The 288,358-nt window shown below is 46.4% G+C and overlaps 4 protein-coding genes across 7 annotated transcripts; 3 read left to right on the top strand and 1 right to left on the bottom strand.

Moving 5' to 3' along the window:
• The first annotated feature begins 23,785 nt into the window (after positions 1–23,785).
• Positions 23,786–30,507, top strand: LOC144767735 (uncharacterized). Of its 2 annotated transcripts, XM_078651121.1 has the most exons (3): positions 23,786–24,194; positions 25,030–25,212; positions 28,976–30,507. In XM_078651121.1, the coding sequence occupies exon 3, from the start codon at positions 29,030–29,032 to the stop codon at positions 30,026–30,028; it is 999 nt and encodes a 332-aa protein (XP_078507247.1). In that variant the 5' UTR covers positions 23,786–24,194; positions 25,030–25,212; positions 28,976–29,029; the 3' UTR covers positions 30,029–30,507. The 2 variants fall into 2 exon arrangements, with proteins under 2 accessions (XP_078507247.1, XP_078507246.1); XM_078651120.1 differs by lacking the exon at positions 25,030–25,212 and having other exon boundaries at positions 23,789–24,194.
• Positions 30,508–55,096: 24,589 nt separating this feature from the next.
• On the bottom strand, positions 55,097–116,314 carry LOC144770816 (interferon-inducible GTPase 5-like). The gene is made up of 4 exons (XM_078655584.1): positions 116,120–116,314; positions 71,389–72,081; positions 55,931–58,723; positions 55,097–55,886 (listed from the first exon to the last, which is right to left on the bottom strand). The coding sequence occupies exons 2-3, from the start codon at positions 72,075–72,077 to the stop codon at positions 57,538–57,540; spliced, it is 1,875 nt and encodes a 624-aa protein (XP_078511710.1). The 5' UTR covers positions 72,078–72,081; positions 116,120–116,314; the 3' UTR covers positions 55,097–55,886; positions 55,931–57,537.
• A 277-nt stretch (positions 116,315–116,591) lies between these two features.
• On the top strand, positions 116,592–141,694 carry LOC144770815 (immunity-related GTPase family Q protein-like). 2 transcript variants are annotated; one of them, XR_013599034.1, is made up of 5 exons: positions 116,592–116,693; positions 124,866–125,504; positions 133,772–134,365; positions 137,828–140,374; positions 140,491–141,694. XR_013599034.1 is itself a non-coding variant. In XM_078655583.1 (4 exons), the coding sequence occupies exons 2-4, from the start codon at positions 124,897–124,899 to the stop codon at positions 139,032–139,034; spliced, it is 2,409 nt and encodes an 802-aa protein (XP_078511709.1). In that variant the 5' UTR covers positions 116,592–116,693; positions 124,866–124,896; the 3' UTR covers positions 139,035–141,694. The 2 variants fall into 2 exon arrangements, 1 of the variants encoding a protein (XP_078511709.1); XM_078655583.1 differs by having other exon boundaries at positions 137,828–141,694.
• A 21,619-nt stretch (positions 141,695–163,313) lies between these two features.
• LOC144770813 (urokinase plasminogen activator surface receptor-like) lies at positions 163,314–285,187 on the top strand. Of its 2 annotated transcripts, XM_078655582.1 has the most exons (6): positions 163,314–163,466; positions 181,395–181,544; positions 258,085–258,234; positions 277,119–277,250; positions 284,713–284,769; positions 284,918–285,187. In XM_078655582.1, the coding sequence occupies exons 1-6, from the start codon at positions 163,418–163,420 to the stop codon at positions 284,941–284,943; spliced, it is 564 nt and encodes a 187-aa protein (XP_078511708.1). In that variant the 5' UTR covers positions 163,314–163,417; the 3' UTR covers positions 284,944–285,187. The 2 variants fall into 2 exon arrangements, with proteins under 2 accessions (XP_078511708.1, XP_078511707.1); XM_078655581.1 differs by having other exon boundaries at positions 284,713–285,187.
• The last annotated feature ends 3,171 nt before the right edge of the window (positions 285,188–288,358 follow it).

Raw genomic sequence — 288,358 nt, 5'->3', positions numbered from 1 at the left:
AAATAAATCAACTAGGCATGAGGAAGTCTCCCTTTACTACTTCCAAGCAAAAAATGTAATAAACCTAGTTGTAGCAATTCACCAATTCTATGAGGAAAATTGGAACACATTTTATTCTTTATCACAAGGCATGCAAGTGCAACAAGGTATAATTTCCACTTTCACTGAAATGTTAGGCTCCTATGCTAATCCTTTGGGCATTCTGTAGCGTGGATGCTTACTAAAAATATGGAGAAAGGGCTATCAAAGCGTCTTTGTGTGTCTTTTATTCTATTCTTAAGAAACAAACAATAGTGCTAGCTTAGGCACTATACTCTCAAAACACAATTTAACATGTTGTGTACTTGAATTGCGGTTATACTTAGCCTAGTATCCCATGTTATACATTCCAAAGAATCTAATTATTTCCCAGTGTTTAAAACAATCAAATATAACACCTAAACTAATAAAAAACCCACTAAAACGGTTGTAGAGGTCTAATCTGAAAACGGCTGGAAATGAAAAAAAACAAAAATAGCTGATAGCCACGTGTATTTTTTTTCCTTTAAGAAAATGACTGACGTAACACAAGCCTTAAGATTAAGCTTTGAGTAACGTCCTTTATCATGTTTTAAGACGAGGCAAAACCTTATATATCCCTCAAATACAGAAATAAATGTTTAAAGAGACGCCTTATTGTGATCATATCTATGAGAGAAATATGGAACACAATCGGAGTACAAGCCTAAAATTAGCAGTCTGTCCTTCGCTGCAATCGACCCCTTTTTGCTGCGACGGGGAAATGCGCTTGTTTATTATGGGCACAAGAGAGACGGCACACGGGTTTTTGCTCAGTGAGTATAAAGCCACAGAATTTAGATTTTACAACCGGGCAGTGGGTGAGCTGAGACATTTTTTTTTTTCATTCAAATGGGAGTGTGTTTATCATCAGTCTGAAGAGCAATACCCCAACCCCCACCGTCAGGCATGGTGGGTGGGTCCCGTGGGTCCCCTCCCCCTCTTTAATTGCCATGTGAGTTCTTAGGAAAATTTGGCGATGTTCGGCAACATCAAAACGTTGCAAGAAAACAAACACACATTTCTGAAGGAGCAGTAGTAGGGCTGAGAGAAGAGGAGGGTAGGGAAGACTCCTGTTTAGTCATATCCTGAATTACTCATCGAGCGCATTACTAACAAGCATTGGCATAGCCAATAGTTCTCGCCTTTGGGACCTTCGAAGTGTTTTATAGGGGCTTTTAAAAGTGCTCCCAAAGTCTGCAGGCGGATCGGGTACAGTGCATGTGCGCCGGGCACGCGCACCATTTGTCAGCCTGCGTGATCACTTTTGCGGCCGCTTTGATGTTCTCAGTGAGCCGCGCGGCCACTGAGAACATCAAAGCGGCCACGAAAGTGATCACAAACAGGTACAGCTGTGCTCCTTGAATTCCCCCCTCCCATTTAGCCCATCCCTTTCAACAACAGCAGCAGCTGGCAGGCACCGTAAGGGGCAGAGCGGCGCAAACAATTAAACTCTGTTTACCCGTGGCCTTTATTTCACTCTCTCTTACCTAATTTATTATGTGTGTCTTGCTCTGTATGTAAAAATACAGTCTTCCGATATTTCTCCCTTTCTCCAGCTTTCTAACAGTTTTTTTTGGTCCAAGCACTTCACAATAGACTGCTCCTGCGAATGTTTTGCTTCGTTTGTTTAAAAAAGTCCTTTTAACTTATACTTATGTTCTTTATTTTGTATTTGGTTGTTGCTTCCCACTCTAAGCCCTATTTTGGACAGTATTGCCATATTAGCTTAATCAAAAGATTAATACTCTTTCACGGCCGCTTAAAAAAAACCTCCAAGTTGCTCTATTTACACCAAGCTGTGAGCCACCCCCTCCCCGCACACACCCACTGGCGGCCTTGCATCCACCCACCACCCCTCCCCCACTGCGCCAAACAGCCATGTACGCTTTCCAGGAAAAATGAACACCAGGGCTTTAAGTGGAAGCTTTTTCTTCATTATATACAAGCCATAGTTGCTGTTTATTTATCTTGTGCAACTAACAACCATTGACTATGTCAATAGTTCTGACTTGTTGAAGGTTTGATGTTTGCGGTATCATATATCTGGATGCAATGACAGAAACAACAAAATACAAGTCGGGCGGCACTCTATGCTAAGCACAGAGTTTTAGCTTACTGTTTTTTAACCACGCCCCTTTGAGAGACCCCCCTCTGTTGTTTCATCCCACTTAAAGCCCTCAGTATATGCCTTTTAGTGTTTATTTCTGTTTCATCCTTACAAATTCAAGTGTTGCTATGATTTTCTCCTCCATTTTCCTTTCTTGTCCACCTAGTTTCTCCTTCTACGCACTTGTTAACTCTGTGTCTGTGCCTCACATCCATCCCGCCCTCTTCATCAGTGATTTAAGTGGGATGAAAAAGGTGGTGGGGCCTTAATACCAGTGTGACTTGAAGCCTTTACACGCAGCGTTAGCTGTGTAAACAATACAGGTGAAATAGCATCCTATGTTTGACAAATTCTTAAATGGGCTCTCACTGGTGAAACATAATGCATATTTGAATATTTTATTTAATAGCTAATGGAGCACCTTTACGCAGACCAGAAGCAATTACAACATGATGCATTTAAAAGTTTCAGACTATTAACCAGTGCACTGCCGGGCCCATGTTCAGGAAGCCCCATCACTGAAACCTTCGCTTCCAGGAGGGTGTGCACCGACTAGCCATGCACCCCACGTCTGCATCGGCCACCACTCGCCTTCAGTGGCGGCTGGTGACATTTGAAAGTGGTGAGGCGTAAACTGATAATCATACTGCACCGTAACGAGCGAGCGCGCCCGAACCCCCTAAGGAGGGTTCGGGGGGATTTCCCCCCGAGAAAATTTTGAAAAAATCGTGGAAAAATTGTGCATTTTCAAGCAAACTGGAGTAAGCAGGAAGGTTAATAAAGCAATTGTGAAAGTGCAGGTATTACATTATTAAAGAGCTGTCATATAACATAGGTAGCTGCTTATTCAGTATAACCACAGAGCTTCATAACAGACTCCTGCAGCGTTTAGGAGAAAAACGAATCAGGGAGGGTGCGGGCCCGGGGCTTGAGACACACTCGTGAGAAGGGGGGTGCGCACTCGCAGTCCTTCAGGAAGAAGGACCGTCAGGCAAGAAGAGGGTGCGAATGCATGGGTGAAATATGTGAGAGCATGTCTCCTGTCCCGGGACTATATATGAGACAGCATGAACCCACACAGTATATGAGACAGCATGAACCCGCCCTACACCCCAAGACCAGGGCTGTTCTGAAGGGATCAGGGCAATGCAACTAAGGGCCAATAGATGTTGGGAACTATGCCTAGGACGTGGCAGAATGTTAACTTGCCCCAACTGCCTGAACAGTTAGTGGGAAACTGAGAATTCAATGCAGGTCTCTTAATGAGGACGATTGCTTTTCTACAGGTTTAACGGTAACCTTCCTTCCAGTCGATGCCCTGCAGTTAAAAGGCTGTGCAGTAAAAAGTAACAAAATATTAATTATTCATCCAAGGTTCAGGACAATCCCCAGTTGGCAGCATTGGCATAGGCACAAATAAATATCTACCCAACACTCAATACACTGCAGACTTGTAGCCTAGCGAAAAGCAACAGACATGCAGGTTGTTACGTAGGTAGTGTTTTTCAAGTAGGCACACTACTCAGAAAATTCCCCAACCTAAAGCGCAGCAACGAAACTGTTTGCAAGATTTCCTGTCCCATCTAGCATAGATGGACAAGATACAGAGATTAAAGGCGAGCTCCTGTAAACCGTTCAAAAACATTTCTAAAGACTCGGATAAGCAAAGAAACAAATCTTAATAGCAACTCTGCATATTAACACGTTAACAGTCCCTTCCAGACTTAAATCTAGCCAGGATGGGCATGGGGAAAAGGAGGAGCTGGGCAGATAAATCTGCAACCTTCTAAGTGTAAACATCAGTCTTCCTGAAGTGAAACCAGTTTTAGTGCAGACCTCAACATTGCCCAGTGCTACCTACAAGTGCTACAAGTTGCCTTTTTAAGATTGGAAAAATCCTTTGAACTCAATGATAACCAGCACCCTCACCCCCACAAACAACCATAGAAATCTAGTCTCCCTAACCCTATTTCAAAACCAAGACAAACACATCCACTTCCACGTTCGCATGTTGAGTTGAAGATGAAAGAGCTGTAGATACTGGAAGCCGCACGTATCACCAGTGAGTGAAATGTCCTTTGAGAAAGCGAAGAAACAGGCATGTGAGAGTCTTCGTGAACCAAGAGACCCTCAAAAAGACCAATAAGGAGAGCACCACCATCTCACCACAGAATTCATCATGGCAAACTTTAATAGAGCCCTTGTATGGTAGGTAGACAATGATGTATGTTTGTTGATGCTGCGGGTCACCGAACTCCGCCCTTTACGTGTGTTTAAAAATAACTTTAATGCACATAAATGGAGGCCATTATCAAACAGAGCTTCATAGGAAGCTGCCGTACATTATAACCTGTTCTCATCCATGTACGAAGGGACTGGTGGAATACGAAAGGAGAACATTCTGGCCACTATCTGCAGGCGAAGTCTTCCAAAACACCGTGTGGGAGAGATGCTCCCAGAATCTGCAATGCATGTCTGTGATGTTCTCAAATTTCGCCCCCTATGGGCTTTCTCAAGGCAAATCTCCAATTTGTACGATACTTTATCTTCCAATACTTGCGTATTAAACGCTCCCTTTAAAGGGCGTCCGCCCAATATATATCATCCAAATCTAGTAGCACTCTATGAGAGGTTTCAGTTGTCCTCACTTGTTTTCAATGTGGAGCCATGAAAAGTTCCAACATAAATTCCAAAGACTGTCTTCCACCGAAATCGCGTTCAAAACCAGGTTCTCAAATATACCCTGCCCCTGCCCTCACTGAGACGATCTGAACTCTGACATCCAGTCCATCCATGGTAACCACAGCCTCCAATCCATTCTCGGACCGCCGACCTGCCAGACACATCCAGGACCTAATCTATCCATTCTAGTGCTCCCAGACCCCGTGCCACCCTCGGACTCACTTCCGTCCCCAGACCTCAGTATCAGACCGCATAGGAAACCAAAGTAGGGATTCATGCCTGACATATAAGCTTGACTCTGACTCGGCCCAGCCCCAAAACGCCTATAGCCCAGTCGATGTACGTGACACACGATGCATTTGCAAACAGATCAGCCCACCTCTGTCCCTAAGTGCGTAGACTGTAGACACCGCGGCCCCCTCGGCCACGCCATTCCTTACTGCCTTTAAGAGCTCATTACGATTTTTAGAACCATTTAATGCAGAACAGTTAACCAACCGGTCCCAGGCCCAACTCTAAACCTAAATATCCTCCTCTGTACGCACTCACAGTCAGGAAGTTCACTTACAAATTCCAAAGCCGCTTTTAGGTGAAGCTGCTTGGAACCAGAAGCAAGCAACTTAAGTGCGGGAGCATGTCTGAAGACCCTACTTCCTCAAGACAGCGGAGAGGACAGCAACAAATATGCATGTGGTGTCTAAAAAATAGAGACAAGCTGCATGACGCCATCAGCAATGGTGCCAATGGTCCTGGTGCAAGCAAGGAAAACTACCCATTTGGCTGCAATTGGGCAGTAAAAGTGAACAACTATCAGGGCATAGGCCGCTCAAGCCCATGGGCACCCCTGTCACTACACCAAAGGCAGCTCTGCCCCTGGTCCCCCTAAAAAGCCTGTGACACAATGTATAATCAGGGCCACGAGAATTATGCAGCAGGGAAGGACCAAATTTTGCAGCAAGAAAACGCAAATGATGTGGTTTAATGTGGCACATTTTACGATCGTAATACTGCATGTTTTTGTCATCTTTGCACTTGTTAACACTTCCTGGGCATTGCTTGACCCTCATTAGCACTGGTTTAACACAAAAATATAGCAATAAGCAACAGAATGGTGACCAATCAAGCTTTACAGAGGGCCTTCCACTGAGGGGCAGCACGTGTTGCTGCGTCTTTAGTAACTTTTGAACCCTTTGAGATAGAAATGAACCTTTTTTTATTACAATCTGAAGATTATGCAGAAGACGATGGATTATGTGGCAGACGCGGCAAATGCATACTTAAGCGAAAAAACAGTCCTGTCAAGTATCACGCATAAGGCGTGACTCTTGCGCATTTCAGCGTGGTGTTCCGCAACACCGCACTGAAATGTATTGTCACGCATTTTTAGTGCTATTCTGAAACTCGCCTAGGGCAGGGTTTTGGGCGCGCGCCGGCGACACCTGTGTGCCGTCAGTGGCTTGCAGCTCGTTACCATAGCTGCCAAGGTTTCAGATTGCTATGTGTGACATTTTCATAATTTCAGTGTAATTATGAGTGACATTTCAACAACGATGAGTGACACTTTCTCATGAGCAAAATCAAGCAATGTAATCGTGCTAATTTCTTGCACAAACCACACAGGATTCAGGGTAACTTCTTCAATAGGCATAAATAACTTGTTTACCCATAAAAAGCAGGCTAAGAACCAATAGCAAAAACAATAAATGTATGCCCAAGTGGAGCCAATCACCATTTTTGCTTCTTTCCACATGAGAGCCCTGCTTTTCGCACAGCACGCCCCACACAGCGCAACCCGTGGACTCCAACATGGAAGTGCAGCCACAATCACAACGGACCGCCATACTCCATCACAGCATCCTGGCTGCTTTGATGTGGACAGCACCACAGCCGACCAACTAATAGCAACCTGGCGTCAGATTTCATGAGTGAAGCTCCACTCACCACAGAAACTCAGTTATCTGCAATGTAAGCAACGGTAGCCCATGAGGCTCTGCCACCATGTACCAAATCAGGTATCCGTCGAGAAAAGGAAAAAAAGGAGGAGGTGGTAACAACTAACAGCACTGGTGACCCCGCTGTTTAAAATTAAACAACCATTTGCAAACTGGGAAGAGGGGTTGGCCTAACGGCTAAGGCGCTCGACCTCGGACCTGGGGAACTTGGTAACGACGTCAAAAACCCCCTGTGATTCTGGGCAAATCACTTAATCTCCCCGTGCCTAAAAAAAATGAAAGTGTGGACTCATGTAACGTAACTGGTGCTATGTAAAGCGCTCTGATAACTGATTTGGTTCGGTTCTAGTTCGCGCTATATAAAACTCTGCAAAAAAAAACAAAAAACTGTGTAATTACTTTTTGTTTCAGGTGCACAGTTGATGTCGGTCTGTCAAAGTACTAGTAATCTAACAGTATCAATAAAAACAGTACATAAAATAACTTTCACAATTTTAACGTGATAACTTGCCTCGGATAAGGGGTTAATAATGTGGCTGTCAGGCATGTTAAAATGAGCACAGCCTTATGATGTAACCTTGCTCTATTTGGATAGGAAAAAACAACAAAAGGCTGCTCCAAACAAGAAGAAATAACTGATTAAAGCAACCCTTTCAGCCTGGGAAAACAAAAAGTGCATCTTTTATTCACTAACATGTAATATCCAGTAAAATAAAAATCCACAGTGGTCGCCTACAGCTGAGCACTTCGTGTTCCATGGCTAGTGGGGTTAAGAGCCCTTTATTTCAGCTCCAGACTGACTCTCGTCTCTTGCATGAAATGCCCTTGCCCTTAGTAATCACTGCATAAGTGTCAGGGCTAGGGTGGCTTGTGGTCTAGGGCCCGCCCCACTCTGCATTCGGGGTTACCCCTGTGGCAAATTGCATCAGTCCTCTTTGGGAGGGCGTTGGTGGCTGAGGTGCTTTAAACCTGCTTGTGCTTTTAATTTGCATCCATGTTAATAGATCTGCGCAGGTTCCCTGCCCTTTAGCTGCTGTCTGCTGCTGTTTCCGCCTAATGCGTGAGGTTTGGCATGCTCACGGCTAATGCGTGAGATTTGGCATGCTCACGCCTAATGCGTGAGCTTTGGTTGTCGGGTCGCATGCGTAAGCACCGAAGGCACGCTAACTTACGTGACCGCGCCCTGTCTCCTGCGCTCACTATTCTGGACTATTCCTAGGGAGTGGCTGTGGTTTCTTCCTGCTCCCTTTCCTGTTTCCCACAGATCCAGCGTTTTGGATTAGGATTTCACCGGAGGCTTTCGGTGTTCGTTGCAGGGGGCGTGGCAGTTTCCAGCTTGCTCCGTTTTACAGAAGAACCTTGTTGGAGCATTTCAAGAAGATGTTTTGTCCATCTGAGTAGTAGAGTAGGTCGTACTCTACAGGTAGGGAATAGGAATTCCTTGTTCATAGCTAAAATGTTTGAAATCACTTTCTTGTTTTAAAAGGTGATATTTAAAGCTGCCAAATGCATAATAGATGATTTCTTAAACACAGAATGTTTGAAGCCTTAAATGTTTTATTCCTCAAGTAGGGAACTGCAATCCATTGCTGGCAAGGGTTGTTGAAAGTATTTCTGGGGAACGCAAAGCTTATCTGAATGCGCGTACATTCTGTTTTATTGCAAAATTGTCTAGGCGCAATCCTTTCTTGAGAATTCTGGCTAAGAGGCCAAAAGGGTTATTTTTTGCTGATGATGTTTATGTGGTATTCATTTAGTTTGACCTCCAAAACTTTGGTAAAGGAGCTTATTTGCTGAAGTGTGGTGCTATTTCTTTTATTAAGAATCTGTCGCAATTCACAAGAGTCTGAAAGTCGCTATTCACAAGTGATTGAAAACAGCATAATTAATAAAGAGTTTTATTCTTGAATACAACAGTGTAGGAAGCTTATCGGAGTTTTAGAGAGTATGTCTGAAGGCTTGTGTTTTAGAATATTCTCAGTCTTGGTACAAAGGTTATTGCCAATTTAGAATTACAGAATATTTTGTTACTAACTTTTCCTTTTCAGATCTCCTTCCCCGCAGTCCCCTTCCCAATTCCCTTTTTCCCCCCGCTTGATCACTCCAAGATTCTGTGTAGTAATTACATTCGGAATTGGAGGTATCGAGAGGTGGGCCCTTATAACTTCACGACAGACCCTGAGGAAGACGTCGCCTGACAGAATAGTGAGCCCACGAATTATTTTCCTCCTGGTGTGTACGTGAAGTCATAATGACCACCATCAATGATTTAATGTCTGCAATCATGCGAATACAAGCAGACTTAAAAGAAACCATGGATGTAACTGCTTTGTTAGCAGCTAAGGTGGAAAATATTCAATTACAGAGTACTCCTCTTCCGGAAGAGGTTCAAGAAACTGGTGCTAGCAGGGGAAATACAAACATAGCTGTTACAGTGCCCCCCCAGATTCCTTTGGCAGCTCCTGAACGTTTTTCTGGGGACCCCTCTAAGGTGCAAATCTTTTTGACCCAGATAGAGTTGCATTTTGCTTGTAGACCAACTGCATTTCCAACCCCACAGTCTAGAATTGCGTTTTTAATTTCCTATTTGACCGGAGATGCCGCAAACTGGGCAGTTCCTTTGGTCAGACAAGATGACACTTTGCTTTACAACTGGAAACGATTTGTGGAAGAATTTGAAAAAGTTTTTGATCGCAGAACAGTTACTTTATCCGCAGATCGAGAACTACTTCAGTTGAAACAAGGTAATAGGGACCTTGTTTCTTATTTGTCTCACTTCAACAGATTAATCGCTGAAACTTCTTGGCCAGAGGAAAAAAGAGCCGCCCTCTTTTATCAAGGTTTAAAAGACGAGCTAAAAGATGTTCTGGCACAAATTGATCCTCAATCAGTAATTTGCTCTGAATTGATTAATCTAACGCTGCGTTTAGACCACAGACTCTCTGAACGGAGATCAGATAAAAAAAGAACTGACAAACCAAACTGGAGATCAGAAGCTAAATCTAGGCCTCAATTTTCAAATTCTGAAACTGGTTCGGAGCCTATGGAAATAGGAACTTTAAGACAACCATTGTCAAAAGATGAGAAAGACAATCGTCGAAAGAATGGACAATGCCTTTATTGTGGTCGAAAAGGTCACTTCGTGAAGGACTGTTTAACTAAGCCAAAGGGAAAATTTCCTAACTCTAGTAAGTCAGCAGTTCTGGAAAAAACAGATCTAAAATCGGAAAACTAACTGGCCCAAGATGTTTGAAGGGAGATCTCTTGGGTACCATTGCCTTCCCTTCTGTGAATTCATGTGTCTCTAACTACAAAGCTCATTTTAGATTAGCCGTACAAATCAGGTTAATTCATGAAACATGCCAAATGGAAGTTTTAGTTGATTCTGGAGCTACAGGAAATTTTGTAGATTTAGAAACCGCTCAACGCTTAGGAATCATCTGTGAACAAAAAGAGACTCCAGAAATAGTGCAAGCGGTGGATGGAAAAATTCTAGCTGGAGGGCCAGTGACCATGCAAACATCTAAGGTTATTATGTTCTGTGAAGATGCTAAGCAACAAATACATAAGGAGGAGCTTCAATTTGATGTTATCCAAGCACCTCAGTATGGTTTTATTCTAGGAATGCCTTGGCTTTGCTTGCACAATCCAACCATAGATTGGCGAAAGAGAGAACTGTTTTTTCTGTCTGATTTTTGTCATTCGACTTGTCTTAATGCCTCAAAACCAACTCTAAGTCAATTGGCCACAGCTGAGGAAAAAGAAACATTGTTACCTAAAGTTTACAAGGACTTCGCAGAAGTTTTTAGTGAAACTAAGGCAGCCCTCCTTCCTCCTCATCGAAGTTATGACTGTCAAATCGATCTTGTACCTGGATCTAGTGTCCCAAATTGTCGCATTTATGCTTTGTCTGAAAAAGAGAACCAACATTTAAGACAATATCTCGACCAATATCTAGAGAATGGATTCATCCGCCCCTCCAAGTCTCCGGCAGCGTCTCCTTTATTTTTCATTCCGAAAGCAAATGGGGAATTGAGGACTTGCATCGATTATAGGGCGTTGAACAAAATCACTGTCAAAAATAAATACCCATTGCCTCTCATCCCTGTTCTATTGGACCAAGTTAAAAGGGCAGAAATCTACACTAAATTGGACCTCAGAGGAGCCTACCATTTGGTTCGTATCAGGCAAGGTGATGAATGGAAGACTGCTTTCAAAACCCAATATGGATTGTTTGAGTACTTGGTGATGCCATTTGGGCTGTGCAATGCACCAGCAGCTTTTCAGTTTTTTTTGAATGATGCCTTGAAGGAATTTTTGGATCTTTTTGTTATTGTCTATATAGACGATATTTTGATCTATTCTGATTCTGAAGCCGAACATGAAGGTCACGTCAGAAAGGTTCTGAAAACTCTGCAATCTCATAATTTGTACTGCAAATTATCCAAATGTGATTTCCATGTTCGGGAAGTTGAATTTTTGGGAGTTCTCCTCACTCCAACTGGGATGAAAATGACTGACAGAAAGATCAAAGCTGTTGCCGATTGGCCCACTCCGACATCTGTTCGAGACATACAGTGCTTTTTGGGATTTGCAGATTTTTACCGCCGCTTCATTGATCATTTTTCTGCTGTGGTAGCTCCCATCACACGGTTGTTAAGAAAGAAGGTGAACTTTGAATGGTCCATAGAAGCTGAACTTGCATTTCAGAAGTTAAAAAGAGCCTTTACTGAAGCTCCCGTTCTCATGCATCCCAATGTAGAGGAACCCTTTATCATTGAAGCTGACGCCTCTGATGTAGCTATAGCAGCCATTCTCTCTCAAAGACATCATACTACTGGTCAAATGCATCCGGTTGCCTACATGTCTCGAAAACTAAATCCCGCAGAGCAAAATTATGTAATAGCTGAAAAGGAACTACTAGCGATTCTAGAAGCCTTCAAAGAATGGAGACATTACATAATGGGAGCAAAATTTACTGTAACCGTGTACACTGATCATAGAAATTTACAGTTTATGAGCTCAGCCAGAATGTTGACCCCGAGACAACTCAGGTGGATGATGTTCTTTGCCGAATATGACTTCATAATTACCTTCCGTCCAGGCCAAGACAATAAGAAAGCTGATGCCCTGTCCAGAAAAGACTCTTCTTTGCATCGCTTTGAAGGAACTCCTCAACCAATAATTGATCCAGGCAAAGTAATTAATGTACTCTCGGCAGATCAATTTTTGGAGAATATTCATGAAAATTTTCCTTCTTCTCAGTGGAAATCATGGTTGAACTCCAATGTTAACCAAACCATCAAAGAAGGGATACCTTTCCATGGAAAGCAAGTTTATCTGCCCTCTTTGCAATTACAAGAAACTGTATTCAATTGGTTACATTCACATCCTATGGCCGGGCACCCAGGCCCTCGAAAGACTGTGGAAAAAATACAAAAGATGTTTTGGTGGCCAACGCTGCAAAAGGATGTGCTAAAAATGGCTAATGATTGTGAGGTCTGTGCAAGATTTAAATCCGATCACACTAAACCTAAAGGTTTTCTACAGGTTCTACCTACACCAACTGAACCATGGAAACATATTTCGTTGGATTTCATTACTGATCTACCACCTATCCAACACCATACTGTGATTCTAGTAGTTGTAGACAGTTTAACCAAATATGCACATTTCATCCCTTGTAAACAGCTACCCACTGCGGGACAGTTAGCACAAATATTTCTACAACATGTGGTGCGCTTACATGGACTGCCTTCAGTATTGCTTTCAGATCGAGGGTCTCAGTTCTCTTCCAAGTTCTGGCAACAATGGTGTAAAGATCTGCACATCACTTCCAATATGTCCACTAGTTACCACCCTCAAACTGATGGGCAAACTGAAAGACTGAACCAAACTTTGAAACAATACTTGAGGTGTTATGTTACGGACTCTAAGAAATCTTGGTTAGATTTACTTTGGATTGCTGAATTTGCGTATAACACTTCGCCTCATTCCTCAACCGGTTTCTCACCGTTCAAGGCACTCTATGGCTATGAACCTAACACCATACCGTTAGCTATGACCAATGATGGTAGTGTTGTGCCAGCAGTTAGAGACTCTGTACAACTTATGCAAACTATCCACCGTCAAGTTCAGGATCGCTTGTTGCAAAGCAAGAAGAAATACAAAGAGCAGTATGACAAAAAACATTGTTCTGGTCCTACGGATGCCCCTGGAGACAAAGTTTGGTTGTCCACAAAGAACTTAAACTTCAAACACAAAAGTATGTTTCAACCTAAGTACATTGGTCCTTACCCAGTTCTTCGACAAGTGAACCCTGTGACATTCAAGTTGTTGTTGCCTAAGTCTCTACGAATTCATCCAGTGTTTCATACTTCCCTTCTTAAACCTGCTAAACAGAATCTGGCTCCCCGTCCCGCTCCAATTTTAGTTCATGGTAATTGGGAATATGAAGTGCAAGACATTTTGGATTCTAGGCGTCGGGGTTCCAGGTTGTGGTATCTTGTCTCCTGGAAGGGATACGGTGCTGAAAATGATTCCTGGGAGCCGGCTGACAATGTTCATGCCCCACGCTTGGTACGCCGTTTCCACCTCCTCCACCCTCTAAAGCCGGGCCCTAGACCACTCTTGGGAGGGGGGAGTACTGTCAGGGCTAGGGTGGCTTGTGGTCTAGGGCCCGCCCCACTCTGCATTCGGGGTTACCCCTGTGGCAAATTGCATCAGTCCTCTTTGGGAGGGCGTTGGTGGCTGAGGTGCTTTAAACCTGCTTGTGCTTTTAATTTGCATCCATGTTAATAGATCTGCGCAGGTTCCCTGCCCTTTAGCTGCTGTCTGCTGCTGTTTCCGCCTAATGCGTGAGGTTTGGCATGCTCACGCCTAATGCGTGAGATTTGGCATGCTCACGCCTAATGCGTGAGCTTTGGTTGTCGGGTCGCATGCGTAAGCACCGAAGGCACGCTAACTTACGTGACCGCGCCCTGTCTCCTGCGCTCACTATTCTGGACTATTCCTAGGGAGTGGCTGTGGTTTCTTCCTGCTCCCTTTCCTGTTTCCCACAGATCCAGCGTTTTGGATTAGGATTTCACCGGAGGCTTTCGGTGTTCGTTGCAGGGGGCGTGGCAGTTTCCAGCTTGCTCCGTTTTACAGAAGAACCTTGTTGGAGCATTTCAAGAAGATGTTTTGTCCATCTGAGTAGTAGAGTAGGTCGTACTCTACAGGTAGGGAATAGGAATTCCTTGTTCATAGCTAAAATGTTTGAAATCACTTTCTTGTTTTAAAAGGTGATATTTAAAGCTGCCAAATGCATAATAGATGATTTCTTAAACACAGAAAGTTTGAAGCCTTAAATGTTTTATTCCTCAAGTAGGGAACTGCAATCCATTGCTGGCAAGGGTTGTTGAAAGTATTTCTGGGGAACGCAAAGCTTATCTGAATGCGCGTACATTCTGTTTTATTGCAAAATTGTCTAGGCGCAATCCTTTCTTGAGAATTCTGGCTAAGAGGCCAAAAGGGTTATTTTTTGCTGATGATGTTTATGTGGTATTCATTTAGTTTGACCTCCAAAACTTTGGTAAAGGAGCTTATTTGCTGAAGTGTGGTGCTATTTCTTTTATTAAGAATCTGTCGCAATTCACAAGAGTCTGAAAGTCGCTATTCACAAGTGATTGAAAACAGCATAATTAATAAAGAGTTTTATTCTTGAATACAACAGTGTAGGAAGCTTATCGGAGTTTTAGAGAGTATGTCTGAAGGCTTGTGTTTTAGAATATTCTCAGTCTTGGTACAAAGGTTATTGCCAATTTAGAATTACAGAATATTTTGTTACTAACTTTTCCTTTTCAGATCTCCTTCCCCGCAGTCCCCTTCCCAATTCCCTTTTTCCCCCCGCTTGATCACTCCAAGATTCTGTGTAGTAATTACATTCGGAATTGGAGGTATCGAGAGGTGGGCCCTTATAACTTCACGACAGACCCTGAGGAAGACGTCGCCTGACAATAAGGATGGCTCACAGGGCAGAAGAAAAATGACTGTCTCCAGGCTATTAGGACTCAGGACTGTATAATTAGGTTTGGTCGTGGTTATTTGAAACCTTTCCTGCATAACAGAACACTACGTGTAAAGTTTAACTACTTGCCATGGTCAACGTCACGTCGTGGCACATGCAGTCTCGCTGTGCGTGTTGTGCGGTGTAAGTCCGCGCGCGGTGTGTGGGCACGTTTTGAATAATGCCGGTGGCAGCCGCCCTTTGCACGTGGGTTCAATCCTGTTTCTCACACATGGGTGGCAGAGGGTTATTAAGCGCTTGGGCCGGGGTATTTGAATTTCGGAGCGAGGTTTGGCCACGGGGTGTGTGTGAACTGTCTGAGACAGAAAGAGCCGAGGCCGGGCTACACGCTGGGCCATTGAGCGGCGGCTGGTGTGCCAGCCGGGCAGGAGCGGTGCTATACTGGCCGGCCCCGGACAGAGCACCGCAAATTATGGCTTTCAGACTGCTTTCAGTTATCCATGCCGCGCGTGCCCATGCCCGGAGCGGTGGAGCCCCACAGAAAGGCTTCTTGTAATCAGAGCCCACATATACCCATGTCTAGGCCAGACTAGTAGTGTGAGTGACACACGACACACCACGCAGACGGACACACTTCTGGACTGTCTGTACTGGATTATTGTTGTACTCTAAATAAAACTTACTTTTTATGAGGTGACGTGACTCACTTGACAGTCTCGACTGACTGTGTGGAGACAGTACTGCAGCAGGCACACACGACTCGTGAGGAGGGTACGTACATACATGATGACAGAGTACTTCTACACACTCTCCTCTCCTCGTGACTCTCTCACTCCTCGTCGTGTGTTGTTTTGGCACGCCAGGCGCGGTGACGTGCATACGGCGCAGCATTACCAGCGCCACTGCGAAAGGATTGGCTAAAGAGCAGGGTAAATACTGCCCATTATGAGACCCGGGAGAGCCGGGTCCCTGCCTGTTTGTGTGCTGTAGGGGAGGAGGAGGGGAGAAGGTACTACTGGGTGTGCGCATGCGTGGGCCAGTCAAAAAAATGACTAGCCGAAAATGCGCACACATACACACAGTGCCTGCTGCGCTACCTATGGCTGCGCTGTCACTCATTGCCGCAGCCCCGCCCCCACTGCGTTCCGCGATTCCGAATCTGTCGGGCTTGTCCCGCTGGCTCTCTCTGCCGCAAACAGTACTGCGAGTGCGCTTAGTGAAGCGCGGATAAATTATTTTTGAAGCCTATAGTATTTACTACTTCCTGCAGAGTGCGGTCGTCCATGATTAGTGGGGCAACGCCCCAACGCCCCTAATGGACGCACCGCCACTGCTCGCCTTCCGAGCCCAATCTCACTTGTAATGTCCCGCCTTTGGGTACAGCCCCCCCCCCCCTAGAGGGAGGCGGGAGAGCCACTTAAGGCTCGATTCAGAGGCCTGACTCTGGCTAAGCTTGGGGTCCTCTTGTTAGTATTGCCTGCACCGGCAGGACCCGGCCCACCCAAAGCCATGGGTAGTGGCCCAGGATGCTTTATAGCCACTCCCCTTCTCTCTAACTGCCTACGCCCCCACCCCCCCACCCCCAGCTCCACTTGTTCTGGTCCCAGCAGCCTATCATTCAGTCTGTATTTTGTAAATAACAAGGCCGCGCTGAGACTTCACTGGACCCACGCATGCGTGCACGGGGTTACAAGAGGGCACTTTCAGGGTGTGTTTCTTGCATAAGAGGGCTCTGGTGGAGTCGACAACCGCCTGGGGCTTGAGGTCAGGCAGCACTCACTCGAGACTGAGCTGGTAGCGTGGTTGTGCAATGCTGCATTCCACTAGGAGCAAAACAGTGCAAGCCACGCCCTGGGCACTGCTCACAACTGACAGGAAACTACCCGAACCACATCGGACTGCTGCGCAATATCTGCAGACAAGCTGCACACAGCCCTACAGGGCACTGCTGTCATAGAGCTCACACCTGTCTCACTGCCCCACTCCGTCTCACTGTCCACACACCTGTCTCACTGCCCACACACCCGTCTCACTGCACACACACCCGTCTCACTGCCCACACACCCGTCCCACTGCCCACACACCCGTCCCACTGCCCACACACCCGTCCCACTGCCCACACACCCATCCCACTGCCCCACACCCGTCCCACTGCCCCACACCCGTCTCACTGCCCACACACCCGTCCCACTGCCCACACCCATCTCACTGCCCACACACCCGTCCCACTGTCCCCACACCCATCCCACTGCTCACACACCCGTCTCACTGCTCACACACCCGTCCCACTGCTCACACACCCATCTCACTGTTCAAACAATCCCGTCTCACTGCTCACACAATCCCGTCTCACTGCTCACACACCCGTCCCACTGCCCACACACCCGAACAGTGCCCACACACCCGAACAGTGCCCCACACTCGTCCCACTGCCCCACACCCGTGCCACTGCCCCACACCCGTCCCACTGCCCCACGTGATAAGCAGGTGTGTGACGTGAAAAGTAACAACCCAGGCACTTAAAATACAGACTATTTCTGTTTCAGTAAAGTAAACAAAAAGAAGTAGGTCTAGATTCAATTTTTATTGCTTGCTAAATAAAAGAGTTCACATACAAATATCTAATACAGATCATGTAATATTAAGAGAAGAGATTTCACATTAAATAATCAGCAAAATTACAACAAAAAAGCATTCAATACACAATTAAAACAATATTATATATAAAAGCATATTTAAAAGTGGCATCAAAGAATTAATTCTCTGCGCGCGTTTCGGCGACCAGCGCCTTTTTCTGGAGTAGCCACGTGTAACCTATACAATGAAGGAAGAAAGGAAAAAACCAAAATTGACAAAATATATGTACAATGTTTTTATAAAGTCTTAAAAAAAGCAATAGAAAGAAAAAATATATAATATTGACATAATTAACCTACACATTACTTCTTTTTCATTATTTCAGTCAAGTTTAAATTTTTCATCTTTGCCCTAAATGGGGGCTTTCATTTCTTTGTGTATTTCAAACAGAGCTTAACCCAGGGACATGGAGATAAAAGTGGTAACTCAGTAACCCAATGTTGCAGTAGGGAATAGAGAGGTACAACATGGTGTATAAAAGGGATGAATCAAAAAAGTTATACTATTCACAGTAATTCATTTAAGTACCATCAATTCGAAAAAGATATCATGACTTAATTGAGGAGTCTAACAAGAAGAGTAACTTTCAGGAATTAGCCTTTAAATACTACTTATCCCTAATGGCTATTGCCGTGTTCATACTAAGCTTGTTATCTCTGAATTACGTATTTTTCGAGAGCGCCAGGGGGGTAGAGCAAACTTAGGGTTGTACTTACACAATTAGCAAAAGCACCAAGGGATAAGGTGTTCAACAATGGAGTCCTGTCTTATGTATAACGATGATCTGGATAAGAAACTGAAACAAAGCACCACAATTCTATTATTATAGACTAGATATTCTGTATAGCGGCATAGGTTAATAGTAAAATTGATAATTATTTTTATTTACCTAAAGTTTCAGAAGAAAGATGTAGCCGTAGTTCATTACTCCAAGCTAACTGAAAAGGTACTTTTATTTCTATGTGGAGAAAGGGATATTATAATCAGAGTATTTATTTTCTGCCATATTTGAGTCATGTCTGATACAAAAAGTTTAAAGGGAGTTCATATCAAGAGCCATCCAGAGCATATCATGCATTCTTATTAGATAGTTGATTTAGAGGCTCCATTTTTAATGGAGGATCAGTCTATAAATGAGGAACACGATGTAATTTCCAATTAATAGAATAATGCGTGGTTGTGACTTATTTAATCAAAGACCAATAACTATATTGATACCTGGGTAGTAGAAAAGGCCGTCTTACTTTATATCCTTTAATAATGATCACTGTTTGGTTTTGGGCCAGTCAGAATCCTGAGGACAAAAAAGTACATAATGGAAGGGTAGATATTAAAATCATGTTTAAAGAACACAGAGATTTACAAACAAGGGTTTCTTTTCGGTAAATACCTGATCTGGTTTACTGGGTATTAGCACTCGCTCCTCAACTTGTTTTATAGAAATCTATCAGAAGAAAATTAAAAAAATACAGATAGTGAACACATCTCTCCTAATTTTACTGGGTAAGTCCTGACTTATAACGTATTGTTTTTGAAATTTAATAAAAAAGGCATACCTCGTGAGGTTTGAATATGTTCACGTAAATTAATCGGCAAAGGAGTCTTCCTGATGTGAAGATCTCCCTTTTGGCAGTACAATGCTGCAACTAGGAGACAGAAAAGGAAAGCGAAGGGCAAAACCATTGTTTGACATGTAACTGTGCCTTTGCAAGTTACGTTTTTAGATAAAGGGTCATAATGCGCTTACCTGGAACTGCTGTATGAAAACTCGAATGATGGAGGAGCGAGGCGCGGGGTTCTGTGGCTTCTCGGAATGTTTGCAGCAAAGGACATTTCAAAACTTATTTTATACTGAAGGAAAATGAACTTAAGGGTTCAATTAAGATGTAAAGAGAGGCACCTGGGGTGAAAACTAACGTCCATGGGGAGTTGCGGACAGCGGTGACGGACTGCCGTCTCGAGGAAAGTAATAGACGACGGACTAACATATGAATAGTCGAGTCTCAGTAATGGACGACGGACCATCATGAAAATAGTCAACACGGACAAAAGACTGTGTACCTGGTTTATGTAAACAATATACAGGACAAACTGCGAATAGGCCTAGAAGATTCTGATTAATTCATTTAGTGAAATAACATGAGGCATAAATGTCTAACTGTTAAGTGGAAGCCATTAACTATTACATTGGATCAGATAGATAACTGAACAAACCGACATAAGTTCAGCATATCGAAGTGACAAATTTATTTAAAAATAGGCAAAGAGTTACTAACCATTAATTTATGTTGCTACATTGCATTATGAGTTTAGAAAAATAAAATAAAAAAAGACAGAATAGGGAAAAAACCATATCTGAAATCATAGAGATCAGAAGGAATTGGACTTATTGCTGATTTGTATGTACTAACATATGGCGTTCTCCCATGGAATTTCGCTGTTGAGGCCACGACGGAAGGTATCAAAGACAAAAATCCAGTACACTTCTCTTTTCTTTCTTATTACAGATCCGCCTTTAGAGTCTGGGGTTTGAATTTTTTCGAGTATACGCCATTTTATGTCTTCTGGGCCATGATTCAAGTCAGAGAAATGTTTCACCATAGGTGCGATAATTTTCCTCGTTCTGATAGCAGACCGGTGTTCAGTCAGGCGTGTTTGGATCATTCTGGAGGTTTTCCCTATATAGCCTAATTGGCATGGGCACTGTATAAAGTAAATGACATTAGTGGTTTTGCAGTTCCACATTTCTTGTGCTCTAGTGGTATGTCCATTACAACTAAATTCTTCACCTGCAATAATACCTTTGCAGGATATACAAGACGAGCAGGGAACTGTTCCCTTGATGGGATTATTCGTTGAAATCGATTTTTGTACAAACTTCAACTGATCATGATGGTCAGGAAACCGAGAATGGACAATGAAGTCTTTGATATTTTTATTTAGTCTGTAAGCAAAAAGTGGCTTCTCTAATTTTGTTTGTACTGTACAATTACTATTAAGTATGTGCCAGTCGGAACTAATGATCTGTTTCACCTTGGCATTAATCGTGGAGTGCTTGGTGATACAGACCACTTGTTTGTTTTCCTTGGGGGATTTTTCTCTCAAAAGATAATCTCGATCGTAGTATCTAGCCCTTTTGTAGGAGTTTCTCACCAGCCGGTGAGGATAACCTCTCTCGATAAATTTGGATCTCATGATCAAGGCCTGTTTGTCAAAGTCAGCAAGGTCAGTACAATTACGCCTAAATCACAAAAACTGTGAGAAAGGAATACTGTCCTTCTGTATTCTGGGATGGAAACTCCTATAATGTAGGAGTGTGTTTCTGGCCGTGGGTTTTACATGTAAATCAACTTTAAGTTTATCTTGATCTGTCTTTATCACTATGTCCAAAAATTCCACTTGTTCTGAACTTACATGAGTTGTGAAGCGCAAATTTGAATCTGCCTCGTTGATCCAGGCTGTGAATTCCGAGAGAGAGTCTCTCCCATCAGTCCAGACAAAGAAAATGTAATCTATATATCTGGACCAATGGGAGATGGACTCGAAAAAAGGGGCAATTTCATTGTGTATATATTTTCTTTCAAAAGCCGCCATATAGATGTTCGCGACTGAGGGGGCCACCGATGCTCCCATACTTACTCCTTTGATTTGGCGATAAATGTGAGATCCAAATCTAAAGATGTTTTCGGTAAGCACAATTTTCAAGCATGCAAGTAAAAAGCTTGGCGAACATTCAATGCAATGTTCCTCAATAAACCATGCTGTGGTTTCTAAGGCTCCTGCAATTGGTATATTACTATAAAGGGATTCCACATCCATGGTGACTAATAAGTCACGTGTGGAATTGAAAGTCAGGCCCTCTATTTTAGAAATCATGTGACCGGTGTCCCGGACATATGACGCAATTTTAGGAATATGTGGACGAAGATAATTATCTACATATTTCGACAGGGGTTCTGTTATCGTACCTATAGTGGAGACTATAGGACGATAAGGGGGATTGTTTAGATTCTTGTGTACTTTGGGTAATCCGTATACACAGGCTAATTTGCCTAGGTTAAAATTTAAGTAATCATATTCTTTGTTTGATATATCCCCATTGTCGAGGGCTTGATCTGTTAAGACCCGTATTTCTTTTGAAGTTTTCAAGGTGGAGTATGATTTCACTGAACTATAGAAAACTGGGTCTTGTAGCATTTCTAACATATTGGTTTCATATTGTGTAGAATCAATGATGACAATACCACCGCCTTTGTCACATCCCTTTATTGTAAGATTCTTATTTGAAGAAAGGGAATGTAAAGCTTGGTGTTCATCCTTGCTTAAGTTATATAAAGGTTTTGGTATATAACGTAAGGCTTGATCCAATTTCTTTAAAACCACTAATTCGAAAGTGGCCACTTCTGGACCTAGTTGTTCAAGGGTCGGACTAAAGGTGGAAGGGAGACTAAGGCTGATCGTGGTGTCATTAATATTTTCCGGAGGTGGACATAAGCAAAGTATTTTTTCAAGCGAATCTTTCGAAAGAAAGAGATTATGTCTCGATGTAACTCGAACAAGTTGACTGATGAGTGGGGTACGAAAGAAAGGCCTTTTGAGAGCAATTTAATACTAGACTCATCTAATTCTTTTGTTGTTAAATTAAAGATGGGGATTACATTCCCTGCTTCCAGTATTGTCTGTTCCTTGTTTCGCGGACAAACTGGGGTTCCTCTTGTTGATGATGGTGTTGGGGCTGATAATTCCCTCTGGTTTGTCCCTGAAAACGAACTCTCGGGCGGCCTCGACCCATCCCGCGGTTCCCTAAAAAAGGTTGCCGTTGGTTACGCCTGCCTTGGTTGGAGTTATAGGCAACATCTGGTTCATAGTATGCCTCGTTATTTTCATTTTCAGAGTCAGTGGTTTCTGAAAAAGTTTTAACTCTCTGTTGATGACCTTTATTTTCTTCTGGGTAGTGATTATGTTGGTAAAAGTCAACATTCAGGTATGGATAAGTATTTTCTATCGGACCAAATCTCTTATCTTTTAAGAGTTTATCATTCTTCTGTTTTTCTAAATAATTAGAGAAAGACTCGAGTTCCTTATTGCATTCCTATATTCTTTTCATTGCCTCATCTATATTTCCCATCTTTTTAATAGCTCACACCTGTCTCACTGCCCCACCCCGTCTCACTGTCCACACACCTGTCTCACTGCCCACACACCCGTCTCACTGCACACACACCCGTCTCACTGCCCACACACCCCTCACACCCGTCCCACTGCCCCTCACCCGTCTCACTGCCCAAACACCCATCTAACTGCCTAGACACCCGTCCCACTGCCCACACCCATCTCACTGCCCACACACCCGTTCCACTGTCCCCACACCCATCCCACTGCTCACACCCCCGTCTCAATGCTCACACACCCGTCCCACTGCTCACACACCCGTCTCACTGCTCACAATCCCGTCTCACTGCTCACACAATCCTGTCTCACTGCTCACACACCCGTCCCACTGCCCACACACCCGAACAGTGCCCGACACTCGTCCCACTGCCCAACACCCGTCCCACTGCCCCACACCCGTCCCACTGCCCCACACCAGTCTCACTGCGCCCACACCCTTCTCACTGCCCCACACCCGTCTCACTGCCCACGCGATAAGCAGGTGTGTGCACACAGCCCTACAGGGCACCCCTGGCTGCTGTCATGTGTATCGAAAACAAAAATAAAAGGCATTGTTATTTCCAATGGTGGCCTTTTTTCGACAATACAGACGTTTATTCATTACATTATTAAAACCCAGTTACTAAAGCAACGTGCTGTTTTCTGTAACAGCTGTTACTTTTAGCGCTGTGATGTCTAAAACGTTGGAACAGAGTGCTACATAAAACTAGAATAAATAATGCAGCACGGACGCTTTTAATAACAAATAGATAAAAAACAATGCCATTTACAATACCAACAACTTCAAACTTTGCTAATGCGTGACGTATTGCATTGCAAATGCTTGTTTTTAATAAGTGAAAGTATACGGCAGAGTAATGAAAGATCTTTCCCACCCCAAAATAATCAACTGACAACCCCTAAGCATTGAGCTCTGGCCCCCATTAACATGGAAAGAGGACTGTGGAGAGAGGAGTCCATTGTGCGGTCTTTCCTTGTCCTCTAACGCGGCGGCCATCTTGAAAGAGAGGACTATCAAGGTGGAGAGACGATGGGCGACGGACATTACGTAGTGGGTGACCAAACATCATTTGGATCACCAAACCTCATTCTTAAGTCGATAAGCGGAGGAGCAAGAACGAACAGGCCGAAAATGTCGCGCGACACTGGCCTCACAAATCTCCCTTCATCGTAGGGTTGCCTCTGTGATGTCCTAAACATTAAATTAACCAGCGGTCTAATACTGCTTGACTAGAAGGTAGACGCCTCATACGCCGTCTATCCTGTATGTCTACAGATGAAAATGGCCACCGTTTCAATCTGGATAAGTTGCGGAATATTCCCCGATCCAACCTGGCCGCGCTCTCCTATTGCTTCCATTCCCAGTTTTTATGACGTCATCGACCCCGCCCCTCTGTTTGGGGGAAGTGTCGTGTCGTCACTGATGATGTCACGACGCCCCCCAGCCCCTACTGTGGCGAGGGAAACGTAAACAACGCTCAGAAATAAAGCCGAATTTGTATCCCCTCCTCTTTGAAGATGACAGATTCTTTCCTTTAAGGAGACCACCGGGATGCGAGGGGTTGAGGCCTAGCAGGTGAGTGACGAGCGGGCACTGATGGGGACGGGACGGGAGGTGTTATAACTCACGATGGGGCCTCGGAGCCTGGGTGTGTTCCTAGGAGGGACTGATGGGTCCTGGGCCCCCGGGTATGGCCCTAGGAGGGACTGATGGGGTCTGGGACCCCGGGTGTGCTCCTAGGAGGGACTGATGGGGCATGGCCCCCTGGGTGTGGTCCTAGGACGGTCTGATGGAGTCTGGCCCCCTGGGTGTGGTCCTAGGACGGTCTGATGGGGTCAGGCCCCCTGGGTGTGGTCCTAGGAGGGACTGATGGGGCATGGCCCCCTGGGTGTGGTCCTAGGACGGTCTGATGGAGTCTGGCCCCCTGGGTGTGGTCCTAGGAGGGACTGGTGGGGTCTGCCCCCCTGGGTATGGTCCTAGGACGGTCTGATGGGGTCAGGCCCCCTGGGTGTGGTCCTAGGAGGGACTGATGGGGTCTGGCCCCCTGGGTGTGGTCCTAGGAGGGACTGATGGGGTCTGCCCCCCTGGGTGTGGTCCTAGGACGGTCTGATGGAGTCTGGCCCCCTGGGTGTGGTCCTAGGAGGGACTGATGGGGTCTGGCCCCCTGGGTGTGGTCCTAGGACGGTCTGATGGAGTCTGGCCCCCTGGGTGTGGTCCTAGGAGGGACTGGTGGGGTCTGCCCCCCTGGGTATGGTCCTAGGACGGTCTGATGGGGTCAGGGGTGTGGTCCTAGGAGGGACTGATGGGGTCTGGGCCCCCGGGTAGTTTGAGTACCTGTTCTCCACACATCCATTAAACTCAATAGTCCTCGTTAAATAAAAAAAAAAAACACATTCTTATCGTTATCAAGACAGTGAAGAAACATGAAATGCCATCCCTCGCTGTCTGCTCACTGAAAGAGGCGCTGTACAGCTTCAATGGGAGCTGGTGCCAAGGATATCCGGGCTGTGGTGCCGGTCGGGGCTAATGGACCCGCGGAGGCAGCGGAGCATCAGACACACAGCGCTGAATACAAGGAGATCTCACCTCACTAGTATGTAAGGGCTCACTTAAGCTAAGCTGATCTGTACTGATCGTGCTGGTAGCAGTTTCATTAAGGCTTGAAGAACTGTGAGCAAGTGGTGATGTCTGAAAAGTTTCTGTTTTGCTTCTTATTGAAGGCACACCACCAAGACTGGGCTACATTGCAGTTTACACACTGTAAACATTAACCACTGGTCACGCTGCACTAAGACTCCTCTTCCCCCTGCTCCCTTCATGCCTTCACAAACATTTGCTCACACTGGACCTATCCTCTTTCTATCAGTCATATTTACTTGTTTTATATGAGTATTGTATGAATGTTTTGTTTATTGTGTCAGTGCACTCACTCGAAATGCAATTTTTGCAGCCCATGAATCATTTGCCTTTCACGGCATTTCACGGCGCGCACATTACAGGCACACTGAAGTGTATATCCAATTCCAAACATTTGAATTTAGGGGGAGATATAAAACCTGACAGGACATCACAGCTCCAGCGAGAAGGAGAGCAGCTGTAAAAGGAGCCAGAGCGCGCTGAAGTAACAAACAAGACAAGCAAATTACTGCCGACTTAATGCGGCGTTAAGTGTGAACAGAGCCCGCGCAAACATGCCTAAAATCAACAACAGAGTGAGGGCTGCGAGCGCCGGGATATCGCCGCTCCCGGAGAAAAATATTGGGCACTGGAGGCAGAGGTGTGATGCTTAAATTGGAATTTCTGTAAAATCATCAGTAAGGTTCTGTGGCTGGCACATGCATCACTCTCGGAATCACATTGGGGCTGAGATGCTCTTCCAAAACGAAGGGAAAATCCAAAGTATAAGTGTAGCGCACGCAGAGCCGTCAGCAGAATGTGGATCCATAATCAAGAACCATCTCTAGAATAAATAAGAAAAACTGACCCAACCTCTGGGCTGGACTCCTGTGTTGATCCTCCCGCTCTCTGAAAATACGAAGCAGTAACAGGCAGCCGCCCTCCTACCCCCAAACCAATCACAACGCTGCAATGGCAGCGTTGTGATTGGATAGGCCGCCGTCCTTAAATGCGTCTTAGGGGAGGCGTTTTTTTCATGCAGGCTGCGCTGCAGCCTACATGAAGAAAACAGAGTGCTATGACTGGTTTGGTCGGCCCTGGGGCCGGCCAAAGAGTCAGCGCCCATAACATTGGGCTAGCCACTCCTCCCTTAACCGTTCACCTGCCTGCCCACAACCCGGCAATCAGGCTTCTGCTTTCTCGCAGTGCGAGAAGCAAAAACGTAAAATGGTACCATTTTACGTTTCTGCTTCTCGCACTGCGAGAAAGCAGTGAGGCAACGCCCCGAAGCCCACGTGGTGGAGCCGCCACTGTCCGCATTAGATTGCAACTGTTCATGAGTTTGCCTACTTGGACCCTTGTTTAGATGTCTGGGCTCTTGGGAGATCCTGGTTCAGAAGAGACACACTATTTTAACAAATACTGCCAGAGTTTGATCTTTGTTGGGACAAATGTGTGTAGTGCCCTTTAAATAGCCCCACTGGAAACATGCTGAGCAAAAATCGAAGCTTTTGCTTTAACTGAAGCTCACCTTTCGAACTTTGCTAAAATAAATTTTATTTCATCCACAAATTAATTAATGAGAAGAATTTGCCATCTAGCAAAGTCTACCCCAGTGATTTTATAGCAGTTAGAACTTGGTGAGAGGAATGGGATATATATACACTGTCTCTGTGAAACCTATTCCTTTTTGGGCTAAATATGATGGTGTTCTCAAATATCATGGATTACATAAATGGATTACATTGTGATCTGGGCAGTTGTAGCCTTTGTTACTAAAGCTAATACCCAACTGATTAAAATAACATGTTGGAAGTACTGTTGCCGTAAGGCTTCACATATAGTATATGAGATATCTTAGGACTTATATCAGAAACAGATGACACGCAAAGTGACATATCTGTATATTAGAGGGCTGGTCATTAGCCGCAATAGAGTGTGTATTTACTATTCTAACTCCATGTGCACCTTGACAATGGGTAGGCTATACAGTGGTCCAAATCCAATATAACTGCACTTTTAATTTTTTTGATGCACTCACTCAAAACCCATACAGGGTAAACCAGGGTGTGCAAAAGGGATTCACGCACTTCTTCTTGTGACCCAATTTGTTGTTGGTACGTGCCTCACAAATGGCTACCCCCTAAAGCCATTGGAAGAGAGATGGTGTAGGTCGTTGTTGGAGGTTCTTACCCTTCTTAATCATGCAAGGATTTATTTGGAAATAAAGTTCATACGATTTGTTTGTTGGACAATAAATAGTCTCTTTATTGTCCGGTGCCAGCACTTTGCTGGAGCAAAAGATAAAGGAAAAAGAAAAACCAAACAGCAGACATGTGTTTCACCCAGTGGCCAGACGGCCGGGGGCTTTTTCAAGGCAAGCTCTGTCCGTTCACGTCAGAGAAAAATGATATCAAATCCAAAGATGTGCTCTATGCGGTCTGTGTGGTCTCTGCGGTCCAGGACGGAATAGACTGTTTTTTTTTTTTCTTTTTCCTTTTTCTTTTGCACCAGCAAATGGCCTGCACCTGACAATAAAGAGGCTATTTATTGTCCAATGAACACATCGTATGAACTTATTTCCACATAAATCCTTGCATGATTAAGAAGGGTAAGAACCTCCAACGACGACCTACACTCACTCAAAACTACCTAAACTCCCCACCGGATATGGCTTCCTAGAGTGCCATGGCCTTCACAGAGACGGTGCTTGTCTGACTTTGTCAGGGTTTACTAACACTGTGGACCGGTCTAGTCCCCACAGTGTGTGTTAAGCATGCCCCCCCCACACACACACCTCTCTCTATCCCACTCCCTCTATTAGAAAAAGTACCTCTTCACAGACGGGTAAGCAAAAGCATTTAACTTAATCGCTAAGCCAGCTTGTCGTTAAACCAAAACTGGTGTACCTTGTGCTTCCACCTGGCCTTTAGCATTACATTGGACCCAGTGGTGTGTAAATGAATTGCAAGGTTAATGTTCCAACAACATTTACAGTCCTAATCACTGCTTTGGGACTTTGGCAATTGAATGGACTAAGTCAGGACTGAAGGTATAAATATTGATTATAACTTCATAGTATATTACGAGCTACATAGACCTTGCAAGCCCCTCATGAATGTACAGGGTAAAAAAAAAATTTGAAGGCTAAATAGTTTCATTTTAACCCAGTTACACTCTAGTAAGTGTGGGAGACATATGAAAAAAAGGCTGTGTGTTCCTTAGTTCCTGGACACAAAGTCATGCATGTTTGAGGAGCAGTGTGTTTCCTACAGCATAAGGATGTCTACTTTGTTGTTCGCATTAGAAGGTACTGATATGTCTTTCTCCTCATATTCCAAGATGTGAGATCAATGTTGTGGTTAATGCTGGGGTACGTATAGCAAACACTTGTAGCAAACCCACACCAACCTGTCAGAACAGTAATTTTAGTATTGGTGGTACTAATAATTAGCTGTAGTGACCTTCAATTGAGCATTGTTAAAACCTCAGAGGGGCATGTGCCCTTGAGGGGTGAGCACAGTCAATGTTTCCTTCCTTTCCATCTCTACCATACTTCTGAGAAAAAGCTAGATTTAATTGTATGTCAGGGTAGCTCACCTGACATCTTACTCATGCTAAAAGTACAGTAAATGTTTATCAATGAATGTTAAGCATGTGTTGCATTCGTTTGATTGGTTGCTCATAGGCTATAAATAATGAATATGAAGTCCAACTTTTTTGTTTCTTTCTTTGGGCAGGTACAGACATACTTTGTGTGGATGATCAAAGCCTGGACTTTGTGAAAAAAACCAATGTCGCCATTAAAGCAGTCCTCAATAATGGACTCCCTCAAAGGCACCGGACTTATTTGCAACCTTTGTGGAAAAAAGGTTAAAACTTCTAAGGCCCTAAATATGCACCATCGTAGACATGCAGCTGATCAGTCCTTCAAGTGTACAAAGTGCAAGCGGGCATTTGCTGAAGCGGCGTCCACTAGTGGACATAAACTAGTCGACAGTGGTGGGAGGTCTTACCGTTGTGCCGAATGTGGTCACTGTTTCCGCTGGTTGCTGGCCCTCCACCGACACCACGAGATTCACCCGGGGGAGAAACAGTACGAGTGTGCAGAGTGTGGGAAACAGCAGTCGAACTATGCATCTTTCCGACGGCATGCGCGCGCACACCTCAAGGACCGTTTGTGTGGCTGGTGTGGCAAAACATTTAGCTGCTCCACAAAACTGAGCAGGCACCAGCGTATCCATACTGGAGAGAGGCCTTACACCTGCCTAATCTGCCAAAAGGGATTCACTCAGTTGGAAACTCTTAAGGTGCATCAGTGGATGCATACTGATGAAAAGCCATACCGATGCAGTGACTGTGGACGAGCCTTCCGTAGTGCAAAGACCTTCAAGAAACATCAGCTCCTGCACAAACGCAAGTCATATCCTTGCCAGGAGTGTGGCAAGACCTTCTTCTTTTCATCTCGCTTCAAGCGACACTTGCGTGTGCACACTGGTGAGCAGCCATACCGGTGCGCAGAATGTGGCAAGTCCTTCAACCAGCGAACCAACTACCAGCGACATCTGCGGATCCACGTGGGGAAACTTCCCTTCCATTGTCACGAGTGTGGCAAGAGCTTTAGCCAGTCCTCCAACTTTCGCCGGCACCAGGAGGTGCACAGAGGTGGAGTGGGTCTGCTGCAGGCTGATATAGGAAAATATGAATGCACTGAGTGTGGGGCCGGATTCCACCAAGAGACTGGACTGCATGAACACTACATTCTGCATGCCAGAGGAGAGCTCTATGGTTGATCAGGACATTTCCCTAGCAGTGCTCCACTATCGAGGCATTCCTCACACTGTTCATCGATGATACACAATCAGAGAGCACTATTATAATATATAATGCAACCCACTATACCAACATACGGTATATGGACCAGGACCACCTGTTGTGTACAGTTTCATATCCAGTGATGTTTATTCATTTTGGAATCACTTTTAGTTCTTGTTTGTCTCTCTTCATCCTTTAAAATGTGGATGTTTCTCGCGTGCTCACTGTTGATCTCAATATATTTATATCGTATCAGATGCCCAGAATATGGTGCATATTTTCAATACTTTGCAACATGAAAAAGAACTTAGCAGCACAGTTTGCACATTTTGCAGCAGTTATTCTCAAGTAAATTAAGCATGCATTAATACTGAATTTACTGAATAACATTGCAAGGTTTGCTTTGCTGGTCATAATCAGGAATGTGGTTATCCAGTATTTATTTTCTATTTATTTATATATTTATTTATTGAGTTCAGGTGAGCTCCTTTTTTTGTTGCAGTGTGCCCACTTAAAAATACGACCAGCCTGGGGCCTTTAAAAGCAAAGGAAAAGGGTTACCATGCAGGGTCATGGACAGTAACTAATAGTCGGAGTGACCATTCATTCATTTATATTTCAGGTCTACTAAGTGACAAAAATGTAGCACTGTTTCAAGAGCAGTACCTTAACAGATGTGGATGTTGTCTCTTTTGTAAGATAATTTGCCATCAGCCAAAATAAATACCTCTATTTCTTTTCCCTTCCATATTTTTCAGTGTTTTTTTTTTTAATCGATGAGCATCAGTGTTAGACCTGTCTGGCCCTTTGCGTAGTCCCTCCAATTTATTATTTATTTTGTTCCCTTTTTGCCCCTCATAACCTTATTAATTTTTGTGTCCACTAGATTTTTCAAGGTGTTGGTCTAGGGGTTGGCTGCTCTTTCGCCCTCATAGTGTTTCACCTCAGGCCCAGAGGCCTTTCCTGACAGGAATTTCCTTGGAGTCATAAAATGGTGGCTACCAACTGTCACAACTGACATATCTGGAACCTGTCCCATAGGCTAGAGTAGGACATTCCAGAACCTTCTGGTCTCTTCTGGATCTCTGAGGGTCAGCCTATATAAGGCGGAATGCTGGTCAGCCATTTTGTCTTGCAGAGTGGGCTGGCTGGAGGATAGGCTGTAGCAGAAGGTGGGGGTAGGATAGTCAAAAGGTTGACCTCCTAGACTAGGGACGCTCCTTATTGATTCACCACCCTCTCTCCCTTTGGTTACTTGACCTGACCCCGCTGGGTGGGAAATCCTGAAGACCCTGGGCACCTGTTCTCCCCTGGTCCCAGTGTAAGGCATGGGTGAGGGAGACTGTACCTGAGTGAAGCCCCCCCGGCCCAGTAAGAAAAGAGGCTTTAGGGCGGAATTTGAGGGAAGTGACTCCTGGATACTCCCATCAATAGCTAAAGGGACTGTGAGCAGCAGAGGAGTCATCAGACATTAAAAACACACCTATTTTTCCCCCTTCCCCGTTACCTGGGGTAGGCCTTTGCCAAAGAGGAGTAGATCGACTGGAGTGGGGCTGGAATCAAGTATCTAGCGAGGCGCCACAGAGTGTACTGGCCGCCTGATTCAGCCTGCCTACAGCGCCCTGAGTCCGGAGGCTGCGGCGGTGACATCGTGAGGAGAATCGCCCTCTCCCTGTTTCTTGTCAAGTGCCGGCCCTGCTAAAGGAACGCGTCAGTCGGCGCGTGTGGGCGGGTCCGGAGGAGGCAGTCCCACAGAGCCGAGCAGACTTTAACCTGAGCCGCTGTTCTCCCGCGCATGCCCGGTCGTGCCGCTTCCCTCAAGGAAGGTGGAGGCGGGACCGGACAGGGAAGCGCCTGGAGTACAGCAGCGGCTCGGGAATATTGCGGTGTCCTCTTTCCCCTGCTCGAGCGCCACACGGAGGAGCTGGCTTGACCGGGAGGGGAAAGTCGAGGAGCCCCCAAAGGCTGGTGAGCCTTAGCGTCATTCGGCTCCTTTTCCTTGCCGTTTCTTCCCCCCTTCTGGCGAACCAAGACACCAGCCAACAGTTCGACAACAAGTAAGGAGAAGGTTCAGAGGGGGAAGTGGTCCTCACAAGTAAATCAAAACTAGGGCAGGGAAGCAAGGCATAATAATTGACTAAACAAAGGATCTGGCCCAAACCGTGCAGCGCCCTTGAAGACTCCCATAAGGGTCTACATAGATTGTTTGATTCTTTCTGAATATACCCAGATTGGCTCATTGCCTTCAGCGTGTCATTTCTCCAGAAGAGCAAGCCCAGAACTAGGGGAAATGTGAAGGGTTAGCCAGTACGTCTTGATGTCAGTAGTGGAAAGGGAGTAAGTGTGTAAACCCTTTACTAACGGAGTGCAGACATTGCTCCTTAGGTTCTACTGTAATGTGATGCAAATTTTAACAAGCCAAGTAGTGTAAATGTTTTGACAATTTATGAGGAATTTACTAAATCTCATGACTAAAATGTAATGTGCTGTTAAGTGGAAAAACTGCTTAATTTTCATGATTTGGCAACTTTGAAAACCCTAATAATCTCATGGGTAAATGTAATACACTGAGCTGTGATTTCTGAAGACAAAAGAGCAAAGATTATTTTTATAAACAAGCCCGTATTTTTCCAAACATTGGTGTAGCGTAATTTCTGAGTGATATTGCGTTGGGTTACTGCTGGGTGGTTTGCAACTTTTACACATGTGCCTCTATTGATATTGTCTTACCCTAGGCCAGGCTACCCTAGGTGACCTGACATCTTTAGGTTCCAACAAGTTGGTGTCTAGCGGTGGGATCTTGACTGTGGTTGCAACTACTCTGTAGTAATTTAGTGTAATCCACTAGCCTACACCTGGAGTTTTCTCCTGGCGGATTTCCCAATTACTACTTTTGTTTTTTCTAAATTCATTCCTGGTGGTGGGTGGAGGTAGCTTCAGGTTGCCCTTGCAACTCTATTCTTTTTGTGTGCTTAACCTTGTGTTGCCTGTTGCAAAATGGAATTTGCACTGGAAAAACTGGACACGTATTCATTGGCCCAGCTAAAAGATTTCTGTCAACAAATGGGAGTGTTCTTTAAGCGTGGTGCCAAGAAGGGGGAACTCCAGACCAGTTTGAGGGCTTGGGTGGAAGCGCGCAATGAGGAGGAGGAATCGGACAGAGGTACTGTCATTGATAGGACTGCGGAATGTCCCCCGGGGGTGGGTGAGATGTCAATCAGCCCCAAGGCAACCTCACGGGAGGGCAGCAGTGTGTCATCGAGAGGGTTGTCAGAAACCGAGTTAGCTGACAGGAGAGAGGAAAGACTGTTAAGGTGGGAAATAGCAAAAATGGAGTTGGAAGAAAAGAGGGAGGGGAGGAGGTTAGAACAGGAGAAGGAAGAGCGGAGAATGGCTCATGAATTCAAACTAAAAGAGTTAGAACTCCAGGCCCTGCAACGGGAACCCTTCCCAACTCCAAATGGTGGCAGCGAAAACAGAGAACCAACCAGGGAGTCCAGACCCTACCTGCCTAAGGATATCATCGCCAGCTATAGTCAGGGGGATGACATAGCCAAGTGGCTGGCAGCCTATGAGGTCTCCTTAAGAGCCCATGGGATCCAGGAGAAGCACTGGGGGGGTGGGTTGTACAAGTACATGCCTCCTACCGGTCGGGACACTTTGCTAGCCTTAGAACCGGAGGAGCAGACCAACTACCCCACCATGAAGCTAGCATTGATCAGGAAGTTTGGGTTAACCCCAGAAAGGTATCGCCAGAAGTTCAGGGGGAGCCACAAGTTAAGCACCCAGAACTGGGTGGACTTCCTTGATTATGCAAGAAAGGCATTGGAGGGCTGGGTAAAGGGCAGTGAGGTGAAGGATTATGAGGGGTTGTATGATCTATTTTTGAAAGAGCACCTCCTCGAGAAATGCTTCCCCGAGCTGCGCCAACACCTGGTGGACAGCAAGCTGACCAATCCCCGGAAGCTTGCAGAGGAGGCGGACATCTGGGCACGTACCCGGGTGTCCTCAAAGGGGACTGGAGGGGATTCCCAAAAGGCCGGACAGGGCGCCCCTCAGAAGAAGGAGGGGGGAGATGAAAGGAGGGAGTTCTCTAAAGGTCCCCAAAACAATTTCCAAGGAAAGGGAACAGGGTTCACCCCTAAGGCAAACCCGCCCAGGAACCCTAATCCTGGCCAAAGCCAGCAGCCAAGGGTTCTCCACTGCTTAGAGTGTGGTGGTGTTGGACATTATAAGGGAGATGTCAGATGCCCAAAGAGACCACCCCCTCCCACCGGAGGAAAACCACCGGGAGTAGCTAGTGTAGCGCTCGGGGAGGAGTTGCCCTTAGTTAAGGGGGGTGAGTGGGCGGGTGTCACCTTAGTGTCCCTGGGAGAACGGTAGATGGTTCCTAAGATCCAGGTGCCCCCAAATACTGTTCAGTATGGGCAATGGATAACCATCAATGGCCAGAGAGGGGAGGCTCTGAGAGATACAGGAGCCAGTATGACTATGGTGAGAAGTCAACTGGTGTCTCCAGAGCAGGTGATTCCCAATGTACTCCACCCCGCCGCGATGGCTGACGGCAGAATGGGCCACTATCCCGTGGCTGAGGTTCCCTTTGAGTGGGAAGGGGTTGCAGGTTCACTTCGAGTTGCCGTAAGCCCTGCCGTGCCAGTTGATTGTCTGCTGGGGAATGATATGGAGCACAACGCTTGGAGAGAGGTGGAATACCGGACGCACTCTGCGATGCTGGGTACACCTGACTGGGCCTGTGTGAGCACAAGGTCTGCAACTGCCTGGAGAGGGAGTTCGCTTGGGTTGGAGCCTGGAACAAAGGCCCAACCCGCTGCCAAAAAGGGACAGACCCGAAGACAGGAAGAGCCTGCTTCGGCTTCCACACCCCATGTGACAGATCGGCCACCTGCGGTGGTGGACCAGGAGTCCGTGGAGGGGGAAGTAGTCTCTCTGGAGGACCTACCCATCCCTGCTGAGTGGCATGTGGAGGGGGGGCCTACTAGAGAGAAATTCTGTAAGGGGCAGAGGGAGTGCCCTACCCTGGAGGGACTGAGGCGACAGGCTGAAGCCCAGGCAGCAGGTGATGTTACGGGACACTACCATATTTACTGGGAGGATGGACTCCTCTACAGTGAACCCAAGGTACCCTTACCTGGTTCATCAAGGGCCTTGGTAGTCCCGCAACAATGCCGAGCCTTTCTGCTGGAATTGGCTCATGCAATACCCTTGGCAGGACAGTTAGGTCAGGACAAGACCTTTGCTCGGCTTGTCCCCCACTTTTACTGGCCTCAGATGAAAGTGGCGTCCAACACTTACTGTCGGACATGTGTATCCTGCCAGGCCAGTGGGAAAACAGGGGTGAAGCTGAAAGCTCCCCTGGAACCACTTCCAGTCGTTAGCACCCCCTTTGAAAGGGTGGGCATCGACATTGTAGGGCCATTGGATCCACCAACAACAGCTGGTCACAGGTTTATCCTGGTTCTGGTGGATCATGCCACACGGTACCCAGAGGCAATTCCTCTGAGGACTGTCACTGCACCTGTGGTGGCTAGGGCCCTGATGGGGATCTTTACCCGAGTGGGATTCGCCAAGGAAGTTGTGTCCGACAGGGGGACCAACTTTATGTCAGCATACATGCGGGCAATGTGGAAGGAGTGTGGAGTGACCTACCGGTTCACCACTCCCTATCACCCCCAGTCCAATGGACTGGTCGAGAGGTTCAACAAGACCTTGAAGGGCATGATCAGAAGTCTGCCTGAAAGTCTGCGGAGGAAATGGGACGTCCTCCTACCCTGTTTGCTATTCTCCTACAGGGAAGTGCCACAGAAGGGAGTGGGCTTCAGCCCCTTTGAGCTTCTGTATGGGCACCCTGTACGCGGTCCTCTCAGCCTGGTGAAGGATGGATGGGAAAAGTCTCCCAGGAAACCCCCCCAGGATGTGGTGAGCTACATGCTGGCCTTCAGGAGCCAAATGGCGAAGTTGTGGAAGCAAGCTTCTGACAACTTGGAGGCCAGCCAGGCAGTCATGAAAGAGTGGTATGACCACAATGCTCACCAGGTGGAATTGGAGCCTGGCCAACAAGTGTGGGTGATGGAGCCTGGAGAGCTTAGTGCCCTCCTGGATCGCTGGACAGGCCCCTTTGAGGTGTTGGAGAAGAAGGGTAAGGCCACATACCTGGTGGACCTTAAGACCCCACGACAGCCCCTACGGGTGCTTCATGCCAACCGACTCAAACCCCATCATGAGAGGCCCGAGGTCATCTTAATGATGGTGACTGATGGGGGAGAGGAAGCGGAAAGTGAACCTCTCCCAGACTTGTTCTCGTTTTAAGAAAAGGATGGGTCAGTGGAGGGAGTGATTCTCTCTCCCACCCTAACTCCTGAACAGCGGGAAGACTGTCGCCAGATACTGGAGCAGTACTCTACGTTGTTCTCCCTTGTCCCGCGAAGGACTCACCTGTGTACCCATGATGTGGACACAGGGGACAGCCCACCAGTGAAGTCAAAGACCTACCGGCTGTCCGACAAGGTGAAGGCTAGCATCCATGGAGAGGTTGCCAAGATGCTAGAGCTAGGAGTTATAGAACCTTCCAACAGCCCCTGGTCCAGCCCGGTGGTGCTAGTGCCAAAAGCCGCTCCACCAGGCACCACGCTAGAACTGAGGTTCTGTGTGGATTACCGGGGACTGAACTCAAGTTACAAAAACTGATGCCCATCCGATCCCTAGGGCGGATGAGTTAATTGACCGGCTAGGAGCTGCCCAATACTTAAGTACCTTTGACCTCACTTCAGGGTACTGGCAGATCTCCTTGACAGATGGAGCAAAGGAAAGGTCAGCCTTCTCCACGCCTGAGGGACACTTCCAATTTTGTGTGATGCCCTTTGGGCTCAAAAACGCCCCTGCCACTTTTCAGCGGCTGGTGAATCAGGTCCTCTCCGGAATGGAGGGTTTCTACGCTGCCTATCTGGATGACATTGCTGTCTTCAGTAGCAGTTGGGAGGACCATTTGCAAGCAGTTCTCCAGGCCCTGAAACAAGCTGGATTGACAATCAAGGCCAGCAAATGTCAGATTGGGCAGGGGTCGGTTGTGTACCTTGGACACTTGGTGGGCAGGGGGACAGTGCAGCCCCTGCAGGCAAAGATTGAGGCAATCATGGCCGGGGAACCCCCCAAGACACAGACTGAGGTCCGAGCTTTCCTGGGTCTCACAGGCTACTACCGTCGCTTTGTGAAGGGGTATGGCACTATTGTAGCGCCCCTCACAGAGCTCACCTCAAAGAAACAACCTCGACGGGTAGTTTGGACGGAGGCTTGTCAGCAAGCCTTTGAAAAGTTGAAGCAGGCAATGTGTGCAGCACCGGTCCTGAGGGCCCCTTGCTTCTCCAAGGAGTTCATTGTCCAGACAGATGCATCAGAACATGGCATTGGGGCAGTGTTATCGCAACTGAATGAAGAGGGCCTGGATCAGCCTGTGGTTTTCCTATCTAGGAGACTGCTTCCCCGGGAACAGAAGTGGAGTGCAATTGAGAGGGAAGCTTTTGCGGTGGTGTGGGCTCTGAAGAAGCTGCGGCCATACCTGTTTGGCTCACACTTCCTGGTTCAGACTGACCACCGACCCCTTCGTTGGCTAATGCAGATGAAGGGGGAGAATACCAAGTTGCTGAGATGGTCCATCTCCCTACAGGGAATGGACTTCCGGGTGGAACATCGGCCTGGAGTGGACCACGCCAATGCAGACGGTCTCTCCAGGTATTTCCGCCTTAGTGATGAGGACTCCCAAGGGGTTGGGTAGCTCTCCCCACTTTCAGCTGGGGGGGACGCGTGTTAGACCTGTCTGGCCCTTTGCGTAGTCCCTCCAATTTATTATTTATTTTGTTCCCTTTTTGCCCCTCATAACCTTATTCATTTTTGTGTCCACTAGATCTTTCAAGGTGTTGGTCTTTCGCCCTCATAGTTTTTCACCTCAGGCCTAGAGGCCTTTCCTGACAGGAATTTCCTTGGAGTCATAAAATGGTGGCTACCAACTGTCACAACTGACATATCTGGAACCTGTCCCATAGGATAGAGTAGGACATTCCAGAACCTTCTGGTCTCTTCTGGACCTCTGAGGGTCAGCCTATATAAGGCGGAATGCTGGTCAGCCATTTTGTCTTGCAGAGTGGGCTGGCTGGAGGATAGGCTGTAGCAGAAGGTGGGGGTAGGATAGTCAAAAGGTTGACCTCCCAGACTAGGGACGCTCCTTATTGATTCACCACCCTCTCTCCCTTTGGTTACTTGACCTGACCCCGCTGGGTGGGAAATCCTGAAGACCCTGGGCACCTGTTCTCCCCTGGTCCCAGTGTAAGGCGTGGGTGAGGGAGACTGTACCTGAGTGAAGCCCCCCCGGCCCAGTAAGAAAAGAGGCTTTAGGGCGGAATTTGAGGGAAGTGACTCCTGGATACTCCCATCAATAGCTAAAGGGACTGTGAGCAGCAGAGGAGTCATCAGACATTAAAAACACACCTATTTTTCCCCCTTCCCCGTTACCTGGGGTAGGCCTTTGCCAAAGAGGAGTAGATCGACTGGAGTGGGGCTGGAATCAAGTATCTAGCGAGGCGTCACAGAGTGTACTGGCCGCCTGATTCAGCCTGCCTACAGCGCCCTGAGTCCGGAGGCTGCGGCGGTGACATCGTGAGGAGAATCGCCCTCTCTTTCCCTGTTTCTTGTCAAGTGCCGGCCCTGCTAAAGGAACGCGTCAGTCGGCGCGTGTGGGCGGGTCCGGAGGAGGTAGTCCCACAGAGCCGAGCAGACTTTAACCTGAGCTGCTGTTCTCCCGCGCATGCCCGGTCGTGCCGCTTCCCTCAAGGAAGGTGGAGGCGGGACCGGACAGGGAAGCGCCTGGAGTACAGCAGCGGCTCGGGAATATTGCGGTGTCCTCTTTCCCCTGCTCGAGCGCCACACGGAGGAGCTGGCTTGAGCGAGAGGGGAAAGTCGAGGAGCCCCCCACCAGCCAACAGTTCGACAACAAGTAAGGAGAAGGTTCAGAGGGGGAAGTGGTCCTCACAAGTAAATCAAAACGAGGGCAGGGAAGCAAGGCATAATAATTGACTAAACAAAGGATCTGGCCCAAACCGTGCAGCGCCCTTGAAGACTCCCATAAGGGTCTACATAGATTGTTTGATTCTTTCTGAATATACCCAGATTGGCTCATTGCCTTCAGCGTGTCATTTCTCCAGAAGAGCAAGCCCAGAACTAGGGGAAATGTGAAGGGTTAGCCAGTACTTCTTGATGTCCGTAGTGGAAAGGGAGTAAGTGTGTAAACCCTTTACTAACGGAGTGCAGACATTGCTCCTTAGGTTCTACTGTAATGTGATGCAAATTTTAACAAGCCAAGTAGTGTGAATGTTTTGACAATTTATGAGGAATTTACTAAATCTCATGACTAAAATGTAATGTGCTGTTAAGTGGAAAAACTGCTTAATTTTCATGATTTGGCAACTTTGAAAACCCTAATAATCTCATGGGTAAATGTAATACACTGAGCTGTGATTTCTGAAGACAAAAGAGCAAAGATTATTTTTATAAACAAGCCCGTATTTTTCCAAACATTGGTGTAGCGTAATTTCTGAGTGATATTGCGTTGGGTTACTGCTGTGTGGTTTGCAACTTTTACACATGTGCCTCTATTGATATTGTCTTACCCTAGGCCAGGCTACCCTAGGTGACCTGACATCTTTAGGTTCCAACAATCAGAAATACAATTGCTATAGAGAATTGATATCACCCTGCATCTTGTTTTGTCTTGCATTATATCATGCACATTATTCCTAAAAGCTTTCCTGGCCATGAGTAGCGTGGATTGCCACAACCTGTCAAAAAGGATGAATGAGTGATAGTAACCAAGTTTTCTTTTTTGCCCCTAAATTTAAGTAGATCTTCAGAACATAAAAGAAGAAGAATTTTGTTCCATTCAATAGGGCCTGACTGGAAAAGGCTTGCCCATTCTTAAGGTTCAGTGGTATTGCGGAACCACAAGACGACGTTACGATTCAGGATGCAAAACTGACTTTGCGGGTTTGTTTAATACAGAGTTTGATACAATGCAGAACATATGAGACCTAACCAGCATTCTCGCTTCTACTAGTCAGTATTAGAACCTCCGGATCAGAGATGCATGATTATATTTTCTGGCACCTAAAATCAGGAGCACCATCGCATGCTGCACCATTGACAGTTTGGCCAGGAGACCTGTAGGAAGATCGAGGAACAACACATTCTCAGTCCTGTCTAGCTCCCACAGCCACCACAGTTTTATGCCCTTTAGAGTTTAAGCAGGGCATGATGCGCTGAAGAAACTAGTTGATGGTAAGAAGCTTTTAAATAGTAAAAACAAGTTGAAGAGGCTGCATGAACTGTGGTTCAAGGTCGAGGGTACTTTTTGTCTGATAAACAGACAATTATGGAAGGGGACTAAAAGTAGAATATCCAAATTAAACTAGATACGTTTGAAGACAGATACAGCAGTTATATCATAACGTAATAATAGTTGGAGCCCATCACATGTACTGTTGACATGTAATGCCAGCAGAAGTGAGAGAAATGACTATAAGACTGCTCTTTAAGTTGGAGTGGGGGGTATAGATTACAAATTAGAATGGACAACTGAAACATACAAATAAATTGGAAAGCTAAGTGGGTGGGAAAAAGAAAATTATACATTTACTGTGAAGCCATTCTCTACAATTCAGGGAGCGTTACTAAATATCAATAGAGCACTTGAGGGATTCAATTATGATTGTTGAATTAATCATCAATCACTCTGTCAAGATGGAAAGCTTTCCAGTCAATCAATAGATACACAAGAGCCATAATCTTGAATCTTCAAAAGACTTTTATTCTTCACATACAAAAATCCAGCCCAGCCAGTGCGTTTCGTCTCTCCAAGAGAACTTCATCAGGGATAAACATGTTTCTGTCAATACTCTCAAACTCCCTCCTTCGCATGTGTGAAAAGCTTGTAACAGCCACCACGCCGAACCTGGCTACAGATGAACGTAATCGTGTACGAAGTGTGAACGCTTTTGGCGGACAGTTTATTGGTGACTGTTCACTGCATGGTGGTTGTTGCAAGCTTTTTCACACATCCGGAAGAAGTCACCCTCCAATGGGCGGAGGGAAAAAGACCTCAACTCCAGCAACCACCAGGGGACAAATCCTGATTGTCTGAAAAACTGCCACAGTGAAGGGCCCACGTTGCAGCCTCCAGCAGAGGGCTTGCCCTTTTCAGAAATGTATTCTCTTTGAGTGTGGCTAATTTGTTGTATAAGAGGTTGCTATAGCCTTTGAAATTCTGTATTAGAGTGTGATGTATCTGACATGTTATTCTATGCATTTTTATGTCTCCCATACTCCCAGGCCAGGTGCTCCTGGTACTCTAGCACATTGCACCGTCAAGATCTACACATTCAAAACAGGGCCTTGGGTTATGACACAATTTTGTGAACTATACACGAGGACTGCTACAGTGGTAGACACACCTCCCTTCAATATCTCTCACTTGGCAAATGGAGCCCGAGAAAATCAGGATTGGAGGCCACACCACACTACCTTGGTCCCATATTAAGCTTGTAGGATACTTACACATCCAGAGACTCCCTGATGACCTCTGTGAACTGGCTATTTCCTGGAGGGTATAGTCTCCATTCAATCAAAGTTTAGTTAGTACTCGGGTGCCTGCCTAGGCGCTGGAACGATTTGCTGCCATTTCCCTAACACTCCCTCCTCAGGTCCTGACACCTCAGACCGTTGATGTATACCATCACCTTCAACACCCCTAATGTAGTCTCTCTCAACTTTAGTGGCCTGTCAAATTTTATCAAAAGTAAGAAAATACTATCTTCCCTTAATAACCTGTGATCCAACATAGCATTACTGCAGGAAACACATTTGTCAGAAATGGATTGCTCGAAGTTGAACCACGACTAGGTCAGGAGGGAATACCACCCTCACAAAAGCAATACTCCAGACTCGCCACAGGCCGACACTAACATCCACCGGAAGGGGGAGTAGCAATTCATTTTTTGTTTCTTAATCGGTACAGAAACCTAGGAAATCTAATCATTTTCTGTGATGCTATTCTGTCCGCCATTTAAAGAGGCATTTTTATCCATTTATCTACCTGTTTCTCTAATCTCGCCAGTGCCTTTCCATAGTCCTCCCTAATGACCAGTTCTGGGTCACGGTGTATCCAGACCCCTAAGTATTTAACTGGATCCGTCCACCATTGTAAAGGGTATTCTAGTTGAGGCTCCACTGTCTTCTCAGTTAAAGGTACTACAACTGATTTGTCCCACTTTATTCTGAGGCCGGCATATTGTTCATATCTAACATACTCCCTAATAAGTGGGTTTAGATTCCTATCTGGGTATGTGGTATAGAGGACCATGTCGTCTGCGTACAATGCTTTTCCGATGGGGCGGAGGCCGAATTGCAAGGCCGAGTCAGTGTTTCTGGCGAATCTTACTGGCCAGTGGTTCTAGGATTAGTGTGAAAAGCATTGATGATAGTGGGCAGCCCTGCCTGGTACCGCATGTTACCTCTATGGGGTTGGATGTGTAACCATTTATTCTAACCCGTGCCTTAGGTGCAGCATTTAGTAGCGCTATCCATTTTCAGGAATGGCTCTAGGAACCCCATTTTGCGAAGCGTGACAAACATAAAATCCCACTCCACCAAGTCGAATGCCTTGGCGGCATCCAAAAGGGCCACAGCCACCGGTATATCCGGGTCTAATTGGTGGTAAAGTGCAAAAATTGTACGAATATTGTGGGTGGTGGACCATGTTGGCATGAAGCCTGCCTGTCTGGCAGCACCAGGTTGTATAGGATCGGTTGTATTCTGTTCGCTATTATTTTAGCTAAAGTTTTAGCATCTATGTTTATCAGGGATAGAGGTCTGTATGACTCACACTCAGTGGGATCCTTTCCCGGGTTTGGGAATGCTATCAGGAGTGCCTCACTCAGTGAAGTCGGGAATTTGCCTTCTTCATAAGCTTCTTCAAGCATTTTGGCGAAATGTGGGATCAGCAGATCTCGGTATACTTTATAGAACTCGGCCGGAAGGCCATCTAGCCCGGGCGCTTTATTGTTAGGGAGGGAGTTAATGGCTTCCATTATTTCATCTCTGGTAATATGGTGACAGAAGTATTCACTATGGGTGTCTGATAACTATGCCAGTGCCACGTCCTCTAGGTAATCTCGTATTTCTGATGTGGAAGACTGTGCCTGGGTAGTGTACAGTTTGGTGTAGTATTAAGTGAAGCATTCCAATATAGCTGGAGTGTTCAGCAGGTACTGGGCACACGTGAGGTACAAATAACTTTTAAGTGATTTAGTCGATTTGAGACAAAATATTGGACACCGGTTGTTTGGTGAAGACAATATATTAAGCTTTATATACGTCTTCTTTCTTTTGAATATGTACAGAACGCCAGCCGACACGTGTTTCGTCAACAGGGCAGTGCGTGTTACTCATCAGGGCTGGGAGCGGCGCTTGTTTTCTGTGCGGTGGATCCGGTAATATGGACAAATCACGAGGAGGAAATGAAGGGCAAGGGTCATGTGGATGACGGGTAGCTTGCGCGCACAGTTGGGTATGACTGAAGCGTGATCTCCTGGAGAAGCGATGTGGCTTCACGTCTCGTCGGGCGGAATGATCTGGAGAGCTGGAGTGTTGTGTATTGTTTTGTGCTGCTCATCCTGGATCTCTGTGATGTATGTCGAAGTGAGAGTGGGCCTAATTTTATGTGACAACCCTCTGCCAGGTCTCTCTCCCTCTCCATAGTTTCTCGCAGTGTATTTTTGCGAGATGTACTTAATCTCGTCTTCTGCATACTCATTATAATTATCAATCTGTGTTCTGATGTTGGCCAATAGTGTGTCGTCATGTGTGTCTTTGAATCTGCGTTCCACTCTGGTGATTTCACCTTCTATTCTCCCCAATTGTCCCTGTATACCTGCGTGTTTACTAATAAAATTTCCTCTTATTGTGGCTTTGAAAGCCTCCCATAGTGTTCTTGTGCTCTGCACTGATCAGTAGTTACGTTCAAAAAAGTCTATTATAGCTTGGCGAAGCTCTTCTCGAAACACATGATCTTATAGTGCTGTTTGCCTCAATCTCCACATGAATTGCCTTGAGGTGTGTACCGGGACTTGTAGTGTGATACGGACCGGGGCATGGCCCGAGTGTTTTAGGTAAGTGTTCAATGTCAGTAGCCCACGTGCATGCATCCTGAGTTACCAGCCAATAGTCGAGGAGTAGCAATTTTAGTGTGACGGGGCCTCTTTCTTAAAACACATAAGGTTTGGCAAGACCCTCTAGGCCATTGTTTATTCCTAAAAGCCACAGTACAACACCAAACCCTACCCATGAGTTCTAGCTGTGGCCCTGTCTTGGAAAGGGAGTCACCTTTCAGGGCATCTCCAGGATTTTGCTCCAATGCACCCGATATACTGCTCAACATAGCACCTGATCTGTGCATGGACTGATTCCAACACAACGGGCAGGGACTGACTCATCAGAGACCTCCTGTCTGACTTCTCACTACATGACCAATGGCACCTCTTTAATCCTGCCGAACTAGACTGTACTTTTATCTCCTGCTTACATGAAACGTGCACATGCACAGACAGTCAGAATTTGTAAAGGGTGGCTAATCACCCAATAAGGTATCCAGGCGCTTTCAGGTTCCGGGGACTCTTTCAAACATCCAGATCTTGAGGGCCCCTCAGAAATCCAGGAGGTGAGGTGATGGTCCAAAGTTCAATGAAGAGTATGTTCCATGTCTTTGCTGTAATATGGAAGAAGGACCGTCCTCCACTTTCGTAGATGTGGGGTGGGCCATTGAGATTTAGGCAGAGCGTAGTCTTCTCACCAGATGGTGGAAGTTCAGACATTGGTTAAGGTAGGCGGGCCCTTGGTTGTGTAGAGTTTGCGTGAGTCAGCAGTTTTAACTGGCATCTCTTCTGTATGGGTAGCCAGTGGGTAGGGTGTGATCTGGGTACATCAGGGGAAGTCGAGGGTGAGTCTGGCTGTGGCGTTCTGTGTGGTTTGAAGTCTTTGTAGAAGGTGCATGGCGATTCCTATATAGGGAGCCTTGCTGTAGTCCAGTCGGCTGGTGATGAGGACCTGTGCCACGGTGCGTCTCTTGTGCAGTAGTAGCCTCTGTGAGATTTACATAGCATGCGCAATGTGAAGAAGCAGGAAGAAGATCTGTGATTTTCTGGTGAGCTTATTGTCTGTGATGATTCTGTGTAGTCGAAGGGAGTGGGTGCAGTTCATATGTCTGAGGGCCACCAGGAGTTGTTCCATGGGTTGCTGTTGTTGCCAAAGACACACAGATTACATGAGGCACAGGGCCAAGACTGATTTGCATATAGCTGGGTCTGAACTGAGGTGGCGAAGTGAGCAAAAGAATGATGATGGATTAAATCCAGATCGGTGAGTGTCTGAAACGTTTCAGTGCACCGTCCATCATCTAGTGTTTGCTTTGTTAGCCCTAAGTTGGCAGGGTTTGCCCAGACGTGGGTCCCTCGCTCACTTTGCCACTGGATTCAAGCTAGCCTGGCTGATGAAGGGTGTTACTGTAGTGAAGGCAGGGCCCTGCTGGCGCACATTGCTATGTTAGCATAGGCTTGTTAGAAGTTTAAACTCCATTTTACCTTTTTGCTGCTTTTGCACATGACACTGTAGGTCTGTTGTTGTAAATTAGGCTGCGTGAATTTCTTCACATGAGAATGGCTTGTTTTCAACATCTAGACTTACATCGCAACCCTAGTCTGTACAGTGAGTGCTGAAGCCTCCAAGTTTATAATAACAATGTTAGCTGTTATTCGGGCTGATGGGCCCACACTTAGACACAAAATGCACGCAGCTAACTGAAATTCTGGCGCCTTTAATATTGCACTGCATGCATGATTTTCCCACTTGGAGAAAATCAGTTTCCAGAGAGAGAGCTTTTGCAGATCCTGATGTGATTCACCTCTACTGATCTTGGAGGTATTCAAGCCTAAGAGACCTTCGAGCTAGGGAGGGTGGTATAAAAGGCACTATAGGACCTGTTTCAACTATCATTATAATATGATTTCTCCCTTTGTGTTTTATGGAATAGTAACAATGCTGATCATATTATCTTTAATCATATGCCTGCTTATGTTAGCCAAAATACTGCATCTTAGAGCAAGTCGTTAAAATAAACATTTTAAACTTTTCAGTGTCTATTTACTCACGTTGTGGACTGGTATGAGAATAACCAACAAAAGAGTGTTCTTGATTCCCACCATTCCTGAGAGTAACCTAAGTTGAATGTTCTGGGTTGTCTAATCATTGGTACCTTTGCTGTGCTCGAAGGCATGCTGGCAGGGTCAGGCCACCCAAATATGGCTCGCATAGCATCATAAAACTCTTTTAACTGGGTTGGGGTTGCTGCCGGCCACAGAAAGGGAGGTTTAAGAGGCTGGCTTAGTATATGGTGTTCACTTATTTAAGTGGAGCACCCTGCACTAATCCAGACAACCCTTATGGTGATTTTAGTGGTCTTAGACAACCTTAGAAAGCTCTCTAAGTGGTAGCTGTGGAGAGCAGCCTTCAGACTTAGTCCAGGAGTGTAAAGCAGCTTGTTTTACCAGCACTTAATCTTATGGTATGAGTTAAGTGAAAAAGAAACTCACAGTGTAGTTATAAAAAATATGTATTTATTATTAACACTTACTAACATCATGTATTATCTGCTACCCGGAGACATAAATACATCACACACAATACTTTGTCAATAGAATACATAAATAGCACAAATACACAGTGGTCTCCAGAGGAAGACCAAACCATATACTAAAATAGTAGAATGCGAACACGACTTACGACAAGAAAGGACCCAGAAGACAGAGAAGAGTCGGGGACCCAAGGAACCCCCCAAGGTATCTAGGAACCCCATGGAGGCCATGTGCAGAGTAGGAACACAACTGCATACTCAATGGAAGTTAATGTGCAAGTCGCATTTAAATTTTAAAGACGGACCTATCCCAGCGGACCCTGAAGAAACCCTGTGAAAGATGGAAGGTTGGAGAGTCACCTCACCCGTGGATACCACAGGAACCAGGATATATACACCAGGGAAGCAGGGTGCATAGGTGTGAAGTAACATCAGAAACCAGTGTAGACCATAATGGAGGACTTCAGGAAGATGCCGCTGATGAAGAAGGTAAAAGTGTCCGTTGAAACCCAAAGGTGGATTCAAGATGAGAGGTACTTGCAAGCAGAGGAGACAGAGGCACGGAAGAGGAATGCCCACCAATGTCGGGATGCAGGAGAGTTGACGGTGCCTTTGAAGTTGCAGCTGTACGGACCAGGTGATGCAGAGGAAGTCCAAGGAGCCGTGCACAAGTTTTCCCACGTTGGATGTCGAGGGCCAAGAGGTCAGTACCTGGCAGGGGCACCAACAAGCCTTGGCAGAGGCAAACAACATGGTTTAATAAAAAGGTGCAGTGTCAGGACCAGCAAGATCCAAGTGCCTCGCCACGAGCAGGTAAGTCAGAGCAGGCCCGAGCAAGCAGGGGAGCCGGCTGGAGTTGAAGAAGACCCTCAAGAGGTCTCAAGGCACGGGGGAGCAGCTCCAGTCAGTTGAAGAGCCAGGTCTTGAGGGCCTTCCTGAAGATGTGTAGGGTGGGGGTGTGTCTGATGTCGATAGGGAGCTCGTTCAGTTTCTTGGCCGCAATGTAGGAGAAGGTTCTGCCACTCGGTCTTTCTCTGCAGATGCGCGGGAGTTCAGTAGGGCAAGGTCGGCTGATCAGAGGTTCCTCTTGGGTACATGGAAGGAGATTATATCCTTGAGATATTGGGGTTGGTGTTGTAGAGGCATTTGTAGGCGTGAGTTTCTTGAAAGTTACTCTCTTCTCAGCGGGGAGCCAGTGGAGGTTGCACAGGTGTTGGGCGATGTGTTCATGTCGAGGGATGCCGAGGACAAGTTTGGCTGTGTTGTTGTGTATGGTCTGGAGTTTGCAGAGCAGAGACTTGTTAATCCCGGCGTAGAGGGAGTTTCCGTAGTCCAGTCTGCTGGTTATGAGTGTGTGGGTCATTGTCTTCCTTGATTCGGGGGGGGGGGGATCCATTTGAAGGTCTTTCGGAGGATGCCGTGGGTGTTGAAGCAGGTGGAGGCGACAGCATTGACCTGTCAGGTCATAGAGGGAGAGTAAGATGCTGAGGTTTCAGGTGTGGTCCGTGAGGGTAGGCTGGTTGCCGAGGGCGGTGGGCCACCAGGTGTTGACCCTGAAGAGAGGGAGGGTCCAAGGACGAGGACCTCTGCTGTTCAACCAGGATGCAACGTCCTTCACTCCTTCTCGGAAGTGGAGTCTGGTGGTGAAGGGAACTTTGGTGAGGGAGAGGATGAGCTGGCTGTCGTCGGCTTAGGATACAATGCTGAGTCTGTGCTGTCTGACGATGGTGGCAAGGGGGGCCATGTAGATGTGAAAGAGCGTGGGGCTGAGAGATGATCCTTGGGGTACTCCGCAGTTGATTTCTGTGGGTTCGGCGAGGAAGGGTGGCAGTCTGATTCTTTGGGTTCTGCCGGTAAGAAAGGAGCAAAGCCAGTCGAGGGTTGTTCCCTGTATGCCGGCGTCATGGAGTCAGGCAGTGAGTGTGCGGTGGGAGACAGTGTCGAAGGCTGCTGAAAGGTTGAGTAGGATCAGGGCCGCGGTGTGTCCTTGGTCGAGGAGGGTGCGGATGTCGTCTGGCGGCGAGTAGAGTGGTCTTGTGCTGTGGTTTTTGCAGAATCCGGTTTGGTAGGGGGTTGAGGATGGAGTTTTCTTTGGTGAATTGTGTTACTTGGACATTGATGGTCTTCTCAGTGACCTTGGCCGTGAAGAGGAGGGAGATGGGACGGTAGTTTTTGAGGTCTGTGGGATCTGCTGGGGGCTTCTTTAGTAGGGGTCCGACTTCTGCGTGTTTTCCAGTTGTCAAGGAAGGTGCCAGTTTAGAAGGTGGCATTGATGGTGTGTCATAGTTCCGGAGCGATGGTGGCGGCGGCTCTGTTGAAGATGTGTGTGGGGCAGGGGTCTGTGGGGGCTCCTGAGTGGATGCCTTTCATGGTCGATGCAGTGTCTTCGGTGGAGACCGGGGTCCAGGAGGAGATGGTGAGCTGGCTGGCTGGCGTTACTTGAGGAGGCAGCGGTTTAGGAGTCAGGAGTCTGGTCATAGAAGTTGTTGTAAAGACTCTTGATTTTCAGGTGGAAGTAGGAGCTGAGCTTGTTACAGAGGTCCTGGGAGGGGGTGATGTCAGTGGTTTCGCTGGGGGGTTTGGTAAATCCCTGGATAATGCTGAAGAGTTCCTTGGAGTAGCTGGTGTTGGCAAAGATCTTGTTCTGGAAGAAGGTCCTTTTGGGGGACCTGATGCGTTGGTGTTCTTGTAGGTGGCATGGTCTTCTGATGATTTGCTGTTCCTCCAGTTCTTTTTGCGATGTCTACAGGCGCATCTGGCTTCTTGGAGGTCGGTGGTGAACCAGGTGGCCTTTCTGGGGCGTTTTCTGTCGGGGTTACCTAGGGGTGCGGGCTCGTCTGTGCAGCTGGTGATCCATCCGTGGTTGGCGTCGTTCGAGGCGATGGGGGCATCGCGGTTGAGGGTGGAGTTCAGCTGGTGCTCTGTGACTTTGCTCCAGTTTCTCCGTGGAAGGTGGCGTGCAGGTTTGGGCAGCATGGGCTTGTTGACTAGGAAGTGTACGCAGTGGTGGTCCGTTCATTGGGGTTGCGTGGTGTGGCTGAAGTGGATGTTGTTCCCAACTGCAAAGATGGGATACTGGCCTCCAACTTGCTAGCAAGATCGTGCACGCCTCAAGGGAGTTGAAGAACCACCAACTGTGTTGCTGAACCTTTCGGAGTACGTAGAAGCTCAAGAACAGCAGACCAGTCAGCTTTGTTGTGGTGACTGCAGACGCAGGGAAGTGACTCCTTCACTTCCAATGAGATTTCTTCAGTGTCTTGGATGTCCACAGGCCTTGTGAAGAACCTGTATGAAGCACATGCACAGACGATGCAGCAAACTTGCAGGATAATGAGACCAGGAGCAGCAGGAGTCTCCCCAGTTGCAGTCTTGGTGCTTCAACGCGAAGTCCAGCGATGTCCAGAGTGCCCCGACGGTCGTAGTTGAAGTGGCATTGGATCTGAATCTTATCCCACAACGAATCTAAGGAACCACCCACAGGTAAGCCCTTAAGTACCTTAGGGAAAGGGTTGGTACTTTTAAGGGGTCCCTCCCAGAGGAGGGGCTGGACAGTGGGGAGGATACTCCCAAGTTCTTTGTCTGCAAGAAGGGCATTAAATGGGACCTTCAAACAGTCTTAGTGGCGCTGGCAAGCGCCCACACCCTGTGCCAATACACTAAGTCCTGTCTGGGTGGTGGTAACACCTTACTGTGCCAGTATACCTATTGTCCGGTCTTGCCCTGCTCGAGCTTGGCTCAGCAGCATGAGGGCAGAATCTGGTCTCTGGTCGGCAGCAGCCATAGTTTGCTGTCTGGGTCTAGAAGACGGCCACAGGAAGAACTGATGACCTCCCAGAGGAGCTTTACAGTGCATGGAATCATACCCCCGCAACGTTTTCGGTGTGGGAGTATGATTATACCAAACACTACAGGGTTTATTAAAGCCAGTTTAGAGATGGTCATTGCCTAATGATGCATGGCCACTCTATTTATTGTAATAGCTGATGCATATACAACCCAGGAGCATGGACTCCGAAGGTTGTGAAGGTGTCCTGCTCATACTGCACACCCTCACACTTAGAACTGGGCACCCTGCCTTCAGGATTGATAGGCCTGCCTTAAGTGTGACTTATAGCGTTTAAGTGCAGTTACCTCAGATACAAGGAAACTTCAGGGATGTAGAATTCCTATAGCCGGATGACCAGGACATAATGTTTGGGATCAAGTGCAACATGTTTTCATGTGTATTTTGTCCTTGGGACAAGTAGACCCAACCCCCCCTACAGCACAAACCCTTTGGCTGTTAGTTTACAGTATATGGATATGGGAAGGGTATTGTCTGCAGTGAAGGTAATATTTGTGTCCATGTGTTAATGCTGTTCAAACTTGAATTTATGGTTCAATAAAACAAAGCCTTTATTATTAGGGTGAGCGCTCTAAGTAAATGTTGAAAGGTTGGACTGCACTACTAACAGTGGATCCAGTATAAAAATGTGTACACACGTTTTCAAAGTTTAGCAATATGAGGCTATGTATAATGCTACCAGAATGCTCTCCTATTACATACAAATATTTGCAGAAGCTTAAAAGCAAGATTAGGAGTCTTTGCTTTAAAAAAAAAATGTTCACAAACAAATGCAAGTAGAACAAAAATCATTTAGCTTAAGTACTGTAAAGTTTTAGGTACCATTGCTTTGCATCATCATTTAGTAAAATGGGTTGATGTATGCTAGTATTTCCCAAAGATATTCATAATGGAAAGTCAGTGTAACCAGTTTCCAAAAGATTATGGGAAACATAAAAATAAACAAGCATTGGCAAAGCCAGCAGGTCTAAAATTGGTGGGCATTTTTGGGGTTTTGTTAATGTGTGAGTTGTTTTGGCATGGTTTTAGTAAAACCTTATTGGTGCGGGAGTTGCCCGGCTCTCACTATTATAATAAACATTGCCAAAAGCAAAAATAGTTTTTGGTCTCAAAAAGCACACACTGCCACAGCACTGAATAAAACTACTTTGTGTGCCGATGTGCTCATTGTGAAAGAGCAGAATGCGGTCACTCACAGTGAAGCCATTCGATAGAAATAGAGAGCGAGAGACAGAGAGACAGAATTTTAATAAACCTACAAGGTCATGGTTAACACCAGCCTTATTTAGGGGCCCAATAATTAAAGACAGTCTCAAAAATGCACCCATGGTATATGTCCTTGCGTTCAGTGCAGATATGCAACTTTTATGAATTCATAATAATTTATAGAAGTAGGTTAAGAAATAGTACCACTAGAAAATATTTGTGAACTGCATTTTAGCATGAGGAAATGTGCACATGTAGATTTGCTCATGCGAAAATCTGAGTGTTTGCAAGTTCACTTTCCCTCCAACCACTTTTTTCCGAACCCTGGAAGAATTTGCACCTCTGCCATTGTCAGGAGTAAAGTTCCAACCTTTCTCAATATGGAAAAAGAGAAGAGAAGAGTTGGTGAAAACCTTTAAAACATGCAAGTAAGTAGGTTTGCACAGACCCTGTAACTATTGCTTACCACTACCTTTAGCCCCAGTATGTAGATCTGCAGAAACTTGGCAACATAAGGGAATGGTTAGTATGGTGTGAGCCCTGGCATAACCAGAGGCTATATCGGAGCTCCTATATAATGAGATTGCTGCCATAATTTGTCGCCACATTACATGGAACAAAAGGGACACGTGCATTTTGTTACAGGACAAGTAGATTTATGATGCATCCTGTTCCAAAGACAAGTAGATAATGTATTAAATTCCACACCCCTGAAACTCATATCTGTTGTAAGTGGTGCTAGTACCAGCTTACACAGTCTGCAATGGCAGGCCTGTAGTTACAATTTGAGTGGTCTCTCATGGGTGGCGAAGTTGATGGATGCTTGGGCTTCTTGTATTTCTTATGGTGCTTCTTACCTGACCCCTTCAAAGATTTTGAATGGAAGGACAAAGACTTAGATGCCCCGGAGCGGTGTTCGACCATCCTCTGGACCGAGACAGGGAACGAGATCTCCAAAGAGACCTCAGAGGCGCTAGACACTAGGCCGCAAGCAGCTTTAGGGCCTACTCCCTCAAAGCTTTGGGTCATGGCCACGCTCCAGGCACTAAAGGGCACATGGGGTTGGGGTCCGTAACCGACATGGGGTAGTGACAGGAGCTACACGGTTTGAACTCCAAGTTCTTTTTGGACAACCTACACCCCAAGAAAACGTTGAGAAAGAGTTGTCCAAAAAATAAATAACATGGGGTAGCACTCTTTGATGGCTCTGCACTAAAAGAAAAGAACAGACGTCAGCTAGGTGGCGCCTATATAGACCACGCAGATGTCACAACTGTGAACTCAACGCCATACGATGTCTATGCGGAGTTGATCGAAACTACCTACTGACGCGCAGGTGGACTGCTAAGAAAAATATTCCAGATCCAGCCTGACGCATGGTAATTTCATAGGTAGGGAATCTGCGGCTAGATGCCTCCATCAGAGCGATCTGTTAGTAACCCTGGGAAGCATATACAAGCTGGAGCAGCCCGTTCTAAGTAATAGTAACCATGGGAAGCATATACAAGCTGAGGCAGCCCTTTCTAGGCATTGGTAATCCAGGGAACTATATATGAGCTGAAGCAGCAGGCACTAGGTATTCGTAACACTGGAATGTATAGCTGAGAGATTCCGTCCTAGGTATTAGTAATCCTGGGAAGCATATACGAGTTGAGGAAGCCTGTTCTAGGTATAAGTAAATGTAAATGTCATGGTATTTATAGAGCGCACTGTCACCAGACGGTCATCTTGCGGTGTCGCCTATTCGGCTTCCTGGCGCTGATACTCATACCGTTGTGGAACCCCTCCTGGCTTTCCCTGTGAAGTGTCCACTCCTGGGCACCCCCAGGGTGAAGCCAGGCATCCTTAGCGCTGTTGGGGCCGGTGTAAGACCAGAATGAATAACAGAGCTGAGGCAATTCATTTAGGATTACTAATACTGGGGCATATACTCGAGCTGAGTAACCCTGAAATGCATACCCGAATTATAAGAAGTCTATTTTATGTATTAGTACTTAGCAAGCATATACGAGCCAAGGGTGGCCGTTCAAGGTATATTAGTTACACTGGGATGTATACGTAAGCTTAACCAGCTCGTTCGTTGATTAGTAACCCTGGCAGGTAAACCTGAGCTGATTAACCTTGGGATCCATACCCGATCATAGGAAGCACCTTCTATGTATTACAAACCCAGGGATGCACTTAGTAGCCCAGGCAGCCCATTCTAGGCATTAGTAACTTATCAAGGTAATCCGTTCTATGTATTAGTAACATTGGGATGTATAACCTAGCTGAGGCAGCCCGTTCTAGGTATTAAGAACCCTGGGTAACATATAGAAGCAGAGGCAGCCTGTTCATTCTCCAGAAACCTACTGCCTCTCAAAGACTGGGAGGACTGGATAAGTAGTATCTCACAGTGGCCAGAGGGAGTAATTATTACCATCAACGGTACCACTCCATACAATCTATCTCTACCCAGATGGTGTATTGTGAAGAACACAACCAAAAGAGCGGGGAAGGGGAATGACTCACTTATGTGTTAAGACAAGAACCCTCACTCACCCTAGGGTGACATGCTTCATCATCGGGTCCCCTCTTCACACTGAGACCACAAGGCACCCAGTGTAGGCTACAACTCCCCCGTGGGAGTGGAGCGCGGGGTGTTTATGTCTTCCAATCTAGGGTTTGAGTAAGAGGCAGATAGCAAAACGAAATCTAAATGGGTGCGAGTTAAAACTATCTCCTGGTGGGTGGGAATAATCTTTATTAATACCCCCAATGGATTGATTCAAACAAGCTAAGTGGAAATAGGGTTATGGATGTTCCCCTATTGGAATCCGGTCAACATGTTTCTGCCTCTACAGACCAAAAGGTTCTTGGCATTCATCAGGACCATGCTCTATGCCACTCTGCTCATCATGTGTGAAAAATAATAAAGACCATACTTTTACTGGGATGGAGATTGTCGGTGGTACCAGCTTCTAATCAGGTTCACATGATGCATTTCGAGACTGTTAGTCATACACCACCTTCGTAAGTCCGTTCATGGCAGATATCATGACTCTGTGTCATCTCTATCGCCGCTTTAGTGAAGGGTTAGATAAATGACTGACTGCTTTGGCCTCACCAACCATTCAGAGACCCCCTACCTTGGGTACTTTTCCCTTTAGCTTACCTGGTCCCACTGCCCTTCCTCCGAGCCTCACCTGACAACAAATGGTTGTCCATCGTTCATGCTCCTGGGGCAACAAGTTCAACACAAAAACTCCAACGTGAATGTACAAACACTTTATTATTGATACAATGATTATAATTTATGAACAGCATTAAAACCATTAATTATTGATCAACATTCCCAACAGTGCCCTTCAATTAATAAATACTTCTATATTGTAAAATACGTAACTTCTTTGTAATTTTTTCCTGAAGAAAGCCCTGCTTCCTCAGTAGTGTGGGTCTACCTGAAAGGGTTATGGCTAAATTACCAAACACCGTCCAGGGATGTATGACCCAAAGTGCATTATAGAGCTTTTGCTCTTTTTCCTTCCGTATAAGGTAAGAAACCCTTGCACTCACTGGATAAATAAACATAGACCACAGTGTACTCATACAATACTATACCCATGTAGTTATTGACAGCTCTGAAACTATGCAATAACTTTTCTTGGGTAACTGCTGTTAAGAGTTTGACTGGCTGATTGGAATTGCTCCCAGAGATACCCTCTGGCTGGACGACAAGGAACACTACTGCCAGAGATATATTCTGACAGGGCCCTAGTCTGTCACTACTACTGATGGAACACTTGACTGGCACCAGGATATCACTTCTGCCTGTACATATTCTAACTGCGCACCAGGATGTTCTTGCTGCAAACGGTATGCTTTGATAGGACACTATATGTATACGTCACTGCTAAGAGTGTACACTCTGAGTGTATACACTCTGACTGGGCACCAGGATGTCACTGCTGGAAGCGGTTTGCTTTGATAGGACACAACGTCACTGCTCTCATTATGTACTCTGATTGGGTATTAGGCTGTTACAACTTTAACACCTTGCATGCTCATGACGAGCTCCGCTCGCCATGAGCCACGGTGCTCCGGTGCTCATGATGAGCTGAGCTCGCCATGACCGTTAGAACGCTCGCACGCTGGGCAAATTCCCCTGCTGTGCGAGTTCTAAAGAAACAGGTGTGGTCATGACGAGCTGAGCACACGAGCACTGTGCTGCATGACGAGCTGAGCTCGTCATGAGCACGGGGCGCGGTGACCGCCCCCCCCCCCCCCCTTCCCCCAGCACAGCGAGGGAATGTGCCCAGCAGGCAAGGGGTTAAGTGATATTCTCTAAAGGCAAACTAGGCATCACTGCGGACATTTCTATACTTTGATTGGTCACAAACTGTCACAGCTACCAATACTCTGCTCCAGTTGTACATTAAGCTTTCACAGCTCTCATGTATAAACTCTGATTCAGCACAAAGATGTTGCAGCTGCAAGTGACGAAATCTGATGAAACAATCTTTGCAATCTTACTAGTCGCCCTGAGAGTCCCTTCTGCCAGAGATATACTCTGATTGCGTACTAGGTGTCACAAATGTCATAATCATCCCCAGATTGGACAGTAGTGGTCATATTACGGAAAGTACCCTGGAGGCACAACGGTGTGTGCCCTTGCCCCCACCCCGGGCGCTCTGGTATTACAGAAGGGGCTGCAGACGTTTGTGCAGTGACTTCTGTAATGCTGTTACAGCTGGCACACATGTAGCGCCAGCACTAACATGAGGGTATTCACTCATTTGCATGGGGCTGGACCCATGTAAATGAGGGAATCTCTTCCCCGCTGTATTACAAACACGAGCGCGAAGGCAAGCTTGCCCTTCTGAAGTACTGCCACCAGCCTGTGGTTATACCCCACCCTACAGCTGTACTTGCAGCTCTGTAGTCAGCCAGGGAGGGCGGAGCAGGGTCCATGTTCACTGTCCATCCAGATCACGGCAAAAAGGCAGGAAACGCACACTTTTGGTGAAAGAACCAAATACTCGTACCATTTGATACAAACACATCAAATAGAAAATTTGTTTTACAATCTAGAAGACCCCAAAATGCATCTGTGCACGCTCAAACTTTAAACTCAGAAAAATCTAATCCAGAACACTAAATCTGTCAACTTTGAAAGGATGGAAAAAAGAGCCAGTCCTGCTGAGATTCAAACTTGTGACCAAAAGTCAGCCACAGACTACAGCAGAAATGTCCAAACTCATCCAGCCATCTGGCAGATCAAGGAAGAAGTAGCATCCATATATCTGCCACAGGAATTAATGTCGTGATTTTGCCACAGGAATTAATGTCGAGATTTTGCCTAATATAGCAATTTCCCAGTAGGCTGGAGATGAGGTGCACAATGAGAGAGGGAGAGATGGGAAGATGGCTCGCCTTTGAAGATCGCTTGGGCTGACTTAGAAGTTCAAGGCTGGTCCTTTAAACTTAGACATTCATTACACTCAACTTAACAATCCTGTTTACTGTGACTCCTACTGAGTCTGGGGCAGGACAAGGCAGATAAGACGAACATCTTTATGGGGCGGTTTGCCAAATGTGGAAGCAATATGATGGAGCTATGGTTGTCGGCTAGCCAAGTGCTTCCAGAGAGTGGAAGTGGCAGTCAGTGGGCTAGAGTGGGGCTCTCTGTCTAGCATATGTGGGCTGTGCTTCGCTTAGGTCAGGTCATACGCTTTCCGCAAGACTCTTTCTGCATCTTCCGCCATTTCCCAGATGGTATCCTTCAGCAGTTTGTAAGTGAGCTCAAGGGATATTCCGGCAGGGCTACTGGCTTTTCCCCAGTAAGGCATGTAGTTCCAAACCAGGGATGCGATCGGCACTGGTGCAGAAACCAGCTTCGTGATTTGGCTGGGGTCGATGGCCTTCACCAGTGGGCATCGTATCTCAGCTTGCAGGTCCTCTGGGCTTTTGCCGGTGGCTTGAGCCACAACCTCTCGGCTATTCTCATCCAGGCCAAAGCCAACCGCATAATCAGAGAGCGTAGAAACCACAGTGTCTATGGCTTCTTGGCCGGGCTTCTCAATGGCATACAAGCAGCTCTGCAAGGCCTTTCCACAGGCATCCTTCACAAGCTTCTTCCTCTTCCATCGCACCACCTGGAAAATAATGGCTGGGATAGAGCGCAGCAGCACCTGCTTCTTCAGGTCTGGGATCTGCTCTTCCAGGGCCTCGCGAAGCTGGGGCATATCAAACTTGTGGGGGTCCAGGCTGGAAACTAGAAACACCTGTGACTCTCCCACTACGTCCTTCTTCAGGGCCTCAAGGTAGCTTTGCCTGACTTTCTCCTGCAGCTTCCCTGCGTCAGTGGCGGCTGATCCTCGTTGCTTCAGGCTAGCTTCTACGTCGGAATCAATTTTGTTCCGGACCAAGAAAAACTTCTTTCCCAGCTCGGTGATGGCCTTCACCAGACAGCTATGGGCGTGCTTGTAGCGCTCCGAGGCCACAATGATAAAAAAGCCATAGCGCTCCAAGTGTAGGTGCTTCAGGTACACCTCTATGGGCAGCTCCGTAGTCCCAAATCCCGGCAGGTCCCAAATGTAGACATTGGGCACTTCTGGATGTGGGAAGGCGGTGGGCTTCCATGTGGTCTCAATCACCCCGGTTTCAGCCGCGTCTCCCTCGGTGAGCGTGAGGTCTCGCACAGCATTGATGAAGGCCGATTTTCCAGATCCCACCTCCCCGATCACGCCGATGTCTAGTCGGATATTGACTGGCATGTCCAGGGCGGATTCAAGAAGCACAGGGAGGTCGGCCAACCCACCGGCATCACAAGCTGTGTAGAACTGCTGCAGCTTCTCTTCGCTCCACCACATGAAGTCATCCACGCTGCCTTCAAGGTTTCTGAAACGAGATATCACAGACCCTTGAAACACTGCAGTACTCTATCATCAGAGCAGATACCTCTACAGTCATACCTTCTCTTCACCATGGAATTCTACAGAGCTATTTTGCCACAAAATACATCTCAACATCATGCATCGCACCCACCCACGTTAATCCACTCTATCCCCATGAAACTGCAAGCGCATCCAGCCCAACTTCCCTCTCCTCATGTACCACTCATAAATCTCGACTGTAGAACACAATGTGGCCCCACAAGGCTGTGACCTACCTTTTGTAGTTCTATTTCAGAAATGTACACCAATTTTACTACCATTTGTATTAAGAGGTGGACTGGAAGACAGAGAAAAGAGGTTTGTCAACAGACCCCTGCAGATGAAGGGCCTGGAGGGCTGGATCAGAGTCAGCCCTATCACCAGGTCCATCAGCCCTCTGCACGGACCAGCCGACTTGAAGTTGTCCTAGGAGCCCTCTGGCCAGTTAAACACTGCACGACGACTGACCTACGCAGAACAGAGCAAGTTTAGTCTTAGACCGCACGCTACTGCTACTGGACACTTCCCCTGGTCTGCTAGAACTATACTGTAATCTCCTTTAATTGAACACATCCATAACCAGTTAAGAATCTATTCTCCAAGGTTAAACAGGCTTGGAAACAAACACTTTGGTGATCTTGAGTGGGACAAAAGAGGTTGATGACTGTGTTTGGGTGACCGTGAAATAGTAGCAAATGTATGTGTGGGTGTGTATAATTGGGAGGTAAGCAGAGTCATGTTCTGCATGATGTATTGGTGTTCGCAGCCTTAGAATCTTAGGAGGAGACAAGTGGAGAGCTGCTGGTGAAAGATGTGAATGTTTCCCCAAGTTGCTGTCCAAGTGACTTTGTTTCATGTTAGCAGCTCCTCAAAGCTGCAGCTGTAGGTTAGCTTGAGGACTGGGCTTCATGCTTTTACGAACCTTCTTCAAGTGTTAGAGCTACGCTTCTTACTTCTGTGTGCATAGGCACTACCCTAAATTTAGTGACTAACAGTGAGCCATGTGGAGGCTAAATATTTCATCCGGTCAGTTGTGCGGCTCTAGTCTATTTGATTTTTCTCAATAGCTGTAAGGCTTGAAGCCCATGTGGCAATTGGCCTGTGATACCATCTCATTCCCACACCTAGTGGTACTTTATGATCCAGTCTGTGTTTTTCACTGTTCTTATTTCAGTCTTTTGCTTTTTACACTTACTCTACTTTTCAGCTAATAGTTTGCTGCTATATTTTGGAAGCTGCACTTTAAATATCCCATTTTGCTTGTGGCTTTTAGTTGCATTCTATGATGGCCACATTGTGGGTAAATCTTTTTTCTGAATCGCAGATATCTTGTCTTTCTTCTTTAATAATGTGCCATGCAGCGGTACAGTGCAAAACCCTAGTATTTATGCTTATTCAAAACACTTCCAACTATCAACTCCCTTATGGCTGTTTGCCTGTGAAGCCCTCCCTTTCCTCAACTTAGTGGTACTCTAGTTTGCTGCCTCTGCTATTGAGCTGGTAACTGGGCGCTATTTTTTTTAATTGGACTTTGCTGCAAATATCCATACTTCAGCCTATTTTTGGCTTGCAGTTGCACACTGCAGCAGTCATCTTGTTTAAAGAAGTGAGGTGGTATTTCTTCACTTACTCATTTACCGTGCTGATGAGGCGCCGTATTCCAGCTGTGTGCTGTGCAGTGGCACCGCTGTCGTGCCAAAGGTAAGTTTGTCTCTACATGCTATGCTCAGCTGGGACTAATGGCGAGCCATGCTGCTGTATACTTTCCTGGTGAATCTTTAGTAATGTTTAATCTTACACGCTTGCTCCCTTTTTTAAATTGACCTTACAGTGAAGAAAATCTTCGTTACTGTCAGCCCTTGAACAATATATTTTCCCGTTTCCCTATGACAGACCCGTCTATTACTAATACTATTAACAAAGCCCAAATTCACGACTGCTCTGTGGGTAAGAGCAAAGGGGCGATTAACTTCTTGTTTGAAAACAGCACCCAGCGCTTGCTTGCGCACACGGAATTCTGGCGTCTGATGACTGTTCCTCTCTAATGAGTGACCTAGTCCCGGGGAATGAGAAGCTTCTCAAACAGGAGTATCATATTAGAAACAGAGGTATGGCAATTTATCAAAACAATCTTCCGATAAAACTGCAAATCTGAGGTCAACTAAAATTCTGCTTTTGGGCTTTATTTTGTTGTACCCTCCTCTTGAGATCTACCATGTTTTTGTAAGTGGCTGGTTGAACTGGTGATGCATTCCTCCACCATATTAAAAAACTTTGTTGCATTGGGAGTTTGAGAGCTGAAGACTCTACCTGCCCAAGTTCAACCTAATCTTTAAAAATCATATCAAACAGTTGACGGTCGTTCACACTCCGGATACAACAATGAATGGATATTCAGCTCTATTCTTAGGCTGAACATTGCGTGTCCTATCCCTGTGATTTAATGTGACCTCTGTTTGATTTACTTCTCAATCAACGGTTATGAAGAGCACCCTAGACTTGCATCTCAAGCTTTAAAAGTCATATCAAGACCATGGGAAAATTTGTCTGCTCAGGAATTCGCCTCTCATTCAACTGAGACCTTATCTATAAACAAGCATAGATCATGCGACAACTCTGCTTCTGAGTTTTTAAGCGCCTTTTAATAGATATTGAAAAGCACCTTTGATGCCAGTTGAGGATAACGTGGTTAAACCTACATGCAAGGAATGGCACTGGTTTGGAAACATGTGCAAGGTCTATGACCAAGAGGGAAGATGCCCATTATAATACCAATATACCAATTCTAAAAATACTATCACCTAGCAAGAGATGAAAAGAGGAATTACTTTGTCTCCAAGATCGACGCTGCCGCTAATACACCTAAGCAGCTGTGTAAGGCAGTCCACTCATCATAAACAATTTTTAAAATGTGGAAAGTGATGTAGCCTCTCTTAAGAAGATTTCCCCGCTCATTTTTTATCATTGATAAAGTTGGCCTCCTAAAAAAAGAGATAGTTAAAAAAATCATATCCCCCCTCATGTTGAGTAAACTTAGCTTCAACATTTTGCTGTACCGAGAATTGTCGAGTCCGCTGACCCTGGTCCACGACCCTGCCGTGTTGGGAATTGAACCCTGGTCCCGGGCCGTTCTCTGCTTCCGGGTCTGCCGCCTCTAACCAGTGAGCCACACCACTTAGCGCCTCAGATGTTTAGCATTGAATTTCCTTCACCACAAGCCTGTTCATAACCTTTGTTCCACTTGCCGTGGACTCTTTGTGGTCTCAATGTTGAATTGCTCCTCCTATGGTGGGAAATCATTCACCGTCCTTATGGGATAAGCTTCTTCTACCTACTGGAGAAGAAGAAAACCACCCAGGCTTAAGAACCTGCAAAAAAACCTAGCTTTTAAAAATCTTTTTCAGTTTTATCCTACCTCTGCCTCAGTTTTCAAACTTCTAAACAGAGCCTTCTTTTTCTCAGCACTGAGATCCCTCTCCCAGGTGTGTATTTCTCTCTCTATACGTACATAGTCAAGAATACAACAGAATGCCACCACAATTCATGTATGTTTAGATCGAGGGGGTGCAGAAATTTATTGCAACCATTTCTTCTACTGGAACATGCAGCCTACAAGCACTGCTAGAAAACACATCATTATGCATCTACCTGGGCTAAATGGCACATGGTGCTCCTGCAGCTCAGATGGGCCCAGTGAGTGTTCATAACACCAATATCCTGCACAGTAGGTTGGTGCTGAATCACTCCTGGCATTCCTATCGACAGAACATCATCAGCTTATCAGCAGATTGCACTGATGTTCCTCCTGTGTCAGGATGTGTATCAGGAAATAAAAAACCTATCTGTTTGGGATAACAATAATCCAAAAGGGTAAATAAAAGAAATTGAAAAACATCTCTGTTTGGATTAGCTCTAACCTAAAAGGGTAAATAAAAAAAATTGAAAAACCTCTTTATTTTACTGGAAATTAAAAGGCTCTCCGTTTGGATTAGCACCAATCCAAAAGTAAAAAATTAAGGAATTGAAAAATCTCTCTGTTTGGGTTAGCCCTAATCCGAAAGGGTAAAGTAAAGGAATTGAAAAACCTCTCTGTATGGATAAAACCTAATCCAAAAGAATGAATTAAAGGAATTGAAAAACCTCTGTGCTTGGATTAGCCCTAATCCAAAAGGGTAAATTAAAGGAATTGAAACTACTCTGTGTATGGATTAGTACTAATCCAAAAGGGTAAATTGAAGGCGAGGTCAGTGTTCTTGCTTTTTCTCTACTCCCTGTTTGGACAATGGTTTAGGCACAGGATTTTAGAGGACTTCCTAATAAAAGACTGGAACAGGCAAATTGATTCCTTCACCTCTTATATGAGGATCTGGAATGCATTTAGAATGGTCACCTACATGGATACGTTGATTCTTATCCAGGCTGTCTATGCTTCTTACTTTCAAGGATTGTTAAGGCAAATATTGTTTCAGGGACATTCATGGCTGTTATATCAGCCTAATTGTGCAAAAGGGGTTCCAAACACTCCTGTGGGAATATATTGAATGTATGTGAGTTTAGTATTGCAACATGCTGTACAGTGTGTGTTACTGGGTGTATATGTTAAGTGTATTCTCCCGTGGTAGTGATTCTGTCTCGCTAGGAGGCTGTGTTGCAGTGGAGCTCCTGCTTTCCCTACAATGCACATCTGCTTTCATCCATTCCAAAGAATAATCCATGTCTCTTTAGAGTCCTGGCGAGGCTGATTCAGGCCCCACAGAGACCTTAGTAAAGAAGCTAATTCAGGATTTGCTTCTGGTGGCGCTTTATAACCTATTTTTGATTGAGAAGTCTCAGGGGTCGCAAACCTAAGCCCAGAAAGAACCCCAGACCTAGCATTGCTAGGGTTTTAAATAACAGGGCCCGGAATTCCCTTTTGTGAGCTGGCAGGGACAGTGGGGAGTTATTCCTTGAGATTCGGTGAGCGTTTACCATGACTTTACAACAGCTGTTCAGCATGTTCACAGACACTTAGGCCCTGTTAAGGCAGCTGTCAGGGTCACTAATACTGGATGTGTGATGCTGCTAAACTGAATTTATGCTCCAGGGCAAAGCCCATTTCTTCACAGTGGCAGAAGCTGCAATGTCATTTGTGGCGAAGCACCCGCAGTTACAACTATCTCATTTTTGGCATTCTCTTTCTATTTACCTATAATTCTTTTTTTCTTTTTCTATTTTCCTTTTGTCTTGTGTCATTCCACCACATTTTTATAAGGCAGTTATAAGGGTAAAATGTATTTTGCAGGTGAGGCTGTAGCTAGGCTCGAATGACCTGGGCGCAGAAGGATAAAGGGTCATATTTACATTGCTTGTGGTTACCAACATTAGGGTAAAACATTACATCTTTCAAGGCTCCTCTCCCAACCTTTCTGGCGGTGATCCCCTTCACTCTTCTCGCCCCCCACTTCTAGCCCATAGTATTCTATCCATATCTTTTGAAATTTCCAAGGACAACCCCTAGCCTTATAGGTCACTTGTTCCGCCACCAATAAACAGATCAAGACTTGCCCTCCATTCATAAAGTGTAGTTAGTTGTAGCCCCCCCAGTATTTAGCTATATCCTGTATGGCTACCACCAACCCCAAGTTGGCTAATATGAGTTTGTGTCGCGGGATGTCCACATCCGTTAGGATTCCCAGAAGGAGAACCTTTGGCTCCAGTTGGACTTCCAATATGTTGTTGTGCTCTCCCAGAATCCTTCCCCAATATGTTTGGATTGCATTACATTCCCAAACGGTGTGTATGAATGTTCCACATTCCGTGTGGCATCTAAGAGCATCTGCAAAAAGAACAATTGATGGACAGAATGCAGAACAATGTCATACATTCACCCCAGTACAAGGATCTGGGCCTAAATCCATCATTTTTTGCTCAACATGCCATTCCACTTTGGACCCAGCCATATGCAAATCAGTCTTGACCCTGCGCCCAATGGGAACAGTCCAACTCGAACTGCCAGGCCAGGTCCTCCCTGGACTGGAACCAAGCATCCTAGGACCGGGTTCGGGCTTTCAGCTAAGCCAATCTGGGCTCACAGCTCTGCCTATTTTATGCAATCTTGCTCTGTCAAAATAGGTTCAGTGCAAAATTGTGTATTGGATGAGGCGCAACCTTAGTTTAATTGCCACCTCAAGTGGATGCATGAGTGCCGCCTCCCAATTATTATCGTCCATGACCCCAGTGGTTCTTTCCCATTTCGCTCGAAGTGGACCCAATTTGTTGGGCATATTATTGAGTAATGTTTTATAGGTTAATGAAATGGCTTTAGCTGGGATATCCTCCTGTAGGAGTCGACCCTCTCACGGGGCATATTCCTGTATTGTCTCCCCCATCCAGCCCCTCTGTAACTCATGCATGCTCGAAACTGAGGTATGCATAGACATGAGTGACATGGAGCTGGTATCTGGCTTGGAGTGTGCTGAAAGAGACCAACACACCTTTCTCCAGGACATCCCCTACTTTAGAAATATCAATTAAGTCCCATTGCCTTAAACCTCTTAGCTTTCCACTCTCGGTTAATCTAGTTCACTCCCACAGCGAGGTCTCTCTGTTTGATTTTTGGTCCCACTTCATTTGCTGCTCGGCGCTTCTCCATGCCTCTAGTGCCCTTTGGGTCGCTTGTAACAATCGGCTACGTCCCTTACCTCCATAGATATAGTGTAGGTGTGTACGTTCTCTAAATTGCAGTCTTTCCAGCCTATACGTCAGGTGGTCCCCCAGTGCGTGAACCCATTCATTGATTACAATGAGGTGGGATGCTCTATAGTACACCCCAATGTCTGGGAGGGCCAGATCCCCATTATATGGGTTTCTCTGTAGTGTTTGAAGTGCAATGCGTGGATGGGCCCCATCCCAGAGGAGCAAGCGCATTTCGTTATCTATACTTTTGAACATTGTTTCTGGTAACTTACTGTAGGTGTTTTTCAACACGTAAAGCAACTGGGGAAGTGTAATCATTTTGTACATGGCGGCCCTACCCATAACCGTGAGTCGAAGCCTCCTCCATCTCTTAACATCTTCTTGGAAGTTTAAAAGAACCAGCCTTATGTTGCGAGCTAGACTAGTTGCCACATCTGTGGTAATGTAAAGGCCCAGATAGGTAAATCCCTCTTTCGACCATCGCAAACAGCTCGGGTAGGTCTGGGGTTCCACAGCCCCTCCACCCCCCCATCCCCCGGGTATAGGGTGGATTTATTCCAGTTGATCCTATACCCCGCATGAAGCACATAGTCCTAGGAAATTTGTAGGATTTGAGTGAGTGTCTCAGTCGGGTTTGTCACATATAATAGAATGTCATCCGCATATAAAGATATGCGTTCTTCGTCCAGCAGTCAGGCTTCGTCCACAATACCACCCAGCCCCGGGAAGGCTCTAATGACACAGGCCAAGGGTTCCTGTATAAGGCCAAATAATAAGGAGGAAAGGGGGCATCCCTGCCTAGTCCCCCTTTGAATCAGCCAGATAATCTAGAGATCTCCATTCACCCGAACTCTCAATCAATTAATCAATCAATCATTCATTTGTAAAGTGCACTACATACCCGCGAGGGTCTCAAGGCGCTGGGGAGGGGGGGCCGCTACTGATCGAACAGCCAGGTCTTGAGTATCCTCCTGAAGGTCAGCAGGTCTTGGGTCTGTCGTAGGCTCAGTGGGAGGGTGTTCCATGTCTTGGCGGCGAGGTGAGAGAAGGATCTCCCACCGGTGGTTGTTCTTTGGATGCGCGGGACGGTGGCGAGTGAGAGGTCGGCGGAGCGTAGCTGGCATTTGGGGATGTAGAAGGAGAGCCGTCTTTTGAGGTATGCTGGGCCAGTCTTGTGGGGTGCCTTGTGTGCGTGGGTGAGGAGCTTGAAGGATATCCTCTTGTTGATGGGGAGCCAGTGCAGGTTTCTCAGGTGGGGGTTGATGTGGCCGTAGCGTGGTACGTCGAGGATCATCGCGCCGAGCCGTTTTGGATGCGTTGTAGTCGTTTGATGAGCTTGGTCGGGGCTCCCGCGTAGAGGGTGATTCCGTAGTCGAGTCTGCTGTTGACGAGGGCCTGGGTGACTGTCTTTCTTGTAGCTGTCGGGATCCATCTGTAGATCTTGCGGAGCATGCGGAGGGTGTTGAAGCAGGAGGAGGAGACGGCGTTGACTTGCTTGGTCATTGAGAGCGTTAAGTCGAGGATGATTCCCAGGTTGCGTGTGTGGTCGGTGGGTGTCGGGGCTGCCCCCAGTGCCGTCGGCCACCAGGAGTCTTCCCAGGCTGAAGGGTTGGAGCCGAGGATGAGGACCTCCGTCTTGTCCGAGTTCAGCTTCAGACGGCTGGTCTTCATCCAGTCGGCGACGTCATTCATTCCTTCATGGAGGTTAGCTTTGGCGGTGATGGGGTCCTTGGTGAGGGAGAGGATCAGCTGAGTGTCGTCGGCGTAGGAGATTATGTTGTGGTTGTGCTGTCGGGCTACGTGTGCGAGCGGGGCCATGTAAATGTTGAACAGCGTCGGGCTAGAACTCTAGCTTCTGGATCAGTGTATAACAGTGCCACCCAGTCCCTGAACCCGGGCCAAATCCGAATTTCTCCAGCGTGTCTCATAAAAGGCCAATGGATGGTGTCAAACGCTTTCTCAGCGTCTAGGGAAAGGAGCAGGTGGGCCTCTTCTTGGTCTCGAACAGCATCCATCCAGTTAGTCACGAGTCGCAGGTTATATCGTGTGGCTCGTTTTGGCAAAAAGCTGGACTGATCTCCGTGTATCAGCGAGGTAATAACAGTTAGGAGACGTGTCGTGAGGATTGTTGCCAATATCTTGGTTTCTATATTTAATAATGAGATGGGGCGGTAGGACCCACACTCATCCGGGTGTTTCCGTGCTTTGGGTATCACCACCACTGTTGCCATTATAAGGTGTGGCAAGAGCGACCCATTTTCTTACGAAGCCTGAAACATTTTAAGTAAATGTAGGGCTAGTAGGTTACTGTGTGCCTTAAAAAATTCCCCCGGGAGCACATTAGGGCCTGGGGTTTTCTCCGACTTCAGTCAATCAGCGGGCTCTGTGGCCTTTGCCAGGGTAAAATCTTCTTCCAGTCTATCCCTCTCGTCCTGTGCGAGGCAAGGGAGTTCAATCTCGTAAAGTACTGGGTTATTTGTGCCTCACCCATTTGTATCCGTGCTGCATAGAGTTCCTGAGTAATATCGGGCAAAGGCCCCCGCAATATCTTGGGGTGTGATGCAAGTATGGCCTTGTTACCTAATAGACATAAGTAACCCACCTCGACTCCTGTTCCTTCCTGCCCAAACCATGCCAGCAGTTTACCCGCTCTATCCCGTCTCATATAATCTATGCTGAACTGCGAGCTGGTGCGCCCGCGCCGCTTTAGTGACCAGTGCCTGGTATTCCCTTTTGGTAATATCAATTTGACGGAGGGTATGTTCACTCAATGTGGAGCAACCACTATTTTCGAGGTGCAATAGCCTGCGTTCCATCTCCAAAATGTCTTGTGTTTCCTGCCTTTTTTTGTGGGCAGTAATATTTTGGGCTCGATCACATAACACCACCTTGAAAGTTTCCCATAGAGTAACAGCCAACTGTACTGAGCCATCGTTTTCCCTAAAATAGAGCTCAGTTTCCACTCTAAGTTCTTTGGCCACCATTTCATCTTTCAAGGCCCAGGCATGCAGTCTCCAAGAAGTACCTTGACCTTCCCTTCATTTACCTATAATGCTGGCTTTTATTCTGTACTGGTTGTTGTGTTGGCGTGGACTCTACTTACTTGAGTTGTGGCTTGTATGTGCAGTGGAGACCCTTCATCTGAACCGCAGTGTGCTGCTAAGAAGTGTATGTGCATGGTGACACATGATGCCTTTAGAGGCGCATAACTCCGTGGTTTGAGCCTACACAGACTTGGGGTGCTGAGCCCCTAGCACACAAGGGCTACTTTGCACCCAATGCTTTTTTCAGGCTGGATAGGGTGGGGAGATGGAGTGGACAAGCTGTCTTCACCAGCTACTATGAAGCCGTGGACTGGCTCCATGGTCAGTGCTGGGGCTGCAGTGTGTGGATCGGTTCAGGTGCATCTCTAAGGCTCACAAATGTATCTGTGTCAGGATTGTGGAGCCTCTGGCAGTACTATGCCTTGTTGGATTTGGGGTATTCTACTACCAATTGGGGTTGGGGGGAGGGGGTTAAGTTTTGGTGAGGGTCAGATTTTGGGGTTGGTGGTACTTCTTGTATGTTTCACCAGACACTCTGTGACGTTCAGTCTACCCTCATCTTCAGACATTGCTTGGCCCCTGCAATTGACTTCACCCTTTTCTTATGACAGTTCCTTTGTAGTTAATATCCTCGTATTCTAGAGGTGTAATAAACACTGACAAGCCTTGCATGCCATTTTCGTTGCTAGGAGGCACTATGCTACAGAAGACACATCTACCTTTTGACAGATTTCCAGAAATTGGAAGCTGTAATATTCTTCCTATGACACTCTCGCATCACTCCCTTGTCATTGCCATTTCGCACTACTGTCCGCCTGTACCGCCCACTAGATTCTCAAGATTTAAAGATGAAGTCCATTCTGAATCGGTCTCTTTCAATATTTACAAGGCGAGATCATGTCTTTCTTTAATCTGAATGATGGCGCTATAGAAAGTGATTGGACACGTGGAAGACTTTTAAGTTTATCTACGTCACATATGTGCACATTGGAGGAATGTGGTGTCCTTAAACCTATTTGAGGTACCATGAATCAACTCAAGGTGTTTTGGAAGGATTGAGAGGTTATTATGCTGCTATAGGGGAGAGCCTTGGAACATCGAATTAGAAACAACCTATTTCATGAGATTGAACAGGCAGGGACCAGATTAATGCTCCACAAGATCACAGCTAGTTTGAGGGGGTGGAGCCCCAGCATGTGAAGGGACAGGGAGCAAAGTGAAATCTGTAAGATAGTTGACAATGGCAGTGTTGTATGTCGGAGAAAAGGTCATATTGCAGTGTTTATCTGTCATTATTAAAATCTGCTCTGCTCTTCTTGACTGACACAAACTCATGTATTAAGCGAAACCTGGATCGAAGACGACCCACATGAGCTATTAGATGCCACTTGAGAAGAATTTTAAGGTCAGCATTAGGATAAGGGTACCAAATAGCTGGTTATGAAAGGGAACTAATCATGGGGCAAGGAGTTTTTTGAAACATATAAGGACTATGAGGATGAATTTTATTATCCAGTGAAAGAGATTGTATTCTACTTCATCAGATGACGCTGAAAGTGTAATTACACCCAAATGCTGAGCTACATGTCCAAGTAAGGATGCATGCATATAAATTAACTAGTTGAAGGAACCATGGTAGTAAGAGAGGCAGTTGACAAATAATTCATGAGATTGTTTGAAACAAAAGTTACACAGAATGTATAGGAACGAAATGGTTGGTACCAATGACCTTAGGAAGTAAAGTTATGTTGAGATCAGACTATGCATTAATATGAGAGTTGAATGAATGTGTTGTAGTCAAAAGCTCTTCCTGCCAAACATGTCCGAGATATTGGTGTTAATGAATAATGCATGTGTGTTTACCACTCTGGACCTAGCATCAACTAATTACCAGGTCAAACTGCATGAAAAGTCAAAAGCATTATTATTTCCGAATGGGACATTTCGGTTCTTAGGAATGCTGTTTAGCTAAACGTAACATTGGAGGAAATTTTCGATGGAAATCTTTCTCAAAGATGATGTGTGAATTTATGAAAAAGACAGGGATGAACATATCCAAAGTGAGAGAGGTGCCCTAAACATGTTTTTCAGAGTTAAGGATTGACATTAAAGACAGAAAGATTTTAGTTGGATAAGAAGGCAATTGATTATGACATAATCACAAACCATTCATCCAAAGCATGAAACTGAAATTCACGCTGCAAAGAAAATCAACTGGTAATGGTCAAAGCCTAACGCTAGATGCAGATGAGAGCAGAACATGTGATCTATAACAACTCATGCAACAAAAACTAGAACTTTGTTGGGATTCAGACTGTAAGAAAAAATTGAGGAGTTAAAAGATTAGGATTAGGGTACGAGTTGAGGGTGTTTCATTGTAGGTTGGGATGTTTTATAATTGCAGAAGCAGTGAAATACCAGGGGCTGCATTTTAGCACTTGCTTTGAGAGCACTGGAGAAAGCCAAAAAAGTAATAATGTTGTTATTAAAAGAGAGGCTGATGACCATTCAGGAAAATACATTTAGGTCTGGATAACAGGGTAGCTGGTGAAGGGAGACAGACAATGAAGATGAGAAGGGGGAGGAAGGAGTGTGTAATCACAGAATTTGGAGGCCTGTTTTAGATGACAGTGGCTTCAGAAAAGTGTGGTTACCCTATTAAGGCCAATCTGTATTTGGGGTGCAGATGCAGTTACCAGAACCCTCCACAGGTGTTGATTAAACTAGGAAAAGGTAGGAGGAGAATTGCTGGAATTTGCCCATAAAGGGGTACATGCACCAGGCGACGACTAAGGAAAGGAAAGGATAAGAAGTGAACTCACCCAGACAGCGATCTGTGGGGTTCTGAAATTTGTACAATACCTCCCCTCCCCCAACCAGGTAGCGTTGAAGCACACCACTTTATTCTCACCTTTTTACACTGAGAATGTCCCTCTCGAGAGCGTCTTCCAGCTTGCCAAACTCATACTTGTCGTGCTCCAGTCCAGACACTAGAAAGACCCTGTCGGATCCCAGGCCTGCCTTCTCCAGCGCCTGGGTGCAGCCCTTGCGCAGCTCTTGCAGAGTGTCTTCTACTGTATACCGAGCTCGCAGGCGCCGCTTGCATGTGTGCAGGGTCAGGTCCACCTGAGAGCGCACCACGTACCAGGCCTTGCCCTTCTGCTTGAAGGCTTTGAGGAGCTGCAGGTGGTTTTCGGTCACAGGCCCTGCCACACACAGCAGCAAGATGTTGTAGTTTTGAAAGTTGATGTCCTTGAGGTATGCAGCAGGTTGAACCGAGGGGCTGTAACCTGGGAGGTCCCAGAGGATGACATTAGGGAGGGTTGGGTACACATGCCCGGTAGGCTCTGAGGTTCCAGAACCACCACTGAAGAAAGTGGGCAGATCGCTTTCGCTATATTTCTTCTCATAGTTTCGCAGGGCGTCGACCAGGGCTGTCTTCCCCACTCCCGGCTCACCAATCACAGCGATGCTGTACTGGAGCGCCTTGGAGGCGGCTTGCAAGGCCTCGACCTGGGACACACCACTGGCGAAACCCCGCTCCTGGTAGTGGGCCTTCATCACGGTGAGGACATCATCGTACATCTCCAGCCCCGACATGGCTCTGGAAAACAAGAGAAGCTATAATGAGCTTTATCAACAGGTTACAGCTGAAACATCACTGCAGAAGTGCCCTTCCATACAGCAAGCCCTGGTTACAAATATACCACAGAGGCCGGCCGCCTACAGAAGTGCTATAACTTTAATTACAGAGGTCTTAGAGGCCCTGGTATGAAACAGTGCTTTCTATCACAACACAAAGCCACTGTCCCCCGCATCCAACGAACAACCTCCGGCGGCAGATCCTTCTCCTACCTCGCCGCCAAGACCTAGAACCCCCTACCCACCCATATACGGCAGACCCAAGACCCAAGACCTACTCCACTTCAGAAGACTCCTCAAGAGCTGTAGCAGCACCCCCACCCCCTCTCCCTTCAGCACCTTGGGACCCGCACGGTAGCGTGCTTTACAAGTAGATTGATTGATTGATTGACAAAGCTCCAAGGGTGGAGGAAACAGACAGCAGAGATGTCCTACAGTACACAGATTAGGTGGAGCTCAGGTTTCATACAACAGAGTCACTCTGGTCACACAAATCTTACAGGGTCAGGCTTCAGACTATCGCTCGTCACAACAATCATATGGACTCAGGTTACTTCGAGCTAAGGTACCACCCAGGTTGAACATCATATCTGCTCATGCATAAGACAGGCGAGGCATGCTGCTGGTTATACATACCTCCTGGGTACAGGTGAAAGACAGTGAAGATAACTTTCAGGGCACAGAGATCCTACTGGTATCAAACAGTATAAATCTTCCTTGAGCTCACATAGACCTTACAGGCTGTCACAGGCCCTACAGGAGCAGAAAGGCTCGTTTAGGCGAGAAGCACATCCGGGAAGCCTGTATGGACGTCTTCAGGTGTGGAGCAGCAGTCAACGTTTCATTCTCTCCTGAAGGGGTGACTGTTGTTCTCAATAAGTAGATGCAGCATTGTTCGTCTCTACTCTCTCAATCGATGCGCTGTGACCATTTTGGGGCAAGTTCAATACTGTTAAAAAGGAAAGCCAGCAGTTTGTATCTTGTGAGTATTCCAAATCACCTGTAAGAACCATCTCCTTGAAAAGGGTGGCATCACTTCTACTTGTCCACATTTCTTCTAAATTCCCAGTCCAACTGAGCCAGTGCCCAATGGTTATTCTTTGCTGAGAATACCAGGCAGCCAAAGGCATGCACCTTGGATACTTTGGTGTGGACTATCTTTAGTTAACTGAGGACTTGCAGGCCACGAACCAAGGTAAAGTCCTTGCCACCCTGGTCCCAGAAGGGTTTACAATTCAAATGATCGATTGTCCTGGAAAAATGGACACTGGGGCCTAGCTTTTGTATGATGCGCTTCTTTTTGAATTCTCCCCTAACGAGGTAGGCTTCGTTACTGGCCCCCAGACACTGCCTTGGAAGCTGGACACTGTGTCTAACCACTTGTGGGGTGGGCCATAGAGGCTTCACATCTACTTCGATCGAAGGCTGCTAATGTGTTGAAGCATCCCCACAAGAGGAGGAGGCAGAGCCTATTTCTGCAGCTTTTAATGGTCATGATTTTGCTCTACTGGATCATTTTCACTGTCTGCATCTTTGTAAATACAGAATGTTGTGACCTGGACTCACCACTGTTTACAGCAGTGTCCCCTTGAAGTTTGGCAGTGCATATATATCACATTTTAGTGGGCTGCTTTCATCATCCTGGAGTGGCCCTTTCACAGGAAGCATATAAATCTCTTAAAGACAATTTTTTTATCCATGGTTCCAAATATTCGAAACCCTGCAGGCAACAAAGAGCGCAGACACCGATTTACTTCTGCATGGGCTGAAGCTGAACACTAGGTTACTGTTAGAATTCAGAGGTCCTGAATTCAACGCGTTAAAACTGAAATTATTTTTTTTTTTACTGGAAGTTGCACTCTTCCTTCTTTGACCACAAAGGATTTTGCTGACCTTGATTATGCTCCTTCTGCGATAAACATCCTAGTTTATTTTGACCTGCAGATCTGTTCCTCTAGAAATCTATTTGAGTCCCGCAATTCTAGAGTAGCTCTTTACAGGCGACACTTGCTTGGCCATACTGCTGGAGAAAGCCGTAGTGGCTTAACAGGTTATTGGGAATATGATGGACAACCTATCAGCTGACCTTCGACCCGTGTGTGACACAGAAACAGTGCTTGGGATGATGAGCTCAACAAGGAAGGACTCTGGTTATCTCTCTGCTTTGTCTTCTCAAAGTTCCTGCAATTGTGATGGTGATTAAAAGGTCTCTTTAATGAAATTTAGAGCACATGATAAGCAAGAACAACAACCTCCACCGTCAGGCAGCAACTCCAGATCAGAATCAAATCATCCAAACAATACATTTCACATTTGCATTCCAAGTCCAACTTCAAGGCTAAAACATCTAGCTTTCCACTGCCTTCCATTCTGTGGGACGCGGCCTGTTCTTGGCCAAACTGCGATTGCGGTCCCATGTCTCAGGAAGTGCTCCAGTGGTGTCGCTCCTTTTCAAAAGGGCAGAAAGAAGCGGGTAAAGACGAAAGAATGTGTCCGTCCCCAATGGTGGACCACGAGTCACGATCTTCCTCACAGGTTTTCATTCTATATCTTAGTCTGCTCATGGGGACCATCTTTCACTGCAGAGCACATCAATGGTCAGAAGGTTCCGCCCAGTTTCACCAGCAGGTTAGAGGCTGTGAACTGGTCACAGGCCCAGTGCTCTTAACCTCAGCGCCTCAAAAAGTGAAGTTTTACTTCTAGGTCCTTAACTCAACATTTTTGGAAATATTCGGCAGCTTTCCCCGTTCAGACTGTTTGCCATTGATTCAGTCCAGGCCATCAAAGTGTGAAAGTTACGAGTTTGGAGTGAATTGGGCAAGGGTCAAAGTGTCAAGGTAGGCTGCTTGTGTCCTATTATAACTTAATCATTACACTTCCACTCCCTACATGTCCTGCATTTGGTGCAAGACTCTGGTTACTTTGAGGACTACAAATAAAATATTACTTATGTTTACATCTCCAGAGGACGCTTCCCCGCATGCGGCGTGGTAGGACAGCAGGCACCACTCTGGCAGCACAGCTCTTGCCCTTTTTCACTCTCCAATAGCATCTAAGGTTAACATGCAGAAAAGTCAACATGGCATAGCTCAAGCTATTATGGCCTGTGTCTTCTTAGGGAAACTTTACAAATAGATGGCATTGCTTTGTTGCTTGCATTGTTAGTGTCACCTATCCGAAGAAATGACAGGGCAGGCCCGGTAGTATCGCAGGCTACGTATCTCCCTTAACCCTAAATCACAACCCTAACCTTTAAAGCGGATTAGAAAGTTTTCCTTTTTACCATAGGATTACAATGTAAATTGCAATATTTTTAGGTCGAGCCTAGTGCAGCGTGCATGCGCTGCTTTAGGAGAGGGCCTCTTGGAATCACTCCAGCTTTTCTGAAAACTCGTGCGTGTGTGTTTCGATTTTCCACTCATTGTATCGGCCTTTGCATGTGGCTTTAAAAAATGAAAGCACCCAATTGGCCAAAGGCGGGTGCATGTCCCACCTTTTCCAGTAAATGTTTTCTCCCACGGCATCCAGCTTGCGGGAGCGAGCAGGGGCTTGCAGGGTGCCATCTGTTTTGAATTATGTTACGGTCGCTTTCACTTTCGCGTCCGGGGCTTGTCTCAAATACTTTGATGCAGTGCGTTTAGTGTTTGTACAGTGTGCGCTACCCGTTGAAATGACTTTGGCAGTTCTAACTTTGTAATTATCGGTCACTTTCCCCCTCATCAGTGTTTTTCGCAGTCTGCAGTCTGGTGCTCAGTCTGTTTTTTGTGCACTCTGGAGTAGTGATTATTCACTCCGGCTGCTTGTGCCGCGTGCATGAATGATGTGACACTCTCTTACTCCTCCTACATGCAATTTGTAGTGCTCACCAGTCACTTGTGCTCAGTTTCCTTTGTTCGGTCAGCAGTAATAAGCGGTAAGTCTCACTCCCATTTGCGGTCAATATTACTCTGTCATTAATCCCTCCGCGTAATACCCCATCCACTTTTCCCTGTTCTTCATCTGGTCTGCGGCCATGATAGGTCAGTCGCGCTCTCCTCTGTCCATTCTCAGTAATGATGCTGTAGCTTCTCGTATCCTTGCCTACATTACCACTCAGCTTATGTTACTCCTTTCCCTTCCGCATAAAATCTCGAGTCTTCATCCTCTGAAATCACATTTCCTCCCCTTTCGCTCTCCCTGTCACTCATATTTTCTATTTCTTAATAAGCCCAAATGTTTCCTGTTGGATCTTGAAACCACAGTGAAAGTTGTCAGTGGATACAGGGGGTCTAGGCAAATCAGGAAAGAACATTGCTTCTGATAGGCCGACGGGGCTGAGGCAGAGCAAGTCAGAGTTCGGGGTTTTGAGATACTTATTATTTTTAGATCTTGAGATTCTTATTTTTTATGCCGTTTAATATTTTGCTTTGATTTTGTAACTGCCAGTGCTTTTTTTGAGTTGGTGTATTCCAGGACTCACCACAGCATTTAAATAACAACACTGGCACTTATACAGCAAACTGGACCTTCAAATATTGGAATTCTTTTTATGAGCATAACTTAAGGGCATATTATTTTCTGGTACAAAAGTGGAGACTTGGGGGCAGATGTATCAAACCATTTTTTGTCGCAAACGCTGCAAATCGCTAAAAAGCAGCATTTGCGACAAAAAAATAGGAAAATGGAATGTATCAAGTAAGAAGCCTCGCAATATTAAGGGATCGCAAATTTTGCGATTCCTTAATATTGCGTAAGCATTTAAGGAATCACAAATTGCGATTCCTTAAATGCTATGTATGAAGCATTTGAGTTTTGCGAATTTAGTCTAAGAAATTTCAAATTACTACCAACTTGTAGTTGGTGGTAATTTCTGAATTCTTTTACAAATGCACTTTTTGGCATTTGTAAAGGTGCCATGTGGCGCTCATACATGCCCTTAGGGCATGTATGTGCGCCATCTGCGCACACATGGAAATTTCAGGGGTGCAGCAGGGTGTCCTTAAGACACCCCTGCACCCTTGAAATTATTCTCAATTTGCGATTAGCAAATTGCGAATCGCAAATTGAGAATACCTTCCCATTCCTTCCTATAGGCCTCCTGGCCCTTAGAAATGAATGGGAAAGTATTCCTTAATTGCAATTAGAAATTTGCTAATCGCAATTAAGGAATTTTAAGAAATCGCTAAAAAATTGCGATTTTCTACATACATCCCAAATTGCAATTCTTAAATAGCGATTTCTAAAAAATCGCTATTTAAGAATCGCAAATGATGGTGATGATACATCTGCCCCTATGTGATTTGCCCAGGATCACAGAATGTTGGGCCAATGCCAAAACGTTGTTCCCTAGCTCTGAAGTCGACACCTTTCAGTGCTATGTTATAGCTTTTCCCTATTGGCATTTGCCTCTCCTAATCTGTAACTTTTTCTATAGTAGTGCCTAATTTGAGCTGGTGCTTACCGGAACTCACCAAAGCGCTTAATTATAAACACTGGCACTTATAACATAAACTGGACCCAGCGTTTTGGAGTGCTTTTTATAAGCATTACTTAAGGACATATTACTGTATGGAACAAACACTGTTATTTTTATAAATACCACTTCAGGGCATAAGAATTTATGGTACAAACATGGAAATTAAGCGATTGGCTCAAGATCACAGGATGTTGATCCGAACCCAAGACTCGAACTTTGTTCCCCAGCTCTAACATCGGCACCTTTGCCTGTTACACAATAGCTTTCCCCAAAGACATTTGCTTCTCCTAATCTGTTCCTTTTTTTTAGGTTTCGCCTGGAGAACGGAGCGTAAGCTCCACCTCCAGAGAAATCTCTTGATTTCAGTAAGGACTCTGGAATACGCCCCCCTGTCCCATTGGCTAGCTCCATAAATGGAGGCTAGCCATTGGAACAGAGATCTGTCCGTCAAGGCCGGACCAGATTCGGGGGCGTTCCCGACATTTTTTCCCTCTCCACCCACTTCTGTTCGTCATCACGGTGGTGGGTGTGTGTAATTTTTTTTTTTGGAGTCCGCCTGTTTTCTTCTTTTGCTAAGTGTCTGTTGTTGGAGTTGGCTGCAAGATTCGAGTTCCCACGAGGCGATCAGGTAAGGAGCATTTTGTTTCGAAATGTGCGTGAGCCGTGATCCTTCCCCCCCCCCCCGTGCGCCGTTCCCGCCCCCCCTCGCTGTCCTGTGCACGTTCCCGACCCCCTCCCGCCGTCCGTGTCCTCTCCCGCCCCCTCCCGCCGTCCGTGTCCTCTCCCGCCCACCTCCCGCCGTCCGTGTCCGAGTGAAGATATAACAGGCAAAACTTGACGCAGAGGCATCTGACCGCTATGCACGGCCAACAAATTACATACATTCTACAAAGTCATATTCTCTCTGTTTTAAGGCACGGGGAAATGAAGAGATCCGCATCATATCACTGGATGCGGGATTCGAACCTCGGCTCGTTCCCTAGTTCAAAGGCGGCAGCTCTGGCCGCTAAGCCACATATTATCCCTGCTAGTTCCTCTAGATTGGCAAAAATGCTTGTAGTGTCTCTGACTAGAACAAATGTCGAAGGTTTGTTGTTAACGTGAGTGCTAGCGAGTCGACAAATAATACAATTTCTTCATAATGCAATTTCCCTTTTGGTCGAAGTCGATAATAGCTCAACATCTTATTGTTCACCCGACTGAAAAACTCGGCAGTATTCATTTTCAGTAAATGTTTTCGGCAAAAGTCACGTCATCTAGCCTGCTCGCAAGGACACAGAGCGCCTTTGAGCGGAAAAAATTGTTTCCATCCCTCTGTGGGACCACAGGCGCCGCGTCATTGAGGTCAAAGGCCGTGGCCTCATTTGTTTCCCATGCACGGCGCCCATTCACGTTATGATGCGTTACTCACGAGCAGACGTCAAGTCGGATATGTCACACGTTCTGTACTGTCGAGACACAGGCCTGGGGGCGGAGGGAACAGACAGACGCTCTTTGTTTACAAATGTCAACATGCCTCTGTCTTTGCTTGCGAAAACTGTGAAGTATGTGTTTGTGTTTTTGGCTGTTTTCGTTTGAAGATAGGGGCGAAACGTGTTGTTTTCTTGACAAGCTCTTCCTTTTTGGCAAAATTTCTGAAAAGCATCATAAGGTGTTGCTACCTCCTCTGTAAAGTCGCAATTTCCACACAAACACTCGTTGGCAATGCCAAAAGGTCTGGGTAATAAATGCAAGTATTTTGTGTGTGTAAAGGATGGTTTAGGCACTCAACTCACCATAGATGCAATCTGTCACTCACCTTTCAACTCATGTATCCATTCATCCATACACTTCCTTATTCTTTCCATTCACCCTCTGACACTACCACAATAAAGCATACAAAACCTCAGCAACATATTCAAGATACATTTTAAGACTACAAGTAGAATAAATAAAAGATGCTGCACAACAGTTATATGCGTTGTCATAAAGAGACTAAACACAGCAGCAGGCGTCCGTCCTGTGAAGGTATTGCAGAGTGTGTATCAATGTGTTTCATAATAGTTGTCTGCTTTTAGAGGAACTGGTCATGTGGAATGCAGCACACTGCAAATTGCAATTGTTAATCATTGGTGCCTTGTTGGTTTGTGGTTGATGGAGACTTAAGTTAAATATCCAGTGTTGTTTCCATGGAATGACTTGTGAACAATACAAACCGTCTTAGATTGTGAGTTTTCTTTAATTGGTGTGTTGTGAAGGCATGTGTAGTGTTGTGATTGCTGCATTGTGGGCTGTGAGAGCTGTGTGGGCTGTGAGAGCTGTGTGGACTGTGAGAGCTGTGTGGGCTGTGAGAGCTGTGTGGGCTGTGAGAGCTGTGTGGGCTGTGAGAGCTGTGTGGGCTGTGAGAGCTGTGTGGGCTGTGAGAGCTGTGTGGGCTGTGAGAGCTGTGTGGGCTGTGAGAGCTGTGTGGCTGTGAGAGCTGTGTGGCTGTGAGAGCTGTGTGGACTGTGAGAGCTGTGTGGACTGTGAGAGCTGTGTGGACTGTGAGAGCTGTGTGGACTGTGAGAGCTGTGTGGACTGTGAGAGCTGTGTGGGCTGTGAGGACTGTGAGAGCTGTGTGGGCTGTGAGAGCTGTGTGGGCTGTGAGAGCTGTGTGGGCTGTGAGAGGTGTGTGGGCTGTGAGAGCTGTGTGGGCTGTGAGAGCTGTGAGAGCTGTGTGGGCTGTGAGAGCTGTGTGGGCTGTGAGAGCTGTGTGGGCTGTGAGAGCTGTGTGGGATGTGTGGGCTGTGAGAGCTGAGCGAGCTGTGTGGGCTGAGAGAGCTGTTGGCAATGTAAATAACAATGCCATTTATTTATAAGTAAACAAAAAAAAAAGAAATGTCATGAGCAATGCCAATAGCTCTAACTTTTCCAAAGGCGAAACCATTGCATTGTAAATGCTTGTTTTTTATAGTAGTGCTAATTTGAGCCGGTGTTTTCCTGCACTCCCCACCGGATTTAATTGTCAACACCGGCGCTTACAGTGCAAACTGGACCCAAAAGTTTTAGCGTGTTTTTTATATGCACCATTTAAAGATATATGAAAACGCATTATAATATGCACAAGTAAAACTCATTTCTGATATATTTTTTTATTTATAAACTGCGATGTTGTTATTGTGCGCAATGTTTTACATGCTCTTTGGCTTTTAAAACGGGCACAAGTAAAACGCATTTCTGATATAGCTTTTATTTATAGACTGCGATGCTGTTATTATGTGTGTCGTTTAATATGCTTTTTGATTTTTTGTAACATACAGAGCTTAATTTGAGCTAGTGGTTTCAGGGACTCACCAAGGCACTCTATTAATACAGACGCTTATAGAGCAAACCTAACCTACGATACTTCAGTTGTATATAATGTTTTTAGGTTATAACTAAGGTGACAGAAATAGTTATAACACTTTTTTAATTATACTTTATAACTTTTAAACATGCTGCACAACATTCACAATACTATACAACACATATTACACTTATAATGCCCCAAAGGCGAGACCTACTGGCTATGCCAATTTTGTTTTACTTTTGTGGGGTATCTCTTGTTTTTATCCTTAAAGTTGAGGTGAATACAGCAATGGCTCTGGAGCTGCATCTTCCCACAGTTCTACACTAGCGAGCATTATTAGGGTACGGCTATGCTAATACTGCCATTTTGTAGTCCTACCTCTATGTCTGTAGTATGTCCGTGTTTTCAGGTCAAGCTTACCAGGCAGCAAAAGTTGCCTGGTTGCAAAAGGCCTATTTTCAGCTTAACAAGAACTTACCGTGGGCTTGAGGCCCACCCATTCCTTACCATTGGTTGTCTTTATTGTCACTCTCATTTGCTGACTTTTTATTCAATGGCTTGCTTTGTCCATCTTATGTTTGTCCCTAAGCTGGAACTCAGAGCGTTTTAACCTGTGCCTTTCCACTCCACACTTTTAGGGAACTACCTTTTTTTCGTTTTGCTTCAGCACGCCAAGACAGTGCATGTATTTTTCACCTGGCTTGTAGGTTTCTTTCCCGCGCTCCGTGTTGCTCTCTCTCGTCCATGCGATTTTCTAACCCAGCTCTCTCTTATTTCTTTTTGCGTAAGCACTCCAAGAGGGCATGTGTTTTCCTGCTGCCGCCCTTGTGTGCGTCTCTCCCCCTCCCACTCCCTGTTGCGCTCTCTCAATCTCCAAGCTGTCCTCGCTTGTCCGTCCCTCCTCCTACCCAGTGTTCCGTGTTGCTCTCTCTTGCCCATGTGCTTCTGTGGTCTTCTCTCCATCTGGCGTTTCCCTACCCCACTCTCCATGTGCTGTTTTTCCTCTTCCTTTCTTCACTACCTGCACCCACTCTTTTGTTGCCCGCCGCACTCCCTCCCCAACACCAGCATTTCTTTTAATTGACATTTACGTACAAAAAAGTTTTTTTATTTTTTATTTATCAGTCCAAGTGTCATCTGCCATCTTGGATCAATCAATAAGAAATTAAAGTAGATGTGCCTGTGTCACTACATGGGTGATAGTGAATGCATTCTGACGCTAGCACTTATCATTCGAATTACACAACCACACCTATTTGTTTTTTTGATGATGCTGCACAACATCCCAACACTGTACAGCAATGCCAAAAGCAATTGAAAAGCCAATAGGTCACAGAGGGAAGACCTGCTAGCTTTGCCAATGCTTGTTGATTTTGAAAAAATCTTTGTCCTGTCATCTAGCACTAACTATAGGATGCACTACATGCTGTTCTCCCAAAAGATCAGTTGAATAGGCTTCTCTGCTATCCATCATGTGGCCATGCGGTCCATGGCAGGGTTTCCCACAACAGAGAACTGTTTTTGAAGTTTTCTGACACAAGGGTGACTCGAGGTCGTGCTCTGATAATTCTTGTGAAAAGGATTGCCTGGCAGGCTTCTTCCAGAACAACCCACCCATGTGATTGAGCCTGCTCCTGCTTTTATTCGGGAGGAGACAACATATGTTGTTCAGGTCCCATAAGGTGGCACAAGCCCCTCCAGGACATTCTTTCTCTCTCCGCTTATTCAGTCTTTAGAAAGTGTAAGAATTTGTGTTGTTGGTTGACTGGGGTGTGAACCCTTAGCAAGCAGCAATCACAATCCTAGTTGGAGTTAACCTGCGCTCAACCCTCGGGTACCTTGGCACAGAGCATTCAGGCTGAACTCAGAGGCAATATGTAAAGCATTTGTGCAAATCTTTAAACAATAACCGAGAGAAAACACACCACAAAGGGATCCCCACACAACTTTAGGAAATTGAACAAAACTTAAAAAATAAAACAAGACCAAGACAACACAAGCATTGGAAATGCAATAGGTCTCGCATTAGAAAAGTTGGAGTTATTGGTCTTGTAAATGACATTTTATTTATTTGTTGGTTTTTAAAATTGCTAAATTGATGGCTTTGTCATTTACAATGCCAATAGTTATAACTTTCGCGAATGTGACACCTATAGCATTTGGAATGCAACATGTTTTGTATTTACGTGACTTAGATGGCAGCTCTGGTCGTTAGGCCACATCTCTAGAGAGCAGGAGAGTGCAGCAGGGGAGAGAAGCACAGCAATGCAATAGGTCTCGCATTAGGAAAGTTTGAGCTATTGGTATTGTAAAGGACACATTTTTTATTTATGTGCTTGTTTTGAAAATAGCGAAATTAATAGCTTTGTTATTTACAATGCCAATAGTTTTATCTTTCGCAAATGTGACACCTATTGTAACACAATATGTGTTGTGAGGGTGAGTGAGGGTGAGGGGTTGAGGGTGAGGGGTTGAGGGTGAGTGAGGGTGAGGGGTTGAGGGTGAGTGGTTGAGGGTGAGTGAGGGTGAGTGGTTGAGGGTGAGTGAGGGTGAGGGTGAGGGGTTGAGGGTGAGTGAGGGTGAGGGGTTGAAGGTGGGTGAGTGAGGGTGAGTGAGGGTGAATGAGGGTGAGTGAGGGTGCGGGGTTGAGGGTGAGGGGGTGAGGGGTTGAGGGTGAGGGGGTGAGGGGTTGAGGGTGAGGGGTTGAGGGGGTGAGGGTGAGGGGTTGAGGGTGAGGGGGTGAGGGGGTGAGGGGTTGAGGGTGAGGGGTTGAGGGTGAGTGAGGGTGAGGGGTTGAGGGTGAGGGTGAGGGGTTGAGGGTGAATGAGTGTGAGGGTGAGTGAGTGTGAGGGTGAGGGGGGCACACGTCCTAACAAGTAAGCAAAGCAAACAGCCGGAGAAGAGAGAAAACGGCAGGAATCGAAGTAAAGAGGAGGATGCAAGGAGAGGTACAGAGGGAGTTAGCATAAAAGGAGACACGGCCAGCGGCCGTGAAACTGAAAGTACGGCCGGCCGGCCGGCCGGCCGTGAATAATTAGGGGATGAGCGCACGCTGAGAAGCTGCCTTTGATGTGGTAATGCGAGGCAGGCAGGCAGGCGGCTGGTGGCATTGTGCACGCGCTTTTTAGGGCTTGCGCTTGCGCAATGACCTAAAAAGCACATGCACTTCAAGAAATCGCCAGTGGAATCGTGCTTGTGTAAACGCTGTTTAAGCCCCTATAGAGCTTCGCCAGCTATGCGCATGCGCACAGCAGGCGAGCCCTAAAAAATAGCATTACATAGAGTCTGGGAATTACTAAAATCTATGGGCCTCATTTACAATGAAAGGGTGTAGGCCAGGCCACAAACATTTTTCCAGTCCTGCCGTACGCCAATTTTAAACAAACAAACAAGGCCCAGTCGATACATCCAACTCAGACTTGAGCTCGGCAATGGAAAGTGATGTAGTAAGTAAAACCGCACATGCCATTACAAGTGGAGCACGTCCTAAATTATCCCGGCAGAGGTGTTGATTTTTTTTTTATTCGAGACAGACTCTTCCGCCCAAGAACTCAAAAGAAACCAGCAGGAAGAGGCGAAACCATCGGCGCCGGCAGAGGCGAAAAGCCAGAAGACAGGCTAACCTCCAACAAAAGACGAGGGTGGGGTTGGTGGAATCGCAAATGAACAAGGAAGAGGAAATCGAAAAAACAGTAGTTAATTTAACGAACATCGATTTAAAGAAAGCCGAAAAACAGATCCTAGCACTTGGCTTGTTCTACTGTCCGGAATCAAACTTTGACTATGCCAATATATATGTATGCCAATATATATATGACCAAAACTCCCTCCAAAAAGACGAAGCAGGAGCCCAGAGGAGAACTTGTCTGACAGGCTTTATTGAGCGAAGAAACAGCTCCGGTGGCGGCGAATGCATTTCGGTATTACGCCTTCTTCTGCGCCCAACACCAGTTGCAGTCATCTTGGCGTGTTATTTCCTGCTGCCTAAATATGCTGACATAGGTCCGCTCCTCCCCTAAGCAATGATGCACACCTGTTGTAGGTCGTTTCTATATCCAGCACTACAACTCCCAAGATATTCATGCCAACAGCATATCGGGTTGGTGAGAATGGGGGGGGGGGGTGAAAGTTAAAAAATCCCAAGTGAGGAACCCTAAAAAAGGCAGGATACGATGAAAGCCTTTCACTGTCCCAAAACTCAAGTTGCCTGGCATCGAGTCCCCTCAGACCAATATATATATATATATATATATATGTATATAGATTTGTTCGCAAATTAAAATTACTAAAATATCACGCCTTACAACAACAAAAGCCGAGGGCAGAAACTGATAATCAGAATTCAAATGAAATCGACAGCTCTCAGGAAAGAACTTCCATGGCTGACTTGTCTCTCCTGGAAACTCAGAACTGCAGGAAGAAACCGACAACACAGGAGACCCAGGGAGTTCACAGATATTGAACCCAGAGGAAACCCTAATGGCAAGGGCTTTTAGGAAGAAGACTCCATTCAAGAAAAAGTCCACTTTTATCCCTATAGCAGCCAGGGATGGAATAGACATTTTTAGTGAAAACGTTGTAAATGAAATATAAAAACGGAACCACAAGTATCTAAACACCAAAAGAAAGTCAAATAATAGGAATAGGCAATATAAATCAACGTATTGCAAAACTACGAAAAGACAAAAACATCGTGATTAGGAACTCAGACAAAGGAGGCAGCGTGGTCTTTTGTGCCAGAAAAGACTACATGGAGGAAGCATTAACTTAGCTCAATGATAGTGCATGCTATTGGATAAGTAATGCACTAGCTTTAAGAGGAATCTCCAATGAATTTTACGGAAAATTAGTGGCATGGAAAAGTGGGGACTTTTAACAATGGATGAATATGACTTCATCAGAAAATATCACCTGACTGCACCTAATATCTACTTCATCCTTAAGATTCATAAAAATGCACTAAAACGTACCGGAAGACAGATCATCTCGGCACAGCAAAGCCCACTTGGAAATGCCTCCAAATACATTGACTTTTTTTTAACAGGACTTTGTTCAACAGTTGCCATCATATATAAGAGACACTAGCAATTTTATCTCAAAATTGAAAACTTTTAGATGGAACAGATATTACTTGTTATTGACGGTTGATGTAGTGTCCTTATATACTTGTACGAACCATAAAGATGGAACACATGCAATTTAATACTATTTGGGAATTAACAAAACGGTTTTGCCCCAACACAACATGATGTTAGTGAATATGATAAGTTTTTGTCTAAATAACATATTTATGTTCGACAAGACCCATTATCAGCAGATGCGAGGAGTGGCGATGGAGGCCAGCTTCTCCCCCACTTACGCCTGTTTGTTTATGAGCTGGTGGGAGGAGCTGGTCCTCAAAAACACTCACAAGCAATATATGGATAAAAATGTCAAATTACTATATTGATATATCGATTATTTGTTCATTGTTTGGGAGGACTCTCAAATGGAAGCTATGAACTTTGTTTCAGCTATAAACAATAATAACATCAATCTGAATTTTACGCAACTATCAGTAACAAAAGTATTCACTTCCTGGATGTTGAGATATACCTTAATGAAAATAAACTGGAAACTAGAGTATATAGGACGGAAACAGCTGGAAATTCAGCATTTAAATCTTAAAGTTTCCACCCCAGACATTTAGTTGAAAGTATCCCCTACGGGATAATGTTGCGTCTTAAAAGAATCTGCACCAACCCAGCTGATTTGCCAAAAGCCCAATTGGAAAGCAAGAAAAGATTTCTATCCAGAGGGTACTCAAGAGAAACAATAGAGGCAGCTATCAGTAAAACACAGAATTTAGGCAGAGGCCAGTTACTAACCACTAAAAACAATAAGAACGAAGTAATTTATCCTAAACAAAACCATAGGGAAAGAAGACTAATAGTAGCGTACAGTGCCAAGGAGAAATCGATTAAAAGTATCCTGCAACGCAACTGGCCCGTTGTGAAACGTGACCCAGTCATAGGAACAGAGCTGTCATCCAAATTACCTATAGAAGGGCCCCCTCGATGCACAATAGTCTGGCCACCAGCAGCCCAGAAACGACCGACATACCTAAGTGGTGGGTGCAACCAAACAGGTTCACTAAGTGCAGGAATTGTAAGGCATGTCAATAAGCATAAATAACAACAAAGCAAACAAATCCCGCCGCCCCCCCCCGGCCCTCACTTACCTACCTCCGGCCACAGGAACACGCTGTGACGCACACCGCAAGTCGGCCTGGAGCGCGCCTCGGCAGAGACGCGGGAGGACAGGAGCGTGACGCACGTGAACGTGCACGTTGACGTTCCCGCGCGTTCACGGACCTCAGTCGGCTCGTTCCCAGCTCTGTGTCGGGCTCGTTCACAGCTGCTACTCCCTTGACAGGGAGCAAGGCGGCTATAGAACTCGCTGGCGGGAGCGCTTCGCGCTCCAACGCCAGGCGAGCCCTAAAAAATACAATTAGTAGAACAGGAGATATTCAAAAGTAAAGGTTGTAGTGAAAATAGCACCAAAAAGCACAAAGTGGCAACTGTGGATACTTGTCGCACTGGACCAGGACAAAGTCACAAGTTCAATCTGACCCTGATGGAGTGCGGGCTGGCTACATGGATGTAGTTAAACCCGCTAAACAAAGTACCTTAATTCTAGTTTGCTGAGCTTTGTGAGGATCTGAGTTGGAAATGTGTCGTCCAGCTAAAGCTGTACGTCGGTTCTGAGATGCAGTGGGAATCCTACGCGTGGTCCTGCTTTTTGGCTGAGTATCCCATTGACGAGGACTTGCAGTGTGAAGTCCAGCCTCGAGAATGCAGCTCACAGTTGGGGGTGTCAGTTCAGAGCAGCTTCAATACTGTAATGCGGAGTCAAGTCTTTGTCATAAAGGCTGCTGCCAATGGGGGATGCGAAGACTTGCACCACGCAGCGGAAGTTCCGAAAAAATGCTGCAAGTTGCGATGATAGTCCCCGCAGCGATTCTGAGCCACGCAGTATCGGCTTTTTAAAAGCCGATATGTCGGATCGGCTCCGGGGTGCGCTGCACAGAAGAGGAGATGCAAGGGTTCGGCTGGATCCACAGAGGCTGGCAAGCACCTTAGGCCCACTTCCAAGGGTCCAGGACTCGGGTGGCACCACTAGGCTGGGTAGGCACACAAATGGCAGAGTCCAGGTGTACGTACAAGGTTGTCGGAATCCTGTTATGTCCTTGAGGCTTCGAATCAGGAAGCCAGGCAACTACCCCTTGGAGTCACTCTGGGTTCAAGAGATTCAGATCCAGTCCTCCTCACCAACACAAGAGGGCAGAAGGGAGGGCAGCAGAAAGCACAGCAGGGCAGCAGTTCCTTCAGAGCAGTAGTCCAGCAGAGTGGCAGTCTTTTCAGCAGCACAGTAGTCCTTATTCCTGGCAGAGTATACACAGGTCCAGAAGTGTACTGAAGAGTTGGTGTCTGAGGTGCAATATTTATAACCAGTTGAGCCTTTGAAGTGGAGGAGAAGCTTCTAGAGGTTTCCCTTTGTGGCCCAAGGCATTGTGCCTCTCCTGTTCTGGCTCCAGACTAACTACAAGGGGTATGCAGCCCTTTTGTGTGGAGGCAGGACACAGCTTATTCATGTTTAAGTGGGGCTGAGCGCAGCTCCACCCTCCGATCCTGCCAGTGATGGCCCATCCAAGCCCATCTAAGCTTCTAATTGTGCGTGGCTGTCTAGGAGTAATACACACAACTCAACTGTCAGCTACACCCAGTCATGTGACCCAGGTACAGGCACAAAAAAGGTTAAGGCAGGAAAATGCCAACTTTCTAAAAGTGGCATTTTCAAAATTGTGATGAAAAATTCGGCTTCACCATGAGTTAAGATTTCTTCACCCCAATTACAAAGACACCAAACATGAAGGGATTACCTGCTCTCATTTGGAAATTATACTTATAAACTGTAATAAGGCAAATCCAATGTTATCTTATCAGAGAGGTAGGCCTTGAAACAGTGAAAAACAAATGTAGGAGTTTTTCACTACCAGGATATGTAAAACTTAAAGTATATGTCTAACTTTTGAAATACACTGCACCCAGCCATGTTGGCGGTCCAGGGCCTACACTACTGGTGACATGTGTTTTCAAAAGGAAGGTTTGGACCTGGCAAAAGGTTTATTTTGCCAGGTCCAAAAGACAGTTTACAACGGCACGCATAGGCTCTGTAAAGGCAGTCCTGAGATATGTTTAAATCAGTGCTGCAGGCTTTCTGGTAGCATTTAATTTACAGGCCCTGGGTGCATTTAGTACCACTTTACTAGGGTAAATTAAATATGCCAATTACGTACCAGCTAAAGTTACCACATTTTAGGTAAGGAGCACATGCCGTTTAGAACTGGTTACTAGTGATAAAGTGAACACAGTCCTAAGGCCAGCAAAAACGAGATCAGCAGAAAATGAGGGCGGAAGGCAAAAGGTTTGGGGAAGACCATCCTGAGGCTGACGGGTCTAACACAAAGGCTTCTTGGACCTTGCATCCTTCCGGTTCATGAAAACGATCTCTTCCCTATAGGGTCGAGTATCTTTCAAGTTTAGAAAGCAGAGCCCTTTTCAGAGGTTAGATGGATTCTAGAGGCTCAGACAGCAAAGAACTACCCTGAGTTCACAGATCCGACAGGCTCGGGCATCGAAGGTCTTCCCTGAGCTCAGACTCATCCTGCAGCATCAGCCAGCAGACTTATTTTCTGAGACTGCAATTATTTTCTGAGACTGCACAAATCCTACAGGCACGGACAGCAGAGGTGTCTCTTGATGTCACACAAATCCTTAATACTCAGCAAAGATCTATCTGAGGTCATAAAATTCTACAGACTAGGACAGCAAAGATCTTCCCTGAGCTTAAATTGATTCAACATGTGCATACAGCAAAGGCCATACAGATCCTACATGCTCAAACAATGGCCTTCTTTTCTGAGGTTACACGCAATCCTACAGCCCCAGACAGCACAGTTCTCCCATGAGTTCACACAGATCCTACAGGCTCAGACAGCAAAGATCAGACTTGAGTTTATAGAGATCCTACAGGCCTTGAGGGCAAACAGATAAATGTAAAAAAAATCCAGTATTTGTAAAGCGCAAACAGTTACCCGAAGGTATCCCGGCACTGGGGGCTGTCGGAAAGATTAAGCAAGCTATTGCCCAGAGTCACATGGTGCTGGGCTGACCTGCCGCAGGGGATCGAACCGGGAGCCCCAGATTCCAGCGTCAGTCGCCCTGGCCGCGGCGCCACACCTCTTCCCTCGGATCATAGAGGGTTGGGCAGCAAAGATCGTCCTTGAGGTTAAATAGATTTTCTGTGCACAGACAGCAAAGGTCTTCATAAGGTCATAAAGTGCATGCAGCAGGCTTCTTTTCTGTGGTTACACAGACCCTACAGACTCAGGCAACAAAGACCTCTCTCTGAGTTCAAACAGATCCTACAGGCTCAGACAGCAAAGGTCTTCATTAGGTCATAAGGAGCACGCAGCAGGCTTCTTTTCTGTGGTTACACAGACCCTTCAGACTCAGATAGCACAGACCCACCACCCCCCTGAGTTCAAACAGATCCTACAGGCTCAGACAGCAAAGATCTTCCCTGAGGTCATACAGTTTCAGAGAGCAGACTTCTTTACTGTGCTTACACAGATCCTACAGACTCAGACAACAAAGACCTCCCTCTGAGTTCAAACAGATCCTACAGGCTCAGACAGAGGTCTTCCCTGAAGTCACAAATTCATAGAACAGACTTCATTTCTGTGGTAACATGGACCCTACAGGCTCAGACAGCACAGACCTCAACCTGAGTTCCAACAGCTCCTACAGGCTCAGACAAAGGTCTCCCCTGAGGTCATATTCAGATAGCAGACTTAATTTCTGAGGTAACACAGATCCTACAGGCTCAGACAAAGGTCATCCCTGAAGTCACAGATTCATAGAATAGACTTCATTTCTGTGGTAACATGGACCCTACAGGCTCAGACAGCACAGACCTCCCCCTGAGTTCAAACAGATCCTACAGGCTCAGACAGAGGTCTTCCCTGAGGTCATATTCAGATAGCAGACTTCGTTTCTGTGGTAACATGGACCCTACAGGCTCAGATAGAGGTCTTACCTGAGGTCATATTCAGATACCAGACCTAATTTCAGAGGTAACACAGATCCTACAGGCTGAGACAGTTTTCCTCCCTGAGGTCCTAGATTCATAGAACAGACTGCATTCCTGTGGTAACATGGACCCTACAGACTCAGAAGCAAAGGTCTTACCTGAGGTCATACAAGTACTACAGGCCCAGCAGAGGTCTTCCCTGAGGTCATATTCAGAGAGCAGACTTCATTTCTGTGGTAACATGGATCCTACAGGCTCAGACAATGGTCTTCCCTGATGTCATATTCAGATCGCAGACTTAATTTCTGAGGTAACACAGATCCTACAGGTTCAGACAGAGGTCTTCCCTGAGGTCATATTCAGATAGCAGACTTCGTTTCTGTGGTAACATGGACCCTACAGGCTCAGATAGAGGTCTTACCTGAGGTCATGTTCAGATAGCAGACCTAATTTCTGAGGTAACACATATCCTACAGGCTGAGACAGAGTTCTTCCCTGAGGTCCTAGATTCTAGAACAGACTTCCTTCTGTTGTAACATGGACCCTACAGACTCAGACAGCAAAGGTCGTACCTGAGGTCATACAAGTACTACAGGCCCAGACAGAGGTCTTCCCTGATGTCATAGATTCAGAGAGCAGACTTCATTTATGTGGTAATATGGACCCTACAGGCTCAGACAGCAAAGGTCTTGCCTGAGGTCATAGATTCATAGAACAAACTTCATTTCTGTAGTAACACAGATCCTACAGGCTGAGACAGAGTTCTTCCCTGAGGTCCTAGATTCATAGAACAAACTTCCTTCTGTTGTAACATGGACCCTACAGACTCAGACAGCAAAGGTCTTACCTGAGGTCATACAAGTACTACAGGCCCAGACAGAGGTCTTCCCTGGGGTCATAGATTCAGAGAGCAGACTTCATTTCTGTGGTAACATGGATCCTACAGGCTCAGACAATGGTCTTCCCTGAAGTCATATTCAGATCGCAGACTTCATTTCTGTGGTAACACAGGTCCTACAGGCTCAGACAGAGGTCTTCCCTGAATTCACATTCATAGAACAGACTTCATTTCTGTGGTAACATGGACCCTACAGTCTCAGACAGCACAGACCTCACCCTGAGTTCAAACAGATCCTACAGGCTCAGACAAAGTCCGTCGACAGCAATTAAGGGACCAGCTCAAGCAGATAGGGACCAGCACGCGAAGGCAGGCTGTGCTTGCATGCTTGAACCCTGTAAACACAAAACTAAACTGTAGATATGTCAAATTTCTGACTATGATAGAGCAAAGCCTGCAAAACCTACAACTGGCAGCAACTCTTGGCTCTGGGACCTAATGGACGAACCTTGGGCCACAAAAGTCTAGCCTGCCCTGGCTCAGGGAATACTGCTCGACAACTACCCTGGGTCTCTCACCGCATGCCTTTTGACAAAGACGATTACACAGACTATATCTTTTTATCATATTTTAAGAAATTGTTTTAAAATGTAGAGAATGTACCGGTTTTAATTAACTATATGTCACGGGTCTGGCGCGTCTGAGACCCCTACCTCCACTGACTGGTGGTGCGCCACCCCACTTTCACCCTGCGCCTTGTCTCCACAGCAGCTGCCTACTACCTGGCCCGAGGATGAGGAAAACACAGAGACCGAGTGGCCCACTGGGGTAAACGTGTACGGCTCCTTTAAGGCCGAGGGTGAGGACAGTGGAGCCACGCCCCCGATGACGACAAAAGCAGGAAGCTCCGGATCGAGGACGGACGGCGTTTCCCTGGCTGAGGACATCGCGGCGGAGAGCAGTACGGAGCAAGAACCCGGACGAGAAGGAGAAGGGAACGGCAAGCCGGGAGGCCAACGGTCGGACGCTTCGCCCTGCCACGCGCCCACGGGAGGAGCGTGGCTAAGAGAGGTACGGGGCCGGGTCGCGGGTTGGGTTGGGAGGCGGAGACAGCCCCCGGCGTAAACCTCACCGCAACGTTACCCTGTCCTGAGCACAAGCACCCCCTGCACGCCCGTTTGTAAAGCTGAGCACAGCACAAGGGTGCATTTCCCTCACTCCCGGTCCTTGATGGTAATGCCTGAGTATAGGCAGTAATTCGCCTTCTCTTTTCCTTCTTTTGGGGTACCTCGTGGAACTCGAGCTGAGACGGATCAGGCAGAGGATCTCCACGACGAGAAGGCTCCACGGCAGTTCCCGCTATCCCATGACTAGAGACTTTTATCTGAGTTCATGAAGAAAACATATATCGCAATTAAACCTTCCTTGAAACCTTTACTTAAAGCTCCCGTGTTTCTGTTTGAGCCAGCGACCCCCACCCCGGTGGTCGACCCTCCTAGTACCACAGAGCCCCTGGGACACTATACATAATAAAATGTACTTACTTACTTACTTACAGGCTCAGACAAAGGTCTCCCCTGAGGTCATATTCAGATAGCACATAGATTCAGAGAGCAGACCTCATTTCTGTGGTAACATGGACCCTACAGGCTCAGACAGAGGTCTTCCCTGAGGTCATAGATTCATAGAACAAACTTCATTTCTGTGGTAACATGGACCCTACAGGCTCAGACAGAGGTCTTCCCTGAGGTCATGGATTCATAGAACAAACTTCATTTCTGTAGTAACACAGATCCTACAGGCTCAGACATGTCTTCCCTGAGGTCATAGATTCATAGAACAAACTTCATTTCTGTAGTAACACAGATCCTACAGGCTCAGACAGAGGTCTTCCCTGAGGTCATAGATTCATAGAACAGACTTCATTTCTGTGGTAACATGGACCCTACAGGCTCAGACAGAGGTCTTCCCTGAGGTCATGGATTCATAGAACAAACTTCATTTCTGTAGTAACACAGATCCTACAGGCTCAGACAGAGGTCTTCACTGAGGTCATAGATTCATAGAACAGACTTCATTTCTGTGGTAACATGGATCCTACAGGCTCAGACAGAGGTCTTCCCTGAGGTCATAGATTCATAGAACAGACTTCATTTCTGTGGTAACATGGACCCTACAGGCTCAGACAGAGGTCTTCCCTGAGGTCATGGATTCATAGAACAAACTTCATTTCTGTAGTAACACAGATCCTACAGGCTCAGACAGGTCTTCCCTGAGGTCATAGATTCATAGAACAAACTTCATTTCTGTAGTAACACAGATCCTACAGGCTCAGACAGAGGTCTTCCCTGAGGTCATAGATTCATAGAACAAACTTCATTTCTGTAGTAACACAGATCCTACAGGCTCAGACAGAGGTCTTCCCTGAGGTCATGGATTCATAGAACAAACTTCATTTCTGTAGTAACACAGATCCTACAGGCTCAGACAGAGGTCTTCCCTGAGGTCATAGATTCATAGAACAGACTTCATTTCTGTGGTAACATGGACCCTACAGGCTCAGGCAGAGGTCTTCCCTGAGGTCATGGATTCATAGAACAAACTTCATTTCTGTAGTAACACAGATCATACAGGCTCAGACAGAGGTCTTCCCTGAGGTCATAGATTCATAGAACAGACTTCATTTCTGTGGTAACATGGACCCTACAGACTCAGACAGAGGTCTTTCCTGAGGTCATGGATTCATAGAACAAACTTCATTTCTGTAGTAACACAGATCCTACAGGCTCAGACAGAGGTCTTCCCTGAGGTCATGGATTCATAGAACAAACTTCATTTCTGTAGTAACACAGATCCTACAGGCTCAGACAGGTCTTCCCTGAGGTCATAGATTCATAGAACAAACTTCATTTCTGTAGTAACACAGATCCTACAGGCTCAGACAGAGGTCTTCCCTGAGGTCATAGATTCATAGAACAAACTTCATTTCTGTAGTAACACAGATCCTACAGGCTCAGACAGAGGTCTTCCCTGAGGTCATAGATTCATAGAACAGACTTCATTTCTGTGGTAACATGGACCCTACAGGCTCAGACAGAGGTCTTCCCTGAGGTCATGGATTCATAGAACAAACTTCATTTCTGTAGTAACACAGATCCTACAGGCTCAGACAGAGGTCTTCCCTGAGGTCATAGATTCATAGAACAGACTTCATTTCTGTGGTAACATGGACCCTACAGGCTCAGACAGAGGTCTTCCCTGAGGTCATAGATTCATAGAACAGACTTAATTTCTGTGGTAACATGGACCCTACAGGCTCAGACAGAGGTCTTCCCTGAGGTCATAGATTCATAGAACAGACTTCATTTCTGTGGTAACATGGACCCTACAGGCTCAGACAGAGGTCTTCCCTGAGGTCATGGATTCATAGAACAAACTTCATTTCTGTGGTAACATGGACCCTACAGGCTCAGACAGAGGTCTTCCCTGAGGTCATATTCAGATAGCAGACTTCGTTTCTGTGGTAACATGGACCCTACAGGCTCAGACAGAGGTCTTCCCTGAGGTCATGGATTCATAGAACAAACTTCATTTCTGTGGTAACATGGACCCTACAGGCTCAGACAGAGGTCTTCCCTGAGGTCATATTCAGATAGCAGACTCCGTTTCTGTGGTAACATGGACCCTACAGGCTCAGACAGAGGTCTTCCCTGAGGTCATATTCAGATAGCAGACTTCGTTTCTGTGGTAATATGGACCCTACAGGCTCAGACAGCAAAGGTCTTACCTGAGGTCATGGATTCATAGAACAAACTTCATTTCTGTAGTAACACAGATCCTACAGGCTCAGACAGAGGTCTTCCCTGAGGTCATGGATTCATAGAACAAACTTCATTTCTGTAGTAACACAGATCCTACAGGCTCAGACAGAGGTCTTCCCTGAGGTCATGGATTCATAGAACAAACTTCATTTCTGTAGTAACACAGATCCGACAGGCTCAGACAGGTCTTCCCTGAGGTCATAGATTCATAGAACAAACTTCATTTCTGTAGTAACACAGATCCTACAGGCTCAGACAGAGGTCTTCCCTGAGGTCATGGATTCATAGAACAAACTTCATTTCTGTAGTAACACAGATCCTACAGGCTCAGACAGAGGTCTTCCCTGAGGTCATAGATTCATAGAACAGACTTCATTTCTGTGGTAACATGGACCCTACAGGCTCAGGCAGAGGTCTTCCCTAAGGTCATGGATTCATAGAACAAACTTCATTTCTGTAGTAACACAGATCCTACAGGCTCAGACAGAGGTCTTCCCTGAGGTCATAGATTCATAGAACAGACTTCATTTCTGTGGTAACATGGACCCTACAGACTCAGACAGAGGTCTTTCCTGAGGTCATGGATTCATAGAACAAACTTCATTTCTGTAGTAACACAGATCCTACAGGCTCAGACAGAGGTCTTCCCTGAAGTCATGGATTCATAGAACAAACTTCATTTCTGTAGTAACACAGATCCTACAGGCTCAGACAGGTCTTCCCTGAGGTCATAGATTCATAGAACAAACTTCATTTCTGTAGTAACACAGATCCTACAGGCTCAGACAGAGGTCTTCCCTGAGGTCATAGATTCATAGAACAAACTTCATTTCTGTAGTAACACAGATCCTACAGGCTCAGACAGAGGTCTTCCCTGAGGTCATGGATTCATAGAACAAACTTCATTTCTGTAGTAACACAGATCCTACAGGCTCAGACAGAGGTCTTCCCTGAGGTCATAGATTCATAGAACAGACTTCATTTCTGTGGTAACATGGACCCTACAGGCTCAGGCAGAGGTCTTCCCTGAGGTCATGGATTCATAGAACAAACTTCATTTCTGTAGTAACACAGATCCTACAGGCTCAGACAGAGGTCTTCCCTGAGGTCATAGATTCATAGAACAGACTTCATTTCTGTGGTAACATGGACCTTACAGACTCAGACAGAGGTCTTTCCTGAGGTCATGGATTCATAGAACAAACTTCATTTCTGTAGTAACACAGATCCTACAGGCTCAGACAGAGGTCTTCCCTGAGGTCATGGATTCATAGAACAAACTTCATTTCTGTAGTAACACAGATCCTACAGGCTCAGACAGGTCTTCCCTGAGGTCATAGATTCATAGAACAAACTTCATTTCTGTAGTAACACAGATCCTACAGGCTCAGACAGAGGTCTTCCCTGAGGTCATAGATTCATAGAACAAACTTCATTTCTGTAGTAACACAGATCCTACAGGCTCAGACAGAGGTCTTCCCTGAGGTCATAGATTCATAGAACAGACTTCATTTCTGTGGTAACATGGACCCTACAGGCTCAGACAGAGGTCTTCCCTGAGGTCATGGATTCATAGAACAAACTTCATTTCTGTAGTAACACAGATCCTACAGGCTCAGACAGAGGTCTTCCCTGAGGTCATAGATTCATAGAACAGACTTCATTTCTGTGGTAACATGGACCCTACAGGCTCAGACAGAGGTCTTCCCTGAGGTCATAGATTCATAGAACAGACTTAATTTCTGTGGTAACATGGACCCTACAGGCTCAGACAGAGGTCTTCCCTGAGGTCATAGATTCATAGAACAGACTTCATTTCTGTGGTAACATGGACCCTACAGGCTCAGACAGAGGTCTTCCCTGAGGTCATGGATTCATAAAACAAACTTCATTTCTGTGGTAACATGGACCCTACAGGCTCAGACAGAGGTCTTCCCTGAGGTCATATTCAGATAGCAGACTTCGTTTCTGTGGTAACATGGACCCTACAGGCTCAGACAGAGGTCTTCCCTGAGGTCATGGATTCATAGAACAAACTTCATTTCTGTGGTAACATGGACCCTACAGGCTCAGACAGAGGTCTTCCCTGAGGTCATATTCAGATAGCAGACTTCGTTTCTGTGGTAACATGGACCCTACAGGCTCAGACAGAGGTCTTCCCTGAGGTCATATTCAGATAGCAGACTTCGTTTCTGTGGTAATATGGACCCTACAGGCTCAGACAGCAAAGGTCTTACCTGAGGTCATGGATTCATAGAACAAACTTCATTTCTGTAGTAACACAGATCCTACAGGCTCAGACAGAGGTCTTCCCTGAGGTCATGGATTCATAGAACAAACTTCATTTCTGTAGTAACACAGATCCTACAGGCTCAGACAGAGGTCTTCCCTGAGGTCATGGATTCATAGAACAAACTTCATTTCTGTAGTAACATGGACCCTACAGGCTCAGACAGAGGTCTTCCCTGAGGTCATGGATTCATAGAACAAACTTCATTTCTGTAGTAACACAGATCCTACAGGCTCAGACAGAGGTCTTCCCTGAGGTCATAGATTCATAGAACAGACTGCCTTCCTGTGGTAACATGGACCCTACAGGCTCAGACAGAGGTCTTCCCTGAGGTCATAGATTCATAGAACAGACTTCATTTCTGTGGTAACATGGACCCTACAGGCTCAGACAGAGGTCTTCCCTGAGGTCATGGATTCATAGAACAAACTTCATTTCTGTAGTAACACAGATCCTACAGGCTCAGACAGGTCTTCCCTGAGGTCATAGATTCATAGAACAAACTTCATTTCTGTAGTAACACAGATCCTACAGGCTCAGACAGATGTCTTCCCTGAGGTCATAGATTCATAGAACAAACTTCATTTCTGTAGTAACACAGATCCTACAGGCTCAGACAGAGGTCTTCCCTGAGGTCATAGATTCATAGAACAGACTTCATTTCTGTGGTAACATGGACCCTACAGGCTCAGACAGAGGTCTTCCCTGAGGTCATGGATTCATAGAACAAACTTCATTTCTGTAGTAACACAGATCCTACAGGCTCAGACAGAGGTCTTCCCTGAGGTCATAGATTCATAGAACAGACTTCATTTCTGTGGTAACATGGACCCTACAGGCTCAGACAGAGGTCTTCCCTGAGGTCATAGATTCATAGAACAGACTTAATTTCTGTGGTAACATGGACCCTACAGGCTCAGACAGAGGTCTTCCCTGAGGTCATAGATTCATAGAACAGACTTCATTTCTGTGGTAACATGGACCCTACAGGCTCAGACAGAGGTCTTCCCTGAGGTCATGGATTCATAGAACAAACTTCATTTCTGTGGTAACATGGACCCTACAGGCTCAGACAGAGGTCTTCCCTGAGGTCATATTCAGATAGCAGACTTCGTTTCTGTGGTAACATGGACCCTACAGGCTCAGACAGAGGTCTTCCCTGAGGTCATGGATTCATAGAACAAACTTCATTTCTGTGGTAACATGGACCCTACAGGCTCAGACAGAGGTCTTCCCTGAGGTCATATTCAGATAGCAGACTTCGTTTCTGTGATAACATGGACCCTACAGGCTCAGACAGAGGTCTTCCCTGAGGTCATATTCAGATAGCAGACTTCGTTTCTGTGGTAATATGGACCCTACAGGCTCAGACAGCAAAGGTCTTACCTGAGGTCATGGATTCATAGAACAAACTTCATTTCTGTAGTAACACAGATCCTACAGGCTCAGACAGAGGTCTTCCCTGAGGTCATGGATTCATAGAACAAACTTCATTTCTGTAGTAACACAGATCCTACAGGCTCAGACAGAGGTCTTCCCTGAGGTCATGGATTCATAGAACAAACTTCATTTCTGTAGTAACATGGACCCTACAGGCTCAGACAGAGGTCTTCCCTGAGGTCATGGATTCATAGAACAAACTTCATTTCTGTAGTAACACAGATCCTACAGGCTCAGACAGAGGTCTTCCCCGAGGTCATAGATTCATAGAACAGACTTCATTTCTGTGGTAACATGGACCCTACAGGCTCAGACAGAGGTCTTCCCTGAGGTCATGGATTCATAGAACAAACTTCATTTCTGTAGTAACACAGATCCTACAGGCTCAGACAGAGGTCTTCCCTGAGGTCATAGATTCATAGAACAAACTTCATTTCTGTAGTAACACAGATCCTACAGGCTCAGACAGAGGTCTTCCCTGAGGTCATGGATTCATAGAACAAACTTCATTTCTGTAGTAACATGGACCCTACAGGCTCAGACAGAGGTCTTCCCTGAGGTCATGGATTCATAGAACAAACTTCATTTCTGTAGTAACACAGATCCTACAGGCTCAGACAGAGGTCTTCCCTGAGGTCATAGATTCATAGAACAGACTTCATTTCTGTGGTAACATGGACCCTACAGGCTCAGACAGAGGTCTTCCCTGAGGTCATGGATTCATAGAACAAACTTCATTTCTGTAGTAACACAGATCCTACAGGCTCAGACAGAGGTCTTCCCTGAGGTCATAGATTCATAGAACAGACTGCATTCCTGTGGTAACATGGACCCTACAGGCTCAGACAGAGGTCTTCCCTGAGGTCATGGATTCATAGAACAAACTTCATTTCTGTAGTAACACAGATCCTACAGGCTCAGACAGAGGTCTTCCCTGAGGTCATAGATTCATAGAACAGACTTCATTTCTGTGGTAACATGGACCCTACAGGCTCAGACAGAGGTCTTCCCTGAGGTCATGGATTCATAGAACAAACTTCATTTCTGTGGTAACATGGACCCTACAGGCTCAGACAGAGGTCTTCCCTGAGGTCATATTCAGATAGCAGACTTCGTTTCTGTGGTAACATGGACCCTACAGGCTCAGACAGAGGTCTTCCCTGAGGTCATGGATTCATAGAACAAACTTCATTTCTGTGGTAACATGGACCCTACAGGCTCAGACAGAGGTCTTCCCTGAGGTCATATTCAGATAGCAGACTTCGTTTCTGTGGTAACATGGACCCTACAGGCTCAGACAGAGGTCTTCCCTGAGGTCATATTCAGATAGCAGACTTCGTTTCTGTGGTAATATGGACCCTACAGGCTCAGACAGCAAAGGTCTTACCTGAGGTCATGGATTCATAGAACAAACTTCATTTCTGTAGTAACACAGATCCTACAGGCTCAGACAGAGGTCTTCCCTGAGGTCATGGATTCATAGAACAAACTTCATTTCTGTAGTAACACAGATCCTACAGGCTCAGACAGAGGTCTTCCCTGAGGTCATGGATTCATAGAACAAACTTCATTTCTGTAGTAACATGGACCCTACAGGCTCAGACAGAGGTCTTCCCTGAGGTCATGGATTCATAGAACAAACTTCATTTCTGTAGTAACACAGATCCTACAGGCTCAGACAGAGGTCTTCCCTGAGGTCATAGATTCATAGAACAGACTTCATTTCTGTGGTAACATGGACCCTACAGGCTCAGACAGAGGTCTTCCCTGAGGTCATGGATTCATAGAACAAACTTCATTTCTGTAGTAACACAGATCCTACAGGCTCAGACAGAGGTCTTCCCTGAGGTCATAGATTCATAGAACAAACTTCATTTCTGTAGTAACACAGATCCTACAGGCTCAGACAGAGGTCTTCCCTGAGGTCATGGATTCATAGAACAAACTTCATTTCTGTAGTAACATGGACCCTACAGGCTCAGACAGAGGTCTTCCCTGAGGTCATAGATTCATAGAACAGACTTCATTTCTGTGGTAACATGGACCCTACAGGCTCAGACAGAGGTCTTCCCTGAGGTCATGGATTCATAGAACAAACTTCATTTCTGTAGTAACACAGATCCTACAGGCTCAGACAGAGGTCTTCTCTGAGGTCATAGATTCATAGAACAAACTTCATTTCTGTGGTAACATGGACCCTACAGACTCAGACAGCAAAGGTCTTTCTTGAGGTCATACAAGTACTACAGGCTCAGACAGCAAATGTCTTTCCTTAAATTGCACACATCACCAGGAGAGAGGTGTGAGGGGAGGGATTGCAAGCCCCCAAGTGAATGACTCTGGCGCGGACTATCCGGTTGTTTAAGGCAAGGTTCATGCCATTACTTTTTGATATTTCACTCCCAGCAGCCGGCGAGGCGGCTCTGGTTTCAGACGTGAGTCCTACGTGAAGCCCTGAGCAGGGCACACTGCCATGCGCACGCCTGTCTTTATGCACGCCTAACAGTGGTTACTAGGGCAGGTAATCCTAGTGGAAGGACTGCATTCTTATATTTGTGGTGCTTGAGGGTGTGACTACCACTGTCCGCACTGCGCACATCTCCTGATCGTCTTAGACCAGGCAAGGAGCACCCTCACACACATACAGGCTGCCACCACCCACTGATATTAGAAATTACCACTTGTGCGGCAGAAACATAATTATATTTGTAAAGGCTGGGGGGGGGGGATAAACTGGGTAGGAGAGGGTGCTCATCCCCGTGGAAGTGTCAAATCCCAAAACGAATATTAACAGGCATTACTTTGTATTTGCCAATACTTTCTGAGCAAAAAAAAAGACATGATGATGCAATGTGTACCTGCACATCATGACATCATAGAGCCGAATGACGACATATGCATGTTGCACCACACATGCGTGCGCTTTCTAAATGAAGTGAGCATCATTTTATTTACCAAGCTAAGATGGTGGAGGCCACTTGAAGTGGTAAATTACAAAACGTTTTCACTTGCACAAAAGCGCAGTTCCAAAAGCAGAGGGGCCTGGCCGGAACTGAGAGCTATTGGGCACTCTAAACAATGTAAAACGATGGATTTTAAGGACGGCAAGAGGCGTGGAAGTAACAAAGGAGCAGTTGGGGGAAGCATCGGGGAGTGAGAGGAGGCAGGAAAGAACGTGGGGGGATTAAAACAAAAATGAGGGTGGGGGAAGAAGGAAGAAACACAGCGTGCCTGTTGTGGAAAGTGGGTATTGGGGACTGTGTGGCAAGCAGCACACGAGGGAGAAAGCAGCTGGAAAAGACATGCACTCACAGAGTGCTTAAAAAAGAAAAGGTAGTTCCCAAAAGTGAGCAGTGGAAGGTTACTGGTCAGCCAATCAAAGGATGGTTAAGAGGATATATTCTAGGGGAAAGACAAACACAAGAAGAGGAAGGCAAGACAGCGAATGAGAAGCAAGAGAATGAGAGTGACAAGAGAGCCAGCTAATGTGCAAGTTATAAGGCCACTGTACGTTTTTGGTATAGTCAATAAGCCTTTTGTCTACCAACAGCTGTCTGGTAGGTGAGAACTAATAACAAGCATTGGCAAAGGCGATCGGTATTGACAATCCGAGAGCTATTGGCGTAGTAAATGTTATTTATTTTTAGCAATGTATTACAGTGTGGCATAACCTATTGGCTTTGCTTGCAAAGATGGCTATAAAAACTTTAACTGGAACGTCTAAAGCAGTCAGCTCGCAAGACGAGGGGCCTTGGGCAGACTATTAACAAACTTTACATGTGCTCTTATCGGAGCCCACACAGAGCTGTCGGCTTCAAGAGATTGTTGCCGTGAATGTTTATACACTTGGGCATTACTTTCTGACGGAGCCCGGGACAGCTTCTGGGCACAGGAGATGGCTAAATGAATGAATGAGCCAAACGTTGGTCTGGTGCGGATAGGAGATACTCGTGCCCTAGGCTAAGAAGGCCACTAGTGCATCAGCCTTCCGCAGCTAGGACAATTCCTGATTGGGGGAGGGGAGAAAAGCACATGCTGTACAAGTCGAACTTGCATGTCGGGGTGAAGTTATTTGTAGTACGGAGAATTTACTCATTTATGCATGAGCCCACGAGACTAACCAATCAAGGTGTGGATTGATAAAAACCAAAGAGTGGTCGAAGGTGCCTCCCTGACAATACACATGGATGGCTTTTGTGATATTTATTGTGTTACGTCATACGTTCGTATGAAATGACTTGCATATGTTGTCGTTATTATTCATTTTTCAGCAGGAAATAACACATCCTAACAGTTGTGAATGCTACACCTAATGATTTACTGCGGCTAGTACGTCCAGTCCCATCCTATACTCGTGAAGCCTGGGAAAGCAACCACTTGCGCCAGAGTCTACAAGTGAACCCAGCACACCACACTCCTGATCCTTGCAGCACCTGACAAAGGCACTGATCGAACTGGGTTGTGCAGGCGAGCCAATAAAGTGAAAAAAGTGATAGGCGCTCTAGCAGCTGTATACTACTGCTCATAAGGGTGGATATAGCAGACACAAATAGTGACAAAGTACAGGCGCGTGCATGCCAACATAAGGCATCCTGAAGGCCAGAAACGTTAGAGAATTGTGCTCAGATTACGAAACCGCTACGATGCAACACTTTTTATAGAAGGAGCTATACAAAGGCTGCTAAAATAATGCACAAGTGCAGTCTGACACAAATCCTTTGCACAATTTACAGGCATTAATGAATAAAGCAGAATTACATTTTCTCCTTTACTGCATAGGATGTTAACGATATCTTATGCATATACACCACTCTGGCAAACTGTGTAAACAAGCTTCACCATATAAACTTTTCTAAGTAATCCTGTTGCACTAACACAAAGATAGCCTCAAATTGACGGCTTTAGAATGTGTGTTACGAGATGATTGCCCAAGGACACACAGTAAGCTAGCATTAGAGCTGGGACTTGCAGCTTTAAAGTCACTAGTTGGCAGTTGGAGCAAGCGCCTGCCTTGAACAAGTACTGCTGCACGTAATGCTCAGTCAGCCTATCCTTATTTGAGGCCAAAGGATAATAAAGCAAGCTATTTCCTGCACTTCGCTCCGCTGATTACGAGCGGCGGCGGTTTTATGCTACGCACTGTTTTTAAACGTGTCTAACCACTGTTGTTCAAAGTTATGCAGGTTACTAACCTGAGCATTTATTTTCAGAGGTGAGCTGCCGGCTGGGGGCTGATCTGAATCGCGGGTTCCCAGCGGTAACGGGCGCCATCTTTGCTTGGGCTTGCCTTCACTATAGGCTATCCCTGACACTCCACCCTTGCTCCGCCCCTATTTAAACGGCCACCATGTGTCAGCGCAGCGGACGAGCGCAGCGGGCGCGACGTAGGCGCGCCGGAGTTAAGCCCGTCTGCGCCCGTCTGCGCGCGGTCGGGGCAAGGGGCATGTCACTCTGCCCCTTCCCTCACCTATCCCCGCTCCTTTCTCATTTCATGTCATGACCCTGCACTCCCCCCTCCTAAGTCATCCACTAGGCTCGCACTGTTTGGCCTGCTTAAAGCTAGGAAATCTCTTCCAGAGATTATATCCTCCTCACTAACTGCTAGGCCGCCTGTTCTGGGCCCCAAGCCTTCCACTCCCTCATCGGTTAGAGCCTTAAACCCCCCTTTGTCTGTGATGTACCTCAACACTCGGTCTCTGGTCAGTCACCAGTCCGACATTTTTAGGGCTCGGACTCCTTCCCAGTGAAACTGGGAGGAGTTTGAGAACTAATGTTAAAGGAGAAAAAAAAGAAGAAGAGGGCCTTGGAGAGAGAAATTCCAGACATTCCTTAGCGTTTTCTGTCATCTGGTCAGTGATTCGTCTTCCTTGTGTTTTCTTTTTAATAGGCTTGAAGTGATAGGGTAACTGTAGTTTTGTTCCGCCATTTTGAGGCATATTTCGTGCGTGCTCGCGCAAAGAAGTACATTAATTATAATTAGGAGCTGTCAGGGTGCCTCCGTTAGTGAATACAGATGGCCGGGCGCGTTCACAAATCTGCAGCGCTCAGCGCGCAGCTTCCTTGTTTTGCAAGATGCGATCACCGCTTTAATACAGATTCGCTGAGGTACGTTCATGAGGCATTTATAAGGTATTGGCAAAATTAATGGTCCAGGCTTACGAATTATTCACGGCAATTCATGAATATATGTTGTTGTTTTTTTAAAGGCACGATTTCTCACGAGCGTGTGAAGGACTGTTTATTTTCCAGACCATTGGATTATTTTTTTTTCGCTATCACAAGGTATGTCAAGTAAGACACGTTTTTTTTTAAGACACACACTAATGTGGATGTAAGTTTGGAAATGACAGGAGCACCATATTTCTTACAGATGATTATGAAATCGGATGGTCAGCACCTGGTCCTGCTTTAATCAGGTCAGCTACATTCTATACTTATTTGAGGGTGTTATCGGAGAGAGTAAGCAGCACAGCACTTTTCAACTCAGGTGGCAATAGTACATTTGTTGATGTATGTACAACCATGCAACATTTGTATCAGTGCTCCCTTCACACCTCGCCATAGCCTTGTGCCCCAAAACGCTTGTATTGATCATCACGGGTTCAAACTGTGTGATCCTGGACACATCGCCCACCCCTCCTTTGTCCCCGATCTCTGGCAAAGGTGGGAGCGCTTAGAAGCAAGCGTATACCCGTGTTAAGCAGCATATATGGAACTGGGTCGGTACGTTGGCAGCTGCCGCTAGCGCCCCCCTCCAACACCCCCACAGCTCCCCCATCCCAGATGTAAGTCTCCCGCGCCCAGTATTGGCTACTTTACATGTCTCGGCCTGGGAGTTCATTCCGTAGGAACCCGGGCTCACTTAGCTGACGTCTCAGGGCAGGGAAGGATGTGCGCTGCCACGGTGCCACCCACATGTAAGTACGTGCCTGCGGTGGCCCTGTCTTTGCATTCCTATTTGCATTCAGTGCTCTTGTAAGGACATTTCATAATCCCACAATTTAAATCATCCCTCAAGGTGGAGCTTTGTGAGTTTATCAGGAGCCTGGGAAAGGGTACCAGCATGCTACAATAGAAGTCGGACAACTCGGTGGGTCAAGTGCCTGCTACAGAGATCTGAGTAACCTGCAGGGGTAATATTCGAATATAGACAGGGCCAACTTAGATTTCGCAGCACATTTCACTGTTGTAACACATGTGTGCAGCACCAGTACTATGAGCCTCTGGTGCTCAGTGCCACAAAGGCTGAAGCACAGTAACTTTCTAAAGTACAGAAATCCAAGCTTGTGAGCACGATGCTGCGGTCCAGTCCTAGATATTCTTACCAGCCTGCCAGTCCTCTTCAGACTGCAGCTCCTTTCCTCCCCCACTGGAGATCTAATGTAAGTATCGCGCCTGCCGCTGTCCATCGCAGAGTGCAGTAGAGTGCAGCGTGCAGTAGAGTGCAGCGTGCATTAGAGTGCAGCGTGCAGTAGAGTGCGGCGTGCAGTAGATTGCGGCGTGCAGTAGATTGCGGCATGCAGTAGAGTGCAGAGTGCAGTAGAGTGCAGCATGCAGCGTGCAGTAGAGTGCAGCGTGCAGTAGAGTGCAGAGTGCAGTAGAGTGCAGTAGAGTGCAGCGTGCAGCATGCAGTAGAGTGCAGCGTGCAGTAGAGTGCAGTAGAGTGCAGAGTGCAGTAGAGTGCAGTTGAGTGTAGTTGAGTGCAGTTGAGTGCAGAGTGCAGTGTGCATTAGAGTGCAGAGTGCAGTAGAGTTCAGAGTGCAGTAGAATGCAGTAGAGTGCAGTAGGGTGCAGTAGAGTGCAGTAAAGTGCAGTAGAGTGCAGAGTGCAGCAGAGTGCAGCAGAGTGCAGCAGAGTGCAGTGTGCAATAGAGTGCAGAGTGCAGCAGCGTGCAGTAGAGTGCAGTGTGCAGTAGAGTGCAGCAGAGTGCAGAGTGCAGCAGGGTGCAGTGTGCAGTGTGCAGTAGAGTGCAGTAGAGTGCAGTAGAGTGCAGAGTGAGTGCAGAATGACTGCAGAGTGAGAGTGAGTGAGTGCAGAGTATGAGTGAGTGCGGAGTGCGTGCAAAATGAGTGCAGAGTGACAGTGAGTGCAGAGTGAGTGCTGAGTGCATAGTGAGTGCAGAGTGAGTGCAGGGGCAGAGTGAGTGCAGTTGCAGAGTGAGTGCAGGGTGAGTGCAGGTGCACAGTCATACAGTTGCAATATTTCAATAGATACATTTAATAATGTCTGATCTTACCTACAACTGTGTCAATGAAAACGTTTTCCTTTTCGAATATCAATAAACAACTTTTACTTGCAAAAAGTGTTTTTTTTCACAGACTGTAAATCAAAGTTACAAACACATATTTTACGTATAGTGTGTGAGTGTGCAGAGTAAGCAGTATGTGGGATTAGTGTACAGTGAGAGTGAGTGCAGAGTGAGAGTGAGTGCAGAGTGAGTAAGTGTAGAGTGAGTACAGAAAGAGTGAGTGCAGAGTACAGAGTGAGTGCAGATGCAGAGTCAGTGCACAGTGGGTGCAGGTGCAGAGTGAGTGCAGTGTGAGTGCAGAAAGAGTGAGTGCAGAGTACAGAGTGAATGCAGAGTGAGTGCAGAGTGATTGCAGATGCAGAGTCAGTGCACAGTGAGTGCAGGTGCAGAGTGAGTGCAGACTGAATGTGAGTGCAGAGTGAGTGCAGAATAAGTGTGAGTGCAGAGTGTGTGTAGAGTGAGTGCAGGTGCAGAGTGAGTGCAGAGTGAGTGCAGGTGTAGAGTGAGTGCAGAGTGAGTGCAAGTGCAGAATGACTGCAGAGTGAGTGTGACTGCAGAGTGACTGCAGTGAGTGTGACTGCATAGTGACTGCAGAGTGAGTGTGATTGGAGAGTGAGTGTAGAGTGAGTGGAGGTGCAAAGTGAGTGCAGAGTGAGTGCAGGTACAGAGTGAGTGCAGAGTGAGTGCGAGTGCAGAATGACTGCAGAGTGAGTGTGACTGCAGAGTGACTGCAGCGTGAGTGTGACTGCAGAGTGACTGCCGAGTGACTGCAGTGTGAGTGTGACTGCAGAGTAACAGTGACTGCAGAGTGACAGTGACTGCAGTCTGTGAGTCTGCAAGGTAAACAGTATGTGAGTATGTGAGTATGCAGGGTGAACAGTGTGTAAGTGTGCAGGGTGCAAAGTGTGTGAGTGTCCAGGATGAACAGTGTGTGACTATGCAGGATGAACAGTGTGGATGTGCAGAGTGAGCAGTGTATGTGTGTAGGGACACTGTGTGAGTGTGCAGGAGACAAACATTAAAACTAAGTTCACCACACACATACATAGGACCACACACATAAAAACCACACACCACACACACATACACCACACACACATACCACACTCACACACACCACACACACCAGCCTCTCACCACCACACACTCATCACCGCACACTCACCACCACACACTCACCACCACACACTCACCACCACAGACTCACCCCCACAGACTCACCACTACACACACAACCACACGCCATCAGTGCACGCTTTCACCAAGCACAAACACCACCAGCCATCAATGTACGCTTTCACCAAGCACAAACCACACCATGCGTCAGTGCATACTTCCACCACGCACACAACACCAAATGTCAGTGCATGCTTTCACCAAACACACACACACACCACCAGCTGTCAGTGCACACTTTCACCAGTCACACACAACACCAGCTGTCAGTGCACACTTTCATTAGGCGCACTTGCCACCAGCCGTCAGTGCACCCTTTCACCAAGCACACACATTACCAACTATCTCTGTACACTTAACAGGCACACACACTACCAGCCGTCAGTGCACGCTTCCACCAGGCACACACACCTCCACCCGGCACTGCATGCTTCCACCAAGCACACATACCACCAGCCATCAGTGCACAATTTCTACAGGCACACACACCACCACCCATCAGTGCACACATCAATTGTTAACGCATCTACAATTAACTATTGTAGCAATCGCACTATGCTGCACTTACTTTTAAAAATATTCATCTAAAGCGCAGCATGCACCATTGCTACTAGTCCAATCCAACACACATATTTCCACTACACACCACATGCATACACTCCATAACACATGGCTACAAGACATTGCCATTTACAATGCCATTACCTCCAACTCAAAAAAATCCGAGACCTATTGCATTTCTAATGCTTGTTTATCTTCTGGGATCGGAACAGCCCGACGTTCTGTTTCTGACCGAGACCTGGCTCACAGACGACTCTTCCCCTGACATCCTGGCAGCCATCCCTCCGGGATATTACATATTGCAAGCTAACCGCTCCTCTGGCAAAGCGGGGGGAGGGGTTGCAGCCATTATTAGGCATCACATTCGTTTCTCTCCAGTGCCCTCCACTAGCATCCCTTTGACTGACTGCCTCGTACTCAGATTGGAGCAGCCAGGGTCGTCCCTCATCTGTGTCCTGGTCTACCGCCCTCACCAACCCATGCCCAGTTTTTCGGTCCAGTTCGGCGACCTCATCTCCCAGCTTACCATCAATAACGCCAACGTCTTGGTCCTGGGAGATTTTAACTATTGGCCGTCGGACGCCCACGAACCCCCTGTTTCATTGGCTTTCTCAGATCTTATGTTAGGCTTAAACTGTATTCAACACATACATTCTCCTACTCACGTCAAGGGCCATATTTTAGACCAGGTCTGGACTTCCGGCCTAGACATCTCTGTACCCCTTATTCTCCCCTGTCTCTGGTCAGACCACCTTCTAATCACCTTCACCTTAGCTTTGCCTTTCTCTGTCACAACAGTCCGAGAGACTAATTTCCTGGCACGTAATTGGAACAAGGCTGATTTAAACAAATTCACCTCTCTCCTCAGCTCCTCGGCTCCACCCATCATTGGCCCTGCTATCTCCATTGACTCCCAGACACGGAACCTTACCCACTGGCTCACTTCTGCTGCTGACTCGGTGGCACCTTTAAAATTAGTTAGAGCAAGGCGTAGCCATGACGCCCAAAGGTGGTTCACCGAGGACCTTAGAGCTTTAAAACTCGGTCTTCGCCAAGCAGAACGGCGCTGGCGCCGTGGGTACTCCCCTGAGACCAAAGAGATATTCTCTTCCCTGCTGAGAGAGTATAAGTCAGCCATAACTCTTGCCAAATCCCGTTATTTCTCCAATAGAATTCTGGACTCCTCAAACAAGTCCAAGGATATATTCTCTATTGTTGAGGAACTTTCTAATCCTGCGAGAGTCACTATTGCGCCTCTCCCTTCCCAGTCCCTATGCTACTCCCTGAACCAATTTTTCATGGACAAGATCGTCAAGATCAAAACTAGTATCTCTGTCCAAGCTCTGCCAGTTCTCCCTCAGCTTAGCATTCCTTGTCATTACTCCAACCCTCACACTTTAACCCAGATTCCCCCCATTTCGGAAACCAATTTCCTTTCACTCTTGCACAAAGTTTCCTCTGTTTCCCCGGGCGACTGCTGCCCCCCCTCGGCCCTCCGGGAAGCTTTCACTTCCTGCCCCGAACCCCCCCTGGCCTTGTTAAACAACTCTCTGACCACTGGGGAGGTTCCGAGCTCCTTCAAACAGGCCGAGGTGGTTGCCATTCTGAAAAAACCCTCGGCAGACCCTTCCATCATGAGCAACTACCGCCCTATCTCTCTCCTCCCCTTCCTCAGCAAGGTTCTGGAGTCGCATGTCACTCAAACCCTTAGTACTTTTGTTGAGGACTCGTGCGTTTTGGACTCCCTGCAGGCCGGGTTTCGACCTGCGCACTCCACAGAAGCAGTCATCCTCTCTGTGATGGAGGAATTGCGCAGAGGGGCCGACACTAACATCTGCCAGGCCCTGGTCCTCCTGGATCTGTCGGCCGCCTTCGACACTGTCGACCATGATATTCTAGTCGACCGTGTCGAGGAGGCCGGCATCCAGGGCACCGCCTTGGACTGGGTCCGGTCTTTCTTGACCCAACGCCAACAGGCCGTCAGGCTGTCCCAGTTCTCTGCCACTCAGGTCAATCTGACCTGCGGAGTCCCGCAGGGCTCCTCTCTATCCCCTCTCCTTTTTAATTTATACCTGGCCCCGTTAATACGTTCCCTCCGTAGGTTTAATGTCACCGCATTTAACTACGCGGACGACATTCAACTAGTTTTTTCCATTGATTCCTCTGATGAATCAATTACTACCTTCCAAAACACGCTTTGCTTTATTAGTAGTTGGATGAGCTCAAACCATCTGAAGCTCAACCCCGACAAGACCGAGCTGGTTCTTGTCGGGGGACCCTCCAATCCCTGGCAACCTTCCTTCTGGCCTGCCAGTCTGGGCTGTCCCCCCTGTCCTGCCAACTCAGCCAAAAGCCTGGGAGTCGTCATTAGTAATGACCTCTCTATGACGCCCCAGATAAGCGCAGTAGTGTCCTCTAGCCATTTCCAACTCAGGAAAATTCGTAAAATCTCCCGCCTACTCACTACTGAAGCCCTTACTCTGGCTCTGCTTGCGTTAGTCTTGTCTAGGCTTGACTACGCAAACATACTGTACGTAGGCATTCCTGAGTACCAACTCAAGAGACTTCAGTTGATCCAAAATCAGGCCGCCCCCCTGATTTTTCACCAACCTAGAGATCAACATGTTCGCCCTCTCTTAAAAAGCCTCCATTGGCTACCGGTATCTGCCCGATGTAAATTCAAGCTTGGCTGTACTATTTTTAAATCTCTTGCTGGCCACAGTCCCCTTTTCATTTCCTCCCTTCTTCACCCGTATGTTCCCTCTCGCAATCTTAGGTCATCTCAGTTGGCCTTGTTATCTGTCCCCAGGTTTAAGAGGAAGAAGCATGGCGGCCTCAGGTTTTCATTTCTAGCTCCGTTTTTAGGGCTCGGACTCCTCCCCAGTGAAACTGGGAGGAGTTTCGAGAACTAATGTTAAAGGAGAAAAAAAAGAAGAAGTATCTCCTAGGGCCTTGGTGAGAGGAATTCCACACATTCCTTAGCGTTTTCTGTCATCTGGTCAGTGATTCGTCTTCCTTGTGTTTTCGTTTTAATAGGCTTGAAGTGATAGGGTAAATGTAGTTTTGTTCCGCCATTTTGGGCATATTTCGTTCGTGCTCGCGCAAAGAAGTACATAAATTATAATTAGGAGCTGTCAGGGTGCCTCCGTTAGTGAATCCAGATGGCCGGGCGCGTTCACAATTCTGCAGCGCTCAGCGCGCAGCTTCCTTGTTTTGTTAGGCACGGTGAGATTAAGTGATTTGTCCAGAATCACGGATGTTGAGCGTCGTTACAGAGCGCTAAAAAGAATGTGTTGCAATAAAGTTAAACGTACATATATATTTTTAATACAATACATTTTTTACAGGTACGCAACAATGCACTGCAAGGTTCACGCCTCATAAAGATGTTTATGTGTATTTCGAATAAAGCGCCTTTTGTTTTTTTCACCATTTCTTCGGCTTCCCCCGCTCGAAGCGCACTCGGGAATGTGAAAAAGTGTTCCTGAGACTCTGGCACTCGAGCGGGCTCCAAGCCGGAATCACACAGTGTGAAATATTACATCATTTTTTATTGCTCAGTCCTGCGGCACGTGAGCTGTGTGCGCGAGAAACCTCATTCCAGCCCACGGACACACGAAAAGTAGTTGTAAGAGCTGCGGCCATCATTAGCGGACACTTGGACCCTTTCTCTAAGAACAGAAAGTAGCCGTGAGAGGAGCGCCGGCAATTACTTCAGAGGAAGAGTTTGGAGCCGTATACACCAATGTGTTATGATTGATATTACCCCGTCTGTAAATACCTGGTGGCTGCTTCACTTTCATTTTTGGGAAGTTTCTGTTTTTCAAATCTTTGAAATAAAATGTAAATGTATACTCCTCAAAAGGGAATATCGGAGCAAAAGACAGAAAAACTTCGGCTGCCGCAGTAGTTTGTAAGAAGTGAATAAAAGTGGTAAAAGTTTTGCTCGGGACGGCCGCGCTCGCCTCCTCCCTCCTAATAAATACGGCGCTTCCACGTGGGGCTGCCCTTAATAAAGAGAGCCTTTTCTGACATAATCCGCATTCCCTTCTGGGCTGACAATCACCTCCGCTCTGCCGATGATGCGCGCACATGACTGTTCAGCCTTCTTTTTTTTCCTCTCGCCTGGAGTAGCGGACATGTGCCAGCAAGGGCTAGATGTTTGCAGTTTTTTTCTCCTCTTCGCTATTTACTGTATTCTCGTGTGAGGTGAATGGGCAGCGCGAGGAGGCGGAGGGGGCTGCGTCCTCCTTATCTGAGTTATGTCTGTCCAGAAAGAAATGGTTAAGTGCGCCCTCCCACCAGCAAGCATACCACGAACATAAGACTTCAAAGAGATTCCTAGACTGCCTGTGAAGTGTAATCACCCCAGGCCCACAAATCACCCTTCCATGGGCACCACAGAGTGAAGCTGACATTCACCTGCACCCATGGGTGCTGCTGGAACTAGGAGGCTGGAGGGTTTATAGGCTCAGATGAGGCTTGCAAACATTTACACTCTTAACACCTCAACCAAGCCCTTTCTTCTGGCCTAAACTCACTCCCTGCGGACCCCGCCCCATCTTCTGCACATGTGGGTCACTGTCCCTGCGCATTTCACACTAGAACCAGGTGAGTAAAGTAGTGAGTGCAGAGTAGTGATTAGAGAAGTGAGTAGTGAGTAGAGTAGTGAGTAGAGTAGTGAGTAGAGTAGTGAGTAAAAAGTAGAGTAGTGAGTGGAGAGTAGTGAGTAGAGTAGTGAGTGCAGAGTAGTGAGTAGTGAGTGCAGAGTAGTGAGTGCTGAGTAGTGATTAGAGAAGTGAGTAGAGTAGTGAGTAGTGAGTAGAGCAATGAGTAGTGAGTAGAGTAATGAGTAGTGAGTAGAGTAGTGAGTAGAGTAATGAGTAGTGAGTAGAGTAGTGAGTAGAGTAGTGAGTAAAAAGTAGAGTAGTGAGTAGTGAGTAGAGTAGTGAGTGGAGAGTAGTGAGTAGAGTAGTGAGTGCAGAGTAGTGAGTAGTGAGTGCAGAGTAGTGAGTGCTGAGTAGTGAGTAGAGTAGTGAGTAGAGTAGTGAGTAGAGTAGTGAGTAAAAAGTAGAGTAGTGAGTAGTGAGTAGAGTAATGAGTAGAGAGTAGTGAGTAGAGTAGTGAGTGCAGAGTAGTGAGTAGTGAGTGCAGAGTAGTGAGTGCTGAGTAGTGAGTAGAGTAGTGAGTAGAGAGTAGTGAGTAGAGTAGAGTAGTGAGTAGTGAGTAGTGAGTAGAATAGTGAGTAGAGTAGTGAGTAGAGTAGTGAGTAGAGAGTAGAGTAGTGAGTAGAGTAGTGAGTAGAGTAGTGAGTAGTAAGTGCAGAGTAGTGAGTAGTGAGTAGAGTAGTGAGTGCAGACTAGTGAGTGCAGACTAGTGAGTGCAGACTAGTGAGTAGAGTAGTGAGTAGAGTAGTGAGTAGTGAGTGCAGAGTAGAGTAGTGAGTAGAGTAGTGAGTGCAGAGTAGAGTAGTGAGTAGGACATCACAGGCAGCAGCTGTGCAAGCTTCTTACACTCACAAGGAGACCACAGGCAGCTGAGGTGCAATCTTCTCCTACTCACAAGAACGACATCACAGGCAGCAGCGGTGCAAGCTTCTCACACTCACAAGAACGACATCACAGGCAGCAGCAGTGCAAGCTTCTTACACTCACAAGAAGGACATCACAGGCAGCACCAGTGCAAAGTTCTTACACTCACAAGGAGACATGCCAGCAGAGGTGCAAGCTTCTCACACTCACAAGAATGACATCACAGGCAGCAGCAGTGCAAGCTTCTTACACTCACAAGAACGACATCACAGGCAGCAGCAGTGCAAGCTTCTTACACTCACAAGGAGACCACAGCCAACAGAGGTGCAAGCTTCTCACACTCACAAGAAGGACATCACAGGCAGTAACGGTGCAATATTCTCACACTCACAAGGAGATCACTGGCAGTACACACCACATGAACACACTCCATAACACATAGCAACAATACATTGGCATTTATAATGCCATTAGCTCAAACTCAAATAAATCCGAGCCCGATTGCATTTCTAATGCTTGTTTGGAATTCCCTCCCTCTTCCCCTCAGGCTGTCTCCTCCCTATCCCAGGTTCAGATCCCTCCTCAAAACCTTCCTTTTTACTGAGTCTTACCTTTAGCAGTCTAATTCCTACGTTTCTCCCCTTGCTCCCTCAGCACAAGCGCCAAGAAACCTAATGGTGTTAGTTGCGCTCTACAAATTTGTTTAACATAACATAACAAGGAAGGAGTTTGCAAATGGTAACCTATGAGCGGGCTGAAGCCCATGGACTGAACTCAGCACGACTCTTCGAGACTAGCCGAGACATCCAGCGATGTGGGGGTGCTGTCTGAATAAGGAAACAAATAGCCTACTAACTGGATCACTGAAAATCCCTTTTACCAGAACCCACCCACAGTTAAAGGCATTCTCATCCGGCAGTCAGGCTCACCATGGAAACACGAACATGGACAAACTAACAAGTGCCCTTAAATCTCCAGCATGGCTCTCTGTTGGAGTTGGGTCCGTCTACAAGACTGGATGTCTCTCGCCTACAGCTTACCGAGTCACATGTCCCTTCCTAACGCACTCAAAATGTGCAACCTTCTGTTGAAAAGAAGACTGTGTGTCACTGCACTGGAAGCAGAGGCGCGCCTTGGAGTTATCTGGCGCCCAGAGGCCCTGGGCCAGCGGACTGCGCAGCGCTAGACACTGGACTCACCCGAGAGAAGAGGGGTGCAGGGTGCACGGTGCGCCGCCCCCCGCCTCAAGTGAGGCCTGGCCTTCTCCTCCGGAGGAGTCTGTCAAATGGGGAGGGAGGGGGACCCTGGTGCGGGAAAACAACACAGGAGGGCCCGGGGAGGAGGGACAGAGACAAGGAGTGAGGGAGGGAGGGAGAGATCAGGGGGAAGGGCCTGATGCGGAACAACAACACCGGAGGGCGGGAGGAGGGACAGACACGAGGAGGGAGGGGGTCTTGGGACGAGGAGGGAGGGTCAGAGTCTGAGAAGGTGGACCCGGGGCGGAGGGACAGCGCTAGGAGGGAGCGGCCTGATGCGGAACAACAACATGAGCCAGGAGGGAGGAGAATAGTGGCAGGGAGTGTGGGCGGAGGAGGGGTTCAGACTCAGAGAGAGGGAGGGCTCCACGGCACAGAGGAGGAGGAGGAGGAGGGCCAGGGCGGAGGAGGAGGTGACACTGAGCGCCAACGGGGTGGGAGGAGGGACTCACCCGGAAGAGGAGGGAGCGAGCACGGTGAGGCCGAGGGACACCTGAGCCAGGGAGCCCATCAGAGGGTGAGTGAGGGTTCGATGAGGGACACGCTGGGTGAGGGCAGACAGGTGCCGGAGGGTCCCGAGTGCCCTGACACCCCGAGGCACCGAGACTGATGGAGGGCACACCAGGCAGGGTAAAGCGGGTACCCCCTGACGCGGCATTTACGATCCATCCTCACACCTGTCATCTCTTGTGGAGGAGCACCACTGACTGATGTCACCACTCCCCTCCCCCCCCAGGGCTGTGTTCACCACTGACTGATATTACACACATACTACCCCCGGGCAGGGCTCTGTGCACCACTGACTGATTTATTTATTTATTTATTTATGCGATTTTATATAGCGCGAACTTTACCCGAAGGTGTCAGAGCGCTTTACATAGGACCCAGTTTCAAACATAAGGACTGACGGAACATAAAGAATTTGCAAATTTTTTTTTGACTTACATAAGGACCAGTTAAAAACATACGGATTTAGGATTACATGCGTTATAAAAAGGTACAAACAGAAAAAAATTGCAAATGTACAAGAGATAAAGTCACACAAGGAGGAGATACAAACCAATAAACTCTAGGCATATACAGTGATTAGAGTTATCTCTATATACATAGGGAGGGGATACACCTGGATATGCTCTAAGAGTCACATAGCAATGGAAGAGAGCACAACGGTCTACTGCATATACTAGTGGTTAGAGTTATCTCTATATACAAAGGGAGGGGATACACCTGGATATACTCTAAGAGTCACATAGGAATGGTAGAGAGCACAACGGTCTACTGCATATACTAGTGATTAGAGTTATCTCTATATACAAAGGGAGGGGATATGACCGGATATACAGTAACAGCACCAAGGGAGGGACAGAGAAGGGCAGGAAAGTGAGACAGACCAGAGAGGGAACCAGATAGTAACAAGTAAGACGGCGAAGACTGTGTCAGAGGCATCAGGAGAGACAATAGAGAGGTCACTAGGACAGGGGGGAGGTCAGAGATTGCTAAAAAGGCGGAGGAGAAAGGTGGAAGAAGAAAAAGAAAATAGCGGGGAAACACAGAGGTCCAGGTCTGAGAGTCCAGGAAGAGTGCTGCCATAGCCAGCAAGTCCGGGGGGAGAAAGGCAGTCCGCAGCAACGGTTGGGTGTTGACCATCGTGTGTTTATTATGTCCTTGCAGCAGAGAGAGAAATTCCCTTTAGGTTTGTCCCTGGGAGCGCGTGGTCCGCTGCTCACCTCTGTCCCGATGGTACTGTACACCCCCAGATATTCAGGATCGGCTCCGTCGGCCGTTTTCAACACTGGACGCCATTTTGGAGTCAGGCAATTGTTGCAGATCGGGGGCTATTTCGTGCTTCAATGCAGTGTTGGGGGCAGCAATCGACTCTCCAGCTCCCAGATCGCCGCTGATGGATGGATGGGTGGCGTCACGACCATGCTCGGTGAGACTGCGGGGCTGAGATCGCGGGGCTGTGGGGTGGCGAGGCAGAGATCAGGACAGCCAAAATGGCGGGCCGTCACCGATCGCCGCCACCTGTCTCCTCGTGTGCCCTCCAGAACTCGCGTCAGGGAAAGGCACTGTCGGAGTGCCGCCACTCCTCTGCTGTGGCCGCAAACAAGTGCCCCCGTGCTGCTCCTGGCGCACAGCTCGAGGCACCGGTCCGGACTCCCAGAGCCCCGGCGGGCGCCATCTTGCCACCGGGAGCATGCAGTGCAACTCTCCCCGTTCTGCTGTGGGGAGCGCACCCAGGCATGATTTCGCGGCATCTCCCAGCGCTGCATGCACTCCGTCACCCGGCCGATGTCAGTATAGGTCGGGGCGACGCTAGGAAGCGGGCGGCCTGAGAGCCCGATCGCGGAGCCTCAGCAGGACACGTCTGCCTGCTGAGGCTCCTCCCCTCCTCCTTGTGATATCACAAACACTACCCCCGGGCAGGGCTGTGTGTGCACCACTGACTGATATAACTCATACTACCCCCGGGCAGGGCTCTGTGCACCACTGACTGATATCACACACACTCTACCCCCGGGCAGGGCTGTGTGTGCACCACTGACTGATATACCTCATACTACCCCGGGCAGGGCTCTGTGCACCACTGACTGATATCACACACACTCTACCCCCGGGCAGGGCTGTGTGTGCACCACTGACTGATATAACTCATACTACCCCCGGGCAGGGCTCTGTGCACCACTGACTGATATCACACACACTACCCCCGGGCGGGGCTGTGTACACCAGTGACTGATATCACACACACTACCCCCGGGCGGGGCTGTGTGCACCACTGACTGATATCACACACACTACACCCAGGCAGGGCTCTGTGCACCACTGACTGATATCACACTCACTACCTCCAGACGGGACAGTGTGCACCACTGACTGATATTACACACACTACCCCCGGGCAGGGCTGTGTGCACCACTGACTGATATCACACACACTACCGCCGGGCAGGGCTGTGTGCACCACTGACTGATATCACACACACTACCGCCGGGCAGGGCTGTGTGCACCACTGACTGATATCACACACACTACCTCCAGACGGGACAGTGTGCACCACTGACTGATATCACACACACTACCACAGGCAGGGCTATATGCACCACTGACTGATATCACAGACACTACCTCCCAGGCAGGGCTCTGTGCACTACTGACTGATATCACAGACACTACCTCCCGGGCAGGGCTCTGTGCACTACTGACTGATATCACACACACTACCCCCAGGCAGGGCTCTGTGCACCACTGACTGATATCACAGACACTACCTCCCGGGCAGGGCTCTGTGCATCACTGACTGATATCTGTGCCCCACTGAGTGGTATCCCACTCACTACCTCCAGGCGGGGCTGTGCACACAACTGACTGATATCACACACACTACCCCCGAGTAGGGCTGTGTGCACCACTGACTGATATCACACACACAACCCCCGAGCGGGAAACATCCTTTACAACAAAACTTTTACAACGCACTGCCATTACAACGCAACTTTTACAACGCAAACCATTACAACGCATAGCGCTGGGGGGCGCTCTAGGATAGGGAATGTATTTAATATACTATCCAACACCTTCCCTACTATCCACGGGGACTGGAGTTGGAATAGTAAATTAAATAAATCACTATCCAGCGCCTAAAAGCACTATGCGTTGTAATGGTATGCGATGTAAAAACCGCGTTGTAAAGGTAGGAGTTGTAAAAGTATGCGTTGTAACGTCATACATCCCCCTCGAGCAGGGCTGTGGGCACCACTGACTGATATCACACACTAACCCCGAGCAGGACTGTGTGCACCACTGACTGATATCACACACACTACCTCCAGACGGTACAGTGTGCACCACTGACTGATATCACACACACTACCCCCGGGCAGGGTTGTGTGTGCACCACTGACTGGTATCACATACACTACCTCAAGGTGGGGCTGTGTGCACCACTGACTGATATCACACACACTACCTCCAGGCGGGGCTGTGTGCACCACTGACTGGTATCACATACACTACCTCAAGGTGGGGCTGTGTGCACCACTGACTGATATCACACACACTACCTCCAGGCGGGGCTGTGTGCACCACTGACTGGTATCACATACACTACCTCAAGGTGGGGCTGTGTGCACCACTGACTGATATCACACACACTACCTCCAGGCGGGGCTGTGTGCACCACTGACTGGTATCACACACACTATCTCCAGGTGGGGCTGTGTGCACCACTGACTGATATCACACACACTACCTCCAGGCGGGGCTGTGTGCACCACTGACTGATGTCAGCCCCCCACCCCTCAGGCCTTTGTGCACCACTGACTGGTGTCGTCACCCCCCACCCCACCACCCTCAACCCCCACCCCCCCCGGCTGTGTGCACCACTGACTGATATCACACAGACAACCTCCAGGCAGGGCTCTGTGCACCACTGACTGATATCACACACACTACCTCCAAGCGGGGCTGTGCACACAACTTACTGATATCACACACACTACCCCCGGGCAGAGCTGTGTGTGCACCACTGACTGATATCACACACACTACCCCGGGGCAGGGCTGGGTGTACACCACTGACTGATATCACACACACTACCCCGGGGCAGAGCTGTGTGTGCACCACTGACTGATATCACACACACTACCCCGGGGCAGAGCTGTGTGTGCACCACTGACTGATATCACACACACTACCCCGGGGCAGAGCTGTGTGTGCACCACTGACTGATATCACACACACTACCCCGGGGCAGGGCTGGGTGTGCACCACTGACTGATATCACACACACTACCTCCAAGCGGGGCTGTGCACACAACTTACTGATATCACACACACTACCCCCGGGCAGAGCTGTGTGTGCACCACTGACTGATATCACACACACTACCCCCGGGCAGAGCTGTGTGTGCTCCACTGACTGATATCACACACACTACCTCCGAGCAGGGCGGTGTGTGGACCACTGACTGGTATCTCACACACTCTACCCCGGGGCAGGGCTGGGTGCACCACTGGCTGGTATCATACACACTACCCCGGGGCAGGGCTGTGCACACTGACTGGTATCACACACGCTGCCCCCAGGCGGGGCTGTGTGCAGCTTGCGCACCATCGACTGATCCTTACCACACTACCTCGATGCGTGGCACTGGCATGAGACACACTGCCTCTAGGCAGGGCAGTGACATCACACACGTTATTTCTAGGGGAGGGGGGCTTTGCACACCACTGACATCACACACACAGTATCTGTAGACGGGACAGTGTGCATTGTGCGTCGCACTCATACGGCACAGTACACCAAGGCTGCTTTGTGCGCTCTGTGTGCATCACTGATACCACCCATTGCCCTTAGTTGGGGGTACGGGCTCTGTGTACGTCACTGATACCAACCCATTGCCCTTAGTTGGGGGTACGGGCACTGTGTGCTTCACTGATATAACACACTCTGCACATTGCTGACATCACATGCACTACCCTAGCAGAAGTTGCTAACACTCTGCATCATTGACGTCACACATACGGGGATGCCCTCACTCTGTGCATCACTGATACCACACGCACTAACCTTAGGTGTGGATGAGGACACTGTGTACGTCACTGAATATCAAATGTGCTACCCTAGGCGAGGATGTACTGCCTGATGCTTCCATGTACCCTCTGCATCGCTGCACGCCTTATACCAGCCTCTGTGCGGCCTGGTCCTTCCAGGCACCCTCTCCTTGCCTAATATCAGCCTCTGTGCGGCCTTGTGCTTCCAGACACCCTCTGCATCACTCCATGCCTAATCTCAGCCCCCATGCGTCCTTTCGCTTCCAGGCACCCTCTCCTTGCCTAATATCAGCCTCTGTGCTCCCTTGTGCTTCCAGGCACGCTCTGCATCACTCCATGCCTGAAATCAGCCTTCATGTAGCCTTGTGCTTCCAGGCACCCTCTTCTTGCCTGATATCAGCCTCTGTGCGGCCTTGTGCTTCCAGACACCCTCTGCACACTGCATGCCTAATCTCAGCCCCCATGCGGCCTTTCGCTTCCAGGCACCCTCTCCTTGCCTAATATCAGCCTCTGTGCTCCCTTGTGCTTCCAGGCACGCTCTGCATCACTCTATGCCTGAAATCAGCCTTCATGTAGCCTTGTGCTTCCAGGCACCCTCTCCTTGCCTGATATCAGCCTCTGTGCGGCCTTGTGCTTCCAGACACCCTCTGCACACTGCATGCCTGATATCAGCACAATGTCCGTTGCTGCTGCCAAGGTCTCAGTTTGCTTATATATGACATTTCTATGTTTTTAGCCTGCCTTTGTATGGCATTTCCATGCCTTATGTGTGATTCTTCGAGTGACACTTTATAGTGAGTAGAAGAATGCAGTTATATTCATGTAAAAGGTCCAGGCCTGGTACAAAGTGCCCATAAAGAGACTGAACACAGAGGAAGCCTAGCTCCTCAGCCAGCCTGCGTCACATGGTGTCCACATGCTGATGCCCTGACCAGGAGACTGGTCACTTCAGCAGCATCCTGAAGAGACACCCACCGTTAACGTCAGTCCCCTCCAATCGCATGCCGTGATGCAAGAACCATCCCCAAATACTACAGTATAACCCACGATCCATGGCACATGGTTGAGTTGGACCCCTCACACCTGGTACACCTGTGCATTACTGATACCAACACACCTGAGAACCAGGGACCCTTGCATCTGCGGTACCTCTGAATCGAGTGATATCAGCCCAGGCTAGTCATGGGGCTCAGATGAGGGACCCTCATAACTTATGTACACCTTTGCATTAGTATTAGATCAAGGGAGGGAGAAAGAAGCTGGGATCCATTTGGCTTCCAAGCGAGAATCAATAATCAAGAGAGAATGGATCACTTGTACCTGTGTAACCAGGGTCGGGTAGGGTGGCCTTCCTAAAAAACCCTCATTCACGTACAAAGGTGGTAGGGAGGTATAGCTTGATTATCCGCCTTTTAGTCACCTGACAGCATCATCGGGTTTTTATGGGTATATACTATCCTCCACCTGGAGGTTGACCCTCTCGTAATACAGTAGTGATCAGTAATGAAAAAAGTGAGAGTGAGGTGAGTTAAAATTGCCTACTTCTCCAAGTATGAACCTTCTTTAATTAATTGGAGATGTGGAAAAGTAAAATCAAAGTGGTGCGAATGGAGATAAGTTACTAATCTAATGCACTAGTTTGTCCACGTGAGCGGTCGACATGTTTCAGCCCCATCAGTGCCCAGCCAGGTCGGTGGGCTTTCTTCAGGACCTTAGAGAAAGTGAGGTTGCTATATCAGCAGCCTTAGAGGGTTAGTCCAATGACATGCCCTCCTTTTTTATTCATTACTGGTTATTGTTACCTTTGACTTGTATACCCTTTTGCGGGCTTCCTCGGGGGACCGGTGGGCTCGTAATTAAAGCCTGTCAGTGTCTGCTCCTGCGCCCGACATGTTTCAGCCCGGGCTGAAACATGTCGACTGCTCACATGGACAAACTAGTACCATACCATACCCGACCCTGGTTACACAGGTACAAGTGACCCATTCACACCTACACATTACACATACCAATACGCCTGAGAACCAGCGACACCTATGCATCAAGTGATATCAGCCCAGGCGAGTTGTGGGCTCCCTGCCTCATATCAGATGAAGGACCCTCACACCTTGTGTACACCTATGCATTACACATACCAACACACCTTAGAACCAGGGATCCTCACATCCTGCTAGGCTTTCACTTTTTTGTAGCAACAAGATAGAGCTGGGAACACCCAAAGACGGCTGTACCCAAGCTCCATTGCAACCTGATGATCAAATGGTGAAGAAAAATGAAAACTGTCAAAACCATTCGGGAGCTGTGATCTCAAAACAGAGCTATGTTATGTGTTTGGTGTAGATCACCGGCCAGTTCCTTGGCCTCGTGGGACGGTTGCAGAAGTGTCCATGAGGGTGAAAGATTTCCCTGTTCAGGGTCATCTCTGCGTCTTGCACCCTACCACCTCACCCAATGTCAATGTCGACTATTGCTATTGGTTATGAGTTTTACCTGTGATGTTGCTGCTCGGTGCTGCACAGACAGGACCTCTGTCTTGAACCCTTCTACCTAACCCACGCGAACTCTCTGGCAGTTGTAGGTTGTACGAAGGTTGCATAGCAGGTTTGACACTTTAACTCATATGTGTGTTAGTAAAGTTATCTGTAATTGTGAGAATCATCTGCTAAGGGCTCTTGAGACCTTTCACTACACCTTTGCATCTCAGAGCCATAACCCAGAGTGTTCATTTAATTCTCAAATCCTGGTCCTTGCCTTCATATTGTTGTATCTTTCACCACTAACCGGCCCTCCTGGGAAACTGGGAAGTTTAGACTGCAGATTACCTCTTGCAAACATCACAAAACTAAATAATTGTTTATTTACTGGAGACTGTTGGTTTACTTTTGGGCATTGGGCAGCAGAGCTGGAGTCTGGAAGCACACACAGCTCATGGGAGGTGTTTGGATTATGCGTCAATAGAGACAGGTTGAAGGGAGTGTCTAATTGGTTGCTGATTTGTGGGAATCTATTCACCATTGCAAGCTCATACTTGGATCCAACCACAGGTAGCACAGCTCTCTTGACATTAGTGTGTCTATGAAGGGAGTCCTTTCCCATCTGTTGACAGATTGCTTTATTTTTTATGTTTTCAGGTGGGGGAAGGTCCCCGTGCCTGTTGTTGCCATGAAATCCCTTGAAACAACCACCGCTCAAGGGGCAGGAGCGGCTGAGATTCGGACCACGTTGAATGTCGCCATCATGGGTTCGCGAGGATCTGGGAGTGAGGAGCTACTGCGCATGTTCCAGAGCATGCCCTTTAAAGATGGAGGCCCACCTGACCCCAACAGAGCAGCAGTCGGAGGTCCAGCGAGCCAACCCTCCTTCCACCTTCAGTTCACGCGTCTCCCGGAGGTGCCGGAAGCAGAGTCCGATCTAGCAGCCTATACTGAGATGGTCCCATGCGGAGATCACCACATCTTCATACTGGTCTTCAGAACGGGACTGCCGCCTGAGTACGCCTGCCTCATTTCCCGCATTGAGGAAGCAGGTGGGTGCGTGCTGCTGGTCCGCACAGGTGTAGACCAGGACCTGGTGCTGGCCATGAATGAGACGGGTGCCCTGTTTGGTAAAGAGACGCTGGTAGACGAGATCCGAAGGGAATGCACAGAGTCCATCATGGCGCAGAGGGTGCCCTCTCTTCAGCCCTTTCTGGTCGCCTTGTCTGACCCGTCCAAGTTTGACTTCCCTGAGCTGTGGACTGTGCTGCAGAAGGAAGCCTTGCAGCGTCCCAGGTAATTTGCAATTTCCTTAACTCTGGCTGCGTATGTGGCTTAGTATTTAAGAGGTTGACTTGCATTGCAGCCCTATTGCTTGAATCCAAGCCATCCAGGGGCCTGATGGAGTTAAGTTGTATCTAGATGGATACCAGTAGAGTATGGATGTTTAGGGTTGTGCCCTCTACCCCACAAAGTAGGATGACGCAGACTTTGCCTCTCCCCAGCATGAGGGGATGAGCCGGAATAAAGACACGACTGGCTATAAAGATGATCAAAGTGAAAGGGCATATGTGTTGTTTCAAGTTTAACAATCTTTACAAAACTCCTTTGCACTGTCGCCCGTAGCGCAGAGCCCTGGGTCTAGGTAGAGTTGTAAACTCAACATTAGGCGATGATGATTAAGTATATTACACTGCAGCCTTGAAAGGGAGATCTGTGGGACAAGGTGCTGGACTATAATTCACAAAGCCTACATTTCCCATGATGCCCTCTAAACCCGGACAACTCAACATGACATCAGTGAAGGCAGGTGCGCATGGGCATAAGAGCGGATCCCCTAATTCCTTTTTTTCAGTACTTTGGCTCCCTTGCTTTGCTTGTTCAGTCTGTGGCAATTCCTGAAGGTGTTTATGCCCCACCAATTTAAAATGTTACCAGCCGCCCTTGATTCTCAGTGTCATTTGAAGTAGACTCCTGAAGGTATGCCTTCAACAATTGGTTTGAATACACCCCTGTCTATCATACAGCCTTCTGTTGTCTATTTGTTTGTGTGTAGAGATATTTGTGTCTAAGTGTTTTTGTATATGTGCTGACGCATTTGTGTGAATGAAGGAGTATTTCTGGTCATGGTATCTGTATGAGTGACATGCTTAGGGTATTGGTGTGCAAGTAGGGGCATTTGTATGAAGAAGGGTTATTTGTATGTATGCTGAGTGCATACATATGTATGAAGTTCTGTTTGTGTTCAGGGAGTTTTTATGGTAGACAGGAATATTTGTATGTATGCACGGGTGTTTGTACCTTTTGTAGGGGTACTTTTAGGGAGGTAGAGGTATATGTATGCATCTAATGGCTTTTCTGTCAGTGAAGGAATATTTGTATTGATATAGTTCCCCCAGTATGTAGGGGCATTTGTATGTAGAAGGATTTAGGAAGTGCAAGCCTAGCTGTAAGGAACAGGGGCACAGTGCACACTGGGTGAGGGACAAGCTATCATTCAATAAAGGGGAAGAGGTCATTCTTGGACACTGAGGTTGTTAATTCCTCTGGATTTTCTTGGTAGTAAGGAGGGAATGTTTGGAAAAGTCTTTGTGGATTGCAGTTCTCAGTATTCTAGCTCTTTTTCTCTACTCTTTGTCCATTGTTTTGTCTTAAAGCAGTTTTATGTTTACATATCTGTAGGAATATAAATCTTTAACCTCTTTAACGCCCCGCATTTTCCCGTTGTGTGCTGGAAAATGCAAAAACCCATTGTTCATGACGAGCTGGGCTCGTCATGAGCGTGCGAGGAGGCTACCTCATGACGAGCCCAGCTCGTCATGAGCGTCGAAGGGGTTAACACACTGGGACCATCAGAAAGCCCCTCCGTCTCATTTCTTCCTCCCTAACATCTGCCAGTTCTGTTGCTGTTGTTGCAGTTACACTTCACCATTCCCACTCTTTCCACTCTCTTCTCCTTGAGGCACAGGGTATGAAGGAAGGGCGCTAGAGGTGGTGGTTAAGAAGATGGCACTGGCAGAGGAAGTACTCCTAGCTGATGGGGAGTCAGCGAGACATAGAGGTAGAAAGGCCCCTTGGATAGCGGGTGGGCTGGAAGCGTAGGGCCTCATAGTCCACTGGAAGTTATCTGGATAGTTACCTTCTCTTTTACAAACAACTTTTGATACATTTGCGTTTGTGACAATAAAGGATAACAGTCTCGGAATCAACATTGCTTACATTTCTACTTCGTAGGCACACTATCACGGCACCTTGAGCATTCAATACAAGGGATAAAGTTCACAGCGTAAATGTCATTATTGTTATTGACCGGTAGGCGACTACGCTATCCGACTAGAATAAACAACTCCTGCCTGACAAGGGTTGCAACACTATTTATTTATTTAAACTACATGTAAAGCGCACTGCCACCTAACAGGTTTTATGACACGATTACTCATTGGTGGAAAGAAGGAAAGTGTCATACAATGTGCCTGGATTCTGCAGTATCGTACTCGGTCAGAATCCTGAATCGCGCTCTAGCCTTTAGGAAAAAGCCAAGTGTTAAGCCTTTTCTTGAAGTGTATTAGATCAGTAGAGAATCTCAAGGCTAGAAGTTCATTCCAAAGTCGAGCTTCTTCAATCATAACCGCTCGTCCCCCTAGTCTAGTTTTTAGGTTTCGCCTGGCGTAGCACTGCTCGCGCAGGTGAAATCTTATGTTTACCAGTACGGGGCTTTGTCCCGCCGCTCTCTTCCATTGGCTAGCTCCATAAATGGAGGCTAGCCATTGGAAGAGAGATCTGTCTGTAATTGTCGGAGCAGATTCGTGGGCGTTCCCTAGATTTTTTTCTCATCCTGCCTCTTTTAGAACGTCATGCGGCGGTGGGAGGTTGTTTATTTTTTTTTTCTTCAGAGGTTTTTTTTGTCATTCCTCCAGGCCGACCGCCGCAGTAAGAAGTCCAGGTGAGTGCTCCCCTCCCCTCCCGCTGTCCGTGTGCCCGTTCCCGCCCCCCCTCCCGCTGTCCGTGTGCCCGTTCCCACCCCCCCTCCCGCTGTCCGTGTGCCCGTTCCCGCCCCCCCTCCGTCAGTCCGTGTCTCCGGCCCCACTTGTAAATGCTTGTTTACTCCAGTGTGTTTTAAGCCACGGGTTTAATTACATTAGCGACGCCCCTTAGAGAGACACCCCCACTCAACGTGATGGGTGTTAAACACGATGCAGTACTGTTCTTTGGAGCCTGACTTTCTCGGAGGTGAAGGGTTAACCGATGATGTATCCTCTGGATACGGCCTTTCCTACTGACATTGAGGTGGAGGTATTTATCCGGTTAAACTATTGCGGGGCTGTGGTTCTTGGAGCCCAGGCGAAACTGTAGGCTCTGCAAATTAGTAGCTCCTCGCTTTCAAGGGTCCTCGACGCGCCATTCCAGAGAAGACAGACTAATCCGCATGAGAGCCGCATTAGAGAACATGTCCTCGGCAGATCTCTAATGACTGCTGGATGGCTAACATTAAACGAACGCACAACCCTCTCCAAATTCACGGGAGTAATGACTTTCAGTAAATGGGAAGCAGTTACTCGGCATGAACTGATGGCTTGCCCCAGGTATGGTAAAACACGGACCCTCAATCATGGACATGTACATAGTATTATTAAATAAAGGAAAAAGCAACGGACTGTGTGAAATAAAGGTGCAAAGCATTCTTCAGCTGTGATTGCTAGTTTGTATTTTGTAGTTTAAAGCCAGTCGCAGGATATCGCAATACTTTTCCGAATCGGCCATCGTGGTTTAGAACTCTCTTTTAGCAACATTATGGACTTCGATATTGCAGTTCGAATAATAACACAAAACACTCCTCTTCAACCAATACCTTGGAAAAGACGACACTTCACTACTTGTTGTGTTTTTTTACATAACATCTGGCAAGTGAGGCAGGAGACTGGCATACATACTCACAGCTCATTGAGTTAAGCGCTGCCGCCGACATCCGGTGTGACCTGCAGGTCACGAGTTCAAATATTGGCAAGTCTGATAAATTGTGGGGAAGTATATCGCGTGATGATACGATATACGTTTTTTTCTTCATGTTATATTGGTTTATGTCACCGGCCTTTGTGTAGCGCTACTGGCATGATTATAAAGTGCCTCGAGACAATTAATTTACCAGGGAAAAAGCTGGAGTGCAGTTCATGAAACAAAGCTCACGATTTTCAGGCTGTCGACAGCAAGTTATCTTCTTAAAAACACGAATTGTCAGTTTGGGGACATTACAGCAAAGGATATTTTTATCTGTTCAGTCGAGTTTTGGAGCTTGGGCACAGCAGAGAGAAGTTCAGTGTGTGACGCCATTTATTTGTAACATTCTACACACTAATACATGGCACTGTGAACACCATGCTCAAAGGGTCGTGCACATTTCTCAAATATTAATCCTGTATGTTTATTTCCTAGTGATTACTATGGACTCATAATTTTTATAGGTTTCCTGTGGGGAAAGGAATGTGCCATCACATTTTCTTATAAGGCCGCCCTATAGAATTCTGCTAAGAGATACAGTGCAGGCAGGTGTGTGTGTGTGTGAGGGTGCGGTAGAAGCACTGCGGGAGAGAAGCTATGGTCTGGGGAGCACAACCACGTGGCAAGAACTTGGAGCAAGAAGAAACCACAGTGACGCCCACCCTCAGCACCACTGCTCTCACCCCATCACCTGCGCATTTCAACTTGCTGTTTCCCAAGTTTAACCTCCGCATTTGCCAGAAGGGCTCTATTCTGAGCCCCGCGTCCATCTGCTCCACCCCCTCTTGTGCCCTCAGCTCTGACCGGTGCCCGGCTCCGACATAGCGCTCTTACCCCTTGGTCATCAACTCTTGCCCCGTACCACCCTCTGACCTCAAGCAGGGCATTCGTCCCTTGCCGCGTTGCTCTCTGCCCTCGCAGGTGCCCTCGGCTCTGAATCCTCTGCCATCTGATCTCACCCCGGGCCCTCACTCACTTCTTACCCCTGTACTCTCAGCTCTTACCCCTCTGCCCTCAGCTCTTACCCCTCTGCCCTCAGCTCTTCCTAGGCCCTCACTTCTGGCACCTGTGCCCTCTGATCTCAAACCAGGCCTCCAGCCCTCACCACGCTGCCCTCTGCCCTCACCTGTGCCCTCACTGACTCCTGTGCCCTCAGCTCTTACCCCTGTGCCCTCAGCTCTTACCCTTGTGCCCGCAACTCTTACCCATGTGCCCTCAGTTCTTACCTGTGCCCTCAGCTCTTACCTGTGCCCTCAGCTCTTACCTGTGCCCTCAGCTCTTACCTGTGCCCTCCGCTCTTACCTGTGCCCTTAGCTCTCACCCCTTTGCCCTCAGCTCTTACCCCTTTGCCCTCAGCTCTTACCCCTTTGCCCTCAGCTCTTACCCTTGTGCCCGCTACTCTTACCCCTGTGCCCTCGGCTCTTACCTGTGCCCTCAGCTCTTACCTGTGCCCTCAGCTCTTACCCCTCTGCCCTCAGCTCTTAGCCCTCTGCCCTCCGCTCTTACCCTGCCCTGTGCCCTCCGCTCTTCCTAGGCCCTCGCCTCTTATCCCTGTGCCCTCAGCTCTCACCCCTCTGCCCTCACCCGTGCCCTCAGCTCTGACACCTGTGCCCTGTGACCCTCGCCGGTGAACATGGCCAGCATGGCGGGGGAGATCGTGGCCTTCCTGCTGGCCCTGTCGGGCTGGGTGCTGGTCTGCTCCACGCTGCCCACTGACTACTGGAAGTGTGTGGCTCTGTGTGTGTGTGTGGCTCTGCGTGTGACTCTGTAGGTATGTATGTGTGTGGGACTCTGTGTGGGTCTGTGTGTTTGTGTGTGGCATTTGCGAGAGATTAAGCTATTGGCATTGTAAACGACAGTGCCATTTATTTATCTATTTTCAAAACCAACACATAAATAAAAATGTTGTCATTTACAATGCCAATAGCTCTAACTTTTTCAAAGGCGAGACCGTTGCATTGTAAATGCTTGTTCTGAATCTGGTCACACTGGTCATCTTGGCTAAGGAAGAGCATAGGCTGCTGTCAGGGGTGTGCATTTTAGTCTCTTCTACAGGGGGGTATCGGTCCAATACAATGAAGGGCTTTAACGACGATGCAGAGGGATTTATACATTACTCCCTGCATTATTGGTAGCCAATGTGAATCTTTCAAAGACTGGGATACAAAGGACTTTCGTGGCCAATTTAAGGCCAATTTGGCTGCCACTACTTGAACTCTCTGGTGCTGTTTGATTAAGTAGTTCGGTTCTCCGAGCAGCAGGACATTACAATAATCCATTCTACTCCGAATCACACTACGTACCGCCAGTGCTGGGGATGAAGTAGGAAGCAATGGAAGAATCTTATGAAGTGCTCTGATTAAGGACAAGCAGGTCCCGCCGTCTTGTTGACATGAGCTTTTAAATTAAGATTCCTATAAAAAACTACACCAAGTGTTGGACCGCCTCTGAGGGCACCATGGTCTTGTCCGAGAACACGGGCCAGAAGTTGGGTGGGAGTGGTGTCGGGTTCTTGGACGCTGGACAGCTTAGAATTTCTGTCTTGTCTCTATTAAACTGCAATGTATTGGACTTAAGCCAGACCGTAATCTTATACACGCACAGAGTATGCCATAGTTGACTGTATCGTAAGCAGCAGACAGATCTAATAAGATCAGTACCACTGTATGACCCTTGTCTGCTCGCATTCTAAGTCCATTACAGTGAGCTGACGGTTTCAATTCCGTGACCTAGACAATACCCAAATTTCTCTTCCTCCACAATTTGGTTAGATAGTGATAGTGTTTTACTAACAAAGCTTTCCAAATCTTTCACATGATATGGTAAATGAGATATTGGGCTGTAGTTACTTAGAGACGTATGCTCTAAAGATGACTTTTTCAGTAACTATAGCTCTTTTCCAAGATGCTGGAACCATGTCGCTGTTCAAGGATTGGCAACAGATTTTCCATAGCTGTGGGAAGAGTTCACCCACCAGTTCTTTCCAGATCCAATAAGTTTCAGGGTCCTGAGGAAAGCCAGATGATATGGTCATGGCTAAATCTCTGACGTTATCCTCTGTTGAGTTTTCAAAATCTAATACATTTATTTCAGTCGTGCAGTATCGCGAGTAGAATTTGTAGGTAAGATGTCTCATAAGACACATGGCCACCCAAAAGGGCCTGTGTCAATGTAGTGGTCATGAGCCCAGCAATTATGTTTATGATTATGTTTATGATTTTTCCCCTGGAAAAATAATGCTAAATTATAGCAAAGATCTTCAGAAATAGGAATGTGTCCAGAAATCAACGAGCGAAAAGTGATCACATGGTTTATGTAAAAAAGGTTTTAGAATTAATTGCGGCCACGAGGTGAGTAAAGAAAGAACGGTAAGGTTACCGTAGAAAGAGAAAAAAAGAGGGTGGGCGGGTGGGTGCATACTGGCGCAACAGCAAAAGCAGCAAAAGTTTAGGCGAAAGAAATACCTGTAAGCACAAATGGGGTAACGGTCCTGTTGAAAGAAAAGAAAAGGCAGGGGGGGCAGTAAGTAACAGGTGAAGGCAGGGAACCCACAAGAAAGTTAAGACGTGTGGGCATGAAACGTTGACTCACCGTATAGCCGGTGATATTTCCGACCCGGCGTCTGGCGTTTGGGGTCTGGGTTGAAAGAATCAGCGATAGTGAGTCACTGTGGACTCAGAGACGGGCGGGTACATCCGTCTCAAACCAGCTAATGCCTAACAAAATAAAGTCAAAACGAGGGCATGAGAATCCTAACTTTTATGTTGCCCAACAAATGTGCAGTTTTACAGGAGAGGTACAAGCCGTTTGACAAAGAGTGCTGGTAGTATGGTGTGTGGCACAGATGGGCAGGAGAGATAAAGTAGTGTAGCTAGAGAGTGCGTAGCATGACTACAGAGAGGGTGGGTAGTACAGACGAGGATGGGGCAGCATGAATAGGGAGTGTGAAACAGGCAGGATGGATATGGATGGAATACACTGGGTTGTACAAATGATTAGGAGTTTGGATGGATGGGGCGACTGGGACAGATGTCGAGTCGACAAGAGTGTAACGGGTTTGTAGGTCAAAAGAGAACAGGATGCATAGGAGACAACTCATGGAAGCAGTGTGGGAAGGACATAAAGTGACCAGAGAGGATGAATGGCATTACTGCTAGTAGGTAGAGAGGAACAGGATGGGCAGGGGGAGATCTGATGAATAGGTAGGGGGAATATGGATAAGGATGGATTTAACACATAAGGAGGAGTACAAGGCTTAGGGAGGGAAATGGAGCTACAGTCAGAGGGGGCAGGATAGATGAGACGTGAGTGGGACCAATAAAGAGAGGCGTGCCATTCCAAACCTGAGACCAGAGTGAGCAGTTAATATGGAGTCCATGGCATTGCAGGGAGCTTGCAGTATTGGGAGCGTGTTTCAGGATCTGCAGTTTGGGGATTTGTAGCCGATAGTTAATGTCACATGCTGCCAGCCCACCTGCATTTTATCCTGGACCACATCCCCTTCTTATTTACAGACTCTGAATGTTTTTCTTGTTGCACTTATTATGAATTTCTGCTTTTTTTAACAGAGCAGAAAAACATGGCGACTGGAAAGGTCTGGAGAGTCAATCTCAAGAGAAGGGAGAAGTCTCCATCGTGGTTGCAGGAGAACAAGGGGCTGGTAAGTCAGCCCTCATCACAGCTATCCTCCAACTACCTGACAGAGACCCCGCAGAGGGGGTCCAGACAAAAACTGATGGCCCAGTGCTTCACATGAACCCGCACCACCCAAACATCCTCTTGTGGGAGCTACAGCTTGACGAGGGACCCACCAGTCATCCTGAGAAGTGGCTGGCGGAAGCCGATATTCTAGTCCTCCTCACTGGCACTCATTTTGAAGCCGGCCAGGTGGACCAAGCCATGAACGTCTTGGAGACTGGAAAAAAAGTGTACTTTGCCAGAAGCAAGGTAGACCTTGACCTTCACACCATCAAACGCAAGATGAAGACTAGATATCACCAGCAGAAAGTCTTGGAGCTTATGAAGAAGATCGGAGTGGAGTACCTGCAGCACCAAGGTGTGACCAGTCCTAAGTTCTTCTTGTTGTCCAGCTATGAGCCCCAGAAGTTTGACTTTCCCATGCTGCAGCAGTGTCTCATGGAAGATGCCAAGGAATTTGAAAGGTCTGTACTTGTTTAGTAGATTGCTCCCACTGCAAGTTTGCCATCTTTTGCACTGCCAGCTCTAGACTTGCATGCCATGTTGGTAATTCCTTTAGCATTGTTGCATGGTTGTTTGTTGTACAACACAGAAGCCATGACCAAAGTCAGTCATCCAGCTTTCGTGATTCAAGTTGCGACTCACAACCTGTAGTAAGGTTGGAAATTAAAACAAAAGGGGTAAGTAGATGACGGGGTTACTCTGCGTACCATCCTCCCAAGTGAATAATAAAAAACAAACTTGGGGTCAAAATCACAGAAGGATCTTTAGGAATTGCCCATGTGAGAGAACCTACCCGTGCCGGTATGAATGTAAAAGATATTCTAAACATTAAAGACGTACCCTAACACTCCAACCATGGTGCCATGCTTCTTCATAGAGTTGTCTCATGTGCCTGACAGTCTGTTAGGGGGGTGCATAAGCTCATTGATGGATTGATGGTTGTGATGAGCTTCCCTTTTGATGAGGTCGGGGTTTGATGTTAAAATCTAAAACCCCTTACAGTAGAACCTTTTCTCTATCATTTATTCCGGGACTTTTTTACGGTGGGATATTAAAGCCAGAATATTCTAAGCTGTAGGGAATGTCACTGCTCCCTGGTCCCTCAAGTCAACATGTTTCGGCTGTTCTTATGGCTCCCTTGAGGGTCACTGGCCTTCTTCAGGACTGAGATCCCTCAGTGCTGCCAGTTTCAACTGCAGTCATACCCAATCAAACCATCATAACAAATGTTAAGTGTGGCATTCAGCCGCGGCCGGCAGTGGGAGTAAATGCAGGGTGGTGACGTTGGGAGGGGGAGGGGCAGGGTGGGGGGTAGTAATGTATGGATTACGGAGTTGTACAGGTAAGTAAACATTTAAATAAATAAAACTAATTTTGTTGAGTACACTGCATCCCAAAATGCGATGCCGTGCGCGCAACGAAATTAGTTTTATTTATTTAAATGTTTACTTACCTGTAAAACTCCGTAATCCATACATTACTACCCCCCACCCTGCCCCTCCCTCTCCCCACGTCACCGCCCTGCATTTACTCCCACTTTTGGCCGCGGCTGGTGGCACTCCCTGTGGATGTATCACTGTAGGCAGAGGTGTTGTACTGCAGTTGTGGATTGATATGGCTACAAGGATGGGCACCCTGGCTTGCAGTCATACATTTGTCAAGGGTGACCTCGGCAAGAAGCCTACTGAGTAACTGTCACATCTGGACCCAGAGTAAAGTTGAAAACGGCCTCTAATTCTGTAGCTCTCTCATTGTATCTCCTGCCACCTCGGCCAGATACTATTGCCCTGTGGGCCACTGGCGGAAGGAACTTGTATAGCAGAGAGAATACTCCATATATTTCTGACCCAGGTCCCCTGGCCGTTTTCTATTTTCTTCATTAATATTCCCTGCAGGTTCTTCTGGTATCAGTGAAATAAACCAAATTTTCTACCTTGACTTGACTTGAGGTATTTCGAACTTTGCTTGTACTTCTGAAGCTCAACCTAAATCTGTGCTTCATCTGTTTCAGGCAGTTTGCCACTGTTTTTGCCCGACTCTTGTTTTTGCCTGACTCTTTTACAGCCTGTAGTTGTTGCTTACAATCAGCTCGTTCCTAACCTGTGCTTGTAGACAATGATGTTGCCTATGGAAACATCTGTAGAAGATGCACTATCAAAGAAGGGTCCAAATGTATCCATCTGCTGGAGACCACTTGTTATTAAGAGAAATCCAGCCCCAGGGATACTTCTATAGTACTAAAGAGCTGCTTAAATAGCCTTCGAGCCCTCCATAGCGGACTCTCGCGGCCATTAAAGGCCTGCTCCATAGTTAAAGGCCTGAGCTGAAGGCCAGGGCCTTTGACAATTTCCAAGTACAGCATTCCAGATGTATTGTGTTTTTGCTAAGAAAGCAGAAGGATGGGTTCCACTTGGAGAACTGCCTCCACTTCTGCTTTCCTCATGGAAGTGTCTATAGCTGACATCTGTGAGGCGGCCCTATGGGGCTCTGTACGTCTTTATGCATAGCATGAACTGCTGAATTTGTATGTTCGCTACTAGACTGAATTGCCTGTGAGCATTTCCGGTCGAAACAGAATGTCCTCTTCTTTTCTATCAACAGCCTTGTAGGCCCGAAGGAAGAGGAGAGATGCTCAGAGGTTTGCCAGTGGAGTGTGGGATAAAAATGGGCAAGTTGGAGGGAAGCGTTGTCTTCTTGCAAGCTGCCCAATAGAGGTTAAGAGTTTAGTAGCCAGCTTTCTAACCTGCCACTTAATGGTGACAGTTTCACAAGCTGGTGATAGGAGATGGCCTACAGGCTAAGAGTACAGGAGAAAAGTGATGTGAGCCTATAGTGCTTAAAGGCTTTCTAATTGGAATATGACCTAATACAACACAGTGATAACAGTAACTCTTGCAGTCTTACAGGAAGATTTTGGGCTCTCCCTATTTGAAGCCTCAATAATAATAATAATAATAATAATAATACAGAAGTTTGTATAGCGCGAACAGCTACCTCACAAGGAGGTATCCCGGCGCTCAGTAAACAACACGATGAGCTGAATAGTAACAAAACAAATGAAAAGTAAATTTTACTGATTAAAAAGCCATGTCTTTAGCTGTTTTCTAAAGACAGGCTCAGAGATAGCATTACGAATAGAAAGCGGCAGAGTGTTCCATAATTTAGCAGATCGTGCTGAGAAGGCTCTTCCACCAAGACGAACCTTGGCGAAACGGGGGACAGAGATCAAGTTCAGAGCATTCGACCGCAGAGGCCGTACCTGTCTGTAACTAAGGAATCTAGCTTTAAGATAATTTGGGCACTTACCCTGCAGAGTGCCTAAGGGCCCGATTCACAGAACTAACTTAAGACAAAATCCTAAACTTACTACCATTTTGGTATTCACAGAAGGCACTCACTCATTTTGGTATTCACAGAAGGCACTTACTCATTTTGGTATTCACAGAAGGCACTTACTCATTTTGGTATTCACAGAAGTTAGGACTCCTAACTTTAGGACTCCTAAACTGAGAAAAATCCTAACTTTAAGACTTTCGGTATTCACAGAAGGCATTTAGGAGTCCTAAAGTTAGGACTCCTAACTTCTGTGAATACCGAAAGGAGTAAGTGCATTTTGTGAACACCAAAATGAGCAAGTGAGTTCTGTGAATACCAACATGGTAGTAAGTTTAGGATTTTGTCTTAAGTCAGTTCTGTGAATCGGGCCCTTAGGCACTTAAGGGATACAGAGACTTTGAGCCTCCGGTCACAGATATCATCCCAAGAACTAGGTCTTTAGGCTATCCAGTAGATTCTATTGTATTTCTGGGGCAGGGATAACAAGTTTGGGGTCCGGCGATAAATGTTTGTTAAATTTAACTACTAGGAAACCAAGTGATTCTTAATGCTTTCCTGTCTCTGTTCTGCTTATGTCTTCCAAACAGGTTAAAGCGATCTGCCCAGTCGGGCTTTGAGGTCATTGGTGACAAAGAGATTGCAGAGATCCAGGCTGCCTTTGAAAGCGGTGGACTGGCCGGGGTGGTCAGCCTGATCCAGTCCAGTCTCGACGCACTACTGGACACCAAGCTGAACATCGCTGTCACCGGAGAGTCAGGCAATGGGAAGTCTACGTTCGTTAACTCCCTTCGCGGACTTGAAGATGAGGATGAAGGGGCAGCCCCGGTGGGAGTTGTTGAGACGACAATGAATCCTACACCATACCCTCTACCCAAGTACTCAAACGTCACAATTTGGGACCTCCCTGGCATTGGAACTCCAAATTTCACAGTTGAAAACTACCTGGAACAGGTGAATTTTCACACCTATGATTTCTTCATCATTTTGGCTTCGGAGCGATTCAAAGAGAACCACTTGATGCTGGCCAAGGAGATCGCCAAGCAAGGCAAGATTTTCTACTTCGTTCGCACAAAGATCGATAATGATGTGGCGTCACAAATGAAGAGCAGGAAGCAGCCCGTGATCGAGGATTCCATACTGGAGGAGATCCGGAGGGACTGTGAGGAGAACCTCAAGAAGGCTGGCTTGCCCAGGTCAAAGGTGTTCCTCATTTCGAGCTTTGAGCTAGACAAATACGACTTCCAAAGGTTGCTGGAGGAGCTGGAGATTGAGCTCCCTGGGCACAAGCTCCGTGCGTTCCTCATCTCCCTTCCGAATATCTCAGAGAACATCATCCAGAGGAAGAAGGTGCTCCTGGGCCAGGAGATCTGGAAGGTGGCTCTGTTGGCCAGTGTCGCGGCTGTGGTACCCGTCCCTGGCCTAGGCTTCGCCTGTGACGCCTCCCTCCTCTTGGCCCGGCTGACCACCTACCGGAAGGACTTTGACCTGGATGACCTTTCCCTGGCACGCTTGGCCGAGCGAAGCGGCAAGCCCCTGCACGCTTTAAAATCACAGATCCACAGTCCGTTGGGAAAGAAGATCGACTGGGACCTGGTGGTGAAACTTCTGCACAAGGCCACCGGCAGCGGGCTGGAGGTGGTGCACCTCTTCCTCCACAAGGTTCCCATCTTTGGAACAGTGGCCGCCGGCAGCATCGCGTTCCGGGCCACCTATGCCATGTTGGGGCAGTGCCTGGAGGACCTGGCCGCTGATTCCCAACGAGTTCTCATTAAGGCCTTGGAAACAGAACTGTAAAAAAATCTTGGAATCCTGATGGCATCCTTAGTAGCCACACCGAGCTCCTCACCCAGGAGTGAGCGAGCGTCCAATTAATTCAATCTAGAACCTCCCACATACTAGCTGGCTATATGTGCGCATGTGCCTCGCGGTGTCCTGCTCAGGCCTGTTCAGCTCGTCCACTGTATTTATGCTTCAGACACAGCATCAGTCCTTACAATTGCTTCATTGTTTCTTTGGCACCTTCGTGAATCACCCTGAGATAATAGTGCACTTAATAAAAAACAGAATTCAAAGTGTAGGTGATGGAAATAATTTGTTGTAAAATGTAAGTGAAGTGCATTTGTGGTTGGGGGAGCGGGGCAGGTCAGAGTTATGGCCATTGGAGAGAACTAGAAAACAGACAGGTTGTTGGTGGAAATTGGCAGACAAGGTGACAAGGCGGGACGGACTGCTGGCGGGAGGAAGTTTAAGGCTCCAGGTAGAGCGCCAGAGCACACCTAGGGCATGGGCATAGATTTCTATTCATTGGATGTCTGTGCTGCCAATGGAGACACGTCCACAAAATGTGACGAGTCAAGTCGTTGGCCTAATTTCATTTAATGGCTTTGAAGATGCTGGTTACAGTGGCACCAGGACAACATCTCTTAATTACACTGTGCAGGGCTTCAATTACCAGCCAGCATTGGGGATTCAGAACTGCAGTCCTGCCCTATGCAGCTTGTAATTGGGCACCAGGTGGGTACTGTAGTGGAAGCTGGCTTCATGAGACGTGAACATGGTCCCTGCTTTTGTTGGAGACTGCCAAGAGCTGGTGCATTTTATTCAAGTATCACTATAAACAAAGGGGTGAGTAACCCCCAGTACAACTGGTGCTGGACCTCACTACTCCAGCCTGTATGCATCATTGAGATGTGTTAATAAAGCTATGATTGGCCTGCAGGTTTTTACACCTCGGGAGGATGAAAGCTTGAGTGCCTCTGCCTGAGAGTCCGTGATTGACCTGCACGGGGAACACAGCTCTATGCCCTGAACTGACTATATTCACTGACATGGTTGCATAGTGGACTGAGAGGGGAATGCATTTTGGAACTCCAGAGTCCTGAGAGGTGTGATTGGAAATGGAGTCAGGGGTGAAGGGGCTTGGAAAGCCAGAGCCCTAAGAAGGAAGTGGCCCTCAATGAGCCGAAATTAATTTACAAGTAGATTTCGTAATATCCGGATCTGCGTAGCCTTGTGTGTGTATAGGTGCTCCATACATAAGAAGTCGTGCACACCTCTGTCGATGACGGTGCTGTACTGAAGCACTCACCGCCTTTATATTGAGTAGTTTGTAATATCCAGATGAGTGTAGCAATGTGTGAGTAGATGCTCCATATATAAGAAGTCGTGCACACCTCTGTCGATGACGGTGCTGTACTGAAGCACTCACCGCCTTTATATTGAGTAGTTTGTAATATCCAGATGAGTGTAGCAATGTGTGAGTAGATGCTCCATGTATAAGAAGTCGTGCTCACCTCTGTCGATGATGGTGCCATACTGAGGCCCCCACTGCCTCTATAATGAGAAGAATTAGTAATATCTGGATCTATGTAAATTGTATGTAGAGCTCTGCCATACATAAGAAGACTTGTTGACCGGTCAATGACGACACTCACTGAGGCACTCCTCACCTTATAGACACTTTGTCTGTCTTCTTACTCCTGTCTCTGTCTGCTCCTAACCCTTATATAGGCTTTTAACATACACCTCTCTCATAGAGGACAGCTGGTGTGCTCCACCCTCGTCTGCTATCGGTCTTCTCACTTTGCCAGGACTTTTATGGCCATCTCAGCCTTGAACACGCACAAATAGTCTTACGTGGTCGCATCCGGGCACGGCGGACTTTAAGCACAGTGGCCGCCTAACACGTACCGTGGCAAGTAAATCCATCCTTTTAGTTGCCTCACCTGGTGCTAGTGGCCATTCTATACACCACTGGTTCTCAAAGAACTTTACGCCACCCACAACTACTTTCTGCCCTACAATGGTCTGTTTCTCTCTTGCTGACTTCCTCCGTTCACTCTCATGCCCCCCTTATTCTCTCTCTCCCCGGAAACTACACTTCCTTTCTAACCTGAGTGCCCATTACCTGTCGCCCAATAGTTTGCCCCGGTGCACAAGTGTGATACTCGGATGTGTGTGAATATTGAGTTTTCTTAGGTGCACACCTGTAGCATGTATTTGCCCAGATTCACATGCACTGCTTTTATTCCCATCTGAAGGCCATGATGCATCGTTTTTCCACTCTTGAAAATCTGACATAATTATGTAGAAAACAGAGCAGGGATACTGAAATTCTAACGTATTGTAATTTATTTTGTATAGTATGCAATTGGCGGGCTTTCTGACTTTAGGTTTACCTGCTAAATCTATAAAAATTAGTTAACATAATTTGAAAATGTAAAGAGAATCTCCTTATTGTGTTTGACAAATATTTTGATATTTATTGCAATTCCTTGCTCAAGCTGGGCCCAGACGCACCACCAGTGACCACTAATCAGTGTGTACCACAACATGTGTGCTGTAGCTGTGGACAGAAACTTTCAATGTCATCTAAGTTTGTAATTTTACTATTAAATGTATATATCTAAATGCAAATGAAATGAAGCTAATATTAAAATATGTACTTGTGGAAATAATTGTGTGTGAATTTTTTCCCTACGGAAGGAGTTCGGGGGATAGAAAGCTCCACATATGCAGGTGCGGCTGCTCCATTAGAGCGGAAGAGTGTGACCCCACTAAAAAATGCCCCCAGAAAAGCCCCAGAACTGGAAAATGAAATAGCAATAATGTTTATTACCATTTTATTTTTCACCAACCTGTCCTGAACCGAGTGCTAGGATGGGGCGGGAATATTGCTGCTGAGTGGCAGCAGTGAGCTGTGCACTTAAGTCTAAAGTGCACATGTCATTTTGGCGGGCTGCCTTGTGGCGGCCAGCCAGACATGCGTATTTTAAACCTCTCTAAATTAGCTGTTTATGGCAGCTGGGTTAGGGAAAGCACAGGCCTCCACTGCTCTTAAGAACACTGAGAGAGGATGCCCTCTCCAGTCGTGGTGCTTGTCTCATGCTGGTTACCAGCATGAGAGCAGCGCCAGGATTGGTTAGAGGAGTTGGCTTGCATTGGAGCCTCGACGCCTCAAGCCTGACCCCAGGACACCCCCACGCCGCACGGCTCGCCAGCTGTGACCCCGGTGCCCCCTCGCTGCTGCTCGTTTTTCTACTCCGCTGCTGCCCCCATTTTTGTGCTTCGTCGTGATTGTACTTCTTCTCTGCTGGTAATGTGATACTGTGCCTATTTGTTCTGATAGTGATATTGTGCTTATTTGTTAATTGTACCCTCTGGTGTGCCCCCCCCGCTCCCCTCTTCCCGCCGCTGCTCCCTCGCGGCCCGCCCCCTTTTTTTCTTCTGTACCCCCGCCCCCCAGCTGCTCCTCACTCCCACTTCGCCTCATATGGAGCCCGCGCGTATGCGCAGCGGGCGCGCCGATTGTGCGCCAAAGGCAAGCCCGTCTACGCTCGTCCGTGCCTGGACCGCGCCCAGTGCCAAGACCCCATGGCCCCCAACGACGCCAAAGCACCTGACGGACCTACCACGCCGCCACCCTCCATGCACTCAACGCCAGCCGGAACCCCGCCTGCTACCGAGCCACCCCGAAACGCACCCACGGACCCTTCACCTGCCAAACCTGCCAATTCACATGCCTCCGAACCCTGCACCGCACCCGCCAAGCCGAGCACGAGCAACAACCACCTCAAGTGCATCCTGCTCAACACCCGCTCCGTCCACAGGCACGCTGTCGAACTCTGGAACCTCCTCGACACAACATCACCAGACGTCGCCTTCCTCACAGAAACCTGGATGAACGCTTCCTCAGCCCCCGACATCGCCATAGCCATGGCTACAAGATCACCCGGAGGGACCGCGTCAACCAAACAGGAGGAGGCATCGCCATCGTCCAGAGAAACACCGTCCGCATCACAACCAACTCCGACGACACCCTCACCGCCGCCGGGCAACTTCACTTCCAGATACACACCGACCCCAAGACCACCCTCAGAGGCACACTCATCTACAGACCCCCGGGACCACGCACACAATTCAGCAAAGCCATCTCAGACTTCGTCAGTCCGCACGCCCTCACCTCCACAGACTACATCCCCCCAGGGGACCTCAACTTCCATCTGGAGAACAACAAGGACTGCAACACCGCCGCCCTGCTGGACAACCTCGCCAACATCGGACTCAAGCAACTGGTGACCACCCCCACCCACTACGCCGGCCACACGCTTGACCCCATCTTCTCCTCCAGCAAGCACATCTCCTTCAGCCACTCCACCGGACTACACTGGACAGATCACAGCTGCGTCCACTTCAACTTCAGGAGAACCACGATCCACCACCACCCGCAACAGGTTCCCCGCAGAAGCTGGAGCAAGATTACCGCCGACCAGCTCACCACCACCCTCAGCCAGAACCCACCCACCAGCACGATGGACCCCAAGGAAGCAGCCCGCAACCACACTCAGTGGCTCACCAACTGCGCCGACGAGCTCGCACCACTGAAGAACCCTCCCAGCAGACCCAGCAGCAGGAAAGCCTTGTGGTTTACCAACGACCTCAAAAACTCCAAGAAAACCTGCCGCACCCTCGAGAAAGCCTGGCCCCACGACCAGACAGCAGAACACATGACCGCCCTCAAGAACGCCACCCGCAAACACCACCAGCTGATCCGCACCACCAAGAAGACAACATTCAAAGAACGACTGGACAACAACACCCACAACAGCAAGGAACTCTTCAGCATCGTTCAAGAGCTCTCCAACCCCAGCGCCTGCAACAACGACATCACACCCTCGCAAGACCTCTGCGACTCACTCGCCTCGTTCTTCCACCGCAAGATCGCCGACATACACAACAGCTTTGGCGCACCGACCACGCACCCAACCACCGAACCAGCGCCCCCCCACCACCATCCTTTGCACCTAGACCCCTGTCAGCACCGAAGGCACCACCCGCCTGATGAACACCATCCACTCCGGCTCTCCTACCGACCCTTGCCCACACCACATCTTCAACAAAGCCGACTCCATCATCGCACGCCAAATCCGGAACATCAACAGCTCCTTCGCATCTGCCACCTTCTCGGAGAGTTGGAAACATGCCGAGCTGAGCGCCCTCCTGAAGAAACCCACCGCGGACCCCACGGACCTGAAGAACTTCCGCCCCATCTCGCTCCTCCCCTTTCCAGCCAAAGTAATCGAGAAGACCGTCAACAGACAACTTTCTGCCTTCCTCGAGACCAACGGATCCCTCGACCCCTCACAGTCCGGTTTCCGAGCAAACCACAGCACCGAGACCGCCCTCATCGCAGCCACCGACGACATCAGGTCCCTGCTCGACAACGGGGAAACTGCTGCCCTCATCCCCCTGGACCTCTCAGCAGCCTTCGACACCGTATGCCACCGCACCCTGATAGCGCCTCAGCAACCCCGGAATCCAAGGAGCGGCCCTGGAGTGGATCATCTCGTTCCTCGACGGAAGAACCCAGAGAGTCCGCCTCCCCCCGTTACGATCCACGGCCACTAAAGTCATCTACGGCGTTCCGCAAGGATCCTCACTCAGCCCCACCCTCTTCAACCTCTACATGAGCCCTCTCGCAGCCATCGCACGCCAACACAACCTCAACATCATCTCCTACGCCGACGACACCCAGCTGATCCTCGCCCTCACCAACGACCCCGCCTCTGCCAAAGCCAACCTCCAGGAAGGAATGAAAGACGTCCTGGAATGGATGAAGATCAGCCGTCTGAAACTGAACTCTGGCAAGACGGAATTCCTCATCCTCGGACCATCTCCCTCTGCCTGGGACGACTCCTGGTGGCCCCCTGCCCTGGGCACCGCACCCAAGCCAACGGACCACGCACGCAACCTGGGCTTCATCCTGGGCTTCATCCTGGACTCCTCCCTCACGATGACCAAGCAAGTCAACGCCGTCTCGTCATCCTGCTTCAACACCCTGCGCATGCTCCGAAAGATCTTCCGATGGATCCCCACCGAAACCAGGAAGACGGTCACCCAGGCCCTCGTCACCAGCTGTCTGGACTACGGGAACACCCTCTACGCTGGAACCACAGCCAAACTCCAGAAAAGACTCCAGCGCATTCAGAACGCCTCAGCATGACTCATCCTGGACATCCCTCGCCACAGCCACATCTCTGCCCATCTGAAAGACCTGCACTGGCTCCCCGTCAACAAGAGGATCACGTTCAGACTCCTCACCCACGCACACAAGGCTCTCCACGACACAGATCCGAAATACCTCAACAGCCGCCTCGCATTCTACACACCCACCTGCCAGCTCCGATCCGCCAGCCTAACCCTCGCCTCCGTCCCACGTATCCGCAAATCCACTGTCAGAGGAAGATCCTTCTCCTACCTGGTGGCCAAGATATGGAACTCCCTTCCCACCCACCTACGGCTGACCCTGGACCATCTCTCCTTCAGGAATCAACTCAAGACCTGGCTGTTCGAGCAGTAGCGACCCCCCTCTCCCCCCTCCCCCTCAGCGCCTTGAGACCCTTACGGGTGAGTAGTGCGCTATACAAATTCTATTGATTGATATTGATTGATTGAGCAGAGAAGACTAGAACACTTGAGCAAGGAGGACGTCGTGCAGCAAGCCAGGAAGGTAAGTGCCCATTTCTTTTCTTTTAGTACCACCTATTTGCCCACCACACCACTCTCTGTACATGCCAGTCGCCATTGCACATATGGCAAGTACAGAACCTGCTTTGTGTTCAGATTAGTGACTGTGTAACCATTTGCAGATCAGCAACCGTGCTGCACACCCTCATGGCCTGAAGTCGCAGGCTGAGGGTAGGAAGGGAAACTCATAAGGTGAACGAAGATAAACGTGTTAAAGGGTGACAGTGGGGCTTCCCAGTGTTGAGCTGTAGGTGGTGCTTGGCTCTGCAGATTCCTCTGGTATAAGACACTTGGGCTGTGAAGTACAATGACTTAGACACCATCCACACCTAGGAAACAGGCCATCAAAATATTGACTTCCATGACGGGTATCTTAGAGAAGTGACATTATATGTGCACATTGAGCATCATGTGTGAGGAGACTCAAGGCAAACAGAAGCCAGTTTGCCACATAACTCGCGATCTGGTTTCCTGCTGACACCTTAGTATTTTTTTCGTGAAAATTTTGGTGGTCGCTAACATGGTGAAAAATTACTTTAGGCTGGTATATAATGCATTTTTTATTACTCAAAGATCAACCCTAAAGCAGGCATCAGTGTTTTGGAGAAAAAAAATCAAAGTCCCTAATGGACTGAATGTTTTCTCGCAGCCTTAGGGGACATATTTTTCTTGACTGGTGTCGCGACAGACAACACATAAAGTACAGAACACTCATTTGACATAGGACGGGCATCCGAAGCCGCGTGATCCAGCAGTTGTGCAGCTGATATGGTGTTTCGGACTGTAGAGTCAGACACAGTGTTTCCCCTACCCCCAGTGCGAGAGGTTTGTGTACTGGGCCACCCTCCCCCCCCCCCAATTTTTGGCAGATGCCCCATTACTGCCAACGTCTACCTGAGGTCTTTAGTAACCACTGATCAGTCTAAACAAAATTTGTTGTGGTCGAGAATGATTTCATTCAAATCCGTAAATAGCCACAGTGTGAATCTCTGACGTGGACTGACTAGGTCTCATGGATTGAGTCTGAACCATGAATAATGCACTATATAGATGGATTTGCGTCATGTACCCCTGACTCTCCAAAGTGCTGTTACTGGCAGATGTTCCGATGTGAAGTGCTTTCTTTCACAATGAGAGAGCGGGAGGGGAGGAGTCCTAGTTGCGTCCTGTGTGAAGCACCCCACCTCTGGTGAGAGGCCAAGCCGAAGTGACATGAACTGACAGTCTTGGCCAGGGATGTTATTTTGGGTGGGCTGCACACATGCAAATGGATATATCAGATGCATACTTCAGGCCCCAGTTCCCCTTCGCCACCTCCCAAGAAACCTCACTTTCCCTTCTTTTCATCTATATGTCCACATCCAATAAGAAATACACTACCAAGGGACACCATCACAGAGGTGTAAAAGTCCAGGACCATTGTTTCCGGGACGTCTTCATTTGAATGTTACGAAAGTCCCTATAAGGGAGCAAAGTGGAAGCAACATTTCTGATAGTGGTCTTTGTTCTACCTCTTACTATCTTAAAACCACACCACAGTCCTTTTTTACACATACAACTTTCTTGGGAACAGAAAACTTGGATGCACCTTTAGCCACAAAGCCTGGTAATTTGACTCTTACCCAATCACCCACCGGTACCTTACAGGATCTCCTATCTTTCGTGGTGTATTTCTCTTGGACTATGGACCTTTTTTTAGACGCACCTTTTATTTTTTCCATGGGCATATGGGTATTACCCATCTTTGGCCTTATTAGCTTTGAAATCGGTACTCTCCCTCTCAGTAACACAAACTGTGACACATCTGTATCACTTATGGGAGTGGGGCGACCAGCCATAACAACTTCTTCATTTCTTCCATGCAATAAAGATGATTAGCACATGACAATTGCAAATTATCTTTGATAACCCTGTTGTACCTTTCCACTAATCCATTACTTCTAGAGTGATACAATGATGTCTTCATGTGTCTTAGACGTTTAGACATAAGATATGCTTCAAACTCCTTTGACAATAATTGTGGTCCATTGACAGTCATCACTTTCTTAGTAATATATTATTTGGGAAAAACACTTTCAACAAACTTGATCACGTGTGACATTTGTTGTCCATCTTGAAAAAAAATCTGTCACCACAATACCAAATTTGGGTACACCCATCTTCACATTGATAGGCCAAATAATGTCCAAATCAAGTTTAACCCAAGCTTTCTCTGGTACTGCTATTGACTCACCTGGACTTGGAAAGGTGTCCTGAAATGTGTCACTGATAGCACATGCAATGCAGTCTTTCGCAAAGTGCTCTACACTTAATCCAATCCCGGCCACCAAGAATTCTCTCTCGACCTTCTTTTCATGGCCCTCAGGCCAATGTGTCCTTCATGTGCTATCTCATCGATACTACCACGTAACCCAAAAGGCACCACCAACAATTCACCATGTCTAAGACAACCATTGCCAATATACAATTTCTAAGATATTTGGTAGAATAATTTGACGTCTTCTTTCAAAACTTTCACATTTGGCCAACCATTACACACAAAAGATATAACCTCTCATTATTTCATCCTTGCTTATGACTTCATTCAGTTATTCTTTAGATAAAACTGACATAGTTAACTCCATTATAGAACAAACCATGACATACTCTTGTACTTCGCAAAAAACACAGTTGATGGACAGAATGTAGAACAATGTCATACATTCACCCCAGTACAAGGATCTGGGCCTAAATCCATCGTTTTTTTGCACTCCACACCACCCTGGGTTAGACACTGGCTATATGCAAATCAGCTCTGACCCTGTGCCTCATGGGAACAGTCCAGTCCGAACTACCAAGACATGTCTTTCCCAGACCGGAATCAAGCATCCAAGGACCGGTTTCTGGCTATCAGCCTTCATTCAGCCTGGATAGCTTGACTCCAGTGGTGTGGAGAGCCTGGGACTCACGTCTGAGCATACCCAGCCCACTCGGGGTGAAAATTGCCAGTGGTGTTGAGAGCCTGGGACTCACGTCTGAGCATACCCAGCCCACTCGGGGTGAAAATTGTGGAGTGCAAAAAAACGATGGATTTAGGCCCAGATCCTTGTACTGGGTTGAATGTATGACATTGTTCTACATTCTGTCCATCAACTGTGTTTTTTGCAATTTTCACCCCGAGTGGGCTGGGTATGCTCAGACGTGAGTCCCAGGCTCTCCACACCACTGGAGTCAAGCTATCCAGGCTGAATGAAGGCTGATAGCCAGAAACCGGTCCTTGGATGCTTGATTCCGGTCTGGGAAAGACATGGCTTGGTAGTTCGGACTGGACTGTTCCCATGAGGCACAGGGTCAGAGCTGATTTGCATATAGCCAGTGTCTAACCCAGGGTGGTGTGGAGTGCAAAAAACGATGGATTTAGGCTCAGATCTTTGTACTGGGGTGAATGTATGACATTGTTCTACATTCTGTCCATCAACTGTGTTTTTTGCAATTTTCACCCCGAGTGGGCTGGGTATGCTCAGACGTGAGTCCCAGGCTCTACACACCACTGGAGTCAAGCTATCCAGGCTGAATGAAGGCTGATAGCCAGAAACCGGTCCTTGGATGCTTGATTCCGGTCTGGGAAAGACATGGCTTGGTAGTTCGGACTGGACTGTTCCCATGAGGCACAGGGTCAGAGCTGATTTGCATATAGCCAGTGTCTAACCCAGGGTGGTGTGGAGTGCAAAAAAAACGATGGATTTAGGCCCAGATCCTTGTACTGGGGTGAATGTATGACATTGTTCTACATTCTGTCCATCAACTGTGTTTTTTGCAATTTTCACCCCGAGTGGGCTGGGTATGCTCAGACGTGAGTCCCAGGCTCTCCACACCACTGGAGTCAAGCTATCAAGGCTGAATGAAGGCTGATAGCCAGAAACCGGTCCTTGGATGCTTGATTCCGGTCTGGGAAAGACATGGCTTGGTAGTTCGGACTGGACTGTTCCCATGAGGCACAGGGTCAGAGCTGATTTGCATATAGCCAGTGTCTAACCCAGGGTGGTGTGGAGTGCAAAAAAACGATGGATTTAGGCCCAGACCCTTGTACTGGGGTGAATGTATGACATTGTTCTACATTCTGTCCATCAACTGTGTTTTTTGTAATTTTCACCCCGAGTGGGCTGGGTATGCTCAGACGTGAGTCCCAGGCTCTCCACACCACTGGAGTCAAGCTATCCAGGCTGAATGAAGGCTGATAGCCAGAAACCGGTCCTTGGGTGCTTGATTCCGGTCTGGGAAAGACATGGCTTGGTAGTTCGGACTGGACTGTTCCCATGAGGCACAGGGTCAGAGCTGATTTGCATATAGCCAGTGTCTAACCCAGGGTGGTGTGGAGTGCAAAAAAACGATGGATTTAGGCACAGATCCTTGTACTGGGGTGAATGTATGACATTGTTCTACATTCTGTCCATCAACTGTGTTTTTTGCAATTTTCACCCCGAGTGGGCTGGGTATGCTCAGACGTGAGTCCCAGGCTCTCCACACCACTGGAGTCAAGCTACCCAGGCTGAATGAAGGCTGATAGCCAGAAACCGGTCCTTGAATGCTTGATTCCGGTCTGGGAAAGACATGGCTTGGTAGTTCAGACTGGACTGTTCCCATGAGGCACAGGGTCAGAGTTGATTTGCATATAGCCAGTGTCTAACCCAGGGTGGTGTGGAGTGCAAAATAACGATGGATTTAGGCCCAGATCCTTGTACTGGGGTGAATGTATGACATTGTTCTACATTCTGTCCATCAACTGTGTTTTTTGCAATACTCTTGTACTTCTTCACCATCCATGGTACAGGATGTAGCACAAGGTAAACAAGATAACCAATCTGCCATAATGTTAGTTGCACTTGGAAGGTTTTGTATTTTATAGGCACACTCCTGCAATCTGCACTGCCAAATGGCAGTGCAGATTGCAGGAGTTTGCCTATAAAAGGTGTGTAGGAAAAGCTATCCTTGGAGTAGCCTTTCCTACACCATTAGTGGTAAATAAATAGATGAGAGGTTTTGTGATGAACTCTAATTATGAATTCTCTACCCCCAGAAATTGTATCCTAAATATTTCACGCCCAATCACCAGGTCAATTCCTCACTCTCTATAACAGACTAAGTATCCTCAGAATCTTTGAGACTTTTGGAATCAAATACTACAATCTCATCCATACAGTTCTGTGTTGCAACAGAACCGTTCACAAACCCTTCTTACTAGCATCTGTCACAACGATGCAAGGATGACGTGTGTCAAATGACTTTCAAAAAGGCTGTCTCTTTTTTAATGTTAGAAAACTCCCTTTCACACACAGTTCCACACAAAGGACATGTTTTTCTTCCTCAACTTCCGTATTTCATATGTTTTTTTCCCGCACATTTGGGAATACATTTAGAATAAAATTCAACCACTCCAAAACATTATATTAATTGATTCTTAGCAACAGGAGATGTAAAATCCACAGTAGCTTGGTCCAATTTTTTTTTCGGCTCTAACCCCTTGGCACATATGTAAAATCCAAAACACTGACCACTCAGCACACACAAATTACTTTTTTGTAACTTTAAAGTCATTCCATTGTTTCTCAAGATTGTTAAAACTTGAACAAGTATCTTGTCATGCATGTTTTTGGCCGAAATTAAAAGATGATCGTGTTAACACACAACACCTTGAGTATCTTTGAATACATTCTCCATCATACTTTGAAACACAGCTGATATGATGCCATTCCAAATGGCATCTGTTTAAATGTATGTGCATCTTTTGGAGTGAAAGATGTGAGGTGTTGTGATTCCTAGTGTAAAACTATCAGATGGTAAGCAGAAGCCATATCTAATGTGAAAATAAACCACTGGTGGTTACCATCTCTGTGATGTTTGGAAGGAGATGGCGATCTACCCAAATATTACTATTTAGATCCCTTAGATCCACACACATTCTCAAAGACCCATTAGGTTTACATGCAAAAAACTGGTGACTGCCATTCAGAACCATCAACTTAGTCTATGATATCTTGTTCATATAACTTCTGCAATTTTTCTTTTAATTCCATTCTTAATGCTTAAAGAACATTACACATTTTATGAACTGCCTTTCAGAACCATCAGTTTAGTCTATCATATCTTGTTCATATAACTTTTTTTAATTCCGTTCTAAATGCTAAAAGAACGTTACACATTTTATGAACCACTGGTAAGGCATCAACCTTTAGTTGAATACTGTGAGAAAATCTTTTGAGTTTACCCAATTCATCAGGAGACTGTTTTAGCCAGGTGGAGTCTTCCACACTGTACACATTCACCACATCCTGCTTCGACTGAACCTTATCAGGATCACTGGGATCAAGGATTGTACCCAATTATCTTTAAAACGTGATTGCTTCAAAGTCTCACAACACATCAATGGATTTGCCTCCATTGGCAATTGGTTTCAAGGTGGACTATTTAAATGTGATACACTTGAAACCTTCCCTCACCTGTGTACCAATTAGAGTGAAAGGGGATCCAGAGTCAGCCATCACTTTGACAGGCACCCATGACACACCAATAATACAATAGGGTTTTTTGCCATTTCCTTGACTATATTAAACCATGGAGCTACTAATATTAGCTCTGTGCACAACACTATATCCTCATCACTAGTACAAGATGCTTCACACACAGATTTCAAACAACTTACTGAATTGACCACTTTAGGTTAACAGCTAGCATTAGATCTACACACTTTTCCCAAATGCCCCTTATGATTACACTTAACACAATATTGTCCCATGGCAGGACAATGTGTGACATTCCCTAAAAGAGATTTACTGCCACATCCTTAACAGTGAAAAACATGTTGTCCTGTTTCCTTCCTGTCAGGTGCAGATTTCATTTTGTTCAATTTCTGAGTTTCCTCTTTAATTTGGCTTCTATGTCTATCCTGTAATTAATTAATCTTGAGTACTCCCGCCATCTGATATAGAGAAATCCTGCATGTACGTGGTAGCACTCTCTCACTCGCCTTGTTAAAAGGTAAATGTGTTATGGTTTACAGTTTCTCTTGAACTTTTCTATTATGACTGTCACATTAGTTAGCACATAAAGGAATGCTGAAAAGAAGTCTTAAGTGCCAGGATGTTGTGCTGCACAAGCTCACTGTGGGCAGACATGTAGATGACTGAAAAAGGACACTCCTCCTTGAATTGCTGCGTGACCTCCCCGGTCTTTCTCTTCATAATTGGGAGTTACATTTAAAAGATGTAATAAGGTAATCCCAATGTTATCCCATGGGCGAAATAGGTCTTGCAAGAGTGAAAAACTAAATTGGTAATTATTTGCTACCAGGACACGTAAAACTCCAAAGTACATGTCCTGGCTTTAAAATACCTTGCACATTGCATGTGGATTGGACAGGGCCTACTTTAAGGGTGACATACAGGTATAAGAAGGGAATGTTGAGGCATGGCAAAGGAGTTACCCTGCTATGTCAAAATGGCAGTTTAAACTGCACATACAGGCTTCACAATGGCAGGCCTGAAGCATGGTTAGAGGGTTACTTAAGTGGATGGCACAATGAGTGCTTCAGGCCCACTAGTAGCATTTAATTTACAGGCCCTGGGCACAGGTTGTGCACATTACTAGGGACGTTAAAGTAAATTAAATATTCCAATTGGGGTTAAGCCAATGTTACTATATTTAGGGGAGAGGGCAAAAGCACTTTAGCACTAGTCATCAGTGGTAAAGTGAGCAGTGTCCTAAAACCAGCTAAAATGAGTTCAGAAAAATGGAGGGGGCTGGCAAAAAGTTGGGGAAGACCACCCTAAGGCTGTCAGGGCTAACAGCTGCCAAATATTAAGTAGAAGAATGGATATGATATTTCTGAAGCAACGCACAAAGCCTCGATTAAATGCTTAAGATTGTAGGTAAACGATTTACTTTCATGACCTGCTCTTGGTCAGCGCACCTTAGAAGTTGAGTGCTCTCTGAATGGTTCGTCTTACTCAGTCCTGGCATACAGTCGAACACTGCAACTACTGGTTCTACTCTCGCTTTCCAGCTACCTGCATCCAACCTGACATGCCTGTATCATTACAACGTAAAATTAGGTAAGTTCATCATTAACCAATATGGTGAATCGCCAGCTCCCAAAACCACTACACCTTCGCCATGTGGATATAGGATACAGAAGAATACAGAAGAATTCTTTTATTGTTTTTAGTTAATAAAAACCAACTCAATACAAAATACAGTTGAAATAAAAAAATTTAAAAGGATGTTGCTCCATATAATTAAAACGGTATATGTATTAATACATTAAATAACAGAGTTATATTATAATTATATAAAAAAGATTCACATCATAGTTATAAGTACTTTACAGTTCAACAGGTTATTTGTATGGGTGGTACGTGGGAGATATGGCAAGCATGATTCTATGGTTCATGATGTCATCGATTACCACAACTTTAGCTTTCTTATCAATGACATACAGTTAAAGCTTGCCTTTATGGATACTTCCTACTGTCTGTTTTACTGCTTTGTCGTGGATTTGCAAATATTTCCGCAACTTACAATTTAAGCGAGGATACATATATGTAATTATAACCTCTGTTGTTGGCCCTATTCTTTAGTGCGAACTATAGTGACAGTGCCAGGCTGAGGTGGTTCATTTCTTGGCCAGGCATGTCAGCGAATTGTTTCTGATGATTTTGTGGGTGGTGAAGCGGAGTTTATTGGCCTGTAGGGCAGCCTATTTACAGCTCGTTTAGGTTTTTCTGGGCCAGGGTGACTTGTGGATGGCTACAAGCCCACAGCCTGTCTTGTGTGTGTGCCAAAGCCTGCAGGGATGAAAACATTGATGACGTGTGTAGAAGTTAATGGGAATTATCTTTCGGTGATATTGATTGCATTTAGGTTTCGTTGTGTGATGATGTCAGGTGTGTGGGTGGCTGCAGAGTGACTTGTTGAGCAGGAGTCGAAGTGTTTGTACTGTTGGTGCGGTGTGTGCTACTGAGCTCAATGTGGGTGAGGTTATTGGTATGTGGTGTGCAGGAACCAGTGTGTAGCATTATGTGGTCTGCATTAGAGTATGGTATTGTGTGGTTGGATTGAGACACTTGTTTCTCCTGGCTCACCTGAGGTTCTGGCTCAATCCCAAGGCCCTCGCTGGCCGCAGTGGGGTAAGGGTGATGCTCATGCTCAGGACACATCAGATATTAGGGAGGGCTGTGGATTGGGTCAAGGAATAAATATTATCTAATAAACCACTCTTTGTGCTTTGAAGGTGCAGACAACTCTACGCGTTTCCACTTATAGTTTTCTGTCTAAACTACACCTCTTCCCCGCACCAACGTAAGAGGTTGGCATCCAATGCCAGTAAAGGACTGCACCCTGATGCTTCTTTGTTAGGGCAAAGAAACAAGCCCCAATCGCTTTCACGAACTTCCTCATCAGGTAGCGCTTTGGCAGGGTATTCCAGAGCACGCATGTGGTACATAAATAACATATTTAAAGTACCTGCCTCGCTTGGACCCGGGTATGGGGGGCAGCAGTCCCCACTGAGATGCAGAGAAAGCCTTTCCTGGGCCCACGGCCAACGTGCATGAGTGTGTCTGAGGGGAATTCACGCACTGGAGTCCTGGCAAGATGTGAAGAAAAACCTGAAATACAGGTAGGAGTGAGGTGAAACCTCTGACACAAAACACCCTAGTTTCATGCTGTGTGAAAAAAGGCTCTGGAAAACATTTAAAGCAACGAAAGACATTGTATGTGGTGAAAGACTAATAAGCAGTGGCGGCTCCTCTGCTATGGCAGAGGATCGTCGCGCCCCACTGCTTTTTGACAGTGTAAATAAAGGAAACATAAAATGATAATCACTCGTTATTATCATTTTACGTTTCCCTGCTGCAGCAGCTCTGCGGGTGGGCGGGGCTGCTCAGCTCCCTGGGCAGCAGAGGATTGGTTTGCCCACTCCAAGTGCGCGCAAATGATTGGCCCGCTGTCTTGGGCACATGGTCGGTGTTGTGGGTGTCGATGTAGGCACACGAGAAGGGGTAGGTCATTGGTGAAGTTCTTCAATGGATGACCACTCTGAAATTTGTTTGCGTGTTTGCGTTTTTCTGAGTGTTTCTCTCAAGGAGATGACATTACCCTCACTTGGTCAGTGATTTTACATTCTGCAGGTTCACTTCTAGGCTACTTAGTGTTTGGACATGCCTTGTTGCATCCTTGGTCCCAGACCATGTGCAGATTTGTTAAAAATGTTACCGTCCTGAAGAATTGCCCTAGATCACTTCTTCCCTAATTGTGAAACATCTGTTTGAGACAACCAAGGGGGATAGATCCAAGCATTTGCATGTGATTAGAATCATGAGCCCCAAAATAGCATACCTTGTCTCTGAAGGAGTCACCGATTGTGACAAATATTATGTCCACATTCTACACCATTTGTGGTTAACAGAATCCTTTGCATTGAACAAGCAGGGTTACTTTTCCTTCTCATACATACATTTAGGGACAAGTAAGTCATCCTTCAGAAGATTGTAAATGTGAATAAGGTGCACAATTCCATTACTAATTTGATGGGATTGGGGGGGGGGGAAATGGACCTGGCTATAGCAAAAACTCGATGGTTGAGAGATCTGAATATGATTGCAAATGTAAATTTGATCTCAATACTTTTTATTTTGATTTTTCGCCATTGATTTTAATGTTAGTTTTTATTTTTACTCTTAATTTTAGGTGATAGTTTTCACTACAAAGTACTAGGTGAACCCAGATCCCCAGGCAAACAAAACTAATGAGTTCAGCTGTGAGCATGGAGAACAGGGCCTTATGTCCCTAATGTTATTTTTGGACTATGTACATGGAAAGGATGTTTAGGTGTGTCCAGGTTTTTTTTTTAACTTGATTATGAGATGTATCCGGGAAAGACGTATTATTGGGTTTGTATTCAAGACAGCATTCCCTATAGAGGTCCAAGGCTAACTTTTCAGTCTGTACAATCCATCAACACCATCTAGAGAGGATCCTGTACTCTATTCCAAGCAGCCTTTCCATTTGGTGATTAACCCATAGCAAACATTTCCATGTCCTTCAGATTGCAGGTACCCTGGTGAGGAGGCCTGTTTCTTCTTTAGTCGTCCGTCCATGGATAGCCTTATGGAGATGACCCGGAGGAAAGGGTGCTATGTGTGGATTAATTTTTTCCTTTGCAAATGGACAGACACAGCTCTCTCAGGGAGATCGGCTGAGGAAGGGGGAGATTTGTTTAAATGGCCATCACTCCCATCATCATCAACATCAAATACTTTATTTTTGATTGCAAGGATCTTATAAAGTGCAAAGTGCTATAAAAAAATAATACAAGCTATAAAAATAGCATGCAAAATACAGTATACAGCAATGGTTAAAAATGTACGAAATACGATATTCACCATTAATTAAAAAGAATATACAGAATTAAAAGTCGATAAGAGAGTCACGGTTTTGACATTCAAAAATGTGGGTGACTATGTAACACATTTAGAGCGTTTGATCCATAGTACACACCTAAATCTGGCCGGACCAAATACCACTACCCTAGGTGTATTGGTGGCTAGCATTCTCATAGCCCCAAGTAGTGCCCCGGCCCTACCAGTCTACATAATGGCACAATCCACTTAGCCCTCAGATTTGTGTAATAAGAGCAAAAAAACAACTGGAGGACTATTGATTGTGGACAAACATTAGATGCTGAATACTGGCCATCTACGGAGGCATTGCTACACCACTTTTTACAGAACAATTTAGTTGGCAGAGTTTTAAAACGGTATTGAATAAATAATTTTCCTGCCAGAGGAGGAACAATTTCATCGATGGTTTCTCCATATAACGGAGCAAATTTTAAATTAGTAAATTCATGGGTCAAGGTGCCCACCCGTTTCGCTGCCTCCTTCTCCATAATGCCGTCCCAGTAGATCTTTTTTTACCCTGTACTTTGGAATAAGGCCACGTTTTTCTGGGGTGGTCCAGTACTCCTCTATTCCAGACTCTTCAGTAGATTCTTCAGACAGCTAAACCATGGGATGGAGTTAACCTGGGATCGCTTTAGGAGGTCTGTCATCTCTGCACTATATGGTGTGAGCTCATTTATCGACCCCAGGTGGTGCCAGAACATTAGCTGCTTGTAGCCCAACTTATTCTGTACCGTTTTCTGACCCAGGTCCAGGAACAGGGACGTCGTAATCGGAAGGTTTAGCATTGATCGAATGAACCTGTTTTCTATTGAGACAAGGGAGTTTATATTTCCTATACCCCACGAGAAGGACACGGGAGCTTCAAGTAAGTGCACGCCCGAGTAGCGAAGGTAATGGTGTTGAGCGCCCTGGGTGTGATTGGCATTTCGGTCCCCAGAGCAGCCCGCTGCACGCCTAAAGAAAAAGAAAAGGGCACTTACTTCTGACTCTGACCGAGGAGGGTCGCCGGAGCAGTTACACTTGGCATGTCACATTACGAGGGCAATGATAGATGTTCTCACACGTCCTGCTCCCTTATACGATTGGGAGCAGGGTCGGGTGACGACGACTGCAGTTAAGACCTGTTTCTAAATACCTGATTCATTGGTGTACTCGATGCCCTGATACACCTCCAGACCAGTAGTGGCTAGTTTACTAATAGTACCCTTACAACAAACCGAGGCAACAGCTCCATATTATCTATAACAGATACCTGCACAACTAAGGCCGAGTGCAGTTAGTTAAATCACTAAATAAGACTTGATTTGGTTCGATTTGAAATTGAATGTTGTCCCTTTCTTTCCCTCCCTATTACTATTTTATTCTAGCCTTAGCTACAGAGGCTTGACTCACCGATGTTCATCCCGCCAGACACTGCTGTTACATTTAACAATTGACCTCTAGGTGAGTGGGGTCAGACTGGACCCATGTAGACCGGAACTGCTGTTTCTTAATTTCTAAATTCTAATGCTGTTAATTTTCAACGCTGCTGCTTTTCTAGTTTTTTTAATGTCACATGAAACGTTTCCTCGCCTACACATGTGAGCATGTCACACATTATTGCTCCATTTGGAGATGTTTCACTTGCACCACGTGCTAGTAATCACCACACTAGCATGCCACTGAATGCACCAGGTCATGTTAGAAGTGGACTAATGTACTGTAACAGCTTGAGAGATGTAACCTCCTACCTTCTCCTTTTTGTTTCCTAAACCCAGGCATGGAACAATGTATATGCAGGTACACCTTTTCTTAACCATATATGTAAGCACTGATACTTAGATAGATCAGCAATACTGTAGACAACTAGCACTTTTTATAGGTCCTGATGAATCGCGGGTAACTAAGCCCTGAGCGAGAAACATGTCGACCACAACCCTCACCTACTAGTATAGTCTTGAGTGCGGAAAACATCACTTTTCAGACCTCCTAGACTAACTGTTGTTTTTAGTTAGCGCTTGGGACCACCCGAATAAAGTTCCTTCTGGTACCCCGGCGTTATTTTAATTTCACATACTGTCTACCACTACTCTGGCCCCTCACCCACACTTCACCCATGGGCAGTTGGATAAAAGATCTCCGCCAAAGAGCCCCTCTTTGAGGTGTAGCCCGTTGGGTATTGCACCGCCCACCCAACGAGGAGCACTGCTGATGATGAAGCATGACACCTGCAAGGGTGTGTGAGGCCAATATATCCAACAAAATGGATACCCACAGGCAGGTTACCATCTAACCTCCTATACAGATCCACTCCCCACTGACCTGCACCTTGAACCCAAGAACAGCCCAGCCCTCCTTTTTGGTATCATTTAATGCCAGGCCATGTTCCCTGCAGAATTTTATAGAATTATTCAATAATTGTTGCAGACCAGGGGGGGATTTGGAAATTAAAAGTGTGTCATCTGCGAAGAGTAAAGCTGGGACTCTTCGCTCCCCCACCTTTGAGGCATCACATCCATCCATGTCCAAATACCCAATCACACCATTGATAAAGAGGGATAAAAGCATAGGCGCTAAAACGCATCCTTGTCTCACTGCACAAGTGACAGGGATTCGCTTAGTGAGCTGGATGTTATCCCCCCACCTAACTTGTGCATTGTTTGAGGAGTGCAATTGTATTCGAATTTCTAATAGATTACGCGGCACCCCCATTTCGGCCAACACTCTCCACAGGTTTGCGCGCGGGAACAAATCAAATGCGGTCCGTAAGTCCACAAAGGCTACATACAGTTTGCCACCCCTAATACTAACCTCCCTCCAGTAGATACATAAAAAAAACTAAAAAACCTGGTCCAACATGCTAATGTTTGCTCGAAAGTCGCTCCAAATATGCTGCTCTGAATTCCAATCCCGGACTCGTCGCAACATCTGTTTGCAGAATTGTTTTTGCAATGAATCAATTAAACTTATAGGCCTATAGTTGGCCGGGTTAGCTCTATGGTATTACTGTGAAATTACAAGCGCTTCCTGCTTCAGGCACCTCAGAAATGGGGAATAAAGTACAAATTGTTGTTATAACACCGACTTCTGTATGTTATGCCTTTGTTCCGGGACCTTTTCCTGGTAAACAATATCTCCAAGTTTGACAGGGATGATTTGTAACTGGAAATCAATTCAGTATTACAGCAAGAAAACAAATAAATTCAGTATTCCCCTTCCACTGTCAGAGAAAGCAACCTCACGTCCGTCTTGTGCGTCTGAGGGTTCCAAATAGAACCCATTGGCCTGAGCACTTCCGGTTCACGCAAGCACAAATGCAGTGCATGGCAAACTTCATGAGCATTCATGCACACATATTAGAAACAGTGCTCGAACTCCCTTGTCTCTGGCCTCAAACCAATCATCCAGAAGCTTCAGCTATTCTGAAACCTTCCATCATATGCCCCCTACTCTCAGAGAAGTCCACTGGCTGCCATGAAGCACTATCACTATCGTGTTATAATTTTCTTATTTGCGCCGAATCGCTGTTTTTACACCCTTATGTCACTTGCGTCGCCACTGTTTGTCTCACTACCACGTAGTGCACAAAGCCCCTTTAGGTTGCCACCGCCATAAGTGCTGTTCATTACTTTATTTTATTTTCCCTTATTGTTTTGCCTATATTTCCTTCCAAATATATGATGCTATATGCACTTTTGAAAATCGAAAGTTGTGAGTCTCTCTTTCCTTGTCCAGATTCTTTGTAATGTACTGTACATGCAAATATATCTGCTGCCAAATTGAATCCGATTGAGATATTGTTGCCTCATACCTATGTACACCCAGATCTGTCTGGTATACGGGTTTACTCCTGTTGCTTTTCCTTATGAATCACTAGGGTCACCTCCAGACTCTTCTGAACTACTTTTAAAGCAGTTCATGTGACTACCTCTTTACCTTGTTCTTCATCCTAGCTCTGGGGCCAGAGTAACCAATAAAGAAAGGATTGAGACATTGAGGTTCACTTCGTTCTCCGCTTCAAGGAGCTGCAAGATGAGCCTGGAACGCTATTCCACCCAGCATTAGAACCCAGCCCTCCCTTCTCTTCATGGAGCAACCAAAGATGCTTCACTTTCTTCCTTGAGAAATCCAGAAGCCTCCTTTGCCCCTTCTCTGTTATGTTCTGACTGCGCCTCTCCTGGTCTAACCTTATGTGACCCCTGCTATCCGCACTCTGTTACCTTCTGCCTGCTTCTCTCTGGGTCTATCCTTACTTTACACCTGCTATCCACACTCTTACCTTCTGACTGCTCCTCTCCTGCACTAACCTTGCTTTATACCTGCTATCCACACTCTATTACTTTCTGCCTGCTTCTCTCCGGGTTCATCCTTACTTTACACCTGCTATCCACACTCTTACCTTCTGACTGCTCCTCTCCTGCCCTAACCTTGTGTTATGCCTGCTATCCACACTCTGTTACCTTCTGCCTGCTTCTCTCCGGGTCCATCCTTTCTTTACGCCTGCTGTCCACACTCGGTTACCTTCTACGTGCCCCTCTCCTGGTCTAACCCTACGTAATGCCAGCTAGCCACGCTCTGTTACCTTCTGCCTGCTTCTCTTCTGGTCTAATCTTACGTTATGCCTGCTATCAACATTCTGTTACCTTCTGCTTGCTCCTCTACAGGGCTATCCTTACTTTATGCCTGTTAGCCGCACTTGGTTACCTTCTGCCTGCTTCTCTCCAGGACTATCCTTACTTTACCCTGCTATCCACAGTGTTACCTTCTGCCTGCTTCTCTCCTGGACTATCCTTACTTTACCCTGCTATCCACAGTGTTACCTTCTGCCTGCTTCTCTCCTGGACTATCCTTACTTTACCCTGCTATCCACAGTGTTACCTTCTGCCTGCTTCTCTCCTGGACTATCCTTACTTTACCCTGCTATCCACAGTGTTACCTTCTGCCTGCTTCTCTCCTGGACTATCCTTACTTTACCCTGCTATCCACAGTGTTACCTTCTGCCTGCTTCTCTCCTGGACTATCCTTACTTTACCCTGCTATCCACAGTGTTACCTTCTGCCTGCTTCTCTCCTGGACTATCCTTACTTTACCCTGCTATCCACAATGTTACCTTCTGCCTGCTCTTCTGGACTAGCTTTACTTTACTACTACTATCTAGACTCTGTTACACCACTCTAGTTCTCACTCCTGGTAGTATTATCTATAGTGGGCAATGGTATTTTTAAAGCACCTAAAACCCCCTGGTGATAGGTCACTGTATAAAATCATTTCATAAAATCAAAAGAAATAAAATGGCAATGAGGCAGGGTAGTGTGAAGACCGAGACCCCCCTGTCCACCTCTCGCTGTCTACAGCAGCCGAGCTTTAAAGGTTGAATGTTTGTTTGAAAATACAGCATAGTGTAAATCAGCCCTGCCTTTTATCACAAATAAATTCACTTGTAATGTGCATGTCACATTCTTTTACTATTCATTGAAAGAATTAAATAAAGAAAAATCTTCCCATCTTTCATTTCCATCTTATTTCCACTTGCTGGACCAACCAAGCGTGTGCTGTCTCTGTGAACATGAGTTCTTAGCCAATCAGACACAAGTTCTTTGTCACATAATGAGAAGAACCACTAGACTGCTACAATAGTTAACATTCCTAAACCAGGAAATACAAGACGAAATCCAGCCTTCACGGCCTATCAGACTCCTGAATGCACCAGGGAGCATTTGTTCCTCCAGCACACACACATGTATATTTAGTGGGGCACACTCACCCCAGAATGGTTAACAAGCCAGGACTTACTGATGGTCGCCTAGGTGACATGGGGATACATGCGAACGATATGGAGGGGCAGTCGCGTGTACCCCAGGTGACATCTGAACCATCCACTTACTTAGGACTTCTATAGGTCTTCCCATGCTGAGAACTGGAAACACAGGCCAGAAAGAGTGAATGTTGGGAACACATTTGCAAGAGCCTTCAGATTGAATGTCCCAATCCTGCAGGTCCCCACATGTTGTTTCCTGCAGGCCTTTCCACCCTCGCCCTGGAACAGAGAGTGCTCATTCTGCCTCCCAGATGACAGGTGCTTTCGGTTTTCCTGTTAGACTTGTTTCCCAAAGGTGGTATTTCTTCTCCCAGCTTCCTTCTTTCACTCTGGTTGGCTTCTCCCTGCACCACTGCTTCGCGGCTCTTCCATCTGAGAGGTGCTATCAAGCTCCAGAGCCCTAAGGAAGAGGAACCATGAAGACTCTACTGGCAGTGGCTTTCCTTTCCATCCTCCGTGTCGCAGGTAAGGAGCTTCTTCCAGATCCTGTCGCCTCTGGTGAAGACCCCCTATCGCTCCATCACTGAGCCGACACGGTGAATGTTGATTTTCTTTAATACGGTGCTAATTACCAGTTTTTCCTAGAGGTTTCCATATTAATACATTGGGAAAAGAAATAAAGTGTGTTTGATGAAAGAGAGGGAAGCAGAGATTAATTCACAGGCACCCCAATTCCACGGTTCGCCACACATCAAGGTTGACTTCAACTTTTGTCAGTGAGATTTCTGTTCTCCAATGGAGCAGGTTTGGGTCTTATCCTGGCTGCCAGTATATGTTTGTTTCTACATCCCTCAAGCAAGTGGCATGTAGGATTTTTCAATTCTTTATAATCTTAAACATGTAAAGTGAGGTGTAACCTTCCTGTTTAAGGCTCCAGCTTGTCAGCTCTGTCTAATCTTAGTGATAGCTCTGCTGTCTGCATCCTGTGTCTGTAAATCGTTTAGCAGTTAAGATGTCTGAAACTTGAACCTGTAAACTGTCTTTAGCCCAACAAATTGCTCAACTGTCCATTGTTAAAGCGTTCAGGTTCTATGTCACCTGAGAGATTGTTCTGAGGCCTATGGGCTATGTGTATGACCAGCAGGTTTTGCTACTTGCAAAACGTGATTTTTAGCAAGTGGCAAAACCTGATGCACAACAGTGATTAAGACACTGTTTGTGATTCCCAAATGGGTCGAAAGAGACCTGTCTCATTAATATTCATAAGGCAGGTCGCAATTTGCAATCCATTGGTAATGGCTGGCCCTCCAGGGATAGTGGCGTGCTGGGGTGAGGAGACCACCATGTCTGTGACTGCTTTTTAAATAAAGGAGTGTTTTTTTAATGCAGCATGTTCTCCTTTAAGAAAAACAGGATGCATAAAAAAAATTCAAAGTTTTCTTTTCATTCTTTTATAGAGTCCAGTGGTCTGTGGTACCTTTGCCTGCCCTGGAAAAATGTTGGCGCCTCAATTAAATAGGGGGAAAGGGTCCTGAGGACCCCTTACCGTTTGTGAATTGCTTACCACCAATTTGAAATTGGTTGTAATCTGCAAATGTTTTGCAAACTCATTCCCGGTCACAATACCTTCATACATACCACTGCAGCTCGCTTGTAGGAAAGGATGCTCTTTACACATCCTTTCCTAATAGCGACTCACAAACCCTATTTTGCGGGTCGGTAACAGGTTACTGACTAACAAAATAGGGTTGGTATATAGGAAAATGCATTTTACCATTTATAAAAGGCCCAATGAGCTGTTTGCGACTGGTAAATTGCTGCTTGAAACCTGGAGGTCTGGTGCCACTAATGTGTGACAGTGAATCCTCCATTCCCTAGTTTCATAGCAGATGTGAGAAAAGGAAATATTTTCATGGAAGTAATTTTCTACAAACAAAACAGAAAGGAATACAAAGGTCCTGCAGTTAAGCGTGAAAATGTGCACCGATGATCCCTTTTCTACAGGGTGAAAGACTTTTCATAGAAAACCATTTCCCACCGTAAAAAAAGCAGCATATTTTTTTTTACTTTTTTTTCTTTTTTTTAACAGTCCCATAGCTTTAAGCGGCGCTTGTTATAGATGGGAAAGTGCACCAAGATATCCCCTTTAACTTGGAGTATCAGGGGAAAAATGCTGCTCATGAAAAAACATTTTACATAAAATGAAAAAAGAAATAAAAAATGAAAATAAGTGCAGTAAATGTTGGAAAGTGTATGTCAGTCTAGACAGATACATGTTTAACTCACCAAAAAAGGTAATATGAACATAAAGAATATAGTACAAAAGATGCCTGTCTGTGACCTTTTATGGGTGAGCAAGGGCGAGGCTGGAGAATGTGGACTATGGATGTCCTTGTTTTGAGTCATCAATGAAAAATAGTTATAGGTGACTTCAGGTTTTCATCTTATTTGAAATGCACATTGTGTATCTGTGGCAGATTTAACAAGCATTTACAATGCAATGGTCTCGGCATTATTAAAGATAGAGCTATTGGCATTGCCCACTTTTTTTTTTTTTTAAATCATAAATAAATGGCATTGTCATTTACATTGCCAATAGCTTAATCGTTAAATAAATGGCATTGTCATTTACAATGCCAATAGCTTAATTGCTCGCAAATGCAGGACCTATTGCATTTACACCCAGCCACACACATACAGAGCCACCCACACAGAGCCACCCACACACACAGCCACCCACACACATACAGAGCCACCCACACAGAGCCACACACACACACACACAGACACACACACACGCAGAGACACACACACTCAGACACAGAGCCACACACACACACAGAGCCCCCCAACACACAGAGCCCCCCACAGACACAGAGCCCCCCCCCACACACAGAGCCCCCCACACACACACAGAGCCCCCCACACACACACACAGAGCCCCCCCCCACACACACAGAGTCCCCCCACACACACAGTCCCCCCACACACACAGAGAGTCCCCCCCCACACACACACAGAGTCCCCCACACACACACACAGAGCCCCCCCCACACACAGAGCCCCCCCCACACACAGAGCCCCCCCCCACACACAGAGCCCCCCCACACACAGAGCCCCACACACACAGAGCCCCACACACACACACACACAGAGCCCCCCACACACACACACACACAGAGCCCCCCCCCCACACACACACACACACAGAGCCCCACACCGACACCCTGCTCTGCGGCCTGCAACATGACTGCAACTTGGACCACCCGTGTCTCCGGGAGGGTCCTGCGAACCGGACCCTTTTTAGTCTTACCCGCAACTAAACAACCCCGCACCAGGCTGCCTCACCCCTCCTGGCCACGCACCTTGGGACACAGTCCTATACCTCGGGGGCAAAGAACGCCATACGCAACGCCCGCGAGTCTCTGCCCACACCCCCACCCTCGCAAGGCGCCTGGCTCTCTGCCTTCCACACAGGGTGGTGGTAGGATATTCACCAGCGGGGTCAAGTGGTAGCCACCGCTCTGTCCCTCCGGCCAGCGAGGTCGCACTTCGCGAGCCCACGTTGTCCGGCATCATCGCTGGTGTTTCCGGGGAGGGAGGGGGAAGGGGTGGTGGGTGGGGGGGGTTATGTCCTCCCCATCTTGTGCGCCACGAGGGTGCTGGGGGCCCTGCGAACAGCCCAATATTATCGGAAGGGGTGATGGGGGGGGTTATGTCCGCCCCAACTTGTGCCCCACGAGGGTGCAAGGGGCCCTACGAACAGCCCAATATTATCGGAAGGGGTGGTGGGGGGGTTATGTCCGCCCCATCTTGTGCGCCACGAGGGTGCCGCGGGCCCTGCGAATAGCTCAATATTATCAGCAGGGGGGGCAGGGGTAAAAGTGTCGGGCCGACACCACACACGAGCACCCTCGCTCCAGGACCAAGTTATTCCTAAGCCTCGACAAGGCCCAGACGGGTCCCGGTGCAACCAACAGGACCCGACATCGGTAACGGTCCCCTCGATGCCCCCGCATTATGTCTTTAAATCCCCGCCCGGGGTGGAGGGAGCGGGGTAGATAGGTGGGGGGGGCTCCGCGACTGTTGGCATTTGGTGACTCCCGCCAATCTTAAAACGAGAAAGCAGAGGGCAAGAAAAACGAGTGAACAGAGGGCAAAAAAACAAGAGAACAGAGGGCAAGAAAAATGAGAGAGCATAGGGCAAGAAAAACGAGTGGACAGAGGGCAAGAAAAACTAGACAACAGAGGGCAAGAAAAATGAGAGAGCATAGGGCAAGAAAAACGAGTGAACAGAGGGCAAGAAAAACGAGACGAGAGAACAGAGGGCAAGAAAAACGAGACGAGAGAACAGAGGGCAAGAAAAACGAGAGAACAGAGGGCAGAAATTACTTCGAGAGGAGCGCTCCACGTGCCCACGTTTCTCCGAGGCGAGGCAGGAATGCCTTGGTGAAACCAGCGTCTTTTTCAGATTCGGGGGCGTGGTTTTCGTTCTCTCCTCTTCCCATTGCCTGGAAGGTAAAATTCCAGCCAATGGGAAGAGGAGAGAAAGAAAACAAGAAAGAAGCTTAAAAAAACGCCCCAGAATCCGAAAAAGACGGGGCTTGAACCGAGTGACACCCCTCTCCTCCAATGACTGGCCAGCATTTACTAGGCCAGCCATTGGAGAAGAGGGGCGGGTTCCAAGCCCCCTCTAAGAAATATTAAATCTCGGGCTCTGCCCACTGCTACGCAGTGCGACGGTCCTCGACCTAAAAAGCAAACAAATTGGCCGGGATATGATTGTGGCGTGACCGAGGACCTCTTCACACACAGTTATTTTAATGTCTCCAACTGTTGTGTGTTTAGTGGTGTTTGCTAAAAGACAAGCACTTGGAAGATTAAGCTGCAGTAATTTGAACCAAGTTGCTATTAGACTTTAATGATGAATCAGATTTGATAGCTAACAAATTAAACTTCTGGCAGCTGTGCTTGACAGCTGTGTTTGGTGTAACCACTGGAGCAAAGTGCAGAAATCTTTAAGCTTCAATTGCACACTGGCACTAAGCTGAAACTCTTCTCAACCTTTCATCCTTTGCATCCTGTTATGACAGTTTGCATTGCAGAGACAGGACTACAAGTCCCAGAATGCAACAAAAAAGGACTAGATGCACCAAGCAATTTAATAGTTTCATATGCTCAGATTTGACGTTTGAGACTGTTATAATACTTTTTTCAGACACCTAAGTTTGTTTTCCAAATTAATACTGATTCGGTATTTGGAAACAGCATGTTGCAGGCGTCCCTTCCAAAACTCCCAATCGGTAACATGTGTGTCAATATTTGGCGACCTAAGGGCCTCATGTACGAATTGTTTCAATGGGTGAAAACCCTCATATTCGGTAAATCTGAAGATTTGAGACCGATAAAAACACATTTTGTACTGTAATAAACCCAACTAATGATTCAGAAACAGTTTTCTGAATCGTTCGATGGATTTAGGAAATAATAAGAAAATGGTATTTGGAAGGGACATGTTTGGGACGGCCTTCCTAATACCGATTGCATTTAGTATGTAGTAATGTCCATTGGACCACAGCTTACTCCTAAAAAAAGTTTTTTAACTTTCCCTTTTTTTTTTAAACTTCTCGTTTTCCATTAAGGGATTCAGTCTGCATGGTGTTCGGTTGACCCCACCAGGCCCCCATTCCTTAGATTGTGCCAATCATATTGGGCCAAAATTTGAGACCTATCTCATGAATATTGATGAGGTTGGCTGAATTGCAACCCTTTAAGTTTTTACCAAATCAATTCTTTAGACGTGAGGCCCTACCTCTGGTCACAAAACACTGAAAATGTATCGATACCTCAAAGGAGTTGATAGACCATTCCCAAAAAGGGAGCAGTCCTTTTGCAACCCCTTCCTCTTTCTGAATGGAAAACAAGTGATCAAACAGGATGCACTTATTTTTAAAAATGTTACGTTTGTGGAATAACAATCATAGACGCGGTGACCTGCAGACCCTTGCTGGCGGCCATTGCTATGATGGTGGGCCAATCAAAATGAGTTGACATTTTTGACCGAAAAATGACTATTATTTAGGTAGGTCGGACTGCAACTCATCAAAATATTTACAGATCGCAAAAAAACTGCTTGCAAATCAGGACTAGTATCTTGCGAGCAGTAAATAGTACATTTGACGTTAGATGAGGTACCTACACTTCTCTTGTTCACAGCACTGCAAATAATGCAAAGGAAGCTATTTTAAGTAGATTGTATCTACTTGCATGCACTGAGTACTGATTGTAAGCCAATCTTTTGGATAAGGATACCAGATCACCACATGTCATTGGGAACAGAATCTTTAGTACTGGGCTTCAACTGGACAAACCCACCTAAACAATGATTTATCAAATCAAAGCACTGGACAGGAACTTATAGTTAATAATGAAGTGGGGGCATCTGGCATCTTCTATAAAATATATAAAAAACACAAGCAAACACTTTTTAGGTATCTTTACCATGCCCCACAGCAACAATGTGTACTGCATCACACAAGCAAACACGTTTCAGATACATGCACCATGCACCAAAGCAACTCTGTATACCATATGGCCCAGTAAGACTCAAAACAGATTCTCAATTTCTTGCTGACATAAACAGTCCCAAAAACTACTCACCAAAATGAACACAGTGAACCATGCAGCACTCAGGCCTGAGAGCACAGGGTCAACACAGCCAGCTTTCACAGCTCCAAGCATGCAAATAAAATCAAAGAAAGTAACAGATCTGCAAATAGTGGTTTGATAATTTGAATATTGAAAAAGTCCCAAATATTGTCAAGCCCCGAGTCAACAAAAATGGCGGCAGAGAGGACTGATGGGCCCCCGGCAACCACTCCACTTGTAATAATCCCCTGGGTGTGTCTGCTGAAGAAGCATTTCACTTGGCTGCTGCAACATCACCTCCTACGTCTTGACCCCGTTGTCTTCTAGGGCTGAGAGTCATGCAGATTAAATAGGCCTGAAAATATTGACAATTTCCCATAGACAATAGCAAAGTAATTTAAAATGGAGGACAATGTCCACGCTCTTGGTGTAGGAACACCAAATGTCTTCCAGGTTCAGTAACACACGTTACCATTTCAGATTTTCTAATTTCCCTCAATTTATGTTCAATGTTTGCTGATCTTCATAGCAACAACACTTACCCTCCTTAGCCCCTCACTGTAAGTTTGTAGTGTGCTAGCCCACATGTTCAGGTAATAAAGTAGCCGAGGTAGACGTAGCTGAGTTAAGTAGTAGGTTTATTACGTCCATAAGTAAGATAACAGGAAGCAGAGGTCCGGAACAAGCAGCCCCACCAGGAGCAGCCTCCTAGCTGCTCAGCCCTTCTCCCAACTGAGAACACTAACATTCTACCCCGGAACACCCACACGTAGGCACCCAAGCATTCCATCCATGTCAATCACACTAACATTCTACCCGGAACACTCACACTGGCTGAGCAGCTACTTACAGAGATGTAAAGAAACATATTAACAAACCTGAGGATATTACAAAGTTGCGCTTTTTAGTCACCACAGAACCTGTTCAATTCGTAATCTAGAATTGAAAATAAAGTTTGTAAAATTCTTAATGGCTTGTTCTTGCCCAATCCCTTTTATTTTGTCTGCTTCCTCTTAGAACACTTTTTGTAGAATGTTTAGCATTTTGACTTTATGCCAATAAAATGTTTTTAGTTTCCGGGTTTGATTTTTTTTTTACCCAGTCAGGTACTTTGGGTGCTCATGAAGATGGTAATTAGTACACACACCCCTATCTGGTGACACCCGCCGTGGGCTGAATGTCACGGCGGCTCAGCAGGGAGTGTCCTTTGTGCTGACAAACCCAACTGAAGCACAAAGAAATACCTATGTTTAAAAAGGTTTTCTGTTTTACTATTATGGAACACTGAAAATACTTTTACCCAGTTGTACGCTTTTTATTTATTTCATTTATAGAGCGCCTGGTTACACCAATGGTGTGTCCCCGCGCTGAGACATATCTAAGTGAGCGAAAGTCTGGTTTACCCGGTCCTTAGTTCGTGCCGTCCTTGGCTTTTGCGAACAGCCATGTTTTCAGCTGCTTGCGGAATGGGCCTTCATTAGGCTCTGTTCTTAAGGTAATCGGCATGTCATTCCAACTTTCGGCTGCTAAGTACCTAAAAGAACGAGCCCCCATACGGGCCTTGAATATTCTTGGGATGCTTACTAATGCCATGTCCCTAGATCTCAGGTTTCGTCCTGGGGTATATTTAGTCAGCAATTGTTGCAGGTATCTTGGGCTTTTATATGAGAGGATGCATGCGGTGGCAGTAGCACAGTGCTTTGAACATGGTTCTCTTCTCCACTGGCAGCCAGTGTAAGGTGGACAGGGCTTTCTTCGAGTCAGCTCTCCTTGGAAGGCCGAAAACCAGACGTGCCGCACCATTTTGCACGCTCTGCAGTTTGGCAAGGCCTTTTTTGGATGCGCCCAAGTACAGCACATTACCATAGTCTAATTGTGAGGTAATTACTGCATGCACTAGGGTTTTCCTGGCTTTAGATTGAAGTAGATCTATGATTTTTCTTAGTGTTCTCATGGCGCCATAACACTTCCCCGCTACCTTCTGTATCTGATTGTTGAAAGACAATTTGGAGTAGAACCAGATTCCAAGGTTTTTTACCTCTGATTTTGGGTGCGGGACTTGGCCGCGTACTTCTGGCCACCAAGCAGATGACCAGATGGAGGGTGCTTTACCCACCACCATTACCTCTGTCTTACTCCCATTTAATTTGAGGCAGTGGTTCGACATCCAGTCGGCTACCTCCTCTAAGCATTTGGTAATTACAAGGGCAACTTAATATAAGAACATCATTAACAAGCAAGGATTAAACCCCAGAATGTATTTAGTGAAAATTGATTTAATACGGCCAACTAAGTCTATGGGTGATTGGTAATGTAATACTTTATTGAGTGTTGGTAGTAGGATTACATGATAAAGATAGGAAGCCTCCACCTGAGGCATTATTACTCTTAGGTTAAAAGGGGTGTCCAACTTTAGTCACTTTTTTTTTCAAGGGAAACAAGGGGGACCCTGAAGGTAGCTATGGACCGAGGGTATAAGACAATTCAGGAAAACAAAGGTCCTAAGCAATTTCAAAGATATAAGGCAATGATATATAGACCATGATATGCTGCTATACATTTGTCCATGTCCAGCCGGACAAGGAGTTTTATTTTAAAGAGAATCATAGAATTATAAAGCCTTAATACATGAACATCAATTCATAGACATAGGGCACAATCCTGTACCATACTCGGACAGGAAACACAGTGGAGAAAAGAAATAGTGTGGAGAGAAAAAGGAATTTTCAGGCAAAAGAAATTGAGCAATCTGGACACTTTTTAAATCAGTGTTAGAAGTGTTTGCCAGTGTAGTACATACAAAAAAATTCACATGGGTTAACTGTATGTCTACTTTAAGAGAGTCGAAGTTTCGATCCAGCACTCAAATTACAGTGGGATCATCATCAGGACTAAACAAGGTTATTTTGCCTGGCTAAAACAATAATACGCCTCGATTAACCGGGCTCTGTCGTTCAGGGTGCAGATAGGGTATGTTACCACTATAAGCTGTAAACGTTTTCAATTGGGGCTTGGAAGAATTCCTGTTGCAATGACAGGATCAGCCACCTTATGTAGAGGGTGGTGTCGTATATCTTTGAAATTGCTTAGGACCTTTGTTTTCCTGAACAACTTTAGTCACTGGCACCGGATCAACAACGGATTCTCAAATACTCCCGTGTAAGTTTGAAACCCTTTGTTTAGAAATGTCCTAAAATTGCCCCGACGTGATCAGCCCCTTCTTGAATGATAAAGACGCAATAGCACAGGTTGTTGTCACCTGTGAGTAGAGCTTCATTTAGCAGTATTAACTTCTTACTCTCATTCTTTCCTTGTTCCCCTCTATCTTTATTTTCTACCTTCCATTAGTTTATTTCCTCCATTCCATTCTCCTTATTTCTTCTTTTAATCTTCCTTTCCTTCTGTCCATTCTTTTTTCATTTCATGTGTACACCTTCCTAGCTTTTTGTCCTTCTCAACATTCTTGTTTAATTTTCTTTGCTGCTTTCCATCTTCCATTCTTTCAATTCTTCTCTTCTTATTTCGTCCTTTCTTTTTATCACCCTACTGTAATTCCTTTGGACCCTTCTTTTCATATTGCTTTCTTTTTGTATTCCTTCCATTCATTAATTCGTTTTTCTTTTTTCCTTTTTTTGTCTTTCCATCTGTCACTGAATTCTACTTTACATGCTATTATTCTGCCTTCCTTCTTTCTTTCCTTCCATCTCTTATTTTTATTTCTTCGTTCCTTTTTAGGTTTCGCCTGGTGTTACTACGCAAGCAGTTCGCACAGGCGAAATCCTAATGTTTACAATATGGGCTATAGGAACGTCCCCCGGCTCCCATTGGCTATCTCCATAAATGGAGGCTAGCCATTGGAAGCCGGATCTGTCCGTCAAGGCCGGACCAGATTCGTGGGCTTTCCCGCGATTTTTTCCCTCTCCACTCACTTCTGAACTGTCATCGCGGCGGTGGGTGGGTGTTATTTTTTTTTTTCGAGTCGGCCTGTTTTCTTCTTTTTACAAGTTTCTGTTGCTGGAGTTGGCTGCAAGATTTAAGTTCCCACGAAGCGATCAGATAAGGAGCATTTTCTTTATAAATGTGTTTTCCCTTTGTATGTTTACGTATTTTGACGTTTTTGCTCTTAATGTCTTTTTTCTGTTTCCTTTTGTTTTTATCCCGTTCCCGACCCCCCCCTCTCCGTAGGCCCGTTCCCACCCCTGCCCCCCCCCCCCGCTCCTTGCGTCGCCTCCCCTTAGTGTTCAGCCTGTTCTCTAGCTGTTCCTAGGCCTCCATGGCCTGCAGCCAGAGGAAAGTGAAAGCAAAGCCATTCTGGATTAAATCCCCTGGTCGGATCCAGGGACAACTTCTGAATATCTTTTATGGGGAATTCCAGGGAAGCGCCGTTTCCGTTCCCTGGTGTGGGATGCACGAGGCATCAGATCTCTTGTGCAGCTCTAGGCCAAGAGGTTACCAGACAGCACGGCACCGGCATTGTAAGCAGAACGGTCACGGGGTAATGAGCTGCATCACATGATGATGTCCTGGCACAGGGACCGGGCACTGTGGATACTGCACATCGCACCACCCCGCAAGCATGCTGCACGGACCCCGTCTTATGCTGCAAGCGGTGGCGCAGTTTTTTTGGGGGGGGGGGAGGGGGGGAGAGTGATGGGGGTTTCACTCTTGGTGTGGCACAAGTTTTTTTGGGGGGGGAGTAGGGGGGTGGTGGCCTCCCCCCGCTATCAACTGTCGTCTCGGGGCGGCAACAACAAGCCTCTCCCGCTCCTCATGGAGAAAATGCTCGCCAGCACACCCCACCCCTTTCACTGGCGGAACGCAGTAACAGCCACGGGAGCCTAAAGGGCTCGCTACGCCAATGGCTGCAAGCATGCTACATGGCGGTCCTGTCTTATGTAAATTAGCGGTTCACAATGAAGGTTTTCTCTGGCATTTTTGTGGCACATGTCCCCAAGTGTAAAAAAACGACACAAATTACTTTCATGAATGTAAAATTATGAAACACACAGATAAAATTAGAACACAACTGTCTAAGCTAAGATTATAAAACAAACTGGAGGAGAAGTAAGGAAAGTATCAATACCGGGGTCACACAGTCAACATGCAGAGACCAGAAAACTAACGGCAGCGCAGGTTCCCCATAAAATGACGCTGAAGCCTAGACAGGGCTGCTGCAGCCATCCACCTCTCTTACAGCATGCTGGGTTCCGTCATGAGGGGAGGAGTTGTTGGTCTGATTCGGTCGTCTCTTCCTCAGCTGCACACGTCGTATCCGTGAATATTAAGGGTGTATCTGGCACTCGTGAAATGTGCTAGCTGGAGCTACGCACACTGCTCACCAGTGTGACCTCCGTACACACGCCCGGCCCTGCCCACCTGTGGCCGCTTCCCTCTCTGCCCAGAAGGGCCAGCTCTAGACTGTGCCCTGCCCATCCTGCCCATCACTCCCTCCTGCTTCAAGCAGCGCACACAAGTGCACTGCAGTCTGCCAGGCAGTCCCAACTCGTGACCCGCCCACCGGGACATGCCCTGAAACTCACAACAGGAACCAACTACTCTCACTTCCACAAGAGTCAGCTGTTCCCACCCGGCCAGCTCCTGCGTGGGCACACCGCGATTACCCACGTGTCTGCCTGATAACCCGTGAGCGTTTGAGGGCCGACTGTCCTCAAGCTTGCTTTAGGTTGGACAACCAGTGCCTACTTCGGACACTCATCAGCGCCACTCACAGACAGTGACGACCATTAGTGCTCTGCCCACCATTTATTTACTTCTTGCTAACTCATGGGCATCACAACTGCCACGAATGCCACCGGAAGTAATGAATGTGTCCTTGTGTAATGTAGCTGGTGTCATGCACAGCGCTCCTCTACCCGCAGGTCTAGTTTGCGCTATATAAAACTGCAAGACAATGTAATAATAAACTATTTTAGCTGTTGGCAATGTAAATAACAATGCCATTTATTTATAAGTAAAAAAGAAATGTCATGAGCAATGCCAATAGCTCTAACTTTTCCAAAGGCGAAACCATTGCATTGTAAATGCTTGTTTCTTCCTGCTATCCTTCTTTCTAACTTCATTCTTTTCTTCCCTCTCCCTTCCTTTTTTCCTTTATTAATCCTTCTTTCTATTTTTCGTCTGTATTTATGTTCCATCATGCTTTTTTAAAAACTTTCCTTCTTTACTTATTTGCATTCTGCTTTCCTTCTGTCCTGCTATCGAAATGCCTTTGCCTCAAACTTATTTTTTCTTTTACATTTAAATAGATTATATTCTTTTTGTCACTATTTTCAGCTTCTTTGACACACAGTTGTATACGCAGTTATTCTGTCCCAAGGACTCCCCCCCCCCTTAAGCTGGTATAGGGGGTGCTCCACATTTTCAAAACACCGGGATGCACCGTATTCACAAGAATACGGCTCACTACTGTGTTTTCCCTAGTGCTGGTGCTAAATTTACCTGCCTCTCGCCAACGCAGGCACCCTTGCACCAGAGAACAAGGATGCCTGCGTTGCACTGAATGATAGTTTAGGTGCAGGAATGAGTCCCTTCCTGCACATCACTAATGGTGATTTGTTGCAGAATGCAGCACGCAAAGACGTAGCAAATAGTTAATGATTGTTTACCTGCAGGAAGGGACACTTTCCTGCACATACCCAATCATTAATGGTATATTGCTCTTTCTATCTGTGCTGCAGAATGCAGCACTCATTGAAAAAGCAAAAACAAGGAGAAATAAAAGCGTTTCGCTTCGTTTCACCATTCTAATGGCTGCTCTTGTATGGCGTTAGTTTATGGCACTGCCTCAGATTTACACATCCTTGTAAATCTGGGGCAGCATACAAAAGCAATGGGTGTTGCAGTGGAACGCCCAGAGCAACACCCTTTCCACTCCCTATCACACTAAATGATGCATGTAAAGGGATCTTATTTACAAGGCGGCATTAAGCCTCAAAAGTGGCTTAATGGCGCTTTGTAAAAATGGAGGACAAATCGCCACCAGAACATCGCTAAAAGTGACGTTCTGGTGGCGATATCCCCTTGTAAATATCCCCCAAGATGTGGCTAGGAGACAGAAAGCTGTGACTGCAGATCAAGTCAGCACCGTTTCCAAGTGTGATTTCAATTCGTGAAAAAAACCTAAAATGAAATTTGGTGTTGCTGCCAGAATATAGTTGTCTGAGAACAGAGAGAAGACAGCCTCAAAATAAACAGCAGACCTGGTGCAGAAGACACAGAAATTCTCGTGGTGACCTCCTCAATAACCACAATGCCCTGCCTTCTCCGCCTACCAAACATCTGCCTGTCAAATCAGAACCACAAACTTTGAGTGTTGTGTGATGTGGATCTCAGCCTGAACATGCAAATGGGAGCAGCAGTAAACACCCCATTCTGCCAAACCACCAATATGAACATGCACAACACAGAGTTGTCCTCAATTGTCCTTCCACTTGTCATCAAAGACGTTATTAATGATGCCATAAAAGATGTCACGAGTGTTGTCATATGTGAGGTCATAAGCAGTACATGACAAGGGTGCGAGTTATACTTACTCAGTTACCTGTAACTGGTGAATGCCAGTGTTTTTTTTTAGTTTAAAACATTATGTTTTAATTGACATTTTGACATAACTATATAACCACTTTAACCTATGTTTTGATCAATGAAATTCTGAGTTTTTTTTAATGTAAACTAACAATATAAAGGGATGTTATTTTAAGTAAGGTAGACCTATTGGCTTTGTGAAAGACTCAGAAGCCCAAGATATAAAAAGCAGACCCATTGACTTTGTCAAAAAGTCACCACAATAATTTCTCAAGACCCATATTCCAAAGTAATCCTTATAAATACAGACATGGCAATGCATAATATTTATTTTCACAAAAATATTTAAAATACAGTATTTGTTTAAAAAAAAACTGTGTGTATAAGTCTGTTTTTTTACACTCTACAGGCCACAAAATGAACCCATGTAACCAACAACAAACACTCCCCACACTCCAGCTGGAGGGCGTGCAGCTCCAGCTCAGAGTATTTAAAAAAATAATGGTAAGCTCACCTGCAGTCGTGCATTTAATAACCCACAGGATATACAGTTTAAAAAAAGACTGTCTGCTGTATTCTTTGGATGCCTCGTATTGTTGTTATTACGATGCATCCCTGTGCTTTTAAAATGACACAGCTCGGCGCAGCAAGATTGCTTTCGCCGGCGCGTAATTTTTTATGTCAATGAGGCCCTTGGTTTTGTTAGGTATGGGGGACCTGACCATCGCCTAGACACCCTTAGGTATTAGATGCGCCTTATTTTGTATTTATTTGGATCGATCAAAAATATGATCATTCACATCTTAAAATACAATACAAAATCAATATACCATTAAAAAGTCCAGCAATATAAAACCATTAAAAGTGATTTATAAAATACAATAAGACACTCTTATGCATTTTCCATAAAAAAAGAGCCTGCGTCTGAACAAGGATACCACTGAATCTGTGCTACAACACAGGAACAAGTTTGCCCATTTTTTACCTTTTCCACCACACAAACATTAAAAACCTCGAAACAGCGAATACCAGCCAGCTTGTGGTATCTGACTTAATAATATGCATGGCTTCCAATGGACAATTAAAAGATAAAATATGGCAAATTTAATTTTCATGTCGGGTAAATATCAGGAGACTTTGTCTGAAGCAGCAGCAGCCAAGTTTTATTTCTGTGTTTTTTTGTGACAAGTTGGGCGCATACAATACATTCCCCTGCTGGAAAATACTTCCAGATTCCTTCTTCTACTTCCCAAACCGCTCTCTTCCCCCACACCTTCCACCTCACCCACCACCCTACACACACACAGATACCAACCACTCAAAGCAGGTGGTAAGTGCATGTTGTAATCAGCATTGAAGGGGAAATCCCCTGTGTGGTTTTCTGTCTCAGATGGTAATTTTTCATTTCATGGGGGTTTAATTGTAATTTCTCTGTACTGGTGCAACATTTCTACACCGTAACGGCAAACTCACGTGCGATTTTCCTGTTACCCTAGGATCATGCAACTTTTTATCCGGCCATAATGTTATGCTGTGTTATTTTCATCTCTGTGGCGCGGGTCACCAGTCTCATGGCATCGGATTCTATTTTCTATATCGATGCCATTTTGTGCGTTTAAGGCAAGGCCATGAGTCAAACTGGAGGAACCATTATATGATAATGTGGGTACATTTACTGGTGTTTGATTTTATGTGGTTAGTAGAGTTTGTCTAGTGGTGTGTTTTAAATTTTTTTTTGTTTGTTATTGTGAAAATAAAATTAGTTTGGCCAGGAAGACCTTTTATGGTGTTGAACGTGTATGGGTGGGTGTGCTGAAGCGCCTGGAAGTCTATCTCCTGACTGTGGGGGTTAACTGCTGTTTATTTACGCATCACAACAAAAGGCGATGTCTTATGATTTATGTTTATGTTTAGGAGATTTGTATAGCGCGCAAATACCCTGGGGTGTCTCAGCGCTTGTAGACTATGAATGAGGACAAGGGAGGCGCTGGAATAACGAATTATTTATTAAAAAGCCAGGATTTTTTTGTGCGCGGGACCGGTAAGAGGTGGGCTGAGGAGGAGCGGAGGGGTCTGTTAGGGGCATACATTAAGAAAGCTTTTTTTAGAAAGAGGGGCCCTGAGTTGTTGATAGCTTTGTAAGCGATGCGAGTGCCTTAAACTTGATACGGCTTCTGATAGGCAGCCAGTGGAGCTGGCCTATGGCAGATGTAATGGATTTGAATTTGGGGATGCCAAGTAAAATTCTGGCTGCCGCGTTTTGGACTGATTGAAGTTTATTGAGGACTTTTTCTTGGGCGTTGAGCAGGAGACCATTACAATAATCGGTTTTGGAGAGGACAAGGGTGGTGATGAGAGTTTTACCAGCTGATACTGTGGTGTGATGCTGTGCGCATTAGGGTGCTTTATGTTCATGATTAGCTCATCTGCACGTTTCTAGGGTGTAATTTAATTCATGGTGTGATCGTGCAGTTGATTTGCAGCACGTCGAGCACTAAAGTTTCTTGGTGTCATGTTGTGTGCCTGGTGTTTGAGGGGTGGTGTGTGCTATCTGAAGATGGGCATTGGTAGGTGAATCTGGACTGAAGGTCAGTGGTAGTGTTGTGTGGTGTAGGGTGCTGCTGGATGTCTGATGACGCCCCCTTGTGGAATGCTGGAGGCATGTTAGATGCACGTGACAATGACTGTCTCACATGTACTGGTTAGGAAGATACGTGGTGACAGTAGGGTGAGGGTGATGTGTGCATACAAAAGCTGTTCCGTATACCAGAGATCATATCTTTGCATGTGTGACGCTAGGCATGCTGGTTGTGACCCCCTAAAGGGTGGGGAGTCAACCCTGTAGGAAGGAAGCGAGGAAAATATGGCAGACGAGTAGAGGGAACATGGCTGTGTTAGAATCGAATCTATGTCAAAATCCTGCAGCCTTTTTCCCCGCAGCGAATCACAACGCGGTCGTTACAGCGACCGCGTTTGATTTTGCATACCATTACTCCGCAAGTCGGAAAAATGACTTGCGGAGGGGGGGTCTGGATGTTGGAATCGTATAATTTACTATTCCAACTCCAGTCTGTGCGGACACTAGGGAAGGTGTTGGATTTTTAATCCAACACCTCCCCCCCCGCAAGTCGTTCCGACTTACGGAGTAATGGTATGCGGAATCACAACGCTGTCGTTGTGACGACCGTGTTGTGATTCCATGCGGAGAAAAAGTTTCAGGGTAAACGTTGTTTACCGTTAGGAATCTATGTCAAAATCCCGCAGCCTTTTTCCCCGCAGGGTATCACAACACATCTCAGCTACAGGAAGAAGGCGTGATTTAGAGCGGTCATTAACCTGCTTATTGAATGATGTTGGCGAGAGATGGATGCTCTAAAGATGCCCTTCCTCTCAGTGAGCTCACAGGAGGATGCAGTGCAAGCTCTAATAAGAGTGAAAAGATGTGACACAAACCAGGCTCCAATGTCGAACCTAGTCTATCTCAAATGAGGACCAGCGATGGGATTGATTTGGTCAGCCCTCTGTCCAGTACTCCAGTCTTGTTGAGCAACCTTACTTATTGCTAAAACCCCAGCCGAAATAGGGAGGAAACAGGCTACAACCCTCGGATCCCCGAGCAAGCAAAGTCACCTGTGAGTAGAACCACGCTGCATCCAGTGGATGAGCCCATAACTAGGGTGAAACCAGTCCTGAGTTGCTTGTTTCCGGTACAGGGAGGATCTGGCCTGGCAGTTCAGGCTGGACTGTTCCCATGAGGCACAGGGTCAGACTGATTTGCATATGGCTGGGTCTGTACTGGTGTGGCATGGTGGGCAAACAAAGCATGGAGTGCTACCCAGTGGTGGCTGCTCAATGAGGGCGTTGGAGCGCCGCCCCACTGCTTTCTCGCAGTGTGAGAAGCAGAAAATAAATTGGTATTTTAAATACCATTTTATTTTCTGCTTCTCGTGCTGCGAGAAAGCAGACGGCAGGGGTGTCCCTGGTTGGGGGCGGGCGCGTTACTGCTACTCCAAGCGATTGCCAGTGTTAGACTTACTACAAGCAGCCTCTCATCGCCTTCTGTGTGCTGGACATGATGGCAGCACCATTGCAGATTTGTCTCCCTAAAGGGAAGGTGTAGAGCTCAGGCACACTTTCAAGGTGGTAGGTTTGCATGGTGTCGAGAGATTGACCCTCGTTGTCTAGACGGCCATCATGATGGACTACAGTCTTCAGGAACACTGATGCGATTCTTAATTAAACCTCTCCCATCTCTTTCAGCCAAAGACATCGAAATGCCTGGCGAGCTGGACTGCTTGGTGTGCAATGGTGACCCCAGCCTCTGCGGGGGACAGAACTTACCCACTGTGCGGTGCAGTGCAGGCGAGGCCCACTGTGTTGAGATGTCAATCGCGGGCTCGCTCAAAGAAGGTACAGCTTGTTCTCTGGAAGTGGGGGAGGGAGAGCGAAGGGGCTGTGGGAGGATGTACAGTAGCCAACCCGTCATGTATAAACAAGAGCCGTTTGCTCACTGCTGACTTAGCGAATTGCATATTACATGTTTGTACTTGTAGGTTCGTATTTTCTGCTCTCATTATAAACTTATAAAAATCAGCCAATGTTCAACTCCAAGATCATATGAATGCTAGCCATCTCCTGCACGAATACCAGTCTAGCGTCAGGTCACGCTGCAGCTCGGAGACTGTGACCTACACATCATAGACAATGCCCTCCTAACCACAAATGAAGCTAACCTCATCTCCTGATATTCCTTGACTTCTTAGCCACTTTCAGTACAGTCAACCATTCCACCCTCATACACATCCTGGGGTCTTGAATGGGATTCACTGGCAAAGTCCTTCACTGGTCCTCCTCCTACCTTTCCAACTAACGCCAGTTTGATCAAATCGCACTCCCAGGTCCCAAAAGATCAATTTCACATGAGGAGTCCCCCAGCGTTCCACGCTGTCTTCTATCATCCTCCTCCTCATCCTTTACCTTGAGCATCTTTGAGCTCTACGCACAGATAACACCATCAAGATTCACCAATATGCGGATGATGCACAACTCTGCTTGAAAGTCTCGTCTGCTTCAGACATCCAACACCTCATGTACTGTCTGCACACCATCCAGAGCTGAATCTCCAGCGCATATCTGCCACTCAACCCAGCTAATTCAGAATTCCTGTTATTTGCAAACAACAAAAAATAAGAAACAGTACAAACCAGGCTCAATACCATGAAGCTTGATGGTTTGGAACCCCAACTTTCACTGAATGCCAAGTCACTTACATTCACCCAGGATGCCAACCTCAACCTCAAGGAACACATTTCCAGAAGAACACAAAGACGGCCTGGTACCAGCTCTCAATACTGAAGAATGTGAAAATATTTCTTCCAGAAAGTGACTGCAGAAGCCCTTCTACTCTCACTTCGGGTTGATGATAATGTACTGTTCCACACTGGCCCCCCTTAAGGTCACCCTACATTCTGCAGCACTGCTCATCTAGGGCCTGAAGAAATATGATCACATCACCAACACCCTCCACAATGGTGCAAGAGGGCCTGCGTTGGTGCTAGGCAGCTGTTTTAGCACCAGTGCAGGGGTAACACAGGAGTGTGCTGCATTCTTGTAAATACGGCGCATCCCTTCAGTTTTAAAACTACGCAGATCGGGCAGCAAAATTGCTTGTGGCAGCGTTCTGTGCCAATTCCATGTAAATATGCCCTTAAGTGTCATACTGATCTCATGCCATGTGTCCTGCAGACGTATCTCAGGACTCTAAGGGGGCATATTTACAAGCCCCTAGCACCACCGGAGCAGCTATTTATTTGACGTTCCGGTGGTGCTCCGGTGACGTTACATGGCTTAACATAGCCTTGTAAATCTGGCCCTTGCAATGCAGTTTTCTGTGGCAAAGGGGCGTGAAGTGGGTGTTGCTGTGGGCATTCGCAGTAAAACCCATGGGTTTTCGACACTGCCCCAGATTTACAAAGATCTGTAAATGTGAGGCAGCACCAAACCTAACACTTATCAAAAGGAGGCGTTAATGTGGTGCAACAAGGAGAAATACTTTAGTTCTCTTCGTTTTTTGCTCTTTCTATGTGTGCTGCATTCTGCACCACACAAAGAAGGAGCAAAAAGCCATAGATTGTTTATGTGTCGGAAGGAGTCCTTTCCTGCACAAACACAAACATCCCTTCAATCAATCACCCTTGCATCATGGTGCAAGGCTGCCTGTGTTGGTGCTAGGCAGCTTTTGTAGTGCTGGAGCAGGGGTAAGCACAGGGCTGCACCGTATTCTTGTTAATACGGCGCATCCCTGCATTTTGAAAATGACTCAGCCTGGAGCAGCGACATTGCTTACAGCACATCGCTGCACCATTTTCATCTAAATATGCCCCAAGATATGTTATAATGGTACATGAGGTCAGCTAATTTTCAGCTTTGTCTCAGTGATCTTAGTGTGGTATACGGTCACCTGAGGCCAGGTAAATATCATTTTTATCTAAGGGTTCTGGGTGTATCACACTGCTCCTGGGGTTAGGTAATCTGCAGCCTTATCTCAGGGCTCTGACTGTTACTGTCACCTGAGGCCCACTACTCTGCACCTTAGCTCAGTTCTTAAAGTAATGTACTTTTGCCTGATTCCAGGTAGGTTTCAGCTTTACCTCTGGGCGATCTTTACCGTAACCTCAGTTCACGTACTTTGCAGTTTTATCTCAGGGCTGAGTTTGTTTACTGTCGCCTGAGGCCATCTTTTCTGCAGCTTTATCTCAGGGTTGAGTGTGTTTTTCTGTCACCTGAGGCCATCTTTCTGCAGCTTTATCTCAGGGTTGAGTGTGTTTTACTGTCACCTGAGGCCCCATATTTCGCTGCTTTATCTCAGGGCTTTGACTGTGTTTTACTGTGCCCTGAGGACACATGTTGTGCAGCTTTATCTCAATGCTTTGAGTGTGTTTTTCTGACAGCTGAGGCCTTGCATGTTTCTGCTTTGCCTCAGTGCTCTTATTGTGTTCTACAGTGCTGTCGCCTGGAGTTAGGTGTTCTACAGTCTTCGGTCTAGATTCTGTATGCCTTAAGCTTTCAAGGATGCCAGCTATGTATTCTTCCAAGCTGTCGCTCCACCTTTGGGTATATAACACTGTCCAGTGTAGACAGATGGCTACTTTTACCATCTTATGAATGTCCCCTTGAATTCCACATGGTGGCGACATTTCATCAGATATGTTTTTATCTGGCTTGTTTGAAGGAAGGAATCTTAGCGTCCGATATCTCCATATGAGGGTATGAAAGTCAGTGTCGCCCCCGACCCCCTCCCTTTCTTCCTTGCGCCGCCCCCTTTTTATCTGCCCTATTTCCCTTCCTTCCTCTCTCTTCTAAATCTCTTCTTCCTCCTCTCCTTCTTCTCGCTTCCATTTCTCTTGTTACCCGTCTTTTTTTTCTCGTCCACTTTGTCTTCCTCCGAGTCCCTGCTCTCTCTTCCTGCCCCCTCTTCCCAGCCCTCTCTTCCTACATTTTGGAATGTAAAACACCCTGGTGGAAGCCCCGAGAGTCCAGCACAGGTGTTGAACTGAAATAAGATTCCCAAAACAATCCTGCCGTTCTGTGGGACACAATGCATATCAGTGCCACGGCACAGTTTCTAGGCACTAGGTGGGGGGAGGTGGGGGCCTGATGTACGAACACATTTTCCCATAGACACAGAACGGGTAAAACTGTTGGATACATCTGGCCCTAGGTTAAGTGCTTGGAGGTCTTTGAGGTCGCCACCGCTGTGTTTACTTTTCAGACAGTAGATGGCGACAACGAACAACAACAGCCTGGGCGTAAATCCATTAGAACAGCCGTTTGTGTTCAGGATTGCTTAGGGGCTTTTGCTCCTTTGCCAAAGAGTCCACTTGTGTCCTGTAGATTGAGAAGGCAAAGTTGTGGTGATCGGTGTAATGTTGCACTGTTAGCACACACCCCAAGGATTCATGAGGCCAATCGTGTGGAGGGATAAGTATTTATTTATATGTATATCTCAGGAGAGTGCCGGGCGTCTGGTGCTCTCTACGATCTCGCCCCGACTCGCACTGCCGCAGCGAGTCTACAAAATGGCCGCTCGCGTGCTACGTCACAACGTAGAGTGCAACAACTAGAGCACGACTCTACATATCTCCCCCTTTTTGCACAACAACAGAAAACTTACAGTCTCTACATGGGGGTAAGTCAATTTCCTTCTCCCAGTTCAAAGTCTTGAAATCGGGCAGGTCTCACCACCACTCTACCTGCTCGCCTGCGTCTTACCGGAGTGGAGGTAATTTCCCTGGGGCAGTTCTCAGCTGTGCTCACCACCTTATTCTCTAGAGTTCCAGGTCTTTCTCTCCGCGGGGTCTCGCTCCCCTCTCTGGGAAGTTCTTCTGCCAATGGGATATCACTGTCTCCCAGCTCCTCAGAGCTTCCTCCTGCTCCAGGATTACCTTCTTTTTCCGGGCCTCTAGGTTCATCCTCCGGTGGTATCTGGTCTTGTGATGTTCTCCCTCTTTCTTCGGGGGGACCATTGTAGGATCTTACTACATTTGGACATGCGGTCTTGGGACCACACATTCCCGTCGCTGAGCAGCGCTGCCCTGTCATATACTTCCTTTAATTGTAGGGGTTGACTATACTTGCTGTCCCCTTTTTTCCGCAGCACCGCTAGTTTGACTCTGACCCATTCCTCTCTCTCCAGGGATGTTTCTTTCACGTTCCTCCTCCTATTGTAATGTTCAGTGTAGATCTTTTGGGCCTTTTCCAATTTATGCTACACCACCGCAGGGGACCATTTGCTTGTCACTGTCTTTTCCTTCCACACCAGGTTATCTTTGGTGAAGGGATCTCTTCCTCTCAAGATCTGGAAAGGGCTATACCCCGTGCTCGTGGGGGTGATGCGATAGGCCCACATCAGACTCTGGACCTCCTTCTCCCAATCCTTGCCCATCGTGATGGCTGCTTGGATGGATCCCATTAAGACCCTATTAAATCGCTCCACCTGACCATTTCCGGCGGGGTGGTATATGGAGGTGTGTTTGGTTTTGATGCCTTTCCTCTCCATGTACTTGTACCATTTCTCTGAGGTGAACTGTGGACCATTGATGCCTAAAATGGATCTTGGTATGCCTTCTCTGAGGATGATAGAAGTGAGGAATAGAAGTTCTGTTTTAGTATCCATTTCTTCCTGAACGTGTACTTCTGGCCACTTCGAGTACCTGTCTACAATGACGCAAAGGTATTTAGGCTTGCCTTGGGTGTCTAATATGGGCCCCAAAATGTCTATAGACACTTCCTCCCAGGGGTTTATCGGGTGGGCAAACTTCCCCAAAGCTGGTCTCAGGGGAGTAAGGGTCTTGTCAGCCCTTTGACACTGATCGCAGCCCCTCACCTGTCTCTCTATTTGAATGTCCCTTCCGGGCCACCAGTATATTTGTTTTGTTCTCATTTTAGTCTTTACGATTCCTAGGTGTCCCTCATGTAGTACCGCTAACAGGTTGGGTATTAGCGTTGTCGGCGGGACTACCTTGTCACCTCTGTATAAGAATGTGCCTTTGTCGTCAATAGATAGTTTCTCTCGTACTTCATAGAACTTCCTAAGTGCTGTCCATAAAAGTCTCTTTTCTGGCCATCCGTGTATGATGCATTCTTTGACTTCTTGGATGTCCTGGTCTTCTCCATATGCTTCAGTCCACTCCTGGTTACTGATCACTTTCTCCGTGTCTTCCGTTAAGGCTACAATCTTCTCCCTCTCTTCTACGCCGTCAGAGGCTTCTTCCATTGCGGCAGCTCTACTAAGGTAGTCCGCTACCTTGTTCCTATTTCCTGGGATGTACTCTACATCGTATCTGTATTCGAGCAGTTTCAGCGTCATCTTGGCAATGCAAGGCGTGGCGCTTGCGTGTCCACTCGACATGAAGACCTTGACTGGAGGCTTGTGGTCAGTCTTGAGTAGGAACCTCGTTCCCCATAGGAACTGGCAGAACTTTCCCATGGCCCATACGACTGCTAGCATCTCTTTCTCTATGACGCTACATTTTTGTTCCGTGGGGGACAGGGCCCTTGACGCAAAGCTGAGGGTTTCAATAGTATCATCTTTCCTTTCCTGCATGAGGACTGCTCCCAGTCCTTTTTCGCTGGCGTCCGTTGTCAACATCGACTGCCCTTGGGATCGTATCCCTGTAGGGGTATGGCTAGGCTGATATCGTTCTTCAGGTCGTTGAATTCTCTTTGTGTCTCCTCTGTCCAGGTGAACACAGTTTTGTAAATACCAAAGTGTACACCTACAGTCTCAATCATGTGTATGTGAGCGAAATATGTATAATTGCCCTGTCTCTCTCGAAAACTAACAACAAGTGATAATCACTGGGGGATACATCCCTTAAGGATAAGAACCCTCACTCACCCGAAGGTGACATGCTTCATCATATGGGTCCTCCTTACCAGTGTTGATAACCTAGTCAACACTGGGAGCTACTACTTCGGGATTTAAGGAAGAAGCACAGAGATGTTTTGTTTGGTAAGGAGCAGGATAAAGATCCCATATGTGAGATGGTGGGTGTAGTGAGGTTTGCAGCGCTGTGTGAAAGAATAAGATTGTGAATTAAAACTGCCTAGATAGAATCAATGACTAACTTTATTAATGGGTTCTACCTGACAGGATTAAAATGAAACAGCACAGTGGTATGGATATAGAACCACTGTCACTCAATGGTCAACATGTTTCAGCCTGTTGATCAATACTCATGTATAAGCGGCTTTCTTCAGGACTAGATTTAAACGTGCTATTGCTGCTGCAACTGTGTGAAAAGTAATAAAGTATTAAAGTTTTATGCAACACCGGTATTCCTGCTTTTTTTTTGTCAGGTCATACCCAGGTACCTATGAACAAAACACAAGTAACAGGAATTGGGGGTAGTTGAGAGAGAGAAAAAGGAACAGCATGGTAAATCATAAATCACATGAGAACTTGAGCATTGTGCATTGTCACTATGTCACAAGTATACTTATGCTTGTGGCTAGTCATAAGCAAAGGGGACTTACCCTCAACAGTAGGATAGCCCTGCCTCACCGCTACCTGGCTGGCTGCTCTGGAAGGAGGCCCCGCACTGCGGGAGAGAACATAAAGGGGTGCAGAAATTAGTAACATTTCTACACCATTTATTCTTCTAAGTCCTATTTACTCTGTATGACAGGAAGCCAAGATGCACTACTAAGTGCGACAGAGTACAGGAGCCTTAAGTATGAAAAAAGCAAATATAACATTCTATGGAAAACTTAGAAAGTGTATAGTATTCTATTTTGCTAAAAACTTAAATTGGAAAGTCTGCTGTTAGAAATCAAAGATTTATTCAGAATAGAGGTTTTCCCTTGCTTGTATCTTACCTTTCCGTCAGTACCTCGACTCGAACGAGAGCTCGCCCCGGGAGGTATCGACTGGAAGGCAGGCTCGCGTTTAAATGGTGGCCGCTTGATTGTTTGCAGCTGTGCGGGAGAAGGGGTCCTTCTATTTTAAGCAGTCTAGTCAAACGCCTGTGTTTTAATTGCACATGCGTCTATGATCGTATTTTAGGCTCTGCGCATGCGCTTTTGCTAATATTTGGTAGGAGACACTGCTTACTGCACATGCGCGCATGGACAGTGTCAGTATTTCGCTACTCCCCGAACGAGAGGGCAAAAAACGCTCTACCAATGTATAGATGGGCAAGTATTGCGGTACGGATCCATACATTTGAACCCGATGGGAATCGACACGTGGTACAGGCACATCCAATGGTTATTTTTTCACTTCATGATGTGCGGAGGCCAAAAATCTATAACAGAATATTGAGCTATCCTAAACACATAAACGCATCGGTATTTAAGATAAATAATGCGTGTCATGTGGAGCACATGATATATGATCTATTTATCTGTGTTTGTGCTATAACTCTGGACGGACATAGATAGCTCGCGAGCCGCTTCAATATCAAGATTTATGATGCATAACATGTGGAGCAAGAAGGTATTTAATTTATTTAGTGATGGTCGTGTTACAGACAAAGTGCACGTAGGTAGTAACAAATCACTCAACCTCATATCTACATAGACTCAATATCTCTTCTAAACTTATAAAGAGATAGAGGGTACAGACCTTCTTCTCATTCTGCACCCTATTAATGCTACCATATTAACTTCTATATCATTTCTTAGCCCAGATGTCTGATTCTGTGATAGACTTCAGAGGTAGCATATTAGATAGAGACCCAAGGTATTTCGTCGTTTAGGCCCATTGTATCTGTTCTAAGTCTATAGACCCACTGTTGTTCCTTCCGGAATAGAAACCTTGTAGGGTCTGTCAGATGTGGTGGGATCCAAGGTTTTTCTAAGACCACCCAGTGAAGATCAGTATCTGCATGGCCTTGGTCAAGAAAATGGTTGGTCAACTTGGTTGAACGTTTTCCACATCTAATTGTGCTCTTATGTTCTTGGATGCGGATTTTAATTTTTCTGGTGGTCATTCCCACATAGCGAAGCTGACAGGGGCACCATATCAAGTAAATCAGTTGCTCGCTATTACAGTTAGTATGTTTCTCAATCTTCCATGGGCTAGGGGTACCAATGTCAATTTCTAAAGTTTTCTTGGTTTGGGGACAGACTGTGCAAGACCCGCAAGGGAAATGACCTACCACAGGAGGCATATTCCATAATGTGGTCTGGGACCCACTGTTCTTGATTCCTTGTGGTCGTGTATGGACCAATTTGTCTCGCAGGTTTGCGCTCTGTTTGTATGCGAACAGAGGGCTCGGAAGGACATTGCCCGCTTGTTTCAGAACTCCCCAGTGCTTGTTAATGCTTTTTTTGACGGAGTTAGAGAAACTAGAGAAGGTATTTACAAACGTTATTCTTTGAATAACTTCTTTTGTTGTTCTCTTTTCCAGTAACGCTCCTTGTGGTCCATACACGACCACAAGGAATCAAGAACAGTGGGTCCCAGACCACATTATGGAATATGCCTCCTGTGGTAGGTCATTTCCCTTGCGGGACTTGCAGAGTCTGTCCCCAAACCGAGAAAACTGTAGAAATTGACATTGGTACCCCTCGCCCATGGAAGATTGAGAAACATACTAACTGTAATAGCGAGCAACTGATTTACTTGATATGGTGCCCCTGTGTTAAACCTGAGACGGGTCGGGGACAATCGGTATTTGCCCGGCGGTATTGCCTCTGTGACCCTCTAGTTATTTAATCAATGAAGAGGCAGGCGCTGGAGACTGGAAAGCAGGAAACAAGGTTTTTTTTTATTCTCTCCGGAGGAGAACACAACAAAACGGGCAGAAGGTATCGTTCTGAGGTGCTCTAGCTACATTTCTGAGGCCTGGCCTCTTATACACTGTTTTATGACTTTATTGCAGATTACATATTCATGTTAAAGCTTTGATGTATGGAAAAGACATTCCCGGAACTCCCCTTTGGGCCCGTTCCCACATACATTTACAGTTGAAGTCCCCACCCTAGTCACAACAGGTGATGAGTATCGCGCAGCTGGATATTCCGTCGATTCACGGAATGTGGGGGGTTTGATCGGATCTCATGGAGTGGGGGCTTTGATCAACCCGGGGATCCTTTGGTGGGGGAAGCTTTCTATTGTACGGGGAGGGGCAAGGAATGGTATCGGCAGAGCTGGGTGTCGGCCTGGGAACGGGGAAGACAAACGGGCACACGGGGGAAAAAAGGGGGTTTGCATCTAAGGGCCGGGGATCGTGAAAGGGAAGAAGGGAGGTGTCGCGCTGGGAACAGGATGAGGGCCTGGGGCAGAGCAGCGCCGAAGAGGGGTTTATGGTTCAAGGCAGGTGCAAGCAGGGGGTTGGTCAGCGTGCAGGCTTAGTGAGGGCGAAGGGCTATATCAGGGGCCAGCGGCATGCAAAAGGGTTCGCTCTGATCAGAGCATCTTAAAATGGCGGGTGCGCACGACAAAAGTGTGGCATCAGGGGAAGAGGCAAGATGGCGCAGATAATGTTCACCAAACCGTACTAATTTTCAACAGTCCTCCCTTTAACATATTCAAGACATCTTGCTGGTTCATTTTCTACTCGGTTCTATTGTGGTGGGCATGAGAAAGAAAACGGTAGGAACCCTAGATGAAAAGAGTTGTAAACAATACATTTTAACATTTCTAGTTTTAGGAGGTGGACCTATTTGATAAACTTTGATCAATTTGTTTTAGCAGGAAAGTCATAGAAATGTAATACAAAAAACGATTCTGTAGCGAGAGCAGCAAGTACATTTCATAACGTGAACTGGTAGGTTATTACATATATCAGATTCGGATTGGAGCATGATCAATACAATGGCGGCTGGGAGAGAAATGAGGCATAGCAGAAACGGTGATTGAGGATGTCAAATGTTCGAAGTTAACGAGTTCTCATTATTCTTTGTTGTCTTTCGTTGGCGCTGTGGAGCACCGGCGGTGGAGCTACAAGTCCAGCTCTATTCTAAGTTCTGCGTTGCAGGGCACGACCCTTTCCTCGCGTTTCTGGTCGGAAAGGTCCTTTTCGCCCTGTGTCCTTTGAGGTGATTGTCAGAAAGTTCAGATGGAAGAAGAGCGTACAAAACAGTCCATAGGGTAGGTCGGAGAAAAAGGGGGATGGAGCAAGGCCAAATTAGGAACAAACTAGGGGGAACGAGAGACTTCAGATGGGCGGGCTCATGACCGAGTCTGGAGAGCGGGGACCTTTCGGCACACATTCGAACATAGAGCGGGGGCATCAGTTTAGCCCTTTCTTCTCACTTTGCTGGAGGTAGTGCCTCGTCCTGTAGCTCTGTTCTGTCGCGGTCTCGCCTTGGCCCATGTCGTAGGTGTTCCATAGTCTGCAGTCAGGCCTCGTGCTCCCACATCCGGTCCTTCTCTCTCCTGACAGCCGTACCCTTAAACGAGTTTGAAAAGACAGTCTTTAGAGAATTTGCAGAGGAAGGAAGTCACAAAAGTCTATTTCTCTCCCAGCTTCAGATAGAAATGAAAACGTCCGTTATTTTAGGGTTCACAACTAACATATAAATGACCGATGACGGGCCTGTTGGAGGTATTATGGCTTTCCTTCATAATTATTTATTACAGTTTCGACAGTTTATCTGATGGAGACCCACCTTCGTAAGACGGGCTTGACAAAGTTATGCCGTTCTCTAGGGCTTTATATTTACCAAGGGTACTGTGTGCTATCGACATGGTACTAAACAGATATTTTGCTGAGGGACGAACATAGGCTAAACAGTTCTTTTTATCAATGCGTCCTGGTTCATTTCAACGACTTCTTCACTTTGGTCTAGTCTTTTAACCTTGTAAAACATCATTCTGGTTCCTACGTAGCTTCCTACGGCCTGAGTACTTAATCAGAAAAGACAGGGGTTTTATGGGAGACAACTAGGGACATAGAAACTTGTGGTAAGGGCGTAAATCGACCCATTCCTCACAACCGGGAATGAGGGGTAGTTTCATAACTCCAGTTTGGAGCGGCTGATACAGGGGATGTAACAGGGGTGATCATTTTTCCTGCTTGGGTATTGCGACAATTCGGGGCGGGGAGGGTCGCGTATTCTGAGGTCTTTGTTTTATACCATAGGAGCCGTTGACATGTAGTTCCCTTATTACGGGCCAGATTAGGGAACCTCTGTCGTCTTACCTGTCCTTTCCCTTCCGGCCCAACCTCGGTTCATTGACTTCTAGCGGAAAAGGAGAGGTAATGACACGGTCTCAGGGTGATTGTATTAAAGACAAGTTTTTGTGCAAATACTGACGGTATTTGAAGCCAATTAGGTGGTGCGCTAGGGGTGGCAGTCTGCCAATTTCGGGGCTAATCGCTCGGAAGAGTGGGAGTGCAAAAATAGAAGGAGAGAGAGAGAGAGAGAGAGAGAGAGAGAGAGAGAGAGAGAGAGAGAGAGTGCAACGGCAGGCTAAATAGTACACGTGCAACAGAGAGGGTGGCAGTGTATTCAAGAAAGGCTATTTAGTGCATTACACAGTAAAGGACATTCACGGGTCTGCGTTAGGATCTTGTAATCATGCAGTTTGAGTATTAGACAGGGTAGAGGGGACGTGCCTTGAGAAAAGGAAAGAAGAGAGGAGGTACCATTTTGTCGCATTTTCTCGCATTCTCGGTCCTTCGACCAGTTGGGTCAGCGCCTCGGTCACACATACACATTCTCTCATAGTTTCGCATCATACGTGACATGGGTTCATTCGTCCGGTCTGGTTTAAGGGTGATCACTTTTTATCAGGTCGTGCTAATTTTTTTTTTCGGGCTTGTTCGATACGTGAGTAGTTTGCAGGCGTGCTTAGGCACCACCTTGCGGCGCTAGTCTGCTTCGTGTATTAGACATGGCAAGGCTTCAGATCTTCGCCACACCTCGGCTGTAATTTCTGATGTAACCTGCAGAGGGAGGAAAAAGGGGGGAGGGGAGGGAACAGCATTCGCGCATATTTAAATACATGTATTCAAGAGTCCTTTACTCACCTCTTACTCGTCTTCCCTCCTCGGGGCAGAGTCCCCGGGGATATGGTTTCTGGAGTCGGGGGGCAGTGTGTCCATATAGGTCGTGTGCGGGGAACGTGAAAAGGAAACCAGAGGTGCCTAGTGCGAGGTATCTAGTCGAAGGACGTATCTCACTATCGGGATCCTTAAACCTCCTTCAACGCTGTGGCGTTCTAAGGTTCTTCGGTTCTTGGGTCAGTTCCGTTCCCTGATACCTTGGAACGTTGTACTTTATAACGTTTACATCATTTCATTTCACCCTCCTTTTACATTCCCTCAGTTACACCGTTCGTTTTACCCATCCTTGGAAGTCAAGGTCTTCCTCCACGCGAGAGTTCATGAGTCAGTCGCGTACTTTGAAGGCAGAGTGTCGTGCTGTCGATCCGATCCGTCCTCCAGGGCTGGGCAACCATCTTCTTTCAACCTTAAAGAGAGAGCAGAGTAGGGTGCACAGAAAAGAACTTTCCCACCGATCCCACATTTTTTTTAAAATAAAGCATGCAATACCCGTCCATAGTTTCGAAAACCTTTATTTCTCGGAATCATTTCAGTACGTGGATGATGAGGGTGCAGTCGTATTTGGTCGGACATGGCAATGGTTAAAGCGCGTACAGTGGGAGTGTCGTCTTGCGGAAATAAATACATTGGAAAGTTTTATTCATTCATTTGCAGGAAACTAAAACGTCTATTAATTGGCTGGGGGTTCGGGGGCATTTATTTCATAATTTAGAAGCATAATCATAATAGTTGCAATCAGATTTCCTATATGCATACTGTATGTGTGCGTCGTAGGTGAGGTTATACACCAGCTATAAAAATATAATACATTGTACATTTGTAATCAACATTTTTAACGGGATCCTTTCATACTGTTCGTCGAGTGAGCTCTCCTTGTCTTTTCTAGCCAAGTGTACAAAGGATCATATAAAGTCTCAGAACATCAAGTTTATATTAGTGCGAAGGAACACCACGAGGTGTTCGCAAGTCCCTCTTGATACCGGCGCCATTTTGGGCGGGGCCGGCTCAGTCCGGAAGTAGCATCAGGGGGAAATGTTTCCCATTACTGGCAGTTTGGACCAGAGTCCTTTTCGGCAGTTCTAGAATTCATGCTAACAGAAGGAGTGGCAATGTCATGGTTATTTCGTTGGCGGTCGAGGCAGCCGTCCCTTACCGGAAACCTGCAGAGGCCGAAGGTTCCGCCGGGGACTTTTGTAGAATCTTCAAGGCTGTGGAGATGCTGTCGGAGATGGGGGGCTCGTGCTCCGGTGGGCGAGCGACCGAGTTACATTGCTGTTCAAAGTTACTCTAGCGGCCGAGACCCGCCTTCCAGCAGGCCCAGACGCCATTTTGAGGTCCTGCAGCAGTCACCCTTCGCCAAGTCTATAAGAGTGGAAGAGGCCCTTCGGAGTGAAAGAAAAAGGGCTCTGTTTTGTGAAAGCGGGACGTTCGGCTGGGGTGCAGCTGTGATGCCCCCACCTGGGGGCGAGGGAGACTCGTTCGCGCCGTCTCCTTCTCCCGGTGCACTCCATGCTGCTCTTTTTCATCGCCCCGCATGAAGGTCTCTCCACATCCGGTGTTCCCCAAGTCTCGTGCTCAGCGCTGTGGGAGTATGGCCACCTGCGGTGCACATTCGGTGCTGCACAAGTATCGGTGCAGCCATTGCATATTCGGTGCTCCGAAAATATGGGCACCATTGTACATTCGGTGCTGCGCAAGTATTGGCGTCGCCGCTTGGCTGGAGGAGTTTGGCGTTGGGCCGGGGCTGGGAAGCCTCCTATCGGTGGAAGGTGGGAGAGGCTCGTCCGCGTCGCCTCTCCCTCCCGGCCCGACCTGGACGCATTCCTGCAGGGGTATGGACAGGGCATCCGCCGCCCAGAGCAGCTGCGGCTGTTGCGGAGGAGAAAAGGAAGAGGTGCCTCGCTCTTCTCTGGACATGTGGCGGGACTACTTAAGTCTATCCAGGCCCGTTGCGGCTGAGCCGAGGAGGCATGTGGCGGGATTGCCTGCAACTACCTAGGGCCGTTGCGGCTGGACTCCGCTGGCCCCTGCCTCTCCTCCGGCTTCCCCATATGTTAAGATTTCCTGACCAAGAGTTGGCAGCGGGGCCCGCCTTATATGGGTTGCCGCTGGTTGGGCGTAGCCGTAACCCTGCCCTACTTTGGAAGGTTCCAGAATGGGGGGGGGGCGAATGTTCTGTTTGACTTTCATTTTCTACAGTTTACCGTTATTATTTCTTGTTTGCTGTGTAATATTAAAAGTTCAAGTTCATCAATGGTCTACGGATTTTGTTGTACCATTTCTTTCTTTCCAGGTTGCTTGTATGCTAAGTTTCTGCTTAACAGAGGTTGAGTAATACGGAAACACGTGTAGAGGGATGACGCAGATTCGTACATTACATACACACAAACTCAGACGGGGGGGGGTGGACAGTACAAGTACGACATACAAAGACCCAAGACGAATATCAAACAGTTATTGGTCATAATTATCTCTTTCCGTTTGTGAATCTTAAAGCGTGGCTGGGTTCCCGTCTTGTCGTTGCCCGACCTAGGAGAACTTGAGCATGCCGCTGAAATTGTCCTGGCGAAATCTGTGCCATCGGGCATAATCAAACGTGGTGGTTCTATCTGGTCTGTCTATGTAAGTCGGGTTCTTCTTTGTCTCGCGCTTTTTCTCATACTGCCGATCTGTCGTTCCTGTCGGCCCTTTGCCTTTACTCACGCTCAGTAGAGTCGGGCATTGGGCTTTCCAGTGTCCGACATATCTACAAAAAGCGCATTGGTCTGGCCCTAAGTCTGGTCATCTTTTGCGTAGTGTCGGGGGATAACTTGTGGGTAGCGGTGTCCTGGGGTTGTCCTGTCGGTATATTTCTCTACTTGGTTTGTCCTCGTCTTTTCTCTGTCGTTGCATAGCCTCTCTGCGCCACATACCGAGACTGTCGAGCATAATAGGCGGTGTCTTATTATTTCGAAGGGCTATTTCTAACGTTTCTATTTTATCAAGGTCAAAGGATCCTGCCAGTGGCCACTGTTTGTCTTGACTTTCTTTGGTATACCTGTGCCACAATTTATTATAGGCTATGGTAACTAATCCATAGTTTATGAACATGTCCTTATTAGGGGTGCCTTCTAGTGGAGCTATATGGTCCACCTCTAATACACGGTCCGGGCTGAACCAATTATCAATCAATGGGGAGAAGACAGACATGACGGCTCGTAACGAGGGACTAATAAGTCAGCAGTGCCTATCTTATCACTAGGTGCAAAGACTAGACAGAATATTCCTATTCTACGTTGTTTGCAGGCAGTGAATACCTCATGAACAAAAAATAAAAAAGAGTAACCAAGAGCGCGGAACAATCAAGCAATTAATAAATAAATAAATAGGATAGAAAAAGGACAATGGGGAGAGTAAGTAGGGCGCAAAAGTCTGCGTCCTCTACCCTTTCACTAACCGCAAAGAGGAAGCTGTTGTTTCCGGTTTGCAGACAGAGAATCTCCAGAAGACAATCTGTGAACAGTAGTTCGGGGTTAAAGAACCCAGTTAATCAGTGAGGGAGTGGGGAGTCTCCCAAAAACCGTTAAGAAATAATAGAGTCAGTGGGGGAGAAAGATAGGCGCGACGGTTACGTTACCTATCCTTCACCGTTTGCAAAAGAGAAGGAGCCTACTGTTTCTCCGTGTGCAGACAGTGAATCTCCAAATAGGTCAAACAAAGAGTAATACTAGTATTTTATAAATAATCAAGCAATCAAACAATCAAGCAATCATTTCGCAACTTGTCGTGATTACACGACCTTACCCGGACCATGTGGACAGTTTCTTGTCTTCCGAATCCAGCGCCCGTTCGTCCTCTTTTTCTCGTATTTCTCACGGCACTCCTAATGGTTCCCAGTCAGGACCGTAGATCACTCGAGAGAGGTCTGTTCGGAACTAGTGAAGTTCGGATGATCGGCTGCCAGACGAGGGTCTATTGGGCAAGAGCTCTCCCGATCGTTGCAGTCGTTCACTCTGTCGTCGGGACCTCTCCCACTGGATCCACGAGTCGCTGATGGGCCCCACGCTTGGGACGCCAATTGTTAAACCTGAGACGGGTCGGGGACAATCGGTATTTGCCCGGCGGTATTGCCTCTGTGACCCTCTAGTTATTTAATCAATGAAGAGGCAGGCGCTGGAGACTGGAAAGCAGGAAACAAGTTTTTTTTTTATTCTCTCCGGAGGAGAACACAACAAAACGGGCAGAAGGTATCGTTCTGAGGTGCTCTAGCTACATTTCTGAGGCCTGGCCTCTTATACACTGTTTTATGACTTTATTGCAGATTACATATTCATGTTAAAGCTTTGATGTATGGAAAAGACATTCCCGGAACTCCACTTTGGGCCCGTTCCCACACACATTTACAGTTGAAGTCCCCACCCTAGTCACAACAGGTGATGAGTATCGCGCAGCTGGATATTCCGTCGATTCACGGAATGTGGGGGGTTTGATCGGATCTCATGGAGTGGGGGCTTTGATCAACCCGGGGATCCTTTGGTGGGGGAAGCTTTCTATTGTACGGGGAGGGGCAAGGAATGGTATCGGCAGAGCTGGGTGTCGGCCTGGGAACGGGGAAGACAAACGGGCACACGGGGGAAAAAAGGGGGTTTGCATCTAAGGGCCGGGGATCGTGAAAGGGAAGAAGGGAGGTGTCGCGCTGGGAACAGGATGAGGGCCTGGGGCAGAGCAGCGCCGAAGAGGGGTTTATGGTTCAAGGCAGGTGCAAGCAGGGGGTTGGTCAGCGTGCAGGCTTAGTGAGGGCGAAGGGCTATATCAGGGGCCAGCGGCATGCAAAAGGGTTCGCTCTGATCAGGGCATCTTAAAATGGCGGGTGCGCACGACAAAAGTGTGGCATCAGGGGAAGAGGCAAGATGGCGCAGATAATGTTCACCAAACCGTACTAATTTTCAACACCTGTCAGCTTCGCTATGTGGGAATGACCACCAGAAAAATTAAAATCCGCATCCAAGAACATAAGAGCACAATTAGATGTGGAAAACGTTCAACCAAGTTGACCAACCATTTTCTTGACCAAGGCCATGCAGATACTGATCTTCACTGGGTGGTCTTAGAAAAACCTTGGACCCCACCACATCTGACAGACCCTACAAGGTTTCTATTCCAGAAAGAACAACAGTGGGTCTATAGACTTAGAACAGATACAATGGGCCTAAACGACGAAATACCTTGGGTCTCTATCTAATATGCTACCTCTGAAGTCTATCACAGTATCAGACATCTGGGCTAAGAAATGATATAGAAGTTCATATGGTAGCATTAATAGGGTGCAGAATGAGAAGAAGGTCTGTACCCTCTATCTCTTTATAAGTTTAGAAGAGATATTGAATCTATGTAGATATGAGGTTGAGTGATTTGTTACTACCTACGTGCACTTTGTCTGTAACACGACCATCACTAAATAAATTAAATACCATCTTGCTCCACATGATATGCATCATAAATCTTGATATTGAAGCGGCTCGCGAGCTATCTATGTCCGTCCAGAGTTATAACACAAACAAAGATAAATAGATCATATATCATGTGCTCCACATGACACGCATTATTTATCTTAAATACCGATGCGTTTATGTTTTTAGGATAGCTGAATATTCTGTTATAGATTTTTGGCCTCCGCACATCATGAAGTGAAAAAATAACCATTGGATGTGCCTGTACCACGTGTCGATTCCCATCGGGTTCAAATGTATGGATCCGTACCGAAACACTTGCCTATCTATACATTGGTAGAGCGTTTTTCGCCCTCTCGTTCGGGGAGTAGCGAAATACTGACACTGTCCATGGGCGCATGTGCAGTAAGGAGTGTCTCCTACCAAATATTAGCAAAAGCGCATGCGCAGAGCCTAACATACGATCATAGACGCATGGGCAATTAAAACACAGGCGTTTGACTAGACTGCTTAAAATAGAAGGACCCCTTCTCCCGCACAGCTGCAAACAATCAAGAGGCCACCATTTAAACGCGAGCCTGCCTTCCAGTCGGTACCTCCCGGGGCGAGCTGTCGTTCGAGTCGAGGTACCGACGGAAAGGTAAGATACAAGCAAGGGAAAACCTCTATTCTGAATAAATCTTTGATTTCTAACAGCAGACTTTCCAATTTAAGTTGTTAGCAAAATAGAATACTAAAACACATTCTAAGTTTTCCATAGAATGTTATATTTGCTTTTTTCATACTTAAGGCTCCTGTACTCCGTCGCACTTAGTAGTGCATCTTGGCTTCCTGTCATACAGAGTAAATAGGACTTAGAAGAATAAATGGTGTAGTAATGTTTCTAATTTCGGCACCCCTTTATGTTCTCTCCCGCAGTGCGGGGCCTCCTTCCAGAGCAGCCTGCCAGGTAGAGGTGAGGCAGGGCTATCCTACAGTTGAGGGTAAGTCCCCTTTGCTAATGACTAGCCACAAGCATAAGTATACTTGTGACATAGTGACAATGCACAATGCTCAAGTTCTCATGTGATTTATGATTTACCATGCTGTTCCTTTTTCTCTCTCTCAACTACCCCCAATTCCTGTTACTTGTGTTTTATTCATAGGTACCTGGGAATGACCTGACAAAAAAAAAAAGCAGGAATACCGGTGTTGTATAAAACTTTAATACTTTATTACTTTTCACACAGTTGCAGCAGCAATAGCACGTTTAAATCTGGTCCTGAAGAAAGCCGCTGATACATGAGTATTGATCAACAGGCTGAAACATGTTGACCATTGAGTGACAGTGGTTCTATATCCATACCACTGTGCTGTTTCATTTTAATCCTGTCAGGTAGAGCACATTAATAAAGTTAGTCAGTGATTCTATCTAGGCAGTTTTAATTCACAATCTTATTCTTTCACACATCACTGCAAACCTCACTACACCCATCATCTCACATATGGGATCTTTATCCTGCTCCTTTCCAAACAAAACATCTCTGAGCTCCTTCCTTAAATCCCGAAGTAGTAGCTCCCAGTGTTGACTAGGTTTTCCACACTGGTAAGGAGGACCCATATGATGAAGCATGTCACCTTCGGGTGAGTGAGGGTTCTTATCCTTAAGGGATGTCTCCCCCAGTGATTATCACTTGTTGTTAGTTTTCGAGAGAGACAGGGTAATTCTACATATTTCGCTCACATACACTTGATTGAGACTGTAGGTGTACACGTTGGTATTTAGTTTGTATGAGGGAATGTACACCCGCAGGTCCATAAACTTTCCCTTCTGACCCCCAATCTACGGTAGTGTTATATAGAACACAGTTTTGTCTCTTATGAGTTGTCTCAGGTGGTGCGTCTTCGTAGCAAAGTGTCGTACGAATTTGCTGTAGTATTCAGCCATCCCTAAGAAGGTTCTTACTTCTTCCTTGCTGGATTGTGCTGTTGCGTCACAAATAGCCTTCACATTGGCCCTTTTTGGCGTGATCACGGAGAACCACTTTACACCTTTAGTCTTCGCTAGCATCTCTTCGATGCGTGGTAGCAGGAATTTTTCCACGACTATGCATTTATTTAGTTCTCTCAAATCCACGCAGAGGCGGATCTTTCCATTTGGTTTCATTGCTACCACCAGAGGCGCCATGAGTTCTATCCGATGAGTGAATTTTTCTAATTTGCCGACCTTCCCCCAAACACTTTGGGGAAGTCTCTCCTCATTTTCTCAAAGTCCGGCCAACGCTCGGGTGCCGTCATCAACACTTGCGTGTCTCCTCCTGGATCCAGCTGTATGCCTAGGTCTCCTTGGTTTATCCACCCCATTACCGACGGTCCCTTTTCTGCCACATACAACTTGCACTCGGCACTCCGCCCTTTGAACTCGGAAGTCAGGACTCTGTAGCCGACCATGGGAGTGGGTTCTCCCGTGTATGTGACTGGTCTTATATCCGGTGGTTCTAACCGTGGGCCTAGACTGGGTCTGAACTTCTCGTTCCACACTGCCCTTTGGACAATAGTGTACGGGGAACCCGAGTCTGCTACAATTTTGATCTGCACTCCTCCGATCACCATGTCGCATTGTGGCTTGCGGGAGCGTTTGTAGTCTATGCCCAGTACTTGGTCATCTACACACAGTACGTTGTCTTCTTCGTCTTGATCTCTATCTTCTACCTCCTCCTGATCTTGTTCTACGTACTTCACCGTGGTACTCCTTGTTTTTCGGCGACATACCTTCTCATAGTGTCCCACTATGCCGCAGAACATGCACTTTGCTCGGAACGCCGGGCATCTTTTATCGTGGGCCACATGGGACTGGCTACCGCACCCGTAGCACGCGCTCGTACCTTCCCTGTTCTGTTTTCTTTGCTGTGTGGGTTTTCCCGTCCATCTGTTGGTTCCTTTATTTACTGTGTTGGACTTGGCCCTCTTGGCAGGGTCATCCCTGAACTTTTTGCCTTCCTCCAATATTCTCTCTGACCTGTTTTTGTTGGTTTAATGACTCTGGACACTTTACCACTGCTGACCAGTGCTAAAGTGCATATGCTCTCCCTACTGTAAAGTGTATATGTGATTGATTTCCATGGTTGGCTCATTGGGTTTACTGTCAGTCCCCAGTAAAGTGCACCAGGAGTGCCAGGGCTTGTAAATGCCAATACTGCTAGTGGGCCTGCAGCGCTGGTTGCGCCACCCACAGAAGCAGCCTTTTAAAATGTGTCTAGGTCTGCCATTGCAGAACCTGCGTGCAGTCTGGTACTGTCATGCTGGCTGGGCAAGTGCACACACTTGCCAGCCGCTAAACCTTCCCTTTACTTCATATTAGTCACCCCTATGGTAGGCCCAAGGGCAGGGTGCATTGAAAGTGTAAGGTAGGACAAGCCCTGATGTGTGTGGCATGTCCTAATAGTGAATTACAGCCAATTTAGTTGTTCACTATTGTAAGGCTACCTGTTCTCTTAGGCCAAGATGGGCTGCTGGAATTATTACACTCTATAATCCCAGCAGGCTCAGGGAACATGGTAGAAAGTCAAGTTTAGTATGCCTGAACTCAGAATAATAAAATACTTCTTTTAGTAAAGTTTATTTTAATATCCTGTGTTTGCAAATGCTACTTTTAGAAAGCTAGCATTTGCTTGCCTAACCATTTCAGCCCGCCTCTGCTAGGATGTGCATCTGACTGTCTGGGTTATGTGAGTGACAGGGCTGGGGGATGATAGGTGGTGAATGCAAGGATTATACCTTAGTGGGAGGTGGGAGTGCCCCTGGACTCTGAATAGGGCTGTGCTCTGCCACCACAATGCTGGCTCCACCTCCTGGGGAGCGACTGATGACTCAGCCCGACACCTGGCCCAGGAAGAGGGAGGACTCTCAACAGAGTACTCCTGGCTGCCCCTGTCATCACAATGCTGGCTCCACCTCCTGTGGAGCGTCTGATGTCCCTGCCCCTCACACTGAAAGGAAAAGCCAGGAACAGCACCACAGAGTGCTTCAGAACTGAAATGGGCTATGCAAAGGCCCCCCTGGCCAGAAAAGACAAAATAAACTGAGTATAAGTATAGGAGCCCTGCTCCCAAGAAACTAGATCCTGTTTCCCACAACGAACCTCTGCCCAACTAGAAGGAGAAGAAGAAGCTGCCTTGCTGAGGAAGGAGAGGAGAAGACTTATTGAAAAGACTTTGCTGACTTGTGCTTGAAACTTTCTCCAAGGGCTTGATTGAGCTTGCCCCCTGATCTGAACCCCAGGACTAGTGGGTTCTTTGTGCCTTGGCTCATCTGCAACGGAGCCGTGAGTTCCTCCCGCCAGAGGTAAGACTGCGCCCCCCTCACCCCCTCCTAGAGTTGTGGCACTCGGGAGCGGCCCGCCCTTCAACCCATGAGAGCCTCGCTCTGCTCAAGAGCCCCCGGGTCAGGCCGCCTGCTCCTCTGCCCCTTCTCGTTACTGGAGTGCCTGGATTGCGTGTCTTCCCCCCTCCTGCCAGAATCCTGGTCTTACGAGCGCACTTCCAAGCCTGGACGGCCGCCCGTGCGTTGTGATCGCACCCGGCCGCCCCGCTGTGCCCTCTGACCTGTGGAGAGGCCGCAACGCACCGTCAGGGAATCCTCCCCCGTACGGACCGTACCGGAGGTCCCCCCGTGCCGCGTCCGCCTTGGTGAGCTCGCCTGCTACTTTAACAGACCCCAAGGTACGCCCCGTGGCCGAAACGCACCAACCGGTCTGCCTGCCTGCCTGGTAGACCGAGTCGAACGTGGACGTCGCATCTGAGAACGAACCAGCACACCATGGGCTCGGGGCCCGCAACGTTTTATTTCCCCGTTACTTCAGTGCACCTCAGCCGTGCCCTGTACGCTCCCCGCTGTCCGCCGCCCCGCTGACAGCCTACGGCGCGTACCCGGCCCGGAAGTCTCCCCCTGCGCATCCAAGTGCGAGTCGCACCAGAGCGGTACGAGTCATACCCTGCCTGGGGATCAGCAGCGCCGTACGCGGCGCACCGCGAGAAGCGTGGGAGTCGGCAGCTTCTCTAGCTGTACGACGCGCAGGGAAGCGCTACGAAGCGCACCGCCAGCCCGACCCAAGCCACAGTGCTGGAAAGTGTGCTCAAAGAAAGAACAGAACTACTTTTAAGTGAAAGAGACTAAGAGGAAGCAGCTTATAATTCAGAAGAGAACTTGCCATTATTTTCACAATCTTGTGGCCTAAGTTATAATCGTTTTATTGGTCTTGTGATAAGTCTTACCTGCACAGATATATTTTTATATAAAGAAGACGTATTTTCATTTATCCACAGCCTGGTGTCCATTTGTGGGGGGATTGGTACATTTACTGTGTGTGTGATTACAAATGCTTAACCCAATAACGCCTGAAGAATAGCCTTGGCTGCTCACGCCACGCACCTAGAGGGTGAGCAAGGGTAATTCTAAGGGGTCATCCTTCGCCCTGACTTAGAGGAGAGGGTCCCTGCTTGTCACAAGTGAATACTTGCGCCAACCAGAGTCCCCCAATTCTAACATACTGTCATCATGGCTTTTTTCCTTCCTGCTGGCTCTGCATCATCAACTTTGTTCACCACGGGCCTCGGGACAGGTTTCCTCTTTGCTGCGTCGGCACATCTTTTTGTCAGTTTGGCCTTTTTTACCATGGCTATTACCTCTTTCAGCGTGGCTTCTCCATTCATCCATAATTTATCTTGGACAGTCTTATTTGTGGTATGCATGACTATCTGGTCCTTTATGAATTCGTCATGCAAGGCGCCGAATTTGCACGTCGTAGCCAGCTTCTTCAGCGCAGGAATGTAGTCGTCTATTGATTCGCCTGCTTCCTGTTTCCTCTGCTGAAAATTGTATCTGTCAATGGATGTGCAAACTGCTGGTCGGTAGTGGTTGTTCAGATCTTCTATTGTGGAAAAGTCAGCCCATAACGCACCTGATGCCCAGGCTGCTGGCGCAGGACGCCTCTTAGTTCCCATCTTGAACAATTACCAAATAAAGAGACGGGCGCTGGAAGCAGGAAAACAAGAATAGAGTTTTATTTCTCATGAGGAGAGCCTGTCATTTCGGACACCCGCATAGTGTCTTCAGGAGGTGCTCTCTCTTTCCTACCCACCTCCTACAGTTTCTCTGAGGCTTCGTCTTTTATACACATGTTTATGATGCACAAACATTCCTTATTACAATAAAGACGCTTTGAAGTAGGAAAAGGCATGCTTGGAATCCCAGCTTCAGGCCTATTCCCATACCAGTTGCTCAGATGTCATCCTCCCCTCCTGAATGTAACAAAAGATTGTGATCTCTCAGCCGGACATTCCTACAGGACACGAGGGCAGGAGGGGATGATCAGATCAAAGGTTGGGCAGGCGATAAGATCGGGCACTTCGCTGGTGTATCACGGTTTTGTTATGCTGGGCAGGGAAAAGGGGGGTGTACATCCATGAGGCTTGGTCTTAGGACTTGGGACCGGGTCGAAAGGCCAAGTGCAGCCGGGGGGGGGGGGGTCTCGTCAGCTGAGGGGAAGGGTATTCTTGGGAGGAAATGGGGGTGGGGGTGGGTCAAGCAGGAGTGTACTTCTAGAACAGGGTCACGCAGAGGGAGAGGGTCTTATGGCCGATGTATGAGCAGTGCGCGCAGGGAGGGGTGCCGGGGGTTTAACAAACGGGCAGAGAGGCCATGGAGCCTAAAATGGCTGTCGTGTACGTGTGTGCATGGGTCTATGCTGGCGGGATAACACAGTCAGTGTTTCGCGATATCCGTTCGGCTTACAACAAGGGGTACAGTGAACACAAATGAACGCCGCTTATGTGCATATACATTGCCATTTTCAACAGTCGCCGCTTTTTTACATAAGCTAGTTCATTACTATACAGTCGATACGATTGGCGGAATGCGGTACATATGTTTTTACATTTGTTGGGTTATTCATACAAGTCTATAGATCGGCATACTACCTAGTCGGGGTCAATCAAGAAAAAGGTTCCGACACATTATAGAATCAGGTTCCGACTTTCTCTCCGGTGACATCAACATACAGTAAAAATGCTCTGATACCTTCGGGTCTTGTCAGTGCTATAAGAGACTTTTGGAAAACTAAATACATGAGTGACCGATGAAACATTTTTTTTTTTTTGAAAGCAATACAAAAATGGTTGAGGGAGGAATTCAGTTCGATACAAGCAATTAGTCAAGGGGTGGGTAGAAAGTTCAGGAAGGGGGGGTCTTCGTCACAATGTCTTTTTAACAGAGTCCGTCTTCTTTTGTTGGCGCTGTTGAGCACCGGCGGTGGAGCTAAAGGTCCAGCTCGTTTTCATCCTTACGCGTTGCAGGGTGCGATCAGTCCTCTGCTGTTAGATCACAGTCCTGTTTCCTAACTGATCTTCTTAGGGGTGCCTCATGCTGGGCACCTGCGTGTCTTTCTTCTTCCGTGGCAAAACCTTATTCTATCTAAATGCTGCTCTTCTTTTCTGAGTCAAAAGTTATGCGAAAAGAGTGATGTTGTTGGATAATCGAGGGAAGAGAGGGCGGAGTGGGATCAGATCTTTGAACACACCAAGGGACCAAAGGAGCAAAGGACGACGAGCAGGCAGGCCCATCAGTCGGGTTCAAAAGGGACGGGGACTTCAGGCACGAGTGGGTCAGCAAATCGAGGGCTTCAAGGCAGCCCTTCATTCCTTCATCTGCCGAGTTTGAGAGTGGTGCCTCGTCCCGCGTCTCGTTGCTCTGCGACTCCACCTTTGGTCGAGGTCACACGTGCTTCATGATCTGTGGCCAGGCTGTGCGTCACGTCCAGCTCCTCTCCTCCGGTGATTGTATCTTTGAATGGTGTTGGACAGGCCCCACGAAGGGCTCGCTCCCTCCCTGCCTGACAGGGCCCAGACACCGGCTCTCCGGGGGCTACCCGCAGAAGCAACCCGCAACCCGTCCCCTCCGGGACGCCTGCTCCCAGATATCTCTGTGTCACGGGCCCGGGCCCTCGTCAGCCCCATTGCCCGGCCCAGCCGCCATCTTGGACACTGCACCACGCGGCCGCGTGGCCTCAGCTCGACCCCAACCCTGGGCCCGGCCAGGCCCCGCCATCCCGGCACCACCATCCATCCAGGAGGTGAACGGACCACTTGGCAGGCTAATGGGAGAAAGAAGTGTCGATGGCTCTCCCCCGCCAGGTGCCGATCGCCCCCAGCCTCCCCGGGTGCTGGCTCCACCCCCCTGCTGGGTGTCTGGACTCCCTCATCCCGGCCCTCCCGACCTCCCAGTGCGAGGGTCAGGACATCAAAGGGCGCCAGACCTATAACCGAGGCAGCCCCAGAGCAGGAAGGCAGTTGTATCCTGGAGTCGAGAGACACCGAGAAGAACTCATCCTTGACGGACTGCTGGCGCTGCCGCAGCCCTGCCTTGTGAACTATCGTCCTGCCTGCTGGCGCTGCCGCGGCCTTCTGCAACCTTCATCCTCGTGGGACCTGCTGGCGCTGCCGCGGCCTTCTGCAACCTTCATCCTCGTGGGACCTGCTGGCGCTGCCGCGGCCCGTTGTAACTTCCATCCTCGTTGGGACCTGCTGGCGCTGCCGCGGCCCGTTGCCACCTACGATCTCTTTGGGACCTGCTGGCGCTGCCGCGGTCCGACCCGTCCGACCACCGAGCTCGAGGATTGTGAGCTACCACCGTTTCACCTCAGTACCCGTAGGTACCAAGACTGTCCCGCTACCCCCTTTCCCTACTAGAGACTAGAATTGAGAGGATCTTCGTGTCCTGATCTCCTTGTATCGTACTACCTTACTTCAAGAACTGCCTATAAAAGGTGTTACTCTGATGTTCGTGTGGTGTCCATCTGTGGGGGGGGAAGTTACTTGTCTGTACGATCGCTGGAGACGGCCCTCACCGGAGGCCTCTCCCCTTGTGCTCGGCCGACCCTCCAGGTCCCCGTCTAACATTGGTGGCCAGCGGCGCGATCCGAACCAACGCGTAACCGTACAGAGAGTAACTCACCCTACGACTAATCCACAATGACGACCAGAGAGAGCGGATCTGCAGAGAAATTCCAGATGGAAAAACTGGAAGAGTACAACCACCGAGAGCTAAAACTATTTTGCATAGAACTAGGCATTGCCACCACCGGTCTGAGCACGAAAGAGGACTTCAAAAACGCCCTAGAATCCTGGGCAGAGACAAATATTGCCGGACCCCGGGACCCCGAAGCCCCGGAGACAAACACCACTCTGACGGAAGAAAGGAGAACGGATCTCTCCCGGGAAGAGATCCGAGAACGAGAGAAAAATAGACTACACGAGTTAGAGCTGGCACGGCTCAAATTAGACGGAGAATTGAAACTGGCAGAACAAAAGATGAACTTAGAACACTTACGGCTCCAAGAAGAGCAAGAGGAAAAGCAGAGACAGAGAGAACTCGAAGAAAAAAGACTGGCATACGAACACGAGTGCAAGCTAGCGGAGATAGAAATGCGCAAACAGAACAAAGACCTAGGGGTGCCCGAGCAACCGCGCCCCCCAGGTACTACCGAACAGAAGGTCCACATCCCCAAGGATGTGGTCCGTGAATACTATCGGAACGACGACATACAGCAGTGGTTCAAGGCCTACGAGATCGCCATGACTGCCCACCGGATCGCTCGAACTGACTGGGGAGCCGGTCTATGGGGGAGATTCGTCAATGAAGGCCGGGATGCCCTGCTGCAGCTTCCGGACCATCAAATGACGTCCTACGACCACATGAAGGCCGCCCTCCTCAGTCGATATGGGCTGACGCCCGAGATGTACCGCCAGAGGTTCCGCAACTGCACCCGGATCCCGGGTACAACCTGGATAGAATATGTGAACTATTTCAGCCGAGCCTTCGAGGGATGGATCAAGGGTGGCAACGTAACAACCTACGAACAGCTCTTCAACCTCATTGTGTGGGAGCACCTCTCCAACAACTGCTTCGTCGAGCTCAGGCAGCACCTCCTCGACAGTAAATTGACTGACCCACGGCAGCTCGCCGCCGAGGCTGACCGATGGGAGAGCACCCGAGTGACCCGGAGTGGGCCAAACGAGCAGAACAGAACCAACCAAGGTCATCATCGTCCCCGAGGAGGAGGAGGAGGACAGGGCCGGGGCAGAGACGCCGTCCCGGCCGCTCCCGCCAACAACACCCCGCCCCCGGCCGGCCGGGGCAACCCCCCGATGCGCCCGGGGTTCCGAGCCAATGTTACGTGTCATCGATGCCAGCGAGTCGGCCACTATGCCAGTGACCCGACCTGCCCAAAGAACCAGACCCCCGGACCCCGCCAGGTGGCTGCCGCCGCCCTAAGAGAAGAGCAAGTCTCCGAAGAGCCTGAAGAGTATGAGCCGGAACAGCCCGAGTGGGAACCTGCCGCCATGACCCTGGCCTGCCTAGGGGGAAGAGACCTGATCCCGCGGGCTCCCCTACCAGCCAACACCAGGAAATACAGCCAGTGGGTGAACATAAATGGGCGTAAGGCCGAAGCCCTGCGTGACACAGGGGCCAGTGTGACGGCCGTCCGTTGTCACCTGGTGACCCCAGAACAAATCCTGCCAAACGTTCTTTGCCCCGTCCGATTGGCCGACAATTCGGAGAGCCTGTGTCGGATGGCCTGCGTCCCCTTCGAATGGGGAGGAGTCTCCGGTATGTTAAAAGTGACTGTCCGCGACGATGCCCCCGTGGACTGCCTCCTGGGGAACGATCTCGAGAGTTCCCCGTGGGCAGCCGTTGAAAGAAGAGAGCACCTGGGGATGTTAGGCCTCCCGGGCTGGGCGTGCGTAACAACCCGGTCCATGGCCGCCGACATCATCCCTAGATCTGAAGAACCCGAATGGCCAGCACCTCCTCCCCCGATCGCTCCAGAGGGAGACTCCATCCCTACCGACACCCCGGAACAAACCCACGAAGAGCCCGCTCAGCCCCAAGACCTTCCGGACCTGGCTCAGTGGCGTCAGGAAGGGGGGCCCACCCAAGAACAATTCCGGCAAGAGCAAAAGACATGTCCCTCCCTCGAGGGACTGCGACAGCAAGCGCTCGCCCAGGGCACAGGAGACACCGCAGGGGCCCACTGGATCTATTGGGACAATGACCTACTGTACAGCGAAAAAAGAATAGCGGAGCTGGGGGGCAGTCGAGTGCTGGTGGTGCCCCTCCGTTTCAGAGACTTCCTTCTAAACTTGGCCCATGATGTCCCCCTGGCTGGACACTTGGGGCAAGACAAAACCTACAACCGCCTGGTGACTCACTTTTACTGGCCGAAAATGAGAAATGACGTCTCCACCCACTGCCGGTCCTGCCCGACCTGCCAGGCCAGCGGGAAGAGCGGCCGCAAACTCAAGACACCTCTGCAACCATTCCCCGTTGTGACCACCCCGTTCGAAAGGGTGGGAATAGACATTGTGGGGCCCCTGGACCCCCGAACAGCACAATGGCATCGATTCATCCTGGTCCTGGTGGACCACGCCACCCGCTATCCTGAGGCGGTTCCCCTTCGAACTGTAACAGCACCAGTGGTAGGTCGAGCCTTAATGGGGATCTTCTCTCGAGTGGGCTTCCCCAGGGAAGTCGTCAGCGACAGGGGCACGAACTTTATCTCCAAATATATGAAATCCCTATGGCAACAGTGCGGAGTCACCTACCAATTCACAACCCCCTATCACCCGCAAGGAAACGGACTGGTCGAGCGATTCAACCGCACTCTCAAGGGGATGATCATGGGGCTGGAAGAACCCCTACGCCGCCAGTGGGACGTGCTACTACCGTGCCTCCTCTTCGCCTACCGAGAAGTCCCCCAGAAGTCCCTCGGCTTCAGCCCTTTCGAACTCCTGTACGGACACCCTGTTCGCGGGCCTCTCAGCCTAGTTAAAGAAGAGTGGGAAATGGCCCCCCTGAAGACCCCTCCAGACGTCTACAAGTACCTCCTGACCCTCCGTAATCAGACCCGGCGATTCAGAGAGCTCGCCAAAGCCAATCTTGAAGCCAGTCAGGAGGACATGAAGAAGTGGTACGATCAACATGCCTCCTCCATCGAATTCGAGCCTGGCCAGCAGGTATGGGTGATGTCCCCCATCGAACCTTGTGCCTTACAGGACAAATGGACGGGGCCCTTCAAGGTGATCGAGCGTAAGAGCCCCGTCACCTACCTCATCGACATGGAATCCCCCCGGAACCCCCTCCGGGTCCTCCACGCCAACAGACTCAAACCCCACTTCGTGCGCTCGGAGCTCAGCCTGCTGATGGCTACAGACAGTGGGGCGGAAGAGGACTCCGAGCCCCTCCCTGACCTACTGGGGGCCGGGGAAAAAGATGGTTCGGTGGACGGGGTCCAACTCTCCGAGGCTCTGACCCCGGAGCAGCGCCAAGACTGTCGGGCCCTCCTGCTGCAATTTGCAAACCTATTCTCCCTCACACCCGGGGTCACCCCCTGGTGTCTACACGACGTGGACACTGGCGACAGTCCTCCTATCCGACACCGGCCGTACCGGGTACCAGATCGGGTACGCACCTGCATCCAAGAAGAAGTCTCCAAGATGCTCGCACTCGGAGTCATCGAACCCTCGGACAGCCCCTGGGCCAGCCCGGTTGTACTGGTCCCCAAAGCTGCGGCCCCGGGCACCACACCCGAGCTCCGGTTCTGCGTCGACTATCGGGGTCTGAACGCTGTCACACGAACCGACGCTCACCCCATCCCCCGAGCCGACGAACTAGTTGACCGCATGGGGGCGGCCCGCTACCTAAGCATCTTCGACCTGACGGCGGGCTACTGGCAGATCGGCCTCACCCCCAGGGCACAAGAACGATCCGCTTTCTCCACCCCGGATGGACACTACCATTTCAGAGTGATGCCATTCGGCATGAAAAACGCTCCCGCCACGTTTCAACGACTTGTGAACCAGGTATTGGCGGGCCTCGAAGAGTTCAGCGCCGCATACCTGGACGACATCGCGGTGTATAGCCGCCACTGGTCAGACCACCTCCGCCACCTCCGAGGGGTCCTGCAGGCCCTCCAACGGGCCGGCCTCACAATCAAGGCCAGCAAGTGCCAAATCGGCCAGGGGTCCGTGACCTACCTCGGACACCAAGTGGGGAGCGGTCTGGTGGCCCCCTCCAGCTCAAGATCGCTGCCATCCAGTCCTGGCGCCCCCCCGTAACCCAAACCGAGGTCCGAGCCTTCTTGGGGCTCACCGGATACTATCGGCGGTTCGTAAAGGACTATGGCAGCATTGTGGGGCCCCTCACGGAACTCACATCCAAGACCAACCCAAAAACAGTCAACTGGACTCCCGACTGTCAAGCGGCCTTCGAGAGGCTGAAGGCCGCCATGTGCACCGCTCCTGTGCTCCAGGCCCCCGACTACAGCCGTGAGTTCATCGTCCAGACTGATGCCTCAGACCATGGCATCGGGGCCGTCCTCTCCCAACTGAACCCCGAGGGAGTCGACCAACCAGTGGCCTTCATCAGCAGACGCCTCCTGCCCCGAGAACAGCGCTGGAGCACCATTGAGCGAGAGGCCTTCGCAGTAGTATGGGCCCTCAAGAAGCTCCGGCCTTACCTCTTCGGAACCCACTTCCGGGTACAAACAGATCATCGGCCCCTGCAATGGCTAATGCAAATGCGGGGGGAGAACCCCAAACTATTGCGATGGTCCATCTCCCTGCAGGGGATGGACTTCACTGTGGAGCATCGCCCTGGCCAAGACCACGCCAACGCGGATGGCCTGTCCCGCTTTTTCCGCCTCGACGAGGAGAGTCCCCAAGAGGATGGGTGACTCTCCCCGCCTTCAGCTGGGGGGGACGCATGTTGGACAGGCCCCACGAAGGGCTCGCTCCCTCCCCGCCTGACAGGGCCCAGACACCGGCTCTCCGGGGGCTACCCGCAGAAGCAACCCGCAACCCGTCCCCTCCGGGACGCCTGCTCCCAGATATCTCTGTGTCACGGGCCCGGGCCCCCGTCAGCCCCATTGCCCGGCCTCAGCTCGACCCCAACCCTGGGCCCGGCCAGGCCCCGCCATCCCGGCACCACCATCCATCCAGGAGGTGAACGGACCACTTGGCAGGCTAATGGGAGAAAGAAGTGTCGATGGCTCTCCCCCGCCAGGTGCCGATCGCCCCCAGCCTCCCCGGGTGCTGGCTCCACCCCCCTGCTGGGTGTCTGGACTCCCTCATCCCGGACCGCCCGACCTCCCAGTGCGAGGGTCCGGACATCAAAGGGCGCCAGACCTATAACCGAGGCAGCCCCAGAGCAGGAAGGCAGTTGTATCCTGGAGTCGAGAGACACCGAGAAGAACTCATCCTTGACGGACTGCTGGCGCTGCCGCAGCCCTGCCTTGTGAACTATCGTCCTGCCTGCTGGCGCTGCCGCGGCCTTCTGCAACCTTCATCCTCGTGGGACCTGCTGGCGCTGCCGCGGCCTTCTGCAACCTTCATCCTCGTGGGACCTGCTGGCGCTGCCGCGGCCCGTTGTAACTTCCATCCTCGTTGGGACCTGCTGGCGCTGCCGCGGCCCGTTGCCACCTACGATCTCTTCGGGACCTGCTGGCGCTGCCGCGGTCCGACCCGTCCGACCACCGAGCTCGAGGATTGTGAGCTACCACTGTTTCACCTCAGTACCCGTAGGTACCAAGACTGTCCCGCTACCCCCTTTCCCTACTAGAGACTAGAATTGAGAGGATCATCGTTTCCTGATCTCCTTGTATCGTACTACCTTACTTCAAGAACTGCCTATAAAAGGTGTTACTCTGATCTTCGTGTGGTGTCCATCTGTGGGGGGGGGAAGTTACTTGTCTGTACGATCGCTGGAGACGGCCCTCACCGGAGGCCTCTCCCCTTGTGCTCGGCCGACCCTCCAGGTCCCCGTCTAACAAATGGGTACAAAACAAGTTTTAGAAAAACTGGCAGGAGAAGACATTTATACATCTCAATTCCGTCTCCAATCCTAAGTAGGTGGGGGATAGGTTCATCGGTCACAGTCAGAAGTCATCCCTTATGGAGTATGTAGGAGAGCATTTCCACTGAATTCGTAAGCCTATTTGGCGTTCATTCGTGACGTACGTGGAGAGAAATCGGACTCCTATCAACAGTGTATTATATCAAACTCGAAATCGAGTCCTTAGGTAGAGACTCGCCCTTTTTCTTTTTAACCCAAGTACTGACAATCTTACATTTCCCTTCGGGGTCGGCTAACTCTTGCAAGCAGGGGCGTTATCATCATGAGAGGGGGGCAGAGGTTAAACATGCTTTTCTTGGGGAGTGACGGTTAATCAAGGTCATCAATTACGCTTCGGGGATAGCTGATATGGAGCTGGGGTCAATCGGGAGAAGCGAGGGCGCTTTGGACATCCGCACGTAAGTGCAGAGGGGTGAGGCAATCTGGGCATTGGGGATTGCATTTCTAACGAACTGAAAAACAGAAGACCATTGACGTTATAGTCCCCCTATAAAAAGGCCAGATTAGGGGACATCAGTCGTCTTACCTGTCCTTTCTTTCATTACCAACTCGGGTTCTATCGTTTTGCAGAAAGGAGAGGTAGTAATATGGCAAGTTACAATCGTTTTAGTTCCTGTCAATTTTGCCGAACACCTTTGTGTTCGAAAAGACCCAATTAGGTGTGTGCCGGTGGGGCACAACGTTACCACACAAGGGAGGAGGGAACAGGGGGACCCTCAGAGAGAGAGAGAGTCGCCCGCACTCTAAACGAACCATTTGGTACACGTATGACATGGAGAGAGAGAGAGAGAGAGTGAGAGAGAGAGAGAGAGAGAGAGAGAGAGAGAGAGAGAGAGAGAGACGTGTACAATAATGGGCCATTCAGTGCGCACACAACACAGAACAGCAGGGGTTAAGTAATACGGAAACACAGGCAGAGGGATGACGTAGATCCATACATTACGTACACACATACTCAGGTGAGGGAGACAGTACATGTATTATATACAAAAATCCAAGACAAAACATAGAACAGTGACTGGTATTATATACAAAAATCCAAGACAAAACATAGAACAGTTATTGGCCATAATGATCTCTTCCTGTATGCTGCGCATCCTTAGCATCCTAAGCTCTTTTTACCTTTTTCTTCTCTTTTATCGTCGGCTGCCTTTACTGGTGGCTTTGGTTGTACACACTTACGCCTTTTGCAATTGGTCAAGAACTAACCTGATCGGACTAATGTGTTTCCAGGCTGAGGCAACAGTGGGTGTCAGTTGGGAGAACAATGGGGTAGCTTTGAGTTTCATGTCTATGAGGGTGCGAAAAGGATGTAGTAGATTTTAAATACTGGCAACATTCCTAGTCCTCCAAGCGGGGGGTACTTGGGTAAACCTCACCTCAGAATATTCCTTAAACTTTCCCTATTTAGTTAAATGTAGGATGCTTATTCATTAGTGTACGCCATTTTTGGTTGTATTATTCGGGGTGCCAAGCGAAGTCATATTTTGTATTTTCCGCTTCAGGCTGTCCTCCCAAGCGCTAAGTTCAGGGCATTGTTCGCTCATCGTGTGTAGGCACCATAATCGAACGCCTTTTTCCCCTCTCTTCGTCCGCTAGATCACCATTTTTTTTGTACTTTAATCGACATTCCGATGTGACCTGCAGAAAGAGGGAAAAAGAAGGGGGGGCGGGGGCAGCATTTAAAAAACACATTAGCGCGCATAAACCCGAAAAGGCTTTTACTTACTACATACTCGGCCTATCTCCACGGAATGCAGTCCCTGCCAACTCGGCATTTAAGCCCAGGTGGACCGCTTAGTGCGGGAGAGATGATTATCGGAAGCCTGTGGATAGCATAGGTCGCCCAAGTGTGGTATTACGGATCGTGTGCAGGGGGGGGTCAGAACAAAGGACAGTCGGTGCAAAGTGGGGGGCGAGCTCGTGCTCTCCTTTGAGAAAAAAGGATAACCTACAGTGGTACGGGGTCGTTGTCGTTCGTACTGGGGGGGGGGGTCAGGTGGCACTCCTTCGGGGCGACTTAGGGGCATTTTTAAACAACTTTCCTGTTACAGGTGGCATATAAAGTATAGGCTAAATACCAGGATCTTCAGCGGTTGCTTTAGGCTGTACAAAAATGAAAAACATATACAACAAAACCTGGACCGTTCATATTTGCAATATTTCTGAGTGCTATACTTTTTAACCCTTAACTAATCGAGCTGAGCCATCTCACCTGTATTTTAGTTATATCGGAAATAGTGGTCATTTATTCGAAACTTACCAATCTACGCGTGACAACTACGTTTGCTTTTTCCAAAAAATCTTTAATAAGAATGTCGGTGCACAAATACGGGCCTACAACCCCGTGGGCCGGCCACGGAGCAGGCTGGAACTGTACATGTGGGGATACTTATTAGTTGAAAACCTAATGGAGTCGGTGGTCGTTGATTTCATAATAAAAAGTGCGACAAGTGCAATAAAATCATATCGAAACTTCAGTGTGAGCGAGTATCATAAGTGTTGAAATTCGAACTTTCAATAATCATGATGCGCCAAACCTTAACAACAATTCATTGTCCGAATGTTCAATCAGTACCCATCTCATGTCAATTCATTGTCCGAACACATAATCAGAACCCATCCCATATCAATTCATTGTCCGAACTGACAGTACACATCCCATATCAATTCATTGACCGAACTGACAGTACACATCCCATATCAATTCATTGTCCGAACATATAATCAGTACACATCCTATATCAATCCATGTGTTTAAAAAACTGCATACATATCTCATGACACCAAGGCTGAGCAATCGGGGTACAACAAGGAGTTGAAAGTTTCATTTGTACCGGCGCCATTTTGAGTGCAGCCAGGCAGATCCAGGCATAGTCAAAATCTCCACCAACTCATGGTTGGCCCAGAGCCTCTTTCGGCAGTCCAAAAGTTCCGTTAAAGGGCAACAGAAAGGATCGGTGGTATGAACCATCAGTCAAAGGGGGAGGGAGGCAACAATTTTTTCTTCTGGGTCATACTGGGTTTTCACCGGAACTGATCCGAACTGTAGTATGCAGGATTTTAGTCATTCAAACTGAGGCTGGCGCCAGCATGGGAGCGCCGACGTCTCGCGGCTACATTTTCATTGTTCCGCGGGCAATCATGGCAGCCATTCCCCATCGAGGGTGTCTGCGGGGGTCGGGGGCCCCTGTGGCTCTTATAGAATCTTCAAAGTCGAGGAGAACGCTTCTGATTGGGACTCATTTCTTGATCAACAAGCAGCCGGGCCATCTCTTCACGCCGGGCCCGCTCCTGATCAAAGGTCGATCGCCATTTTACGAGTGGGCGAACCCTTGTCGGGTGAGTGGAGCGTTGGGGTTGCCACTGGGGGCCTCCACCTGGGGAGGTGGGAGAGGCTCGTTCGCACCGCCTCTCCCTCCCAGTGCACCCCACGCCGTTTTTCTCGGCGCTAATATTCATGATGGCCGGACCAGGCGATGAGAGGGGGGGGGTCGGAGGCATAGGCAAGACATCCCCCCCCGGTGGCCTGCAGGGCGCCGCTTCAGGGCCGAACGGGGAGCTTCTACCAAGCCGTGGCTGGACCAGGAGATACGAGGGGGGGGGTCGATGGCATGAGCAAGACATCCCCCCCCGTGTTGTCGCAGCCATTATTGAAGAAAGAAGATGGGACGCCCGGATCCCGTCGGCCTCGGCTCCTCTTCTGGCCCACCTTGCGCGACGACCTCCGGCTGACGGCTGGCAGCAGGACCCGCCCTACACGTGTCGAAGATCTCGTCTTCCGGATGGGCGTAGCCGCGAACCTGTTGCACTTCGGGAGTTTCCAGAAAGGGGGTAGGTATCTGCTGATTTGTATCTATCTCATGTTACCGTTGTTAGGGCGTGGCAGGCGGTGGGGCAGACATGTTTGGAGCAGCGAGGGGTGGTGAAGCCTAGTTGCCTCGTGGCTGCCGTGGTGTCGAGCTTGGCTTCTCTCACCATTTTCATGTTTCTTATTACGGGCTTGTTTCTAACGTTTCTTATTTCTAGCAAAATCATGTGTTTTATCGTGAGCTATTTCTAACGTTTTCCTATTTGTAGCGAAATCAAAAACTCATCAGTGGCCTACTGATTTTGCTTTCTTATTTCTTTCTTCCCTTTTTTTTTTCTAGCGTGTTTCATGCTAAAGTTTCTGTTAATAGGATACAGTGATTACTTCGTTATTGTTGCATATGTCCTTTTTAATAGGGGTGCCCTCTGGTCGAGCCAGAGGACCTACCTCTAATAAATGGTCCGGGTGGAACTAGTTTACCAATCAGTGGGGAGTAGATAGGCCCGAGAGATTACAACGGGGGACAAAGGTCCGCCTTACCTACCCTTCACTACTTGCAAAGATTAGACAGAATATTTCTTTTCTACGTTATTTGCAAACAGAGAATACCTCAAAAGAACTATTCCTTGGACAATAAATGTCCAGACAATCAATCAATCAGTGGGGAGAAAAACAGGCATGACGGATTACAACGGGGACAAAAATCTGCATTACCTATCCTTCACTATCTGCAAAGGGGGCAGAATATTTCTATTCTTCCCTGTTTGTAGACAGGGAATATCTCAAAGAGCAATAATCGATCAAAATCGATAACAAACAATCAGTGGGGAGAAAGATAGGCATGACGGATTACAATGGGTGACAAACGTCTGCATTACCTATCCTTAACTATTTGCAAAGAGAGAGGAACGTTCCTATTCATCGCTGTTTGCAAATAGAAAATGTCTCAAAGAGAACCAATTTCAAACAACAAGGGGACCCCAATTAGTATCAGCGAGGGACCTCGGGGAGCTAAGTTATATGGAAAACAACAGTGGTCCCTGACAACAAGACAATTAATTACAAATAAATATAGCCTCAGTCAGTTCTATATTGTAGAAGACATGCCCAGCCGGGCAGAGGTCCTCAAAATATGTATTTAAATCAGAAAATGTTTTCAAAACACAATAACACCTTCAACAATTCACGTGCGTGGGGCACAACCTGTACCCAGCCGCAACATTACACGAACAACATACAGAAAGGGCTTGTAAGGCAAAATCAACAACCTCTGAAAAGTTGAAATTTAGACAGAGAATATCTTATAGGTACCATTACACATTTTTTGTAACTAATAGTATCACAGGTATATGGTACACACTAGGTCGACGACGTTTCGGACCCCTTGCTAAATGATGGGGTCCATCATCAGGACAAAGCAATGGTTGCCTTTTGAGTTTAAAAAGCCTCTTTTGCCAGAGGGGTAAAGGTACTGGAGCTCAGTTAGACCCGGGATCCCTTTAATTAAAAGTGGTAATCCACTAGAACTGGTATATCAATGCTACAGATTATAGGTTATTGAATTAAGAGCTCGCGCTGAGAAGGCCCAAAACGGGAGATATTATCCACTGGGTCGTGTCATCCATGGATCAATTACGCTAGCTTGAGGGTCCGGAGGTTAAGAAGTCTTGAATCCACATGTACCTTGTAAGCCGGGCAATACCGGGAGCGCCGCGTCGCGCTGGGATCCTGGAACCAGGGGGCCGGATCAGTCGGCAGCCGCGATTTCCTGGTTCAAAGAGAACCAATACTTCAAGTACAATCAATCAATCAATCAGATGGATAAAGCCATCCTACCAATCGGACGTAAAGATGTCCTACTTAACCTTACCCGGACCGGACCGTGTGGGCAATTCTTCGCCTTCCCTTTTCCAGCGCCCAATCGTTCTCTTTCTCCATGTTTTTACCGCAGCATTCCTGTGGGATTCCAGTCAGGACAGTAGGTCACTTGAGAGAGGTCCGTTCGGAATCGGTGAAGTTCATTCAATCGGCAGCCGGACGAGGGCCCTCTCAAGGCAGGTATACTCCAATCGTTTAGATGTTCACCCCATCGTCTGGACCTCTCTTACCGGACCTTATGTCGCTGATGGGCCCCACGTTGGGCGCCAATTGTGGAAAAGTCAGCCCATAACGCACCTGATGCCCAGGCTGCTGGCGCAGGATGCCTCTTAGTTCCCATCTTGAACACTTACCAAATAAAGAGACGGGCGCTGGAAGCAGGAAAACAAGAATAGAGTTTTATTTCTCATGAGGAGAGCCTGTCATTTCGGACACCCGCATAGTGTCTTCAGGAGGTGCTCTCTCTTTCCTACCCACCTCTACAGTTTCTCTGAGGCTTCATCTTTTATACACATGTTTATGATGCACAAACATTCCTTATTACAATAAAGACGCTTTGAAGTAGGAAAAGGCATGCTTGGAATCCCAGCTTCAGGCCTATTCCCATACCAGTTGCTCAGATGTCATCCTCCCCTCCTGAATGTAACAAAAGATTGTGATCTCTCAGCCGGACATTCCTACAGGACACGAGGGCAGGAGGGGATGATCAGATCAAAGGTTGGGCAGGCGATAAGATCGGGCACTTCGCTGGTGTATCACGGTTTTGTTATGCTGGGCAGGGAAAAGGGGGGTGTACATCCACGAGGCTTGGTCTTAGGACTTGGGACCGGGTCGAAAGGCCAAGTGCAGCCGGGGGGGGGGGGGGTCTCGTCAGCTGAGGGGAAGGGTATTCTTGGGAGGAAATGGGGGGGGGTGTGGGTCAAGCAGGAGTGTACTTCTAGAACAGGGTCACGCAGAGGGAGAGGGTCTTATGGCCGATGTATGAGCAGTGCGCGCAGGGAGGGGTGCCGGGGGTTTAACAAACGGGCAGAGAGGCCATGGAGCCTAAAATGGCTGTCGTGTACGTGTGTGCATGGGTCTATGCTGGCGGGATAACACAGTCAGTGTTTCGCGATATCCGTTCGGCTTACAACAAGGGGTACAGTGAACACAAATGAACGCCGCTTATGTGCATATACATTGCCATTTTCAACACTATTGCGTGTCTGAACACGTCGTCATCTGCAGCTTGCCTGGGCGCGGGTACAAGATTCTGGAATACTCTGATTCCTTCCGGGCCTAAGTTGTGCAGAAGTATCCTCTTCTTCCTTTTACTGGGGAAGGCTTCTCCGTGTTCGTCTTCCAGGGCTTCAATATAGTTCATAATGTACTCTCTCCAGTCCTCCCATTTCATCAGAGGTTCTCCTGGTTTGGGCAAGAATGGAATCGGCGTAGTCAGCGATGATGCCTGCGCACTCATTTTGGCGCGTCTTATTGGCACCGCCTCCTGTCCTCTCGGGCTGCCTGGTGCGCTTGCTCCCTCTCCTTGAGGTTGGTTCAATTGGGGTCCCTCTGCGCCCCCTACTCTGTCTCCTTCTGGCTCCGCCAGGGCCTCCGACTGGTGGGGTATCTCTTCTGGGCGAGCTTCTCCTTCGGTGCCTCTTCGTCAGATCTGCATTCCCCCCCCCTGTACTGCAGGGGTCTCAGTGGGGTGTGTACCTGTCTCCCCTCTCCTGTCCTTCTGTCCCTTGTACCTGGTGCAGATGTCGTGCTTCTGCTGCTCTTCCGTGTTGCCTTGTGCCTCTGCCACGCTCTCCTGCTGCTTTTGTTAGTGGGTCACTCCTGGCTCTTCCTGTAACTATGTGGTGATTATCTGGTGCCAGTGTGTATCGTTCTCCTGGTGCTGGGTTCTTGCTTGATTGGTGTCCTCACTGTGTGTGTCTCGTTTTTTTCTTTGGCATCCCACCCTCGTCGCCACTGTAATGTTGCACTGTTAGCACACACACCAAGGATTCATGAGGCCAATCATGGGGAGGGTTAAGTATTTATTTATATGTAAAACTCAGGAGAGCGCCGGGCGTCTTCTGCTCTCTACGATCTCGCCCCGACTCGCACTGCCGCGGCGAGTCTACAAAATGGCAGCTCGCGCGCTACGTCATAACGTAGCGCGCAACAACTAGAGTGCGACTCTACAATCGGGGCCTTTTCTCTGGGTTGTGTTTCAAAACCAGCTCCCGAGACAGGTCCAGGGAGAATCAAAAGCTCACTTGACTCTGATCTTGCAGCTAGATCAGCATGGTCTGCAGTGTCCACCTCTGTACAGTGATGCAGTGCTGCCTCGTTGATACTCTACAGGTCAGCATGGTCTGCAGTGTCCACCTCTGTACAATGATGTGGTGCTGCCTCGTTGATACTCTACAGGTCAGCATGGTCTGCAGTGTCTGCCTTTGTACAGTGATGCAGTGCTGCCTCATGGACACTCCACAGGTCAGCATGGTCTGCAGTGTCCACCTCTGTACAATGATGTGGTGCTGCCTCTTTTTTTGCTCTACAGGTCAGCATGGTCTGCAGTATCTGCCTCTGTACAGTGATGCAGTGCTGCCTCTTTTTTGCTCTACAGGTCAGCATGGTCTGCAGTATCTGCGTCTGTACAATGATGCAGTGCTGCCTCTTTTATGCTCTACAGGTCAGCATGGTCTGCAGTGTTCAGCTCTGTACAGTGATGCAGTGCTGTCTCTTTGACACTCTGCAGGTCAGCATGGTCTGCAGTGTCCAGCTTGGGACTGTGAGCAGTGCTGCTCCGTGATGCTCCATAGGTCAGCGAGGGCCACAGTGTCCAGCTCGGTACAGTGATGCAGTGCTGCCTCATGTACACTCCACAGGTCAGCATGGTCTGCAGTCTCCAGCTCTGTACAGTGATGCAGTGCTGCCTCGTGGATGATCCACAGGTCAGCATGGTCTGCAGTGTCCAGCTCTGTAAAGTGACGCAGTGCTACCTCATCAACACTCTACAGGTCTGCAGTGTCCAGCTCTTTACAGTGATGCAGTTCTGCCTCGGTGGATGCTCCACAGGTCAGCGTGGTCTGCAGTGTTCAGCTCTGTACAGTGATGCAGTTCTGCCTAGTGGACACTCTACAGATCAGCATAGTCTGCAGTGTTCCGCCCTGTACGGTGATGCAGTGTTTCCTCGGGATGCTCTACAGGTCAGCATGGTCTGCAGTGTCCAGCTCTGTACAGTGATGCAGTGCTGCCTCATGGGCGCTCTACAGATCAGCATGGTCTGCAGTGTTCAGCTCTGTACAGTGATGCAGTGCTGCCTCATGGGCGCTCTACAGATCAGCATGGTCTGCAGTGTTCAGCTCTGTACAATGATGCAGTTTTGTCTCATCAACGCTCTGCAGTCGACCATGGTCTGCAGTGCTTACCTCTGTACAGTGCTCCCTCATTGATGCTCTACAGGTCTGCATGGTCTGCAGTGTCCAGCTCTGCCCAGTGATGCAGTGTTTCCTCGTGGACACTCCACAGGTCAGCATGGTCTGCAGTGTCCAGCTCTGCCCAGTGATGCAGTGATGCAGTGCTGCCTCATGGGCGCTCGACAGATCAGCATGGTCTGCAGTGTTCAGCTCTGTACAGTGATGCAGTGCTGCCTCATGGGCGCTCTACAGATCAGCATGGTCTGCAGTGTCCAGCTCTGTACAGTGATGCAGTGCTGCCTCGGTGGATGCTCCACAGATCAGCATGGTCTGCAGTGTCTGTAGTGTCTGCCTCTGTACAGTGATGCGGTGCTGCCTCCTTGACACTCTACAGGTCAGCGTGGTCTGCAGTGTTCAGCTCTGTACAGTGATGCAGTGCTGCCTAGTGGACACTCTACAGGTCAGCATGGTCTGCAGTGTCCAGCTCTGTACAGTGATGCAGTGCTGCCTCTTTGAGGCTGTATAGGTCAGCATGGTCTGCAGTGTCCACCTCTGTACAGTGATGCAGTGCTGCCTCATCGATACTCTACAGATCAGCATTGTCTGCAGTGTCCAGCTCTGTACAGTGATGCAGTGCTGCCTCATGGACGCTCTACAGGTCAGCATGTTCTGCAGTGTTTACCTCTGTACAGTGGTGCAGTGCTGCCTCGTGGACGCTCTACAGGTCAGCATGGTCTGCAGTGTCTGCCTCTGTACAGTGATGCAGTGTTGCCTCGTGTACGCTCCGCAGGTCAGCATGGTCTGCAGTGTCTGCCTCTGTACAGTGATGCAGTGCCTCCTCCTTGACACACTGCAGGTCAGCGTGGTCTGCAGTGCCCACCTCTGTACGATGATGCAGTGCTGCCTCATCGACACTCTACAGGTCAACATGGTCTGCAGTGTTCATCTCTGTACAGTGATGCAGATGCTAATTCATCGACACTCTACAGGTCTGCATGGTCTGCAGTGCTTACCTCTGTACAGTGCTGCCTCGGTGATGCTGTATAGGTCAGCATAGTCTGCAGTGTTCCGCCCTGTATGGTGATGAAGTGTTTCCTCGGGATGCTCTACAGGTCAGCATGGTCTGCAGTGTCCAGCTCTGTACAGTGATGCAGTGCTGCCTCCTGGACACTCTACAGGTCAGCGTGGTCTGCAGTGTTCAGCTCTGTAGAGTGAGCAGTGCTGCCTCATGGGCGCTCTACAGATCAGCATGTTCTGCAGTGTTCAGCTCTGTACAGTGATGCAGTGCTGCCTCATGGGCGCTCTACAGATCAGCATGGTCTGCAGTGTTCAGCTCTGTACAGTGATGCAGTTTTGTCTCATCAACGCTCTGCAGTCGACCATGGTCTGCAGTGCTTACCTCTGTACAGTGCTCCCTCATTGATGCTCTACAGGTCAGCATGGTCTGCAGTGTCCAGCTCTGCCCAGTGATGCAGTGTTTCCTCGTGGACACTCCACAGGTCAGCATGGTCTGCAGTGTCCAGCTCTGCCCAGTGATGCAGTGCTGCCTCATGGGCGCTCTACAGATCAGCATGGTCTGCAGTGTTCAGCTCTGTACAGTGATGCAGTGCTGCCTCATGGGCGCTCTACAGATCAGCATGGTCTGCAGTGTCCAGCTCTGTAAAGTGATGCAGTGCTGCCTCGGTGGATGCTCCACAGATCAGCATGGTCTGCAGTGTCTGCCTCTGTACAGTGATGCAGTGCTGCCTCCTTGACACTCTACAGGTCAGCGTGGTCTGCAGTGTTCAGCTCTGTACAGTGATGCAGTGCTGCCTAGTGGACACTCTACAGGTCAGCATGGTCTGCAGTGTCCAGCTCTGTACAGTGATGCAGTGCTGCCTCTTTGAGGCTGTATAGGTCAGCATGGTCTGCAGTGTCCACCTCTGTACAGTGATGCAGTGCTGCCTCATCGATACTCTACAGATCAGCATTGTCTGCAGTGTCCAGCTCTGTACAGTGATGCAGTGCTGCCTCGTGGACACTCTACAGATCAGCGTGGTCTGCAGTGTTCAGCTCTGTAGAGTGATGCAGTGCTGCCTCATGGGCGCTCTACAGATCAGCATGGTCTGCAGTGTTCAGCTCTGTACAGTGATGCAGTGCTGCCTCATGGGCGCTCTACAGATCAGCATGGTCTGCAGTGTTCAGCTCTGTACAGTGATGCAGTGCTGCCTCATGGGCGCTCTACAGATCAGCATGGTCTGCAGTGTCCAGCTCTGTAAAGTGATGCAGTGCTGCCTCGGTGGATGCTCCACAGATCAGCATGGTCTGCAGTGTCTGCCTCTGTACAGTGATGCAGTGCTGCCTCCTTGGCACTCTACAGGTCAGCGTGGTCTGCAGTGTTCAGCTCTGTACAGTGATGCAGTGCTGCCTAGTGGACACTCTACAGGTCAGCATGGTCTGCAGTGTCCAGCTCTGTACAGTGATACAGTGCTGCCTCTTTGAGGCTGTATAGGTCAGCATGGTCTGCAGTGTCCACCTCGGTACAGTGATGCAGTGCTGCCTCATCGATACTCTACAGATCAGCATTGTCTGCAGTGTCCAGCTCTGTACAGTGATGCAGTGCGCCTCATGGACGCTCTACAGGTCAGCATGTTCTGCAGTGTTTACCTCTGTACAGTGGTGCAGTGCTGCCTCGTGGACGCTCTACAGGTCAGCATGGTCTGCAGTGTCTGCCTCTGTACAGTGATGCAGTGTTGCCTCGTGGACGCTCCACAGGTCAGCATGGTCTGCAGTGTCTGCCTCTGTACAGTGATGCAGTGCCTCCTCCTTGACACTCTACAGGTCAGCGTGGTCTGCAGTGCCCACCTCTGTACGATGATGCAGTGCTGCCTCATCGACACTCTACAGGTCAACATGGTCTGCAGTGTTCATCTCTGTACAGTGATGCAGATGCTCCTTCATCGACACTCTTCAGGTCTGCATGGTCTGCAGTGCTTACCTCTGTACAGTGCTGCCTCGGTGATGCTGTATAGGTCAGCATAGTCTGCAGTGTTCCGCCCTGTACGGTGATGCAGTGTTTCCTCGGGATGCTCTACAGGTCAGCATGGTCTGCAGTGTCCAGCTCTGTACAGTGATGCAGTGCTGCCTCGTGGACACTCTACAGATCAGCGTGGTCTGCAGTGTTCAGCTCTGTAGAGTGAGCAGTGCTGCCTCATGGGCGCTCTACAGATCAGCATGGTCTGCAGTGTTCAGCTCTGTACAGTGATGCAGTGCTGCCTCATGGGCGCTCTACAGATCAGCATGGTCTGCAGTGTTCAGCTCTGTACAGTGATGCAGTTTTGTCTCATCAACGCTCTGCAGTCGACCATGGTCTGCAGTGCTTACCTCTGTACAGTGCTCCCTCATTGATGCTCTACAGGTCAGCATGGTCTGCAGTGTCCAGCTCTGCCCAGCGATGCAGTGTTTCCTCGTGGACACTCCACAGGTCAGCATGGTCTGCAGTGTCCAGCTCTGCCCAGTGATGCAGTGCTGCCTCATGGGCGCTCTACAGATCAGCATGGTCTGCAGTGTTCAGCTCTGTACAGTGATGCAGTGCTGCCTCATGGGCGCTCTACAGATCAGCATGGTCTGCAGTGTCCAGCTCTGTAAAGTGATGCAGTGCTGCCTCGGTGGATGCTCCACAGATCAGCATGGTCTGCAGTGTCTGCCTCTGTACAGTGATGCAGTGCTGCCTCCTTGGCACTCTACAGGTCAGCGTGGTCTGCAGTGTTCAGCTCTGTACAGTGATGCAGTGCTGCCTAGTGGACACTCTACAGGTCAGCATGGTCTGCAGTGTCCAGCTCTGTACAGTGATGCAGTGCTGCCTCTTTGAGGCTGTATAGGTCAGCATGGTCTGCAGTGTCCACCTCGTTACAGTGATGCAGTGCTGCCTCATCGATACTCTACAGATCAGCATTGTCTGCAGTGTCCAGCTCTGTACAGTGATGCAGTGCGCCTCATGGACGCTCTACAGGTCAGCATGTTCTGCAGTGTTTACCTCTGTACAGTGGTGCAGTGCTGCCTCGTGGACGCTCTACAGGTCAGCATGGTCTGCAGTGTCTGCCTCTGTACAGTGATGCAGTGTTGCCTCGTGGACGCTCCACAGGTCAGCATGGTCTGCAGTGTCTGCCTCTGTACAGTGATGCAGTGCCTCCTCCTTGACACTTTACAGGTCAGCGTGGTCTGCAGTGCCCACCTCTGTACGATGATGCAGTGCTGCCTCATCGACACTCTACAGGTCAACATGGTCTGCAGTGTTCATCTCTGTACAGTGATGCAGATGCTCCTTCATCGACACTCTTCAGGTCTGCATGGTCTGCAGTGCTTACCTCTGTACAGTGCTGCCTCGGTGATGCTGTATAGGTCAGCATAGTCTGCAGTGTTCCGCCCTGTACGGTGATTCAGTGTTTCCTCGGGATGCTCTACAGGTCAGCATGGTCTGCAGTGTCCAGCTCTGTACAGTGATGCAGTGCTGCCTCGTGGACACTCTACAGATCAGCGTGGTCTGCAGTGTTCAGCTCTGTAGAGTGAGCAGTGCTGCCTCATGGGCGCTCTACAGATCAGCATGGTCTGCAGTGTTCAGCTCTGTACAGTGATGCAGTGCTGCCTCATGGGCGCTCTACAGATCAGCATGGTCTGCAGTGTTCAGCTCTGCACAGTGATGCAGTTTTGTCTCATCAACGCTCTGCAGTCGACCATGGTCTGCAGTGCTTACCTCTGTACAGTGCTCCCTCATTGATGCTCTACAGGTCAGCATGGTCTGCAGTGTTCAACTCTGTACAGTGATGCAGTGCTGCCTCGTCAACACGAAGGGACCCACCACCATGTCTGCAAACACAACCCTTCCTATGGGCTCTAGGAAAGGTTGATTTCTATTGAACGTTCCAGCCCCACACAGCATCCAGAAGGTCCTCAAGCAGCTGGCTCTCGGTCTCTTTTCTAGGCAGAGACTCTCCTGTAGAGGGCCCCTCCTGGACCCAGCTCCCTTTTCCACATCAGACAGAGCCCTCTTCCTCCCACGGTTACAACCAGCGCTTAGGCTGAAAAACTGACCAAGAATAAGTGCCAATCTGGAAAAGTGAAAAGTAGGCAGAAGACCCTAGCGCTGGCCCACAGCAACCCTCTTGGCCGCACTGGCACAACTCCTCTCCAATCGCCAACAAATCTTGGTGCACTGAGCAGGGCAGGTACCCAGTACTTATCCCAAGGGGTGACCAATCACATCTAGAACCACCTTTGAATTTTGGTGGACCTTCAGTCAGATTGCGCATGGCCACGATACGACCAGCTCTTGCCACGGTCATTGGCACTTCAAGGCTTCTCCTGGGTTGGTTTGAGCCAACCTAAAGCTTCTGAGGCACAAAGAGAGGAAAAGGCACGAAGCTAGGAGCTCTCCGGCAGGGGAAGATGAAGGTACACACAGAAGGAGGGATGTGGCATCCTTCCCCTCCCAGGGCTTTAACGCAAGCTCCTGCACCGCAGGGGGGCACTACCACTTCAAGGGGCCCCCATTCAGCCATTGGCCAATAATTATCTGTGAGATATGAGAGACCCTCATCAAAATCTGCAGAGTGGAAGGCCCCATTTTGTTTATGCCACTGTCCCCTGGATGCTGATGGTCTCTCCAGTGATATTCCTACCTCCCATTCTTACGGAGACCGCTCGGTGGTAGGGAGAGCGACGCTGCGTGGGGGTTTCTATATGTCTTGTGAAGAACAGAAGGCTTTTTTGGTGTTCCAGAGTGTGGAAATGTCCACACAGTTATTTGGAGACATAGACTTGAATAGCTTATATCTTCTATAGGATATACAAGACTGGGGAGCCCGAATTAAGAAGATTTCAGCCAAATCTGATTGTCCAGATAGTTAAAGTTGTGGTAGCTCCAACTGCAACCTAATTCCAAAAACAAGATACAATGATGTCTCAATGTCCTTTAAAGATATTCATCTTTGCCTATTTAGAGTCTTCTGAGATTTTTGATCGTAAGGAGCCAATCCGAGTCTATAGCTTCCATTCACGTCTGTTACCGTCCGGGTCAACTCTGCCAGACAAGACATATAGAAACCCCCAGCCAATTTTAAAGATGGAATATGGCCCTGAAGAAGTTGATAACAACCTGTTTTCACCAAAAAGTGCGGAGGCCAGCGACACACATCTGCGAGCTCCACCTAAGAATCAAGTCAAGAAAACGATTATCCAAAATCAAAGTGATGGACTTGTGTTTGTGTTCAAACTATGGAATGTACTGATATAAGACAAACAGAATTAGTGTAGTAGGACCCTTGCTCAGATGTGGTCTTTCTGTGAATTTATCCATGTAGTGTGATAGTTGGTATGTGCTGGACTTGGCCCTTTTGGCAGGTTCACCCCGAAACTTTTTGCATTTGCCTAGCCTGTTTCCGTAACCTGGTGTTGGTGATTTTAGGCCTCTGCGCACTTTTTCACTGTGGTCCAGTGTAAAGGGTGTGCGCTCTCTGTGTATGGTAACTGGTCAAAATATCGATTCCAAAATATAGACAAACCAAAATATCGAGTCCAAACTTTAGAATGGACAAAATATCGAATGGACAGAATATAGACATCAAAAATATCGTTTTGAAGGTAAGTAATGTAATATTGATTTTAAAAATATAGACAGTCAAAATCTCGAAGTACATAATATAGTTTATTAAAAAAATCGAATTTTTAATAATATCAAATTTTTTAAAGTGTTTATTATGTTAGTATATGTGTGAAAAGTGTATATATTTTTGTTATTTATTTTAAGTAATTCATTTTATGTTATTTAATTATTGTGTAATTTAATTCTGTAGCGGGTTGTGGGTTTATAGGGGAATAGGGTGGGAAGTAATTCCCACTCCAGAGAGTGCAACAGTAGGGAAAGCGTTGGATAGCGCAGGGGTAAAAATTACTATTCCCACTCCAGAGAGTGCAACAGTAGGGAAAACGTTGGATAGCGTAGGGGTAAAAATTACTATTCCCACTCCAGAGAGTGCAACAGTAGCGTAGGGGTAAAAATTACTATTCCCACTCCGGAGAGTGCAACAGTAGGGAAAGCGTTGGATAGCACAGGGGTAAAAATTACTATTCCAACTCCAGAGAGTGCAACAGTAGGGAAAACGTTGGATAGCGTAGGGGTAAAAGTTACTATTCCTACTCCACAGAGTGCAACAGTGGGGAAAGCGTTGGATAGCGTAGGGGTAAAAATTACTATTCCCACTCCAGAGAGTGCAACAGTAGGGAAAGCGTTGGATAGCGTTAATTAATTAATTGGTATTTATTTAGAATAAATTGTTACTTCATTTTTAATTGGTAATTAATTAATTCTTAATTGATAATTATTTTTTATTAATTGATAATTATGTGAATTAAATTAATTTATTTTCTGTAGCGGGTTGTGGGTCTATAGGGGAATAGGGTGGGAAGTAATTTAATTATAATTAATTAAATATGTTAATTAATTAATTGGTATTTATTTTAATTAAATTGTTAATTAATTTTTAATTGGTAATTAATTCTTAAATGATTATTTTTTATTAATTGATTATTTGATAATTATGTGAATAATATTAATTTATTTTCTGTAGCAGGTTGTAGGTTTATAGGGGAATAGAGTGGGAAGGAATTTAATTATAAATAATTAAATATGTTAATTAATTTATTGGTATTTATTTTGAACAAATTGTTAATTAATTTTTAATTGATAATAAATTAATTCTTAAATGATAATTAATTTTTATTAATTGATTAATTGATAATTATGTGAATTATATTAATTTATTTTCACTAGAGTGGGAATAGTAAAATTTACCCCTATGCTATCCAACGCTTTCCCTACTGTTGCACTCTCAGGAGTAGGAAGTCATTTTTACCCCTACACTATCCAACGCTTTCCCTACTGTTGCACTCTCTGGAGTGGGAATAGTAATTTTTACCCCTACGCTATCCAACGCTTTCCCTACTGTTGCACTTTCTGTTGTGGTAATAGTAATTATTACCTCTACGCTATCCAACGCTTTCCCTACTGTTGCACTCTCTGGAGTGGGAATAGTAAATTTTACCCCTACGCTATCCAACGCTTTCCCTACTGTTGCACTCTCTGGAGTGGGAATAGTAATTTTTACCCCTACGCTATCCAACGCTTTCCCTACTGTTGCACTCTCTGGAGTGGGAATAGTCATTTTTACCCCTACGCTATCCAACGCTTTCCCCACTGTTGCACTCTGTGGAGTAGGAATAGTAATTTTTACCCCTACGCTATCCAACGTTTTCCTACTGTTGCACTCTCTGGAGTGGGAATAGTAATTTTTACCCCTACGCTATCCAATGCTTTCCCTACTGTTGCACTCTCTGGAGTGGGAATAGTAATTTTTACCCCTACGCTATCCAATGCTTTCCCTACTGTTGCACTCTCTGGAGTGGAAATAGTAATTTTTATCCCTACGCTATCCAACGTTTTCCCTACTGTTGCACTCTCTGGAGTGGGAATAGTAATTTTTACCCCTGCGCTATCCAACGCTTTCCCTACTGTTGCACTCTCTGGAGTGGGAATAGTACTTTTTACCCCTACGCTATCCAACGCTTTCCCTACTGTTGCACTCTCTGGAGGGGGAATAGTAATTTTGACTCCAACGCTATCCAACGCTTTCCCTACTGTTGCACTTTCTGGAGTGGGAATAGTAATTTTTACCCCACGCTATCCAATGCTTTCCCTACTGTTGCACTCTCTGGAGTGGGAATAGTGATTTTTACCCCTATGCTATACAACCCTTTCCCTACTGTTGCACTCTTTGGAGTGGGAATAGTAATTTTGACCCCTACGCTATCCAACGCGTTCCCTACTGTTGCACTCTCTGGAGTGGGAATAGTAATTTTTACCCCTACGCTATCCAACGTTTTCCCTACTGTTGCACTCTCTGGAGTGGGAATAGTAATTTTTACCCCTGCGCTATCCAACGCTTTCCCTACTGTTGCACTCTCTGGAGTGGGAATAGTAATTTTTACCCCTACGCTATCCAACGCTTTCCCTACTGTTGCACTCTCTGGAGGGGGAATAGTAATTTGTACTCCTACGCTATCCAACGCTTTCCCTACTGTTGCACTCTCTGGAGTGGGAATAGTAATTTTTACCCCTACGCTATCCAACGCTTTCCCTACTGTTGCACTCTCTGGAGTGGGAATAGTAATTTTTACCCCTACGCTATACAACGCTTTCCCTACTGTTGCACTCTTTGGAGTCGGAATAGTAATTTTTACCCCTACGCTATCCAACGCTTTCCATACTGTTGTACTTCCAGGAGTGGGAATAGTAATTTTTACACCTCCGCTATCCTACGGTAATAATATTGTGTATTTTTTATTAATATTATGTTAATATATATATATTACCTACTGGCGGTCGCCAGTAGGTATATATAGTTAGGATTTTTTCCCTATGGGATTTTTGAAAATTCTATGTCTAATAACTTTGGCGTTTGTGGACGGAATTGGCTGAAATTTTCAGGAAAATGGAACATTTTGTTTCTGAGCAGCCCCTGAAAATTTTGGGGGGGTTCGTCCAGGGGGGGCCGAGAAAAAAGGGGGGTCCCAAAACGTGTTTTTAACATTGAGTTTTCCATAGGGCGGTTAGCCTCACTTTTAGCCCGAACGGCTGAATGGATTTGCACGAAACTTGGCAAAATTGTAGGGACTGGTAGCCCGATGTGCCTTTTGTAGGTCTCAATATATGTGCTCCAGTGGATTTTGAGAAATTAACGTTTAAAAAAAGATATATATCTGTAAGCGCGCTCTGGGCAGCGCTCCGGTCCGCGGACCTTAAGCGTACCGGAACTTCGCGTAGCTAAGCTGATTGGCTCTCCGGTGTCTGTCAACATTCTAAACAGTCCGGAGCGGCCGCCATCTTGTCTCTCGGTAGGATTGAGAGACAAGAGGAGGCCAAAACAAAGGGGGAAATAACCATAAGGGGGCATACTAGCTCCTCCCTGACCCCCTAGGTTTGATGTGGAGGCTTTAAAGGGGCCCCGCTAAGCAAAAAAAAAAAATTTTTTTTTTATTTTTTTTCGTGGTTAGCGCCCGGTACGCGAACCGGGAAGCGTTCTGGGGAGCGTATCACAATGAAAAATGAATGATAGACTTTTCAAATGCTGTATGTTAATTGATTGTTGGTTTTGTTGATTATTTATTTTTTTTTTTTTAAGTTTTTTTTATTGTGTTTCATAATTTATTAAACTTTCTAACATTTCATTGTCAGAAATTTCATAATCATGGAATATAGATTGTAGTCTCTGAGGTTGTAAAATGTCCTCATTTGCAAGGAGGTTATCTACTGCTTGTACACATTGCAGTAGTTCTTGGTCCCAAGATTCATCCATAAATTCAATCTCATTTGGATCAATGATTTCTGTGTTGGACTCTGGAAGGACAATTTCAAATGAAATGTTTTGTTCACTTTCCATTTTTCCTGAAATTTGCATAAAAAAATATATATTAGTAGAGGTAGGGCACAGTTGGGATTAATTTTAGATAGGCAGTTTTTAACAGAGAATTTATCTTTGGGCAGTGTATAGTATCAGAGTGGAAGTAGGAATATAAAAAAGTGTATCTAAATTTATAAGTACTACAGAGGGATAGTATATAACTAACAGAAAAAGTTTGCCATATTAACTTAAAGTGCTCAATATACTTCAGTTTTAAAAATAACAACTTACCTTTAAAAAGAAGTTGAAGTTATTAATGAAAATTCTAATAGAAATGTACACCAGGAAGTAGTAGTCAAAATGGCTGTGTTTCCTTCTCTTCCTTTATATATATTCGGGTACATAACCAATTAAATGTCAGGTAAAAAAAGTAGAAAATGAAAGTAACATTTTAATTGGTTGTCAATTCCAACACTTCAGATGTGTTTTGTGAAGTAATTTACCTCACGGTATTTAGTGAGTTCTATAGGCTAAATGGCTAAATGGAATTCCAATCAAATTTGTGAAAATGGTAGGGATTGGTATGTAGTATGAGCTAATCTATATTTGGTGAAATTGTCTCAAGTGGCTTTTGTGTGAACTACTTTCCCACCTTTTTTGATGGTGCGCTTCCCAGGAAGCGACCCGGTACGCGAACCGGTGAGCGCCCTGGTACGCGAACCTTAAGCGTAACGGGAGTCCACCATTTTGTGTTTCGGTCGAATTATGATACAAGATGGAGGGCAAATAATGTTCAGAATAGGTAGAAGGGGGCATGGTAGACTTATCTTGACCCCCTAGGTTTTGTGAGGGTGGCTGAGGAGGCCCATATGTGCGAAAAAAAAACATTTTTTTTTAAAATTTCGCGAGGTTAGCTCCCGGTACGCGTACCGGGTAGCGCCCCAGGGAGCGTACTTTGTTGAAAATTAGTAAAAAAAGTTAGAGTAAAATAATAATTGTGAGTGATTAGATGTAGGGTAGCTCTGAGAAGAGCTTTTGGGTTTATGGTACATTTTGGTACTTATAAGTAGGTACCAATGCACATTTTTAAATTCAGAGTGAAAACTCTGTTGCCCTCATCTGAGAAGTGAACTCCATCTCCTCTGTAGATATCTTGCATGTAGTAACGCAAGTTATTGTTGTACAGGGAGCCCATTCCATGGTCTCTCATGTAAGCTGAAACAGATTTGTTTACATGCTTCCTCGACTTCTCAATTTGTGGACAAAATTGGTTTGACCACCTCCATTTCTGTCTTTGGCATATATTTGAATATACCAAGGCAGTCTGAGGAAAAAGTGCCATTAATTGCTCAAAGGTGTCCTTTAAAAGCATTTCCAGACCTACACCAGTCAAAGTGCCCAAGTCATTACCTCCACAGTGCACAATTAACAGGTCAGGTTTGGGCAAATGCATAAAGGTTTTCACCAATGGTATCAATTGGTGACATTTTAATCCTCTGTGGCCAAACCACTTAATTTCCACATCTTGTAAATTGAGGTTAGGTAAATTCCTGCTTTCAACGTACCTTTGAGCCCAGTGAATATAACTATGACCAACAATCCAGACAGAAAACATGGTGAGAGAAGGTTCTCCTGCAGTCAGATGAAGTGTGGCAATGAAATGGCAGTTGAAAAAATGTGAGTTTGAAATGAAAAAAACTGTGGAGTTTCTGTGTTCATGAAGTAGTAACAGTGATTGGTGGATTTTGATTGATGAAAACAGAAAGTTAGGGTGTAGAGATGTGTTCTTTGAAAGATGTATTTTGAGTGGTCAATAAAAAATCATTAAATGAAAGAAAGCACTGGATATGCAGGTGCACTGAGAGTTCAGAGTTCAATTGCAACATTGTTGTGTGAATTTGCAAACACCAGAGTTTCTCCAAGAGGTGGTTGCTATGGAAAATAGGCAGAAAGGGCAGAGGGGGAAGGGTTTTCATTTGAAAAAAAGTGAGGGAAGAGTTTTGATTGGGTGACATGAGAAATATGTGTGAAGAATTACACCATTTCTGTGCTTTTCATAGCTGCAGACTCTGGAGTGCATACCTTTTGCTCTGCTGAAGACAAATTGGTGTGTTTCTGAGACTGTTTTCAAACTCAAAGTATTTGCTAAGGTGAGAAAATATTTCTTTACTTTAGATAGAGAATAGTGTGCTTTAAGGAGAAAATTATGATTTATGTGGCGCAAATTGCTTGTAAATATGCTCTCACATGTGCATGGAAAATTTAGATTTTGAATGTTTGTGTTAAATAGCTATGTTAAAAGTGACCAAACCATGCTGGGAAGGCAATCAAAAAACGCTTTCATGTGTTTTAATGACATTTTAAGTCATTTTCTGATGTGCAGTGTTTAGAAATTATGATTTTAAAATCGTTTTTGGGGAAAAGGAATTGTTTATAAAATCATGACAAGGACATAATGGTGTATGGTTCTTTATAAGGCAATTGACTGTTCCTGATGTTATTTTTCTCATTTTAGTGTAAGACCTTTCTCTGTGGCGCAAATTGCTTGTAAATATGCTCTTACATGTGCATGAAAATTTTAATTATCAATGTTTGTGTTACATAGCCATGATAAAAATGAATCAACAATGCAGGAAAACCAATCAAAAAATGCTTTAATGTGTTTCAATGACATTTTAAGTCATTTTCTCATGTGCAGTTTTTTGAAATTATGATTTGAAAATCGTTTTTGGGAAAAAGGAATTGTTTTTAAATGCATGAGAAGGACATAATGGTGTATGGTTTTTTATAAGGCAATTGACTGTCCCTGATGTTATTTTTGCCATTTTAATGTCAGACCTTTCTTTGTGGCGCAAATTGCTTGTAAATATGCTCCCACCTGTACATGGAAAATTTTGATTTTGAATGTTTATGTTACATAGCCATGTTAAAAGTGACCCTACCATGCAGGAAAGCCAATCAAAAAACGCTTTTATGTGTCTTAAGGACAATTTAAGTAAGGTTATGGATACATTTATGATGACTGGTGCAATGAAGTAGAAATCACTTACTTCATTGGTAGGCATTTACAATAAAATGTTCTCCTCTGTTTTGTTCATCAAGCGTAACTTTAATCTGCAATCCTGAGTAGGCCTCACCTTAAACAAACCTCTGGATAGGCCACATATTATTGTCATCCTGATTTAATCATTTATAATGCTAGGGATAGATTTATGATAGGTGTATACCTCTTTTGTGCCACTTAGAAAACATTCTCCATGGGGAAATGACTTAAAATGTCATTAAGACACATGAATGTTTTTTTTTTTTAAACGTTTGCAAATTTTTTGGGTCACTTTCAACATGGCTATGTGTCTGCAACAGTCAAAATCTAAATTTGCAATGTACAGGTGGGAGCATATTTACAAGGAATGTGCTTCATGGGGAAACGTTTGCAATTTTTTTGGGTCACTTTCAACATGGCTATGTGTCTGAAACAGTGAAAATCTAAATTTGCAATGCACAGGTGGGAGCATATTTACAAGGAATGTGCTTCATGGGGAAAGGTCTTATAATGTAATATGGGAAAAATGACATTAGAGATACTGAAATGCTTTATAGAGAAGCATACACCATTATGTAATTGTCATAATTTTGCAAACCATTACTTTTCCCCAAAAACGATTTTCAAATTATATTTTGAAAACACTGCACATGTGGAAATTACTTAAAATGTCATGTACATATGGTGGTTCATCTGTAACAAGATAAGAAGCTTAGGGATACATTTATGATGACTGGTGCAATAAAGTGGACATTACTTACTTCATTGGTAGGCCTTTACATGTATTATCTCCTCTGTATTCTTCATCAAGCGTAACTTTGATCTGCAACCCTGAGTAGGCCTCACCTTAAACAAAGCTCTGCATAGGCCACACCTTATCGTCATCCTGAATTAATCATTTAAAATGCTAGGGACAGATTTATGATAGGTGTATGCATCTTTTGCGCCACTGTGCGTCACTTTTGTGACGCAGTGGCGGTGCAAAAGATTTGCTATGAGGCGAGAAAATTACAAATTGATGCATTTAGGCAGATGTGTCATGGTGTAAAAAAAACGTGCCACATGAAACCGATGCAGCAGTGGATGTGCCAGTCATTTTGCGCCGCTGTTCCGCCACCCATGGTGTGCTGTATTTACAATGCGGCGCAGCATGGGGCAAAAATGGCACAGATGCGTGACGTATCTGTGCTGTAAAGGTGGCGCATTGCTGGAGTTGTATCGTAAGTGCGATGCAGCTCCAGCAAGGCTCAGGGGTGCCCCATCTATACAATGCTGCGTCAAGACCTATGCAAGCTTCAAGCAGGCGCAGGGTTTTGAAGCAGCTTTCTCCTATCTGATTGTAAATGCGGCACACCATGGGTGGTAAAACAGTGGTGCACATTAACTGGTGCATGCCTGGGGATCTGCCATTTAATATAAATCTGCACTTTAACATTTGAGTATGTGCAGGGAACACAGAGTCGTTGAGGCTTATCCAAGGTTAAGAACAGATGAGTCCTGTTCAGTGAAAAATTAGACATAGGCTTCACCTGCTCAGCATCGCTGGACATGGTTAAATAATAGCTGCAAAATGTTACTCTTGTTAAATAATTTTACTATTATAATCTGTGAGATTTGTCTCTTACTCTGCAACATCTCATTGTTGTTATCTTTCTTTAAAGATAAAGACAACCTCAACATGAGCGACAATCTGCAATCAGTTGATTTTGACCTCATCATTGAACTTGTAATTGAAACATCAGTGGATGTTGATCCATTGGATGATTTAAATCCTGAGGATGAAGAAGAGCGTGATGAGGATGCAGATTTGTCTGAATTATATGATATCGGATGGGAAGCTGACTTGCTTCAGCCTTTGGAATTATAAACATTTATTTTTAAAATTTATAATCAATAAAAAGTAAAAAGGTAAACCGTTTAATTTAAAAATAAAAACACCTTCAAAAACAGGTTATGTGTAGTGTTTTCAATAAAATATTAAAATATGCTCATAAAATTAGATCAGATTCACATATAAAATAGCATAGGTAACATAAATATAAATGTCATTTCTTTTCTGGTATTTCTGTATTGTAAAAATGGCAATGACTAAAAAATCTTCAAAATAAAATGTCAAGTAGTGTGTTATATTTTTGATCACTATTAATGATTTACTGTTTGATAATAATGTTTAATAACATTTTTTAGTATCTTTTTCCTCAGATTCAACTGCAGATCATTTCAAGATGCCTACAAAAATAAGAGAGATGAAGGCTGCAAAACGTCAAAGACAGCAGGAGAAAAAAAAAATGCAGCAGTCCTCTAACAAAAAGATTTCTCAAGCCATGAAGAAAGCACCGGGTAAGAGCTCTAAATATTTCATAAGAAATATTTGTAATAAAAAAAATATTAGTACAGAAAATGTTTCAATCCATAAAATGACAAGTAAATCAAATGGAAAGAAAAGGACAAATGAAAATGTTACTGCTAGAGCAAGAGATAAATCTGTGCATGATAGTAGAAGGAAACAACAGTTTACGGAGATTCGTAAACGAATGTTCCGTAACAGGATAATTGGCAATTTGTTAAAAAATATTAAGAAAGGTCAACAGAAATTAGTTTTTTATAGGAGAAAAAAAAAAGTTGAGAAAGTTATTGATCAGGCTTTTGAAATTAAACGTAAGTTATTTATTTTGATAATCAATAGAATTAGGAAGCTAAACAAGGCAATTTTTGATTTCAAAAGAAATAGTAGATGGAAGAGAATAGTTAATCGTAGTAATTTTTGTGAAGTTTTTTCTGGAGAATGGATACATAGTTCAAGCTGTGAGGCATTTTTTAATGAAGAGAGTTATTTCCAGGATAATGATTTGGTGCATGCAGTTGACATCAGTGGTCGTGCTTATGAAGTGAAAGATGGTTGTCCAGTTGAAAAAGAAAAACTTGTGACAACAGAGGCAGAAGAGTTGTTAGGTAATGAGGTTTTAGGAAGACGTGCTAAGGGTCCTGTGTACACCTGGAAGTGTAGTAGTATTTGCAGTGTGCGACAGGATTCCATCAATTTGCTTTGTGATTTTGTACGGACATTTAACAAGAAAAGTTTGAAGCAGAAAATAAGGTTGTTGCAAGAATTAGATCCTTGCAGAGTGAGAGAAGTGACAGGTTTGCATGGTCATTCACTGGCTTGTCTTTCCAGGAGAGTATGCCAGAGTGTTTTTCATCATTTCAGGATGCTAGCAGTGCATCATAACAAAGTGAGGAAGTTAGTTAGACTGTTGTATTATGCTAAGAGTCCAGCAATTATGCTGAAACAATTATGCGCTGCTCTTTTGCATGGTTCTGAAATAGATGTGAAGAATATATGTGAAGAAATTGAGTTTTGTTACTTTGGAAGTAAAGAGGAGAATGTTGAAATTGAGCAAGAAGTAGAGGGTCATTTGGAAGATAGTGTACAGGTTTCCAGTACAGATAATTTCCAGAGGGAAATTGCGACGTTTGACATGAAATCAAGTGAGAGGCCTAATTTCACTTGTGTGTGTTGTAGACGCACTTATTATAAGAATCAGACTAAGTTAGTGGATTTATATGCAAAAAGTGAAAGGGAAAATAATAGTGAATGGAAGGATTTTGCAACATACTTGATGGTAGAAAATTGTTTTGATTTGGGATTGGATCAACGTGTGTGTACTTATTGTTGTAACAAATTAAAACAAAACCAGATGCCTGCTAGAGCAGTTCATAATAATCTGGAATTGGTTGAGATTCCTTCTGAATTGAAGGATTTAAATACTTATGAATCTATTTTGATTCAAAGTATCCATCCCTTTCAGGCTATTGTAAGAATGGAGCCAAAGACAGGGAAATTGCCTCCATCAGATTTACAGAGAGGATTAAAGGGAAGAGTTGTTTATTTGCCTCTAGATTTGAAGAAAAACATTAACACAATTGGAGTAGAAAAAGTGGAAGAGGAACCTCTGGTTATCTTAGTTAATGGGGTTCCGACAAAGAATAAGAAAATATGGCAAGATTTAGTAGATGTTAGGAAAGTTAAAAAGGCAACATTGTATTTGAAAAAAAATAATAAATACTATAAGAATGTATATGTTGCAGAAGAGGAAGTAAGTGAGGAAGAGGATAGCGATTTGTGTGCTGGTCAAATTGAGAAAGTAGAACCCTCTACTAGTGAGGAAATATATGAACATTATAGTGTTCATCCTTTGCATTCAAAGGAAGTCATGGGGAATGCTATTGAGTTGTTTCAAATGAAACAAGCCAAAGGGAGTCCCATTAGTGTTTGGGAGGAAAGTTTGGAAGCTCGGTGTTTCCCACAGCTTTTTCCAACAGGTCAGGGAGGAAGATATGATGAGCGACCTCATCAAATTCCTGCTTCTGAATACCGGACTTTGCGATTGTATGCAGGAGATGCTAGGTTTCGACAATGCATTCCTTATTTGTTTCATCTCCTGTTTGAAAGTGATCTGTCTGGACTGTCATATGCAGTGAACCACATCTTGAAAAGTGGTATACACATGCAAAACATCTCAGCAAGTGATTTTATGGATAAAGTGAATGTCCAAGATAGTATTTTGGAATCTCACCTGATTAATCTCATGGCGTGTCAGCGTGGTACTAATGAGTACTGGTACCGTCGTCATGGTGATTTAAAATGTATGCTGAGGAACTTAGGTACTCCCACATGGTTCCTCACTCTGAGTTGTGCCGAGTATGGCTGGGAAGACTTACTTCAATTTCTACGAGAGGCAAATGCTAACGTAGAAAACATCGAATTCAAGACACCCGGAGAACTGTGCTCTTTGGATCCAGTCAATGTATGTAGGTACTTCAATCATAGATTTGAAGCTATGATGTCTTTCATCATGAATAAGAAGAATCCACCTCTTGGAGAGGTGTTGGATTTCTTCTGGAGAAAGGAGTACCAAGCAAGAGGAGCTCCTCATATACATATGTTGCTGTGGATCAAGGATGCACCTAAATTTGGAACGGATCCAGAAGACTCAGTGATGAGTTTCATCCAACAGTATTCTACGTGTGCTGTTCCAAACGCAAAGGAGAAGAAAAGCCTAAGAGAAAAAGTTCTGCGTTTCCAAAGCCATCGATGTGGAAAGTACTGCCGTCGTAAATTCCGAAACAAAGACAAGTTCTACACCAAATGTCGTTTCGGCTTCCCACGACCGGTGATTTCTAAAGGAAGAGTAAACAGTTTGATGTCTTCGCTGCGACATAATGTGATGAAGAAATCACCTAAAAACACTTACAATTTGAAGAGGAACGAAGAGTCCAAGTATATCAACGACTACAACCCGGTGATTTTGTCCATGTGGAATGCTAACATGGATATACAGTTTGTGGCTGATAACTGTATGGCTGTGGCTCAGTATGTGACGTCGTATATCACCAAAAAAGAGAAGACAGAATTGAAGGATATGTGGGAGGACATTTCCCATGAAAAGAGCCTCAGCAAGAAGTTGTACAGTTTCAGTCTGAAGATGTTGTCGCATCGAGAAATCGGAGCGTACGAATGTTCTGACCGGTTGTCTTCAGCAAGTCTCTATGCCAAGTCCAGGAGTATCGTTTGGGCGAGTCTTGGTCTTGCTGCAACGCGTAATCGAGTTCTCAAACCTGTGCGGGAAATTGAGTATTTGGCGGAAAAGGAGCCAAACAGTACCGACATTTTGAAGACAAACATGTTGGATACATATTATCCAAATCGAAGCAGTCACCTAGAGAATGTTTGTCTGTATGAGGTTCTGCAAAATTACATGTTCAAGAGGAACATCAAAGAAGATACTGAGAAAGGAGTGTATGCTGTAATAGGAAGTGAGGGATGTCTGGTCAAGCAAAGAAAATGCCACTTGATAAACCATCGAAAATTGAGTGGCGAATCTCCTGAAAAAAAGGAGTTTTTCTATTTAGCACTTTTGCAACTTTTCAAGCCTTGGCGTGCAGAAGAGGAACTGCTTGGAGATTTCCTCTGTTACGAAGACTCTTTCAATGCCGCCAAGGAGACCATAGAATGTCCTGCTTTTCCCAAATATGTAGAAATGTTGAATGCGGAAATTGAGCAGGAAGCAACGATTGCAGCCGAGATTGCCAGAGACAGTTCTCAGGACAGTCAGAGTTCTGCTTCATTGAGTCAGGATCCACTAGGAGGACCTCTTATTGAAAATGAAGCTGCCACTGCTATGAATGAGGTGGAAAGAGCCATGGCACATGCTCAAGAGGATGCGGTTAACTTAGAAGAGTTGGAAAGGCAACTCAACGTTGAGCAGAGGAAAATATATGACGAAGTTACCATGCAAATTGATCATGGATTAAGTCATGATAAGAAAGAGTGCTCATGTACGTCGTTGAAGCCTGTCCGACTGTACGTTAGTGGAGAAGCGGGAACTGGAAAAAGTTTCCTCATTAAAGCAATTTCATGCTATTTGCAGGAAAGGACAGAGTCATCACTGTCTTGTGTTGTCACTGCTCCAACTGGACTGGCAGCACATAATATTAAAGGGATTACTTTACATCGTTTACTGATGCTGCCAGTGGAGCATGACAACAAATTAGAATATCACAAGCTATCTGGAGATGCTTGTTTTGAAGTTTCAAGAATCTTGAGGAAAATGAAACTTCTTATCATTGACGAAGTAAGCATGGTTTCCAATGTCATGCTTGCCTTTGTGCATTTGAGGATGCAAGAAGTTCTCAAAACAGAGTATGATGTGTTATTCGGTGGCAAACACATCATTGTTTTTGGAGATCTTCTGCAGCTGACACCAGTGAAAGGGCAACCTGTGTTCAAAATGCTCACGCATGAAGATACCAGGAAGTGCCTAGGCAGCATTGGCAACGTCAATATATGGTTAAACTTCAATTATGCTGAACTGCATGAAAATATGCGTCAGGCAAAGGATGAAGTTTACAAGACTATTCTACAAGATGTTAGAATTGGAAAAGTGACCGAGCATGGGAAAGAAGCTTTACATGCACGATTACTGACAAATTTATATCCAGAACAAGATGTTGTGCCTGAGAATATTTTTCAGAAAATTACTGATAAGAAATCTGGAATATGTTTGATGCCAACTCTTGCAGAATGTGCAAAATTTAACAACAAAATGTTGCATTTAGAAAAGCAAGAGATTGTGAAAGTGGAAGCTATTGATAGAGTAGAGCATATGGGATCAACAATTATTTTGTCTGAGAATCTGAAAACAAAATTGGATTCATTAGAGAAGAGTATATCTAAAACTGCAGGTTTTGAAAAGACTCTGAATGTGTGCTTGAACTGCCGTATAATTTTAAGAAGGAATTTACATGTTGAAAGAGGTCTGGTAAATGGATCAATGGGTAATGTTGTTGATTTTGTGAAATACAGAAATAGAGATGGAATTGAATTTTTAAAAATTAAATTTGATGGCATTGAGGAAGTACAGCTAATTGCTCGTTGTTCTGCTAGATTTTTGCTTGTAAAAGACTTATATGTTCGCCGTAAGCAGTTCCCTGTTTGCTTGGCATATGCGGTGACAATTCATAAATCGCAAGGTTTAAGTGTAGACACTGCATTGGTGAATATTGGCAGTTCTGTGTTCAAGGAGGGTATGGCATATGTGGCATTGTCACGAGTTAGAACTTTATCGGGATTGTACTTGATTGACTGTGATGTCAGAAACATTTGTGCAGATCTAGATTGTGTTAAGGAATACAATAGGTTAAGAAGAGAGTATGCGCCACATTTGCCTCAGTTTCCTTTGTTTGAGAAACGTCTGGTAGGCCGGAAACGAAGAAATGAGAACAATACTGGAGAGGTTGTAGCAAAAAGACAAAAAGTGAATGAACCTAAAATTACAAGCAGAAACAAAGAGGATTCTGTTGAAGATGTTGTTGGTTTTCAGTTTGAAAACAGTTCTGGTGTCAACTGCTATGCTAATGTAGTAATTAATGTTTTGTTTTCTCTAAAAAATGTAAAAGAAGAGATTGTGGTCAATTCTGATCAAAGATTTTGCAGTTTGTTAAATTCTGTGTTAGAGAAATGTACCACTGATAGAAGAAACATAGAAAGTGTGTCTGAAATTAGAAATCTGTTAGATAGATGTTCAGGCCAAACACAATTCTCTCAAAATATTCAGCAAGATTGTCAGGAGTTTTTAATGTATATGCTTCATGTATTACATGCTGAAGGTGTAGATGTAGATCAGCTGTTTGGGCTTTCTTATCAATGGCAGCATGACTGCGAGAACTGTATGGTATCAAGTACTACTAGTGTAGACTCAGAAAGATTTGTATATTTAACTTTGCCAGACAGTAAATCAGTCTCCTTTAATAAGCTAGTAAAAGGAGCTAATCACAACATGGAGTGTAGCCAATGTAAATCTGAAATGATGTCCACATTATTTATACGAACATATGGCCAGTACATCATTTTAATGTTCCAACGATGTAGGCCTGATGGAACAAAATTGACAACTTTAATAAAAAATTTTGTAGCTTCGCAGTTGTCAATATCAGGAAGGACTTTTGTAACTACAGCAATTATATATCATGACGGCCCTTCAATATCATCAGGACATTACACAGCTTATTTAAAGTCTAGAAATGGCTGGTCATTCTGTAATGATTCTGTTGTAATTTTCAAAAAAAAATTGCCGTATGACCTTAAAAACTCTTACCTGGTGTTTTTAAAACCAAAATTTTAGGAAAATATTCTCGGGATATGATCTGTGGAATTTCAAGAAGTTCTAATGGCTCCTACACAATTTGGCCTTGAGGATAAGTGTAGTTCAGAGACATAACTTCTAATCATAGGATTGGACATCATGGACATGTATGTGCAGTTTAAATGAGTTCAGAAAAACTGTTTCTTTTCATAAGCTAATTAAAGCAGCCAATCAAAACATGGAGTAGAGGGAATGTAAGTCTGCAATGCTGTATACTGTTTTACATTACTTTGTGATTAAAAGTGATGTAGAGAATTAAATAATTGTAGTACTCATAGAGGTAGTGTAAGTCTGCTTCATATTAAGCAGTATCAGTGTCATACGAAATGTAGAACATGACTGAGCAAGAAGGGGAAGATATTACTATTCCAGGATTGTGAAAATGATCTTCAACATTTTAATTCTGAAAGTTGCGGGAATACCAAATGATGGGATTGGCTAACAAGAAATCCAAGAGTTATACATGGCTCTGACAAAATTTGGCCTTGTGGAATCTTGTGGTAGAGAGCAAGAAGTCATTTATTGTATGTAACATGTTTTTAAAAACGATGGAGATTTTCTTTCAGAAACTGGTGGGCTGAAAGTAATAACAGCACAAAAGAGTATAAGCTATTCATAGGACATCCTTGGACGTCATGGAAAGTAAGTTAACTTTAAGGAGTTCTGATTTTTGATTTCTGATCTTGTATGGGTTTTTTAAACACAATCATTTTGATTGTGTTTTTTTTTCCCCGCTGTTACATGATGAATACCTTCAAGTCACTGTTTTTAGTGAATTTTGATACATTCTGAGAACAGCAAAAATAAACCATTTAACATGTATAATTAATTCTGTAATGTTTCCATTTATGATGTATATGTAGAACTGTGTAGAAGGCATGGAGAAGGTGAGGCTTCTGTAAGTGTCAAAGTTGTTGCATGCAGTGCTGCACTTCTGCGTATTCTTTGATATGCTAGACTACATCTGCACAATGAGATACCTAAGCAAAGGAAACAGAAGTGATGTGATTGTGAAATGAGCAAAATAAATTGCATGTATTTCAATTACATCACCTGTGTTTCCTATCATTACGAATCACATTGTGCAGATCAAGTTTAGGTCTGTCCAGGGAAACATAGGAGGTTTGGACTTTGTTGAACATTGCAGTGGACATGACTCACTTCATTGGTAGACCTTCACATGTATTATGTCTTCTATTCTCTTCAACAACTCGAAATTTCATCTGCAACCCTGAGTAGGCCTCACCTGAAACAAAACTCTGGATAGTAGACATCTTATTGGCATCCTGAAGCAATTATTTTAAATTTTAGTGTCTTGCGACACTTTTCTGAGACAACAGCAATGCAAAAGATGCACCATGTTTTAAGATAGGTCTCACTTCATCTCCATCAAGATAGTGTTACTTTAAAATGTATATCTTTAGGACTGTGTAGCTTCTGTAAGTGTCAAAGTTATTGAAAAACTGTTTGTCCTTCAATCTTTGCCCTTGTCTTTTGTAATTTTTCAATACATGTTTTTATATTTTTCAAATGTTTGTTCTCTCTTTCACAGATTGAAAGTATAAAAATAAAAAGTGAGGAATTTAACGACAATTATAAGGTAAGTATTTTGTACTCTTTTCGTTACATTTCTATCACATTGAACTACTATTAGTTCCACTGCTTCATTTCTTTAATCCTCAGTTTCCTGCCTTTGCTACTTCCCTCATTCCTTTCTCTATTACCTACTTACTCAACTCCTTCCACTTTTTTTCTCAGTCCCTCTCTTCTCATAGTTCCTCACTCTTGTTCACTCACTCCGTCTCTATTACTCTTAGTGTCTTAGACTGATCACTGTATCACTATTTGTTCATAATGCTTTCTCTGTGTAGTTGAAGCACACTAAGGGTCATATTATGAATGCAGCCAATAAAATTATTGCTCTTTTTATTGGCAGAAAACTGGTGCAAAAGCGGCTTTAGCGGCAGTTTTCTGCCGCAAAAGCAGCTTTAGCGACACATTTCTGCCTATAAAAGCTGCAAAACTTTTATTGCCTATGTTGATAATATGCCCCTATGTTATTTACATTAGGGCTATATTGTCCAGTATAACAATCAAAATTGCTCTCCAAAGACACCAGGCAAAGCAGACGCTCCCTCAAACAGATCACCAAGCGCAATTTACCCTACTTACAATCTAGCCTGTTCTCTGTCGAGACTTTAGCAATCTTTAGAGCACAAGATAAGATTTTTTTACATGGAAGAGCCATACGTATTGCAATTCTACTTAAGAAACAAGCATTGGCATAGACAATAGGTCTTGCCTTTGGGACCTTATACGTGTTTAGCCATGCAACAGTTGATGTTGCTGCACCAAGGATATTATGCTGCATAACTAAAGACTTAGAAGGTCCAAAAGTCGATACCTATTGGCTATGCCAATGCTTGTTTTTCTTTCAATTCGTTATCTATTTTGTTTTTCACAATTATACCATCTTCTGTCTGTTCTTTGGTAAATAGATCTATTAAATAGTATCTCTTCTTTACTCCCTATAGCTGTCTTTCTTGAAACATCACTCTCTGTTTACTTTCCTTATACTTACTCTTTTTTTTTAAAAAGTTTTTTTTTTGGTTAGCTCCCGGTACGCGTACCGGGAAGCTAAACCGGAAGCGAACCAAAAGAAATAGAGCTTGCCAGAGTGCTAAACATTCTAGCAATTTTTTTGGAAAGGGAAGGTAGTTCTGAAAAGAACTTTTTTTTTTATATTTTTGTTGTTTTATATTTTTTTTGTATTTTTTGAACATTTTTTGTTTTTTTTTGTATTTTTTGAACGATTTTATATTTTTTTTGGGTTTTTTTGGGGGGGGGGAACAACAAAAAACAGGCGTTGAAAAGGGCTCAACAGGAGCAAAAACAAATTACTGGGGGCGGTTAGGGCAATTATGATTGTCATAAGCCAGGTTGATGGCATTAATACTCATGTTACCACATGATATCAACGCACCACAGTGCATACAAGTATGTTTCATGTGCCCAAAATTCTCTTGGATGTTTGGCACAGTTTCCCGTGCCTCTGCTGGTGTCAATGATATTGACGATGTTGACCTGGCCACAGGAGTTGCTGTTGGGTTTTGTTCCATATCCCGTATTTCCGCCCGGCTGTAATTAAGTGGATGCTTCCTGGTCATGTGCCGATGCATGGTATAGTTCCCATAGCTATACTTTTTATCAGTCCCTCTTGATAATTTCTCTTTGCAGATGAGGCAGGTCACATACCTCGCATTCACTTTCTTTTGCCCTGGAGGGATTGAATAAAACTGCCAGATGAAACTGGCTTTCCTATGGGAAACCCGGGGCACCTCTTCCAAGAACTGTGGTTCTTCTCTCTCCTCTTCCTCTAGGTCTTCCTCTTCCTCCTCTGTGTTGGTGATCACCTGGGGAGGTGGTCCTCTCTTCCCATGAGGAGGTGGAGGTGGTGGTGGGGGTGCACCAGCTGAAGCAAGTACTGAAGTCATTTCTCAAGTATTAATAAAGGTCTTCCTCTCACAATGATGAAAGTCAGAGTGAGGAAAGAAGGAGGGGTTTTCATCATTTGGAAAAAACAATACTTCTCAACCAATGAAAAGTGTTATTTTTAGGTCACCTGACCTAGCCTTCCATAATTATGAAACTAAAAGTGAAATGAACCAATGAAAAGCTTTATTAACAAGTCACATGACTCTAACTTTCATGTTACGCGCTGCGGAACGCTCCCCGGTTAGCTTCCGGTTCGCTGCGCTTCGCGCCTCGGTCCGCGCCCGGGGACACTTCCGGGTGCGCTAACGCAGTACGTCACAAGACGCATTTCGCGGCAACGCGATACGTCGCGCTTTCGCGCCGCGGATCGCTTCCGGGGAGTTGCGTTTCGCGCCTCGGTCCGCGCCCCGGGGCACTTCCGGGTGCGCTAACGCCGTACGTCATAAGACGCATTACGCGGCAACGCGATACCGTAACTATGTTGATTTGTTACCGGTTCGCGGACCGGATCGCGGAATCGAATTGAGCTAACGGGAAGCTTCCCGGTTCGCGGACCGGGAGCGAAACAAAAAAAATATTAAAAAAAAATTATTAATAAACATATAAAATATATTTTTGGATTTAAAGAAGAATACATTTTACAGCTATAGATATTAGCTTTTAAAAAACCAATGAAATTCACTGAAAAAACCATAGGTTATAGACCATATATAGTTAGGAATTAGCATTTACAAAACCTTGAAAATTCACTGAAAAAACCATAGGTTATAGACCATATATAGTTAGGAATTAGCATTTAGAAAACCTTATTTTACTCACACAAAACCATTGAAATTCCATATATAGTTAGTTGCACTAACTATATATCGCGCACCCGCAATCCACTGCTGATGATGTCACATATTACATCATTCATGACATGGTCAGTGACATCACTGATGACATCACTGATGACATCTCAAATGACATCACTGATGACATCACTGATGACATCTCATTTGACATCAATGACCACATCACTGATGATATCATTCATGTGACAATACAATGCATCTCCTCACATTTTAATATAACCTCTGTTTCACCCAGTGTTAAAAAGAGAGTATAATTTTTGAAACCATTGACACACCAATACTAGTTACTACATACGCACTCACTGATTGCTACGTCTACACACACCTTCACTCATTCACCCATACAATCATTCATACATACAATCACTCATCTTTACAACACTATCATATGCACTCATACACCTATACAGACACTCACAGTCTGCCACTCATCCATGGAGTTACTCACACACCTAGTCAGTCCTGTAAAGAATCAATGACACTTCCATTTTCTTGTCTATACAGTTAAACATAGAGCACCTTACATTTTCAAACATATACTAACACATACTTACCTTCTTATACAATCATTGATACAAGTACAGATTGATCTGCACAGAGTCACACACCTCCCAGCTAGCCACACACACACTCAGTCTCCCATATAAATACTTGGGCAATCAATCAATAACCCATATAGTTACTCATATAGCTACTGATCAACACATGCAGCAGTTTACAGAACAACAGACATAATGATGCACAAATTAAGACAGTTTAGTCACTAACCCATGCAGTCAGTGAGACACATTTAATCACTCACTCATACAGTCAGTCATGCACCTACTAAATCCTTCGTCCAGACACTTACACATCCACTCATTCTTCAATATGTAAGACATATTTAAACTTTATAGAAACAAAAAATCACTGGATGTTGTTATCAGTGATGTCATCAGTGATGTCATTTGAGATGTCATCAGTGATGTCATCAGTGATGTCACTGACCATGTCATGAATGATGTAATATGTGACATCATCAGCAGTGGATTGCGGGTGCGCGATATATAGTTAGTGCAACTAACTATATATGGAATTTCAATGGTTTTGTGTGAGTAAAATAAGGTTTTCTAAATGCTAATTCCTAACTATATATGGTCTATAACCTATGGTTTTTTCAGTGAATTTTCAAGGTTTTGTAAATGCTAATTCCTAACTATATATGGTCTATAACCTATGGTTTTTTCAGTGAATATATATATATATATGTTTTAACAGATATGATTGTATTTTTTTTATATAAGTTTAAGTAGTTATTTAATAATTTCAAGGTAATTTAAGTATTTTTAAGTATATTTTAGCTATTTATTTGTAATATTTTTTTAATTTTACATTAATTTTAAGAAATTCAATATTTTTCTAATGTGTATATATATATAAACGATATTTTGGGGTCGATATTTTGGTACTTACCTGTTTGTAGATAGGAATTCGATATTTTGTCTGTCGATATTTTGGAATCTATCAGCTAGATTCATGAAAGGGCCGTTTTGCGAGTCTTTAATAGCGATTCATAAGGAATCGCTATTAAGGACTTGCAAAACGGGATTCATGTAGGAATTGCTAAATAAATTGCGATTCCTACACATTTCTTATTTGCGATTAGCAAATTGCTAATCGCAAATAAGGAATAACTCCTCATTCATTAATGGGGAGTTATTCCTTATTTGCGATTAGCAATTTGCTAATCGCAAATAAGGATGCGATTTCAAGGGTGCAGGGGTGTCCAAAGGACACCCTGTAGCACCCCTGAAATGTAATTTACACTGATGTTGTGCACACACATGTCCATAGGACATGTGTGTGTGTAACATGCAACTTAGAAAAATGCATTTAAATGCATTTTTCTAAGTTTTAGCTATTTACCACAAGGTTTGACTTCGTGGTAAATAGCGGTCCTAAATTGCGATTTCGCAATTTCAAAATGGTTCATGAATTGCATTTAAGGAATCTCAAATAGAGATTCCTTAAATGCAATTCCTCGCAAATGTGCGAATTCTTTATTAGCGAATTTTGCATTTGGGATGATGAATCCCAAATGCAAAAATTGCACCCGCAAAGGGCCAGATTCTCAGAATCTGGCCCTTTGCGAGCGCAATTAAGCTTGATGAATCTAGCTGCATATTTTGGGTAGTCTATATTTTGTCCCTCGATATTTAGTCAGTGAACCCTGTGTATGAGTGGTGAGAGTGGCCTGCCCTCCAATAGGAATGCAGGGGGAATATGTGTGACCATGGTAGTTCCTGATGTGTGGGGAGTGCAGGGTCGAGTTTGGTATGTGCAAACTCGTGTGATTAAATGCTGCGCGATGATGTGTGCGGATTTATTGTGTCTAGTGTGGAAGTGGCACTTCTAGAAGTTGGCATGTCTGTGCAGTGAATATGAATTGACTGTCTGGCTTGTGATTGGCTGGAGCTGGCTGGTGTGCCTGGCTCCAGGAGTCAGGATGGGTCTGCCCCGGTGGTGAATGGAGAGATCTGCATGTTGATGGCAGGGAGGAGTGCACCTGGGACCTGAATAGGGCTGGGCCTTCCCTCCACAATGCTGGCTCCACCCCCTGTGGTGTGTCTGATGGCCCTGACCCACCCTGTGAATAGGCAGAGGGCTGAGCAAAACAAAGTGCTCAAGAACCAGTTGCATCTGGTTCGCCCCTTGCCTGCCCTTTGGAAACAAAGGGATTTTGTGCATAAAAGAGGGGCTGTGACCCCCTGAAAATGTTCTTGTTTCCAACTCGAATCTGCCAGGGGCGTGCTGCTTCTGGGGCCCAGGGAAAGGCTTGCCTCCCTGGGCCCTGCCCAGCCCCTGGATGCCTGGAGGACTTCTCTTTGGACCCTTCTTCCAGGTCCAGCTATGCCCTGGGACCCTTCTGTGCCATTTTGAGCTTCAGGGCTGGATATCTGTCCCTTTAACGCTTGGGGCGCTTTTTCTCTCTTTGCCCTGCTGATTTTGATACTTTAATGCAGGTTCCCACGCTGCCTTATGGCCACTGGCTTTTAATCTGGGGATGCCCCATGTGCAGGTGCCCAGCCTGCATTTTCGATCTACTTATTTAATTATTTTGAAGCACAGGGGCCCACCCTGCGTCTCCGTGTGGTTTTGTGAATTGTTCACGGGTGCCTACCCCGCTTATTTACTTCATTCTAGAGCGGGTGCCCACCCCGCTTATTTATGTGCCTTAGCGGGTGCCCACCCTGCGATTTTGTGTTATGGGTGGAGCAGTTGCCCACCCCGCTTTATATCTTTAATGTAGAGGGAGCCTACCACTCATAGTGCCCCAGAGAATTCACCGCCGCGGCCCGTTGGTGAAAAACGAAAGTCAGGCAGCATTGTGCCTGACGGTGGGCGGGACTTCCGATTCATCGGAGGAAGTCCCGCGCATGCCGCTGCTGCCTGAGAAGCCACCTGGGGTAAGATGCTTGCACCTGCCCGTGCGAGGGCTCCCGTGGCTGAGGGAGAGTCCCGCGGACGGCAGCAAGTCGAGAAGGTGGCAGCCGAGGGTGAAGAAAAGCCCCGGGTCCCAGGAGGGAGCCGGGTGAAGAGTAAGGCAGCGCGGGGCTCCCAGGAGTCCAGGGAAGCCCCGCAAGAGGAGTGCAGCTGCCACGAGGAGCCCCTGCCAGAAGAAGGCAGCCCGGTGAGTTAAGAAGGGCTGGGGGGCTCCATGGGGGCTATTGTTGGTGCCTGAGCAGGGCATCAGTGACAGCATTGATCTTCTGAGTGGCCCCACCTGACAGCGGGCCGCTCCCACAGGGGCATAGTTGTTTAAAGGGATTCAGTGGGGGCCAGCGATACCATGGTGCCGGGCTCGTAATTGTTGCCAGGGCTAGAGGAGCCCGGGGATGCCCTAGTTGTGGGCACATTCATTTTTAAGAGCCACGGGGCTCCACCAAGGGGGGCAAGTTTATTTAAAAGCCCTGTGGGGTGCCAGTGAGGGCACCATGGTTGTTTCCTGAGTGGCCCCACTAGCTAGAGGGCCGCTCCAACATTTGGGGCACCTTCGATGGTTTAAGGAGCCAGTGGGCTCCTGGGGCACAGTTGATTTTAGAGCCTAGGTGGTGCAGTTTGCTCAAAGGGCCAGTGAGGGCCCATGCCGCAGTTTTGATTCACAGCTGCCCAGCAAGTAGTGGGCAGCTGCACCGTTTAGGCATTTCTTTCTAGGGGACATGTTAATGGTGAACCCAGGAGTGAGACACACTTCATTCGCCCTTACTTTGGCCTCCACAGCTGCGCTGCACTTAGTGCCTGCTGCAGCATTTAAGACCTGTTCTTGTCCTCAGCTGCCCAGCAAGTAGTGGGCAGCTGTAACGTTTAGGTTTGCGCCGGTGGCACACCCCTGACTGGCTCTGCGTTGGCAGTGCGTCCTGACATTCTGAACACAGGGCATTTGAGCCCCTACTTGATGGCCAGTTGGCCAGGGGGACTGGGAGAGGTATAAGGCGCAAGGCCCCAATGTGATTGATGTGTGCTTTAAATGTGGTGCTAGGAAATGTAATGCATTTAGTATGTTTTGCGCACCCAGTGTTTTATACCTCTAAACTGTGGTTTATGATTATGAGGTTATTTTGCATTTCTTGTGGTTATGCTAGTGAGATGATGTTTCACTCTGTGATTTACACCCCTAATGTGAGTTATACTTAGGAGGCAGGGTCTAATGTGTTTAGACTAGTGAGGAGATGGCATAATGTGTGTTCATGCTTAGGAGGTTGTTTTGCCTAGTATAGTTTATACTAGTGAGTTTATGTGTCCCTGCGTGATCTATGCCTATGGTGATTAGTATTGCGTAGTGTGTACCTACCTTTTACCAGTGGTTACTGGTTGTGTTCTATAATTGTTATTAAGTGCTATTTCTACTAAGTGCTGATCCTGACAGTGGCCCATGTGGCCCTGTCCTGTGTAAATAATCCCTTGTGAATATTGCCCGTGCCAGTTGGCACAATGTATATTGTGTGATTACTATCTGATGTGTGGAGTTCCTTTTGTAGTGTGCCTGGGATGTTGTTGCTGTGCGCGCGCGCAAATGCTTTACACATTGCCTCCGGGATAAGCCTGACTGCTCGTGCCAAGCTACCAAGGGGGGTGAGCAGGGGTTATCTTTGGCGTGTAACTCCCTTGCCCTGACTAGAGTGGTGGTTTCTGCCTGGATTTGGCGCAAGCCTTAGCCAACCAGAAATCCCAGTTCTAACAGGATGTATGAGAGGAATCAAAGGTGAGAAGGGACGAATGAAAGAATGATAATTTTTTCTTTTGGGGATTAGCAAAATATAAATTCATGCTTAGAAAAGCTAAGGAAGGCCTCTCTCTTTTCTTGAAATAATAATGCGAATGTTTTTTATGTAATGTGTTTATCAATAGAATATTTTACGAAAAAAGTGTGAAAATATAAAAAACGAAATATACAAAAATATTTTGGATAAATAAACACAATCTAAATGAAAGTTATTTTCTGTGTATGCTGTATAGCAAATACTATGATTAGAGTCCTACCATTTGACAAATCCTATAGGCTTGATAAGGGGTTGTTCTATTTGTATTTATTTCTCTGATGGTATTAACATTGTTTCAATAAAAAATAGCTTTCTCTAAAACATCTTTCAACCAAATTAATTTTAAACGAAATGTTATCAGTCTGTTCCTTTTTTGACTGACAGTGTCTAGCAAAAGATCCAGGGTGGGATTGTTCTCTCTGTGATGAGAGTTTCAGGGCACCTGTGAGCTTCTCTGTCCTGCGAGCATGAGTCCTAGGCTATTCTGTGAGGATGAGAAGCCAGGCTTCTCTGTGAGTCTCACCCTGTGAGGAGACAGTCCCATATCCATGTGTGAGTCTCTGCCCTGTGAGGAGACAGTCCCATATCCATGTGTGAGTCTCTGCCCTGTGAGGAGACAGTCCCATATCCATGTGTGTGTCTCTGCCCTGTGAGGAGACAGTCCCATATCCATGTGTGAGTCTCTGCTACATGGTCCCTGTGTGCGTTTGTCTCTGCCATGTGAGCTTAAGAGGCTAGGCTCCTTCTGTGAGTTTCTCCCATGTGGAAGGAGAGAGGCCTATATCCCCGTATTTCTGTCCGCGCTGTAAGGATAAGACTCCAAGGTCCCTTTGTGTGCCTCTCTCCTGTATGGATGGACCCTGTGTGTGTGTGTGTGTGTGTGTGTGTGTGTGTGTATGTGTGTGTGTGTGTGTGTGTGTGTGTGTGTGCGTGTATGTGTGTGTGTATGTGTATCTGTCCTGTGAGGATAAGATTGTGGGGCAGATTTACAAGCCCCTATCGCCCCACACCATCACTTTTCTAAACGTTGTGATGGCGACAGAGTTTCACCTTATTTACAAGGTGGCATTAAGTCCCTTAACTGGGCGTAAGACTGCAGTGTGAATAAGGCCCCCTTTCACACTATACTTAGCGTGAGAGGGGAGGGCAGTGGGTGTTGCGGTGGGTGTTCCACCGAAACACACATTGATTTTGACGCTGCCCCATATTTACAAGTGTGACATATATATGGGGCGACAAATGCAAAACAACAGTTGATGGACAGAATGCAGAACAACGTCATACATTCACCCCAGTACAGAGATCTGGGCCTAAATCCATCGTTTTTTTGCACTCCACACCACCCCAGTTCAGACATGGCCATATGCAAATCAGACTTGACCCTGTGCCTCATGGAAACAGTCCAGCCCGAACTGCCAAGCCATGTCTTTCCTGGGCCGGAATCAAGCATCCTAGGACCGGTTTCTGGCTATCAGCCTTCATTCAGCCTGGATAGCTTGACTCCAGTGGTGTGGAGAGCCTGGGACTCACGTCTGAGCATACCCAGCCCACTCGGAGTGACAAATGCAAAACAACAGTTGATGAACAGAATATATATGGGGCAGCACCAACATTAAGACCAGGGTAAATCTGGTCTTACCCTAGTGCAACAAGGAGAAATGTTTAATTTTTTTGCGGTTTCCATGTGTGCTGTGTTGTGCAGCACACAGAGAAACTGCAAAACGCCATTGATTGTTTATGTGCTGGAAGGCGTCCCATCCTGCACATAAACAAGCATTAAAAAACAAGGTTTTGCAACTTCTATATGTGCGGTTTTGGACCGGTGGTGGTGTTTTTGTTACTGGAGGCAGGTTTTGCAGCTGTGCTGCAAAATTGACCCGTGGTAACAAAAGCGCAGCACCAGTTTTCGTGCCAGACTTCCCCACCAGCCCCCCAGGGGTTGGTTGGATGTAATTGCCAGAGCTGGTTTGGGATCCCAGCGCCGCCCCAATTGAGCAGCACACATAGAAGTTTCAAAACGCCATTTCAGATTGTCTATGTGCAGGAATGGACACCTTCCTGCACATAAACAATCATTCCCCTAAATGCAGGCACCCTTGCACTATTGTGCAAGGGTGCCTGTATAGTGCAAGGGTGGCTGCGTTGGCGCTAGGCTGCTAAATTAGCGCCAGTGCAGGAGGAAACGCAAGGCTACACCGAATTCTTATAAATACGGTGCAGCTGTGTGTTTCAGAAGTGGAGGAGCATGGCGTTAAGCCAAGAAGGCAAACGCTGCGCTCTGCCACTCTCTTGCAAATATGGCCCTCTGTGTGTATCTGCCCTATGAGGATGAGACTGTGATGCAGAGTTACTAATATTTGGCACAACGCAGCAAGACAGCTTGCTGCGCTGCATCGAATGGAGAGGGCTGTAATGAGCCATATCCACTATGATATGGCATATTCCTGCTCTACCTCTGTGCTGGAACACTTGTACCTTCCAAGTGGCAATGCAGGCTCCCTTGCACCATGGTGCAAGGGTGCATGCGATATGGCCAGTATTGTTTTTGTGCAGGTACGGGTACCTTCCTGCACCAAAACAATCCTCTGAGACTTTTTTCTTTTTCTATGTGTGCTGCAGAATGAAAGACAAACAGCGGGAAAAAACAAGGAGAAATAATAGATATTTCTCCTCGTTACCCCTCCCCTGGGAAGGCATAGCATTTTGAAGCCTCTCTGTTTTTTCTAGTGTTAGTAAATCAGGGAATGCGACAAAAACCATGGGGGAATGCATGGGAACACCGACTCTCCACCCATGGAACTCCTTCCCAGGGCAGAGCAATACAAGGCAGTGACTTGCGCTGCTACGCATGACTCTAGGTTTACTACGCCACGGAGAGGCCCGCAAGGGGGCTCTGCGCAGCACAACAAATCTCACTTAAAGCTTGCCTTGAGCTTGTGTCACCTTGTGACAGAAGAACAACACAAGCCCTTCATAAATCTGCCTGTGTGTGTGTGTGTGTGTGTGTGCGCATGTCTGTCTGTCTCTGCCCTGTCAGGTTGAGACCCTGGGTGTGCTCTCAAGTGTGGTGCTGGTTTCTCTGATCGCTGAGTCTTATACATGTGATTGACTGTTTTGGGGTACTCCTCTCCTTTTTTCTGGCAGGTGACAGAACAGAGAGGATGATCAAAGGCTGTGGGATGATGACACCCTGCGGAGGGCTAGCAGCCTTCAGCAACGGAGAGCACCCCGTCTCATACTCTGCTGATGTCAAGTGCTGCAACGGCTCAGAGTGCAACAGTGGCATTTTCGCAGGTCAGAGGGGGTCGTAAACCCCCACTTTAACACTTTTATGCTGCACCTTTACTACTCTTACCTACTACTCTTTGCACCCATTCCTACCACCTTTACAACTGTCACCTAGAACCCCCCACAACCAGCATCTCTTCATACTACTCTCACCTACCACCACTACCACTCTGAGCCGCCACTCCAATCACACTCACCCACCACTTCTACCACACTCACCCACCAGCTCCAATACTCTCACACACCACCTTTACCACACTCACTGCGAAAGCCCCACCACACCCTTTCCTACAACCATTCTACTCTCTACTACCACTCTCACCCACCAGCTCTAGTACTCTCACCCACCACTTGTAACACACTCACCCACATCTCAAATACTCTGACCCCAATGCCAAAAATTCATTAAGGGAGATACATGAGCTTTTAAAGTTTGTAAGTAGAAATAGCACCAAGAAGCATAAAGTGCCAATGATAGTCAAATGCATGTGGTAGACTGGGACCTAGATGCAATTTGACACTGACTGCAATTCAGCGTGGGTCGGATGCAAAAATCAGGTTCCTCCTGGTCAAAGAGTTTATCTTCTGAATCTAGTCATTTATGTCCCAATCCACAACACGAGCACACTTCTAAAGCCTCTCACTACCTCACGGGAGGCATTTATAGACCTACAGGCTGTCGGGCAGAGGACAACAGTAGGGACCAGTCCAGGTCCAGTTGCCACTGATCATTGGGCAGATGCTGGAACAGGAAAGGCCTCATGTAGCTTGTTGTTGGAGGTCAGGCTTATAGTCCACGTCTTTGTCCTAAGCACAAGAGAAAGCAGGTCCAGTCCCAAAGGGCCCTTCACAGGTCGCAGACATTGGGTTCAGTTCTTTTCTGATCTTCCTTAGATCTAGGTGTGTAATGAAGTGGGCATGCCCCGTCGTCTCAGATTGTGCTGTGAGACCTGTGCAGTTACTTGCATACTCACCCTGCTCCATTACTTCCACATGCCATTGTTAGAAATTTGGGTCTCTAATTGCACCTTTGTCCAAGTAGAGAAACTTGCTTCTAGTCAGGGTAAGGGGATACATACTTTATATAACCTCTGTTTGCCCCATTGTTAGCTTGGCACCAGCAGACAGGCTTATCTCAAAGGCAATGTGTAAAGTATTTGTACTCAAAACACACAGTAACACAGTGAAAACATCACAAATGAACATCACACCAGTTTAGAAAAATCAAGTTTCTTTATCTAAACCAAACAATACCAAAACGACTGAAATCCAACATATTATATATCAAAATAGCATTTAAAAAACGTAACTTGCAGAAAAAGTATTTGCAGAAACAAATAGCTCCACCTGATACTAGTACGACGTCATGACAGGCATAAATCCATAAGTACTGCACCAGCTGCGGAGTGCATGATACAGGGCATGGAGTCAAACAGATCCTCAAACAACAGTACTTTGAAAAACAAAGCCTTTAGAGGATGCACGGCATCGTGGATGTAAGGCATTGGTGCCGAGGTCAAGGCCAGTTCCCTGGGTGTTATGGGGGAGAGAAGGTATCGTGTCTGTGAGGAGACAACGTGTCAAGTCCAGGACAGGGGAAGTCGGTGGCAGCGGTGAGGCTGTGGTTCCGATGAGGCGATGCGAAGTCGAAGAGTTTGTGAAGTCACCCTTGTCAGCTATTGGCTCCGCGATAATGGGATGTTGGTATTGCCGATGACGGCATTGGTACGAGTGCTGGTGTTGGGAAGGCCGATAACTGCAGGCGTTAGCAGGCATCGGAGCTGCGGTGCAGGTGGGGCGGTGCGTCGTGCACTTCACAAGTGGTGCCCCCTTGCCTCGGTGCAGGTCGGGGCATCACTGGCGACATCGCTGATGGCGTCGGAGTTGTTTTTGTTGGTTTCTTTAAGTTTCATCCAGCTCCCAACAGCAGGACCAACCTCCAGAGGACCAAAACGGAAATAGGCACCTCCTGGCAGGTCAGAACTCCCAGCAGTGGAGTTCAGGGGAGCTGGTGGTGAAGTTGTTGTGTCAGTGAGACTTCAGAACAGGAGGTCAGCAGGTCAGCACACACAAGCCCTTCGAGATTCTTCAAGCAGGTTCTCAGCAAAGTTACAGTCTTTGTACTGTTCCTTGGCAGAAGCAGCAACTGCAGGCCTACCCAGCAAAGCACACAGCAAAGGGGCAGTACTGCTTACAGCTCTCCAGCTCTCCAGCTCTTCTCCTAGGCAAAAGGCTCCTCTTGAGTCCAGAAGTGATCTAATTCTTTAGGATTTCATGTCAACTACTTATACCCCATTTGCCTTTGTTCTCTTTATGGCAAGGGTCTCTGAGCCCAGTCCAAACCAGTTCTGTCCTCTCTAGTGCAGCATTAATACAGGAGGTGGAGACAGCATTGTGCAGAAGAGATACTGCCTATTCCGGTGTAAGTGAAACTCCTCTCACTACTCTAAATGCAGCCAAGGTCTATTCAGCTCAGCTCTGAGTCACTCAGGAAAGGCAGGACACACCTCAACCCCTTTGTGGCTGTCTACAGTGACTGTACATCCTCAGCCGTTTTCATTCCAAAACCAGGAAGTCAATACAAAAACCAGCAGAGGCACACTGAAGGGTTAAATAAGAAAATGTAAACTTTCTAAAAGTGGCATTTTCAAAAACACAGTTAAAAAACCATCTCCCTCAAAAGATGTGTTATTCAATTCTGAGTTCAGAGAGCCTAAACTCCATTTCTCTATCTTGTCCCTATGGAAAGATATACTTATAAGATGTTACCAAGTAACTCCCAGGTTAGCCTATGGGACAGATAGCCTTTCAATAGTAAAAAAACAAATTTGGCAGTATTTCACTATGAGGGCATGTAACACATACTTATACATGTTATGTCTTTCACATATACTGCACCTTGCCCATGGGGTAACAAGGCATACCTTAGGGGTTCCTTGTAAGAAAGGTAAGATTTGGGCCTGGCAAGTGGATGCACTTGCCAGGTCGACATGGCAGTTTACAACTGCATGCAGGCACTGCAGTGGCAAGTCTGAGATACCTTTATAGGGCTACTCAGGTGGGTGGCACAATCAGTCCTGCAGGCCCATCAGTAGCATTTGATTTTACAGGCCCATGCACACTCAGTGCCCTTTAAGAGGGACTTAACATTAAATCAACTATGCCAATAATGGATAACTAATGATGATAACAATAACACAGGGAGCACTTGCACTTTGACACTGCTCAACAAAGTGCCCAAAGCATCTAAGGCAACAAAAACTAATTCCAGCACAGCATCAAAAATACAGATGGTGGAGGCAAAAAGTCAGGGGGAAACTATGTCCAGGATGCCAAGTCTAACGCTTGTCCCCTCCAGCTGAAAAGTGGGGAGAACTACCCACCCTCTTGGGAGTTCTCATCACTAAGGAGGAAGAATCTGGAGAGACTATCAGCATTGGTGTGTTCTGTACCAGGGAGGTGTTTCACTGTAAAGTCCATTCCCTTTAGGGAGATGGACCACCTCAATAGATCTGAGGGGCCTGTGGTCTGTCTGTCTGTCTGAACCTGGAAGTAAGTCCCAAACAAGTAGACACTTAGCTTCTTCAGCACCTAGACCACAGCAAAAGCTTCTCGCTCAATTTCACTCCACCTCTGTTCCCTGGGAAGTAGCCGCCTACTTATAAAAGCTACAGGTTGGTTCAAGCCCTTGTTGTTCCAATTGTGAGAGAACTGCTCTTACACCATGCTCTGAAGCATCTGTCTGCACAACAAATTCTTTGGAGAAATTGGGTGCTTTGAGCATGGGCGTCGTGCACATGGCAGATTTCAGGGCATCAAAAACGGTGTGACAGACATCAGTCTAGATCACTTTCTTTAGGTGCTTCCTTGAAGTCAGCTCTGTCATGGGGGCAACAATGGTGGCATATCCCTTGACAAACTGTCTGTAGTAGCCAGTGAAACCCAAGAAGGCTTTCACCTCTGTCTGGGTCTTGGAGGGCCCCCTAGCCAGAATGGTGTCAATCTTAGGTTGTAGGGACGCCACCTGGCCACTTCCTACCTGAAGTCCGGAGTACAACACAGAACTCTGACCTATCTGGCACTTACTGGCCTTGATAGTGAGGCTTTCGATCTGCAGAGCCTTCAACACTTCACAGAGGTGTTACAAGTGTTCCTCCGAACTGGAGCTGAATGCAGCAATGCCATCTAGGTTGACAGTGCTGAATTCCTCCAGCCTGGACAGTACCTGGTTGACCAGTCTCAGGGATTTGGGAGGGGCTTTCTTCAACCCAGAGGGCATCACATGGAACTGGTAGTGCCACTCTGGTATTGAGAACGCAGACCTCTCTTTTGCCCCATCAGTCAAGGAAATCTGCCAGTACCCAGACGTTAGATAAAATGTGCAGAGGTACTGGGCAGCTCCCAACCAATCAATGAGCTCATCAGGTCTGGGGATGGGGTGTTCGTGAGTCCTGGTGATGGCATTGAACCCACAGTAGTCCACACAGAATCGCAGTTCAGGAGTGGCACCGGGTGCAGCAGCTTTCGGAACCAAGACTACTGGGCTAGCCCAGGTGCTGCTGGAGGGCTCTATCACTCCTAATGCCAACATCTTGGAAACTTCTACCTCAATGCTAGCTCTGATGCTGTCATCCAACCAGAAGATCCTGTGTTTTACAAGTAAACTGTCTCCAGTGTCCATATCATGGACACACCAATTGGTGATTCCTGGGGTCAGGGAGAATAGGGAGGCACACTGTCCCAGCACCTAGCGACAGTCCCTCTGCTGCTCTGCGGTCAGAGTGGGAGAGAGGTTTACACCACCAACTGACCCATCATGTTCCTTGACAGTCAGGAGGTCAGGAAGAGGTTCACTCTCCTCTTCCATTCCTTCATCTGTAGTCAGAGGCATAGTCACTTCAGACCTCTCAAACTGCAGTTTGAGGCGGTTCATGTGCAGGACCCTCAAAAGGTTCCAAGGAGTCTGCAAGTTCACCAAGTAGGTTACTTCACTTTTGTGCTCCACCACCTCAAATGGCCCAGTCCACTTGTTTTGGAACACACAAGGCTCCACTGGTGCCATCACCCATACTTTTTGGCCAGGCTGGAACTCAGACAGAGTAGCATTCTGGTCGTACCACCATTTAATCTCCTCCTGGCTGACTTCCAGGTTCACCTGAGCGAGCTTCCTTAAGCGCTGGGTCTGGTTCCTGAAGGCCATCATGTAGCTGAACACATCCCAGGGAGTCTTACCTGGAGTTTTCTCCCAGCTCTCCTTCAACAGACTGAGGGGTCCTATTACAGGGTGACCATACAGCAATTTAAAGGGACTGAACTCCAAGGATTTCTGTAGACCTCCCTGTAGGCAAACAACAGACATGGTAAGAAGACATCCAACTTACCTCTCCTGGGTTCTGTAAGACCCTTTATCATGCCTTTCAGGTTTGGTTGAATCTCTTACCTAACTCATTTCCTTGGGGATGGTAAGGAGTGGTGAATTTGTATATTAAACCATGCTCCGCCAATAAAGACCCAGCCAAGAGTGTGCAGGGTCTCCAGCAGAAGAGTGGAGGGGACAAGGGTAACCAAAAGGAGTTCTCTAAAGGGCCACAAAATAGTTCCCAGGGTAAAGATTCCCAGCCACCCAGTAGTAAGAAGCCATGGCCCCCTAGGGGTAGGCCAGATAACTGAGGTGCCCGCAAGTGTTATGCATGTGGTCAGGAGAGTCACATACAGGGGAATCTCAAGTGCCCCAAGGCACCACCGGCACCCACTGGTGCACCATCACCACGGTTAGTTAGTGTAGTGCTGGGGGAGGAGTTGGTTCCTAGTGAGGGTGGCTAGCCAGCTGTGATGATCCTTATCTAATTAGTAGATAGAGAGATGGTCCAGGCAACCTGCCTGCCGGATAACACTAAGAAGTACCTGCAGTGGGTGGCCATCAATGGAAGGAGGGTGGAAGCTCTGAGAGACAGGAGCCAGTGTGACATCTGTGAGGTGTCAGTGGGTTTCTGAGGAGCAGGTAATCCCCAATATACTTCACCATGTAATTTCAGCAGACATCTCTGAGCGCCTGTGTAAGGGGGCGCAGGTTCCCTTGGAGTGGGGTGGGGGTGGGGTCCACAGGTCCTTTGATGGTCGCTGTGAGTCTGTGAGAATGTAAACCTTACTCCCAGATTGCACTGGCTGTGCGCTGCCACCATTTGCACTGGACTCCGCCTGTTTGGCCTTGATGTTCAGCTCTCTCCTGCTCCATTCATGTGCCAAAGGCAACTTCTTTCCGTCCAAGGCAAGGATAGCTTCCTTGTCTTTTTTCCATTTCCAGTTCCCTCATCTGGAGCTTCAGCAGCTTCAATTTATGATTTCTGCCCCTTTGCCTCGCCTCCATTTCCTCAGAAGACGCATTTCTGGAAGACACACTGCTGCCAGCCACAGAAGCTGCTCTTCCTCCAGGCAAATCTTGGGAAACAAAGACCTCTTCTGGCAAATCCACATCCCCCAGCTTCTCTGGCCTCCCACCAGGCACTCAAGGCCTTCTGCGGCTCCTTTTTCCTAGAGGCGCTCCTCAAGGAGCATCCGATGCTTTTGCAAAACTGTCTGAGTTGAGCTACTTTGTAGGTATGCAACATTTCAATATTATACTGCAAATCTGCAACAGCACTCAATGGTTTACCAATTAGAGACCTGGTGAGTAGATACTTCAAGGGTCAGATCAAAAACTAGAACCAGAAAACACAGTATGTGGTTGCATAGTGGTCTGCACTTAACTAGTGATGTACACCAATCACTGTGGGTCTAGTACAAATACAGGTTCAAATCCTCACTGATGACCACAAATGTTAGAACTGGGGGTCTCTAATTGGCACAGGTATGCACCTTTGTCCAAGTAGGAACCCTTGCTTCTAGTCAGGGTAAGGGAGATACACACTTTAGATAACCCCTGGTCAGCCCATTGGTAGCTTGGCACGAGCAGAGAGGATTTGCCCAAATGCAATGTGTAAAGTATTTGCACTCAAAACACACAATAACACTGTGAAAACACCACACATGGACACTACACTAGTTTAGAAAAATCAAGTATCTTTATCTAAACCAAACAAGACCAAAATGACAAAAATCCAACGTACATCTATCAAAATAGCACTTAAAAACTGTTGCTTGCAGAAAAAGCACTTGTAGAAACAAATAGCTCCCCCTGGGGCTATTACGACGTAGTGACAGGTATAAATGCAAAGTACAGCACCAACCGCCAGATGCGCAGTTTTGGACACAGAGTCATGCAGACCCCCAAACAACAGTACCTTGAAAAACAAAATCTATTGAGGTTGCACGGTGTTGTGGAGGTGATGCATCCGTGATGAGGTCGTGACCGGTTCCATGTGGGAGGTGAGGCATCAATCAATCAATCAAGGAATTGTAAGCATGCTACTCACCCATGAGAGTCTCAAGGCACTGGATGGGGGGGTCCACATCGCGTCCAGAGGAGGCGACATGTCAAGTCCACAACAGGGGAAGAGAGCGCGTCTGTGGTGAGGCATCGGTTTCGGTGAAGCAATGCGAAGTCAAAGAGTTTGTAAAGTCACCCTCCTCGGTTATTGGCTCCGTGATAACGGGATGATGGCGGTTGCATTGAGACCAGAAGTGATCTAATTCTTTGGGGTTTAACGTCCACTCCTTATACCCCATTTTGTCTTTGTTCTCTTTGTGGCAAGCGTCTCTTAGCCCAGTCCAAACTAGTTCTGTCCTCTCTAGTGTTGCATCACTCCAGAAGGTAGAGAAGGCATTGTGCAGAGGAGACACAACCTATTCAGGTGTTAGTGAAGCTCCTCCCACCACTCTAAATGCAGCCAAGGTCTATTCAGCTGAACTCTGAGTCATTCAGGAAAGGCATGACACACCTCAACCTCTCCCTTTTGGCTATTTACAGTGAATGCACATCTCCAGCTAATGTCACTCCAAAACCAGACAGTCGATACAGTCCAGCAGAGGCACACAGAATGGTTAAATAAGAAAATGCCTACTTTCTAAAGGTATTATATCGATTGGGCAACTCAATATACCCTTGGGGACTTGGCTAACAAAATATTGTCAGGTAAAGGCGATTTTTTATTTTATTTTTTAAAACATCTTTTTTTTAGGCAAAAGAAAACAAATACATGAACAATTGGCATTAGCACATTTGTTATGAGACAACACAGTGGTGGTTACAGTCAAACAATCTACATTATTTCAATGGTGATGATTTATCCTTTGAGTTGCATCAAGGGAATAGCGGTTCCTCCTCCGAGGAGTGCACAGGCTCTACGAAAATTCCTCCCCTATAGTCGTTCCACCCAGACCACACTGCGGACCACTTTCTGGGGCATCCTCGTGCTACGTATACGTGCTACGTATACGGTCTTCTCACCTGTCTAGACTCCTCACCCAGGAGGCCAGGGTCGGTGGAGCAGCTGCACCCCACTGCCGGGCTATATCTCGCTTGGCCACCATTGGCCCCAACATAGCCCAGAGCCTCTCCATACTTGTTAAATCAGTGGGGCCCCACATGTTTAAAATACATCGTTTAGCCTCCGTACGAATGGTTTTATGTATTTCCCTCCAATACTTTAGTATCTGAGAGGTGATTTTTTTAATTATATAAATTGATTTAGAAAATGCATATACTTGAGTTCATTAGTCTGGGCACTCATAAATGATATTGGTAAATTTTGTTTGACTAATTTAAAATAAATTCCCTTTGCCGGGACCTTTACTTTCTAAAAGTAGCATTTTCAAACATACAATTTAAAAACCATCTCCCTAAAAAGATGTTATTAAATTCTGAGTTCAGAGACCCTAAACTCCATTTCTCTATTTTGTCCCAATGAAAAGTTATACATGTAAGATTAAGATGTTACCAAGTAACTCCCGTGTTAGCCAATGGGACAGATAGCCTTTCAATAGTGAAAAACACATTTGGCAGTATTTCACTATCTGGGGATGTAACACACCCTAGTACATATTCTACCTTTCACAAACACTGCACCCTGCCCATGGAACTAACTTGGCCTGACTGAGAGGGTGCCTTAAATGTAAGGAAAGGGAAGGGTTGTACCTGGCTTGTCAGGTCGACATGGCAGATTAAACTACGTGCAGACAATGCAGTGGCAGGTCTGAGATACATTTACAGAGCTACCCGGTGGGTGGCACAACCAGTGCTGCAGGCCCACCAGTAGCATTTGATTTTACAGGCCCATTGCACACTCAGTGCACTTTACTAGGGTTTTACCAGCACATTAAATATGCCAATCATGGTTAACCAATTATGATAAACAATTTACACAGGGAGCACTTGCACTTTGACACTGATCAGCAGTGGCAAAGTCCCCAAAGCATCCAAGCAAGCACAAATAAAATCTAGCACTGCATCAAAAATACAGGAAGTAGAGGAAAATATTCAGGGGAAACCACACCAAGGATGCCAAGTCTAACAGCCACACTCTCAATCAATGCCCACATTTCACTTATCACTTGGCTCAGTCTGACAGGCAGTTGTAGTTGGAGGGGAAGAACTTCACTTTAGAATTGGTAGGAGGTAAGTTACGCCCTTAGCTTACAGCCACAGCCACACAGACATGTTAGGGATTAATCTTCCCTCCATTTGTAATATGGTCCCAGCTTTACTCAGGACATAGAGACCAACAGTCCATGCATCATCACATTCTCACAGCATCCAACATGTCCACTGAGCCCATTTATACCCAGACACTTCACTGCACTACATCATCCCCTTCAATTCAATTCAATTTAATTCAAAGCATTTCTTAACCCCTTCAGTGCTCATGACGAGCTCCGGTGCTCATGACGAGCTGAGCTCGTCATGACCACGCCCGTTAGATGGAACGCTCGCATGCTGGGCTGATTCCCCTGCTGTGCTGAGCGTTCCATTGGAACGGGCGTGGTCAGGACGAGCTCAGCTCGTTATGAGCACCGGAGCGCCGTGACTCATGACGAGCTAAGCTCATCATGAGCACCGGGGTGCCGTGCGCGCCCCCCAGCACAGCGGGGGGAAACAGCCCTGCACAGAAGGGGTTAAGCACATGGCTACCTGACGGGTTGCCTAGCACTAAAAGGTCTGCCAGACACATTGGAAATTATGATTACACAAACAAGTATGTTTTAAGGTGTTTCCTGAAAATGAGACAATTTTCATTCTGCCTGAGCACTAGGGGAAGGAAATTCCATAATCTGGGAACCAAGTATGCAAAGAAGCGCCCCCCACTCCTGGCCTTACTCGCCCTTAGGAGGACCAGCAAATTTAGGTTCCTTGATCTTAAATCACATGTGGCACAGTTGGGGTGAATCAAATGATGTAGAATTTGCTGTCTTTTTTTGTATACACAGTACAAACGGTATGCCAGGTCGCCATTTCACCCCCTTTCCTTATACCCAGGACAAACCAGATGTGCCACATTGCTACACAGGTTCTTCCCTGAAGGCCGACCTTGAGTCAGTTGCATGACCTTCAGGCTGGTGGTCACTGATGAAGACAAAATATAATGAGGTGTGCCCCAGGCTCCCATTGGGAGGAAAGGATGAGTTAGAGACTGGGGGGCTGGCAGTGAGGACGCGTGCCCCAGCTCCCTTTTATTGGCAAGATGTTGGATGGGTGTGCGTAAGTATGACAGGCTGCTGGGAGGAAAGCGGGGGGACAGTGATGAAATGTGCCCCAATACAGGAGCGTTTAAGGATGACAAGTTGCACATAATATTAGCGGTGAGTGACAAAAATAAACTGAGAGCAGCACACCGAAAGGACCACATCAGGGTCCTTGCTTTGGACCTCGCAACCCTGCCTGATATGAGAGCAAGTCTTAACATCATGGTGTAGGAACCATATGATCAGGTTTGTCCTAGCCCTCACTGTAATGGAACAAACTCATGTCTGTGCAAACAGGAGTCACAGACCCAAGGGCATCCTCCATGCCTAAGCATGACTCATGAACTGCCTGAAAAAGATGACCACATTACCTGTATCCTGGTGGAACTGCACAGGCTCCCCTTTCCTTCCCATGCCATATTCAAAACCATCTCCAGCAGCTACAAAGCCTTCAAGGCCAAAATCCCTGTGCACCTTGCTGAGAAGCTCACCACCTCAATTCAATTCCGTGCCAGGACACTCCTGAGTATTTGTGCGCGCTACAAGTCATATATAACGTAACACCACCTCCGTTTACTGTCCACACAACCTCAGCCAGGACAACACCAGACTGAAGACAAAGGGGAGGAAAAGTGAAAAAAACAAGGCAACATCCAGGATCTTGAACTAAATCACAGTAACCTTTAAGGAAAGAGCTGAAAACCCACCTCTTTAAAGAACACTATATCACGATTCAGTAGCGATAACTTTCGCTCTCAAAGCATAGTTACCTCTCCAACCACATCTTGGCTGTATCTTTGCCTGTGATGTGTATAACCCTCATCTGCCTCTCATCTAGGTTTGTGCTATACAAATGCCACATACAGATATGTCATACATACATTAATAGAAATGCCTCCGAAAGGTTGCAAACACCATATAGAAATGCTACAAAAAAGATAATGGCCGCAACACCACAGAAAAAAATCAACTGATGCCGAGAGTTGCCATCGACTATAGGAAACCAATCACCAACGTTGCCACCATTACGGAAGCAGCACACAGTGTGATCCGAAGGGGCACAGGGAGGGAATTGAAGTAGGAACAAGAGGAAGCATTCCAGACCTCTAAGAATGTTTTTTTGGGAGACATCTTCATGGCATTCTGTGATCCTGGTGACCCAATGGGTCCCACCAATTGAGTAAACAATGCAAGTGCCTCCAGCCGGAGTGTGTTAAACTAGAAGTAGACTCAGAGGAAAGGACTGTCCTTAATGAGTTTTGCACACAACTGAAAATTGCTTTACATGAAGTGGGACGATGAACATAGTCTCCATGCAATCAATTAATCATTTGTAGAGCGCACTAATCACCCAAGAGCGTCTCAAAGCGCTGAGGGGGTGGAGGGTGCAGCTACTGCTCGAACAGCCAGGTCTTGAAGTCTCCTGAAGGTCAGCAGGTTCTGGGTCTGACGCCGCTGTGTGGGGAGGGTGTTCCATGTCTTGGCGGTATGGTAGGAGAAGGATCTGCCGCCTGTGGAGGTCCTGTGGATACATGGGACAGTGGCGTGGGTGAGGTCTGCGGAGCGAAGCTGTCGGTACGGGGTGTAGACGATGAGACATTTGTTGAGGTATGCTGGTCCGGCGTTGTGTAGTGCTTGTGGGCATGGGTGAGGAGCTTGAAGGTGATCCTCTTGTTGACTGGGAGCCAGTGCAGATCTTTCAGGTGGGCAGTGATGTCAGGATATATTGAGGATGAGGCGTTCTGAGGCGTTCTGTATGCTTTGGAGTCTCTTCTGGAGTTTGACCGTGGTCCCTGCGTCGAGGGCATTGCCGTAGTCCAGTCTGCTGCTGACGAGGGCCTATGTGACCATCCTTCCGGTGGGGATCCATCTGTAGATCTTGCGAGACATGCGGAGGGTGTTGAATCAGGAGTAGGAGACGGCATTGACTTGCTGGGTCATTGATTGCGATGAGTCCAGGATGAACCCCAGGTTGCGTGCGTGGTCTGTGGGTGTGGCTCCCAGGGCAGCTAGCCACCAAGAGTTGTCCCAGGCGGAGGGAGTGGATCCGAGGATGACGACCTCTGTCTTGTCTGAGTTAAGTTTCAGGCAGCTGGTCTGCATCCAGCTGGCGACGGCCTTCATTCCTTCGTGGAGGTCAGTTTTGGCGGTGGCGGGATTTTTGGTGAGTGAGAGGATCAGTTGAGTGCCGTCGGCGTAGGAGATGATGTTGAGGTTGTGCGAACGGACGATGTTGGCGAGCGGTGCCATGTAGACGTTGCAAAGGGTCGGGCTGAGGGATGATCCTTCGGGCACTCCACAGATCTCAGTGGCTTCCGAACGGTAAGGGGGAGGTGGACCATCTGGGTTCTTTTGGTGAGGGAGGAGGTAGTCAAGGGCTTTGTCGCGTATTCCTGTGGGAAGGGTGTGGTGGCAGATGGTGTCGAAGGCGGCCAAGAAGTCCCGGAGGATGAGGGCCGGGTTTTCGCCGTTGTCCAGTATGGTCATGATGTCATCTGTGGCAGCGATGAGGGTAGTTTTGGTGCTGTGATTGCTGCGGAATCCATATTGGGACGGGTCCAGGATGTTGTTCTACTCGAGGAAGTGGGTCAGTTGCCTGTTGACGATCTTTTCAATGACTTTCACCGGGAACGGAAGAAGAGAGATGGGCCAGAAGTTCTTGAGGTCCTTTGGGTCCGCTGTAGGTTTCTTGAGTAGGGCGTTGATCTCTGCATGCTTCCAGCTTTCCGGGAAGGTGGCGGTCTCGAAGGAGCTGTTGATGATCTTCCGGAGTTGTGGTGCGATGATGCAGTTTGCCTTGTTGAAGATGTGGTGAGGGCCGGGGTCGGATGGTGAGCCGGAGTGGATGGTGTTCATGGTCTTGATGGTGTCATCGTCGTTGACGTGGGTCCAGGAGAGCAGGCGTTTGGTGAGGCTGGGGGATGGTGAGTACAGGGTGCAGACCCTCCACATCTATCTGCATGGCCATCCATTCAAACCCTGAGTACTCCTGTACCCAAGATGTACTCCTCCCAAGGATTGAGAAATGGATCCTACAGCTACAATTCTCCAGTTGACCTTGATTGCCCAGTCAGCAGGGGCTTTAGAATGTGCACAGCTCCTGACAGAGACAGCTCCCCTAGACCTAACAGTTTGGTATGTGACATACAGCCTGATTCATGAAGCTAAATGCGCTCGCAAAAGGGGCAGATTCTCAGAATCTGGCCCTTTGCGAGTGCAATTTTTGCATTTGGGATTCATCATCCCAAATGCAAAAATCGCTAATAAAGAATTAGCAAATATGCGAGGATTAGCATTTAAGGAATCTCTACTAGATATTCCTTAAATGCTATTCATGACACATTTAAAAATTGCGATTTTGCAATTTTGGGCCGCTATTTACCGAGAGGTCAGACCTCTCGGTAAATAGCAAAAACTTAGAAAAATGCTTTTAAAAGCATTTTTCTAAGTTGCATGTTGCACACACACATGTCCTTTGGACATGTGTGTGCGCAACACCTGTTACAATTTGCATTTAAGGGCTGCTACAGGGTGTCCTTTGGACACCTCTGGCACCCTTTAAATCGCTATCTTATTTGCGAGTAGCAAATTGCTAATCGCAAATAAGGAATACTCCCCATTCATTCCTATGGGCCTTTTGGCCCATAGGAATGAATGGGGAGTTATTCCTTATTTGCGATTAGCAATTTGCTACTCGCAAATAAGGAATGTGTAGGAATCGCTAATTATTTAGCAATTCCTACATGAATACCGTTTTGCGAGTCCTTAATAGCGATTCGCTATGAATCGCTATTAGGGGCTCGCAAAACGGCCCGTTGATGAATCAGGCTGTAAGAAACATACACTGGTACAAATTATTGAAAGCGGATGATTACCCCATAATATCAGAGAAGAAACAATCTGGCAGTTCTGTAGTAGGGGATCTCTGTGTATAGTCATAATCTAGTGAATAGTCCCGCCCATGTGCGTGGACTCCGGAGCAATCAAAAATAATCTCTTAAATTGTCCTCAGTGCAGTCCTGCATAGACACATAAGAGAAAATCAAAGACAATAATGCAGCCTATACCTGCAAGGCTACACTGTCCAGTACTTCAACTAGAAATGCAAAGGATATTCCACAAACATCACATTAAACACAGTCTGCTAAGTTTCACCCATAGAGAAACTTCCCCTTCACAAAATCCTAGGAATGATAGAGAGGAAGGGATGGACAGACAAGCCCCCATAGGCTGCCATTATGTGTCTGGAAAAGGGATACCGTGCCTTTAAGGAACTCTCCAGAGACCCTCGGTATCCCATGATGCACAGCAAACTCCTTTTACTTTTGACTTCTTTTTGAAGGTGTGTAAAGAAAGGCCTGTAGCATACATTACAGTACCATTTCTCCACCGGGGAGGAGGGCGGGCGCTTATGACTATAACAGATACCCCACTACAGAACTGGAGTTACAGGTAAGAAACTACTCCTTGTGAAGGCCACTTGAGCAAGCATCCCCTACAACTGTAACCAATGGACACAACGCACCACCCATTCTGGTGGAGCTGAGTACCGGGTACTGGGAAAAACCCCTTACCAAGCCCCACATCTACCAACCTCTCATCAGTGCTATGATACTCCTAGGCGCTATATGTTGACTGCTGTCTTCTATGCACTGACAGGGAGACTGAAGGGCCCTAGTCTACTCTCACCACATTTCTCTGAGCTGACAACAACTGTTCACCCAAAGACAGACACCTCTTCTCCCCCACTCTCTTGTGCTTGAGTCCCATCACACCAGGGACATTACAGCCTAATACCACAAAATGTAGTTTGGCAACACTTTCTGATTCCTCATGCCATTAATGTACTTTGTTATTGAACAGGGATCCACTTCTTCCTTCCTATCACACTCTTTTCAGTCCTGAAACCCACAACCCCAAGCACACCTTCACACCTACCACCTCTGACGCTCTCAGACGGTAAACAGACATAATATCGATTCCAAAATATCGTTTGGACAAAATATCGAGTAAAAAATATAGACTAGACAAAATATCGACCAGACATAATATAGACTACAAAAATATCGAGTAATATCGATATTAATAGCCAAAATATCGAATCAAAAATATAGACTAGACATAATATCGACTAGATAGAATATAGGCAAAAAAAATCGAAAATAAGGTAGTTTTTAATATTTTTTAATAATTGTGTAATATAAATCTGTGGCGGGTTGTGGGTTTATAGGGGAATAGGGTGGGAAGTAATTTAATTATAATTAATTAATTATGTAAATTAATGATAATAGTTAAATAATTATTAATTGGTAAATAATTAAAATATAATTGGTAAATAATAATAGATTAATAATTAATTTTTAGTAAATTATTTTCTGTAGCGGGTTGTGGGTTTATAGGGGAATAGGGTGGGAAGTAATTTAATTATAATTAATTAATTATGTAAATTAATAATAATTGTTAATTAATTATTAATTGGTAAATAATTAAAATATAATTGGTAAATAATAATTGATTAATAATTAATTTTTCGTAAATTATTTTCTGTAGTGGGTTGTGGGCTTATAGGGGAATAGGGTGGGAAGAAATGTTATTATAATTTATTAATTATGTAAATTAATAATAATTGTTAATTAATTATTAATTGGTAATTAATTAAAATATAATTGGTAATTAATTATAAATATTTAATTGATAAATAATTAATATTTAGTCAATTATTTTCTGTAGTGGGTTGTGAGTTTATGGGGGATAGGGTGGGAAGTAATTTAATAATAATTAATTAATTATGTAAATTAATTAAAATTGTTAATTGTTAATTAATTAATAGTCATTTTAACCCCTACGCTATCCAGCGCTTTCCCTACTGTTGCACCCACTGGAGTGGGAATAGTAATTTTAACCCCTACGCTATCCAACGCTTTCCCTACTGTTGCACCCACTGGAGTGGGAATAGTAATTTTTACCCCTACGCTATCCAACGCTTTCCCTACTGTTGCACCCACTGGAGTGGGAATAGTAATTTTAACCCTTACGCTATCCAATGTTTTCCCTACTGTTGCACTCTTTGGAGTCGGAATAGTAATTTTTACCCCTATGCTATCCAGAGCTTTCCCTACTGTTACACTCTTTGGAGTGGGAATAGTAATTTTTACCTCTACGCTATCCAGCGCTTTCCCTACTGTTGCACCCACTGGAGTGGGAATAGTAATTTTTACCCCTACGCTATCCAACACTTTCCCTACTGTTGCACCCACAGGAGTGGGAATGGTAATTTTAACCCCTACGCTATCCAACGCTTTCCCTACTGTTGCACCCACTGGAGTGGGAATAGTAATTTTTACCCCTACGCTATCCAACGCTTTCCCTACTGTTGCACCCACTGGAGTGGGAATAGTAATTTTAATCCCTCCGCTATCCAATGTTTTCCCTACTGTTGCACTCTTTGGAGTGGGAATAGTAATTTTTACCCCTATGCTATCCAGCGCTTTCCCTACTGTTGCACTCTTTGGAGTGGGAATAGTAATTTTTACCTCTACGCTATCCAGCGCTTTCCCTACTGTTGCACCCACTGGAGTGGGAATAGTAATTTTTACCCCTACGCTATCCAACGCTTTCCCTACTGTTGCACCCACTGGAGTGGGAATAGTCATTTTAGCCCCTACGCTATCCAACGCTTTCCCTACTGTTGCACCCACTGGAGTGGGAATAGTAATTTTTACCCCTACGCTATCCAACGCTTTCCCTACTGTTGCACCCACTGGAGTGGGAATAGTAATTTTGACCCCTACGCTATCCAACGCTTTCCCTACTGTTGCACCCACTGGAGTGGGAATAGTAATTTTAACCCCTACGCTATCCATCGCTTTCCCTACTGTTGCACCCACAGGAGTGGGAATAGTAATTTTTACCTCTACGCTATCCAGCGCTTTCCCTACTGTTGCACCCACTGGAGTGGGAATAGTAATTTTTACCCCTACGCTATCCAACGCTTTCCCTACTGTTGCACCCACAGGAGTGGGAATGGTAATTTTAACCCCTACGCTATCCAACGCTTTCCCTACTGTTGCACCCACTGGAGTGGGAATAGTAATTTTTACCCCTACGCTATCCAACGCTTTCCCTACTGTTGCACCCACTGGAGTGGGAATAGTAATTTTAATCCCTCCGCTATCCAATGTTTTCCCTACGGTTGCACTCTTTGGAGTGGGAATAGTAATTTTTACCCCTATGCTATCCAGCGCTTTCCCTACTGTTGCACTCTTTGGAGTGGGAATAGTAATTTTTACCTCTACGCTATCCAGCGCTTTCCCTACTGTTGCACCCACTGGAGTGGGAATAGTAATTTTTACCCCTACGCTATCCAACGCTTTCCCTACTGTTGCACCCACTGGAATGGGAATAGTCATTTTAGCCCCTACGCTATCCAACGCTTTCCCTACTGTTGCACCCACTGGAGTGGGAATAGTAATTTTTACCCCTACGCTATCCAACGCTTTCCCTACTGTTGCATCCACTGGAGTGGGAATAGTAATTTTGACCCCTACGCTATCCAACGCTTTCCCTACTGTTGCACCCACTGGAGTGGGAATAGTAATTTTAACCCCTACGCTATCCATCGCTTTCCCTACTGTTGCACCCACAGGAGTGGGAATAGTAATTTTTACCTCTACGCTATCCAGCGCTTTCCCTACTGTTGCACCCACTGGAGTGGGAATAGTAATTTTTACCCCTACGCTATCCAACGTTTTCCCTACTGTTGCACCCACTGGAGTGGGAATAGTAATTTTTTACCCCTACGCTATCCAGCGTTTTTCTACTGTTGAATTCACTATAGTTGTTACAATAAATTTTAACCATTTTGCTATGCTACGGTAAAAATATTATATATGTTTAGTTAATAATATGTATTTATATATATATATATGTACTATTTTTGTTATATATTTTTTAATTTACATTAATTATGTATTAATATTACATTTATTTAATCATTTTAACTAAGTGTATATTAAATATATTTATTATTATATTAGTTTTAACTTAATTTAAAGACATATAAAAAACGATATTTTGACAGTCTATATTATTTACAGTCGATATTTTTGTACTTACCTGTATGAAGATAGAAACTCGATATTTTGTCCCTCGATATTTTGTCATCGATATTTTTGTAACTCGATATTAATGTGCTCGATATTATGTCAGTGATCCCTCTCAGACCCGCAAGTCAGAATGCACCATTTCTCACAGACCCTCTCTTTCTTATGCAGAAGTTGACCCTGGCGATGAAAATGGAGTGGAGTGTCACAGCTGCTTGGAGACTGGAAAGGGCGAGTGCTCCCTCAAGAACATGAAGATAATGAAGTGTTTGGGGGCTATGACCCAATGCATGGTCATTCCAGGTATGTATGACACAACTACATCACAATCACTTGCCATCTTCTGGGGATATCCATACGGCCGGGCCCGGTGAGAAGATGCTCTCCTGCACACCTATCACTATAGGATGCTGGCCATGGAGACAGGGATAGTAAAGGCTGGTCCTCACACTCAAGCTGATTCTCTGCAGTGTGGGCATTTGATTTCATTTCTTGTAGCACTACTGCCTTGAAGCTTTCTGACCCTGAGAACACCTTTTTATGACAGAGCAAGTATCAGTCCCTTAAAAAGGAACCAGCTAACAATCCAAAATGGTATGAAGAGCTTTCTGAAAGCTAAGTGAGTGGTAATGGTTCAAATGTAGGTCAAAAGTGGCTCCACAGACTGGGGCTATCACACTCAAAGATCTTCCATCGAAGCTCTCCAGTCGTACCTGCTTCTTCCTTCTGAGGGTCAATAGCCATCAAAGATGACATAATTGTTAACATTACATCCGTATTTGTAAAGCGCATGTTCAACCAAGGGCATCTTGGTACTCATTTTATCGACCTTAGAAGGATGAAAGGCTGATTGGACCTGCCGGGATTTAAACCTGTGACTATGTGGTCAAACATGGGCCCCCACATTTGACGCATTAGTCCACTGAGCTACCAGACCCGGCTGATGACTAAAGTGGATGCCAGAAGATCGCACCTCTATCCATGTCAGATAGAACTTTCATGTTTCAGGGAGAACTCTGGTGTTGCCCATCATCTAGGAATGTAGACACTCAGCCTGTGTAGAAAAATGTGGTTCCACTGAACTCCTTGACTCTCTTAGTAGTCGCGGACAAGCATCTCAAGCTTGGTGCTGCAGATACTGAGGAGGGATACAGTACAACAGAGTTATCAGAGTTGTAACCAAGGTTTGACTACCCAACAAGCGTTGTGCGTTTTTAATAAAGCACTAGACTTCACTAATACCCCAGTATAAAAATAAGTGTAAAAGGAATGGTCAAACAGTTGAAAGCATTTTTTGATTACCTCAACTGACAAGAAGAGTCATATTGCAGTTAATTGTACTCCATCTTTTATTACACTGATAGTGAACAATATGATATTATTCACTAACAGTGTCAAAGAAAGCTTTTACAGAAAAAAGGGAAGTGGAGCCCCAGCCGATATCCATAAGAATGAGCTTCCCCCAGCGGCCGCTCCTCCGCTGTGGCGGAGGAGCATCACCCCACTGCCCGCAGAGGTAAACAGTAAATAAAGTTATCTAAATGCAGACCATTTTATTTTTCGTCCTGTGGCTGAGTCTTGGGGGCGGGCCTAAGCACTGCAGCAAGGGGTGGAGGAGTGGTGGCCGTGTTGTCAGTGCTCATGATGGTTTGGCCGGCGGTCCTAGGACTGCCAAAGCGTCATGCGCACTGACATCTCTCCAACCCAGCTGTGTTGCTGGGTGGAGAGACCAGCAGGCACAGGCTCCTGATGGAGCTCAAAACAAGCCTGCTCCACCCAATCCCGACACAGTTCTTATGGTGAGAGCAGCGTTGGTATTGGACGTAGGGTACGCTGGGAGCTTCAGCTTTATCCCAGTGGAAGATAAGAGGGGCGAGTAGAGCATTGAGTAGAGCATTCTTTTTTTGGATTGTTTTAACCTCCCTTCCCTGCGCTGCCCCCGACATTTCTCTGACATCAGCTGCTACTGGCTGCCTCAGTGTTTCTGTCACTGGTTTTGCACCTCTGAGCCCAGGGGTTGCAAATGCAGTGCCAGGCGTCTCAAGGGACAAGCCAGAGATCGCAGGTGCGACCCCTGGAGACCCTTAAATGATGGCCATGCATACACTAATAAACCAGGGTTGCCGGCTACACACGCTATACTGTTTGTGATCAATAATGGATCGTGAACAGCAAAACAATCCTGTAAATGAAAACACATTGCACACTGCAACGCAGTTACTGTAAGAGATTACAGTATTAGTTTAAAGGGGTGAGAACCCACCTCAAATAATAATCAGAATCCTTGCCTATGCTTAAACCTCTGGTAGCATTGCCACAAAGCAGTCAAGCTTAACTTACAGGCAATGTGTAAAGTATTTATGCAGCACTAAAACAGTAATAAATTCAAAATAGAAAACAATACAAATCCTAAAATGAATTGGAAAAATAAAGTATAATTAAAGAAAATTTACACGAAAATAACAAAATTCCAATACGAGTGACAGAAGTTATCAATTTTTAAAGGTTTAAGTACAATTAGGGCCAAGAAGCACAAAGTGCCAATAATAGGCAATGATTGTAATAGAACAGGACCTAGACCCAATTTAATGCTGACTGCGAGGGAGCGCAAGTCAAAAACACAAGCCAAGTTTGTCCTAGTCAAAGATTTTACCTACTGACTTAGTACTTAAAGTCCCAATCCACCACAGGGGTACACATCTAAAGCCCCCAGGACCTCAGGGGACGAACTAAGAGACTTACAGGCGGAGGTACTAAGGATGCTATATTTATGTCCAGTGTCAGCCTGTGGGTGGGGGAAACCCCTGGCCATGGCCTAACCAATGGTGTAGAAGTTCACCTGGGAGACCCTTACCACTTTTGGAGGCAACCCTTCCTGTGTGGGTTACTGTAAACTATCCCACAGTGCCCCTCTCTAACTAAATCTATCATGGCAGAAACCTTATTCCACTGGTCAGGGCGCACTCTGCCCACCCAGAGGCATGGCTATAGTAATGGGCAAACCATTTCCCCAAATGGACACTCTAAACCAGTTCTGGGTCAGCCTCCACCAATCCCTTTTTTGACTTTGGAGCTAATCTTAGCAGAGGATAGCCATTCACCAGTCATGTACCACAAGACATTGACCTTTGGCTTAGGCAGGAAAATGACAACTTTATAAAAGCCTGCTTTCCAAAATAGTAATATAAAATCTGACTTTACCATTAAGTTTGGATTTAAATTTCAATTAAAACAAGTCCCTGCTGTCCCGAAGCTGAAGTTAAGCAATACACGTTGTTATGATGTAACCCAGTGTTTTCCTATGGGAGGGTTTACTTTGCCCCATTAAAATGGTTTTGGAGGATTATTACTGCCAGGACATGTAAAACATTAACTATGCATGGCCTACTTTTAAAATATAATGCACCCTGCATGGCTTACTTTTAAAATACAATGCACCCTGCATGGCTTACTTTTAAAATACAATGCACCCTGCATGGCTTACTTTTAAAATACAATGCACCCTGCCCTATGGTCATTTAGTGCCTACCTTAGGAGTAAATTCTAGGCACTGAAAAGGATTATTTAGGTTTGCTTTAGATTTATTTAGCCCGGTCAAAATGGTAGTTTAAAATCTACAAACACAGGCTGTATGGGCAGGCATGAGATATGTTTAAAGGGCTACTGTAGTTGGTGGCACAATCAGTGCTGTAGTCCTCTTGAAGCATTTAATTTACTGGTCCTGGGTACATGTAGTACCATATAATAAGGGGGTATGCATAAATTACATGTGTCAATTAGGTGTACCCAAAGTTTAGTTGTTTTTAGAGGAGTGAGCACAAGCACTTTTTATCTAAGTGTCAGGATCAAAGTGCATAGAGTCCTAGGACTGGCAAAAACGATTCAGCAACAGAAAGCGTAAATCACAGGTGATGCTACAGAAAGGGCACATTTCCAACAGTTACTAAATGATGTTAGTAAATGATGCAATGGTGCATATAAACGTTTGCAAACATGTTTCCCCGCAGTCACTGATTGCAAACTTTGTATCAGGTTTCATTTTTTCTTACTGTTCTCAATATTAATGGTCTCAAAACAAGATAAAGTAGAGAAATCTCAGTACAAATCGAAAACACATCCATGTGAAATTTTCAAATCAATTGGATTGTGTCTCAAAGTTCAGGAAAGAAAGTCTCTGTATCCAGAGAATTGATCGTAGCTCCAGGAACTGGACTTAGCAGTGTTAGTCTATTAAGGGGGGATGACCTGAGGACCCGGGTCAGGGTCTCCTCAGTCAGGGGGCTCCACCCTCAATGCAGAAGGGGGTTTGGGTAGGGCAGAAGGGCAGCCTGATCCCGGATACAGGGGCAATTCCACAGTTGTTGCAGAGTGGCAGCATTTTCATCCAGGTCTGTCAAAGGTGTTTGAGTGGATACGGTTCGAAAAAAGTAATGAGGGACTCGTCTGTGTGATTATTATAGTAATATAAATAGAAAAATCCAGAAAATTCTTAAAACCTGTGTCTTCCAGCTATCTGAATACTCCTATTTGTTTACTCAATTTCATGAGCGGTACGGCACCCCTTAAGGCATCAGCAGCGCTCTGCAAATTGATTTAATTTGTTCATTTGAACAAGGAGCCTTACTAATGAACTGAAACCCAACAAAGTCTAGAACTGTCTTCTCCAATGAGTAGCTTGTGAGCTATTGGTAGCTCGCCAGCTGTTAAAAATTCATCGTTTTGCCCCGTTCCCCCCAATTTTTTTTTCTGAAGGGTAATGGTGGTATCACACTATGACTGTGCCCGGGGCTCTGCTAACCAGTCCCAAAGCCTGTGCTATGCTAGGAAAGGTACATGTATTAAAGTACACTTACAACTGGCAACAACAGACCCTATAAGTCCCTAGTAGATATTTGGGCCGGGGCGTGTAATCTAACTATAATTCCTAGCATATAATGGAGCATGGAGGTTTGCCGACCCAGCAGATTTACTGCATTTGCATGTGTGCACTGCTGAGTGCGCCGTTATTTTAAAAACAGCCCTGTCTTGCAGCCTGTCTTTAAAAGTAAATTCTCACAATGGGTACTGACAGACCTTATAAGTCCATAGTATATAATATGGTTTGAAGATTCAAACTACATATAAGTTCCTAGTATATAATAGGGCATGGATGTTTAGAGGTCCAACATCCTTCCTGCACTTGCATGTGTGCACTGCTAAGTGCATGCTGTCATTTTAAAGGCAGCCTTGCTTTGCAGACTGTCTTTAAAAGTCAATTGTATGCAAATCCACTTTGGTGGTATTGGCACTTTAAAAGTGATAATCCCATAGGTGTCCTAGGGGTGAGGGGCAATGTAGCTATAGGGAGGGACCTTATAAAATATGTTTTATGTGCCCTGGCGAGGGACAAACTGCCCATTTTATTTTTCCCCATTGTAGGTACTTAGCTCCATAGGCTAACATTGCAATATTTTATTTAAGTATAACTATTGCTAGAAAAGGAGTGAATGTCATTCAAAGTCTTAAAACATTGGTATTGATAAATCCAACAATGAGCCACTGTTGAATCTATCACAACGGGTACAGAAAATAAGTTCTAGAACCTTCGTTTCTGTGAACCAAAATTCAGCCATCAAGCAGTCCCTTCTGATTGGCCAGCCTTAACAGACTTAGCCAGGCTGCTTTGATGAAGTGATAAGTGGCTGCCCAAGGTTATTTGATGGGGGAACTCTGCAGCTGCAAGGAACAGGTCAGAGAGAGGGGGTTCGATAAATCAAACTGAGCTTAAAGAGAGAGCAGATCAGTAATGAGTGCCGGGCTTTCCATACCCCCCACATCCTTGGCCTCCAGCCAGATGGCAGGCTTAGGACAGGAATTTAGAGAGGTCAGGAGGAGAAGAGCTAATGTAAATGAGCCACACTGTGGGTTGGTTTAGCCTGATCTTTCCCCTCTGGAGAAAAATCATCCATGTTTGATTTTGGAAGTGCAGTGCTTTGTAGGAAAAGAAGATGCCACACTTTGGAGGAAGCTGTCATGCTTTTGGGTGACCCCTACCATCTTATTGGACAGAGGTGATCCCTTTTGTCACCCGAGAACACTGACTAAATATGTGAGAGCTGCATAGTCTCTCAGATCTGCTGCCTGAAATTATAAGGAGAAGGACTGCTCTGCTGGAATCAGGATTTGCACTCAAAGGCCTGCACTCTGACTGACTGCGCCTTCTGCACAATCTGGTACTACAGCCCTGGGGACTGTGCCTTACTTCAAGAAGGATTAAGGAGTGGACTCATCGCAAGCTACAGGTTACCAGAACCCATGTTGCGTCATCTTCACCATGAGTCCCATTCCTGGAATGCGTCCAATGGACTTCCAAGGATTTGGCCCGGTGCATTGTGGGAATTGTTATCCAGACCTTTGAGTTGGTGTTTTGCACTTGGAACCTATAAGGATACCTTCAGGAAGCATCTCCTGAAGTTTGGAGAACTTTTGTGAAAGCGCTCCAGGAACTGACCGACCCGAAGGCGTGAGTTCAACTGCGACCCGGCTAGGATTTCAGGTTCATCCCGGTGAAAATCCAGCAGCCCCATACTTTCAGGATTTTAGTGGGGCTTTGTAGAAATTCTAGCCGACAAAGCCTCACCGAATCCAACCTGCTGTGGAGGGTTTATTGATGTCCTTATCAAGCGTGACCAGATGTCCCAAAGTGGCGCTCTAGGCTTTTAAAAACTAGAAACTATTAATTCTTAAAAAATTTCCTACATTGGATTTTTTTCATTTTGGTGTCTATGTGTTCATACAAATATAACCTATTTTTACAAATTGGTGTGGGACTTTTATTGTGTTTGGTGTCTTACTTATTTGGTGTATTGGGGTTTTTAAATGTTTAACACTCATGTCTTCAAAGTTAGGCCTGACTGCTCACTGCCAGCTACCAAGGGTTGAGCAAGGGACTAATTTTTTGAAACCTTTACTGGACCTTACACTGCGTTAGTGGCCTTCTTGCTAGTGGGAGGTGCATACGTACTCCTACCAATAACCCACTTTCCAATACCATCTACCTGTAAGTAGCTCTCATATAAGCAGCCTAGCCTGCTAAAAGTGAAGCTTTCGATTGGTTGAATTAATATATATATACCTGCATTGAAAAGTGTGTATTCGAGATATAAATGTGTATATTTGCAGAAATCATAACCTGATGAATGGAGAAAAATGGCCGAATTTTCAAAATATACTTACAACTGGTATTTGAGTGACAATTCATGTGGCATTGGGGACACTTATTGCACATTATATTACCTTTTTTTACATTAGTACTGGCAACCATACCTGATGCACTGAGATGATTACCTCTAGTAATTTTGCACATAGTGCCACTAATGGAATACAGGGGGGTTATTGGGGCGACGTCTTTCCAAGGTTAGTAACACGGTCTGCCTTTACAAATAGAGACCATTGCAACAGACCGTGGCCTGGTAGGAAGGTACCATTAGTTGGATTTGCACTGCCAAGAGGAGTTGAAGATGGCGGTCCATGCTGCTGTTGCTTGCTCTTGAGTACTGTGTTTCTCTGCCTCACGTTTCCTGTTGTCTTACCAAGGTTAGTAACACGGCCTGCCTATACAAATAGAGACCATTGCAATGGTACAGACCAAGGCCTGGTCGGAAGGTTCCATTAGCTGGATTTGCCACTGCCAAGAAGATGGCGGTACACACTGCTGTTGATCACTCTTGAGGACTGTGTTTCTCTGCCTCACGTTTCCTGTTGTCTCTTCCCCCCCCTTGTCCAGGTAAGACAAGCGACCAGACCCTGATGCGCGGCTGTGCCACAGAACCCTTCTGCCAAGGTCTTTACCCTGATTTCAAACTGAACACAAGGAACCGCACCACATGCTGCACTGGCTCACTGTGCAACCACGGCTATATTTCCGGCCAACAATATGAGTGAGTGAGAAAACCCCACACCTTCTTACTGGGGCTCTTTACCATCCTTAGGTCAGAAGTACGCCAGTGGATCCTGAACATACACCTTCTTTGGTTTGCCATCCACAGAAGGATGGGACGCCATTTCCTTTTCTGGTGCAAGAGCAGCCATTTTGGAAAGGACGCTAGCCTATTCTGTCAACCAAGCCGCCATGAGGGAAGTGGTGATTGTGGCTGGAATACGACTGTATTAACTTATTGTATCAGTTGATACAGATGCATATGGCGCCTCTTGTTTTTCTAACAGTGACCATGAGCATTTATATAAAATATGACAAAAACTCAAAACTGTCAAGCGTATTTCTTTCAAATTCTTCAGTGTTTAGTTCCAACTCTGTTCAAAACAGTCTTGGATTTACATTGTCAATGTGTATTAATGTTTCCCCTTTGCGATGCAGCCGCTTCTCCAAGGAACGCCTCTGTCCTCCAAGTACATCCGTCAGTTTCAGTGTTCATGTTTTGTTGTAGTGTGTATTGTATTCACAGAAGGCACAACAGTGTGGTATGGCACATACATATACATCTAGGTGTACAGAACAAACTGTGAAGTATACGTTGACCACCACCCATCCCCCGTTAATAAATGCTTCATTAAGGCATCAAAGCAGAAAGCTTACACACTCTATATATGGATTTAAGGTCCATTCGGCTTTTAGGATCTTGTAAACAAACTCTTATGTGACTTTATAGAGGAATTAAGCTGCAGGCCATATCTATAAGATCACAAAACTGCTGTGATTTGCAACATCCATTTTATCTCTTCATGCAAGTATTTTCAGATGTGTGGGAACCTCATGTTACCAATATTTTAAGCCATCATTGTACTTGGAAAATGCAGTTTATAAAATCTATTTTTTTTACAAACATGCACACATATGCAATAGACATTAAAAGAGTAAAAGTGAGAGGTAAAATACCACAGTTCATGTGTGTTAAAAAATAAAAAATGAAAAAAAGGAACCAGTGCAAGAATAAATGGAAAAAAACATGAAATACAATCAGAGTTTGGCTAATCAGTCCTAGCACTTAAATGGGTTACTTTATAGGCAGATGTGGATATTTACAAGCAAAATGTCACCACTCACAGTAGACCGAGGCAGTGGCTGAAGTGAGCTGACCCATTGCCCTTGCTGCAAGGTGTGGTAGAAGGAAAATGTGAATGGCACTTGAGAAGACCAATTGATGAAGAGGGCTGATAGAAAGCCCATATATGGATGTAAATAAATTATGATTTTTGTTGGATAACACAAGGCCGGAAAGACTGCTAAACCTGTCTCCAAGCCAGACCTAGAAAATAATGTAAGAAGTGTTACAGAGAGATAGTGAACTTTAGGTGAGCCATTGGCATGTACATCTTTTATTTTGGAGTTAAATAAAACCATTCTAAAATTATCAATTTAATAAAACAAATTGCTATGATACATTACAAATATTAAAATATTGCAATCCATTTATTGATTTAAGATTAGTACAAATAGTGCTTGACATAGTTAACTACTAAAACATTTGATATTTCATTCAGGACGATTGGCGTGCAGGTTGGATAGTGCATCGAAGACATTGTCCATAAATTTAAGACGACCCCTATTAACCTGCCATGATGCTATCTGCCCCTTGAAAACAGTAAAACAGCTGCCAAATGTATTTGTTTCTCTCATGTAAAAAAGCTGGACATACACAAAGGATATGTGCAAATGATTCAATGTGGTGTGGGCAGAACTGTCAGGATATGTCTGTTCTATTGTATTTCCATTTTTGGACAATTTCCCCAACATCAAAGAGTCGAATGCGGAGCCTTAAATTTGAGTTTGACTGTCCAGGACATTGAAAGTCGTAAATTCTTTTGAAGAACAAATGCAGTGTGAGGGCAACTAGGAATGGATTATGCTGCTATGCTTGCAGGGGTAAGAGATCAGAAAGTATGGATTTGGCTTTTACTGCTTTAAAAAAAGAAAAAAATATATCATTTCCTTAAGAGATGATAAGGTTCAAGGAGAAGTAGTCTGTAATGCAACCAGTGTTGCCTCACCTGCCAGGACCCTAGGGTTAGATTTTAAACATGAAGGGGCATATTTACAAAAAAAATGTCAGAGCATGGGGCTACGTCAAATTTGGCAATTCCAGCTCTTACATTTTTTTAAGTTCAAATAGTTTTTATTGAAAAGAAAACAAGGTGTCTATACAAAGTATACACTGTGAATCTTAGATCAGTACATTCCAAGCTTACTACACAGAAAGTTAAAGAATTGGACAAATAATACAAAATTGAAATAGAAAAAAGCGAAATAAGTGAGACATATATGCCTGAAAGGAGCACAAAAGAAACTTATGGAACCATTAGGGAAGTCAAGGTGGTTTGAGAACTTCCTGTTGAGAAGGTTTTAGTAAAGAGTATCGTTTGGCACTAGCATCAATATATATTGTAACAGGCGACCACAAGTCAGCGCGTTTCGTAGACATATGAGGAGGATACACAAAGGCAGTATCTAACCTGTAGTTACGACAAACAGTATACCACCAAGCCTTATAGGAAATTTTCGCAAAAAGTCTTTCCAATTAATTGTGATTTGTTGAAAGGCAATCGCTAATAATAAATCAATAATTTTGACATTAAGTGAAACATTGTCCCAAATGGAAGAAAGACTACCTAAGAAAATATGAATAAAAGAAAAAGGAAATGTAGTGTCAAAGATTAAGTTAATTTGAGACCATACTTGCTTCCAAAAATTGTGTACTTGGGAGCATGCAAATAACATATGAAATAGGTCAGCATTGGGGGAAGAGCAACTCCAACATGTATCCGGAATGATTGAAAACCTTTTACATAATGTAGCTGGCGTGAATGAAAGTCTGTTATAAACAAAGAATAATGTCTGCGTGGTATTTGCTGCTCTGGAGGATTTCCGTATTTTGGTCCATATGCCTTTCCAAAGTGACAGTGGCCAGCATGTAGTGAAATCTCGTTCCCACGCCTCTTCAGTTTTTGTCTTCTGTCTATCAATGTCGATGCCTTGCAGGTGGCTGCAAATAGTAGAGGCTTTGGATGTGGTCATTAACAAAGTATGAAGTTGTGAGGAGGGTTCTGGATTAGTGGAGGTATCGTGTATAGTGGGGAAGTGGGAGTAAGTTTCCAGCACAGTTTTTTTAACGTATGTTGTATTTATGGATAAAGGAGGCCGGTAGATTGAATACCTGCATGAGTGTAGCGAAAGGCAGAAATTCTGACTCTGAAAATAACTGATAGCTCCATATTAAACCTTTGTTTCTCCAAGTCCTCCAATAAAAAGGTTTGTTTTGGATCAACACATTTTTGTTCTGCCAAATTGTTGAGTTTAGAAAGGAATCCTTAGTAACGTGAGTGGAGTGAGAGGGTAAATAGAGTCATTTGGAGGTATGCTTTATTATGGGAGTTGATATGGATGGTGATTTGCGTGAAAAAGAAAGATATTAACG

This window comes from Lissotriton helveticus, chromosome 7 (genome assembly GCF_964261635.1).
Source record: "Lissotriton helveticus chromosome 7, aLisHel1.1, whole genome shotgun sequence".
NCBI lineage: Eukaryota > Metazoa > Chordata > Amphibia > Caudata > Salamandridae > Lissotriton > Lissotriton helveticus.
This window is presented reverse-complemented; position numbering and strand designations above follow the sequence as displayed.

Bases quoted from the DNA above. Each gene is read 5' to 3' on its own strand.
- LOC144770813 (XM_078655581.1), top strand. From the start codon at position 163,418: ATGAAGACTCTACTGGCAGTGGCTTTCCTTTCCATCCTCCGTGTCGCA. The intron at 163,467-181,394 runs GTAAGGAGCTTC...CATCTCTTTCAG, and splicing joins TTCCATCCTCCGTGTCGCAG to CCAAAGACATCGAAATGCCT. The intron at 181,545-258,084 runs GTACAGCTTGTT...TTTTTCTGGCAG, and splicing joins CGCGGGCTCGCTCAAAGAAG to GTGACAGAACAGAGAGGATG.
- LOC144767735 (XM_078651121.1), top strand. From the start codon at position 29,030: ATGTCGCCATTAAAGCAGTCCTCAATAATGGACTCCCTCAAAGGCACC.
- LOC144770815 (XM_078655583.1), top strand. From the start codon at position 124,897: ATGAAATCCCTTGAAACAACCACCGCTCAAGGGGCAGGAGCGGCTGAG. The intron at 125,505-133,771 runs GTAATTTGCAAT...TTTTTTTAACAG, and splicing joins GAAGCCTTGCAGCGTCCCAG to AGCAGAAAAACATGGCGACT. The intron at 134,366-137,827 runs GTCTGTACTTGT...TCTTCCAAACAG, and splicing joins GATGCCAAGGAATTTGAAAG to GTTAAAGCGATCTGCCCAGT.
- LOC144770816 (XM_078655584.1), bottom strand. From the start codon at position 72,077: ATGTCGGGGCTGGAGATGTACGATGATGTCCTCACCGTGATGAAGGCC. The intron at 58,724-71,388 runs GTGAGAATAAAG...ATCTCGTTTCAG, and splicing joins GACATTCTCAGTGTAAAAAG to AAACCTTGAAGGCAGCGTGG.